General features: G+C 40.4%; 9 protein-coding genes, 1 long non-coding RNA gene and 2 pseudogenes across 15 annotated transcripts in view; 10 read left to right on the forward strand and 2 right to left on the reverse strand.

Annotated features, from left to right (window-relative positions):
* The window catches only part of LOC146450583 (adhesion G-protein coupled receptor D1-like), a 25,131-nt gene extending 4,590 nt beyond the window's left edge, over positions 1-20,541 (forward strand). For both annotated transcript variants that reach the window (XM_085100227.1, XM_085100228.1), the window contains 16 exons: positions 1-183; positions 1,939-1,998; positions 2,526-2,703; positions 3,845-3,964; positions 4,362-4,437; positions 4,535-4,646; positions 6,253-6,305; positions 7,080-7,206; positions 10,008-10,111; positions 10,489-10,591; positions 11,754-11,904; positions 13,555-13,639; positions 14,281-14,347; positions 15,167-15,243; positions 19,057-19,183; positions 19,980-20,541. The exon at positions 1-183 is cut by the window's left edge and continues 32 nt beyond it. In XM_085100227.1, coding sequence (XP_084956353.1) covers positions 1-183; positions 1,939-1,998; positions 2,526-2,703; positions 3,845-3,964; positions 4,362-4,437; positions 4,535-4,646; positions 6,253-6,305; positions 7,080-7,206; positions 10,008-10,111; positions 10,489-10,591; positions 11,754-11,904; positions 13,555-13,639; positions 14,281-14,347; positions 15,167-15,243; positions 19,057-19,183; positions 19,980-20,249 — 1,893 coding nt within the window. In that variant the 3' untranslated portion in view covers positions 20,250-20,541. The remainder of the gene's footprint in view (positions 184-1,938; positions 1,999-2,525; positions 2,704-3,844; positions 3,965-4,361; positions 4,438-4,534; positions 4,647-6,252; positions 6,306-7,079; positions 7,207-10,007; positions 10,112-10,488; positions 10,592-11,753; positions 11,905-13,554; positions 13,640-14,280; positions 14,348-15,166; positions 15,244-19,056; positions 19,184-19,979) is intronic.
* A 1,817-nt stretch (positions 20,542-22,358) lies between these two features.
* On the reverse strand, positions 22,359-23,012 carry LOC146450584 (uncharacterized; annotated as a pseudogene).
* An 11,271-nt stretch (positions 23,013-34,283) lies between these two features.
* LOC146450585 (adhesion G-protein coupled receptor D1-like) lies at positions 34,284-54,273 on the forward strand. Its single transcript, XM_085100219.1, has 17 exons — positions 34,284-34,426; positions 34,506-34,675; positions 35,358-35,716; positions 38,080-38,139; positions 38,610-38,781; positions 39,582-39,710; positions 39,961-40,036; positions 41,146-41,257; positions 41,942-41,994; positions 42,435-42,561; positions 43,207-43,313; positions 43,915-44,017; positions 44,519-44,669; positions 45,383-45,467; positions 46,000-46,066; positions 48,705-48,914; positions 51,227-54,273. The coding sequence occupies exons 1-17, from the start codon at positions 34,284-34,286 to the stop codon at positions 51,497-51,499; spliced, it is 2,397 nt and encodes a 798-aa protein (XP_084956345.1). The 3' UTR covers positions 51,500-54,273.
* A 3,220-nt stretch (positions 54,274-57,493) lies between these two features.
* LOC146450586 (uncharacterized) lies at positions 57,494-67,173 on the forward strand. Its single transcript, XM_085100220.1, has 5 exons — positions 57,494-58,052; positions 62,358-62,532; positions 64,428-64,600; positions 65,567-65,602; positions 67,067-67,173. Exons 1-5 carry the CDS (start codon positions 57,986-57,988, stop codon positions 67,171-67,173), a joined length of 558 nt encoding a protein of 185 aa, XP_084956346.1. The 5' UTR covers positions 57,494-57,985.
* Positions 67,174-69,994: 2,821 nt separating this feature from the next.
* LOC146450587 (adhesion G-protein coupled receptor D1-like) lies at positions 69,995-81,398 on the forward strand. The gene is made up of 14 exons (XM_085100224.1): positions 69,995-70,076; positions 70,309-70,480; positions 71,640-71,768; positions 72,129-72,204; positions 73,150-73,261; positions 73,383-73,435; positions 74,060-74,186; positions 74,533-74,639; positions 75,653-75,755; positions 76,497-76,647; positions 77,128-77,212; positions 77,677-77,743; positions 78,451-78,660; positions 79,199-81,398. Exons 3-14 carry the CDS (start codon positions 71,642-71,644, stop codon positions 79,475-79,477), a joined length of 1,497 nt encoding a protein of 498 aa, XP_084956350.1. The 5' UTR covers positions 69,995-70,076; positions 70,309-70,480; positions 71,640-71,641; the 3' UTR covers positions 79,478-81,398.
* Positions 81,399-82,988: 1,590 nt separating this feature from the next.
* LOC146450588 (adhesion G-protein coupled receptor D1-like) lies at positions 82,989-103,584 on the forward strand. 2 transcript variants are annotated; one of them, XM_085100221.1, is made up of 18 exons: positions 82,989-83,334; positions 86,283-86,463; positions 87,738-87,970; positions 88,466-88,548; positions 89,612-89,695; positions 90,356-90,527; positions 91,589-91,717; positions 92,009-92,084; positions 93,335-93,455; positions 93,580-93,632; positions 94,231-94,357; positions 95,417-95,523; positions 96,309-96,411; positions 97,356-97,506; positions 98,149-98,233; positions 99,870-99,936; positions 100,242-100,451; positions 101,816-103,584. In XM_085100221.1, exons 1-18 carry the CDS (start codon positions 83,265-83,267, stop codon positions 102,086-102,088), a joined length of 2,325 nt encoding a protein of 774 aa, XP_084956347.1. In that variant the 5' UTR covers positions 82,989-83,264; the 3' UTR covers positions 102,089-103,584. The 2 variants fall into 2 exon arrangements, with proteins under 2 accessions (XP_084956347.1, XP_084956348.1); XM_085100222.1 differs by lacking the exon at positions 86,283-86,463.
* A 3,245-nt stretch (positions 103,585-106,829) lies between these two features.
* On the forward strand, positions 106,830-127,338 carry LOC146450589 (uncharacterized). The gene is made up of 3 exons (XR_014860272.1): positions 106,830-107,098; positions 109,073-109,223; positions 126,871-127,338. It is a non-coding gene; the product is annotated as an uncharacterized LOC146450589 (long non-coding RNA).
* A 2,326-nt stretch (positions 127,339-129,664) lies between these two features.
* On the forward strand, positions 129,665-153,706 carry LOC146450590 (adhesion G protein-coupled receptor L1-like). Of its 4 annotated transcripts, none has more exons than XM_085100233.1 (20): positions 129,665-129,774; positions 134,315-134,388; positions 136,391-136,577; positions 137,018-137,190; positions 138,118-138,332; positions 140,082-140,141; positions 140,669-140,846; positions 141,972-142,103; positions 142,501-142,576; positions 142,678-142,789; positions 143,595-143,647; positions 144,375-144,501; positions 145,175-145,278; positions 145,656-145,758; positions 146,977-147,127; positions 148,808-148,892; positions 149,645-149,711; positions 150,524-150,600; positions 150,725-150,851; positions 151,981-153,706. In XM_085100233.1, exons 2-20 carry the CDS (start codon positions 134,328-134,330, stop codon positions 152,248-152,250), a joined length of 2,358 nt encoding a protein of 785 aa, XP_084956359.1. In that variant the 5' UTR covers positions 129,665-129,774; positions 134,315-134,327; the 3' UTR covers positions 152,251-153,706. The 4 variants fall into 4 exon arrangements, with proteins under 4 accessions (XP_084956359.1, XP_084956357.1, XP_084956356.1 ...); XM_085100231.1 differs by lacking the exon at positions 129,665-129,774 and adding an exon at positions 130,180-130,230; XM_085100230.1 differs by lacking the exon at positions 129,665-129,774 and adding an exon at positions 133,974-134,209.
* Positions 153,707-156,319: 2,613 nt separating this feature from the next.
* LOC146450591 (uncharacterized) lies at positions 156,320-156,973 on the forward strand (annotated as a pseudogene).
* An 11,909-nt stretch (positions 156,974-168,882) lies between these two features.
* LOC146450592 (uncharacterized) lies at positions 168,883-170,268 on the forward strand (the record flags this gene model as incomplete). The annotated part of the gene is made up of 1 exon (XM_085100234.1): positions 168,883-170,268. A coding segment is annotated over one exon (1,317 nt), but the record flags the coding sequence as incomplete, so codon positions are not given.
* Positions 170,269-177,972: 7,704 nt separating this feature from the next.
* Positions 177,973-191,372, forward strand: LOC146450593 (adhesion G-protein coupled receptor D1-like). Its single transcript, XM_085100225.1, has 16 exons — positions 177,973-178,019; positions 178,520-178,884; positions 179,484-179,543; positions 180,717-180,888; positions 181,703-181,831; positions 182,092-182,167; positions 183,362-183,473; positions 184,157-184,209; positions 184,659-184,785; positions 185,435-185,541; positions 186,135-186,237; positions 186,739-186,889; positions 187,603-187,687; positions 188,218-188,284; positions 189,121-189,330; positions 190,326-191,372. Exons 2-16 carry the CDS (start codon positions 178,771-178,773, stop codon positions 190,596-190,598), a joined length of 1,839 nt encoding a protein of 612 aa, XP_084956351.1. The 5' UTR covers positions 177,973-178,019; positions 178,520-178,770; the 3' UTR covers positions 190,599-191,372.
* An 87,057-nt stretch (positions 191,373-278,429) lies between these two features.
* Positions 278,430-279,542, reverse strand: LOC146450594 (uncharacterized). The gene has a single exon (XM_085100226.1). It carries the CDS (start codon positions 279,487-279,489, stop codon positions 278,746-278,748), a length of 744 nt encoding a protein of 247 aa, XP_084956352.1. The 5' UTR covers positions 279,490-279,542; the 3' UTR covers positions 278,430-278,745.
* Positions 279,543-288,358: the final 8,816 nt, after the last annotated feature.

The following is a 288,358-nucleotide window of genomic DNA, read 5'->3' on the forward strand; positions in this document are numbered from 1 at the left end:
CCTACAAGAACAGTATCAATATCAAACGTGACAGTTGTAGCCTCAGGTACAATGGATAAACAAGTTACAACAACGACAACAATAGTCACTAACAAAGCAACGATCGTACCTACCAAGACCTTGAGTACTGCTTCACAATCTTCCAGTATCCCGCCAACAGCACGTATGACTCCAGAGAAGCTGGTAATTCTTTGCTCCGTAGTACATGCTCTATGATATAACGGAACTAAAACGTTTTGAGTAAATCTGTTACTTTCGAACTCTCAACAAAATTTAAGGGGGCGAACCCAAATTACAGATCTAGAGTTGTTGCTAGGTATCTTTCACAAAAAAAGTGTTTTTTATTTATTTATTTATTTATTTTTTTGGTCGTATCCGTAGGGTGGCACTAGTAATGAATGTCTGAGGATGAATTCCTGAAAATGTTGCCCTCTATCAATCAATATTTGTAATAATTGCTAAATATCTGCTTTTGCTTTTAATAAACTAATTAATTATTCCTTTCTATTGTAATCATCATTATATTTAGTTAAACTAGATGTGCCCTTCTTCTCTCTTCTTATTTAGTGTAACTGTTAAGCTTAACCTATTTATAAACTGGGGTGAATCAATTAATTAAGATCCTTTATTTAAACACTATAAGAATAAAAGCATTACATGCTTGAGGGGTCATGTGTAACTATTACCTAATTTACCTACCAAAAGAAATGCAAAAAATACATCTAATGGATAATCAGTTTTAAAAAGGTAAAAGTATGACAGTGCAAAATGTACTTTTGAACGTTTTACGCACTAGTAAATATGTATTCCCTAAATGTGGGATCAGATTGCACCTTTCTGTGAGATTGCTTAAAACTACAAGAGTCTTTAAAATAATCTGAGACAACATTCCATAACACAGCGCCTCTATAACGAATAGAATGTTTCATAAAATAGGTGGAAAATCGTGGAACAACGGTCTTTTTATAACCTCTCAAGTCAACGGACTGTTGCGCCATACAGCTAAATCTGAGATCGTTGAGGGTATATTATCGCCAACTATGTTGTAAAATAGTTTAACGAGACTTAGTTTACAAGCCTAAAAAATTCCCGATCATTGCGCGTAAGTGGCAAGTGCCAATTCTAATCATGCATTACAAAGAAAAATCCGTGTAAAAAGAAAGGAGGAAAGAAAGAGAGAAAGAACATGCAGAGAGAGTAAATGGGCCGGGGGAATTCCAATCTTTTTCTTATAAATCGGGGATAATAACGATTCAACTTTCTTTATTACTTGTCGTAATTAGCTAGTATTGTTTACACTAAGAATAGAAATATTATAGAAAAGTCATAGAAATATACTTGCCTTTGATGTTATCACTTCTGTAAGAGTGTGAATTCTAAGAAATGGATACGCTTTGGTTTGCGCCAGGAAAATCGTGAACGTCACTATGGGCGATTCCTTTTATTAAAAAGTTTGGATTTTAAGGTTGTGTGTCTGTCATGGTCACGTACAATGTCAAGTTGTGGAAGAGACCCGAAAATCTTGCACAAATCCTTCAACTGATTAAGCAAAGCCAACCAGCTTTTCTTTGTGAATTCAGGTGGGTGAGAACCTTCCATTGCAACAATATTCCGGTTAAGAAGATTTGAAAGCACCCGTCGTTGATAAGGGCAAGGAGGGGTGGCTGGCTGTCTGCTGGAGAGCCATGAATTTTTGTATAGGTTCTCAGTTCAACTGCTAAGCTAAGACAATGAGTGTATCGCGTGTGGCTTCACTAATTTTATCCAAATTAGGCAGAGGGTTAATTTCTAAAGGCGTAATTAAGATCGTGATAATAATCATGACGACCATGATGATAATGATGATGGCAATTATGAAAGTGATGATGATAATGATGATGATGACGATGATGATGGCAACTACAACGATAGTGATTTTCCTTTTTTTTCTCTGAAAAGATTCAAGAGTATTTCACTAAGATGAAAGAGCTGAATGTGGTCAAAGAGGATTCTTTACAGGTACATTCGATAAATGTTTTGTTTTCATTATCTAGTTCCACAAGTTAAAGCATGAAATAATCTTATACATTGGAATTCAGTAATTCTTGGTGACGTGTTATATTTATTACTATAATGATCACACGGCGGTTAGTCTCACTCATGGTCTCACCACAGTTATTAACTATAAATAACATCTATCCACGTGCCAGTAGGCGCATAAGGCCGAGATAACATGCAAACTTGATAATCTCACTTAATTTTTGGAAATCGAAGTTTTCGAAAAATAATCGAAACGTTCGTGTGACCTTCGAGCAATATAATGGAAATAGTATGACTTCTACTTCGAGTTCGGTTCACTAATACGCTTTCGATATACCAGCAATAATATTTAATGGCTTGGATATATTAAACGTCCTCTCTCAACTTGCTGTTTCTAGTTGGGAAGCTTCATCATTTAAAAAGAACTTTATAACTCTCCCCCCTTTATTTTATGTTTCATTGAAAGATACAAATATAAAAACTGATATCATTATTGTCAATTATAGATTGCTATAAACGCGACATCCACACTGCTGTCGAGTTTTCGCAAGAACTGGTTTCCTAAAACAGCAGTAAACTTGTTATCAGTGGTTCAACAGCTTGAACGTTTTGCTGTCAAGTACACAATGGTTCATCTGAACACGAGCTCAAATTCTACACGCACTACCATTAAGACATCCTTTGGTAAGCAATTACATGTTAGCCTTTAAAGGGAACCTGCACTCTTGAGGAAAAGGGGTTTTAAATTATTGAAAATGCTGTTCAGTTTCAAAACACGATTTTAAAGGTACCGTGCATCGCTTTTTTGCATTTCATGGCGTTATATGGTTGCCCTATTATTTCCCACAAAAGAACTTCCGGTTTCTGTCAATAGCGAGAACCTACGTATAACGTAAAAAAGGAGTATGTAGTCACACGTGGAAATATTTGGCGTAAAGAATATGACATTCTTAAATTTGAACTTCGTTCTTTAAGTACGCAGTTTCTTAATTTTTCAGGCTTTCTTTCCGTAGCTGCTATTAAGCAGTTACGTAACTTAAAAGTTGCGTAAGTAACTGCGAAATCTTTCATCCGCTGTTCAAACGTATGAATTTTATGTATTTCACTTTCAAAAGAAGTTATAACCCAATCAATACTGTCTTAGTGTATGTTGCAAGCCTTTCCCTGCTTCTTGGTAGTGTAGTTTTTTTTTTTTTTTCTTAACAATTTTTATTGCCTTACATGACACGTTATTTACAATACTGAACACTACTAACATTACTTACAATACTCACAATACTAACCACAATAACCATATCTACATTATTAACAATACTTACTTTACTTACAAAACGAAAAGTAGTTACAGTGTCCACACTACTTATAGAAATAATGCTGTCTTCCAGTGAACACTTACTGCTTTGTCCCAAGGACAATTAAATTCGAATATTTTCACCTTGATTTATATGCAAAAACTATTATAATATGTCTCGTTTTGAAAGGATCCTTTCGTTTCATTTTAATAAAGTTAAAATCTTACCAAAACATGCATTAGTTTAAAACTAAGATTCGAGACATGGTGAGCTAACGCGAGTGCAAACTTGACATTTCAAATTAACTCACAAAACATAACAGGGTTATTACTGTGGAATGGTGTCGAAAATGTGTTTTTTTTTAATTTGCAACACGCATACAAGAAAGCCGCTTACAATACAGTATGTCCACTACTCACTACTTATTTGAATGATACTTATACTACTTACACTTCACACTTGGTAGTGTAGTTTCCTTCGTTTTGAGTTGCGCGTCTTTCACCAAACTAATTGTCGTTTATTTCATTGGCTAGTTATTACGGTGCAGAAACTAAACGCTGGTCACATAAGTGACGTCATTTTCCCTTCCGATGACAATGGAAAAGACTGGAAAGAAAAGATAGTTTTGCCGGCAGAACTCTTTGAAAAAGGAGGTATGAAATACGTGACAACATTTCTCGATTAGATATTGGTCTATAGATCACGTATGAAAAATACAGTAGGTTACACGAAAACGGTTTTGCCCATTGTACTACGTTCAGAAAGGCTCGCGGCCATAATATAAAGCTTTTCGCCTAGTAAAATGTTTATTTTAAGGCATTTTACATTTTCCATTGGAAAATATTTACATCGCGCAGTATACATTTAGCACCTTACTCCTCATCTATCCTTTATCGTTTCTTTATCCCCCGTCTCCTGCACAGCTCGTCCCAATGGTTTTGCTTTGGGAACTCGATGTGTCATATGAGCTGCCATAAAAGGACAGCGAAAGCAATTTTCCACTTAGCAGTAAAGTTATTTTATTCAAAGTATCCTTCTTCTCTTGAACAGATACTGTAATGGTTGGCATATTATACACCTTCTCGCACGAGTTACTGCCAGACGAAAGCCATGCGTTACTTGATGGGTATGTATTCAACTACAGCGAACTTAAACAAGCCTTGCTTGTTCGTTTTTGCAAGCTTTTCGTCTTATTGATATTTTTTTGTTTTGTTCTATTTTAGGAAGAAATTGAAGAATACAAAACTCGGAACTCGAATCATCGCCTGTTCTGTTGTCCCCAGACCCCTCAGGGTGCTGCAAAGAAACGTTACTGTTTTATTTACGTTAGAAGAGGTAAGTTCTCATTTTCAAGTTCCGCTTCCCTTGTTCCTTAAAAAAATCAGTTTTTCTTGGAACCTAATTAAGCATACGCGTTAACGGAAATCAATAAGTCCGGGGTGGTGGATCTACGTCGTACATAATGCAATGCACATTAATTTACAGTTGACGTTACGGGGTAAACACCCTTTCTAAACTTTTTTTAAAGGCGTACAAAACAAGCCATATATTTTTGGATTAATCTGCTAAATTATAAAAACGAAAAACTCGGTTGTTTTCCTTTCACATCCTGTTGACTCAATTCATCCTTACAATGGAATATTTTAATACGTTTTTAGAACCGTTTTGGGAAGAATGAATGAATGAATGAATGAATGAATGAATGAATGAATGAATGAACGAATGAATGAATGAATGAATGAATGAATGAATGAATGAATGAATGAATGAATGAATGAATGAACGAATGAATGAATGAACGAATGAGTGAGTGAGTGAGTGAGTGAGTGAATGAGTGAGTGAGTGAGTGAGTGAATGAATGAATGAATGAATGAACGAATGAATGAATGAATGAATGAATGAATGAATGAATGAATGAATGAATGAATGAATGAATGAATGACTGTATGAATGAATGAATGAATGAATGAATGAATGAATGAATGAATGAATGAATGAATGAATGAATGAATGAATGAATGAATGAATGAATGAATGAATGAATGAATGATAATCTTGATTGAGGATGCCAACTAGTGATTTACAGAAGGGTCCTCTAAGAATACAGCCATAAACAAAATAATGATTTACATAAAAAATTTAAGAAAAAAAATAGAAGAATTAAGAATCTAACCGGTAAAGAAAGAAAAGTATTCTGAAGAATATAGCTTGTGTTTACCTGCACAACTTTGCTTTCATACATAAAATATGACTGTGCGTCACAAGGGCTTCTGCTCACTAGTTTATCTCATTCACCATTCATATTTTTTCGTTTTGTTTTTGGGAAGAATGAATGAATGAATGAATGAATGAATGAATGAATGAATGAATGAATGAATGAATGAATGAATGAATGAATGAATGAACGAATGAATGAATGAACGAATGAGTGAGTGAGTGAGTGAGTGAGTGAGTGAGTGAGTGAATGAGTGAGTGAGTGAGTGAGTGAACGAACGAACGAACGAACGAATGAATGAATGAATGAATGAATGAATGAATGAATGAATGAATGAATGAATGAATGAATGAATGAATGAATGAATGAATGAATGAATGAATGAATGAATGAATGATAATCTTGATTGAGGATGCCAACTAGTGATTTACAAGAAGGGTCCTCTAAGAATACAGCCATAAACAAAATAATGATTTACATAAAAAATTTAAGAAAAAAATAGAAGAATTAAGAATCTAACCGGTAAAGAAAGAAAAGTATTCTGAAGAATATAGCTTGTGTTTACCTGCACAACTTTGCTTTCATACATAAAATATGACTGTGCGTCATAAGGACTTCTGCTCACTAGTTTATCTCATTCACCATTCATATTTTTTCGTTTTGTTTTGTTTTGTTTTGTTTTGTTTTGTTTTGTTTTGTTTTGTTTTGTTTTGTTTCATACTAAAGCCAGCAAAAGAGGAGGACACACCGTATTGCGTCTTCTGGGATTTTCAGGAGAGGTATCAGTCAACATTTCATGTTACAATATACTTACCATAGGATCGATAATGTAGCTTTCAGCAATTTTATTAGGCCTTTTTAAACTTATCTCGAAATTTGGCATGTCCAACTGATTTAGGGTCGTTCAAGTTTTATAAGGAAATCAGGAGAAAATTTGCACTTCACTTCCCATACTTTCCATCTTCACCTTCCACACTGTAATTAAAAATGTATATTATATATTTTAGCCCCCGTGTAAAATACAGTGTTACTTCGAGATCTCATTTTGTTTCCTCGATTAGGACCAAAATAGATAAATCTCTGGAATGCACTTAAATGCACTCTTTTTGGCCACATTGTGACCAAAATGACCTTAGAAGGGATCGAATCAGCTCCTAGGTCACGAGCGATAATTTGACACTATGAAGTTGAAACAGGTCTTTTGGATTAAAAGTGAATTTTTCGTGTGTCCGGTTATACTATAGAACCTCTATTTCGCTAGCTACACGCCATGATATTTTAAATTTGTTTTATCAAGTACTGGTCTACTCCAGTAGTTATTTTATAGACGGCCCCTCGATATGGGCAAAGGCCTATCTCAACCCTATTGGCCATACTGCCATATAGCCAGTTAGGCCCTAATATTAGCTAAAAACAATAACAAATTTGCCGTAAAGACCTTGTGCAAGTCTTCCTATTGGCCATTCCGCCTGGAGGGGTCCATTTAACGAGCAGCGACTAATAATATAACATGACTTCAATTTATTGAATGTTTTGCTGCAATGTTTCTGCAGAAGCCGATTCAACGGTTCCTGGTCAACTAGGGGATGCTCTTTGGTCAACAAAACTAATACTAAAGTTGTGTGCACCTGTAATCATTTGACGAACTTTGCTATTCTGATGCAAACAGGAGAAATCAAGGTGATTATAACTAATTTTACGCAAAGTTTAGAATTTTTTGGCTGTTGTCAGCTGGTATTTGTCGGTATTAACTTCCATTAGTCTTCAACTATTGGTGTTGAATTTGCGACCATTTTAATTTTCCCGAACTGCATATTTTCGTTTGTTGGCTTCCACAAAAACCCTCCCAAGCTGCCATGAAATCTCTCATGCATGTATAGCATAGCATAGCATAGCATAGCATAGCATAGCAAAGTATAGTATAGTATAGTATAGTATAGTATAGTATAGTATAGTATAGTATAGTATAGTATAGTATAGTATAGTATAGTATAGTATAGTATAGTATAGTATAGTATAGTATAGTATAGTATAGTATAGTATAGTATAGTATAGTACAGTACAGTACAGTACAGTACAGTACAGTACAGTACAGTACAGTACAGTACAGTACAGTTACAGTACAGTACAGTACGGTACCGTACGTTACGGTACGGTACGGTACGGTACGGTATAGTATAGTATAGTATAGTATAGTATAGTATAGTATAGTATAGTATAGTATAGTATAGTATAGTATAGTATAGTATAGTATAGTATAGTATAGTATAGTATAGTATAGTATAGTATAGTATAGTATAGTATAGTATAGTTAACAATTATTTACCGAAGTGGAGGTGAATAGTGTCACTCTCACCGACACTGAGGTGAATAACTGTTTTAGTCCATGCCACACAAGCTGAATAACTAGTGGACCAGAAATTATTTTACTTCAGACAATACATGTCTACCGACAAATGGTATGAAGTTTTAAAATGTACCGCGGCACGCGGTAAGCGATTTCTTATTGTATAAAGTTCCGTCCTGCTTTCTTGCAGACAAATAAAACTTTTGGGGACAGTTGTTTAGTTCCTACGGTGTCATTTCTTCAATTTTCCTGCAAAATTCGTCTTGTTGTTGAAACTATGCTGAAAAATATTAGATGTTTCATTGCTTTCATTGTAATTTTAGTGCTCGGCAGTTTTCGTAAACAAGGAGTTGTATTTTCATTTTTCGCCTCAGAATACGTGGTTGAAAAGATTAAATAAGATACTATTTAATGCCGTCAAACTAAACTTTTTGGCCATTTATGTATTTTTTAACAGCCGCATCGCTTCTCGAGATAATTTACTTTTAAGTAACTGTGGCGAAACGGGAAGCCATGTTGTTTCTCTTCGGCTGCTTAGAGGTGAATGTACTTGGCTAATCACCTCCGAGCTAGCCAATCAGCGCGTGCGAAAAGTACTATTCACTTCTGTGGTATATACCATTTCTACGTGTTCATCCGAGCTGCGTGAAGGACTATAAATATTGGCAGATGTCAAGACAAATGAACACCTACTCCTCAGTTGTTTCAAGATCTTGATCATTGATCCGGCCGGAGTTCAAACCCACGACCCCCTTGACGACCTCCCGGTCAGTGGTCCGGTGCTCTACCAACTGAACTAACCGGGCGGCACTCCATTAGTTAATTTTGCTGTAATCACAGACCATACGGATTACTTTGGTCTGCGCTATACGATCTGCTCTATTTATCCAACTATCATTAATCTAATATTATCGCAATCCTGGGGAATCTTCCCATTGCGCTGACACGACGTTATTTTGCGATATTGTCGTCTCAAAATGTCGGTTTCTGATTGGCTCAAAAACTGTCATGTAAGCATGACAGCACGGCACTTAAATGGGTTAGGCGCACACAGATCAAAATTTTACTTCTGTGAATGAACATGCGACGTTGGATGGTGTTGTTTATTTCTTTTCATTTGAGTTTACAAGGCTTCTTACGCTGTTCAAGGACCACGTATAATATTTTTTTGTGGTGAACATGTACCATGATACAGCGGATACAACTTTTTTTCTTGAAGGTAAGCGAAAATTCGATGAAGAGAAATTTACTTAACAGACTTTCTTGAGTGTGAAAGCGGCCACGGTAAATAACAATGAGCTTAAATTCCAATAAATTATGACATTTTCAAAGCAAACGGATCTGTTTCTTTTCTGATGTCTCTTATCTCTAGAAAAAATTGCTCCAATAGCTCTGCTGCGTTCTCTTTCATGGATCAGGTCTGTCAATTTGATCTTCTTGTCGTAGCGCCGAACGGCAGACTCGGTAATTTTTACAGTATTCTTCGCCATTTGGTCTCTTTCAAATTTCAAAATCTCCACGGCATCTAAGCTAGGATAACAATACTCTGTTTCCGTTTTTTGGTACTAGTATGGTTGCTCTTTTTATTCTTGCTTCTGGTTGTGAGGTTTATTCATCACTGTTTTCATGTTGTTGTTTTTGTCTCGTGGGTAACAAATTTTCAATAAAATTTGCTAGTAAAATGTTCAAACCTACTAGCTCGTCTATTTCATCAATGGTAGGTGCTTTATGGACTCTAACTTGGACTCTAACTTGCATTTTCTTTGTTTTGACGAAAACATTAAAGCCAAAAATTCAAATAACCCGCCCCGAGAAAAATTTCACGCACGGATATTACCACGGCTACAGTTTAACTGAAGTAAGAATTTCTCTTTCAATCGGCGCACGATTTGTACTTTATCCGTTTTCTCTCTACAAAAAAAAGTCAGTATCGCGATAAAAAACTAAATTCGATTTTGAGACGGCAATACGACTTTATATTGACGGCGTTGGGAGAAAATATATTCCGTATTGGGCTCCGTCGCTTCGCGACTCCGTCCAATACGGAATATTTTTTCTCCCAACTAGCCGTCAATATAAAGTCGTATCGCCGTCTCAAAATCGAATTTAGTTTTTAATATTTTTCACTCAACAGACTCCTGCCAAACATCAGGTGGCCTTGGAAGTCATTACCTATATCGGCTGCGGTCTTTCACTTTTGGGAGAACTTCTGACTGTTATAACTTATCTGGTTTTAATGTAAGTTGTATTTTTCTGCTTTGGAATCACTCTCCTAACATTATCTAGAAAGCTTCATACGATTCAATGCCCAACAATCAGTGATTTAGTAATCAAATAATCGTTTGTCTTACGACGTAGTTACTTAAGTCAGTGTAGATCGTTACGCCGGTTACCTGACTACTTACTGGTGAAGACTAGCAGTAAGAAGGTACAATCTACAACATGTGTGAGTAACTACATTATACATCGTCAGAAACAATTATTTTATTTATTATGATATCACTGATCTCTAATTAACAATTATTTGTTTTTTATTAGAAATTATTCTACCGCCATTATGTTAATCAGAGTGTCCTTAAAGGTTAATGTGATTCATACGTTCATTTCTTTTTAAGGAACCTCAAACAAGAGCAGTACCAAATACGCCTCAACCTTGTGGTTTCCATAGCAATTGCGCAAATCATTTTCCTCGCGGGCATTGATGCTACAGCTCAACAGGTAACTTACTATGACTAGCAAAACGACTATTGGCATTACTGTAACAAAGGGATGACGAAGGAAGTTAATTACGCAAGCCCAAGCATTTAAAGTGTTTGAATTTCGATAAATTAGTAGAAGTAATCATGATCAAAAGGTGATAAAAGATTACAAGGCATGAAGATGATTGGTCATCTCAATCCACGGTTCTTTATTTGGAAGATTTGGCAGGAAAGTGAATGGTCATTCAAATGGTGTTTTTTCCTCATTCATTTTTACTTTTATTTTTATTTGTTTTTACTCATTTATCATTTATTATTGAGTCATGTTTTAATATAAATACTGTCTGAATAGCTTTTCGAACTGAATCGAACTTAATAGCACTTTATTATATGGCATTATTATATATTTAGGTTATTTTTATTACTTACATTTTAACGGTACGCAATTCAGCCCTTGGCTGCCATGTATTGTTTTCAATAAAATCTTTATCTTATCTTATTTCAAGTCAGGTAAGCCAGAGACTCATTTTGCCGACATCATTTCACTGCATTACATTGATATTCAAAACTTATTGAGATTGTTGTTGATGTCACTGTCCTTTTACAACTTGGTAGAGTTATACCAAGTTTGTACAATAAGTCGTAGATTAATGCCCCATTCACACCAAGGCTTAAACACGTTTAACCTTATAAAAGCTGCTTTCGGATTTTTGTCGACTACAGACTTGGCACAAATGAAAGCACAAGTTAAAGGCCCACGTTCACCCAAGATGTATTGCACGCCCAGGAACAGTTTTCATATATGAAACCCCCCCCCCCCCCCCTCCCATTTTATTTAAGCGGGAGTCAAGTGAGAAAGCAATAAGCGATCACGAAAATTCTTTCCCTCCAGCACGAGTCATACAGGAAACCTGCATGAACCGCTTGAGTTTGTACAGCCAATAAGATCACGTGTTTGGACAATATAGCATTTCAAAACAAAAACAAACGACCGCAATGACTCTTGGGTGAAGGTGGGCCTTTAAATTCACTTGAATCCAATGTCAAAGCTAATGTTTCAGCTTTCTGTTGCTTACTTTTATTTTGTTAAACCTGGTTTAATTAAACATGTTTTTTTGGTGTGAATGGGGCTTAAGTCGTAGAATAAGGTGTTTTCATTTTTATTCCTTTTCTTCTTACAGGTAGCCTGTATCTTTGTGGCAGTGTCAATCCACTATTTTTATCTGGCTGGTTTTGCATGGATGCTAATGGAGGGCATCTACCTTCACTTGATGGTTGTTAAAGTTTTCAACACGATTGTTAAAATGAAGCTGTTCTATGCTTTCTCCTGGGGTGAGTACTGAAACATTTACTCGGCTTTACCTTAACGTAATTTTGTCAATCATTTAATCCTTTATTGATTTTATTAACGTTTAGCGAAAATTATTCCCCATAGAGTAAGATCGTCTCCTAATTCAACATTAGATTTCTCTACTAACAACATTTTAAAACAGCTATTTTTTATCAAAAATCGTTTTCCAAAACAGCATTTTTGAATCTCTCATAAGTAGCGCCACTCGAAATAGAAGGCATGCTCACTTTTTTTATAAACATGTTCTTGCGAATTCAACAGAAATTACAACAGTTGACTTGCAAATGCTTCAAAGCTGTTTTCACAAACACATTACTGCTAAACAAACATAGGTAATTATAAAGGTCCGTATAAACGGTTCAACATTTGGTTCAACGTACGTTCAACACTAATTGTTGAAGCAAATGCAGGGGGCGTTTGAACAGGTCGGGCAACATTGTTGAAAGCGTACAAAATGTTGAAAGTTTGTTGAAAACGTGTTGAATCAAATTAAATCGGTCTAAACGTCCATTTAACATCAATACAACATTTCCTTTGCTCTCGAAAATGTTGAATGGCGGTGAAGCCGTTTGAACACTCCACTCAACATGCATCGCTCCAACATTTGTTCAAAGTCCGTTCAACTTTTGTTGGACGAATGTTGGTCAAAGGTGAAACCGTTTAAACGGGCCTTAAGAGTTAGTAAAAACTAACAAGGGATGAATGAGGAATAGAATATGAGGACTATCCATTTTTCCTCAGACTCCTTCGCGCAAGCTGTATTGTAAATCAATATCACAGCCTCTGCAGATCAAACTGTTCTTTTGTTTGTTTGTTTGTTTTTTTTTTTATATATTTTTTCTTCCTATACTGTTGTTCATACAAGTTTACATGCGTTTTCCCCCTGGTGTTGTATATTGTGTTTGTTCATTACTGTGGCTTCCCAGTAAATGGGGGAAAATATTCCATAGCAAAATGGAGCCGTTCAGGCACAAATATCAAACCCGCAGCAAAGGGCTACAAGAGACTATAATAAACACTCGTTTTTCCTAAGAGCAGCTTCTGAAAGAAAGCGACTCCCAAGGAAAATATCCCTGTCCTACTCCCTGAAAAATATTAAGGATGCTGTATTGGTTATTTATTTATCCATTTATCTATTTATTTAAATATAAACTTAAGATAGAAAATGTACCACAGTTACTCGAGTTTCACGCACTAAGCGATCATCAGTCTTATGATCGCTTAGTGCGTGAAACTCGAGTAACTGTGGTACATTTTCTATCTTAAATGTATATTTCGCTCTGCGTGTTTTTGCATCGAGCACTCCTGCGACTGAGTGAAGCAATCATTGTATTGTTTCTTTGTTTGTTTGTTTGTTTATTTATTTATTTATTTATTTATTTATTTATTTATTATCACTATAACTATTATTATTATTATTATCATCATCATCATCATCATCATCATCATCATCATCATTATTATTATTATTATTATTATTATTATTATTATTATTGTTTTTTACTATTAGATTTCAATGGGATCCATAATAAAGTGTGTGACCTAAATGGTAATATAAGTGGCTTTAGATTAACATAGCAGAAAATTGGGGCTTTGTGTGTCCTTTTTTTTAATCCGCTTTTCTTTTCCAGGATTCCCATGTCTTATGGTGCTCATATCTTTGTTGATTGCTTCCCAAACAGAGGAGGGTGTGATGAGCTACTTACAGAGCAACTTGTAAGCTTATAAGTCCCTATCATTTTAAAAGAATTTTATTAACTACAACAACAAAATAACCTCACTAAGCGGATTGTGTCAATGGAGTAACAAAAAAAGGTCCTTCCTCACCTCCCATCTCCAATCATGGTGTGTTATTGCTCTCCGTCGGACTTTCAATAATCCCATAACCTCGTTACTGTTGTTTTTAATGTGAATGTTCACTATCATGTCTCTATCATGACGCTGTCGAGTTACGTGTTCAACGCAGTCAGTCAGCCTTGCAGTTATTTCAGTTGCTGATGTTTATTTTGGCTGAGGAGATCTTTTACAGATCCTGCTATACTTGCAGCATTTTCGTTCGCGGTCGTTTGCAGTTTATTCTTTATTGTATTAATAGTCATACCTAATTTATCACTACAATAATTCTGTATTCATTACGTTTGAGTCCCCCCCCCCCCCCCCCCCCACCTTTCCTTCTCCTCTGAAGCAATTATCACCTCTATGGGAGATTACCACACCCCTTTAGAAAAGTTGTTGGAGTACTCCATCAGCATAAGGGCGTTGTACATGACAATGGGTGTTTTTGAATTTTTATCTTTCTTGTTTTCACTTTCCTTTATGTACACTAATTGCAATTTTAACATGCTCTATTTTCCTAGCTGTTGGATTTCCTTTTCCAATAATTTGGTTTGGACTTTTGTAGCTCCAGTTCTCGCAGTTTGTCTGGTAAATTTTTTTGTCAGTATATAGAGTGTTCTCATTCACGTGACTACCGGCCATATTGGTTTACTGAAACAAAAGAAAGTATTTACATAAAAATAGAGTTCAATTCCCAGAGGTTTAGTTTGGGACGTCAACATGGCCGCCATTTCTTTGTTTTGGGGACACCAACATGGCCTCCGTGACGTCATATGAAAACACTCATAACATGATCCTGGTCATCTACTTACAATGAGCAAACCTAAGGGCTACCAAATAGTATTTTCTCGCACATTCCACAAATTCCCCCATTTCTTACGAACCGATTAAGGACTCTTTTCGGGCATCTCCACAACACTGGAAAATGAATAGTGATACGTGATGTCATTTTGAACTCCATTTGGAATCTAGTAAATAGGAAAGCCCATACACTCATTTCTCATCGCGGAATGTTTGATTTTGAATGCTGACGTTTAGAGCGTTAACCCTTTGTCAGAGCGAATTCGTAATTGAATTCAATCTTACGAAGGGCTAATTATAACGCTAATTATAACTGTCAGTACTCGAATCTCTTTATGGTGGCCAAATTACCTTTAGTTATATACAATGTTGACAAGCCAAACATTCGTTTCTACTCCTCACCGACCTAGCACCACAGTAATTCTTTAGAAACTAACTACTTTTCGATTTGTCATGACCGGTTGTCTCCACTAGTCATTTCAAGATTGCCTCTTATTAGAACGTTCGTTGACCGCAATCTGAGGAAATATCCGAAATGATTTCTAAATTTTATTAATGTTTGCTATCGAGGTGCCTTATGTCTTTTGCTGTCTTTTTTTTTTTTAGATAAACTCGGTTATTCTTTGCCGAGTGGTGTACGAGATGAAAAAGATGCAGACCGCAAAGGATGTGTCAAGCATAAAGTAAGCAATTTTGAGCCGAAAATTAAACTGCAAGAGTGGTCAGGGCAAAAAACTTCCACTCGTCCGCCCGTCTGAGACGAGTACTCTCGTATCTCGGACGAGTGGATTTCCAAAAGCACTTGTCCTACGGGACGAGTAGAGTTTGCCTAAAAAAAGATGTTCTTTTCTACTGAGGTCTGAGCCTGAGTTTCGCGAAGTTTGGTTTCTTTTTACGACAACTTTCCCGTTTTCCCTTCTGTTTTCCGAGAATATCTGGTTCTGTTGTTTCGATGAAGACTGGGATCCACATACCATATATGGAAATGACGACCTCGTTTGAGACAAGGTGAACGATGCGATTACCGTTGTGGCAAGTTTTGTGATTATTAAAGAAGTAGTAAAACCTGTGAAACAATATGAAGAAAGTCGAATTCGAAAATTCTAACCAACATGGAAAAAAGAATTTTCCTGGGTTAAAATTGATGCGGAGAAGAATGAAATGTTCGGCATTGTGCCGCAGGTATGCTAGTAGCCGATAAAGCGAGCCGGCTTTATGTCGGCATCAATGGATCGTCCGCCACTGATTTTCGCCGTGATTCTCTTGTGAGTCACGAAAAGAGCCATTCTCATTACTTTTGTTTTCAACGAGCTAAAAGCGAAGAAAAACCAGAGTAGGCGCCGCTACAGCGAATAAGCCGTAAAATCGACGAGGAGTCAAAGGAGTCATCTTAGATCGCAGTTTTAATGCCTCATAGATGTGCTGCATTTTCTCAAGTCGTGTATAAAGAACGTGAGTGATCCCCGATGTGTCTGTATGAAATGGTGTTGTATTGAAAAGTGCAAAGAACAACATAAATTGAAATAACTGTTAAAATAAATACTCGAGATTTAAATGGTACAAAACAGATTATACAATTTCTACGTTTTTTTACGACATTTTGTTATTCACTTTAATAATTTTTTCGGACTAGTAAATTTAACTTTCGGACAACCAGAATCTGAACGTTACTCGTCCAATGGACAAGTGGAATAAAAAAAAAGTTTTTTGCCCTGGTGGTACTGCAATTAATTTTATGAAAAAAGGATTCTTTTAAAGTGCCCATATCGGAATTTTTTTTTATTTGCTTATCTGAATCTAAACATCACCCTAAGAACTTCAGTGAAAAAATTTTTCGATTTGCATAAAACGCAAATTTTTTATGAATTTTATAAGACGTTCCAATTTGCCGCCATTTTGGCCCACCTTTTGCATTAGTCTCCTCTCGGTTTAGTAAGAGCTGTGACGTAGATTCAGGAACACGTGACTTCAGCCTTTCTCTGGATCTCACTGAAAACAAGTCGTGGTATTTCTGCACGTTTCTCGAAAATGCCGCAAAGATGTGTTGCAGCGAGATGTGGAAACATCAAAGACGAAGCGAATGGAATAAGCATGCACAGGATTCCTTTCTTTCGCACCACATGCCCGCAAAGACTGAGGAGGCGAAAGAAATGGATCGATTTTATGCTGGAGCGGAGGAAGATGTGGACGTGCGCCTGGAAAGACCTCGTCCTTGTGCTCGATGCACTTCAATGACGAGGATTTCACAAGGCTGATGAATTCAGATTTAAACTTAAAACGTGAACTGAGGTAGGATGACATCGGCGTTTGTGTTTATCCTTCAAAACATGCTAAGCGAAAGGAAGACGGAGACCAAGAGCCACCTTCGAGGAGGAGCAGGGAAAAGCAAATGGTAAGCCGCTTTCGATACTGAATCTTCACACCCGCTTGTGACATTCTAAGCGTTGTGACCTTCTGAGGTTTATAGTTTGACCTCACTGTTAACTCAGTCGCAAGTTTCATAAAATATGGCGTAATTGTTTTGGTATATATTCTCATAGATCGTGAGATCCGCGAAGTTTCGTTGAGACCAAGCTCTCAAAAAAATACTAGCACAAATGCTACCACTGATGTAAATAGATCAATGCGAGAACAGTCGCCCTCGGCGAACACAGAAAACATTGTAAACCACGATGTAGATAAGGTAGATAAACTGCAGCAAGAATTCAACGAGCTCAAACAAATGTTGTACACACATGTGTTGCAGAATTCTGCAAACAATAAAAATGTTGAAAAGTATAACAGCGTTATCTCTGAAAACCTAACCACCACAACGGGGGTTCAATATAGAAAAAGGGCACAAAAGAAATAACAAGTGCAAAGAGCGCAGAAAAAAATTGGCTGAAAAACGGATTGAGACACAAGGAGAAAAGCACGAGAAAATATGATTCATAAAGAATTTTTCAAATTAACAACTTAGCGACAGCCTGTTAGCGTTCAATATTTCTAAAGGGCTGAAATTTGTTCCGACACCGGTGACAGACGCGAATATATATTTACATCAGACGCCAATTCTTGTTAGACTTCGAACATTTCGCAAGGCGTATGGGCCTTAAAGATACAATGGATCTCGTAACCTTTATAGGAAAGACCAAGGTCTCTCAAGATGCTATATAGATATCAATGGATGCAACAAGCTTGTACACAAATATACCACAGGAGGAGGGAATTACAACAGTATGCAAAGCATACGAGGCATTCCACAGCAATAAACCTCCTATACTGTCACACTGCCTCAAAGAAATACTTAAACTTATTCTTCAGGAAAATTCATTCCAATTTGTTATAAACTGTTATCTTCAGACCCATGGAACTGCAATGGGTACAACAATGGCCGTAGCGTTTGCAAACATATGGCCGATATTGAAACAAAAGTGATAAGTCAAATCAAAACAAAACCAATAGAATGGAAACGTTTTATTGATGACATTTTCTCACTGTGGGACAGTGACAAAAAGGAAATTAACCTGTTCATTGAACAAGCTAGCAAACAACTTCCATCCTACAATTAAATTTTTGGCCGAAATTTCAGAGAACGAGACAAGCTATTATTATCACAGTTCAACGCGTGTCCTTCCTGTAGTTCCGCGAGAACAATGTCGCTAGTCAGCGCTTCCCAATTGCCTTCGAGTTCCTTGCAGGAGTAGCACTCGCTGATATTTGCTAGCAGATCACGGCTACAGTTACCACAAGTACACCTACATGGAAAATAATTCGTTCGAATGTATATGAGAACTTGGCCATAGTTTTGACAGATGATAATGAAGAGCGCGCACTCAAAATGCAAGGTGAGAACTTTACCATCCACTGACACGCACTCTATTCTCCAAGCGTTTCGTTAAATTTTCGTCGAGTCGTCCCTTCTCCTCTTGTTCCTTGCGATATCTTTTTAGCCATTCTTCGTCTGCTATCGACTCGTCCGCGTACGGTTCGAGTGTATCATCATCTTCACACGTATTACTTGTTTCGTGGACGCCATCTATCGCCTCGACTTCTACGCTTTCAAATTCGTCCTAGCTGCTTTCTTCAGCGGTTTGCTCACTTTCCGTGTCAGATAAGTTTTCTGCCATGGGATATACTGATTTGGAGCTAATTTTTTCTTTCCTACCGGTGAATCTGACAATTTCCTTTCTGCCGCGAATGTACTTTACTGAAGGTCAAGTGAGTGCATAGACTCGAGAGTTCCTGAATGTACGTCACAGACTATGTCACGTGGCCCTATTGTGAGCCCGTCGGCATTCTCATCAGCGGGGCGGGTGGACCGCAATAAAATAGGATTTTAAAGAATTGTAAAATTCATAAAAAATTCGCGTTTCATGCAAATCGAAAACTTTTTTCGCGGAAGTTCTTTGCGTGATGTAAAGATTCAGATGAGAAAATAAAGAAATTCCGTTATGGGCACTTTAAAGGATAGATTTTTTTTTACTATATCAATTCTACTTGTTTTTTGTTTTTAGGCAGGGCTTGAAGGCGTGTGTTGTGTTGTTTCCTCTCCTGGGAATGACTTGGGTGTTTGGCGTTCTGAGTGTCACCGATGCTGGTCTTGCATTTCAATACATTTTCACCATTCTGAACTCACTACAGGTGCTTTGAATGTTCTCATATATAACCTGCTTAGTGGATGTCATCATGTTAACGGTGCATCTTAATAAATAAGTTGTGGTTATTGGATTATTTCAATCAATTAATGGATTGATTAATTAATCAATTAATCAATTAATTAATTAGTTACTTTACGCAATTTTATAAATTATTCTTTGGTTATTGGGTTACTGCTTGACTGAATGGCTGTCTGATTGATTGATTGATTGATTGATTGATTGATTGATTGATTGATTAATTGATCGATTGATTGATTGGTTGATTGTTTAGTTGGCTGATTGATTGATTGATTGATTGATTGATTGATTGATTGATTGATTGATTGATTGATTGATTGATTGACTGACGGACTGACTGACTGACTGACTGACTGACTGATTGATTGATTGATTGATTGATTGATTGATTGATTGATTGACTAATTGACTGATTGATTGATTCCAAAACTGAATAATAAACGACAGCTTCCGGGTGATATCGCTGTGCGCATGCGTAAGTTACTGGTCAGGTCGTGGGTTGGTGTGCGAGTGTGTCACTTGCTTTCATCGATTGTCTTCTTGATAGTGTTAAGTCTGTCCTATAGCGTAAATGTACTACAACAACTACTTCCATTTAAAAAAAATCTAAATATTGATGAAACTTTTAGCTGTGGACACCGACAATCACAGGGGCACTGCTATACTAATTGCTTCAGCTCTTTTCTTTTATATTAAATTTGATTAGGAAGATAGTTTCCAGTGCTAGTGAACATCAGGTTGCACTTGTTTATAATTTTCAGGGATTCTTCATCTTTGTTATGCACGTCCTCCGTAGCAGCGATGTTCGAGCAGCGTATCTGCGAAAGAAACAGAAATGGCAATCAACAAAGAATGACAACTTTCCAAACTCTCGGTCAGATGTAGACCGCTCCTGTGAGCTCCCTGGGAAACATGCCATGAGTGTCATCCGAGGAACCACAGCAAGTCCTGATCCATTTCTCAGAAGGCACCAGGTTTCTCCCATTGCCTCCGACACCAGAGAAAGCTGCCTTACTCCCGTGCATTCTTAAAGCAAGGAGGATTTTTAACAATTCCTGTAAAGCAAAAACCGAAGTAATGTAATTCGGCCGGTGTTAAACGTAACACAAGTCAAACTAAAACATGCATTAAGTAGTAAGCACAAAAGAAGAAAACACGCTGATAGAAAAGCTACAATATCCCGTTCTAGAAACAGTGAGGAGACTGGTACACGTAAGGGATTATGGGATCGTTTGGGAAGACGGATGAAGATAAGTGCATATTTCGGCATTTTCTTGGGGTAGCGTAGCTCTTTTTAAATAGTTTTCACCTAAATGAGTATTTCCTATACTACCGACTTCCAAGAAATGCATTTATTCAACGGCGCAATTTCCTTCCGTCTTCCCAAACGATCCCATAATCCCTCACTAGTACCGGTCTTTCTTATGTTGGTGGAGGAAAAGCTATTTAGTATACCAGTTCACCGAACCTATTGTATACCTATTAAAAAGTTCATCCACACGCGATCCATAGCTTACCAAAGAATACACAATGGTTTTCAATAGCGGAGGGCACATCCACAGCCAAAACCTTAGGTCAGAGGTGATCTGTAATACCAAAGCATGTAACAACGGGAACATGTGTCGCACTAAGCGTTCCGGCTCATCTATTACCTTTCATCAAGGGCACAGTGTGTAAATGTACTTATTTCATAATAAAGCAGTGTATATAATTGTAGTATTATTATAGTAGTGTTAATTTTTGAAGCTTGTGTTTTATCGCTGTAATTCAGTTTTTAACTGCAATAGTGATTAATAAACCTACGGTAATTACTAAAAATTATATTACAGAATTATATTGTGACACATATATTAGATTTCCCAGGATAAGCCGTTTCCTTGTGTGTTTCTTTGTACTGGTTTTACGGAACAAAAGAACGTAAACGGACCTAACTTCTTTAAACCATGCTTTTCAAGCGCATAAAAACATATCCTTATATGGAGTTATCTGTAGAATCGCTTAGTAGATATACAGGCTGTCAGTGTTTGACTATTATTTTGTTTTTATTGGTTTGTTTATTTCTTTGCATGTGTTTTGCGTTTTTCTCTTTCTTCTGTTACTTTGCGCTGACAACCTTTTTAAATATTGAAAGAAACACCACCAGGCTTTGGTATCACATTTAATTGTTCAAATAACCTAATGTCTCTATGGCAACAAGATTTTGACAGCCATAACTCTGGAAGTTTTGTTATACCTCCCAGTGTCCTTCACATTGGTGGAAGGACACGAAAAGGTAAAAATCCCGTTAAAATGCTTTAAATCAGCAAAATGATAGCATAGACAACAACCACTACACCGTGCGAGTACGGTTAGAATTATATAATTGTATAATTGTATAATTGGTTATAATTGTAGATTAGTATTACAAAAAATAATCAAATAAGATAGGAGGAGTAATGAAGGTCTTTGACTATTGTAATGTTGTTAGAGGATTGTCTTTTCTGGAGTCAGAAGGAAAGTACGTTCTTAGAGATAATGCTACAGGCGAATTTAACAATTAAAAGGTTCAGGTTCTGTTTATCGTAAACATAGTTAGAATGACAGACTTTCTCGTTCTTTTTCTGTTTAATTAGATGACGCTGATAATGTTATTTGTAGTGAAAGTACAATCCTGAACAATAGTTTCAGAGACAGATACGAAAATAACGTTTGCAGTGTACATTTGTCTTTTAATTTTGGACAACTATAACCGGTCGCTATAAGGCTTGGTGGTGCTGTCATTGCGAGTTCCTGAAAGAACACCCCCCCCCCCCCCCCCCCTCCCCCGCACCGTCTCCCAAACAATTTTGATAGACACTCAATTGTTCGGACTGTACATAAACACAGCAAAATGACAGTATTGCACGGTGCGGTGGGGGAAGGGGAGGTATTTCGTGTTGAATTTTGGAAATCGTCCTGACATATTTGGCCAGGATTGTATGTAATAAGCAATTCAATTTAATTTAAATCAGCAATGATTTAGTTAAACATATTCAGGCAAAAACTAACGAAAGAAGAGTCCTACGTTTCGGCGACATCTTGGCGGCATTGTCAAGGGAAACTAAAATTAAGAATGCGATTGCAAGAGTAATGGAGAGTTCAGAGTCACTAATTTACATAAGTTAGACAAAGACCTTAGCGCAAATTGAGTCTGATTGCACATTTAAACATGGTCGTAACTGTTTAATGAGTAAGATCTCATTAATGAGACAATCAAACTTGTTCTTGCATTTTTTCAACACCTTAAAACAATTGCGAAGGTCATCTGGAATACTGCCTGCGTGTCTATTGTCGTGGGGTTTGCGCACTGACGAGGTCTTGCTTTTATGTCCATCAACGCGTGTGAACAGATGGCCACGGGTGTATCCGACATAACCAGCATCGCACTGGTCACACTTGAAGTTATACACAACGCATTGTTGATCAATGAGCTGAGACTTAGGTTCGCTTGTCGGAAACTCCTGGGCAATCTTGCGGCTCGTAAAAACTGATTGGACAATAGTCTGGAGCTTCACACTAAGATCTTTTAACGGTGTCTTCACGATATTAGCAGACTCCTGGTCTTAAAAGGGTATGACGAACCGAGTAGTGTTTTCTGTCGTAGATTTAGACAACAATGGAGACTGGTTAGCGACCTTTAGATTTAGGAAGGGTTTCACAGTGGAGTCCACAAGGTGCTTGGGATACTTCAATTTAGAGAGCAGGGACTTCAGGCGTTCGCACTCTTCAGCGAAGTAGGACCATGACGAAGACAGGCGATATGCACGGTCAAGCATAGTTGTCAAAAGGCCGCGCTTGTACCTATTATCAACATGACTGTGGTAATGGAAAAGCAGACCACTGTTTGTTGGCTTCACGAAAACTTTAGTTTCAATACGGGGCGTCCGGTTTAGAAGTTGCATACCAAGGAAGGGGAGCATTCCATCATTTTCGACCTCCATAGTAAACTGGATGGCGGGGTGGGCGTGGTTAAGAGTGTTGAAAAGTCCCTAGCTGTAGACAAATCGGGCATTACGGTGAGTGTGTAATCATGATAAGAAAGGGTCCAAATATTATGAACAGCTGTCTTGCTGTTCCGACCAAAAGAATAATAACATAACAAATGTCCTTTCCTAAAATTGACTCGGCAATTAAGTTCTGCGATAATAACTTTGGAGCCCCAAAACGTTTTATTAATTATGAAAAATCAATCTAAATAATAATTGAAACTGGTATTAATAACATGTTTAGGTGGAAATATAAGTATTGTTGCCCGAAGTGGTGAATAAACAGTGACAGTCTACTGAATATGTGCCACGCTATTTCGAATTACGACTGGCTTATGACTTCATTGTTCATGTAACAATTTTTAGTCGTTAAGCTTTCTTCTTTATCAAAACCAGTTCCTTTAATTTTGAAACGTCTGGTTTAGAAATGCCGAAATCTTCATGAGAATATAAATATATGTGCTAAATTGTGTTTTTTTAGGGGTAATGTTTTTGCTGTCATGGTCACCACGTTTTTTTTTAGGCCCGAAAAAGCTGCTTTAAAAGCAATCAATCATTTAATGACAATTGTGAATTCTTTAAATAAAAAGTTTGATAGCATCCTCTCTCCAATTTTTCTTGTTTAGATATCAACCTGCATAGCGTGCGTTCAACTAAACGCTTGCTAAATGGATAAGTAATAAAATGTTAATTCCAATTAGAAAGTGGCCTGTTGCAGTAACATATTGTCAACACGTACCTGTTAAAAAGCTTCTCAAGATTACTCTAGAAGAACATTTGCATGTTTAAAACTGATAACAATTCCGCTTCAGACACGGCTAAACGCACGTAACGGACGACACGCAGCTGATAGATATCAAGGATCGGAACACAATGACGACCTTACCCACATAAACACTGATGTTGAAAGGACATTCTTTGCCTTCTTATAATTATGAAAAACAACTCGACAAAAAATGTTGCATACATGTGAAATTGCGGCTGACTTAGAAGCATGAGATTTTTCCACTACAACCAGTCGGGAAGCTGTGTTCTTCTACTACAATTTGCAATATTTGTGGTCGGTGAGTGACCGTGTAATTGTCTCCCCTGTTTAAGTTTTCCTGTTTAAGTTTATAACTTAGTTCTAAGTAGATTTATATACTATAAGAACGTCTAATTATCCGGTTGAGACTGAAATTAGTTTTTTCAAGCAATTTCGATAGACACTCAGTTGTTCGGACTATACATAAACACAGCAAAATGACAGTATTGGACGGTGCGGTGGGGGGAGGGAAGTATTTCGTGTTGGATTTCGGAAATCGTCCTTACATTTTTTGCCAGGATTTTATGTAATCAACAATTCAATTTGATTTTACTTTACTTTACTCAAACCTAACAAACCTAAAAGCCCAGGATTTTTTTTATCGAATTGGAATTTCCAGACGTTGGTCTTTATGGCGCTTGGATGGGGCTGCGGATAAGAGGAGATCTGAGAAAACTCTCATGAAAGGGCCAGAATTAACACTTCAATATCATTTCAATATCATTCACTAGTTTTCTATCCAAAATTCCACCCTTTTAAAGAATAAAATAAATTCCATGCGAAATGAGTGGCTCCGTTAAGATTTAGTTCCCAGTTTCCTTGGAGATATTAATTTGAGCAAACAATATTTGCCAAACATAACTAAACCTTAGTACCGTAAAACGTAAACTCAAACTATTAATAGGGAAACAAATGTGATGTTATGTTTTAAGCCTGGTGACAAGTGATAGGGACTTGGAAGCGATTCCATTCAAAAGTTACGTGACAGGACAATTTGGGTCGTATGTTAAATTTTCAATATTTCAATGTTCTTATTTTTTTAGACGCTTAGGACCAAAAAAACTGTCAAAACCAAGCTGAAAAAAAGTGAACTAGTTTTGAGAGCAGTCCTTGAAAGTGCCCATTCAACTTTAAAACATCCCTTTTTGAGGATTCTTTGAACACATTTACTACATTTTGAGTCACTCCTGGCACTTATGTTTTTTCTCTTTCCTGTGTTAATTCAAGCACATTTTAGTCATTTGAAATACCAATGTCCTCAAATGATAAAAGTTAAATTTATAACAAAAGAGATGCGAATGAAGAGACAAATTTGACTAGACCTGGAGAAGAGCAAGTTAGTTTCTAACAAAAAAACACTTGAGCCACGCTACATCCTCGTGGTTTAGTAAAAATGGAGAGAAAAATTTATTCTACCAAACCAGATATTTCTTCTGGCTGTAAATAGCTTAAGAAAACCGCCTGCATCCTATCTGCATGTTCCCAACAAGAACATGTAGCAACCTCGTTCCCAGGGTCTCTCCTCTTCACGTCCCAGGGAGCAAGAGAGAAGAGACCCTGGTTGGGGCTGGTCACGTGTCTCACAGAGAAAAATTAGATCCAGAGAGGGGTCCTTCACTTGCTATTTTTTGTCAAGATTTATTGTCCACTCCGCTTTGCTGCGCGAAGCTCACGCGAAACTCATTCAACTGGCTATGTTTTTCAGTATTCTTCATTTTGCGAGTCATTGAAACATTAATCTGAAAGCTTAACAAAGTCCGTTGTCTTGAGGCGCTGTACTTTGAAAAATCACTATGTATAAACGACAAAATTAACAGTGGACGAACAGCGCCTTCCCCTTCAATTCATAGAGTCAGTTGTAATCGAGGCTTATTCTACCTTTGAATGCGCAGATGAAAGATCAGATCTGAAGACCACGCACATGCTAAAAGATTTGCCAGAAAGAAGCGCCCTGTTAGCAGGGTTGCAGCAACAAACAATACACAGAAAATAGCCCATAAGCAGAACACTTTCGGAAGGAGGATGTACGGTATAACAACATGTATACGGTAAAATTTTCACGGATCTTTCAATGAACAAAGAAAACCCTTTCGAAATGCCGTAATCGTTGCAAAGCAATAACGAAAATAACCATTGTTCCAGTTGATGGCGTTAAAGTGAAATTTAGTCTGCGGCTACAATGGCTCCGAGATACATTTCCGGTCACGTTTGATTCTTTCCTGTCACCGTCAAACGCGGCGCGAAGGCCGACTCCTCGATGCACCGCTTGACTTTAACGGTGCCTGACTTTAAGAGATCGTGGACTTGACGACTCTAAAAGTAGATGTGGCAAAAATTCACTTCTTGGATGTGCGTCGCTGATTTACCAAGTCGATAGGAGCTCACATTCACAGATTCACTCGCTTTATATACCTTCTTAGAGGTTTCTGAAAGACCACTTGACATGACCTTTGAAACACACGCAAATCGCAAGTTGACTTGACTGGGGCATGTTTTCCCATCTCCGGTACACTTAGTACAGGCAAACTGACACTCAGCCGCCCCTCTCTCCAGTCATTTATTTGTAATCTCCCAGATTCTGGGAGACACGTGACCAGCCCCATCCAGGGTCTCCTCTCTCTCGCTCCCTGGGACGTGAAGAGGAGAGACCCTGGGAACGAGGTTGGAACATGTAGTTGCTGTTGCAACCATAAAACAGATATTGAGACCAATTTTGATATATTAAAATTCTAGCTTAACTACGAGGCTTAAAGGAACAAAACAAAAGAAATTTTAAAATTAATTATGTGTTCATCCCTTAGCACACAATGTAATGTTTATTTAATACAGGCAGCTCGTCCCACGTACAGCTAATAAGGAAGCCTAGTTGTTTTTTCATTGATTTATAGCCTTATGTGACAGTATGCGATGAAAACTATATCAACTTTACAGAACTATAACTTAGCCTCAGCAACAGCAAGCTCACAAAATTGGAAATAATTCGCCATCCACTTTTTTTTTATTTTGTCATTTTAGACGTTTCATAGGCAGGTATCTGCCGGTAGTTTATGAACCACTGACCATTCTATAACTGCTAGACTTTGCTTCCGAATATTTAAAAAAAATTATTTCAAGCAATTGCAACTCTCTTTTATTCCTTGGCGCTCAATTATGTTTCTTCTGTCTGTCGGTTTTTAAGCTTACCACGTTTATATTTACATTTCGTTAAATAATAATAAGACACGGTTTTAAAACTGAATTTAGAAAAGGTCATGCGCTATATATCCTTGGAACTGTGAGTCGATCATTAAGCTTATCTTTGAGATGCTTGTGAAACCAGGCGGAAATTTTAGTTTATTCCTGGTATTTTCTTTAGAGTGAGTTATTCTGGGTCAGACATATACCGTATAATATCATCAAAAGTTTTCAGATTATTTAAGAGGCTATTATAAAGAAATAAGCTTACTGTATACCCTTATTGGCTGACCTGGGTTGAGGTCCAATCAAAACTGTATCCAGAAGTGCTTCTGGGATACCACAAAAACAATGTAATTTTTATGTGCACATTATTAACCTAAAAGGCAGATGTTTTATATCCTTTCTGGTCCATCGAGGGTGAAGCCATAACATCATTGTGACCAGTAGAAATTGTTCAGGGGTAAACAATAAAACCTTAGCAAATGTTACTTTTATTATCATTTCTGGGTTATCTGAGGTGATTAGTTCTAGCATTGCTCTATGCTCGATTGCTTCAGGGATGTATAACATCAACGATTTGAGTTTTAGGCACACATTATAAACCTAAGAGGATGTTAAATATCCTTTCTGGTTCAGCCGGCCAGGTTGAAGCCCTAGCATCACTGTATGCTTGAGTGCCCGGGGATATATAACACAATCAATATAGTCTTTTTTAGGTGCATATTATAACCCTAGGCGAATGTTATATATCCTTTCTGGTTCATCTATTTTAGTCCTAGCATCACTGTATGCTTGAGTGCTCTGGGATATATAACACAAACAATATATTAAGCAACTCTTTTATTCCTTGGCGCTCAATTATGTTTCTTCTGTTTGTCGGTTTTTAAGCTAACCACCTTTATATTTACATTTCGTTAAATAATAACAAAAAATTAAAAAGAAAATATAATAATAAGGTTGCCATCACATTGTCTCTTGGAACTAGAATTTTTTTTACACAGTTTGACATGATATGAAAAAGTCTGGCTGTTCCGACCAAACGAATAATAACATAACAAATGTCAAATATACCATCACATTTATTTCATATAACAAATGTCCTTTGCCAAAATTGACTCGGCAATTGAGTTCTGCGATAATAACTTTGGAGCCCCAAAAAGTTTAATTAGTTATGAAAATTCAAGCTAAATAAGAATTGAAACTGGTATTAATAACATGTTTAAGGTGGAAATATAAGTATTGGTGCCCGAAGTGGTGAATAAACAGTGACAGTCTATCGAATATTTGCCACGCTAATATTTCAAATTACGACCAGTACTGGCGTATGACTTCATTGTTCATGTAACAATTTTTAGTCGTTAAGCTTTCTTCTTTATCGAAACCAGTTCCTTTAATTTTTAAAACGTCTGGTTTAGAAATGCCGAAATCTTCATGAGATATCAATTTATGTGCTGAATGATGTTTATTTTTAAGGGTAAATGTTTTGCTGTCATGGTGACCACGTTTTTTTTTTTGTTTGTTTTTCTTTTTCGTCTTTAGGCCTGAAAGAGCTGCTTTAAAAGCAATCAATCTAGTAATGACAATTGGGAATTCTTTTAATAAAAAGCTTGATAGCATCCTCTTTCCAATTTTTCTTGTTTACATATCAACCTGCATAGCGTGCGTTCAGCTAAACGCTTTCCAAAAAGATTAATGATATGTTAATTCCAATTTGAAAGTGGCCTGTTGCAGTAACATATTGTCAACACGTACCTGTTAAAAAGCTTCTCAAATTACTCTAGAAGCACATTTGCATGTTTAAAACTGAAAACAATTCCGCTTGAAACACGGCAAAACGCACGTAACGGACGACACGCAGCTGATAGATATCAGGGATCGGAACACAACGACGACCTTACACACATAACACTGAAATTGAAGGACATTCCTTGCCTTCTTATTATTATGAAAAACAACTCGACAAAAAATGTTGCATACATGTGAAATTGCGGCTGACTTAGAAGCATGAAAATTTCTTGCGACAACCAGTTGGGAAGCTGTGTTCTTCTATTGCAATTTGCAACATTTGTGGTCGGTGAGTGATGGTGTAATTGTCTCCCCTGTTTAAGTTTATAACTTAGTTCTAAGTAGATTTATATACTATAAGAACGTCTAATTATCTGGTTGAGACTGAAATTAGTATTTTCAAGCAATTTCGATAGACACTCAGTTGTTCGGACTATACAAAAACACAGCAACATGAGAGTATTGCACGGTGTGGTGGGGGGAGGCGAAGTATTTCGTGTTGGATTTCGGAAATCGTCCTTACATTTTTGGCCAGGATTGTATGTAATAAACAATTCAATTTGATTTTACTGTACTCAAACCTAATAAACCTAAAGGCCCAGGATTTTTTAACCGAATTGGAATTTCCAGACGTTGGTCTTTATGGCGCTTGGATGGGGCTGGGGATGAGAGAAGATCTGAGAAAACTCTCATGAAAGAGCCAAATTAACATAAACAAATTCCTCTTTCCTAGTTGGAGATTTAAGCTTAGTAGGTTACATTCAAACTTTTTGACCGAGTTACGTGCAAAGACCCGTAAGTTCTCAGTGTAGGAGTAAAAACTACCCAGACCTACTGGTATATATCATTTTAAACCTTATAAAATAGAAAAATATGGCAAATTAACATTTCGTAAATAAGGCAAATCCTATATCATCTATGAGGCACTTAACGAGTGCTCTATGGAATGACCAATGGTTGAATGGTCTTTAGAAGGCATTGGCCTCTATTAAAACCGTCATCACTTATTACAACCATTAATGTTTTCATATGCGCTTCTTTTATTAGTGGCTATTTTCCGAATTCTGGCTCATATAAGTAGTTTTTAAAAATTTTGGCTCCCTATTGTCTGATCGCTTGTTATTTGTTTCCGTATTTTTAATGACGTTGTAAAACGTACTTGTCCTCTAAATTGGCTAACGCCTATAGTTTCTATTTCTCATAGGCAATAATTTGAACCATTCTTCAGCCACTAAAAGAAGCAGTGAAGCAATTATAATTTAAAAATTCGGATGTTAAACAATACCTTCCACCTACAGCGTTCCTTTCACAGCAAAACAGAGACAACAGTCTCGCCACTTTTCATTTTGATATCATTCACTAGTTTTTTATCCAAAAATGCCACCCTTTTAAGGAATATATTAAATGCCTTGCGAAATGAGTGGATCCGTTCAGATTTAGTTCCCAGTTTCCATGGAGATATTAAATTGAGCAAACAATATTTGCCAAACATAACTGAACCTTACAATCGTAAAACGTAAACTCGAACTATTAATAGTGAAACAAATGTGATGTTATGGTGACAAGTGATGGGGACTTAAAAGCGATTGCATTCAAAAGTTACATGACAGGACAATTTTGGGTCGTATATTAAATTTTCAATATATTTTTATTAGTTAGAAAAATGAAAATGTTCCTATTTTTTAGACGTTTAGGACAAAAAACCGTCTACACCAAGCAGAAAAAAAATGAACTAGTTTTGAGAGTTCCTTGAAAGTGTCCACTTAACTTTAAAACATCCCTTTTTCAGGATTTTTTTGAACACATTTACCACATTTTGAGTCACTCCTCCACTTATGTTTTTTCTCTTTCCTGTCTTAATTCAAGCACATTTTAGTCCTTTGAAATACCAATGTCCTCAAATGATTAAAGTTTACTTCATAATAAAAGAAATGCCGAATGAAGAGACAAATTTGACTAGACCTGAAGAAGAGCAAGTTGGTTTCTAACAAAAAAAACACTTGAGCCACGCTACATCCTCGTGTTTAAGTAAAAAGGAACAGACAAATTTATTATTACCAAACCAGAGATTTATGCCTGTAAATAGCTTAAGAAAACCGCCTGCTTGCTATATGGATGTTCCCAACAAGAACATGTAGCAACCTTGTTCCCAGGGTCTTTCCTCTTCACGTCCCAGGGAGCGAGAGAGGGGAGACCCTGATTGGGGCTGGTCACGTGTCTCACAGAGAAAAATTAGATCAAGGGAGGGGTCCTTCACTTGCCATTTTTTTGTCAAGATTTATTGTCCACTCCGCTTTGCTGCGCGAAGCCCACGCGAAATTCATTCAACTGGCTATGTTTTTCAGTATTCTTCATTTTGCGAGTCATTGAAACATTAATCTGAAAGCTTAACAAAGTCCGTTGTCTTGAGGCGCTGTACTTTGAAAAATCACTGTGTATAAACGACAAAATTAACAGTAGACGAACAGCGCCTTCCCCCTCAATTCATGGACTCAGTTGTAATCGAGGTTTATTCTAGCTTTGAATGCGCAGATGAAAGATCAGATCTGAAGAACTAAGGAAGGAAAGTTGAAAAGAATCGGGCCGATGTCTAATTGCTCTGGAAGTCATTCTGAAGCAACTGCACTGCTAACAGAGGGTTTCTTTCTGGAAAATCTTAGCATAAGCGCAGTCGTTCGCGTCTCTGGTATTTAGCGTCGTTGGTTTGTTTACGTCCCCTTGTCTCTCGGGACGTAAACAAAGCAACGGTGCGAAATACTAGAGACGCGAACGACCACGCACATGCTAAAAGATTTGCCAGAAAGAAGCGCTCTGTTAGCAGGGTTGCAGCAACAAACAATACACAGAAAATAGCCCATAAGCAGAACACTTTCGGAAGGAGGATGTACGGTATAACAACATGTATACGGTAAAATTTTCACGGATCTTTCAATCAACAAAGAAAACCCTTTCGAAATGCCGTAATCGTTGCAAAACAATAACGAAAATAACCAATGTTCCAGTTGATGGCGTCATAGTTAATAAAAGGCAATGGTTATGAAGCCCCACATTCTTCCTTTGTTTTAGGTTTTTGTAGGCCTTTTTTGCCCTTGAAGGTGCACAAAGGTGACAACGCACAATAGCACTCCAATTAAGTTGAAAAAACTGACCAATAGAAACATACCTTTAATTTATTCAGTCTGAATGTGCGTCCAAAAAACAAAAGGTTGTGCACTGTCAGGGAGCTTTCAACCTAAATTGTAGCACCGTTGTTTTTGCTTTTGATTTTTGCCGACTTTCATAACCAGTCTCGTCTACTAACTATGATAGCGTTAAAGTCAAATTTAGTCTGCGGCTACATTATGGCTCCGAGATACATTTCCGGTCACGTTTGATTCTTTCCTGGCCGTCAAACGCGGCGCGGAGGCCGAATCCTCGATGCACCGCTTGACTTTAACGGTGCCTGACTTTCAGAGATCGTGGACTTGACGACTCTAAAAGTAGATGTGGCAAAAATTCACTTCGTGGAAGTGCGCCGCCGTAAAGCTCCTCGGCTACCACCAGACTGAATAGTCGATTCCCTTTGCTGTAAAGATTTCACCAATGACTTGTATCTCCAACTGATTTACAAAGTCGATAGCAGCACATACATTTACAGATTCACTCGCTTTATATACCCTTTTAGAGGTTTCTCAATGACCAATTGACATGACCTTTGAAACACACGCGAATCGTAAGTTGACTTGACTGGGGCAAATTTTCCCATCTCCGGTACACTTAGTACAGGCAAACTGACACTGAACCGCCCCTCTCTCCAGTCATTTATTTGTAATCTCTCAGATTCTGGGAGACACGTGACCAGCCCCAACCAGGGTCTCCTCTCTCTCGCTCCCTGGGACGTGAAGAGGAGAGACCCTGGGAACGAGGTTGGAACATGTAGTTGTTGTTGTAACCATAAAACAGATATTGAGACCAATTTTGATATATTAAAATTCTAGCTTGACTACGAGGCTTAAAGGAACAAAACAAAAGAAATTAATTAATTATGTGTTCATCCCTTGGCACACAATGAAATGTTTATTTAATACAGGTAGCTCGTCCCGCGTACAGCTAATAAGGAAGCCTAGATGTTTCTTCGATGATTTATAGCCTTATGTGGACAGTATGCGATGAAACCTATATCAACTTTACAGAACTATAAATTAGCCTCAGCAACGGCGAAGCTCAAAAAATTGGAAATAATTCGCCATCCACTTTTTTTTTTGTCATTTTAGACGTTTCATAGGCAGGTATCTGCCGGTAGTTTATGAACCACTGACCCTTTCATAACTGCTAGACTTCGCTTCCGAATATGCATGTGTTCTAAAGCGTTAAATGTCAATAAGGCGCATACTCTTATACGCTTATTTTCGATAGTCCCCTAATATATGTGTCATTGTAGAAAAAAAACCAGTCCTTTTTGGAGGAGAAAAATATATTTAGCCTATTTCTCTCTATTTTAGAACTTGTTCATTAAAAACTCCGTTTTCATTACCGGGTTGGTTACTAAAACTTAACGTATGCACGTAATGGAAAGTGATGAGGGCAAACTTGATTTCCATCTTGGATTTCTGGTTTTACCTAAAACTTCAGAAAAAAAAACCAATAAAATTCTCTGAAAGGAAATAAAAACTATAGAAGAATACCAACATGGTCGAACTATATGACCTTTTTGATAGATGGTTGTCTTATTCGATGACACAGGCATACTCGCAAAAAGAAAATCCAAATATGCCAGTCTCGCTGACTGAAAAAAAAAATCACCAGGCTTAAAACATAACATCGAATTTCTTGAAAAAAATGTCGATGTAATAAAGGTAATATTTGTTAATTAAAAAAATCACCAGGCTTAAAACATCACATCGAATTTCTTGAAAAAAATGTCGATGTAATAAAGGTAATATTTGTTAATTAAAAACAGGAATTCCGAAACTGTCGATCAAAGTGACATTAAATTGTTACCACACAAATTTCTGGAAAAGTCACATTGTTTGATGCGTTTGTTCAAATGTTTGAAAAGTTTAAAGACGCACGGGCTGAATCTGCCCTCCCCCTGGTCTACAAAGGGATAATGTAATAGTGTCCACCCGTCCAAACTGTTACTGCATCAAACACTGCAGTGATGTCTTTCATAATACCGCTATGCTATGCAAATGATATGATTGACTAAAGATACTTGGCTCCAGTAATTACAACATGAAATCTGGTTTTGTATTACTGATTTAGGCCCGAATACCTCTGATTCTGTGATCTACTTTCCAAGCCTGCAAAACGACATGTGTGGAGGAAGAGAAGTAAAAGAAAAGTGTGAGCAGAAAGGACGACGGCTTGTCAGAATCCAAACCGCGGATAGTCTTCTTGCGGCGGTGAAAAGGATAATCAGTGAACATGGCAATAAGGAATACTGGACTGGACTAAGGTAAAATGGATCGGTCGGTACAATAAATAATTGGCAAATCATAATTCTAGCATTAAGGTTTGAGCGTTTTTCATTTTAGCCGGCATGAAGGAACATTCTATTGGCACGGCCAAAAAGGATCTGATTATAATCTCACTCTCACTGGAGATACCAAGGACGACCAGTGGTATTGCTTTTTCATTAAACCTGGTGAAAATAAACTGAGAGGAGAGCCATGTCATATGCGGAAAAGATACATCTGTGGAAAGGGTAACGTATATACAATTATTACCTTCAGTCGTATTGCACCGATAATAGTTAAAATACGTTAATCTTTGCCAGGCCAATGCGTTTTAATTCTCAGCATGTGTTAAAACCAAAGTCCATTTGTCCCCCTCGTCTCAGTTATCTGCTATTGGTTGTGTCTTCAAAAATATTCTTCGCTATCAGGTCAGTTAGCATAGCTAAGTTAGCAAGGATAAACTCTCGTACAAGGGCACAAAATTGAGATTCAAGTTGACGCACAAAACACTTCTTAGCTTTAATGAACGTTTTGATAGGTTATGGGTATAGAAAATATTTAGGAAAATTACATGCATCCTACATGAACAATTACATTATCTAAGCTACCTTGTCTTGTCAAATTTTACGTTAACGGAAACTAAACTAGCTTCTAGTCATCCAGAAACCACAGTGAGATCAGAACCAATATCACTTTTGGACTAGACTCAAGCAATACTTATCTTGTAATTATCTGTTGTAATACTTTACTTTCTATGTTAATGTTGTGTAAATAGTGTGAAATAAATGAACCTTGAACCTTGAATACCAAAAAAGTAACGGCTACAACAACGCCACTTATCCAAACAATGGTGACAGTGGCAATTGCGACAAGAAAAACTGCAGTAAAAAAAAAAAAAACATCAGAGATAATAAAGTGTTATTGTTGTAGTTGTAGAATCAGCATCAGTAACAGTGAGCAGCCCTGGAATGAATACGCCGTCGCTTGCCAGCGGTATACCTGCTAATACAGTCCTGCCGAGCAGTACACTGACAACATCGATGGTCATTGCAAAAGAGAGTCTGACATTAGCAAAGACAGCAACAGCAATGAGTAGGTCTGAGCTTACTAACCTCTCGCCAAAGACCAATCTATCTGCTAGCACAGTCCTGCAAAGCAGTATTCTGACAACAGAAATGGTTAACCCAACTGAAGCGCTAACGTTAACCACTGGTGCAATTGAATCTTCCATAGCAGAATCTTCCAGCAGTTCCGGATCTACACAGGGAAAAAACGCTGCTAAAGAGGAGGTATTAATTACTATTTATTAAGACGAACCACAAGATATGCTTTTGTCTGACGAATGTTCAATAGAGAAGAATCTAATTTCAGAAGAGATTCTTGAGGACAAATTCAAGTGTACAATCAGAGTTAAGGTATCAGCCACCCTTCAGGACCGTCCGCGCGCGGATCGCTGTAGCGTTAGTTGTTTTTATAAAAACCCCCATAAACCATATATTTTTTAAAAGCTTAATAATTCCAGATTATGGATTTGAACTAACAAAAACTATTTACTTAAATGTGTTTCGAAATTGGAACGCTTTGTGTAAAAGTACACGTCTCTATAAATCATGTTCCACTCCCGCCGGAAATAAACGGAAGAAAACAATTAACACCGCATTCGCTTCTCAACACGTTCCACTAAAAAACCGTGTCTCAGATTTTTGACAAGTGCGTTTGTTTCTCTTTTATTAGCAAATGAAGTTGGGGGAGGCAATTAGTCAACACTCCCTGTGGAAAAAAGGCTCTAGCTTTAAAATCAAAACGAGTATTAAAATTCGCAGACACGGTTTTGTAGAAGAGATATATGGCATCACTCTGGCCAAATTTGAGCCAAATTGATTGAAAGGCTGCCGACTTGGAGTTCAAAACGTACGAGTCGATCGGCAAAATTTGCGTTCGGAGATAAAATAGAAAATACATTTTTGGCGGCATCCTACCTGGAATGAGATTACAACACCTAAATGTTTATTCTGATTGATATCAGAGAGGGCTCAATTTTCTCTAACAATAGGACTTTGACAGGTAACATGCAACAGGAACAAAGTTTCGCGGCAAGCAGCGGGAAATAAACTATTTTGCTTCCAGTCAGTTCAATTACACTGTGTGTGGACAAAAGACAAAATTTTTGTTGAGGTTAGTGAATGTACATGCATAGTAATCGTTTAATTTACAAACAGCAATACGCTTTTCATGTAACAATAAAAATATATTGTGTTTATTTCTTGAAAGGTTGGCTAAGTTGCTAACGATGCAGAAAACCAGTGCGAAATCAACACGAACGGAAGCGAAGCCGCCGAATGTCCACCACCGATTGCTCGAAGGTCAAGAACTGAGGCCCGGTTTATTTTAAACGCTCTGCTCTTCTCGGAAGAATTAAAAACAGAATTTGTCTTGTGCGACGGACAGCTTTCATTTCTCCAGGTAGAACCAAGTCCATGCCTAGTCGCTACATTTTCCACGACTTGGACACTTCCCTGGCAAAATCGACAAGATACAGACTCGTCCCGTTTCTGAAGGAGAATTTCACTCGATACGATAGCTCGACCGCTTATTGTTTTCCACGTTCCATCAGCAGATGGGGTCGATGAGCTTAATTGGCTTTCTTCTTCTGGTTCTTCAAGCTAAATTTTGGAGCGGCTTGCACTCTCAGCAACTGTAGCATTTTCGCTTTTCTGAATATCCAACTCCTCCAGCCACTTCTCTTGCCGATAAAATGAGCCTTTGTCGCTCTCTGCCAATTTTGCAGCCCATTCTTTGTTAGACTCGCTCTTCGATTTCTTTTTCGCTCTCGGTTTCGATGAGGAAAACGGACACAATCTTTTCTTTTTTTTTTTTTTTTGGCGGCATTTTCACCGAAACAAACGCTAAATATCGAGGTAAAGGCTACAAACAACACGAAGACAATTCGCACGTGTTGTGTCGTTCGAAGCGCGCACTCGGTATCACGTTACTGGTTCAATGACAGATCTTGTCAACGATCAATTAAGATAATTAACGAGAAAAAATCTTTTACCCCCGATATCTTTCGACAGAAATAACATTTTCTTCTGATTTTTTTTTTAAAGAAAGCTCTCAAGCATAACTATTTGAAAACGTTGAAACCTCAAATATGGACGGTCCTGAAGGGTGGCTGATACCTTAAAGTTGTGCCCTTACGACAGATAGAACACTGCAGTGTTCGCACTCGTATAGAGTCATACTGACATTAGTTTTCGCAAAGGAGAGGTGTCCTCCTTCTGAAGATATTGGAAGCCTGATATATACATTTTTGGGTTGAAAACGCAATTTAATTAAGCCCAGTATAATCTAAGTTTCTTTGGTGAGCCTACTGTTAACCACCTACCTATTTTTAGGTTGTCTTTCTCACTACAAAACTGCATACACAACGTCAATTTTGCCAAACGGCCACGGCTACTATCGTGCTGTCGGCAAGTAATTTCTCGGCAAGTCCCCCAATCTACCGCAGCCAGCTACAGACTTTTCCGTGCATTTCCTCAGCGCCTGGCAGCTTATTAAATGCTTGACTGTTCCAGTCAAAGCTTACTTTTTTATTATGTGAAGACACTTTTCGTAATTACGTATTCAATAACTTTATTTTGCTCCTTTATAGTTCCAGCGTTATACTGCGGAACTAAAAGCCTTCAATGCCTCAAAGAAAGGTTCTTTGCAGGTAAGATGACATTGATTTTGTGGCTTGAATAGCTGGACTGACAGTGGGTGAGTTCTGCCCGCGCAGACTCTCAACTTTTGTATTTGAGCAAATGCCACCAAACTTTGTGAATTTTTCAGAAAAAAAAATGTCTGGAAAAAATCAGGCGTGGTAGGTCAGTAGTTACTGAATTTGATGGACATTTTAGCTATATCAAATTTTCGTTTTTGAAATAACGACGAAAGATGGTTATTTTTTTCTGCCTGTAAAATTCTTTTTAGCAGGAAAAAATGCTCTTTCAAAATCACAACATTTCACATTTGAGTCATCACGAGGATGTTGTCTGGTTACAAAGAATATGAAATTTACCATTTTTGAAGGTGATGCATGTGGATTTATCTTATTGCTATGGTGAAGCTTAAAATACGATAATCAAGGGTCGAGACAATCTCTTCCTTAATCATAGTTTTTTTGTTAATTGAAATCCTCAGAATGCAGCCAACACAGCCAGTAATTTTTTAAAAGTGCTGAGAAAAAGGAAGGTCCAAACGAACGACATCAATGTGTTGCTAGCTACTCAGGAATTAGAGTCATTTGCGATAATGTACGGCAAGACTCATTACAAAGCAAATGAAAGCAATGTCATTTCCAAAGAAAACTACGGTGAGTCAGCTCCCATGATATCAGGGTAAAAACGCGTTGCGTTTTTTTTGGTGCGTTTCTGACGATTTTCCTGAGCCAAGTTTTACTTTAACATAGTATTCATCGAAACACTAGAAAATTAAAAACTTATTCATTAGCTTTGTCAAACATTCACTTAAAAACACCAACTAACAGAAGCAGTTCATCGTGATATACTGTAAATAAACATCAAACGTAAGTTGTTTTGTTTTAGTGTAAGTGTTTTTAGATGGGTTTTTGTTAGTTGTGAATCAGTCTGGAGTAAATCTTTCGCATGGAAAATGTGAGCTCGTGAATCGGTACCTAGTTTAGTTGTCTTGTAGTTCAGTTGCGCCTTGTCAGCCATAAATGATAACACATTTGTATGTTACAAAATGTTTCGATGCTTAATTTGGATGCTTGTTTTGTTTGGACCATTAAATTTCTGGAGTTTAGTTCTGGACGAACGTTAGAGTATCAAAGAAGGGAATAATCCTTCTTTAATACAGTTACATTTAGATTTGTCGATCTATTTATACACCATTACAAAGGTTTTACAGGTTCATGCAAGAGAAGATAAAGTTTAGAGTGTAGATCAAGTTATTTGTCTTCAGTCTTTTCTTTGTATGTTTTGGTTGATTTTGGTTTTAAAAAAATGATATAAAAACTCAAAAAAAAAATCTATAAAATGTCAACGACTTCAAGTAGGCAGCGATAGCTAATCAGACAATTTTGCTACACAGTACCTCTTTCATCTTTAGGCTCGAGCTGAAAGCCGTGTTTTTTACCAATAAATCTTGCAGCAATGATGATCCAGAGAATTCCTGCAGATAGAAAAGATGCAGTCATTTTCGCTGTAAATGAGACAGAGTACTCAGCTAAGGAAGGATGGGCGAGTATTTCTGTACCCTCGGGAGCGTTTCAAGGGAAAGGTACTGTAGAATGCAAGTGCTGTTAGGAGTTATTAGCCAATCAATTACTTTGCGATATGTTTGTTGTTGTTGTTGTTGTTGTTGTTGTTGTTTGTTTTGTTTTGCTTTTTGGTTCAAATAATTCAAACATGTGGAAATTACGCTTAATAAGAGAGAGAACGAAAACGCATTAGTAAGTTAGAACAGGACTGTACGAGTTTGTAATACGACGTTCTTCTGTTCATAACTTCATTACGTCTCCTTTCCTTAGATGCTGTCGTTGTATGTATTGTTTATAATGACATCAAGCAATGGGTTCCGGATGAAAAGCATGTCGAATTAGAAGGGTGAGTTGATTTGAGTACATGTATAACGTAGACGTTTTGCAGTACACGATTAACGAAGAGAGGGTGTATCTATCAAGTCACTTCAAGTTTATTCAACTTACACAAACACGTTATTACAAAAATGTGAGAATAATTTTCAACTTAAATTTCTTTCCCTGCCCCCTTTTACTTTCGAGAGTTTACTGACGCGTCTGCCAAAGTAGATTATGTATGCACATACACGTTAAATACATGTATTTCGAGTGTATTGGTCACAAGAAATGTATAGTTTTTGAGCCATGTCGACGCAGTTCTGAATGGTCCTTTATTTTGGATATTAGCTACTTGCATGGCAAAGTGGGACGATGAAACATATGCTGAGAGGTTTGCTCTTGAGTCTCGAAAGTAGTTTCGGTGTAATTTTGCGCTTGCTTAGCTTTTGTTTTATTACGCCTTGCAATTCAGTGATTAAAACATAATTCGCACCAATTTCTCATCCAATTTGAAATTACTACCGTGTTTCGATGATGCGTTTAACAATACTTCATTGAAACCAGTCTAAAATAGCCGGAAAACTAATGTCATTAGCGTCAAATGGCATGTAAATATTGCTTAACGAGCGTACTTAGGAAGAGTACTATTCCCATCAATCCAAACATGTACACTTGGTTGAAGTGGCGTAAGCGTCTGATTTCAATTTTTTAATTATTTAGTACACCCAGGGGGGACAACTCGAGTAGAGTAACTATATCAAAATGCTGGATTTTATCGACACTTCATTAAAACTATCATCTTACTTTAAGTTCTATTGTCCAATGCCTTTGAATTCTTCCCCTTCTTTGCCTATATATATCCCCGTTTCCTTTCAATGTTGTCTTCTGAAAACCCCTAAGAAAAACTGGTATATTGACGTGATTTTCAAAATGGCGGCTAGGCAGTGGATACGTAGAATAAGGAAAGGAAATCAAAACACAGGACAACAGATTAGACGGTAAGGTGATAAATTTATTCAAGTGCTGAAAAAATTGGCTTTTTTCTCCAGACAAGTCAACTCCACTAATCGACCTCTATGTTTACCATGGTTCGTGTTTGTTACATGTAAGGTAACTAGTAACCACTTTGTCTTAAAGCAAAACGTTAACCAACCTCGAGTTACGAAGCCGCATAATTGCCGGAAGAGTGGAGCCCCCACCAGTTGGTATTCTAAAAGAGAACGTCACAATCTTGTTCAGTTACGACAAGGTATGTTCACATAAGCCTGGTTTCCAGGGCTACAACCGCTGAAAAAAAAATGGAGCAATCGTGTACAATGCGATCGCTGTCTGGTTTCCATATGATCGCTACGATCACTGAAATCACAAACCAGTGATCGCGTAGACATGGGCTTCACCAGAAAGCTGTTCGCGACTCCGGTTCGCGCCAGACTCGATTCAAAATGGCATCAGTGAATCGGCGATTCATGTTCGAAGCTTGTTATTTTCTTGTCTTTGTGCTGCTAATTAAACGGAGCAGGCAAAGAAGAAAAAAAAAGAAAACACAGATTTGGGTTTGCAAGAATTGGACTTCTTTCGTAAAAGTTGTCATGCATGGTGGCCACCTTTGTGTTGTTTGTAATCTTGGAAAGGTTGGAGCCGCAAGCCGTAGTCCATTCTGGAATTGTTTCTGTCGCTACGAGTGGTTTCATATGGTCAATACGATCGCTGATATTAAACTGAAGTCTATCTCAGCGATTGTGGTAGCTTTGATTGCTGGAGAGTGGTTTTTAAATAATCACTACGATCGCTTATTTCTTTTTATTATTTGACTTTTCCTTCCTTTACCTTTTCGTCTTTCTGCGTACCCTCTTGAGAAATATCTTTGTCTAAGGAAAGCGCGAAAGGATGTTTCATTGCAAGTTTGAATTGTTTTTTAATTTCCAATCTTTAGGGATCAAAGGAGGAAACCACGCCGCATTGTGTATTCTGGAACTTTTCTATCAAGTAAGAATAGTAGAGGCACTTAGCGACTGCAATTTCTTGTGGAGTGTACTCGCTTTTATTCAGTTAGTATTTAAGATTAAATTTGAATCTACAGATGCCCTAAGCCTAGTTAATCAGAAATAAATGTGATACAATTTTGTTATAACACATATTAATGTTGGAAGTGCAAGGTGATCCTAATAATTTGTTTAAACGATAATTCACTTCTTTTTTTAATTTTGTATCATAAGAAGTTACCATGAATTCTTTCTTACCTTCTACTTTTGTTACAGAAACTTTTATATTTTTAGTTAATGTTAGTGTTGCCTTAGTTGTTTTGATTACTTTTCGTTTAGTTTTGTGACTCTCCTTGAATTGTGGTTGGCTGAATCCCGGCCCTAAAGACGAAAAAAATCCCGGTCTAGATTGGGCTAAGGGGTCTTACTTTCTTAACGTTGCAGGTCTGAACTGAACGGGTCTTGGTCTAGCAAAGGATGCTCGCTGGTGAAAATAGTCAACAATGAAATTACCTGCTCCTGTAATCATCTTACTAACTTTGCTGTTCTGATGCAAGTTGGAGGAAACAAGGTTTAAACGTATAAGCAATTAAAAAAATTTAAAAGCGATTAAATTAGAATGTTAGACCAGTTTATTGGTTACAACGGGTTATTAACAATCACATTAGCAATTCGAATATTATAAGGAATAGAAGCTATTAAGGATGAACTAAATTTGCTTCGTCCTAAGTCAACAGATATCTGGTGATAAAAAAAAGACGTAATTTCGTCTGATGGGGAGAGCAAATAGCAAAATAAGGATCGTCTCCATATTTTCTTCAATAAAAACTATACTTTGTTATCAATGTGTTGGATAATAAAACAATTGTCCTGTTAAATCTTGCGGAATATCCCCTGATTTTAGCCAACTCGGCCTACGGCTTCGTCGGCTAAGTATCAGGTGATACTCCGCGCGATTTCGCGGGATAATTGCTAAATGTCACCTTGCAAGTAAGCAATTCGCTAGACGCAAGTTGGCAATTTAACCGATTTTGTAGCCTGATTTGTCCCAGATCGTCGAGACATTGACAAAAGCTGTTCACAATAATCAACTCTTCTCCTATAGACAAAACTGCTCATGCAGTTTCTCTAATTATTGGTAAGAGGAAAGAAAGCAGCTGTCGATCGTACCAGAATTTGTACTGACTAAACGTTCTGAAATCGTTTATCTTTATAGGAATTTTCTCCAGACCACAAGGTGGTGCTGCAGATGATCACTTACATTGGTTGTGCCCTTTCACTCATTGGGGAAGTGCTTACTTTAATAACATATTGCGTCCTCATGTGAGTTTAGTGGATAATATGCTCCACGCCATCTTATAACCACCCGTCAAAAGGCCCTGAATTATTATGCATGTGCATAACTTCGGTCAGAGCAAACGCTAATAGTCATTTTCTTGCCTATAAACCTATTAATTCGACTACTCAGTTCATAGGTGTTGCTTGAGGAAATTGTTTCGACGTCCAGTTAACTATTTTTCCTCTGGTGATGATGGTGGGTAGGGCCGGTGTAAACCTATGCCATGAATTTCAATTTACAGTTACGAACGAGCAGAATAGAAAATGATTCCATGTGACCGGCTTTAACATGTTCTAAATAAAACTGCTCGTCGCTTTCACTTTAAATTCACTTGATATCGTTCCAAAGGTTGCCTTAGTTCTTTTCCTGCATGGAAAAAAGTAATTATATATAAATAAATAAAGGAAATCTTTGTGACAAGCCTCGTTAACAGAGTGTGCCCGATGGCGTTTTCGTTAATATGTTTCCTTTGGACAAAACATGCAGCTCTGCAGCAAACTACAGCTAAATGACTTTCATTCACAGACCTTACGAATTGATGAATGTTTATGTTAGAGTCCAATAACATGTTTTAATCACATTCAGGGATCTAAAGCAGGAGCAGATTCAAATACGCCTTAATCTCGTGGTTACCATAGCGATCGCACAAATTGCATTCCTTTCCGGAATTGATGCGACTGAAACAACGGTAAGCCATGTCAAATTTTCCTAAATAAGATCTATGGTATTTTTGTGCTTTCTGTCAACCGAAGATGCATTTGTCATCCTAAAATAAAAAGGTTTTTGAGAGTTCATGGGAATAATGATAAAAAATATATCACGGCTACGTGAAATGACTCGGATTAAGTTTGAATGGGTCTTGCACTTAGAGTTTGGTTGAAATCTTTTGATTGCCATCCACTGTTCTTCGTCTGCCGCCTGTCTATCTCTTTTGTTCCGCCATGCAAGAACTTCATGCCATTTCGGCGTCATTTACTTATTCCTTGCACCATTCACCATCCGCCAATCGCCTTTCACCATCAGTCGGCTGCTGTTCGTGCTTCACAGTGATTTGAAGTTTTAGGATAGTTTCTGAAAGCTAAAAATGCGATCCAATACCTTTTTACAAGAATCCTTGGGCTTTTAATTTGAAGTTCCTGTAGTTCCTGAACGAAAAAACTAATTAATAATGCATTGTTGTCTTGTACAGGGTGTGTGTGTCTTCGTGGCAGCATTAATTCATTTTTTCTATCTGGTTGGATTTGCCTGGATGTTGGTTGAAGGAATTTATTTGTATCTGATGGTGGTCAAAGTATTCAATACCGCGGTCAAAATGTGGCTATTCTATGCAGCTTCTTGGGGTAAGTGTCATGCACCTTTTTGAGTGATATAAAATGGCGCACTTTTGTTTAAATAAACTGAAGCCAACTCAGTTATTTGAATAGAATTGAAAGATTCGCGTATTTCGAGCCCAAAGTGTAATCCAAAGCGTTTGAGGAATACACAGAAAAAATGTTACTGTGTATAATTTGATTCAAATGTAGTTCACTGTAATACCACACATTTTTTGTCTTTCCATGGAGTTGCAGAAACAGGAGTAGAAGTTTCAGAGAATGAGAAATGTTTCCAGTTGTCATCCATATATATCCCTCAAGAAACAGCTATAGCAAAAGTAATTGTGTTTCCATAGAGTTTTAAGCAGTAGATACACTGGCGTGTCTAAAAATGTTCTAATCTGTTCGGCCACACTTCGCACCTTCCATTCCGTGATAAACAGGGAATGGCCCCTCACTTTGCCCACTTTCAAATTTCGAAATAACAATGTAATAAAGCGAAGTCGAACTTTTATTATCTGGTTTAACGAGTTATGCTAAGGCAATTAACGCTCTTGCTTGTTAATGCATGATAGTCGGTTCGAACAGAGTCTCCATCAACAAAACGTATTACGCGAAAAAAATCCCAATCTCCCTTTCTTTGCAAGGACTTGACGTGTTTCTGATCCTGAGAAAAGGGTCCGGAAATTCATATCCATTAGTATCTCTCGTTTATTCATTCTTCTTCTCTCTCACCAAAGGCCTCCCTGTTGTGATTGTGGTGCTATCAATTGGGATTGCCTCCAGTCAAGATGGCGGTGTACACAGCTATGTACATGGCGACTAGTGAGTGAATTATCCATTTTTCACTTCACAAGTATCTACTAAAGTCTGTCCAAATTTTGTTCACGTTTTAAATAGTAATTTAGGAAGGAAAAAATATTAAAAGTAAAGTAAACTTTATTTATCCAGGGTGGTCCCTTCAGTTGCATGGCCGTTTTACAGAGGGGCCCTGGTAGTAAAATGGGACAATAAATATAAATATAAATTAATTTAAATAGTAAGAAAAACTGACTTGTGCTGTCTCACGTGGAAATGTTAGAAATGGTGGGTTTTGATAAAAAAAATTTTGTTTTTTATTTTTTGAAAAAGCTTTCATTTTTTTTTAACAACAAAGCCATCAAGGACGTTCAAGCCGGTTGAAAAACAAACTCTACGGAAAATTAGCGTTTTCCATTAAAACGCTCACTATCTTGTTCAAATCCGGCAAAGGCTATTTGTGACCATCCCTCCTTCCCCTAAAGTGAAAGTGACCTTTTCTACATCTTCAGTATTTTGTATTGGATTCAACGCTGTCAATGACCTTTTTTTTCTGTAGTTGCTGGGTTTCCTTCACTAATAACCTTGTCTGGACCTTCGTTGCACCTGTTCTTGTAGTATGCCTGGTAAGAATTTTTATTCCAAGCGCAGGTTGATTATTAGCGACTTCTTGCTTTTGGTTACTGATCATAACTATTTACAGGCTGAGAATGATGTATTAATCAGTAAATGACACAAGCATACTGGGACAAAATCTGAGTGCTCCTTTCATGAGCCGAACCTAAGACCCTCTGATTACTAGTTTGGATGCTCTACCACTGAGCTACAAGAGACTAGTGGGAGCTAAGGCCATAAAGCTAGGTTTATGGGACAAACATATTTACAGGCTATTTGTTACTTAGGAAATAACTTAACTCCCCTATATTTCGACATGCTTGTAATGCCGACGTCCCAGGTTCGCCTCCCGCTCTAACCACTCCTACTACAACTACTGCTACTACTACAACAAAAACTACTACAGCTACTACTACCGATACGGCTGCTGCTGCTGCTGCTGCTACTACTACTACTACTACTACTACTACTACTACTACTACTACTACTACTACTACCACCACCACCACCACCACCACCACCACCACCACCACCGCCGCCGCCGACGCCACTACTACTACTACTACTACTACTACTACTACTACTACTACTACTACTACTACTACTACTACTACTATAAGCTACTCGATGCTGGCATTGGAGGACAATTTTACAATCTAATTAAAACTCTTTATTGTAATTCTTCCTGTTCTATAAGAATATAAGAGACAACAAAACACGATCTTTCTCGTACTCCAGGGGTGTCCGTCAAGGGTGTATTCTAAGTCCTCTGTTATTCAACTTTTATATTAACAATCTGCCATATTCATTTCAAAACGCGCTTTCTGATCCATTTGTCCTCCCAAATGGAACGAAAATAAACTCACTTCTGTATGCTGATGATTTAATCATTCTGTCGAGATCCAAAACAGGATTGCAAAACTGTTTAAATACGCTATCTTCTTACTGCAAATCATGGATGCTAAAAATCAATCCTAAGAAGACGAAAGTAATGATCTTTCAGAAACGCTCAAAGAAATCCGTTGACATTAATTTTAAAATAGACACCGAACCTGTTGAAATTGTTCAGGAATACACTTATTTAGGAACTCGTATAACCCCAACAGGAAATTTCACTCTTGCGTTAGATCACTTAAAAGAAAAGGCCATGCACGCCTTCTCTAACATCCAAAAACACACACTCCTCAGTAAACTAAATCCCAACACAGCATCTCAGATCTCCGACACGATGATATTCTCGATCTTAAGCTATAACAGTGAGGTTTGGGGTATGTAAACGAAGCAGGAGTTCAAAACATGGGATAATTCCCCATTAGAAAAAGTACATTTAAAGTTTTGCAAACGCTATTTGGAGGTAAACAACAAAGCCTCTAACCTAGCATGTAGGGCTGAGTTAGGGCGATATCCATTACCTATTGCAATAGACCAAAAAATTATGAAATACTTTGTTTACCTAAACAATAAGGAGAATGACTCTATCGTTAAGCAATCTTTTCTGATGTCAAAACATTTACACTCCATTAATAATTCCGGTTTTTACTCCAATTTTATGGGCATGTTAGAAAAATACTATTCATCTGATCTAAATCCTGAAAATTTTAGTAATGAGACAATAAGGCAAATTGAAACTAATATGAAAAACAAGTATCTACGTTTCTGGCAACACAACCTTGAACACTCAAAAAAGTTAGAGTTCTATAAGGTTTTCAAGAATGAATACTCTTCGTCTAATTAATTAACTCATTTAAGAAATTTTCCTGATAGACGAAACCTAGTTAAGTTTAAATTAAGTAACCACAAACTCAGAATTGAAGCTGGTAGATATCAGAAAGATCATCTTCCTAGAGAGTTAAGATTATGTCAGTTGTGTCAATCAAATCAAGTGGAAAATGAAACTCATTTCTTGTTTCAATGTAGTTGCTACTCTTTACAGAGGCAGACATTCTATGAAGACATAAGTAAAATGATACCTGATATTCAAACGAAATCGACATCAGACATTGTGAAACTACTGATGAACTCTAAAGACTATAATGTAAACAAACTGGTCATGAAGTTTATTTCTTCATGTATGATTATACGTGACAGGCTATTATTGGATATTGATGATGTAACTTAGAATTAATTATATATTGTTATGATACTTTACACTTTTTTGTTAGTAATTAGATTATATAAGCTTTTGCAATACTGTAAATCTTGTGGTCATGCAAATAAAGCAACTACTACTACTACTACTACTACTACTACTACTACTACTACTACTACTACTACTACTACTACTACTACTACTACTACTACTACTACTACTACTACCACTACTACTACTACTGCTGCTACCACTTTAGCCGGTAGCAGTAGTAGTAGTAGTAGTAATTGTTGTTGTTGTTGTTGTTGTTATTGTTTTTGTTGTTGTAGGAGCAGAAGTAGGGGTAGTAACTTCCCTACACCGTACACTACGTTGGACACTCTTACTACGTGTTCTCATATATATATGCATTGGAGACCCAAGCGAGGCCATTAACTAAGTTTAACATATGATATGTCTGCTCCCTAACCCTTAACAATAATGACAATTTCAAGCAATTAAAATATCTGTCAGTGTTTCCCTTGAAGCACATTTTGACTTTTTTTTATAACTATTCCCAGATAAATGCCGTGATCCTTGCTTGTGTGGTCCGTGAAATCCTCAAAATGCAAAGTGCTAAAACATCGGAGCTGAAAAGAATAAGACAAGGTGCCAAGGCATGCGTAGTTCTCTTCCCTCTTCTTGGAATGACCTGGGTGTTTGGTATTCTGAGCGTGACGGATGCTGGTCTCGTCTTTCAGTACATCTTCACCATTCTCAACTCGCTACAGGTACCGTACCATAACTCTCTCAGCCACCTATAAAATTTAAACTCAATAGAAATTTCTTTATGTTATGGGGGTGCTAACCAAAAAATTCATGTCTCGATAAAGGAAAAACAGAGAGAGTTATTTAGAGTTTGAGGGAGAGGTATTCTGAATCATGAATTTTAGCAAAACTCAAAAATTCTACTGCATGATATTTCAGATTCTTTGTTCATTGCTCGTAGTCACGCGCTATATGACGTTGGAAAACATATGAATTTGGGGCCATCCAGAGTCATTACCATGTGCTTTTAGTAAACAACTGACCTTCGCGTTAGTTGATCACTCTACTAGCCTCTTTGCTGCTACACGTGATGACGAGAGCCAGCTAGCTTGAAACAGCTGTCCATGGTTGATTCTCGGTTTGGTCTCCATCATGTCACTGGCGTCAGTTATATTTCCTTTATATTTACTGCATGAAAGTTTCACGAAAATGATAGGATAGGATAGGATAGGATAGGATAGGATAGGATAGGATAGGATAGGATAGGATAGGATAGGATAGGATAGGATAGGGTGACTTTATTTAAACATGATATAGCCTGCGAGCAAGCTCTCTTGGGGGTGGGCGGCGGGAGGGGGAAAGAGGAGAGAGCTTGCAACGATGTCTCAGGAATTTGAATGCCGCCCGCAATACTCCCCGCGGCTCCCTGCTGTCCTAGCTGTCAGAATTTGGCCAATCAGCGCAAACCGGAAACGATAGCAAACGTAAACAAACATGTGAAAGGTACAATGTTATCAGATACACCTCGAAAGACGGGAATCCTTGCTGACAAAAACTATACTTTCTCTGATCGAGTATGCCTACCGAGTGCCACAAAAATCAGAAAATTTAGTGAAGGATTTTACTTAATTGTGAGCACACTAAAACCCGATTGACCAAAAGGTCGAGGTCACAAATGTCGTCCCAAGGGTCAAGCGCCATCTTGCCAACTGCACTGCAGTGTCAACGCCACAAAACTACTGGACATAAAAAAAATGTCGAAAACTTGACACGGTCCAGCCAGGGAAAAAGAAGCAGTGCAAGGAAATCGGAAGGATCTCAATTTTGCAGCTGGGTCTCCGAGGACAAGGACGCAATTCTCAATATCGACAATGTGGTTTCATTGGAACACTCAACTCGTGTGAAATTTGTGATGTTGTGAACGAGTAACCAAGCAGACGTGAGAGTGCCAGATCAAAAGGAAATCATTGCGCTTCTAAAGAACGTTGCCCTAAAAAACTGGCAGTCCGCTGTTAACGCCGTACCGAAGCACTCGGAATTGAGTCAATGTATTCAGATAGCTTTAATTTGTGACGTAAGCTGAAAGATGTTCATATTTTTTATCGGCTGAGCCAAACACCAAACAAAAAGCTTAAATTTGGCCGACCTTGACTCTCCATCTGAAATATCGGCAATCAAAGCGGCGGGCATCCCCATTCTTCTTGCTTCTGCGATCAAGTAATCGATAATGATACTTTGCAATGGGCAAACAACTAAACATTGTTTGATGCAAAAGGTTGAAATATCAAACTTGTCCCAAATCTCGTAGGTAAAACTGCAAAAACATCGCTACTTTGAAGTAAAGCATTGGCAGCTTGACTTTGCTCGGGTTTTAATTCCAGAGAAAACCTAAGTTATTTAGAGAAATTCTCGCAACCTTCACAAATAAAAACTCCGCCACCATTTTTGTGTTGTCAACACAACGCACGCGAAGAGCAATGATGTAAGCACCAAATTCAATATCCACCAATCAGTATTTTGCGTTGAAAAATTCAACGCAGAAATGAAAATTCCTGAGACATCGTTGCAAGCTCTCTCCTCTTTCCCCCCACCCCCAAGAGAGCTTGCTTGCAGGCTAAACATGATATTTCCTTCAGGCTTATTAACAACTATCTACCTAACAATAATTTAAAAATATATGGAAGAAGTGTTTAAAATCTTACTTAAGATTTACTTGAAACTGTACCCACTCAATTTAGTCTTAAAATTGTACTTTGTTCAAAGAAGTCCGCTCGTCGTACTTCTGATTAAGAGTAGACTATTCCACAACTAAGACCCGATGTATATACGTTATCATTATAATTTTATTTTTCCACAATAGTTTAAGTCTTAATTGCTGATAAACTAGCTTATTCAAGGTGGTCTAAATTACACATTCTGGTACCTAAAAGCAAGACTTTTAAAGATAGACGCAGCACAGATTGGGAATTAATTGAGACATTATTACAACATTTGTTATCAAAACCTTGGGGATATAGACACAATATAATGTATTTCTTTTGTTATTTTCCCTCAGGGCTTTTTCATTTTCATACTGCACGTTCTGAAAAATAGCGAAGTACGCGCAGAATTCGACCGCAAAAAACAAAAGTGGAAAACCTCGAGAAGCGTTGGGTCTTCCCAAGAAACTCGCCAACCATCAAGCGACATATCGACAAACAAATGGATAAACAGTGACACATACGAGCTGGACAACAAACAAAATGAAGCCGCATACCTGCCAGAGAGTGATGACCACTCTCCAGTTGTTTTGCGTCAGCATAAAAACATAACTCCTGTAGACACGTGATAGTCACGTGAAGAACGAGTGGATGTAACGTACTGTAGTGATTCCTGAGAGTGCAGTCGAAAGGCTGAGTGCATAAAGTAATACTATCAAACACGAGAAAGTGTGATTCATCAGATATCCAAACACTGAGAAGTAGGTTGAAAAAACGACGCGCAGCCAAGTATATTTAAATGACTTCGAGGTGTTTGGATATCTGATAAAACACGCTTTCACATATTACACATATTGTAGTGATAACGTGGCTATATTGTTGTCTTTTAGCTTTAATACTTAATTTTTGTTTATTACTAATTATTGTACCTAATAGCTATTTGTTTCGTTCACAACTGCATATCACAGTCTTAAGTTGTAGTGCCGATGTTGTAGCATTATTGTAATTTTTTCATTTTTTGTCTATTACTAATACCCGCCAAGATTAGCTAATGCTATGGACGGGTTGTTTAAATTGTCTTTATATGTTTGTTGAAAAATAATTAAAGTAAAGTAAAGTAACTTTCGAGTGTTTGGTATGACTTCTCAAATGATCGATAATTCTTCAAGAAATTCAAGGCCAAAATTGGCAAAAGTTTATGGTAATTAGGAACACATATCCAAACCACAGTCACAGTAGTGATTTTCTTTGTTTTCTCTTGATGAATTATTAATGAGTTTGAGAAAGTCCATTCCAGAAAAGTTTCCTATTTGTTGTTACACTTTGGAAAAGAAATTGAACAAAAACATTGCTGCATTGAGGAAAGGTCTAACCGTTTATTCCTCATCATCCAGTCATTACCCCCTTTTTCTTTTTCTTTTTTTTTCTTTTTTTTTTCTTTTATCTTTTTTTAAAGCACGGCTAATTCTCCCTTCTTGCAATCCCCGGGGACAAATAATCACAAAAGGACTGCATTGTCAAATATGTATCACAGATTTTGAATATATTGGAACTGAGCATTAGGTTTTCTTTTCAATCTTTGGGGTGAAACTGGGTGAGGTGATTGGAGTCACAAGAATCCTCTTTTTTAATCAATTTAGCGTCCTAAGGCCTTCCGCCAATCGATTCAATCACCTAAAGAAGACTGCAACCGCCATTTGAAATTAACGGAAATCAGTATCTTACTTCGCAGTCAGATTAATCAACGTATGTCGTAAGTCGGCGAACCGCTGCAAATCATGATCTTGTACCATTTATGTAGCATGATAAGTTTAACAGGCTAAATATGAATTTCGCTTGGCTAAAGGGAATGCCTGTGGCTACAATATTGAAGTTCATTAGCTTAACACACAACTTCAGTTCAATTGCAATTAACAGGGTAAATTCTAAGCACAGGATCACGTAGAAAAGTTTATAAAATAATTATGTAGTCAAGTTGGCTTGTGCCTGACATCTAATTGGCTAAACATTTTTGATTAAACATTGAACTAAAATTACTTGTAGGTTTATGTATCACTCCTTTTTATTAAATAATTATATCGTAGTTATCTCAGTATATTCCATAGTGAATGCATTCCCAAACAAGGACTATTTAAAAACATCATTAAGAACAAAACAATAAAGTAGCAGTAAGTAACAAAGATTAAAAATTATAAGCACAGGACCACGTAGAAAGGTTATAAATTAATTATGTACCTAAGTTGGCTTGTGCCTGCAACTAATTGTCTAAACATTTCTAATTAAACATTGTACTAAAATTACTTGAAGATTGATATATCACTCCTTTCTATTACATAATTATAACGTAGTTATCACAATATATTTCATAGTGGATGAATTCCCAAACAAGGACTATTTAAAAAATCATTAAGAAAAAAACAATAAAATAGCAGTAAGTAACATAGATTAAATACATAATTGCATGCATGAGATTAATTTTCTTAATTAGAATTATTTAACAAAAAACATGGTCGTTTTTGTATTTAATAATCTAAATTTTCAGGATGTAGAGCATTTTCGTACCTAGCGTCTACGATTTTATGGCCAGCGATCAAATTATAAAAAGATGATAACCGCGTACCAAGGCAGGCTCCGCCCGAAAGGGGTACCTTTCTCACGCTTCAGGTATATGAAAGGGTAGGGATTTCACGAGTCGAAGTATATGAAAGGGTAGGGAAATCTGTCAGTAAGGTGTATTTAAAAGGGCCTTTCATTAAAGTATTTCGAACACACATACTTATGACTGTACTGTCTTAAATTATTGTGAAAGGGGCACTATTTTCCAATGGAAGATATACTAAAGGGGTACCATTTCTCAATGGAAGTTATACGATAGAGGTACCTTTTCTGCAGAGTCATTAAGAGGGTAGCCAATAAACGCAAAGAAAAGTATTTTTAATTCTCCAGAAACTTTCCAGGCGACCAAAGTCCAGTCATAGAGTTAAAGGACTCTGGGTAAGAGATTACGAACGACATCTCGTTGCTGAGGTTTCTTAGCACTATCTTGAACTTAATAACACAGGGTCACTGGTTAGTAACGCAAGCTCCTCATATTTCAACTCTGGAACATATGTTGCACATAATAATAATAACAATCTTTTAATAGGATGCTCCATCACAAGAGTGGTTTACATAGAGGTCCTATTACTAGATGTATGTTATATGATGCAATTAAAATATAAAAAATTTAAGCTAAAATCGAGATATAAAAGCAATTACAACATACACACTGCAAGGATTAAAAACAAATACTTAACTATAAAAAGCAGAAAAAAGACACTTCTTAAAAATTGGAAAACTTGCTGAGTTTCTTACAATTCTCTCTAACTCATTAAAGTCTTTGAAACAGTGGTACCGCGAACGATGTTTTCCCCAATTATATCTAATATCGCAAATTGATGGGGTTAAAACATCAACACTTTAACAAAACGTCACAGTACACGAATGCTCCACTTTTTTTCTACAATTTTTCCAAAAAGTTGTTTAAAAACTTTTCTAAATGAGGAAAATTTGTGTCATGATCTTGTCGCTTGAGGGGTGAACTGGTGAAATTAATTCGTCTGAGTAAAAAACCGTATAAGCTTTTTCCTTTTTAAGTATAAGCTTTTTCCTTTTCTGTACCGAAAACGGGTAAAGAACTGTGACGTCATCAATAAATTACCGTATCCACCAATCAGCACTTTGCGCCCGAGGTTTTGACGCGGGTATTGGCGATTATCAGACTTCCCTGCAAATTTCCCTTCTCTCGGCGCCTCCGGCGTCTGAGCGCGCCCGCAAAGCCTGTTCACAGACGTTTATAACAGAGATGTTGATCTCAAATACGCTCTCCAAAAAGGAAAATTCTGAAACACTTTTCTCGGGCCTTGAAAACGTTTTTTAGAAACGTCCGCTTTCACCAGGATTTCGTTTTTATTTTGGGAAACAGGAAAAAATAAAAAAGAAACACAGCCACTGCCTTTTCAAAAAAGAAATAATGGCGAATAGGAATAAAACGCGTTATTTAGTAATCTGAGTTCACAATATTCTTTATTCATCATGTGTATACAGCACTAGACGTCTTAGCCATTAATAGAGTTCATGCCGGGGCATGGGCTCCACTCCTATGCAAGATTGAGGGTGTTCTCTTTCTCGGCTCCAAGCTGAAGACAGTTTATGTATGCTTAGAACATTAGAGTATAACTATATAGGAAGATGTGAATTCAGACTATTATTATTATTTTATTGTTTTACGTTTTATAACGCGAAGGGCAAAAAAAACCGAATGCTGATTGGTCGAAACAGAGGGCATTTCTTCTGAATTTTGCTTTCTTCGAGGGTAAAATTATTCACTCCTGATTGGTCGAGCGGCGAAAATACTTGCTTCTGATTGGCTGAGCACGCCATTTGTACATTGTATGGGTTTCTTCATTTTAATTTTTCCTGCGGCAACAACGACTTCTTTCAAGTTCTTTGGAGTTTGACCTTTTAAGCCGTATTCTTTGTGCCAAAAATACTTGGAAATAAAGTGATACAGCTACAAAGGATATTCCTTAAGGTGAACTTTCGTTTCTTACAAAAAACAGCAAAACATTATTTGTGTCAAAAGCTTAAAGCTCGGTCGGATTTCCTTGGTTGAAAAACTGAAATCATTCATGGCTGCGACCAAGTGCTTTCACCTCGCTATGGCTTCTTCCAATGAACGATAACTGAACAATAATAACAGTGCCCTTTTGATGGGTGGAAGGAGCTGTGAGGTCTAAGTGGAAAAAGGTCAAAGTAGAAGAGATTACTCTGCAAGTTCCTTCTTTGGATCCACGGTTTGCTATTTTTATAGATCTATGTTCGTGTGATTTTCATACGGTAGAAAGCTTCATAGTGCAGGTGAATCAATCATGCCCAACAATTTGGTTTAGTTGTAGTTAGTTTGTAAATGAATTAAACTTGTATTTTCTCTTAATCACATGTATTAACAATAAACTTTTCTCGTTTTGTCTGTTTTGTATGCTTAGAAACAGGTGAATAGTTTGTTTGTTTTGCTTACGGCTGAATATTTTTTCTCCGGGCTGGGGCTGACCGTTTTACGAAGTGCGTCAATAGTGTTCAGAAAATTTTGCCCTCTTTGTTATAAACACGTAATCGCAATCAGTCCTCGTATAATAAAGGATTAATTTTCACTTGTATTTTCAAAGTTTTCGCAAATTGCCCGCGTCGCGCAGCGACGAGGGCAATTTGCGAAAACTTTGAAAATACTAGTGAGTATTAATCCTTAATTCTACTCGGCCTCTTGCGATTACATATACTAACTGATATGGTCGATTGATCACGCAATAAACTTGTGTCAGCGTGTGACTTGCAGAACTCAGACATACGGTCACCTGCAGTAGGCGTTGTATGATTATCTTTTTGTCGCATGACTTTAATTAGTTCAATCATTGGAGACTTCGCTTTAAAGAAAACACCTACTCATCTCTTTTAAAACACGCTTACAATGGTAATTTTTTTAGCACATAAATTTGACGTCGTTTTGAAGCTTTCAGCATTTCGAAAACGGAAATAGCCTGGTTTTGAAGGAAGCAGAAGAAGAAGTGAGTGAATGAATAAATAATGAATGATGATAAGCTTTAATGAGGATGCAAACTTCACTGTATAAAAACTAGTGAATTACAAAAGGGTCTTCTCTGAGCTAAAAAAATATTCATCAATGATATTACAGTGCACCATGAACAATTACGCTAACGTCATACCCCAGAGGACATCAATTTGTCGTAATTGGAAATCGTGTGGGATAATTTGCTAAGCCATCAACTCCTTATTCACCACTTTAGGTGCCAATGTTTATTTCTGGCCTTAAATATTATCAGTTAACTCGATTGATCGACTTTTCATAGGTAATAGAATTGTTTGGGGGTGAAGGTAACAGCGAAGAGAATTTTGTCTTCCATTTATTTTATTTTCATGGGAATAGTGTTAGTGAAAGCTCTACCTAATAAATCGAATTTAACTTTTCACGTTAGCTTACGTGAAAATTCTTGCTAACATAAAGAGCCACTACAGTGCCATTTTTTGAAATGCAAATTTACGGTTGTAACCTTATTAAACGACAGACCAAGGAGCATCGTTATTAACGCTACGGAATAAAAGAGAGCTAGTACATAGAATATCGTTTTGTTAACATTTTGAATCGAAGTGAAACGGAAATGTCGTTTATACCTACCTACAAAGTATCTATGATGATGGTGAATTATTGCCATCATTTCGAGCCTTGCCGTTGCTTCAGAAAAGATGTTCCTCTGAGCATATTACTTATTAAAGCATGATAGGTGTTTTCCACGAAAATATTAAAATAAAGTAAACATTATGGAGCTTGCCTAGAGATTTCAAGATAACGTGGCCCTCATTAAAAGCTGGTATTTACATGCTTCTCAGGAAACAGCACTCTGTTTGTTATTTAAAGGCCTCGTTAAGAGAGTCATCTCCAAATAATTTGCATATCTCATTTTGCCTTCAGTCTGCTACAGCTCCTACGGTAAATAGATAGCCAAATTTTACGAATAAAACTGAATTTTAAATACGCAGTGCATTGAATAGTTTAACTTGCTCACCAGAATCACCTTTTTGAAGAATAACAAATGACGCATTCTGCTATTGAAGAATGTAATGTTTGCTAGGGATGTCAAAATTTCAAAAGAATTGTTCACGATATTTAAATGTCGCAACAATTGCATTTTTGGAACTCTCCGCATTTGATGGCACTTTTTGCATAATGAGCGTCCAGCTTAATGTCTGTAAAATAATATCAGTATATTTATTCCAAGGTTAGAAAGTCCCCTGTTAAAAAATTTCGCAAATTTATCAATTTCTAGAACCACATTAACATTTGTAACACCGGAAACAAACTTAAAACATTTCCGCTTTAGGCAAAATAAAACGCACACAGTCGGTGACAAGCAGCTGACCAAACGGCCGATCTTGTAAAACACAGGACTTGAAAGAAGATTCTTATGGTTTCGAGCCACCTTTGTGTTCTCATAATCGGTAACTCCAGCTAAACGAAAGCCAACATTGTATGGTTTAGAAGTCGCGAATGAACGACAAACATGGAATACTTCGACTTTCGCTTCAACAGTTTGGCTAGCCTACTGCAATTTGCAATCTTCGTGGCTGGTGAGTGTTCATGTAATTTTCTTTTTGTTTGTTTCCTTTATGTTCACAAAGTAAAACACAGGACTTGAAAGAACATTCTTAAGCTTTCGATCCACCTTTACGTTCACATAAGTATAAAAGGTATAACCAGAAAGCGAAAAATAACATTGTTTGGTTGCGAAATTGCGATGGGACGACAAGTCTAGAATTGTTCGACTTTCGACTAAACCGTTGAGCTAGCCTTGCTTTCCTACTGCAATTTGCAGTTTTTTCGGCTGGTGAGTGATCATCTCATCTTCTATCTGTTTTTCTCCTTTATGTTGATAACCTGATAAAATATTTGGCCTGATCTCGCTTTTCCTAGGAGTGGTTTTGTACCAAACCGTCCTCCCATTTTACCTCTAGCTAAGCGGTACAACTTCCAATTCAACCTATCATGAATACGCCATAATATAACTGCGTCAAATATTAGCTAAAGAACGACTCATTTGCGTCAGAATTCTTACCGCAGATCAAGGAAAATTTCGCATCCCTAAATGAAGATTTAGTTTTCCTTGTACCTAAAATGGATTCAGTGAACAAATTATTATTACTATTATTTTTTATTATAGTTATTATTTATTTATTTATTTTTTTATTTTATTTTATTTTTTGTAGTGTGTGGTTATATTTGGAATGCATTTAACTTTAGCAATATGCAAATATAACCATTTAACTAACCCATCGCGAAGAGACAGTTTTGGCTACGAAACAGCTAAGCCCGGCTGGGTACGAGAATAATGAATTGCTTCATAATTAGCCTACGTATATCAAGTTTGTTTTTCAATACATGCTAACAAAGCGTAATTTTATTTTAGAAAATCTGCAGACGATCTTTATTTTGCCATTTTTCTCCCCGACCCACGAAAAAAATAAAAAATATATATATAAAATCGTATATCGCAGGATATTTGTTGACTACGGAATTCAAAACGAATATTCAGCGCAAGCACCATGACCATGTTTGGGCAGTGTTACAATACGTTGAGTTATGAACCTCGAAAAACGCACGCTAAGCAACTCCAGATTCTTTCTAAATGCATAAACCAATTATTTTATAACATAATGACCACAACGTAGTGCACGAGAAACAGGTTTTATTTGTGATTGATTACCATATTCTCTCAATGTGCTGCATAGAAAACAAGATTCGCATTGGCTGGTTACAAACACGCCGCAATGATAAGGTCTGAACGAGAACATCTCATCTGTAATTGTCGATGAAAATTTGCTTTTTTCGATTATTTTAAAATCACTGAAAATGTAGACCAATGTCTTTCCAAAGTCTCAGAATGTTTGAGTTGTCAAATGTTCAAAGTTAATGGCCCGAACTAGGAGACCAAGCGCAGGGAACTTGCTGTTGTCGCCTTCTCTTGAGCGACCACCACCCTGTCAATTTGAATTCCTCTGGAAAAGCAATAGCGGAAGACTCCGATGAAACAGTCACTAGGCCTCTAAGTCAAGAATACCTTACTGCAATTGCTAAGGTCGCATGTGGATGGAAGGTACTGTAATTTACAAAACTTTGATCACTCCTGTGATCGAAGATCGCTTTTTTTGTGTCTCCTGAGGATCCCTGCGTTAGACCACAGAGTTATGGCAGTTGCCCTGCTGCTATGGTTACTGTAGAGTTGTGATAAGGATGCTGCTTCCATGATATTGTTATCGTAGAGTCGAACGAGTTCACTCCGACTGGACGTACTTTTTACCATACGCTGTCTCCGACACTCCAATTATTTCGTGGCTGTTGGAAAAAAACAAATCTCACTTTGAATTTAACTTCGATAAGTACAACCTCAAGGCCTTATAGCCATCGTTCGGGTCTACTGCTTCCGGCGTACATTCGGGCGTACTCTTCGTTGCTGGGAACGTCAGAAACTCCACTGGAATGATTTTTTTTTTGTAGCCTCGTCATGCACCATAGTCACGTAGTTTCAACCAGTTGGTCAACTTCAAACTTGAAAATGGTCACTATGAGCTGTCTCTGTCCCTGCCGACTTCAGAATGTCTTCTAGAAAAAAAGAGAACCACGTAGAATCATATATTTCGTAGAAGAGCGACAGGGTTGCTCAGTACAAGAGCCTGTGATGATTTCAGCCACTCCAAATTTTCATCCTTAGTTGCCGTCTTGTGTTTTAGGGTTTCTTTTCCCCAGCACTTCATGGTAACAACTTGTGCATTCAGTAGTTGTTTGATCTTTTAAACCTTATTAGGCCGGATAATATCCTAAGGCCTTTAATTTGTTTAATGGCTGTGCATTCAACAGTTACTGTCTTTCCACGGACTGACAGAAGCCGAGGGGTGTAGATAATCTGTAGACCTCTCTTCATTTATTCCTGGCCTTTGCGTTTAATCCAGGAACGATTGTATCAAGTTACCCAAATTTCATTTGTTGTAGTGGTGTTCTATTTTCCTCTCCGTGCACGAAACTTAATTCACAGAGAAGAAAAGTAAATACTATTTTAGCTTATAGACAATGCATGAATGTTATTTTTAACCGTGTTTGAAGAAATCCCTTAGGTTAAATACAAGTTGTTAAATACTGTCCTTGTTATTGTTGTTGTTCAGTAATCGGTCAAATAGCAGGGGATATTGTTTCTCCTCGTATTGTTTAGTTTTAATAATTTTATGTTACTGACTCTGTATTTTAAGCAGTTGTAGTTCAAGCTCTGTTAAAATTCTAGATGAGCCGTGCGTGTGTTAATTAAATATACCATGATGACTCCAATTAGATAGATTAGAAAGGGAATTAAGGGAAGCACGCATTTCCATGGAAGTTCCGGAATACTTTCTGCTTTTGAAATACCAGTGCCATCAACTGAAAAACTTTATATTTAAGAAATGAAAGTGAATTCTTTTCAAAGTGGAATACGATTGAAGACAGACAAATAGAAAAAAATGGATGTCGAGCGGGGAGAATATTTCTGAAATCTATTCTCTCTGGATTGAGTCGCGTCGCCCATCAGTATCGTTTTGCTAAAAGTGGACATACAATTCCTTTTCCTTCCCAGACAAAAGATGTATATTCTAGATATCAGTGTTGCCATCAGATACAGTAAAAACCCGCATATAAGAACCTAGAATTTTCGAGGTCAGGCTGAACAGGTTCTTATATTTTAGGGTAGTTTTTCACAATTCAGGCTGATTAGGTTCTTAATAGGTTCTTATTTTTTAGAGGTTGTCATAGTGTAACCATTGGCAGAAATCGTCTATAAATCGTCTATATTGAACTGTAGCTTTATGGAAAACATATTTCTAGTGAAACTTCAAAGAAATGTAAATCAAAGAAAACATATCTTTTTGTCACACAATTAAAATCCAGAATTTTGCCCATCAAAATTGGAGTGATTGTTTTTGTATAAGAACCAATTTCTTTGTCAGGCTGAACAGGTTCTTATATTTTTGGGTATTTAAATGCCAAATTTCAGCCCGTAGGTTCTTATATCATAGGTTCTTATATGCGGGTTTTTACTGTAACACATAACAGCATAACTGATGGATTTTTAGCAACTTCTGGGATATGTTCCTTGCGTGATTTTTCAGCTTTGTGCCAGTGACTCTTTTTAAATAGTTCTCCCTTCTTTCAAAATCCCTTACAGCTTCTACGTTAAACAAGGGACTGACAATGTACTGATACCCTGGTTTCCACCCTTGTTGGCATTGTTGGATATAGCTATTAATATTGACAGGATATATATGTCATGTCATGTCAATTAGTTCCTGTTTCGAAATCATTAAACTATTACAAATTCCTCTCGAACTTTCGCCTAGTTTTATAATTTATTAGCGCTATCTTTCGTCTTATGTTTGCATATGTTTTCGAACTATACTGTTTCATCCATTAATCATGGATTGGAGGCTTAAAACTCAGTAAGAAAATGTCAGCATTATTAACGGCACTGTGGAATCGTCTAAATATAGAGATTTTACAGGTGTCTGAATCTTCTTGCATTTGATGTACAAAAATCTAAATTTAACTTATTTGAAAACAGTTTACTTCCCGGTTGCCGACGTAAATCTGTCTCCTCAAAGGTAATTTATGATCTCAAGTTTCCCATAATTATAACCTAACCTAAATCTACCAAAAGACCAAAAAAAATCGTACACCGTAAAGATTTTCTGTGCGAACAAAATATTTGCATGTCTCTTTCATATTAAAACATATAATGAAACCTTTATTGACCAAACTTCACCGGACACTGAGTTAATTGGAAATGGGTGTCCAGCTATCTTAACGTCACGCTTGGTCAATAAACCACATATATGACATATATCTTTTCCTTTAAGCCCTTCAAGTTTGCGATTCTGTCACCTATCACACAAGCTCCGACAAGTGTAAGGGTAATCAAGTGCAACGAAAATGTGCGTCCGGACGTCGCGGGGCGCGAATCAATGCTTCCGATAGCCTTTTTGCAGTGAAAGAAGCCATCCATGACAGTGAAAGTTACTGGACTGGACTAAGGTAACATTTACTGATCAATCACTTACCTATATAATGTAAATGCTTTAAATGGTGTAGTTACATTGCCTTGACTTTTAAAAAAAAAACTATAACTGTGAAATGTCTCATCAATATATTTTAAATCCATCTTAAAATATGGATAGCGACCTACACTTGGTCATTCCTAGCATGCAGACGGAATCACGAAATTATATCGACACCAAAAACAAAATTACAAATAGACACAGAGGGAATTATTTGGACTTCTTTTTAGAACACGCACACGGGTAGGAACACCCTGAAGCAGGACTTCGAGACAATTTCTCCGAAGAAGCTCAATAAAGCATGGAATATCGATATTGGGAAGACAAACGGTATAGATAACTATACGAATGCTAACTTGCTATTCCTTGACAAACATATTGATAAATGATAGAACATATTTCTGATTTATTTAACGTAACTTATCTAGGTCCTCCGCGTCGTTGATCTTGATGGCTCTAGCTCCTCCTGAGAGTTGTTAAAAATATGTCCCTGTCCATTGTCCATTAACAATAGTGATACGGCTTTAACTTCTTAGTTTACGGACCTTCCCCAAAAGCTCTTTCCTCTATGACGTACGATTTTCATTGATATAGAGGCTGTGATATTTTTCTTCCAGTCCCGGTAGAATGCTGGAGAGGTCAGTGCCCCGCAACTTAAACCGGGCCTGAAGCTCCTGCTTCGTTCCATGGGTAGTAAACTGTTCAATTATTGGTTTTATCCCAGACGATTTCCTGTAAAGGCGGTGAATAACGCCTTTGTATATCCACGTCGAATTTTGTTCCAATTGAAGTGATCAAATCAGGCAAATTATTGTCCTTGCTTTCGGAACGCCATGGACCTCAATGTTGTACTTTCTGGTGTACTATTCTAAAGACTCTTGCTGCAGTTCAAGGTCTTATACTTTATCCTCCAGATGGTCGATGTACGGCTCTCCATAATTTGCAAAAATAAACATATATAAATTGAAACATAAAATTTCCGATAAACATTAAAGAAAAAGTGCTGTAAACTGTAAACCGTAAATTTCGGTTTTAGTACAAGCTCACAGCATTGCTCTAAAAGAAGCCATCTTTAATCTTCTACACGAACACGACGCTTACAAATTAGGTCAATTAGCTAATCACGCATTGCACTTGCAGTGCATGCAGATTTACCTGGAAAAACAGATCGACCCTTTCAATCCACGAGTGGGTTTGCTTGGGGAACTTTCAATCTATTTCATTACTGCAAAATAAATAAATAAAATGAAAATTTACCTAACCAAATTTTCCCAAGATAAACTCGGTTGGACGGAAAATGGCATTTTCCCTAGGGAAGCTTCATATTTACCCAGGTAAAGTTCCTCGTGCAACTACAGGTAATATAAAACGCAGCTATTTCAATTAACAACTTTTTGGAAGGTACTCCCATAGCTATACTTCTTAAGGATATTGAGCCATCCTCTCTGCCGTATGTCGAACTATCCTCCAATGAAAAATTGGACAAATAAAGTTTTTTGTCCAATCCAGGGGACAAATTATTATCGTAAAACAATACTGGTCGAGCATAACTAGTAAGATCGTTTCCTTTCGGCTGTTTATCAGTGGCTATTGAGTCACCATTTGGATTGAATTAAAGTCCTTGAAAGATACCATAGAACAACACCAACATTCTAAAATAAGGAGCATTTAAGGCCATCTGGGTCGTTCGAAAAAAGCGCTAAAGGAAATTTAGTTTTACGCTACATAATTATTTGTCTTTGTCTGGTTGTATTCGTTTAGGCACGTGAGAAAGGGTAACACTAAATTGATAGGTAGTTATGTTGCATGGATATTGTTGCATCCTTAAATGACCAAGAACTGATAACCGAATATTTCTTATTGCATTTATAGCTTGCACCTTGAACATGGATTTTACTGGGACCTTAATAAAAGTCTGCCCGCCACCTTCAATGAAAGCATTTTAAATGATGTATGGTTTTGCTTTTTGGTTAAAAAGAATAAAGCGAAGTTGATACCAGAAAGATGTAATAAACCATTGAGCAAGCCTTACATCTGCGAAAAAAGTAAGTTTCATCAACTGATACTTAAATAAGTAAACTACAATGTTGAAAGACTCAGAAAAGGCGAAATATAAAGTAAAATACTAGGACTCCCTTGCATCATTAGAAGAAAATCCATCAAGGAAGCTATTCTTCAGAGAAAGATTTTTTTTGTCAAAACACACATATTTATTGAATCACTGTTTTTGTGCATACATACATACATACATACATACATACATACATACATACATACATACATACATACATACATACATTTATAACTTGTTTCATGTAGACTCGTAGAAATTACTGCATTTATACTAAATATGGTGCAACCCGTAGGTCAACCAGGCTACTCGTGGCAGGTTACTAGTTCGGATGATAACAAAGTAGCGGAAAGTGAATAAAAACAGGAGTTGGTAGGATTAAGTGCTACATTTTAGCAAATAAAGAAATAAAAAAACGAAGACAGCAACCGTCAATGTCGTGAGCAGTCCACTCGGACTCACATTGCATGGGTCACTTGTCCTCTATTTTTCTCATAGGCGAAAATTGTACCGTGAATCACGTTTTTGACGAAAATATTTTGACTAGTTTAGACTTGCAGTTCGGAAGCACCCAAGAAAACTTTGTCGTTTTGAGACAGAAATGATTTGGTATGCGCCTGCATGCCTCTTCTTCTGTGGATACATAATTACTACAGCATGACGGTCCCTACACTGAGATTTGTGATCGATTACTCACTAGTTAACAATTATTGCATGAGGTTGCGGTGATAGCGAGAATTATCACGGCCGAGATTTGTGTTTTCTGCCGAAGGCGAAAGCTGAGGATGATAACAGAAACAAATCTGCATAAAAAAAGGCTCTAGAAACAATTTATTAAATGTTAGTTTACAACTCTCTTGTAACTTCATTTCAAATCATAAGAAGAACGTATACCTTTGCGATAATTGTAACGTGTTACATGTTTTGTTTTGTTCTTTAGCATCGTCGTCACAGCCTGTAACCTACCGGGTAGGAGGTAAATATTTTAATCGAGAGAAAATACTCGACAAGTGTCAAACTTCGGGCGAAAGATTGGCGCGAATCAATAACAACAATACTCTTGGCGAGGTAAAAAACATCATCAAAAACAATACTCAGAGATACTGGACTGGTCTGAGGTGAGATAGGCCGATCCGATACATTATAAATGTTTTCCTTTCTTTAAAATTGTTACCATTTTGACGGTTATAGCACGAAAAAGATACCTATTGCATTAAAAAAGCTTCAGAGCCTTGACGTTTCATTTCCAAAGTCACTTTTAATTAACTGTCATATTAACAACAATTATTAACATAAAAAATTAACTGCCATATTAATATTACCTCTCCCTTTGTCGTCCGCTTGATTTTACTGAGCTATTGTTAAGGAGGCTCGCAGCAGCTTTTTGGACTTTAGGTGGAAGTTTTGAAATTACAATTACGCATACAATATAAACTTCGATCTCCTTCACACTACATCATCATTTCAACATATGATCAACGTTAATTTTCTCATCGGTTTCCAAGCAAGAGCTATTACCATAGCAACGGAAGCGCATTGCCTCTCATTCTAAGCATTGTCGATTATCTCGAAATGTCGTCAGACACTTTATGACGAAACTTTAGGGATTTAAACTACTCAATCTAGACAACTTGTAGGCGAAATTAAGAAAAAAAATTTGTAAGAGCGTTTTTAAGTAAATAATGAATCAATTTTTATGGGGTTATTTTTTTGTTTATTTTTTTACCAATATCTCCGGCAAAATAAAACTTGACACTTTTGTCTTTTCCGTTAAAAGGTCATTCCTCATAGCAAAACATTCTAATTAACAAATCGACGGCAGTTTTCTATGGTCTATACTCTTATAGACCATAAAATGACGTCAAAAAATGTTCAAAACTCAAATGGAACCACGAGCCGCAGGCGAGTGGTTTCACTGCCAAGTTTTGGACATTTTATGGCGTCATTTTATGGTCTATAAGAGTATAGACCATAGAAAACTGCCGTCGATTTGTTTTTTACAAAAACATGGAAAAAGTAGGAGCGGAATTGGAAATTTTTTTCGTTGAGAAAGCGCGCGTGTTACATCTGACGTCATTTTTATTGTCTGCACTCTTGCAGAAAAATTAATAGCTACGAGCCAACCAGCGCGCGGGAATTTGGACAGTTATTGTAAAAATGTATATTGAGCTTCATGGGTGTCTCCGATTTTAATTTACAAGTCTTACCACATCCTTAACTACCAACCCAATAAATCATGAATATTACTAAACAGATTACGAAATTCAATTATCACTTCTGCTCTGGTTCTTGAAATGCCAATCAATGACACCAACCATCAAGTGCTTCCCAAGACTACACTCATCTGTTTGATTATATTAAAGAACTTAAAATATATTTTACAAGTTTGAATAGTACCTATTTGTTCTTCGTTCTGCTACTGATTTTGTAACTTTTTTAGCTGGCATTTTAAACATAAGTTTTGCTGGAACCAAAACGCTTCCGACAACACCACTGTCCATCAGCGACCGGGCATTCTCCCAGACCTTTGGTATTGCTATGCGGTAAAAAGTGGGACTAACGGTTTATTAATGCCAAGAAAATGTAATGGGCCAAAGTTCAAGTATATTTGCCAACAAGGTACGTATGCGAAAATAATTATTTCAATAAGTAATTGTTTTTTTACCAAGAGAGAGTCCCAAATCTGGAAATTTTGGCCGAACTTTTGGCCACCAACGTCCTGTTCTGCGAATAGTTAATCGAAAGCATTTCCATTTTTTAAAACCAGTTCAACCTGCAACACTCAGCTCTCCAGAAGAAAACGACTCATGATATTATACCAAAGTTTTTAACAAAATTGAAACCGAGAGATGTTATACAATTTGTGGTTCTCAAAACATAATTCACCCTTTCCTTTACTCCACTTTTTTCTTTTAATATATCGTATATTAGCTTTGCGGTTTCCGTATTTTGCCTCATATATTCTATCATTCATCTTTTGCCTATCTATGATCCATTTCAATGTGTTGGGTCATGACAAATCTCAATCCATTACCACGGAACCAATGGGTTATTTCTGAATTGAAAGGACCTGTTGGAAAAAATTATGGATATATACGCAGATGTTTTGCACTATACTTTGCTTTTTTCCGTAAGCTAAATCTAACTACAAACCAGTGCATTGCTCCGATCTGGTATAACGTTCACCCTATAACCAAGATTCGAACTGTTTTCACATAGATAGCCTAAAGTCGTCAGCATTAACATTAGCGGAAACTAAAGCAATTTCTACCCAGCCAGCACCGACTTCAAGCTTTGAGTTTACTACAACGCTGCTTACATCAACAACTGCAAAAATGCCAACCAAAACACCTTCTCCAACAGCATTTGCGATCCGTCCTGGATTTACCAAACAATCATTAACAAGTAGGTTGATTGCTACCGTAGTCCTCTCAAGCAGCATAAGGACAACAACAACGATTGGGGTAAAAGAGACGATTGTGACGATAGGTTTTTCCTATGTGACGACGGGTTTTTCCTGCTCAAGCGTACAGGAGAGACAATTTAGACTTCAACGGCGACTTGACAATGTAACGGGGGAATAAGCTTGAGAGCACTCGCTCGCTAGCAAGACAGAGCTCGTCGCAACTCTTAGGTACAGGGATCTAGCCAACTGGAACTCGACGAACAGCAGAGAATAGACAATCTTCTTCACTCCAGCATAGGTTTATTCAGCACTGCGTATTTTACCTCGATGTAACCGATGTAACCGAGACTGATGAGTGCTTATAATAATTTTATACTTACTGATTACAAAAAGGTTAAAGTACTTTCTTTTGTTAACGTGGCTTAGATGGTGCAATCTCAACGTGGAATCACGAGGACAAAACAGAACATGTTACTTAAGAATATATTACTTTTACGTGCGCTTAATTGTTGAGAGTTCCTCATAAGGGGAGTACTTTTCCGGAATACTACCTTAACAAAGAATATTGAACTTTGATTGCGGAAAACTGGACGTACATCAAAAGAATTGCTGAGTCGTAAGATTGCAGGACAAAGGTTAAGGACTCGCGTGATCGAGCAAAGTACATGAGCCACGTACAATGTACCCCTACACGTGTACAGGCCAGATGTTAAACTAGAATAAATTAAAATAAGGTCTCTTTTGTTGGAAAACCCTATGCTGGTTTGAAATGAAAGCGAATGATTATAAGTGAAAAGTACATAAGATAAACAGCTAAATATAAAGCAGCAAAAGCGAAAACAAGTAAAATATCGAGCGATGACATACAAATCACTTCGGTTGTTAATACAACCGAGAATGTTCACTTCTTGTGTCCAGATACAAGTTGATTAAATATTCTATTCAAAATCTCAAAGCTATTGTAACCACCTGATTGTGCATTCTATTCCAAATGCAAAACTATTGAAATGCGCTTGCTAAACGTATTAAAGTGAAACGCGAAATCTCTCGTAACACGATAGCGTTAAATTCCGGTGGTGTTAAAACTTTCATTGCAGAAGCTTCCAGCAACGACACAAACACACTGGAAAAGGAGCACACTTTAAAAAAGGCAGAGTATTTTATTCAGTTTTACATTACAGGCAATAGCAACATATGGGCAGTCGTATTCAGGGATCCCTCTGACCACAAAAACTAATTACTTTGAGCTGTACTCCTATAATTAAGACGTACAGGTATAAATGCAAAGGTGTCGTTGTGTACCGTTTTGGTCTAAAATTAAGTCAATTTTTCTCATGCATCTTGATCGTAAATTGAGTATGCTTTAACTGCACCTTGAGAATGTAGCAACGGTTTTATCACATTTCATTCTGATAAGCAGAGGCTCAGTCAGCTGGGTATCTGGCACGATTCACAAACACAAGGGGTAAGAAATAGGGTACATGAAAGTAGACATGAAAGTATAAATTAGGTAATAACCAGGAGTGACTTTGTAGGTTTTGCAACCTGTCGACCAGCTCGTTACTAAGACCACCCGACACAGGGGACCAGTAGTCAAAATGAGGTCCGATAAGAGCTCTATATAGTAACATGGCTGTTTCCTCAGAAATGAATGGCCTCGACATTTTAAAAGCACTTATACCTAAACTTTGAAAAACTAAATTCTTACGGATTGATATTTATTATCTATAAAAATTCTAATATTGCCCTTGCAACCACTTTCTAAGGATGAATTAATCAATTAAGCCATGCATATGTAATAACGTGTCGTAGCATCTGCTAGAGGATATCTACCCGGTTGAAAAACTGCACCTTCTCCGCTCCCTCTGCCTGGTGATAAAGTTTCACATTGTATAAAATATATATAGTGGAGTGTATTAGTTAAACCTCGAATCACCAAAGTTCAAACTTCTTACCCACCGAATTTTGCTGTGCTTTGTAGCAGTTAGATGATGTCATTGCAAAGATAAAAGCCCTCAACGCCAGTAGGAACGATTCTTTGGAGGTAAGGATCACACAAAGTCAAGTACGCGAATTATTGTTACATTCGACTTTTTAAACGCTAATTTACTCGTAGCAATTTTTCGGCCCGACTGGTAGGGTTCAATCGAATGGACCAAGAGGTAAAATGGCCTTTCTTTAAGAACTCGGGTGATTCTCGCCTACAACTTCATAACTTAAAATGGATTCCACGAGACTAAAACTATGTTTCACTTTTGTCATTGCTATTTTCTCAGAATGCATCGAACACCATCAGCAATTTTTTCAACGAATTGACAAAACAACAGGTCAAAAGGAATGCCATTAATGTGTTGCTAGCTACACAGGAATTAGAATTATTTGCGCTCAAGTATGGTAGGATCCATTTCAAAGCAAAAGAACGCAGAGTTATTTCCAAACAACATTATGGTGAGTGAAAAAAAATAACTGATTGCACTGCGATGACCAGAGGTGGGACCACTTATATTTCATCACACATTGAATTATTGAGATCGATAAAACAACGCAAACGGCTCTCTTATGGAGACTCGTGTATGTTGAACGCTTGTACTTATCCTTTACACCTGTAACTTGAACTTTTATGTTTCGTCAAGTGCTAAGTATATCGATCTCCGTATATTATAAATTCAATTTATTGCAGTTGTTGTTCTTAGTTTTTTTTTAAATTCAGTACAGCGACTCGCACAATTAGTTAAGACCCCGATTGGCAAGTAATTTAGGAAGGATGCGAATTTAGTAGATTAAGGGATCATTAATTACTGCAATCCTTTAATTTGAGGGTAGGGTTGATTGAGAGAAAGAAATTACCAGCGCAAAGAATTTTTTTTAAAAGTTTCAGGAACCTAACACTATCTACGCCGGGATTTTGTTCGTTCAATAACTTCGCGGCAATGAACAGTACGTCAAATTTCCTTTAAGGTCCTCAACGAGAAGTAATGACGTCATGGTACCTTATAATTACGTCATAACTGCCAAAATGGAGGCCATCTTGGATTTCTGAAATTCCCCAGAACTTCTTAAAAGCGCCAAAATTGAACAAAAAGCACAAAAAGGATTGATATAGGCTTAAACCACCAATATTAGTGTTCATTCTGTTCTATTTGAAACGAGATTTTCCATTTTCTTAAAAGGGACCTCCCAAAAATTGGTTTCCATAATGAGCCAAAGTCAGTGAACACTAACCTTATACACTAATCATATACTTCGACGGATCAAAACTACCACCTAATTAATTTTTCAGTACATTTATACTGGTGTCAAATAAACGCATTATCTTTGCTAGTTGAATCAACGTTATAGGTTACCAAAACAACAGTATCACCATAATTAATTAGCCAAAACAACACGTCCTTTGCCAATTATAATTAATCGCCTCAAAGACAGACACCGTTAACACATGCATTTCTTAGAGGCAAGTCCTATGGGAAGATTTCGAGTTCAGTTAGAGTAAACTGACTGAATCTGTTACGACATGGAGCAAATTAACCTGTGCCTTTTAAAGTAGTGTCCGTATTTGTGCATACTGGCAAGTCAAAACACCTTAATTAACTTCCAGTTACTCTTGCAGCAATGAAGATCCAGAAAATACCGGTGGATAGCCAGGATGCAGTCGTTTTCTCTGTGAATGAAACGGAATATTCAGCTAAAGATGGATGGGCGAGCATTTCCATACCTTCGGGAACGTTCAAAGGAAAAGGTAGAGTGCGACTGCTGTTAGCAATTGTACCATACACAGATCACAGTTCTACGCTTTGCTTATCTCGTCGAAGTGATACTTCAAAACAGTGTGCGTTGATCTTACTAGCGAGTAATCGACAAATCGAGGCACATAGAACAAGTGGATTAGGATTACGCTCATCACCGTTACAAGTAGCCCTGTTCCCACATGATCACTCTTATCACACAACCGGGAATCCTGCCTGTTAGTTTATTTCTTAAAAAAGAATAGCACAAGTTGCTTCAAAAGAATTTGAGGTTTGACCAGACTATATAAGGGTGCGAACTTTTGTATCACGATGTTGTGTTGCTAATTTCGTTATTTCACTTTTTTCTTTAGATGCTCTCGTCGTTTGCGTTGTTTTTAATGGCATCAAGCAATGGATCCCCGTTGACGAACATGTCAAAATAGATGGGTGGGATTATTTCAAATATATTTGTAGATAAATTATGACACATTTGATTTGGTAAACTAAGAAACGCAGGGACGTACAACCAAACTCATATCCCCACCGGTGGAACTAATGAGGAGAGGAGTGTTTTAAAACCTTTCCCTGAAGTTTTGGCCCTGTAATGATACTTTGGAAAAGCTTCAATACACAAATAACCTGCGATCAGGCTTTTGACACAAGACAAAATAAGACACACGATCGCTGCTATATCCGCAATACGGAAATAAAAGGTAGCTGTAAATTTTATTACAATACCTTGCGAGCCTAATACAGCCAATAGGCACGTAGAAAACCATATTTTAAAACAAATTACCTCTGAACTTAACCAGCAACATTTTTTATGCTAGAATTAACTTTCTCTGCGCTTTTATGAGAGTTGATAGTTTTTTAGTACGCTAAGAATTATGGGTAAATCTAGTCTTTATCTTTGTCGGTACGGCGGATTGAGCCTGCTTTAGTAGATAGCCTGGGACATCATCCAATATGGCGATCAAAGTTACAAGGGGGTGGGACGGCATAAATTATTGTCCTCCTTTTACGTGAGAGAGTTAAGGGATGATTTATACCCATTCCTAACATATTTATGGCTCGAAGGCTTGAGCCATGTCCTCTCAGTTACTGCAGGTTGTTGGAACAATAACCACTGCCTTATACTCAGTTAACTGTGGCGTAGTGAAACGGAAAAATCTTCACAGGAAAGTACGATCAAAATGAAAAAAAAAGTGTATACGTTTTTTGACAATTTTAAATTGAGTGTCAAAAATAATTTTCCGTTGTTTGCTTTTTTCTGCCATCTTGGGATGATTTGCCTATTTCTTTTTTTTTCCTTCATTTATTTATTTATTTATTTATTTATTTATTAAGTAATTTGATTTATTTTCATTTATTCATTCATTTATTTTTAAACAGAAAAACGCTTACAAATCCAGAGTTACAAAACCGCATAATTACCGGAACAGTGGACCCTAAACCCACTGGTTATCTTGAAGAAAATGTGACAATCTCCTTCAGCTATAACACGGTAAGTTCACAAAACTTACATTTTAAAGGAGCACCTCTGAAGTTACGCTTTGACGAAGAATGTAAAACAAACACAACATGGCGTCTGCAAGTTTGAAATTTTGTTTTTTTGAAAATTCTAGGAATCAAAGGAAGAAGTGAAGCCGCATTGTGTGTTTTGGAATTTCTCAATCAAGTAAGATTACTGGAAACAATACTCTCCAGACGTTGGATTTGTTAATTATGCGTTATTTTATGCTTTATGTGGCACATGATGTCGTCATAAAAACTTTATTTCGGAGCTATGTGAATGACGCAGCACGGCACGTAAATCTGTCGTAATAAAATCACAACATACGGAATAAATTCAATTAACTTATACCGTAAAAGTTCCCTTTAGCGTTCGGAGGGCTTACTTTGTCCAGGCATCAAGAAGGGGGTAAATTAGCTTATTAGAGAAGGGTGGGTTTCAAATCATGAAAAACTTGAATCAGCTTTTCCAATGTTTTACAACATAACTAAGTGAGCCGTGTTACTAATGGAATGTACATCACAAATTACGTTTTGCCTTACCACAATACCACTTCCACATATTCAAGATCACGTTTTCCAAAACGGACTGACCAGTCTAACATTACTACTTCTTAGTTTTGAAGTACCTCATGCGTTTTCTAATCTGAGGGCATCGGGATTTATAGAGATTGTCGCATTAAAAAAACACTTAAGTTAGCCCTCTTTCGTCTTCGGAAAGGAAATAGAACACTGAGTCAAAATTTACGTCTAGTTAGCGTTAAGGGTGTTTTCTTTCTCGTCGTTACAGGTCTGAATTGAACGGGTCTTGGTCTAGCAAAGGATGTTCGTTGGTGAAAATAGTCAATAATAAAATCACCTGCTCCTGTAATCATCTAACTAACTTTGCTGTTCTGATGCAAGTTGGAGGAAACAAGGTTAATGCAAAAGTTGGTTGTTTTGGTTATTATCATCATTATCATTTTCATTTTCATTTTTCATTTTATTGAAACACTTTCAGAGTCGGTTCAAGTTCAATACGAAAACACTGGCAAAAATGCGTTACACCTGTGCATTAAAGCTTAGTGAACACATTAACTAAAAGCGTTCTTCTGAAAAAAGTGCCATATTATGTCTATGGTTAATTGTTTCTTTGGTTTTTTTTTTTTTAAGGCTTTAAGTCTTTCCAGTACACGAATTTACCAGCTATAACTGCATTTTTGTTATTCCATGTAATTGTTTCTAATATACCAATGATGGTAGTGCGATTTATTTCTGTTATAGGAGGTACCTTTAAAACACAGAGTGGCGTTGGAAGTCATCACTTACGTTGGTTGTGCCTTGTCGCTCACAGGAGAAGTGCTTACTATAATAACATATTGCGCCCTCATGTGAGTTCAATGGATAATAATTCTAGAAATGCATTGAAACTTGCCTAACAAGCACCTTGTTAAAGCGACTGCCTGAGCAAACCCTCGTAGTCGTTTTGTTACATATAGAGCCTTGTCAATTCGAACACTCAGTCATAGGCTACAGTTGAAGATGAAGAAAACACATAATCATTTTTTTTCTTTAAAGAGATTGCCAACTTTTGCTACTGGGCATACGTTCTGCACATTTCGGGATGGTCCAAGAAGCTCTGATTTCATGGCTATTTCATGATTGCTTAGATTTGAATAGCCGTTGCTAAGATCTGGGGTGCTTACCATTTACATGGAAAGCCCGGAAATTCCAGTTGGAAAATCAAATGCTTCGCATCATTCCATTTGGAGTACTTCTGAATGCATTTTTGTTTTCTTCTTTTGGGATTTATAGCTGATGTTTACAATTTCCATGTTATCCATCTTCTGTTACGACAAGCTTAATCATTTCGTATTTATGCCGAAAATTTTCATCCGGGTAATTTGCGTAAATTGACCAGCCCCAGCACCATTTGACCAGCACCCCTGGTCTTTTTCATGGTCATAAAATGCGCAAAAATAACTTTGTATAGTGAGGTTCCGTCCTTAAGAAGTGAGGGAATTAAAACTATTTCGTGACTTTTTTACGGTCAAGAATGGCTAAGGAACAAACGGATAGCAAATGCAAACGGTCGGGCAGGTGTTTTCAAGTTATTCCTTTTTTTAGCAAAGAAGGCCTACATTAGTGGAAAAAAGTTTGTTAACTCAACCGCTTAATTCATACGGCCTCATTTTTACTGCACACCACAAAATCATGGCTCACATTTTCTTTTCTCTCTCTCTCTCTTTTTTTAGAGAAGGGGGATTTAACTAATTTACTGAGTTCAGTTAGCTACGAATTTCTCAACGAAACAAATAGCTTTACACCAAAATAATACTAGATCTCTAAATGGCTTTCATCTACATACCTCAGGTAAGTCTATGTTTATTTTTCTCTTGTTCAGGAATTTAAAACAGGAGCAAATTCAAATACGCCTCAACCTCGTAGTTGCCATAGCGATCGCACAGATTACATTCCTTTCCGGAATTGATGCCACTGATGCAAAGGTAAGCCGTGTCAAATTTTGCCATTTTAAATCTTTGATTTCATACTTCACTTTGTCAGCACTTTTCATTTCATTAAGGAGGCTTTTAAAAGTAGTTTCTGACAAAATCCCTCGGCTTAAAAACAACAACAACAAGACTTTATTCCCCCAATTAAAAAGTGCCAACAGTTAACTCCGTCCAGACCGGACTTGTTGTTATTGTTGTTGTTGTTGGCTTCTGATGCCGCGGGGAAAGGTAGGGCGGGAAGGTTAGGTTCCGCCACCTATCCTTAACTCCAAGAATATTTAAGCTGAAAAATAGTACGTCCACAGATGTTTCCTTTGTGGTTCGCAACTGGTTGTAATGACGTCTAGCACTTCAGAGTAACGTCATAACTCCTTAAGGCGGCCATCTTGGATTCTGCGTTTTCCTACAGTTTCAGAAACTCTCTGAAATTGACCAAAAAAGGAATCGAAACCAATAGATAAACAACAAAATGAGCTGAAAACACAAAGGTTACTTGTAAGAATGGTAAATTTTCTTAAGTTAATAGGAATATTCCATTTCTGCTAACCCTGTCATTCAAAATTGGTTATCTTGGTACCACGTCAAATTATTTCCGGATAAATTTCTGACAAAGTGACCTTGTTTCATATTAAACTTTCAAAGTCGGCTGGTCAGAAAGCCCGCTCCCCTCATTTTTCGGCTCAGATACGGTCAATAAAGTAAGACTGAAAAAACATTCATTAATTCCTTCCACAGGGTGTTTGCGTCTTCGTAGCAGCATTAATTCATTTTTTCTATCTGGTTGGATTTGCCTGGATGTTGTGTGAAGGAATTTACCTGTACCTGATGGTGGTCAAAGTATTTAATACTGAGGTCAGAATGCGGCTATTTTATGCGGTTGCCTGGGGTAAGTGCTATGTAAATTATAAACCCTTTTAAGAAAAAGAAAAGGGCGTATTTTCTTATAAATTCACAATAACGACAGTTTCGCAAAATTTAAAGGTTCCTCTGACATACTGAGTCGAAACTATACTGCTAAAAATTTAGCCTATGATAAAACATCGCCATGACATGATCTTGATTCAAAAATATACTTCATTATAGTACATCAATTTTTACATTTCCATGCAGTCAAAGAAATAGGTGTGGTAGTCTGAAATGTTAGCCGTCTCACCGTCGCCTCCCCCTAACCCAAAGAGGGACAGACAGTTGACATCTCAGAGCTAAGGCTCTAGCCGCCTCAGAGAATGAGACAATCGTAATTGACTGAAATTCCAAGTAAGGGATTGATTTGATTCTGTTAATGGCAATACAGGCTCCGGGGGATTCATCTTATTTAGTTTAAGTTCCTTGCTTACTCATTCTTATACCAATTTTCTCACGAAAGGACTTCCTGTTGTGATTGTGGTACTATCGATTGTGATTGCTTCCAGCCAAGATGGTGGCGTACATAGCTATGTGCATGGTGACTTGTGAGTGTTATTTTGTTTACCGACCTCAAGGAAAACGTTTTTTTGAAAAGTTTCAAGTTTCAAATGAAAATGCTATCTCCGTTAATTACAAAGGGATATGCTATTTCTACGTTAGGTGAAACCTTATTATTGTTTAAACAATGAAACCCCAATGGAAATCGATAGTTGTGTAATGATATCTACAAGCACTTTCAAAATGTTCCTGCAACTCACGGCGACAAAAATTCCTTTAGTTCTATATTTTAAGCACTACTTGTTGAAAGCCGATGAAAAGTTATTCGTGACCTCCTCCCTGGCCCCAAAATGACTCTACCCAAATGTTTGTGCAAATACTTGTGGCTCAACATTTTCAGTTCTTTTATTCATACATTTATGGTCGTGTCTTATTTAAAAGTATCTGCACGTCTTTTTTGGTGTTTTTCCTGCAGCCAACACTCTTAATTTTCTTCTTTTTCTTTCTGTAGTTGCTGGGTTTCCTTCACTAATAACCTTGTCTGGACCTTTGTTACACCTGTTCTTGTAGTATGCCTGGTAAGAAATTCTACTCCGACACTAAGGAAATAAAAACATGCCGATTTATTTGATAAATATCGTTTCCCAATTTGAAACTATTTTGCATTATCAACACTTAAAAATGTATTCATCCTAGTTGCCCGATTTTGTCAAGAGAGCTTTTGTCAAGAGCCCTTGTGGTTCACATTATTATTCACAGAACGTTTCCAAACTAGTAAACGACCACACCACCTTATAGATCAGTGTTTTAAGTATACCGCCATTTTGTAGAATGCCAAGGTTTCGACTCGCGCGAGTCCTCGCTTTTCACAACCTCGACGCAAAACCATTACTACAACATTAGACCAAACTGTTAAAGTTGATTTGCTAAGTTCACAGCTAAAGTTCCTATGTCCACAATTCACAAGACCCTCCAAGATTGAAGCTTGGTGCAGTAGTGATTGCACTAAATGTTTATCACTCAGTTTTTTCTTGTTGTTGTTACGGATTTAATGCTTACCTCGTCACGTGTATGGGAAAAAGATTAAACACGAATGAAACCCTGAATTAAACCTATGACCTTCAGCACACCAATGAAACGCCATTACCAAACTACTAGGGGACTCGTACCACATTTACTAAGTTTAATATACGGTATGCACTGTCATAAGTCCACATAATCTGATACTTAGGTTCGACCCGTATAAATAGGGTCTTAACCTACTTTGCATAATTGCTATTCTCAGATTAACGGCGTGATTCTTGCTTGTGTGGTCCATGAAATCGTCAAGATGCAAAGCGATAAAATGTCTGGGATGGAAAGAATAAGACAAGGTGTCAAGGCATGCGTAGTTCTCTTCCCTCTTCTTGGAATGACCTGGGTTTTTGGAATTCTGAGCGTGACGGATGCTGGTCTTGTGTTTCAGTACATCTTTACCATTCTCAACTCGCTACAGGTACAGTAAGTAACTTTCTCAGACAGCGCGAGTTTTAATCGCTGAAATAATTTCGTTAAACCCTCAGAGGTTTTAACCAGTAAATAAAGTCATGCGTCTGTGACGTCAGTGGTAGTCATTAGAGGGGGGCTTTACGGAAGGGGGTTGGTGCCTAATTACAGAATCTGACATCTAAACGTTAAGCTTACTAAAGAAATTAAGGCCCTTTGTAGATTGCCAGTTAATTAAATCGCAGAGTCCAATAAAACATCCGCAATATACCAACAATCTATCAATGCCGCATAACGTATTTTCTGAAAGATGAACTTTCAGTTAGCGACACAGGCATGTTAGGTAAAGAAAATCCGAGTTCTCCAAACAGGGTTTGAACCTATGACCTTCCGATTACTAGCCCAGATATCAATGCTCTACTACTGAGCTAAACTAGGTTCATGTCACATATATTCTGCATATTGCTAGGATTTAAATTTCAATTAGTGGTTAAAGCTTGAACATAACATCTCATCTCAACATATTTTCTGTTGTTCTTTTCCCTCAGGGTTTGTTCATGTTCATTCTTCACGTTCTGAGAAATAGCGACGTGCGCGCAGAATTTGACCGCAAAAAACAAAAGTGGAAAACATCGAGGAACCTTGCGTCTCCTCGCCCAACTCAACAACATCCAAGCGAAATTAAAACGTGGACAAACAAAGAGACAAAAAGCGACACATACGAGTTGGACCAGACACCAAAAGAAGCCACTTACCAGCCAAGAAGTGCTTACGACAATCCATTTGTTTTGCATAAGCAGAAAGACATGATTCCTGTAGACATGTGATTGTCACGAGATAGAATTGTAGATGAAATGCACTGTTATGGTTTCTGAAAGTTGTAGCGGTCGAAAAAAAAAGTCAATTTCAGATTAGTTTATAACTTGTTATTACACTTATTACACTTATTATTATTATTATTATTATTATTATTATTATTATTATTATTATTATTATTATTATTATTATTATTATTATTATTATTACACAAGAAACACTAGTTTCCCGTTCCTAACACGGATTTACTGTTTTGTTAATGATCGAAATGATACAAAACTTTCGCTTATTTATTTATTTATTTATTTATTTATTTATTTATTTATTTATTTATTTATTTATTCATTTATTTGTTTGTTTATGGTCTACGTCCTATTGAAGTATAAAATTTTGGAAAAAAAAACGAAAAGGTTAGGCTTTTCTAAAAAAAACACTTAGCACACGGCTACGGCGTCTCTATTTTGAAAACACAGAAAGACGGTAGTAGGTATCCCACGAAAACACGACGGCAACGGCAACGTGGACGTCAGAAAACAATGTTTAATGAACAAAAACAACCGCTCTGCACTTGCGTTGAAAAATATTAGTACATTTCTTTGACATTCTGTGCAAGTGACCAAATTCAAAGTTTTCACGAAATGTGAACAGACGAACTGAATTCCTCTTTCTCTTTATAGATTTGAACGTCGTTGGAATTTAACAGTAGATCGGATAACGTAATATTATTATTTCCAAGTGAAATTCTCGTTGGCGTTGCCGTCAGGGCTTTAGTAAGTTCCCTAATCTCAGCTTCAGAACGTCAAAGCAGACGATTAATCGCTTTTTGTAGTTTTATAGACTGCACAAAGCCGTAACATCATTTCACATAACCTGTTCGAAGTTCAAGAAGGGACTGGAATCTAGTATGGCCCCAGAAACAGAGAGCTGAGCAAAGATCGAGCTCTTAAGATCTTTATTCGTTTACCCTTTTCGTTCATTGTGAAACTGGGTCATTTTGTCATGTTGTATTGATGGAAAAACAAGTTTTGGTAGTTTGAAGGCAAAGCCAGAAGTTCCATTCATAACAAGGCTAGCTGTTTCAAGTTCCTTACCATTCATTCATTGTCTAATTTTATCCCTGGAAACAAGGCTTATTTTCCCTTCTTGTTATCTCCACGGGGAAATATTCATAAAATGTATCGTCGTTATAAAGGCCCATTCCTCCAGCCGACTCAACCACATAAGGAAGACTGGAACTGCCGCTTACGTTAACGGAAACATATCTCATTTTGCTGTCGGATTGATTCACATATGTCGTTATGAGCCTTGTTTCGGATAATGGGTTACATTCAACGAACCGTTGCGAATCATCATCTTGTACCATACATATAACAAGAGCATTTTCCATTTCTTGTCTGAATATAAATTTCGCTTAGTTAAAAGGAGCCTGTGGCTACAATAAGAAACTTCATTAACTTAAGACACAACTTCTGTTTAAGTACATTTAACTTTGTAAATCATAGACAGGTTTACGTAAGCAGGTAATTAAAGTAAGTACAAACAGTTAGGTTACCTTATGGCTGACATAGAATTATCCAAAACATTTTAAAATTAATTAAGAGACATAAAGACATAAAACGCGAACTATTGTGCTAGAATTACTTTGTAGGTTTATTTATTTAGGTTAGTAAAGTTAATAGGGAATGAACTCATAATTTAGGAGTATTTAAAAAACTTGTTGTAAACAAAGACATATAATCATTGTTTCATTATTTCTTATTAAGGTAGATATAATTAAATAAATTGAAGATAAATCAATTTCTGATAGACCCTATACGAAAATGGCATTCAAACCTCGTTCTTGATTTTAGAAATCAAAATTATATTAAAATGTCAGCCATTTCTCTATAAGGTCTATAATTGATATATAAACATAGTTAATTAAAATGTTAAACGTAGAACATGTATATGGCAGTTTTTTGTTTGTTTGAATTTGTTGTTGTTGTTGTTGTTTGTTTATTTTTGTTTTGTTTTGTTTTGTTTTGTTGTTATTGTTGTTTTCTTTGCTTTTTTATGGTTTACAGCTGTAGAACAAACTATGCAAACGCAGAGTCCCTTAAAGTGCTCTGGATCCAGAGTATCCTCGTACCGACTGTCCACCATTTTATGGCCAGCGGTCAAATACTAGAAAAAACAAAAACCGTGCCAAGGCTCTTTGGCTAGCGGTTGGTCGCCTGACTGAGAGACTCTGAGGTATTGAAATTCTTTGACCGAATCAAACCCTGCGGCAAAAAATGTAAGGCAGACTCATAAACAAGGCAGGTTATCCAACATTTTTTCGATTTCCCGAAAGTCTCATCGGGCGACCAACGTTTGGCCAGAAACAATAGGTACGAGATCAGGAACGACTTCTGTTAGCTGTGGTTTCTCAGTTTTCCAAACTACTGGTCAGTCACGCAAATGCCTGATATCTCACGCTTTATAGAGGTTTAAAACATGCGCTACATCAGGTCAACTTGTCACCAAAAACTAAACTCGATTACGAAACAACTTACGTGCACAACAATAAAACCAAACTTCAACTTTAAAAGCATATCGCAGAGCACACAGATCTGTACAAATTTACAATTACAGGATTTTTGTCTGTAGTTTTTTCCCAATGTATTATTCGATATTGTTCAACATGAAATCAACGATAAAGGAATAAATTGAATATTCTTGACTCAAAACCGCAGAGATTACAGCTCGCTGATAGTGAAATTTACGGAAAGGCCAAACAATGCACCGGTCAGCAAATTTGAACACAACAATACTTGAATTAAATTAAGTGACAGAAAAGCAACAGACTGACCTGTCCTTACAACGGGCTGTACAAAAATGCCGAATAAAAGACTACATTAAAATAAAATATATCTACGCCTTAAGAAATTATTAAAAAAAAAATTCAGGACTCAAACCCGCAGAATTTTATTTTGGTGCAAACTCAGCTGCTGATTTTCATTTTGAATTCCAATCACGTTTAGGCAAGAGGAAGTTCCCCCTTGGGGGGAAGTGGATGTACTTAAGGATAGGTTTGACTTTTTGCCGAAATTCAAAGTTATAAATTCAAATTAAAGCTTGTCAAAACCTTCTTGGGTAAAAAACGCGTAATACAAGTCGGAAAAGCGGCTATCGTCTTTCAACATGTCGAGTTGTAGGTTTTATTGCCAAACAGTATGGACATCCTGAAACTTAATTGCAAGAACATTGTCATGCATGCAAATATGGTTTTCCTTTTTTAATAAAGAAAGGCAAATATGAAGGTTGGACAAACAGAAAATGAAAGACAGAAGAAAGATAATGAGGTTCCAAGGAATAACAATGAGTTGCGTAAGAATTATTTTATTCATTATTGTTTTTTTTTTTTATTTTTTTTTAATATTTAAAAACGAAGTTTAAAAGTTACAGCAATATGGATAGACACATTTCTGTGTTTAATTTATCGTGTTTTGACATTGACCTTTATAGTATGTATTCTGCCAGGCGATGGTTTCAAGTAAGTATCTTAATTTCAATTAGCATGTCGCTTGTAAAACTGTCAGTCAACATCGACAGTTTAAGGACTTCTCAATTTACATGGGAATCACGTTTACGTTACCCAAACTGTGAGTGTTCTCGTTCGAGAAGCGACGAAACGCACGTAACAGAAGTCGTGCAGGTCAACAATGAGTAGGATCCGGAAAACACCAGCCAAACGGAGGACTTCACATTATAATCCATAACACCAGCTCGACTTAAAACTAAAATTGTGTGGTTGTGAAATTGCGATTGCCATAAAGCATGGAATTTGCTCACCTCAGCAAGTTGGCTAGTTATATTTTCGTAATGGAATTTGCGATCTTTATTCCAGGTGAGTTACGTTTCTTTTCTTTTTTTCTTTGTTGGAACATGGACAAATGTTGATCTGCACTCGGTGTTTTTCGATGACGGTAGTCATTTATCTTATCACGTTAGGAGCATGAATGTTTTTTTATTTTCTTTTTGAGAAAATAATTTGTTATCTGATCCTAATATCTGAAGATTTTCCATACCTGAATGTATGAAGTGAAACATATGAATTTGTATCGATTCTAACTAAGTATTAAATTCCCTATGGAGCGCTTCCAAAAGGGTATACACTCATATCAATAAACGCCTGTATGGAAACACGGAAAACCTGTCTACACCGAGCGCCCTGATAAATGTCTTATTCGTGCATCTATAAACTGCAACACCTGCTTAATTACCTCAGCCAAAAATGGTGTGTGATATTGCTTGATGGGAGTTAGATAGTTACCCTATAGAATTAAGCACTGTAAGCAGAGATCGCTTTGATCTTCTTAGAAAAATCGGGAAGACGAAGGAACCTCTTTCCTTTACGGGATTTTTGTAGGTAAAATTGAAAAATCTCTGATCTCTAAATACCACATATATTTTGAAATCTTTTTAACACCTGCTTAATCACCTCGGGTGGAAATATTGTGTGATATTGCTGGGGAGAACTTAGATAGCTGTCCTACTATAAGTACTATGATAGATTGTTTTTCAAGCCGTCGATACGATTAAATATATGATTCGTTTACAGGCTTTTGCTTGATTTTAATCCCTGTTTCTGGGGGATATGAATTTATGTCAAGAGTTTAAAGAAAGACGCCGAAGTAGTCTTTTAGCTATTTGGTTTGCAAATGAGGACTGTCGTTTAATTCATTTGGCATCGTTGCTTTCGGCAGACAACAATAACAAAAACCTGAAGTGTTCGCTGAAACATTTAAGCTCATTTAAGACAAAGTCATTCTTGTCAATTCCATAGTTCTCACAGGCCTCTCGGTATGGGATTCACCTCTTCTGGCCGTCGAGACTAGGACCAAATATTGTGAGCAACGAAATTCTGAGAACGGTGCATTATTCAGTCAGTAACAGAGGCATACTAAACAGAAATCTGAATTATGACATTAATACGGGCGGAATATTTCGAACAAGTGCAGTCACTTTCAGAGAGGTAAACTATAGCGTAAGTAATGAATAATAACCTGCGCAAGTCTAAAACTTGAAGAAATTGTACGACAGAACTCTAGTGACAAAAAGTCATTGTTGGTACTGCTCTGCAGCAAAGGTAAGCTATAAAATTGGGGCTTAAACCTCTCACTTCACAAAAAAAGATCCAACAATGTTCAAAGTACGTGATATAATGGCCCTGTTCATCTTTCGCAAGGCGTCAATCTCTCGTGATCCATTATCATCATCATTATCGTAATCATTAGTATAGATCCTAGTAATTTTGACGTTAAGCAAGAAACAAAGGTTCAGGGCTCAAATGGTCGAACGCTACCCGTGTACGAGTAACACGCACAAAAGGATGAAAAATTACGTTCGATACTGAGAAATCACTTTCTCAAACTCACTCATAGTTCATGAAGAGAAAACAAAGGAAATCACTACCGTGAAGGAGGTTTAGAAATGTGATCTTAGTTATCATAAAATTTTGTGAACTTTTGCTTCGAATTTTTCCAAGAATTATCAATAGTTTGAGAAGCTACATCAAACAGTCGAATGAGTGTTTCCTCCTATTTCCAAACACTTCGAAGTTGGTTAAAAAAAACTCGGCTGCGACTCGTTTTTCCAACCTACTTCTCTTATTTGACGTTTGACGTTTGACATTTGACGTTTGACATTTGACATTTGACATTTTATTGACATTTTCATACAAGAAATGATCATAATGTTGTTTCAAAATGCTTTAGGATGTAGTTACGCGGAATGCCCGCAGGGCAGGCCGTGTCTAGGTTTCGGTCGGATATCTTTTTTTTTTTCTTCCTCGTAGTCAGAAATCGCCACATTAATTTATGCATTAAAATATGCCTTCCCCTGGTAGGGATGTATTGTTCTGATTGTCTTCAACAAAAGCAGGCCAATCAAAATCTATTATTCGGGCACATATCACGAGAGAGGGGACCCACTCATCCCTTTCTGTGTGACGTCAAATTATCATTTGATTTATTCATTAAACCTTGATTAAATTCTGCCCTCTCCCGGAAGAGATTTATTGTACTGATTGTCTTGAACAAAAACAGCCCAATCGAAATCCATTATCGGTACATATATCACGAGGGAGGGGACCCACTTATCTCTACCTGTGTGACGTCAAAGCAAGTCATCATTTCGAAAAGTTGTTTTTGTTCAATGGCGGCCACATGTATGAATTTAAGACTCTGATCTGCCGTTTTCAGAGAGAAAACAAACCTTTTTCAAGCAGTAAATCAAAATAATAACTTCTACGTAGTACTCGACAGTTGAAACGGTGGAAATTGGGAGAGTTCACAGCAAAGAAACTCCGCTTTAAAAAACAGATCGAATAATCAACGCGAAGGATTAGAGCTAGAAGAGGCCAGACCAGTTCAACGGGGTCATGACGTTTTGCATAATTATTTCTGGTATGATTCTTAGTGACACAACGATAAGTATCGCGCAATATATCTGAATAAAACCATTCAGACAATTATTTCAATTGCCAAGGGAGGATAGTTTTTAAATATCTGCGAAACATACAATGGGGAATAATTGGGGCTACATTAAGCATTCCGTGTAATGCTATTAGAGGGGCATCTTGTTTAGTTTAGTTTTGGTCTAGTTTTTATTTTCTCTCGAAGATACTAGCTGATCTTAGCTATTCAAAAATTCGACTGGAAATAAAGGTTTATGTGTGTATGTAGGTAAAAAAACTAGCGTCATTGAGACTACGATATTTTTGATAACAAGGCTTGTTTTCCCCAGTTCCTGCAATTATCAGTAATTCTTGATCTATTTTGTGCTATACTTTAGGATTACAGGGGCGTGATTCTTCGAAGTACTATGTAACCTACTATACAAGCAATGATACATGTACCGGAAATCAATTAAAAAACAAATGCAGAGAAAGAGTAGCACGAATTGACGACCAGAGTAAGCTTAATGCGGTAAAAAATGTCCTCAGAGACGGAGAGGAATACTGGACTGGACTATGGTGAGATGGATCAATTGAATTCATAACGAATAGTCATAGTTTAAATTTTGCATATAGGATTTTGCTATATAGTGAGCTTATTCATTGTCAAAATTATTTTTAATACCTCTCGGATTAATGCCGTTCAAGTTACTTCATATTGTATCATTTTATGACAATGATTAACCACGTTAATTTATATTATAATTAATATTAAGACACGCAAACGGTGGTACCGTAGGCACTGTTTCATGCGTGCTAGCGGCACAACATTCATTATATAATTGCTATGCACTCTAGACGAGTGTTATTTCGTGAAACCAACTCATAAAGCTTCAATCAAGGTACAATGTAGGAATGAAAGAATCTCATTTGGCTGTTGACAATGATAACGTAGGCTCTGTGAACGATCTAGTTAATTGAGAAAATCCAGTTTCATATATTTCAGTCGAACCCTTATTAAGCGGTCAGCTATTTAGCCGCCACCCCTCTTAAGCGGCTAGTTATCAAATTCCAGAAACTATTATTAGTGTAATACTGTAAATAAAACCCTTGTTGCATAACCACGTCTATTAACTGGTCACAGACCACCCTTTTGGCCATCCTGGTGAGGGTTCTCGTATTGCTTTTACCCCTATTAAACGACCACCAAGAATTTAATACAGGAAGTTTGGCCTTATTTTGTAAAAGCTGATCGTGCCAGATTTGAGTCCTGTAAACCAAAATCATCATATAAATCAGGAAATTATCTAATTTTATTCTTGAAGCTCTAAGACATACTAAAAAAAAAAGAGAAAATTCAAGTGTGACTGGACTAACTCGCTCTTTTACTGATGTCCCAGTGTGCAACTTGTTCTCCAGCAAGGTGGATTTTGTACCACGTGACCGTTAGCTGCAAAGGGCCAATTGTGAAATTTTTAAGGGATATAGAATTCGCGCAACAACTGCAAGTAAAACTTTGAATTTTTGAATAAGAGGCTGTATGATGTGAACAATTAGTCCCAATCCTCCAAGTGAGTTGGTACTCAAGTAAATTGACGTTTCTACCACGTCTGCCACTTGGCATTTCCTCGAGGGTGGCCACTTTATAGGGGTTCGACTGTATTGTATCTTCTTCTATTATCTATTTTTATTCGTTTTTCAAGTGTTTCTTAACATCCTCTTGATTTAGAAATAAGCAAAACAGATGCAAAACAAATGCGTTATGAGTACAAGCAAAAGCAGTTATCAACTGTCCCACGACGGATAAATGAATTTCTTTTTTTTTTCTTTTTTTTTTTTTTTTCACTTTACAGGTGCATTAAAGCAGATGCGTTACCACATTGTTGCTGTTGCTGGTTCCAAAAAGGCAAAGAGTGCCAACCTCGTCCTCTTCTTTTAAGCATTCTTAGTTCTTCCAGTATTTTTGGAACAGCGTTAGCAGAGCTGAGGCAAGAGTTGATGTGTTTTGTGGTTATGAAGAATAAAACAACATTGCATGGAAAGCAATGTAAGGGCCCTGAAGAGCGTCGTTATATCTGCGAACAAGGTAAGACTGGGAAAAAAAAGAATATGATCATTTTGATATTATTGAGCGTGAAGTATCGCGTTTCATTTTTGGATGACCATGTTCAGGTACTAGCTGTGGCCAAAATCGCTCTTAAACCATTCAGTCATCTCATGTACTAATGCTAACGAAAGTATAACGTCCGGGGAACAACGAATAATTGGGCATGTTATAACTAAAAGTAAACAAGTCTAAAATATTAAAGGACAACTCAAAGGATGACATCTGTACTCTTTTCCGTCATAATGCATTTTATCTAATTAAGAGTGACCCCTAATTATAAGCAATTTTTTTTGTGCCCTCTTCAATATTTAATCCTTGCTACTCAGCTATCAGTCATACCAGTTAGTGAAGACCCCAAGTCAATGCTAGAAACTGGTCGTGGAGAATGACTTATGCAATTGATGAACAAATTGAGTTAGGTGACATTTTTACACTCACCTTGACCAAAGACCATCTACAATTGTTTTCTAATAGATACACCGAAGCCGCCAGAAACCACAACGTGGACACAACCAACTATGACCACATCTTCTCAAGTAACTACAACTACTGAAAAGGTATCAGTTGTTATTATTCATTTAGCCATATGGTATACTTTCGTTCGATTTTTAAGACATAGCTACCTACTTCCTGTAGACTCATCGATGCCAAATCCACTTTTTTTAAAACATTCATGTGGGAGAGACCATGCTGACATACTGACATAAGTGAACATAAAGGAGATACCGCCCCCCCCCCCCCCCCCCCCTCACGGAAAATATCGGTAAGTTTAAGTTTAAAGGGGCAATGCCAACTATTTTAGCGTCACTTTCAATACGCTCGATTGCAAAAACGTTGTCACCTGAACAGCATAAACCATAAACGAGCAGACCCAAAGGCTTTGTGGGCAGTGTTTTTACAATAACTTCAAAAGGCCGTTGGGTCTCATGGATTATGGTTAATGCTTTTTAGGTGACAACGTTTTTGCAATCGAGTGTATACAGAAAGTGTATTGGAGAAAATTTTAAAATAAGGTCCAGTTTTGTTTGTTCAAAAAGGAAATTTTCTTTTATAGTGCACAGGAGATAGTATTAATTACCTTTAGCTGCGAATGGGTAGGATGGAAAGGGATTGCAACTTGACCGTTTCCTAGTTTTGGAGAAGCCATGCTTAATTTTACCCAATTATCTGAAAGTGCACTTATGTAAAATGCTTTGACACTGGCTTGAAAAACCGCTAAAAGCAGACGTTTAGGTCTTCATCGATTATGATAGAGTGAAAAGGTGAAACAGTGAATTATAAAAGTCAAAATTATTTAAATGCTAGGTCGTCATCGATTGTGATTAGGTGAAAAGTCGCAGCAATGAATTATTTTAGTCCAAAATTATGCAAATGTGCTTGGCGTGCGAGAAGACAGCAAATTAATAAAGGGAAGCGTAAATGTCAGGAATATCTACGTTGTCATTCCCTGCGTTGGGATCTCTATGACAATACCCCGTCGTTCAGTGTTTTGTTACAAAACGTTTGCTTTTCGAGCCAGTGTCAAAACATTTTACATATTTTAGTCATGAAATCCTGGCTTCAATGTTGGTAATGTTTTTACACTACGTACTAATTTCACTCTATTTCGCTTTTTTATAGCTACAACACTACAACCTTACAATATTACAACGTTACATTACAGAGATAAAAGCTCTCGACGTAACAAACAAAGGTTCTTTACAGGTAAGGAAACACTGATTCAGTTCTCAAATTTGCGAAAAAAAATTCCAAATAATTCGTGGTGTCAGTTCACATAACATAAATACTTTTATGTTAAATTTATTTTGATTCCCCCCTGGACTGTGAATCCTATTTTAATACTTGGGGTGCATGATGAACGTTAGCATTTTCTACCTAAGTGCTTTACTGTTTAACACTAAAAGATACAGACACTACAAGTGAAAAAGTGCAAAAGTTATTTCACTTTATGAATATATCTAGAAAACGCAGGGGACAAGGTTTGCCATATTTTAAATGTTCACAGTTTCAAATATTATCGAAAACCATAACTGAATCGATTCACGAACAGTAATGTCACTTAAAGTCGTTGTATAAGAATGTCTGTTCTTATGCCGAGGAATTTTACATGTCATTTTTGCGATGTCAAACTTTGGTTTGGGGCAAAACGTTTATTTCGCGACAAAGTTAATTTACCTTTTACCGAATATCCTGTGTTATGGAATGCCACTGTTCCAAAATCGCACAATATATTTATCCACGAAACTATCCGATAACAATATTTTTTATCAATTTGATGGCGGATATAAATTTACAGTGCTATTAAGTAAACTGTAATCAAGGTAAGTATCTCCCTAATATAATTTCGTGTTTTGCAATCCTCAGAATGCAACTAACACCACCGTGAAACTTTTCAAAGAGCTGAAACAAGAAAAGCTGAAAAAGAACGATATCAATGTTTTGTTAGCAACTCGGGAATTGGAGTCATTCGCCACTAAGTATGGCAAGGTGCATTACAAAGTAAATGAAAGCAGCGTCATTACCAAACACCACTACGGTAAGTCAATGGCAGTGCTGTTAGGATACAGTGCAAAAAATTGGACCACTTTTACATTAGGTTTACATTGGCTTGCATTCTCTAGCTTTCTCTAGCGTTGTGTAAGGAATTAATTTATATTCTTTATTTATTTAGAATGTTTATGATTAGTTGGATAATTTTTAGCTAAAATAATAGAGTAAACCTTCAACAAAAACCGGTTTTGTCACCTCAAGAAATGTACAATTTATTACTGTGAAAAGCAGGTTTTGGTCAGTCTACTTCACCAAATTCCTCCCTTTTTCCTCTTATTCAAAATCTTTTCTAATAACCGAAAAGGGCTAAAATAAGTGGAGAAAAAGAAAAGAACAAACATCTTTAACGACTATTCTCCTACACACTAAACAACAGATCCAGCGCAAATAAACTACTCGTTACGCAACTGTTTCTAAGAATATTCTCGTCCTAACCAACTCGTAATGAAAATCTACAAGGGCGCGTATCCGATCATCTATTGAAACGCGCGTGGTTATGTAACAAAGGGAAAACAAGCAGCTAGTTAAAAATCAACCACAGTTACAGTTATCTTTATTGTAATTCATGTTTAATTGAGTTTTTTTCTCAGCCAATTGGAATGATAAATGAAAATCTTGCGCTTGAACAGTGCACCTTCATAAATCATTATTTTGCATAAGTATCTGGCCATTCTTCCCGACGTTCCAGCTCAACATGGCGGATTTTTTGAAATTGTGACGACTTTCAGATGTCACACTTCATGGCAGGTTACTCGTACACGCGGTTAAGCACAGACACCAATTAGTGTTTTTAAGCGATTTTCCTTGAGTTATTCTGATCTCCCAGGGTGGTAAGGCCGAAAGCGTGACGTCGCGACCCACAAAGAGGGAGCTTCACACGCCTGAAAGGTCAGTGTCTCCACCTGCTAGTCTCGCCTTCCATTACCTGGCTCTCTCCATTTCATACGAGGGACCAGCGTAACAGTAAGAAAAGACAAACTCTTTATCAGTTAATCAATATCTAAAATAAGTTGACGTAAACTGAACATTTCCTCATTAATCCTCCAGCAATGAAAATCCAGAAAGTATCAGCCGATCACAAGGATGCGGTCATTTTCTCTCTTAATGAAAGAGAATACTCAGCTGATGAAGGATGGGCGAGTATTTCCATCCCTTCAGCAACGTTTGGAATGAAAGGTAAACTACAACTGTCGCTTTGATGCTATTGGGAATTATTGTATAACAACTAGTACTACTTTTTGTGAATCGCGTGTGAGTTAGGCTGTGAAATATGTGTATCTCAACGTAATTTCCAGGCTTGACAAAACGAGGCTAAGTAACGAGAACGAGCGATAAAATAAAGAGACGCCTTAAGGTGATCTTCTTTCCAGAAAAAGACAACCACTAAGTTATTAAAAGACAGTGCATGGTTTGTTGTAATGCGATATTCTTCTGTTGCTAATATAGTGATTGAACTTTTTTCCTTAGAAGCTGTTGTTGTATTCATGGTTTATAATGACATCAAGCAATGGGTCCCGGATGAAAAGCATGTCAAATTAGAACGGTAGGTTCAAGTGATAACTAATAGTAGATTAATTTTCTGTGGCAAATTAAACGTACTACTCTCGGACGTCCAAGCAAGCCGTGATATGATAGGGATAGGCGAGTCGATAGAAACCCTTTCCCTGGAATTTTTCTGGGTTACCGTTTGAAAGGCCTTTGTGTTTCGCTTTTGTCGACGTCCAATATGACAGACAAAGTTTCGAGGGGGAATTGAGGAACTTCCTCTCCAGGTTCTTCACGGACGGCGGCGAAGACCCTAGCACACGCTGCGTGGACCCTGCGTAGAGTATTGTGTCGTGTGACACGCACTTGATTTTGGTATCTATCTGGCAGCCGATTTCATCCCGGAAAAAAGTGTAGCGAAGACGCTGGCTCCAATATACTGTTGTAACCTGTGTGGTCTTTGCTGCCGCCGGTATTTTTAATATCTAGAAGACCTGGGAACGAGGTTGGGAATTGGATACGTTTAGCATCATTCCCTGCCCCTTGCACGTCTAAGAGTTAACTGTTAAAAAATTCCAGAGAGGACAATTAATATAGATTCTAGAAAACCTTTCTATTTAAGTATAGTCAGTTTTGGCTTGCTCGAGGCTTGTCTTACTCTCTCACGTAATCCGTTCCAGTTTAATAGCGTTACAGTATATAGTATTCTTAAGGATCCGTTTGTATATAAGTCTTAAGGGGATTAGCTTCTAAAGAAACGTAAACTGTGGTGCTGTGTTGGTGGGGAAAGAAAACAAGTGTTTGGTAATTTGGCAACCGTAAAGACATTCGAGTGCTGTCGTTTCGAGCATTATTCTTAACTAAGTTCTGCCTTCAGTGATCGAGTCATAACAAGAAACAAACTAGGGAGCCGATCTGGTCTATTGTAACAGACGTTTGCAGCTCCCTTCTTCACAAGAAAGGCGGTCGCTATAACTATTGATCCCAATAATGTCATTTTAAAGAAATTTCTTGAAAAAATATATTATCAATTAAATTAAATAATTAACGAAAAAGGTTGGTTTAAGGTGTGCGCCTAAGTTTAATTTCTTACATTTTGGTGTTCGATTAACAACTTGGGAAAAGCTGTCATACTTTTATTCGTTTTATATCCGAACAAATGCGCCGTTTCCTGTTCAGGTGGTTAATTAATCTATCAAATTTTATGTTGAACTGAAATTTGATTGATCATCAAGTATCAAAACGTCTTCATACTTTTTACAATGGTACCGTCAGTTCACTACTTAACATCTTTAATTTTTTTAATAGCAAAACGTCTACAAATGATACAAACCTCGAGTTACGGAGCCGTATAATTTCTGGAAGAGTGGACCCTACACCAGTTGGTATTCTGAGAGAAAATGTTACAATCTCATTTAGTTACGATAAGGCAAGTTACCTTTAGCCAAATAAAACTTTAAAGTAGCATTTACTGGTAACACCTTGAGATAAAATATTTTAGAATAGAGGAAAATTATGTTTACGTTTAAAATTTGCTTACTTTAAATCTCTAGGAGTCGAAGCAGGTATTCAAGGCATACTGTACTTTCTGGGACTTTTCAATCAAGTAAGTCGGGGTATTATTATGCTGAGAAATACATCATGAACAGTTCAACTTGATATCTACAGTTGTTCACACTAGGGATGGCAGATATTTTATATTCTAGTGTTATCGGAAATAAGGTGCCGTGAAACGTTATCCTGGTAGTGCCCTAAGCAGAACTATTGACAGGCTATGTTGATGATTATTTTGTCCAAAATATTCTATTATAGTTTACTTCAGGAAGTGCAAGAACATTTTTACAATGATTTTAGTTTAATTTGATTAAAAAAGGAACATTCTTTTAGGAGCTATGAAACCTAAAATGGCTAACATGAGATGGCAGATAAATTAATTATGGCGTCCGTTTCAAGTCCCTTTGCGTCGCTTGACCCCATCAGGACACTTGATCAGCATGCCTTGGGAACGGTTCAACAGCCGAAATAAATGCAAAGAAAAGAAAAGAAAAAACAAACTTAAAACGTGAGAAAGAATTCCATGTACCCCCTTCATCCTCTGTACAATGCTTATATAGAGAGCTGTGTTAAATTTTCTCTAACGATTAAGAAGTTTCTCAAGAAATGTAAACATTGCACTAAAAGTTTTTACTTTCTTAATTTTTCAGTTCTAAATTGAACGGTTCTTGGTCCAACAAAGGATGCACGTTGGTGAAAATAGTCAATAATGAAATCACCTGTACTTGCAATCACCTGACTAACTTTGCTGTTCTCCTTCAAATTGGAGAAAACGAGGTCAGTACAAAATTCTAAATTCTAGTCAAAAACGTGTTCAAATCCCATAATCAACTTGGTATTATCAAAGCACGCTCGCACGGTGGAAAACTTGTCCTTTCATTCAGGCGGTGACTAACTTTCGGGAACCAATTGCAAACGGTCTATTAAAATCACTGATCGTTTTACATGAACCTCCGCTAATATTATTATTCCATAAAATGCACTTTATGCAAACATTATACATTGGTGAGACAGGAAGAAGACCAGGCGAACGATTTCTCGAACATCTTCAAGACGTTGAAAGAAATGACAAGGATGCATGTAAACCAGTCGCTCGACACTTTAATCTGCTTAACCACTCTCACAAACACATGGTAGTCTGTGGAATTTCTCTTCACCGTGGTAACACAAACCCTCAATACTTTTGAGCAAACATTCATCTTCCAAACCGGCTCTAATTCCCCTAATCCACACGAAATCAACGAAGCCTTTTCATTCGACTAATTTATTCTTGTTTTCCACGTTACCTGATGCTCTTACCAATGGCGTAACTCCACTTCCTTACAACCCACAATTCCTTGATTTTCTTTGAAGAAGGGCTAACGTTCGAAACATCAGCACTCGAATCTCTTTACAGTGGCCAATTTACCTTTACTTACCCCTTATCCAGTACAAAATTCCGCTACTTTGGTATTCAGCGCTGGACACAAACAGTTAACAGAAAGGAAAGCAACGAAAGTAGCAACAACTTCGAAAACCAGAGCCAAGTAGCAGCTAATGCTATATAACGAAACAGTGTTTAACTGAGCAGACTTTGAATCTGAATAACGCTGAGATGACAATATTCACAACAATTACCAGTAAGTACTCCCCAGGACGATAATACAGTACATAGACTACTACAATTCCTTGGTAAAAATCGTAAAGAAATCGATAACTGCGTATGCAGTCGGTATCCTGATAATGGTCGAAAACGTTAGGTATTCTTTGGAAAACATTTCTAACTTTTCTTAATTTAATTAATTATCATTCTGCTAATATGCCTATTAAAAATGTCTCTCTCCATCGTTTTTAAAGGATGTTTCTTCAAACCATAGAGTGGCTCTTGAGGTGATCACTTACGTTGGCTGTGCCCTGTCACTTACTGGAGAAATGCTCACTATCATAACATATTTTGTCCTAATGTGAGTTCAGTACATAATACAAGCTTTCGATCCCCAAAATATGAGAAACTGTACCTTAAGCCCCGGCTAAACGATCTAACAATGTTATACAACATTTTTTAGTTCAACAATGTTGAAAAGCCGCCTAAACACCTAAACACACCGAAATGTTTGATCGAAAGCAAAACATTCTTTTAACAAAAAATGTTGAACACACGTCATCAAACATGAGGTGCTAAACGTTTCAACATTGTTGAACTAACAAATGTTGCACAACAATGTTAGATCGTTTAGGCGCCAGGGATTTACGTCAATCAAGATAAAAAGGAAACCTCGCTGTTTATAGACGGATATTACTGGAGACTGAACAAATGCTGATGATCATTTTGTTATTACAAAACGTTTTCCTTAATTTGCCCAGCCAATTAATAACACCTAATTTGTAAGATGTTTCGGTGGTTTTGTGGCTTTCTCTCGAATATAAAAAACGTAAATATAAATTGGCGCCCCCCAAGAGAATCCGCCCTCGCCCACCGTTCTAGATAAAGTTAAACAAAAACAAAAGTAGTCAAACAACTTGATATCGTTTCCCAGATGGTCTTGATTTATTAAATTTATGCCAAATTTAATTAACCATAATTCAACCCAGTTTTAATGTAGTGCCGTTAACGCAACTGCGAGGACAAAACAAATATCACCAAGGCCAAAGTAAACGTTGAATAGCTTTCTTCCATAGTCCAAAACATAAATCCATATATATAATTAGCTTAAAAATGTTTTTCTATTTTTTTTTTTCGCACATATAGGAATTTAAAACAGGAACTAATTCAAATACGCTTCAACCTCGTGGTTTCCATAGCGATGGCTCAAATTGCCTTCCTTTCCGGAATTGATGCCTCGGATACAAAGGTATGACGCAGCAGCTTTCCTTGGTTTAGACATTTAACATTTTTTTGTGTGGAAGATTGTTCGAATTTGTTGAATGAATAAAATAATTTCAGTTTTGTTACATCTTTTGATTGCCATTCACCGTTTGCTGTTTGTCATCTGCCATCCGCCCTGCCACGTCCGCCATCAGTTACCATCTATTAAGACAATCAATTAAAGCAAGTGACACACTCGGACATCAACCCACGGCCTGGCCAGTACCTTACGCATGCGCACAGCCATATCACCCGGGCAGTGGCAGCCATGGACAGCTGTTTCGGCCTTGTTAGGCCTCATCAGCATGGCATAGCCATCGGGCACCGAACGACAAGGGCCGGGTTGTTCGAAAGCCGATTAACGCTAACCTACGATTAAAAGTTAATCGAGGTTTTCATCTCGCTTTTTAAAAGTGGTTTTAAAGCCTAATTGCAAGCTAAAGGTAAAGAAAAGTCTAAGTCAAAACTGAGGGGCAGAAATCTAGAAAAATCGTTATTGACTAGTAATTAAACTTGAATCAAAGTTCACGTTAACCCAGGATTAGCTTAATCAAGCTTTGAACAACTGGGCCCCGAAGGCCGTGTAGCAGGCACCCTTTACTGCCACTCCCCGGGTGATATGGCTGTGCGCATGCGTAAGGTACTGGCCAGGCCGTGGGTTGGTGTCCGAGTGTGTCACTTGCTTTAATTGATTACCATCTATTAGTCTTCCGTCTGGCGTTCGCTGTCGGCCAGATTTCACCCACCATTTCTTTTTTCATGACGTAAAGTTTCAGGTAACAAACGTATTTTCTATAACTTAAATGTTTAACCTAGTGTTTTACTATTAATTTTAAAAGATTTCCAGTCCGCTTGTCCATATTAATTGTTTGCCTGCTGTTCAGGATGTCTGATAACAACTAACCAATCGCGCATGTGTGTCTCCAACAGGGTGTGTGTGTCTTTGCAGCAGCATTAATTCATTTTTTCTATCTGGTTGGATTTGCCTGGATGTTATTTGAAGGAATTTACCTGTACCTGATGGTGGTCAAAGTATTTAACACTGTAGTGAGAATACAGCTATTCTATGCAGTTGCCTGGGGTAAGTGTTCTTTCAATTATGTACCCTTTAAAGAAACTATACAATGTGCACTTTTTTACATAACCTGGCTTGAAAACGAAGGGGTTGTGCCAGTTTATAATACTTTTGTGGAAGGGTTTTTGTTAATTTTAAATACAATTTTGGAATTTTTCTGTAGCGTATGTTTTGTAAATTATTTTAAAATCCCTCAGGCGATGGATCAATAACTTAATTTATGTTTATTAACAGTTATTCACCAATACAGAGATGAATCAGTGTTATCGAATGCCAAATGAGTGGCTAAACATACTCTGTTAGTCGCTTAATCCGACAAATTTGGCCAAAGCCGATTCCAGGGGGTGAACAGCAAATACTGTCGGTGCATTGTTTGCTATATGCTCAAACTCGCACCTAGAGTCCTCAGGCTGTTTGGCCAGCGCTTGGTCGCCAGGAGTCTCTCCCGGCGACCAACCGCTAGCCAAACAGCCTGAGGACTCTGGGTAAAATGTTGCTATAACTTATGTTAACTGATAGTCTGTTGTTACACATAATTTTAACGGTTAGTCATGATTGTGTTTATGTGGCAAATGCCCTAATTGTATTGATTTTAAAAAATGCGAATTCCTTGCACGCTGATCCTGATATCTCTTTTTCTCACCGAAGGCTTCCCTGTTGTGATTGTGGTGCTATCAATTGTGATTGCCTCAATCCAAGATGGCGGAATATACAGCTATGTACATGGCGACTTGTGAGTGAATTATCCATTTTTCACTTCAAGTTAAGGTGGCCGAACACAGTTTGCTTGCGCTTTACAGATTCTATTAGTGATGCTATTGAGGACGGTGCCTACTATTGTTACTGCGCATACGTTCTGCGCATCGCGAGATAATTGGGTTTCCTATGGGTGGTGCCTACTAATACAAGAATATTTTTGCGCGGTTTAAAACTATACGGAGAAAGCAGAGCTTGGCAAAAGCTTTTGGTATCTCAAAAGAAAATTGGGGGTAACCATGCATTTTTCAGAGATAATTTAGCCTCAATTTAGGAAAAAATCCCATACATTGCTTTATATTTTGGCGCTTTTTAGAGATATTGCTGCTTAATTATCTCTGAACAATGCGTGGTTACCGCCACTTTTCTTTTTGGATTCCAATAGCCCTTGCTAAGACCTGCTTTTCCCGTATAGCCATAAACCGCATAAAAATACTTCGGAATTAGTAGGCACCGTCCTTAAGCGCGCGCTAGGGTTGTGGTACGCAAATACGGCGGTCGATAAAGTGATCCCTCAATTCCACATGAAATGGATAATAAAGTTAAGTTTTGGTCCTAAATAACTAAGTTTCTCGTTTCTGGACTCTTTTTCTTTTCTTTCCGAGCAAAAAATTCATTCACCAAGAGCTTTTGCATGCTTTCATCTTTGCCATGAAACCCAATCAAAGTCATGCATGCGCATTTGACCAAAAAATTGTGATTGGTTGTTTTCGTGGAAATGAACTGTTTTCTAAGGAACCGCTCATTAGAATTTCGTGACATTTGGCATGAAAATAGTTCCCTAAAAGCGTAACTCGCCTACAAAGAGAAACCTTAATCTAACAGAGGGTATCTTCACAAAACATTAAAATGCAAAATCAATATTTACAGGAGATCTCTCTGTTAAAATTACATGAAAGTAGTGCAACTGTGTTGGTGTTTTGTGAGTTTTTCTGGATACAAAAAATGGAAAAAATCTAATGAGTACATTTTCTAAAAAATAAAGGAAACCTACTATTTGTGGACGTTTCATAGTTCGCTGTGTTGCCATGGAAACGGTACTTAGCTTAACAAGACGTACGAAAATACATTCCTTATCAGTTAGTCTTACACTAAACCAATTTTGGGCGTCCAGAAGTACATAGTTTCCAAATAACGTCTTCTAACGCCTGTACGCTAAAAAACTGTATTCGGTCACCTTAAAGTTTGAAATTTTATCTAAAATGAAATTCCTAACTTCGATAACTGGGGAAATCAAAAGTTTATTTCCTACCTAACGTCTCGTCGTTTTTAAAACTGAGGCTACCATTGAGGAACATAATTATTTCTAATGTCCATTCTACGAGTAGTTGCAAAGTGGTTGAGACAGGAGGGGATCTTGTTGGGAACAGCTGAACAAAAATTGTGTCGCCCTCTTCCGAGAATTATTCTACTCAACAAGAGTGCCTCACCACAATTTTCAAGTACTAGTGTCTTGTTCTTACGTTTGTAAATTCAGGGTCTTTTCCTATTGTAAAAAATGGCTTCGTTACCCTACTTGTTTCCTGTTTCTATTGTAATTAACATTATCCTCATTATCATTCTTATTCTTATTCTTATTATTCATTATTCTTATTATCATTATTATTCTGTAGTTGCTGGGTTTCCTTCACCAACAACCTGATTTGGACCTTTGTCGCGCCTGTTCTTGTGGTATGCTTGGTAAGATTTTCTTCTTAATTTTCTGTTCTAACTTTTTCTCAAGCTAAATGGCAATTTTACCCCTTGGCAATACAATCTACAATGTTTTCGTTACATTTTGCGTCACCAAAAGCTGTTCATCATCAGCAGTTTGACCAGTGGCTTCTGGGTCAAATTACTGATCATGGTATTTTAAAAGACAGCTATGACGCAGCTCGCAACGAGTTACCCTGTATCTCATAATTTTACCCAGGGTTCTCTGGAACAGCGTTCATGTCGTTCAACGACAATCGTAGCAACTAACTATAGTCAATAATTATTCGCAGGTAAACTCAGTCATTCTTGGTTTAGTGTTACGTGAAATTCTAAAGATGAAAAACCATACGAGGTCTGAGCTGGAAAGAGTGAGAAAAGGTTGCAAGGCATGCGTAGTTCTGTTCCCTCTTCTTGGAGTGACCTGGGTGTTTGGTATTCTGAGCGTGACGGATGCGGGTCTTGTGTTTCAGTACATCTTCACCATTCTCAACTCGCTACAGGTACATTAGTTTTATTAGACACTGCAAACTTTAAAAGACGCAGGAACTCTATAGAATTCTCAGGGATCTTAGATAAATTCATGCATCAATAAAAGGAAGGAGTCGTTAGGATATGGATCTTAACAAGAAAGGAGGTATATTACGAATTTAAAATTTTATCCAAACTCAAATTAATTTTCCAAAATTACTCGAATGGTTATAAAAAACCGTTAAATGATTGCCTATTTATGTTTATTTACCAGGGAAATATCCACTTCAGCAGGGCTATTTTAAATGCCGAGAATCCGGTATTTGAGTTAAGTTATGAATAGCGAAAACGCAACTAACACCAACAATACACATAACTAGTTATTAAAAAGGATGAACTGAACACGGTAAAAATTCGTTTTCCTGTTAACTAACTAAGACTTAGGTTGCCACTAATCATGTTTAGTTTCAACATTAGCAAGTCTCGTAACTTTTATTTTTCTATTATTCCAACCAGAATTTACAACTTTAATGAGGTCGTGGATGTGGGAGAGATTGGAAAGAAGGCCTTATAAATTAAAGGAATATGAAATCTAAACGGGAGTCCTTCACAGACTGGGTCAATGATTAACAATTAGATCATGGGCTCAAAATTTATATCACGTGATAGTTCATGAGTACTCAACATCACGCATAGAGATCGAGAGTGAATGATCTAATTGTTTTAATATAAATCTACTAGTCGTTTAAACTTAACAACAAATTATCCAAATTCTTTTCACGAGCACTTCGAAAACCCTTTTGGTTTAATTTTGCTTTGACAACGCACACTGTTACGCTACTTACTATCTACAACAGAATAGATTGTGAGTAACGTAGCCAATAAGAGAACGGCATTGGCCGTTTTTATGCTAGAGACGTTAAAGTTGTCTGGTATAAAAACGGGACGCATAAAAAATAGACCTAAGCTCAACTTCACTCCACTTTCTGCCCCGAGAATTGTTCAAGTTCTTCTTGGCTGCCATGTTGTTTAAACGCTAAGCCTCGATTTCTAACTCATGCCAGTCGTCTGTGGACAAGTCAGGGCTAAAGTCGTCTGTTAAATGCGTCTAAAGGACGCACTTAACTAAAGAAGTTAAAGTCGTCAGACGTTAAATGCGTCTGTCTTATTTACCGTTTTTATACTAGACGTTAAAGTCGTCCCGAGAAGACTTTAATGTCTCAGACGAGTTCAACGTCTCTAGCATAAAAACGGCCACTGACAATAGAACGTGCTAGTAGATTTATGCTAACGAAATTTAGAACATCTATGTGAACCTTTTGTATTACTCAAACGTCAGAGATATGAGCTGATATCAATACCGCGTAGTATATTTTCTATTGTTATTTTCCCTCAGGGCTTTTTCATCTTCATATTTCACGTGTTAAGAAATGGCGACGTACACGCAGAATTCGATCGCAAAAAACAAAAGTGGAAAACGTCGAGGAGTATCGCATCTTCCAGCGTAGCTAAGCAAAACTCAAGCGACATGTGGATAAGCATGGCAACAAACATTGTCACAAACGAGTTGGAAACCAGAACAAACGAGAGCACATCTCGACCAGCGAGTCATCAAGACAGTCCAATTGCTTTAAGTAAACAAAGAAGCATAACTCCTATAAACATGTGATTATTGAACTGTAAACGGAACTTAAAACTTGCTGTAGTAAGGAGGTATAACCGTAGCCTACACGCTTTTACTTTTAACTAGTTAATTAATTTATTTATTGATTGATTGATTGATTGATTTATTTATTTATTGATTGATTTATTTATTTTTTTATTTTATTTTATTTGCCATAAAAAGTAAATAAATAGCGTATGCGCCGTTGAACCGCAGAATATACCAATTTCGATATATTATATTTCCAGCTTGGCTGCGAAGCTCTTAGAAATAAAACATAAGAAATCAATTACTTATCTCTGAACCACAATGTAATTTATTTTGTTTTATTCCCCCAATGAATGAATTGTCACCATATATCTGTGGCTTTTGTAAAGGAATTTAATTAACACCCGACTAACAGAAGGGTGTTGGATTCTTTATCCTTAAAACGAGAGCTAAGACGATGCGTTAACGAAATGAGAGCACCTTTAAAAGCAATTTTACTTGTTTAAATCGCCGGTAAATTTAGCTCAGAGAGCGTAGAAATTATAAGCAATTTTTTTAAGTAACTATTTACATTCATAATCCAGTAAGGGCTAAAATCTCAAAAATTTGCATTGTTTGGAACTGGTTACGTGACCAACAATAACCGCTTATCGAAGTGACCCTTTTTTTAAGCTAACGTCAAGGAAATGCATTAATGCTTTGGTACTGTTTACACAAGAATGCCATGAGATATTCGTGAACATAGTAACTGAAAAATATGTTGGGAACAAAGTCAGCTCTCCAGCATGGCAGCCATACAATTCCTTATAAATTATTAAAATCTCTCCATTTGATGGTGCTGCTTTCAAATTACGGATATTTAACAATTTTGATGTGTTCTGTATGTTTCTTGCATCTTCAGTATTTCATTACCTCAATAATTCATAAGCCCATTGACCTATCAAGTGGTCGATAAAACATCACGTGGGGTGACTTTATTTCGATAAACCTCCTCCTCATTAGTATCCGGTGTTTTTTTCGTATGCTAATTTCCAACGTTCACAAAAGCATAATTGTTATGAACTCTATTGACACACGCTTTTCCAGGAATGTTTTTGAAGCCGTTCAAAAAACTCGCAGCACGTGTTTTATCGGGTCTTAATACTCCTGCTCGTTTTTTTAAACATTACTTAAACCACCACTACTAATTCAACATTACAGGCGTCAATGTTTATCTTTTCACCTTGCATAAGCCGCATCAGTTAACTAGAGTGGAAAAAATTGCTTACTAGACTGGCACACCGATGCCGAACAGTAATAGTAATATGCCTCATAACTTTTAACTGCAAACTTGCCTAGTCCCTCTATGGCTTTCTCCCAGGCCCTCACAGTCAATTCGTTTCGGTGACGTATCCGAGGCGAACAAGCGGGGAAAGCCTAGACAAAAACAGACTGCGCATGCATTTGTTTTATTTTTAAAAGTGGTAAACTTTACGGGTTTATATAAGATGTTGCAAACAGCGGTAAATTATGGTTTCAAAACCCTTGTGGTTGCATGTGTAATTGTAGATCGACTGTTGCCATCTTTGCAAACTTGCAATCTTTAGCTCTTGTGACCCTATTCCGACGGAGCAGTATGTGGAATGTTTTGCGCTCAAAACCTTCGGCGGAGATGGAAACTGCAGTTTCAGAGCAGCTTCGCTGATGCTATTTGGGACTGAACAGAATCACATAGAACTTAGAGTCCGTACCATTGTTGAACTTGCGCAATACAGTTTTTTCTACTTAGCTGAAGGCGAGGTCATCACTAGAATGGAAGCTGAGATGGCAATTTTGAATGCCAAAGCTGTCCCAGGTTAGAATTTTCCCGCCTAACGGAAATTTTCTCTGCAAGTGAAGAACTTTCATTTCTGTAACGGCTGTTTCTTGTAATTCGTTACAGTAAGCTCAAGATGTGAATGTTCCGTTCAAGTTCATTTTATTAAAGGCACTTGTGAACTGAATTTTGATTCAAATTTGATTTTGATGCCTAGTTATTTGACAATGTGTAATTGAAGTAAAATATCGTTTTAAAGCAAGCTTGGGAAGGGCATAATAGACTTCAGATATTCCAAGGCATGAGTGTTTTTTGGCGTTGCTGAAACCACTGGTTTCCATTGTGTGCTCAATTTTGCTCATAAAAGATGTCACTGGATTTTGTTTCAAGTCAAGTGGTGATCACAACACTAAGAAATAGTCCACTTAGTCCTTATTCCCAAATGTTTCGGTAGAACACGCCGATAAAAAAAAGTGTTCAACATGTCACAAGCAATTTGCTTATTATTTTCCCACCAGGGCTGAGTTGCTCGAAGCATGGTTAGCGCTAACCATTGGTTAAGAGGTATTAAAACCTATAGGTTGTCATCGTATATAATACGGGCTAGCGCTAACCATGCTTCGAGCAACTGGGCCCAGAACATAGACAAAGAACCACTTCTCACAAGTACTAGCAACTAACAACTCTTATATACTCGAAAGAGACTTACCGACCGAAGCATTTGCGTCGAAAATGAGTTCGAACTTACCATTTCTTCCGATTTTCCCGTCATTGCGCGAGCCGCTCAACGTGAAATTTCGCGCCAGAAAAATTGAAACATTTGTCTCAATTTCGTTCGGACTACGTGACCGACCCAAAACGGATTGACCGAGATAAAAAAAAAAACAGCGAGAGGCATATGGACTAGGCAAACTGCAAACCTGACCGCAAAACTCCTAAGCTGTTGAAAAATTAATGATAAAATATTTTCAGTATTTCGAGCTTCGCCGTTGCTTCAATAAACAGATACGCCTAAGCAAAGTTAATACCTCACCTCGCTTTCAGCTGCTTTTCTCTAAAACATTCAGTAAAGGTAAATTGTAAAGCTTATTAAAAATATGTTGACCAAATGAAAAACTGATCACTTATGTCCTTCTCTTTTACTGGTATAACCTGATTCTCCTTTTCCCTGTTCATTTCTTTTCTATTGTAATATTAGTTTATATATTTATTTATTTATATTTATTTATAATATAGTTTTTTTTCCGTTTCCAGCATGTTATGTAATTTATTGTAATTTTTTTTTTTTTTCATTATGTTCTCGTGCTCGTCTTGTCCCGCCTCGACTAACTTTGTGGCTATTTGCGGGACAAGCAACTTATATCATCATAATTTGTAAATAAATTGTTGTTGTTGTTGTTGTTATGTTGTTTGCCTGTGTTTTATTTAATTAAGAAAATTATGCAAATCGAAACACCTTGTAGTCATACCTATAATTTGTTCGCACCGTTTTATGGATGAAACTTTAAATATATTTACCAAAAAGGTCATTATAAGCAGTTCAAGGTCATTTGCAAATTCAGTTTATTGTGTGGATTTGAAAAAGCTAATTTAAAATCCGCTTAAAGGTTTTCACTAGCCAGGAAACATAGGACTACTTCAACTTTCAAGAGGACATGTCAAATCCTCTTCAAATCACCTTGGTTACTTTAAGAAAACCCATGATAACGCTTCACGAGGGAAAACCCCAATAACTTGAAACTGTTGCTGCAAGAAAAAAAGGATCAACTTATTAGATGTCCTTTAATGCACTAAATATTTAGTGGCATCAGCGATGAATTTTCTTAATTTTATTCTTTTGTGTTGCTTTACCTTTCATTACACACTGTTTATATTTATATCATCCCAAGAAAAGTGAGGTGGCTTAAATGGATTTACTGACGTTAAAACTATACAAAAACCGTGGGAAAAGAAAAAAATTTAACTTTAAATTTACACTGCGTAAAACTGATAATAAATGTATACGATTCGCAGTTGTAAAACTAAATTTGAAAAAAATAATAATAATAATTTCTGCCAGTACTAGCTAAACCTCTAATTAACTTTTTAAAGTTCAGGTTTATTTTCCCTGACATTTCAATTTATTTTTTTGTGTATATATTTATTTAAGGTCTTTCATTTTGCAGGAGCTACAACAGCTGTGTTTATAATTAGTTTCGGTTTGTGCTTTGTTGCCAATGACTTTTAAGGCATTAAAAAACTACTTTTAAATACCGACTCAAGCAAACGTTAATTAGAAAGAAAAGGCGCAGGATTGTAGAGATGCTAAGCTGACTTATTAAAAATCTTCTCTTTCATTTATCAGTCCAAAGTTGACATCTAATAAGGATCGACTTTGATAAACATTTTTAAAGGGAAATTAAAGGTAAAAAAATATTGCACGGCGCGACGTTTCGACGACTTCGTGTCATCATCGCCAAATGTGAACAAATTTACATAGGAGGCATAAATGTACAGAAATATAACTGTGAAAAGGCACATGTTAATTAAGTTCAAGTATAAGAACGGAAGAAATTTGACAGTTTTCGCGTGGATAGAGTCCGCTTGAGTGTTTTCTATTGTTTCATTTTTATTATTATTATGATTATTATTATTTTTTTTAATTTTTTGCTTGTGTGTTTAGTGCTGGTCTTTTTTTTTTTTTCTAAACAAGGGCATTTCAAAAATTTAACACTCAAGCTTCCCTCAGCATTTCTTAAAAAAATTTATTAGAAATTCTTCTTCCCTTTAACAAAAATTAATGTTAACATGCATAGTGTGTTTTCAGCTGAAAGCTCGTTTAAAACGTTTTAAGGTGGCCAAACAATGTGAAATTGGAAATTTGCTTTGTTAAACAAATAACCTGTCACCGTTTCCACCTAACCACTGTTAATAAAATTATTCCAGAGGTTCATTTGTATGGCCTGAGGGAAGAAATTCCGCTTGGAACATGGGAAGAGCGCACGCAACAACAGACGAAACGCAGCTGGGAAATCCGAGAGATCACGAAAGTCTGGCCAGCTCCTTTCAAAGACCAAAAAACGAAACTTTCTAGGTTTCGAACCATCTTTTGTTTGTTTACAATCGGTACCACCAGAACAAAAGTAATATTGTGTAGTTGTGAAATTGCGATTGACTTGGAAGCATGAAATTTCCTCGGCACAATATGTTGGCAAGTTGTAATTTGCTGCTGCAATTTGCAATCTTCATAACCGGTGAGTGACCTGCTGAAATATTGATTTGCTCTCGGTTCCGTTAGGAGCAGGTTCCTACCATATCTTGTTGTTAATTAATATCTTTCTAGGTGCCCGCCTTAAGTTGGAACATGCGAATTTGTTTATTTTTATTTCATTTCTTTATAAGGGGGGTTTTAATGAAAAAGATATAGAAAATTGTTGATAGCAATGAACAACTTTAGGATTCAAACCTTCCCTCGTCTCGTGATAATTTAAGAGCTTGAAAGCCATATTTTTGAAACTAAAAAATCCTGGGAATTAAACTAATCGACTCGAGTATCAACAGCAATACCTTCCAGCATCTGACAGTCCTCTGTGGATTCCCTTGCCTTATAAGGATCAAAAATCTTCCGACGCGGTTCGAAGACAACTTAATGACCTTGAAGAAAAATCAATGATGATCTGCAAGCAATCTTTACAGGCGAAAAGATTCTGACGACCTAAGAGAAACGGATTGAAAGTCTTCCTTAGTTTACCAACAGAATGTTTTATTTGAGTTTGCATGTGATCTGTGTGCGGCAAGTTATTTCTGTTACACGTGCTGCTACCTCCTCCATCGTGTAGAGGAACACAAACAAGCCGTAATTGGAAAGCATTTCAGGGACGAGCATTATATAAGACGGATGAACCTTCATGAGAACTTCAAAATTAGGTTAATTAAGATTAATGCAGAGGGAAGCTTCAGTGTTTAAAATTTGAAATGTTCATGAGTAGAAAGAAAAGACCGACACTAAGCACGCAAACGAACTTCAGCCGCACGACACTCTTCCGTTCAAATGCTTGATTTTAATTTACATGTAGCTTTTCACACTTTCATCTCTATAAAAATATAGATGCTACCTATGTTAATTTCTCCATATTTGATGACATGAAGTTGCCGAAGTGTCAAGAAGCGTTAATGTCGTAAATTTTCCTTTTAGCTAATTGTCAAATTCTCTGGTCACGAAATGATCCAGCAAAAACTATTTCGTATTAAATGAAGCTTAACGTCAATACCAAACTTGCAACAACATAGGACGATGCTAGAGCGACGTTTCTCGCTTGGGAATAACGAAGGTTTTTTCGGACAATAGGCCTTATCACGGTTTTCGACGCCATTTTGACGGGTAGGCAAACAGGGTCGAAATAAGAGTGTTTGTATGGAAATCCGATGTCAAATAATTTTCATAAAACATCGCTTCTGAAAAATTCATCAATTGGAAACTTTTGGCACTAGAAAAAGGATTTTAAGAACAAAATTGGAGAGATGTAGCTGTGACAGAAAGCGTCCAGTCGTGTTTGGAACTTTCCATACATTTGTCTTTATAGCGAACTAGCCGTGAACTGCTGCTAAAAATAGTTCGCGGGAAAAATACAGGGAAATGTATGAGACATTTCTCATCCTAATATTAATAGGCTTTATAAAATTCCCTGGAATGAAGATCACAATTGTTAAGGATGCAGCAAGTGGATCTGAATAAACTCACCGAATTTGATTTAAATTTTCCAATTTCGCATCCTATTTAAGCCGTCTGTCGTCTGCTACCCACCTTCCACTATCCGCTATCCGCCGTCAATGACGGAGGCGGAGACATTGGTCATCTTCACTTGCCATCGACCATTCTGGGTTTCATCAAGAGAAAACGAAGGAAAATCACTACTGAAAATGGTTGTCAACCTACTTTTCGGTAATCGGAAGTCGGATGAAACATTCTTCCTCCGATATATTACATGAAACTAAGTTTTAGTTGCACAAATAAGTTCAGTATTTAACGCAACACTTCTTTCTCAGTACAACTACAACATTTATCTACGTTTATCGTTTATTGACTACCTGAGGTTTGTGAAAACGGACTACTGAAGATCGAGTCTGTCGTAGAAAGACTGTGTAGGTCCAGACGGTGTAAACAGGACAAGTCTGTAGTTCATGAATTAACCTTTAATCAGAAATACGTGTATTCTTGTCCTCCACAGGGTGTGTGTGTCTTTGCAGCAGCATTAATACATTATTTCTATCTTGTTGGATTTGCCTGGATGTTATTTGAGGGAATTTACTTGTATCTGATGGTGGTCAAAGTATTTAATACCGTGATCAGAATGCGCCTGTTTTATTCACTTGCCTGGGGTATGTGTAAATGTTATGCTAATTTTAGGAAATAGAAAATGGCACGCCAAAATGATGGGTTTTCGCAGATTTCGAAGGTTTATGTGAGCCCAGTCCTATTTAAAAATGCTTAGAGGAATAAAAGGAACTTGTAGAAACCAATCATTCGTTGTCCTTCTGTACAAGTACAGGAAAAATATGTTCCATTCTCTTGTGCTTGTGCTTATGCTTGTGTCATTGCGTCGCACCGGTTTACACGTAGGTTTCTTGTGCTTATGCTTGTGCTTATGCTTATGCTTGCGTCGTACGTGTAAACCAGACTTAACTACTTTTAGTGTGACGCGCCTTACTGTGGCCAGACAACAAACTTTTGCTTGCAAGTAGGCCAATCAGGATACGCGAAGTCCAACAGGCAAGTAACGCGTCAACGAATTATTGAAAACATGTCGTTTTGTATTTTTTGAACAAGGAGAAAGACATCCTGACTGGCTAACTTATAAAAAATAGTTTGTTGGGTGGCCACGGTAAGGCACGTCGCACTGTAAGAGTGTTTCTATCGCAACAACAGAATCAACATGTAAAGTTCTAGGGTCAGCACGTGACTGTGGGAGGTCCTCCAGCAGCACGGGTCACTTAAGTCTTCGCTTTCCAATAGCTCCTGCAACTCTACGAAAACTGCGAAAAAATTCAAACTTATTGTATTTATTATTCAACACATTGAAACACTGCCCACATATGGTCATGATTCACTGATATCCTACGATATAGGTAATTTCATGTGTCGGGGAGAAAATGGCAAAGAAAATATCGTTTCCAGCTTTTCAGCAATAACTGACTGTGTTTTGTTAGCAATGTGTTGAATGATAAAATAACAACAATAAGAAAACAATTATCCTGCTCAATTGTGCGGAATATCTCCTAATTTTAGCCAGCTCGGCCTACGGCATCGTCGGCTGAGTATTAGGCGAGATTTCGCGAGATTTCGCAGGATAATAGCTAATTTTACACTTTTGTACTAAGTGACATGGCCTTGGATTGTACGCGAGGCTTGGGGATGACCTTGTTTTGATACAAACCTCACAGTTTTTCATATATAGATCATGCAGTTCTTATGCTAACTAGTTTGCATTTACATATGAAAGGCAGTTAGGTTACTGCCAGTTGGTTTGTGTTGAAAAGTGACAATTTTGAAGTAGACAATTTCGGGGAAAAGTGACAAATAACGGAGGAATTGCACATCAAGTGCAAGGGTTTGATATAATTTCCTTTTCGAGACTGCGTTGAATAGGCTCGGAGAATTCTTAATTAGTTCAACGTCCTCGCCAATTTCTTCTCACTACAGGCGTTCCTGTTGTGATTGTGGTGCTGTCAATTGTGATTGCCACCAGCCAAGATGGCGGTATACACAGCTATGTACATGGCGACTTGTGAGTGAATTTCAGCCATTTATCAATTCCAATTCTCGATTTTCACTGTCACGCAATTAAAAAAAAATCGAAACCATTCCATGAATGAAGTCAAGAAATTGACATGGTATAGAGAATAAATAAATAAGGCATCTGTCCAAGTGTCAGGTCTGTGCGGCATTCCATACTCGAGTTATTTGACAAAATGTTCCACATAAATTTATAGAGCTTAGTATGGAGACGCCATGTTTGTGTCCCTCTGAGGGGCACAAACATGGCGCCCGGGAATAGGAAAAAACATCTGGAGTTCACTTTTGCCAGAAAAGATGTTTGTTTGCCCTTGTGAATTTTCGAATGTTTAGATTAATATTTCTCCTCAAACTTAAATTGTTTAGAATGCTGAAAATCACACGAAGAGTCATTTTTAAGATACGGAAAAGCTCTGTCACGGCCGTCCTCCTGATGTCACGCACGATGGAAATTCGGAAATTGAAACTGTTCTATTTTCAAAAGGAAGCACGACATCGAGCTAAGAAATTGTGAACAGACATATTTTTAGGTAATCTTTCCTTGAATGAAGGTAAAAATTTTGTAGGCCTCCCAGTTTTGAATTCTAGAATTTGATGACGTCACGTGAAAACCAAAAATGGTTAAAATGTACTGCAAAATAACGAAAAGTTAATTTAAGTTCAAGAAAGGGGTATGTTAAGCACGTCCTCGTGATGTTTAAGATTGAAGCTGTTTTTGAAGGTTTTAGTAGAGGTAGCCAATCCAGGCAGTTTCAAATGAAACTTTCGGTGATATATATCTTCTTAGTAATTCCCTAAAAACTTGATCTCAAATTTTTATTCGTAGTCGTATTCGTACTAGAATCTAAAGGCTTAAGCATACCCTTAATCTTTCGCATGTACGTAGGTTTGCCTTGCAATTACCACTCTTAGATAACTTTCCTTCTGTTAAGTTGATAATTTCTATAACTACTATGACCTCGGCGATCGGAGCAGCTAGTTTATTGTTCAGCTGATTATTGACTAGATACGCAACAACAATTTTTTGCGACATCCGCGCCCCCAAAATTAGAAAATCCAATAAGAAAAATAGTCCCACTGCAAAAAGCAAATGAAATAGAATATAACAAAACAAAACAAAAAAAATAAAGAATATATATACTGCAGAGAACTTTTGCAGAATAGTTTCGTTGAACGTGATTACACTATAATTCTACTGGCTCAAAAAGTAAAACCCGGGCGCATTGAGTAGAGAAATGATTGGATTGAGAAAGTAAATAACTTGGGAATTTTAAAGAATGCGAGGGAAACTCAGAGCAAAGTTATAATTATAACTGAGTTGCACTGGTTCGTTTCTGCTGTGCATCTATGCTGTTCATAGAAACATTACAGGGAGTTTTTAGTAGTATATGTCATGCATATCGATCAATGTTTATCAGTAGTGTATGCCTGGATTCTAAGGAACCCAAAACAATATAAACTCTTCATCCTCCTTCGGAAAGACTTTGAAAAATTACTGTTTCCTTCGTGTTGAAAATTTAAACGTTGAAGACGAGCTGGGAACACGATATGACAGACAAAACTGCTACTGGGTAAGCTTGAAAAATAAACAAATATTTCACTCGCATCTGGTTATGAACATAATGGCAACAAATAATACAGCATATATGTATGTTCACTCACCGGTCGTTAAGATTACAAACTGCAGTATGAAGTTACAGTTAGCCAACAGGTTTTGTTGGAAGAATTCCATACTTCTAAGTCAGTCGCAATATTCTAAAGTACACTTAAACTGGTACCAATAACTGTAAGCATACAAGTTCGTTTTGTAAGATCGACCGTATATCCAATGTTTCATTCTCCCAGCTACATGCCATCTGATCACGTGATATCGTTCTCTAAGGCGGAAATTATTTGCTCGTCTAGACATGTAAATTTACTTCTGGAATTATCTGACTAAAATTGATCAGTGGGTGAAGTTGACAGTGTTTTGTTTAACAAGCGCATCCACGATCGCAATAAAAATACAATTGTTTCAATGATATGTTCTTCTAGACATGTAAATTTACTCCTAAAATTGTCTGACTAAAATTGAACAATGGGTGATGTTGACAGTGTGGTTTGTTTAACGATCGCAATAAACATACAACTGTTTCACTCCCTTTAAGAATACGTTTATAGATAGTTTTCAATTGAAAACATACTACCTAAAATTGACGAGTCAGTTTTAGTTTAGAACAATAAAACCTGTATCGAGTGGACGCAAAAGTTTTCTCAGTAGGTAACTGGCGGACTTTTAAAAGTCATCCTTTTGTAACTCTTAAACTTCAGCTCAAAATATTCACAAAAAATAAATTTTATCCAACGCCAAACGAAAACGTAAGTTAAAGATCTAAGTTCGTGTTACGTGACTACTTTGCGATTATTCCAAATCGTTGAACTTTTAGAATGAACTATCCAGTAACAGAACAGGTGGGAAACGCGCTCAAGTTGAGACGGAAAATAAAAAATTTACAGTAATGTGCTTATGTTCTCCACAAAACTTTGAATTTGGCCATTTTACGTTGTTCTTTGGACTAGTACGGCGAAGAAATGTACCAAAATTTACAACGCAAATGCAGTTCCATGTTGTTTTGTGACATTCTCGGCGCCGTCGCCGTAGTAGCTTCTTAAACTAGGGAGCTTTAGCAATGGCAATGAGAACGTCAAAAAAGCAATAGGATTAATAATCAAAACGACAACTCTGCATGTGCATTACCATATTTTTTGGTTCATTTCTTTGCCGTCACTGCACGACTAGGACGTGAAATTTCCTGATGGGACGTTTTATGAAGGACGCACTAAACACGACGACGATTTTTTCTTTCTCTTTCTAAACTTCGGTTTGGTCTCCAAGAATTCAACCCCAGGAAATTTCACCTACATTTGAAATTTAAAGCGAGTTACGATAATCGCGACGACGTTTGAAAAACGCATATTTATTTGGTAAAGCCCCCTATTACCTAATGACGACGCAACGAGAACGTCAAAAGAGAAAAGCTTTCAGAAGCAAAACAATGACTTTTTTTAAATAGTGCATTTCTTTGGCGTCCGTTCTACAAGCAATCAAATAGTTCAAAGCTTTCGAAGAACGTGGTAACACGACCGTAAATGTTTCTTTCCCTTTCTGGCCTTAAACGCCGTTTGCCACTAACGCTTTTTCTTTATTTTACAACTTGAACGTGTTAGAATAATCGCGAAGTAGATAAGAGGACGTGAATATTTATTCCTAAGCGAAGTTTTCATTGGCGTTGGCGTCGTGCTTTCCTGACGTCCTTTTTTATCCAATCTTTCGAGCTTTTTCAAAAAAAAAAAAAAAAAGGAACAAAGCTTGTTTGTATGGTACTGTTTTTGAGACTGAGAATATAATTATTTTTCTTACAACTGGAAACGTTATTTTGAGCTTTTAAATTAACTTAATCCCGTCACAAAAAAGGAGGAAGGAAAAGAAGCTTGCCCTTGCCTAACGTGACTGGAATATAAAAGTTTTAGGTTCGTGTCCGATAATTGAGTTCTGTGACAATACCTTGGGCGCCAAAAACTGAAACTCAGTTTTATTAGTTATTAAATTCTAGGTAAGTTGTCAAACAAATGTGAATTAGAATTTAATAGTTTAGCAACTATGTCACACTATTTTCTCTGGTGCATGACGTTAGCTTAATTGTTCATGGCGCTCTGTTTTTAATAAAGCGCCCATTTTTCCCTTCTGATTCCTTCAAAACCAGGCTATTTTATTTTAAATCTTTTATTCTGGATTCTGTCATTTTTTATCTCATTATTATAATTTTTTTGAAAGCGTCATACTTTGTGAGCTAAATAAAATATTTTTGCTTATGTTAGAAGGACAAGCAGGTGTTTCAGCTGAAGCAGAACTCTCTTTTTAAGAACAATAATTGCGTCCCTTGAAGTCATATATATAAAACATAAAGCTTCCCACCAGATAAGGGTAAACAGTTATTTTCCTAGTTATTCTTGACAGAAATTAGACAACCAAGCGAATGTGTAAAGCTAACAATGAAAATATGAGCAGAAAGCGATCTGCATTTTAATATTAGTTTCTTTACACACCAAAGCAAACATAATGGTAAGCTTCAGTGTTCTATATACACCACGTATGAACTTGGAACCGAGAAGGATATCTTTATTTTTTCGGTAGTCGTGCGCAAGGACACGAACTTTTTACCTTCGGCAATTTGTGTACTGTGCAGGTACAAGATTGCCATGGGACACATGCGACCAACAATGCAAGAAATATCAAACATAAATAAGCAAATGACGCGTCTTCATTCCTCGGCTCCATCTTTTTCTTTTAAAAGGTATAGATTTTGGTTTTTTTCGCATATTACCCAAAATAAAAGAGCCCAATGAAAAAGGAAATTACACAAAAACGGTTTTTAAAGCTCGACAACTGCGAATTAAAATTATTTTTTGGGCTCGAGATTTATTACGTTTCTTCGACAATTAACCTGGTTTGTTTGACTTAAACTGGAATATGACTGAGTCACCTCCAATTTGATTCATAATCCTCTACTTGGGAGAAAGTTTTCGATTTAGAAAACCCAGTCTTCTTTTTTAGAAACAAAGGTCTCTGTCCCCCACTTTTTCAAGTGGACGACTGACCAGAAAAACTCTTAAAAGCGGTAGCCTGCGTCGCAGACTGATATATATATATATCGAGTTCTCTACAGGTATTAAGTGACAAGTCCGGCTGCAACGCAGGCTAAAAGGTGGATGCGCTTTCAAAGCTTGGTACCCAACCTGTCAACTGGACGCGTATCCATAGCCTTTTGTTCTGATTTCCAGAAGGCATAGACTTGGTAAAATCTATTTTTAGGATTCCATGCCCATTTTCTGTTCGGGAACATGTGAAGGCAAGCAACTTCTACGAGAGGTTGTCAAAACAATCTGTATTTGTGATGCCATTGGCTATCATATTAATATTGATATTTAAAAGAGATGCGTTGCTAAGGGAAAAACGCAGGACCTCTGTTCACTCTTGCCAAAACGATATCTGTAGCGTGACTGAAATGTTTTATCCTAGAAACTCATCCCCAGTTCTGGTAAAATCTTTCAAGAGTGCATTTGTATTTATTTATTACAAATTCTGGTTTGGGGCTAAAATGAGATATTCACCGTTGATTAAATGTTTTATTTAAGGAACTCTTTTTTCCCTCTCAATAGGCCATTTGCATTTTCTTTATTACGATGTTTTTTTGCTTGTTTGTTGTTGTTGCTGTTGTTCATTTTTTTTCCTCGTTTAACGGCAATTCAAGGAGGCGAAAATGTTCTTGGGAGAACACAGGAAACAGAAAATATAAAATTCCAGGAGATCTTATTCATTCATGCATCCTGGCGTAGACGGTTTGATCGCCCAACATGTCTATTGATAGATAAGTTTAGCTTATTTGCATATTGCTGACTAAACGGCCCCCCAATTACTAAATCAAAATTACAAATAAAAAATAAAGAAAAGAAAAATAGAAAAACATTTAGTGGTCCCTGTGCTATTTATTCTCATTGTTGAAAAATGTACGGAATAAGGTTCATGTTTCGATAATAAATTTTCAGCGTTCTGAAGTAATAACTAGATGAGTTACGATCGTTAGATTATATTTACGCTTCTGTTGCGTTGGTTATCAGGAAACAGCTGTAGCAAGCCATCGCTGCTCAAGGGCTTCCACTACTGGCTAGAAATTACCTTGTTAAGCAAAATAAAACGCCGTGACCACATGAAATGAATTCTGACCCTCACACTTTAGAGTATCTTCCACCGGCAAATAGCTTTCCCGAGTTCATCCTTTAAGCCGCGATATCACATAGATTATCTTTAATGACAGACGATTTTAATCATTGGGAGAATTTGTTTTTGAAGATCGTTCTCTTTGTTCTCATAACATGAGTATTTTAAGTTAAGATGATATTATTATGAAAACTAAGCTGCTAATATCTCTATTGGAACTTTAAGGGATAAATGTCTCGGTATAAGTGAAAACAGAGTCTTTCACCCATGTCAAATAATGATAACAAAAAGAAGAAGGAAAAGAATAATGATAGGAATAATAATATAAACAATAAAATAATAATAAATTATCAGTTCACCTTTGGAAAAAAATACAAGAACTTAATTTGACGACATAAGAGTAAAAGTTTGAAACAAACTTCAGAGAGAAGTCCTTGACGTACGCATAAGGAGGCACGTGGTGCTTCAATCATTTATAAGATTTTTTTTTTTTTTTTATTTATTGATCGGAATTGGACTTGAATTTTTTTTCTAAAATAAGGTAGAAGGTGTTATGCGAGGGAATTTGGGATTCTGATGAACTACTGATCAAGCCGCCACATACTGGATCTTCTGAGGACGATTAACTTGATACACAGTTGCGTTACAGCAATCAAGGAGGGAAATCAATAACAAAGACATAGACCAGATTTTTTTGTCGATTGCGTGGAAAGGAATTTCCTTGTCTGTCGATTGCTGTAAATATAGCCAATATGGACTTCATAAGCATACGAGCTATAAGGTTTCGAACTTTTTAAAAAGGTCTTTAACGATGGAATCCCCCAAAACAACCGATTCAAACCTCCGTTTCCGTGCTATTGACCTTTAGAGCAGTTAGCAACGAGCCTTTAACAAATCCCAGTAGTGCACCTCAGTACGGCGTTGACTTGCAAATGGTGGGAAGTAGGTCCAAAGGAAAGGCAGATTGGTGCGTCGTCAACAAATTCACAAGCAAAAGGTAGATAACGGGAAACAATGCTAAAAAAAACCCAGAAAATATAGAGAATAAAAAAGATTAGACCCGTTTATATTACCTGCCTCAGAAAATTCGGCAGTAAGATTTAAGCCATCAGATGTGTTTTCACCGGTGAGGACAAGCTTTTTTCCAACAGGAAAAAATACCTCAAACGATTTGTGAGCTGAGCCAAGTTGTTGTAAGTTCTAAAAACGTGCCAGATCACTTGGTATCAAAAGCAGCGTTGAAGTCCAACAGCACAAGACTTTCACTTCGTTGTTGTCCATACTCATTACGACATCATTTTGAATTTACGGAAACCAGGCTGGAATGTTGAAAGAGGGAGCATTAGCCCCGTTCTCTCTTTAACAATCAAAGCCGCCACCAGTTTCTCAGATAGTCGGAGATTATTTGATACAATCATTAAGACAAAAAAAAAAAAAAAAGAAAAAAGAAAGAAAGAAACGAAAACGAGCCATGTGCAAAATAATGACTTATCTGAATCATTTAAAAAAATGATTACACGATAAAATAGACAAAAGAGAATTCGATTTCTTTTATTGCACTTTGAAATAAAGGGATGTATTACTAAATTTTTGAATTACAAAGAAGATCGATATGTACTATAGAACTTTTTTATCTAGTGGATATTTTTGTGGTCGTTTCTTAATCCCAACTAGAGACGACAGGATTTTTTCTTCTACATTTCCCAAAATTTGATTTTGGCGCGTTTTGCTGCCTTCGATTGAATGAGACTTCACCAAATTTTAAAGATTGTTTTCATTTCGCCGAAGCGCTTGAATTACGCTTTTTGGAGTTTTTCCATAGTCTTTGACTCTTTTTTTCGCTGATTTTAAGTTTCGTTGGCTGTTCCTGTATTCCAAAAGGAACGTTCCTCTAGTATGGACTGTTCCTCGTTTTTGTGTTCCTATTGACTATAAGAGGACCAGATGTTTTACAAAGTAGGAACAAAACGTTCACTCTAGTGTAAAAGAGGAATATTTCGTTCCGAGTTCCCAATTGTAAATGGAACATATTGTTCTCAAATTGACAAATAAGGACTGTTTTGTTCCGAGTTCCTATCTGTAAATGGAACACATTGTTCCCAAATTGGTCATTTAAGACTTTTTTGTTCCGAGTTCCTATCTGTAAATTGAACGCATTGTTCCCAAATTGGTCATTTAGGACTGTTTTGTTCCGAGTTCCTATCTGTTAATGGAACACTTCGTTCCCAAATTGACAAATAAGAACTGTTTTGTTCCGAGTTCCTATCTATTGATGGAACACATTGTTCCGAAATTGATAAATAAGGACTGTTTTGTTCCAAGTTCCCAACTGTAAATGGAACATATTGTTCTCAAATTGATAAATTAGGAGTGTTTCGTTACGAGTTCCTGTCTGTGCACGGAACACATTGTTCCCAAATTGATAAATAAGGACTGTTTTGTTCCGAGTTCCTATCTGTGCACGGAACACATTGTTCCCAAATTGATAAATAAGGACTGTTTTGTTCCGAGTTCCTATCTTTTGATGGAACACATTGTTCCCAAATTGGTCATTTAGGACTGTTTTGTTCCGAGTTCCTTTCTGTTGATGGAACACATTGTTCCCAAATTGGTCATTTAGGACTGTTTTGTTCCGAGTTCCTCCCTGTGAATAGAACATATTGTTCCCAAATTGGTCGTTTGAGAACAGATTTTGGACCATTTTTCTACGCATTCCCATTTTGTTCCCAAATTAAGGTGGCCTTTGGGAATGAGGCAAACAATAAGGCGCGCTCAGACCTGCTTGGGCGAGTTTGGTGGCATGTCACTGTCAAGAATTTTGCACAATAGTAATGAGGGCGGGCAAGTAAGGGCATGCTTTGGCAAATACAAACATATATGCAGTTCCTTTGCTCGTCATCGGCTCCTCGGTTATGGTTCAGATTTAAAGGAGATCGTGTTGACTAGATGCGCTTAAAAGGCAAAATGAGCAAGAAGTATAAAGTCGATTGGTCGGATATCGATGGAGCGTCGCCCAAACCGAAACGGCTTCACTTGGAAAAAGATGAAACCGACAGCTTGTATCACTGCCCAATACAAGAGTGCGACCATGGTGGATTTCAAAGTCAAAGAGGGTGCAGAAAACATGTTTATAACAAGCACAGTTGGTTCTTTTATTTTGATGAAAAGCCCAATTCGAAAGAAATCACAGATTCGCAAAATGTTCCGATGGTGAAACCAATTCAAGTTCAAACAACTGAAACCACAAAGCATGCCGTAAAGTTACTTCCTTCATTTTCATTATCGTGTGACATTGCCGACGTATTCACGAAATGGTTGACGGGAAGTGGTGGCGGTTACAAGAAGGATCGCGCAGCGCAACAAATAGTTACAAGATGCTTTAAGCTTCTTAGATTTTGTTGTGAAGACGAGGAAGAGTTGACTTTTGACGTGGTGGACTTTAGTTTATGTTCTCCAAATTTGTTGTTCAAGTTTATCGACTACTTACAAAACGAATGCAAGCTCGGCCATGGTGGGCGTTTAGGCTACATATAGACGCTATTTCTGAAATGATCGACTTCAGAAAACTTCACGGTGCATCAGAGGCAGTCTTTCAAAAGTTCTCTGCAACAGAGTTGTACCTCAAACGAGCGAGAAAAACAGTTGCAAAGATGATGCGATTGCAGTGGACACAGGACCTAGACATTGAAACACTGGAAGCAAGAGGCCACTGGGCAACAATGGGGGAGTTGTTGGAAGTCGTGAAATTCCATCTGCCGCGCTACGAAAATACCGGGAAGATTTGCAAATCGAGTCCAGCTCGAGTTAACCCCTCGGACTTGATATTTGCCACGAAATTCGTAGCCATGTATCTGTTCATCAAAGTGAAGGGGTCACGTCCTATGACTTATCAATATTTGACGGTGGACATGATTGATACAGCTAAGGAAAAGGGTGGATTCATTGATCAGAAAACGTTCAAGACTGCTGGAAAGTATGGCTTTGACTCTTTGATTCTTTCCTATTCAATTATGCAAGTGCTCAATGGCTACATCTCGTACGTTAGACCTTTGCTTAAACCCAAGTGTGATTTCGTTCTCGTCAACAGAAATGGAGGCCAACATGGTAAATTGGGCGAGATCATGAGCAAACTGGTGTTTGATGCAATTGGAAAGTACATCCATCCCACGCGTGTTGAGACGCAGAGCCTCAATCAGCTCACTAGCGGAAGAGCAGAGCATTTTGTCGGAAGACCAAAAACACAGCTCTGCCGTTGCTAAAGTTCACCGTCAAAAGCAACGATCCCGAGAAGTTGCTTTGAAGGGTCACGAGTGCCTACAGAAACTTCAAGGCGCCAAGGGATCAGACGTGGACGAAGACGTCAACGCAAGACTCGGCGATTCAACTTCCAACGCCGGGCTTTCTGTTGAACCAGTGGAAAATGTCAACACCTCCCCCAAAAAGGACGCCCTGCCTAAAAGAATCTTGCGCTCTCCGAGGAACATTCGTCATGTTTTGAAATTCACAGCAGAAGAGGACTATTTTCTAAAGGAAGGAATAGCTAAGCACGGATTTGGACAGTGGACAGCGATATTGAGAGATCTAGATTTCAGGTTTCAGGAGGGTAGAACTGCCGATTCTCTTAAGAAAAGGGCTGCCTCGAAAATACCGTTGAGCGAATAAAACAACAACAACAAAAACAACAACAACAACACTGCAAATGTAGTCAACGACGCAATCTTCATTTTAATTCTCTCTCTCTCTCTCTCTCTCTCTCTCTCTCTCTCTCTCTCTCTCTCTCTCTCTCTCTCTCTCTCTCTCTCTCTCTCTCTCTCTCTCTCTCTCTCTCTCTCTCTCTCTCTCTCTCTGTCTCTCTCTCTCTCTCTCTCTCTCTCTCTCTCTCTCTCTCTCTCTCTCTCTCTCTCTCTCTCTCTCTCTCTCTCTCTCTCTCTCTCTCTCTCTCTCTTTTTTCCAGTGGCCATTTTCTATCACCATTCACAAACACACTGATGTAGATAATGTAATAATTTTATCAAGCCGACCTAACCTAGCCGTACATGTTCCAGTTCCAACTGTGTGTGTAATCACCCAAAAACAAACTCTAGGTAATGTTGAACAAACTCGAGCATTCATTTTACATTTTCTCTGTGTCTCAGTGTTTCTCTATTTCTGCTGCTGGCTAAAATAGCTCAGAGTTGTTTTGCGTGGCTTCTTGTCCCTGACTTGAGTTCGTTCTCCAGACTTGGTCTTTTTCGTGAAGTTGATTACTAGGTGCAGACGTTGTTAATTGCACTTTTTCATGACAAAAGGGGTAACAATCATCTGGTACAGTTAAGGTCGTTGTTGATCATGTTGTTACATTTCGAAAAAAAGATGACAGTGAAAATTTGTCCATAAATCTAAAATCACTGGGTGAAGGTTGTTTTGTCCGCAAATACCGTGAAATCCGCCCTACCTACAGTTTTCTTCGAAGAGCAAGAACTTCCACTCTCTGACAATGTGCTAGTTTACCAGCAGAACATTTTTCACAGAACTGTTAGATAAATGTTATTTATAGTCCCTTTTCTAACTGTAACTGTCTTCCAGTGAACATTGTAAGACATCTTCAGTGTAAAAGCGAAGTATTAAGTCATATTGCATTTTCATAGTTCTGATGTAGATCACATAAGGCAAAACAAACGATTAAAGCAACACGTGTCGATGTAGTTCGTTAGACTCTATGACACACTGCTTACATTATTTTCCCATGATAATACGTGGCAATTAGCAGTCGAACTCTATTGAAGCAGCCCAAGTTTATTTTCTTGTTTATTTCACACTCGTTACGGACTTTACTAAGCATCGCACATCAAGAAATAAAAGTCTTGATTACTAGGTGCAGAAGTTGTTAATTGCACTATTTCATGACAAAAGGGGTAACAATCATCTGGTACCGTCAGGATCATTGTTAATCATGTTGTCACATTTTGAAAAAAAAAAAAGATGGCAATGAAAATTTGTCCAAGAATCTAAAATCACTGGGTGAAGGTTGTTTTGTCCGCAAATACCGTGAAATCCGCCCTACTTACAGTTTTCTTCGAAGAGCAAGAACTTCCACTCTCTGACACTGTACTAGTTTACAGCAGATTTTTTTTTTTTTTTCATGGAACTGTTAGATAAATGTTGTTTATAGTCCTTTTGCTAACTGTAACTGCCTTCCAATGAACATTTTGAGACATCTAAAAGAGAGGTATTAGGCTATGTTGCATCAGTCATATTACGCAAAATCCGTGAAATCCACCCTAACACCACAGTTTTCTTGCTGGTCTTTGAACTTCCAGTTTGAAGTGGCAGTTGACAGGCTGATATCTTTTTCTAAAATACGGCGGATTTTACAGATTTTACGAATGTTTAGAATAAGCATGATTAAATACTTCCCTTTTTAACTGCAAGGATCTTATATATCTTATAATATATTAATATATTCTCTTCTTAGATACTTACAGTATAAAAGAGGAGTATCAAATGACATTTGAATGTACGATTTCCGTAAAATCCGTGAAATCCACCCTAAATATAGTTTTCTTGCTGGCCTTTGAACTTCCAGTTTTGAGTGGCAGTTGACAGGCTGATATCTTTTTCTAAAATACGGCGAATTTTACGGGATTTCACGGATATTTGGAATATACATAATTTAATACTTCCTTTTTTATCTGTAAGTATCTAATATATATTAAATATATATGATATATTAATATATTCTCTTCAAAGATCCTTACAGTTTAAAAAAGGAGTATTAATTGTTATTTGTATGTACAATTTCCGTAAAATCCGTTAAATCCACCCTAACTAGAGTTTTCTTGCTGGTCTTAGAACTTCCAGTTTGAAGTGGCAGTTGACAGGCTGATATCTTTTTTTTTAAACACGGCGGATTTTACGGGTTTCAGGGATATTTAGAATATATGCATTATTTAATACTTCCTTTTTCAACTGCAAGTATCCTATATGTATTGTAATATATAAACATATTCCCTTCTTAGATATTTGCAGTTTAAAAGAGGAGTATTAAATGATATTTGTATGCACATTTGTATGTACAGTTTTCTTGCTGGCCTTTGAGGTTGCAGTTGACCTGCTCATTTGTTTCCTTAAATACGGCGGATTTTACGTATTTGGCAGTTTTCTGAGAGTTCCCTTTCAAAAAGTGAACTTTAAAATAAGAGAGGACTGTTTCGGACCTCTTTGTTCGTTCTCAGAGTTGCAAGGACATCTATGGAATTGGTGCTTTTAAAATCAGCAAGCAAACTCAACGAAAATCAAAAGCACTCCAAACCTAATGGTTGCCATCACCTTTGTCCAACTACACTGCTAGAAATTAAACAGATAAGAAACATTACGCCAAGATGTTTTGCTCAAAAAATCACACGGAACAAAAATTTTGGGAAACGACCTTCTTCGTCTTCTTCTTCTTCTTCTTCTTCTTCTTCTTCTTCTTCTTCTTCTTCTTCTTCTTCTTCTTCTTCTTCTTCTTCTTCTTCTGCTGTTCTTCTTCTTCTTCTTCTTCTTCTTCTGCTGTTCTTCTTCTTCTTCTTCTTCTTCTTCTTCTTCTTCTTCTTCTTCTTCTTCTTCTTCTTCTTCTTCTTCTTCTTCTTCTTCTTCTTCTTCTTCTTCTTCTTCTTCTTCTTCTTCTTCTTCTTCTTCTTCTTCTTCTTCTTCTTCTTCTTCTTCTTCTTCTTCTTCTTCTTCTTCTACTGTAAAAGGGAAGGAGGAGTCCCTTATCCCCCTCCATAACTCCCATAGAATTTAAAAGACCTAAAATAAAAAGAAATAAAAGATAAATAAAATAAAATAATAACGGTTCTTAGTACGCATTTACCGAGGCTCAATGTGTTGGCATAATTACATGGAAATTAAAAACATCACAGCTAAAAATAAACTTTTTAAAACATAACTCTAAAAAGATGCCTACAGACGAAAAGATTGACTGCAAATTTATATAGCGACAATGTCTACTATGAAAAATGATTCATAGTTAGTAAGAGGCTAAAAAGTAAACGGGCTTTAAACATCGAGACTGACTCTGAATTTCTGGCCTCAGTTGTTCAAAGGCCGGATAACTTTATCCGCTGGATAAGGCACTATTCAAAATATACTTCACATTAAACGTTGTCCAAGGTTTTCGTACACTACCAAACTCTACTGTGGTTAGAGTGTGCATATTCGCTTGTACAAGAGGAAATACTAAAATCTTTGCACAGATTGAAACTGTCGGATAGTGACTTATCCACAGGATAAAGTTATCCGGCCTTTGAACGACTGGAGCCTGATGGTTAGGGATAGTGTGTCCCTCAGTGTTGGGGCAGCAACAGAAAGTCACAGTCCCCATAGGTAGAGATGGCAGATCTTGGGACTGTGAATGCTGACCCCGAGAAATTGGAGAGTGGTTGCGATTTAAACACTGTTGCCAAAAATAACTCTCTATAAACGATGATAAAGCTAGACTTGAACATACTGAGCACCATCCCAGTGAGGCCTAACCTAGTTGCAAGCCTGTTGATCCAAGGTGTCGAAAGCTGCCGGAAGATCGAGCAACACTAGGCGAACCTCTCCTTTATAATAGGATATCGTTTTGTACAGGCAATAGCGTAGTTTTAGTGCTGTAGAACTCACGGCTAGCTGATTGTAGGCTAGGATAGAAATTGTTGTCAATAAGATAAGTAATGACGACACTTGGAAAATAGATAGTGCGCCCAACGCTCCACGTGATAACGGGAAATAATGAAGTTACACGACGTGAACATTGCGTCACGAGTTTCAAATCACGGGCACCTTGGCTCTACCTGTTGAGTTTCTGGATTTTCCTAAAACTTTCCCAAAGCACCAAATTGACCAAACGTAACCCAAACCAATTCAAAAATCACAAGAATGAGCTAAAACATAAACGTCACTCTAAGAAAGTGTAATTTTTCTTCATGAAAAAATTAATAGTAATGTTCTAGGGATATTATTCATACAACGATCTTTCGAGCATCGGAATTTCTTTTTCCCAGTTTGCCTGTGTCACTACTGAATAAAATATCATTCCCAGGAATATTCTAATTTCTGAAAACCTGTATGGCAAAATTGGTTGCAATGATAACTTCTCAAACTCATTAATAATTCATGAAGAGAAAACAAAGGAAATCACTACCGTGAAGGAGGTTTGGAAATGTGATCTTAATTATCATAAAATTTTGTGAACTTTTGCTTCGAATTTCTCCAAGAATTATCAATAGTTTGAGAAGCTATATCAGACACTCGAAAGAGTGTTTCCTCCTGTTTCCAAACACCTCGAAGTTGGTTAAGAAAAACTCGGCTGCGCCTCGTTTTTCCAACCTACTTCTCAGTGTTTGGAAATTGGAGGAAACACTCTTTCTTGTGTTTGATCTATTACTACACATGCCGTGAATACCGACCTAGCACATCAAATTGTACCCAGATAAATTATTGAATCGGTATCGCTATCGGTTTCGGTGTCGGCGGAGACTTTACTCAATGTTCCTTACAAGCTAGCTTGAATAAAGAAATAGACCTACTTAAGAACATTCCTAAAAGTAGCCAATCGGAACCTTTTTTGCATTTAAGCAACCGGCGTTACTCTGGTAACGCGCTTCGGTTCTGCTCTTTTGACATCTACCTTTTTACGATATATATCGAGTCTGATAACCACTCACTGCCAAAACTGCCAGCAATTTGATTTTATGTAGAATAAACTGCTGTCTACTCTTTTAATTTTTACACTCTGGGAACATTACAAAACGAAAACAAAGCAAAAATGAATGTTATGATTGTTTAATATGCTGCAGTTTTGTAAGAAACGGAAAATAAAACTGAGATAATAAACCGGGTAAATTTATGTTTTCAAACACTTGAAAATAATTTTGATACCCATGTAAATTGCTTGGAGAAATGGATATTTGTCAAGGGAAGTGTTATGTTTTCCACCGTAGTTTTCCCTGACAAGAGGGCCTTGCCGTTCTTCATCGTCATCATCATCATCATTATCATCATCATCATTTATTTGCCTTACTACGTAATAACAAAAAGAAATAATCCAATTTACAAGTCAAGGTAATGGCAAGCAGACCTCAAGAAATCAGGATAAAATAAGAGAGGCCACCTTGGTTGAAATTAATAAATAATAAAAATATGGTGCTGAATTATGGCTTGGTCAATTTATGATTTTACAGATAAAAACTGCAACATTTTTTCCTTAAAGGTGAAAAAAACTAGATGAATAAGTCAATTGATATTGGGAGAGAGTTCCAGATTTTGGGACCTTGGTAAAGGACTGTAAATTGCTTAAGATTTGTGTGGCAAGAATGCGATCGATGGTGGTTGGCTTTTCTGGTGCCATAATTTTACACTTGGCCACTTGTTAAAAACAAATTCAGACACATTGGAGGTAATAATTGATTTTGATTGATTTTAATTGAAAGATTTCTTTTTTTTTTCACTTTGCATTTCTAACGCAAAAGGAAGAGGCAGTATAGGGAGAAGTTGAAGGAACGAAATCTAGACGGAATCCGCAGACGAAAAGAAGTAGAATATGTCTTCATCCCCTGGAACACTCCTGACGTATCCTTTACAAAGTTAAGGACACAGTAAAATTGAAGTCCTTTTTCCTACCTGTTTCTGAGAATTCTGATTTCGACTAATATAATGTATAGATATTAATTTATTTTTGTTAGTCTTCGGACTAAGAACTTTATTCGAGCCTAAATAAGAAACATGGATTATTTTTGTAATATTTATTCTTTAGATGGAATATTTATAACTTACATCGTTTATAAAGGGTTTTTTATGTCAGGTATATATAGCATTATATTTCTTGTATTTAAACTTAGAATGCAAACGCGGAGAACTACTACAGGAGAAATGACTTGGAACTCCTTCGGTGCAGACATCATAACATTAATTATATTTTTGGTCTTCTCTGCAAAATATGTTAACTTGTTTGTGTGCTTGTGTGTTTGTGGTAATGTGTTACACAGTAGGCCAATTTCTGATAGAAATGTTGTATTTAAAATGAATTACTTCTACATCATTTCTCTTATAATACACAGAAAAAAAGAAAACTTTAAATTAAAATGGGTTCGGATGAATTTAGACTATTATCTTTGAATGTAAGAGGTATAAATAATTAAAAAAAAAATAGACGAGCAGTCACAGTTTACATGGTGCAGGAAACAAAACGCAAGCATTATATTTCTTCAAGAAACACATTAGACAGTAGATAAAGAAAAACAATAAAAAAATGAAAGGGGCGCTCCATTGAAGTTTTCTTATGGGAGTAGCAATGCAAGGGGTGTTGTTATTTTGTTCCGCAACGGTTTTGTATGGAAAATAAAACAAAAGATTGTTGACCCCATGGGAAGACATCTCGGCATAGAAGCTGAAATCAACGACGAAAATTATCTCTTGCTGAAAGTTTACGCACCTAACAATGATAACCAATCTGCAAAAGTTTACGAACATATTATTAATATCTTGTGATAAAGACACTTTCTGTAATTCTTTAAAAGAAGACTTATACCACCTATTCTTTGAATGCCCCCATGCGCAATATTTTTGGAAAAAATTACCTCTTGGTGGTTTAACCTCGATAAGGAGAACATAAACGTAACTTTAAAGGAAATTATACTTGGGCTCCCAAATAAGACTGATATAATAAATTATCTTTTAATTCTCGGCAAACTGTTTATTTGGGATTGTAGGAAGATTTGTATCTACCCTGATTTCGCTTTGTTTTTTTTAAAGTTAAAATTAAGTAAAAAAAACCGACAAATATATAGCAAAACAAAATGGGAAGTTCGCAGTTTTCAGGGAAAGATGGGAAGTAATTCTTGCAAAATCTTAGGAGATTTCTTTTATTTACTTAATCATTTCTTCTGAAAGTTTACCTACTGTGTAGTGTGTTGTAGTGTTTAATGTATATGGTGGTTTTTCTCTATTCTATGGATCGATAATCATTTATTTGTAACACATGTAAAGCTGCAATTTGCAGTAGTCAGTTATTAATTATTGCAATTGTATGTATTCAAAAAAGAGACGCTAACAATTAAAATTTCCAGGGATTTCCTAAAAAATAATTATATATTTTTTAAAAGTACAACATTAAAAGATTTGCGTTAGTTTCAATTAACAAGTATTGAATAGAAAAATGTTAAAAACATTTTATAAGTTTGTAGTGATAGCCATGGAAACAGAAGTGTTTCTAAGTTATTCATTTTGATTGGGATGGAAATACATGTTTTAACCCTGAAGGTCTGTAAGAAATCGGGTATAGGAAAAAAAATCTATTGAGCAAGATCTCTTATTGATTAGTTTCCTATCAAGTACGGCAAACTGATTAGGAACTTGAGAATTTCAACTGTTAGAATTAAAGTTAATTTACGATTTGTTAAACAGACGTCTTTCTATTGCGATTGAAAATTTTAGCAAAAACAAATGACGAGCAAGGAAAATGCAACGGGCTTTTTAGTCGACATCGAATACCTTTTTGTCGAAAGAGGCATACACTAGTGCTGGGACTGAGAACTCAAGGAAATTCTGTTGTTGGCAGTAACTTTAACATAACTCAGTCAATATTCGATGACAAAAATAACATAAGTGGATATCTAAACTTCTCTAAATATCAATTACCGGTACATGTTTTCCAAATTTTAAACTAGTAAATGAAACACTCCCCAAAACCCCACTCAAAGTTCTTCAAGCTTCCCCACAGTATTTAATTGGCTGCTCCTCGCGTGCATATGCTCCTACACGCACGTTCGCCTTTAAGATGTCCTTAAGTTACCTGTTATAGTATTTCAATAAATCTATGCGGACCTGACCAAGACAAAAAATACAGCCTAAGTTCGACGCAAAAATGACATGTTCAGCTATGTACCAGGGATGCAATTAAAAATCAATTGTTAATGTTAAAAAAATGTTTTAACGCAAAAAGGGCCTAATTATGTGCCGACAAGTAATCGTTTGATAACTGAAATAAACACAACGACATATAACATCAACTCCTGCATTAACGTGAGATGACATATATATACAAGATATATCAAAAAAGAGAGGTTGTAAAACTTATCAATATTGAACACACTGAGTGCAACTGTATTCAAATCCAGCATTTGTTATTGGTATTTACGTTATTAGTGTTACAGGATACAAATAATTTGTAAAAAAAAAACAGTAAGAGTCTCAAACCTAGGCCAAGCGGGAACTCACGAGTATTATTTAACGGAAACAATTTTGAAGAAGGTATAAGTTAAAAAGGTATAGGTGGTTAGTAGACGTTCCTTACGACACATTTCGGGTTTATTTATTGATTCTCATTTTTCGTGGAAACCGTTTACCACGCGGACGACAATTGAGTCTAGGCACAGGTAAGCTGTAAAGTTCTTTAACTGCATGGTTGTGTTACTTGGTTTCTTTAGAATACTGCTTATAATATGAATGGGAATCGATTATGGGGAATTTAATGTTGAAGCCTTTAACGACTCTGCATCGAACTTCCTGTCTTGGAAACTTTATAGGATTTTCATGCTTGTAAGACTTATGCTTTCAAACAGAATTTTGATCCTGATAGCGCGAAACGTATCTAGCTCGATTTTCGTATCACCACCTCAAAATATCCTGTCAACTGTAGCGTTGGCCATTGAGGCAAATTAACTTATCTCGGTCATCGACATAATTTGCTATCTATTTTGACTGACATGCTGCCAGCTTATCCTAATTCAAGACGCGTTGCCTTCAAAAGAAACCTCCACCTTATGCAAACAGTTTCGTTTCGGCGCACCGCTAGCCAAGATTTTGCATTAATATGTTGTCGCGTTTTCCAGGTAAGTTACGTTGGGAATGCCCATCGAAAAATTTGCTGAAAAGAACTACTAAAACGTTTAGGTTATCCACATTCGGCTGCAGTTTGAGAGTATTATTCAGCCTTATGAGCTATTACCATATTCAAAGTGAGCGATGTCTTAGACTCAGCAGTTGTAGAATACGTGCTGTATGACATAGACGGTTTCTTAACTATTAATATCGAAGGGAGTATCAGACGTTTATTGGGAATCTCCAAGAATATAGTCTTAAGGTCATTTATTTATAAACAGCTTTATTCTTCCATGTTTAACTATAACGACGACGTAAAAGGAAACATATGAAACGAAGATAGTAATTTGTTGTTCGATTTCTGACGTTTCATGAAACCGTCATTCACCGGAACTGACTCTTTTATTTTGAAATATTTGCTGATGAAAACAAATGAAACACCCGGTTGTAACGATTCCAATGTCTTCACCCATAGACAACACTTTCATGAATATTATTTAGTAACTGTAGTTTTTATATTTTTCAGCAACAGATGTTGACACCAAATTTATTCGATTATTCAGCATCGTCCTGAAAAACTCTCAGCTATTGATATTGATCAAGCCATTTGCTGCTCAGAGCTCACCGATTCATTAACAAGCGGCATTGCCAGTAATTACTGATCAAGGCATTTCACAAGGCAACTTCGTTTATTAAAATAGAAATTATTTACTAGTGAGACAGGATATTTTCATCAATGAATTGTTTTCATTATACAAACAACTCCAAGTCAACGCCAAACATCAACTTACCGGGCAATTGAAACTTTTCCCATTAAAAAAAAAACTGTGACATTTGCTATTTAATAACTAGATTCTTTGTCTTAGCGTTAAAATAAAAGTATTTTCAGCCCACTTCTTCGGCGCTAATAAAAGTTAGAAATTTGCTAGGCCGCGTATTATCACAATCACTTGAACATAAAAAAGAACCAACTGCACGCCTCGTTTGCTTTATTTTTTTATTATTATTATTTTTTATTTTTTTAATTTGGACGATAACTGAAAATATCAAAGCTATATTATATTGTCACCAATTCCTACGAAAGAACAATCGTTTTAAATTACGATGCATATCACTTAGCCTCGTTGAACGCGGACTGTGGATGGTCGGTAGTCATGGATACAAGGCCCTGAGGCCACCCCTCATAGTCATTCCTCAAAATCTTTACACAGTAGCAACTGATGGGATTCACGGTCAGAATTACTTGATCGATACTATGGAGGGAAATACCATTACCATTACGAATGAAGAAGGACTTCTCACTGCATCAAAATCAGTGCTTCCAGGAGACATTACCGCAATCAAACTTCACAGAACCCAAATTGCGAAAAAGTACTGTCGATGTCAAACAAACTGAGAATAAGGCACTCTCCACGGTGCATGAAACGAATTTAAACGAACATGTGGAAAGAATTTCAAACATCCAAAACACTTTTCTGGACACGTGTATACAAGGGCCAAAATTTTGAAAAAAAAATAATAATTCCTTCTTGGCGTGCGCACGCACTTCAAACCGACAGAAACGTTCCAGTAAAGACCTTATCGAAGGTGAAGTCTTAAGACCTCTCAGAAAAAACTCTTCAAAATCAACATTTTAAGAAAAAAATACTTTATTCAAACAGAGATTACACCACAGAGATTACCCCGATAACCTTATAGATAAAACTCTCTCAGAAGTCAATTTCAGCGAAAGAATGTCGGTCCTACGTACAAAACAAACAAAAACCGAGCAAAAACATTTTGCCGCGTGCGTTTGTTAGGGAATATCGCTCTTCTGTGCCTAACTTAAAGACCATTCAGATAAGTAAATGGCACTTGATAGAAAATCAGCTTCTGCTAAGAGAGATATACAAAGACCCTTCCCTTTTTTCAAACAGAAAAGGGAGATCTTTGAAAGACGTAGTCGTAAGAGCAAAGCTTTGAAGGTCACATTCTTCCTATCTTGACCAATAGGAGCTGTGTTTGGCCTGTCATCATTATTTTTACCATTATGTCCTAAGAACAAGGACGTGACAAGAATGACAGCTATTTACTTTATTAAAGGAAATGCCTCAAAAAATATAATTCCGTTTCGACAATGTCGGTTTTAAATTTATTTGGTGTCTGAATGGGTAACTTACGCGTACTATAAGCTACTGCTTACGGGCCTCAATTTCCGTACTGTATAAGCCCATCTTATAAGAATTGCGAAGACAAAGCTCTCCAAAGTAAAGCACAAAAATGAAAGGTAAAAATGGTTTCCGCTTAGTTACAGCAAAACAATTAAACGGCGGCACGCTAAAATCTAAAGGCAAATATCTGCTCCGAACAAGATATGAGCAACCTTTGCTCTCTCGATAAGTCTATTATAAGGTTGAACTGGTCTAGTTGGCTCCTTTGAAGTCCGACGTTTGCTGTTATAGACTGCTAACGATGAACGACTCCCACATTGAATTCAGTTCATTGCAATTCCTTAAAGAATTAAAACGATATCATTTTGTACGAAGTAGAAGCTTTCCAAGAAGCCGCATTTGCGACTTCGGCTAAAACGTTTGCAGAAATGGATGAAACGAAAAAAAAATAATAATAGTAACTATGTTTGCACTCCGAATGTTGTCTTGAACTTTGCCGGCGACAAATTTGCTAAAAAAAAGCGTTAATAACAAAAAATTTTTTATTGAAGTTGCTTGTTTGGTATGCATAATATATGTATTGGGAAAATATTGGTTAACAAAGGGAAACACTCGCCAGAAATTGAATATAGGTTTATTAGTACTCGTTACCTGAGCGGAAGAAGCATTCTTAATATTACTTTTACCAATGTCGCCGAATGCAAGACAAAATAACACTGATGGACTAGAATGGCATAATGGTTAACACTGCTAACAGTAGTAGAATATTAAAGGAAGAGCTTTAGCCAAATTATAATGAAGTTCAATTTTGACATAAAGAAACCGACAGGAAAAGTTCCGTCGGATACAAATTTATTTCCTTTTAACATTTCCTTCGGAAAAATCATAAAGGTTTATCAAGTGCGAGTGCATTTTCTTTTCTTTTTTTTGGGTGGGAAGCTGAGCATTTCAAGGAAAAATTACCAATTGTCTTAATTTATGGAGCTGATGTTAATGTTTAAGAGCAAACAACACTTGAAAACAAAATATCAAGATAAAAACACTGCAGGCCAAAATTTGTAATATTTTTTTTCCAGTGAATAGAGCTCATAAAGCGATTAAACCTTAGCCATTTTTGGCTGACATCCTTTCTCCCATTAGCTTATTTTAGTTTGAAGAAACACTATATAAAACGGAATTGGGCTGCAGAGAAGCCTCTAATAAAAGCTGACAGTAGTTAATTACGTTTGGTGTTAAATGTTTGACTAAAAGTGATCTGAAGATTGGATTTTAAAAAAATTATTACCCTAATAAACTGACATTAGCTCAGCTGTCTTTCAACTAAAACAAAATCGCCATTTTAAATGCAAGGACGAAATAACAGGCGCGTTCACGGAAAATTCACGCGAAATTTCCAACGATAAAATTCCTCTAATTTAATAAGGTACTTGGAAGACCAAAGGTTGTTGTTTCAAAGGCAAGTTCATGTTAGTAGAGCAGGATTACTATTTGAACAAAAATGAATGTTTTTCGTTTATTACCAGATTAATAACTGTGTGAGAATAACTCTATTAACGCCGACTCAGTACAAAGCAAACAGAATACAGGATGCTGGCAGGAATGTTCATCAAAGTGACAAAAAACAAGAGAAAGCTTAAACTGGAGCTGTCAAATCGTTTTATGAATAATTTATCCGAAGCTACCTAAAGCAAATTGTTTGTTCTGAATAAACTAGACGTTAGATTCAATCTGTACCATAAGATTACAAGAACGGTTTTTATCACCCTGCCAAGTTTAGGTATTCCCTTTCATCGAAAGCGCCGCAATGCATCAAGGTTGCCTTAAAGAATTCAGCTGTTAGGTCAGAATTTAAACTGTTTCATTCTTCTGCGTCTATGGCCATATTCACCAAATTTAAAACTGCAGTATTAATTTGTATTTTTTTATATTCACTTTTGTGTTTCAGAACCTTGGAGAAGATGAAGACAGTCAAACTGCTAGTATTGAGTACCCTGGCGATGTTTCCATGTGGTTTAAATGGTACTTATTCTTTCAAAGTTCCGCTTTGATTTTCTTTTCCTTTAGCAAAACGTATAGAAACTTTTTCGTTTAAATTTGCATCGTTACAAGAAAAAGTACTGCATTTGTTGACACAGGTTGGTTTTCGAAACATTATGCTGTTTTGTTCGAGGTGGCCATTTCTCAGCATACATTCAGCTTGCACGGTATATTAATAGATTTAAATGCGTTTTGATAATACTTGGACAAGCTGGCTTTGGTCATGGTAACAATCTTTCCGCTGGAAAAAAAAAGGCAATTGGAATAAACTAAAAAAGCTGCTTATTATTGTTATGTTAATATAGCAAAGACCTTTAACCCAAACTGTTTATCAAGATAGCCGTGTATCTGAATTAAAACGCGGCAACCATTAAAAAAAATCCTTTTCAATGGTCGATAATTTCTTTTTCCTTTGATCGCTTTTGGATTTATTCAGCCGGTTTCGAATTGTGACCCATCATTGGCACGTACTTGTCAAAGCATTGTTTGTCTAACTCCTGTTAGCGAATAAACGGATATCAAGTTATATAAACGAAGCCAGTGCCCAAACGATTGTAAAACAATTACAAATGTAAGGCTCGCTAATGATGAATATCACCAAACCCAAATTGTTCTGTCAAACATGAAGTCATACGAAGAAAGGAAAAAAACTTTCGAACATCAGATGAGTGGAAATTTATATTCATGGTACCGCTTAGCATTAGGAAAATTCTCGAATTACCATCGCTAGCAAATAAAGAACAAAACAAAAAACGAATCATTCCATGCGTACACGTACTTGTAGTAAGTTTGTTTTAGATATTTTGTTAGGTTGTTTGTTATTTTTGTCGTTGTTTCTGTTTTTGTTTTTTTCCTTTGTGGTTTGACAATGAGATGTTTATCGCAATCTCCAGAAAAACTGGACTTTAACACCGAATCATCACAAAAGTTGCTATAATTTTTTTGCTGTTTTCATTTTTGTTTTGCAATGTCCCTCTCTACCCAGTTCATCTACATCTACATATACATTTATTAAGTTGATAAAATTTTGTAAGACATCACATCAACTGTAATAAAAGCTAAAATAAAATATACTTATATGTACACATATATGCACATATTTATAAGTTAAATAAAAGTAAATATGTCAAATTACAAAAAAAATAGATGATAATTCAAAATTATAATTTACTATAATTTACTTCACTTATTTCACGTGCTTTCCTAAATTTAACTTAAAATCAGATAATGACTTACAATTTACTAAGTCAGCGGACAGTGAGTTCCACTTGGTTATTGATCTAGGAAAAAAGGAAAACTTAAAGACGTCCTTAGAAACTTTTGGCATTCTGTACTTCAAAGCATTTTTATTGGTAGTAAAGGCGACTGAAAGTTCATGGTTAACTCAGGCTTAGCTTAATCGGGCTGAACAACTAGCCCCCTATTAATCTTTTTAATTTTAATTCAGTATATAGTGAGTCAGTGGATAGCATTGAAAGCGCTCTCTACTGCCAACTCAGACTCTGGATAGTATTTGCTATCATTATCTTGGATTTCGTACTGATCAGAAATAAATTGAGTAATCCACCTTACGGGAAAAAATAGCGGCTGTACATTTTATCACCATTCCTTTGCAAATCTAACACAGCCAATAGGAAAACGGAAAGTCATATTTTTTTGTGTGAAGTTCGTCCCTTTAATAACAACATTTCGTTTACTAGATTTGAAGTTTTTAGAACTTTTCTATCCATTCTCATGAGCGGTTTTTTTTTTAAGATTTTCTTACGCTACGAATTAAGATGGATTGGGGCCGGCTATCCACTGGCTTAGTACATTTGAAAACAATGTTTGACGTTAGTGTCAGTGATAAATTTTAAAAAAGGGTAGACATTTACCTCTACTTCGGTGAATAAAAAAACGCTGTTAAAATATCTTAATTTCCTTAGCATTGCCATCTCGATAATGTTTAATTTGAGTAATCGTACAGCGACTTTTGCTTCCACAGGCGTTTTCAGTAGTGTACCATACAAGGCGTATACAGATGGCAAAAAACACAGCTCGGCAACCTTGGCGTGTCAACGCCATGGCTTTCAACGTTTAGCAAGGGTTAAAAAGACTGATCAACTCAACCAGGCCAAATCTGTTGTTAATTCTTCTCTACGGATGAAGTATTGGACAGACCTTCGCCGGAAGTAAGTGTTCGAGAAGGGTGTCTGTTCCTCGCCCCTCTCCACAACTTTCGGGTCTCTCGGTAGTTTTCGGGGTCTCCCCAGGCTTCGTTTGGTAATACAACAAAAATAGCGCAGGACTGTGAAGTTAGTCTAGCGTTGCTGTTCTTTTTTATTATTTATTTATTTATTTATTTATTTATTTATTTCATTTTTTGTCAGCGCAACTGCAAATAAAAAGCTTATTCCCAAATGGCTTCCATTTTAGTGTTTTGTTGTTTGCATGCAAATTAGCTCCTCTTGCCTCGTCCAAGGTCAAATCAGTTCGTTTGATTTTGAAGCTTAAGAACAAGGTTAAAAGAGCTTATTTGAATACGGACAAAAAAGTATAAAATAGTAGCCACTTTGGAATAAGGTCTGTTAAGTTTTTCTTCCTAACCTAAAAAGTACTTTTACTTTCGCAGAGATGGCAAATATGTCTGGAGTGATGGCTCCACTCCCAGAACCGACGCAGAATTTTTCCAAATAGTGAAACAAATTCAGGCTGTCACCTACTGCTTTCTACTAACAAATAGCCAAAAACTGGAATTTGCAAACTGCACAGACAATCATGGCTACATTTGTGAAAACTTTCAAGGTAAACTATAACAATTTAGCATGCATGTTCAGATTGCATTGGAATATGCTTACCGTATAGCTGATCCACAGGATAATCCATTATAAACGAGTAAATATGTTGATATCTGGCGCTATTTAAATTATTCTTCCACTAGTGTATGGGTTCAAGTGGTTTTAGAAACTTTAGTTGGCATAAAACGTTCCACCACCAGTTCACTTTAAACTTAACCATATCTAGGCGGTTTTTTTTTTTTGTTTTGTTGTTTTTTTCCTCCTGGGGCTGGTAAGGGGGCGGGGGGAGGGGGGGCGGGCGTGGAAGACCCGCCCTTCATAACTTCTCAAGTATCAACAGTTATGACAGAGGGACTTGGAGGATACATAATACGTCCAAAGATGACCCCTTTGAGGTTCGCAACACGAAGCGATGACCATATTACGTGGTAATTAGGCCATGATAGCCAAATGGCGGCCATCTTGGATTTCTGGATTTTCCCAAAACTTCAGGAAAGCGCTGAAAAGTAATCAAAACCAAAAAAGAAATACTAATTTGAGATAAAAACATAAACGCCACTAGAACAAACCAATTTGTCTTCATTTAAAAACGGATTCTCTATTTTCTTAAAAAAACTGCCTATCAAAAATGGGTTGTCATGATAACATCAAAGTCAATCAACACTAACCGACCACACCAATTTTTGCCAGGTTAATTTCTGAAAAAAGTTCTGACATTTTCTCGAATATTGAAAAAAAGGTTATTAAGGTTTAAACTCGCCTCGGGCATAATACCTCCCCCGCCCAGGTCTAGATAGGGTTAACGACTTACTACAACTGAGCTATGAAGTTTTTGTCACTTGTATATTAATGCATTTGAAATGCCAATTTTCACCCAGCTTATGTCTCTCGCGACCATTCTCTACCCATTCCGTTGGTCATCTTCTCTTTGTAGGTGTACCAACAACTTTGACAACTCAAGTACAGCCTACAAGAACAGTATCAATATTAAACCTGACAGTTGTAGCCTCAGGTACAATGGATAAACAAGTTACAACAACGACAACAATAGTCACTAACAAAGCAACGATCGTACCTACCAAGACCTTGAGTACTGCTTCACAATCTTCCAGTATCCCGCCAACAGCACGTATGACTCCAGAGAAGCTGGTAATTCTTTGCTCCGTAGTACATGCTCTATGATATAACGGAACTAAAACGTTTTGAGTAAATCTGTTACTTTCGAACTCTCAACAAAATTTAAGGGGGCGAACCCAAATTACAGATCTAGAGTTGTTGCTAGGTATCTTTCACAAAAAAAGTGTTTTTTATTTATTTATTTTTTTTTTTGGTCGTATCCGTAGGGTGGCACTAGTAATGAATGTCTGAGGATGAATTCCTGAAAATGTTGCCCTCTATCAATCAATATTTGTAGTAATTGCTAAATATCTGCTTTTGCTTTTAATAAGCTAATTAATTATTCCTTTCTATTGTAATCATCATTATATTTAGTTAAACTAGATGTGCCCTTCTTCTCTCTTCTTATTTAGTGTAACTGTTAAGCTTAACCTATTTATAAACTGGGGTGAATCAATTAATTAAGATCCTTTATTTAAACACTATAAGAATAAAAGCATTACATTCTTGAGGGGTCATGTGTAACTATTACCTAATTTACCTACCAAAAGAAATGCAAAAAATACATCTAATGGATAATCAGTTTTAAAAAGGTAAAAGTATGACAGTGCAAAATGTACTTTTGAACGTTTTATGCACTAGTAAATATGTATTCCCTAAATGTGGGATCAGATTGCACCTTTCTGTGAGATTGCTTAAAACTACAAGAGTCTTTAAAATAATCTGAGACAAAATTCCATAACACAGCACCTCTATAACGAATAGAATGTTTCATAAAATAGGTGGAAAATCGTGGAACAACGGTCTTTTTATATCCTCTCAAGTCAACGGACTTGCGCCATACAGCTAAATCTGAGATCGCTGAGGGTATATTATCGCCAACTATGTTGTAAAATAGTTTAACGAGACTTAGTTTACAAGCCTAAAAAATTCCCGATCATTGCGCGTAAGTGGCAAGTGCCAATTCTAATCATGCATTACAAAGAAAAATCCGTGTAAAAAGAAAGGAGGAAAGAAAGAGAGAAAGAACATGCAGAGAGAGTAAATGGGCCGGGGGAATTCCAATCTTTTTCTTATAAATCGGGGATAATAACGATTCAACTTTCTTTATAACTTGTCGTAATTAGCTCGTATTGTTTACACTAAGGATAGAAATATTATAGAAAAGTCATAGAAATATACTTGCCTATGATGTTATCACTTCTGTAAGAGTGTGAATTCTAAGAAATGGATACGCTTTGGTTTGCGCCAGGAAAATCGTGAACGTCACTATGGGCGATTCCTTTTCTTAAAAAGTTTGGATTTTAAGGTTGTGTGTCTGTCATGGTCACGTACAATGTCAAGTTGTGGAAGAGACCCGAAAATCTTGCACAAATCCTTCAACTGATTAAGCAAAGCCAACCAGCTTTTCTTTGTGAATTCAGGTGGGTGAGAACCTTCCATTGCAACAATATTCCGGTTAAGAAGATTTGAAAACACCCGTCGTTGATAAGGGCAAGGAGGGGTGGCTGGCTGTCTGCTGGAGAGCCATGAATTTTTGTATAGGTTCTCAGTTCAACTGCTAAGCTAAGACAATGAGTGTATCGCGTGTGGCTTCACTAATTTTATCCAAATTAGGCAGAGGGTTAATTTCTAAAGGCGTAATTAAGATCGTGATAATAATCATGACGACCATGATGATAATGATGATGGCAATTATGAAAGTGATGATGATAATGATGATGATGACGATGATGATGACAACTACAACGATAGTGATTTTCCTTTTTTTTCTCTGGAAAGATTCAAGAGTATTTCACTAAGATGAAAGAGCTGAATGTGGTCAAAGAGGATTCTTTACAGGTACATTCGATAAATGTTTTGTTTTCATTATCTGGTTCCACAAGTTAAAGCATGAAATAATCTTATACATTGGAATTCAGTAATTCTTGGTGACGTGTTATATTTATTACTATAATGATCACACGGCGGTTAGTCTCACTCATGGTCTCACCACAGTTATTAACTATAAATAACATCTCTCCACGTGCCAGTAGGCGCATAAGGCCGAGATAACATGCAAACTTGATAATCTTACTTAATTTTTGGAAATCGAAGTTTTCGAAAAATAATCGAAAGGTTCGTGTGACCTTCGAGCAATATAATGGAAATAGTATGAATTCTACTTCGAGTTCAGTTCACTAATACGCTTTCGATATACCAGCAAAAATATTTAATGGCTTGGATATATTAAACGTCCTCTCTCAACTTGCTATTTCTAGTTGGGAAGCTTCATCATTTAAAAAGAACTTTATAACTCTCCCCCCTTTATTTTATGTTTCATTGAAAGATACAAATATAAAAACTGATATCATTATTGTCAATTATAGATTGCTATAAACGCGACATCCACACTGCTGTCGCGTTTTCGCAAGAACTGGTTTCCTAAAACAGCAGTAAACTTGTTATCAGTGGTTCAACAGCTTGAACGTTTTGCTGTCAAGTACACAATGGTTCATCTGAACACGAGCTCAAATTCTACACGCACTACCATTAAGACAGCCTTTGGTAAGCAATTACATGTTAGCCCTTAAAGGGAACTTGACCTGCACTCTTGAGGAAAAGGGGTTTTAAATTATTGAAAATGCTGTTCAGTTTCAAAACACGATTTTAAAGGTACCGTGCATCGCTTTTTTGCATTTCATGGCGTTATATGGTTGCCCTATTATTTCCCACAAAAAAACTTCCGGTTTCTGTCAATAGCGAGAACCTACGTATAACGTAAAAAAGGAGTATGTAGTCACACGTGGAAATATTTGGCGTAAAGAATATGACATTCTTAAATTTGAACTTCGTTCTTTAAGTACACAGTTTCTTAATTTTTCAGGCTTTCTTTTCGTAGCTGCTATTAAGCAGTTACGTAACTTAAAAGTTGCGTAAGTAACTGCGAAATCTTTCATCCGCTGTTCAAACGTATGAATTTTATGTATTTCACTTTCAAAAGAAGTTATAACCCAATCAATACTGTCTTAGTGTATGTTGCAAGCCTTTCCCTGCTTCTTGGTAGTGTAGTTTTTATTTTTTTGTTTTTTTTAACAATTTTTATTGCCTTACATGACACGTTATTTACAATACTGAACACTACTAACATTACTTACAATACTCACAATACTAGCCACAATAACCATATCTACATTATTAACAATACTTACTATACTTACAAAACGAAAAGTAGTTACAATGTCCACACTACTTATAGAAATAATGCTGTCTTCCAGTGAACACTCACTGCTTCGTCCCAAGGACAATTAAATTCAAATATTTTCACCTTGATTTATATGCAAAAACTATTATAATATGTCTCGTTTTGAAAGGATCCTTTCGTTTCATTTTAATAAAGTTAAAATCTTACCAAAACATGCATTAGCTTAAAACTAAGATTCGAGACATGGTGAGCTAACGCGAGTGCAAACTTGACATTTCAAATTAACTCACAAAACATAACAGAGCTATTCCTGTGAAATGGTGTCGAAAATGTGTTTTTTTTTTTAATTTACAACACGCATACAAGAAAGCCGCTTACAATACAGTATGTACAGTATGTATGTACACTTCACACTTGGTAGTGTAGTTTCCTTCGTTTTGAGTTGCGCGTCTTTCACCAAACTAATTGTCGTTTATTTCATTGGCTAGTTATTACGGTGCAGAAACTAAACGCTGGTCACATAAGTGACGTCATTTTCCCTTCCGATGACAATGGAAAACTGCCTTCTGATGACTGGAAAGAAAAGATAATTTTGCCGGCAGAACTCTTTGAAAAGGGAGGTATGAAATACGTGACAACATTTCTCGATTAGATATTGGTCTATAGATCACGTATGAAAAATACAGTAGGTTACACGAAAACGGTTTTGCCCATTGTAAAACGTTTAGAAAGGCTCGCAGCCATATTATAAAGCTTTTCACCTAGTAAAATGTTTATTTTAAGGCATTTTACATTTTCCATTGGAAAATATTTACATCGCGCAGTATACATTTAGCACCTTACTCCTCATCTATCCTTTATCGTTTCTTTATCCCTCGTCTCCTGCACAGGTCGTCCCAACGGTTTTGCTTTGGGAACCTGGTGTGTCATATGAGCTGCCATAAAAGGATAGCGAAAGCAATTTTCCACTTAGCAGTAACGTTATTTTATTCAAAGTATCCTTCTTCTCTTGAACAGATACTGTAATGGTTGGCATATTATACACCTTCTTGCACGAGTTACTGCCAGACGAAAGCCATGCGTTACTTGATGGGTATGTATTCAACTACAGCGAACTTGACTGAACAAGCTTTGCTTGTTCGTTTTTTCAGGCCTTTCGTCTTATTGATAATTTTTTATATTGTTCTATTTTAGGAAGAAATTGAAGAATACAAAACTCGGAACTCGAATCATCGCCTGTTCTGTTGTCCCCAGACCCCTCAGGGTACTGCAAAGAAACGTTACTGTTTTATTCACGTTAGAAGAGGTAAGTTCTCATTTTCAAGTTCCGCTTCCCTTGTTCCTTAAAAAAAATCAGTTTTTCTTGGAACATAATTAAGCATACGCTTTAACGGAAATCAATAAGTCTTGGGTGGTGGATCTACGTCGTACTATAATGCAATGCACATTAATTTACAGTTGACGTTACGTTGTGATCACCCTTATAGACTTTTGTAAAGGCATGCAAAACAAGACATATTTTTGGATTAAACTGCTGGGTCCAGTTGCTCGAAGCATGGTTAGCGCTAACCCGGGTTAAATGCCATGACAACCTATTGGTTTTAATACCTCTTAACCAATGGTTAGCGCTAACTATGCTTCGAGCAACTCAGCCCTGATTATAAACTCGATAAACTCGGTTGTTTTCCTTTCACATCCTGTTGACTCAATTCATCTATACAACTGGAATAATTTCAATACGTTTTGATAGCCGAACAATGAATGACTGAATGAACGAACGAACGAACGAACGAACGAACGAACGAACGAACGAACGAATGAATGAATGAATGAATAAATGAATGAATGAATGAATGAATGAATGAATGAATGAATGAATGAATGAATAATTTACCTGATAAAAATTTAAGAAAAAAATAGAAGAATTAAGAAGGTAACTGGTAAAGAAAGACAATTATTCTGAAGAATTTAGCTTGTGTTTACCTTCACAACTTTGCTTTCATGTATATAATTTGACTGAGCGCCACAAGGACTTCTGCTTACTGTTTTTTCTCATTCACCATTCATTTTTTGTTTTGTTTTGTTTTGTTTTGTTTTGTTTCATACTAAAGCCAGCAAAAGCGGAGGACACACCATATTGCGTGTTCTGGGATTTTCAGGAGAGGTATGAGTCACAACTTGATATTAGAATATACTTACCATAGGATCGATAACGTAGCTTTCGGCAATATTATGAGTCCTGGCCTTAAAATCTGGCGTCGCCAACTGATTTAGAGACGTTCAAGTATTATAACGAAATCAGGAGGAAATTTACCCTTCACTTCCCATACTTTCTATCGTTAACTTCCACACTGCAATTAAAATATATATAAATATATTTTTAGCCTCCGTGTTATTTGGAGATCTCATTTTGCTTTCCTCGACTAGGGACAAATCTCTAGAGCTGTAATGCACACAATGGCTAAAATGAGTCCCAGAGAAGGCTGAAAGAATCTGACCTTAGAAGGTCAAGCTCCAAGGTCACCTGGGATAATGTGACACTATGAAGCTGAAACAGGTCTTTTTGATTTAAAGTGAATTTTTTCCTGTGTTCAGTTGTATTATAGAACATTTATTTTACTACTGGTTTCGCTCTTTTACATTTGTTTTATCAAGTACTGGTCTACTCTGGTAGTTATTTTATAGACGGCCCCTCGATATGGGCAAAAGCCTATCTCAGCCCTATTGGCCTTCTCTCTTATAGCCAGTTAGGCCCTTTTACTAGCTAAAAACGAAAGCAAATTTTGCGGTAAAGACTTTGTGCAAGTCTTCATAGTGGCCACTCCGCCTGAAGGGCAAATAATATAACATGTCTACAATTTATTGAATGTTTTGCTGCATTGTTTCTGCAGAAGCGAATTCAACGGTTCCTGGTCAACTAGAGGATGCTCTTTGGTCAACAAAACTGACACCAAAGTTGTGTGCACCTGTAATCATCTGACGAACTTTGCTATTCTGATGCAAACAGGAGAAATCAAGGTGATTGTAACTATTTTTACGCCAAATTTAGAATTCTTTGGCTGTTGTCAGCTGGTGTTTGTCGGTATTAACTTCCATTAGTCATTAACTGTGAGTGTTAGATTTGCGACGATTTCAATTTTCCCGAACTGCATATTTTCGTCTGCTAGCTTTCATAAAAAATCTCCAAAGCTGCCATGGAATCTCTCATGTATAGCATAGCATAGCATAGGATAGTATAGTATAGTATAGTATAGTATAGTATGGTATGGTATGGTATGGTATGGTATGGTATGGTATGGTATGGTATGGTATGGTATGGTATGGTATGGTATGGTATGGTATGGTATGGTATGGTATGGTATAGTATAGACCCCCACATTGGAAACGTGACCACCATTTCTACGTGTTCGTCCAAACTGCCTGGAGATCTATAAATATTCGCAGATGTCAAAGCAAAGGAAGCACCTTTTCCTCAGTTGTTTTAAGATCTTGAGTATTGATCCGGCCAGAATTCAAACCCCGCGACCTCCTGCTCAATGGCCCGGTGCTGTACCAACTGAACTAACCTGGCAGCTCTCCATTAGTTAATTTTACTGTAATCACAGACCATATGGATTACTTTGGTCTGCGCTCGACGTTCTACTCTATTTATCCAACTATCATTAATCTAATAATATTTTTCACTCGACAGACTCCTACCAAACATCAGGTGGCCTTGGAAGTTATTACCTATATCGGCTGCGGTCTTTCACTTTTGGGAGAACTTCTGACTATTATAACTTATCTGGTTTTAATGTAAGTCGTATTTTTCTGCTTTGGGATCACTCCCTTAATGCTGCCTAGAAAGCTTCACACGATTCAATGCCCAACAATCAGTGATTTAGTAATCAAATAATCGTTTGTCTTACGACGTAGTTACTTAAGTCAGTGTAGATGGTTACGCCGGTTACCTGACTACTTACTGGTGAAGACTAACAGTAAGAAGGTACAATCTACAACATGTGTGAGTAACTACATTGTACATCGTCAGAAACAATTATTTTATTTATTATGATATCACTGATCTCTAATTAACAATTATTTGTTTTTTATTAGAAACTATTCTACCGCCATTATGTTAATCAGAGTGTTCTTAAAGGTTAATGTGATTCATACATTCATTTCTTTTTAAGGAACCTCAAACAAGAGCAGTACCAAATACGCCTCAACCTTGTGGTTTCCATAGCAATTGCGCAAATCATTTTCCTCGCGGGCATTGATGCTACAGCTCGACAGGTAACTTACTATGACTAGCAAAACGACTATTGGCATTACTGTAACAAAGGGATGACGAAGGAAGTTAATTACGCAAGCCCAAGCATTTAAAGTGTTTGAATTTCGATAAACTTAGTAGAAGTAATCATGATAAAAAGGTGATAAAAGATTACAAGGCATGAAGATGATTGGTCATCTCAATCCACGGTTCTTTATTTGGAAGATTTGGCAGGAAAGTGAATGGTCATTCAAATGGTGTTTTTTCCTCATTCATTTTTACTTTTATTTTTATTTGTTTTTACTCATTTATCATTTATTATTGAGTCATGTTTTAATATAAATACTGTCTGAATTAATTTTAGATCTTGTAAATAGCTTTTCGAACTGAATCGAACTTAATAGCACTTTATTATATGGCCTTATTATATATTTAGGTTATTTTTATTACTTACATTTTAACGGTACGCAATGCTATCCCTTGGCTGCCATGTATTGTTTTCAATACAATCTTTATCTTATCTTATTTCTAGTCAGGTAAGCCAGAGACTCATTTTGCCGACATCATTTCACTGCATTACATTGATATTCAAAACTTATTGAGATTGTTGTTGATGTCACTGTCCTTTTACAACTTGGTAGAGTTATACCAAGTTTGTACAATAAGTCGTAGATTAATGCCCCATTCACACCAAGGCTTAAACACGTTTAAAAGCTGTTTAGTTAAACACGGTTTAAAATTGTTTCCTTATAAAAGCTGCTTTCGGATTTTTGTCGACTACAGACTTGGCACAAATGAAAGCACAAGTTAAAGGCCCACGTTCACCCAAGATGTATTGCACGCCCAGGAACAGTTTTCATATATGAACCCCCCCCCCCCCCCTCCTATTTTATTTAAGCGTGAGGCAAGTGAGAAAGCAATAAGCGATCACGAAAATTCTTCCCCTCCAGCACGAGTCATACAGGAAACCTGCATGAACCGCTTGAGTTTGTACAGCCAAAAAGATCACGTGTTTGGACAATACAGCATTTCAAAACAAAAACAAACGACCGCAATGACTCTTGGGTGAAGGTGGGCCTTTAAATTCACTTGAATCCAATGTCAAAGCTAATGTTTCAGCTTTCTGTTGCTTATTTTTATTTTGTTAAACCTGATTTAATTAAACATGTTTTTTTTTGGTGTGAATGGGGCTTAAGTCGTAGAATAAGGTGTTTTCATTTTTATTCCTTTTCTTCTTACAGGTAGCCTGTATCTTTGTGGCAGTGTCAATCCACTATTTTTATCTGGCTGGTTTTGCATGGATGCTAATGGAGGGCATCTACCTTCACTTGATGGTTGTTAAAGTTTTCAACACGATTGTTAAAATGAAGCTGTTCTATGCTTTCTCCTGGGGTGAGTACTGAAACATTTACTCGGCTTTACCTTAACGTAATTTTGTCAATCATTTAATCCTTTATTAATTTTATTAACGTTTAGGGAAAATTATTCCCCATAGAGTAAGATCGTCTCCTAATTCAACATTAGATTTCTCTACTAACAACATTTTAAAACAGCTATTTTTTATCAAAAATCGTTTTCCAAAACAGCATTTTTGAATCTCTCATAAGTAGCGCCACTCGAAATAGAAGGCATGCTCACTTTTTTTATAAACATGTTCTTGCGAATTCAACAGAAATTACAACAGTTGACTTGCAAATGCTTCAAGGCTGTTTTCACAAACACATTACTGCTAAACAAACATAGGTAATTATAAAGGTCCGTATAAACGGTTCAACATTTGGTTCAACGTACGTTCAACACTAATTGTTGAAGCAAATGCAGGGGGCGTTTGAACAGGTCGGGCAACATTGTTGAAAGCTTACAAAATGTTGAAAGTTTGTTGAAAACGTGTTGAATCAAATTAAATCGGTTTAAACGTCCATTTAACATTAATACAACATTTCCTTTGCTCTCGAAAATGTTGAATGGCGGTGAAGCCGTTTGAACACTCCGCTCAACATGCATCACTCCAACATTTGTTCAAAGTCCGTTCAACTTTTGTTGGACGAATGTTGGTCAAAGGTGAAACCGTTTAAACGGGCCTAAGAGTTAGTAAAAACTAACAAGGGATGAATGAGGAATAGAATATGAGGACTATCCATTTTTCCTCAGACTCCTTCGCGCAAGCTGTATTGTAAATCAATCTGTATTGTAAATCAATATCACAGCCTCTGCAGATCAAACTGTTCTTTTGTTTGTTTGTTTGTTTTTTTTTTAATTTTTTCTTCCTATACTGTTGTTCATACATGTTTACATGCGTTTTCCCCCTGGTGTTGTATATTGTGTTTGTTCATTACTGTGGCTTCCCAGTAAATGGGGGAAAATATTCCATAGCAAAATGGAGCCGTTCAGGCACAAATACCAAACCCGCAGCAAAGGGCTACAAAAGACTATAATAAACACTCGTTTTTCCTAAGAGCAGCTTCTGAAAGAAAGCGACTCCCAAGGAAAATATCCCTGTCCTACTGCCTGAAAAATATTAAGGATGCTGTATTGGTTATTTATTTATCCATTTATCTATTTATTTATTTAAATATAAACTTAAGATAGAAAATGTACCACAGTTACTCGAGTTTCACGCACTAAGCGATCATCAGTCTGATGATCGCTTAGTGCGTGAAACTCGAGTAACTGTGGTACATTTTCTATCTTAAATGTATATTTCGCTCTGCGTGTTTTTGCATCGAGCACTCCTGCGACTGAGTGAAGCAATCATTGTATTGTTTGTTTGTTTGTTTGTTTATTTATTTATTTATTTATTTATTTATTTTTTATTTATTTATTTATTTATTATCACTATTACTATTATTATTATTATTATCATCATCATCATCATCATCATCATTATTATTATTATTATTATTATTATTATTATTATTATTATTATTATTATTATTATTGTTTTTTACTATTAGATTTCAATGGGATCCATAATAAAGTGTGTGACCTAAACGGTAATATAAGTGGCTTTAGATTAACATAGAAAATTGGGGCTTTGTGTGTCCTTTTTTTTAATCAGCTTTTCTTTTCCAGGATTCCCATGTCTTATGGTGCTCATATCTTTGTTGATTGCTTCCCAAACAGAGGAGGGTGTGATGAGCTACTTACAGAGCAACTTGTAAGCTTATAAGTCCCTATCATTTTAAAAGAATTTTATTAACTACAACAACAAAATAACCTCACTAAGAAATTAAGGAACACAATTATACTAACCTGCAAGAATCTGTTGCTCTTTCTGGCGGGTTAGTTACATTGCATGCTCTGCCTGGCTGAATACTAGTCGCCAGGTCGCGGATTGTGTCAATGGAGTAACAAAAAAAGGTCCTTCCTCACCTCCCATCTCCAATCATGGTGTGTTATTGCTCTCCGTCGGACTTTCAATAATCCCATAACCTCGTTACTGTTGTTTTTAATGTGAATGTTCACTATCATGTCTCTATCATGTCGCTGTCGAGTTACGTGTTCAACGCAGTCAGTCAGCCTTGCAGTTATTTCAGTTGCTGATGTTTATTTTTGGCTGAGGAGACCTTTTACAGATCCTGCTATACTTGCAGCATTTTCGTTTGCGGTCCTTTGCAGTTTATTCTTTAATGAATTGGTAGTCATACCTAATTTATCACTACAATAATTCTGTATTCATTACCTTTGAGACCTCCCCCCCCCCCCCCCCCCCCCACGTTTCCTTTCCCTCTGAAGACGATTATCACCTCTATGGGAGATTACCACACCCCTTTAGAAAAGTTGTTGGAGTACTCCATCAGCATAAGGGCGTTGTACATGACAATGGGTGTTTTTGAATTTTTATGTTTTTTGTTTTTTATTTTCCTTTATGTACACTAATTGCAATTTTAACATACTCTATTTTCCTAGCTGTTGGATTTCCTTTTCCAATAATTTGGTTTGGACTTTTGTAGCTCCAGTTCTCGCAGTTTGTCTGGTAAAATTTTTTGTCACTATATGGAGTGTTCTCATTCACGTGACTACCGGCCATATTGGTTTACTGAAACAAAAGAAAGTATTTACATAAAAATAGAGTTCAATTCCCAGTTTAGTTTGGGACGCCAACATGGCCGCCATTTCTTTGTTTTGGGGACACCAACATGGCCGCCGTGACGTCTATGAAAACACTCGTTACATGATCCAGGTCATCTACTTACAATAATCAAACCTAAGGGCTACCAAATAGTATTTTCTCGCACATTCCACAAATTCCCCCATTTCTTACGACCCGATTAAGGACTCTTCTCGGGCATCTCCACAACACTGGAAAATGAATAGTGATACGTGATGTCATTTTGAACTCCATTTGGAATCTAGTAAATTGGAAAGCCCATACACTCATTTCTCATCACCGAATGTTTGATTTTGAGTGCTGACGTTTAGAGCGTTAACCCTTTGTCAGAGCGAATTCTTAATTTAATTCAATCTTACGAAGGGCTAATTATAACGCTAATTATAACTGTCAGTACTCGAATCTCTTTATGGTGGCCAAATTACCTTTAGTTATATACAATGTTGACAAGCCAAACATTCGTTTCTACTCCTCACCAACCTAGCACCACAGTAATTCTTTAGAAACTAACTACTTTTCGATTTGTCATGACCGGTTGGCTCCACTAGTCATTTCAAGATTGCCTCTTATTAGAACGTTTGTTGACCGCGATCTGAGGAAATATCCGAAATGATTTCTAAATTTTATCAATGTTTGCTATCGAGGTGCCTTATGTCTTTTGTTGTCTTTTTTTTTAGATAAACTCGGTTATTCTTTGCCGAGTGGTGTACGAGATGAAAAAGATGCAGACCGCAAAGGACGTGTCAAGCATAAAGTAAGCAATTTTGAGCCGAAAATTAAACTGCAAGAGTGGTACTGCAATTAATTTTATGAAACAAGGATTTTTTTAAAGGATAGATTTTTTTAGTATATTAATTCTACTTGTTTCTTGTTTTCAGGCAGGGCTTGAAGGCTTGCGTTGTGTTGTTTCCTCTCCTGGGAATGACTTGGGTGTTTGGCGTTCTGAGTGTCACCGATGCTGGCCTTGCATTTCAATACATTTTCACCATTCTGAACTCACTACAGGTGCTTTGAATGTTCTCATATATAACCTGCTTAGTGGATGTCATCATGTTAACGGTGCATCTTAATAAATAAGTTGTGGTTATTGGATTATTTCAATCAATTAATGGATTGATAAATTAAATAATTAATTACTTTACGCATTTTTATAAATTATTCTTTGGTTATTGGGGGTTACTGCTTGACTGAATGGCTGTCTGATTGACTGCATGGCTGTCTGATTGATTGATCGATTGATTGATTGATTGATTGATTGATTGATTGATTGATTGATTGATTGATTGATTGATTGATTGATTGATTGATTGATTGATTGACTAATCGACTGGGAGTTACGCTGGCTAACTGTAACACAGCACCTTTTTACCTAAGAGACGCTGTTTTTACTTTCAAATGTATGACGGGTTGCGCCCCTGACTACCTTAGATCCAAGCTAGTTACCAGGGGCCAAGCTTCCGGTCGTGTGACACGAAATTCACAACAGTTGAATATCCCTTTATTCAGAACAGCTACCGGTCAGCGGTCCTTCCAGTACAGAGTTGTCAGTTTATGGAACAGCTTAGATAAAGATCTTAAACTTAGTGAAAATCATGAGGTTTTTAAGCGTAAACTTAAGCATATATTGCGGGACACTTAGGTATTTATAGACTTAATTAGTAATTTTCTACCTTTTATGTATCGTTCTTATATGTATATATAATTAATTTACCTTATTTTCATTTTAAACATGTTGTATTGATCACCGAAAAGCCCCTCTGGGGAGTGTTCAATAAAGTATTATCTATTATCTTATTCCAAAACTGAATGATAAACGATAGCTTCCGGGTGATATGGCTGTGCGCATGCGTAAGTTACTGGCCAGGTCGTGGGTTGGTGTCTGAGTGTGTCACTTGCTTTCATTGATTGTCTTCTTGATAGTGTAAAGTCTGTCCTATAGCGTAAATGTACTACAACAACAACTTCCATTTAAAAAAAATCTAAATATTGATGAAACTTTTAGCTGTGGACACCGACAATCACAGGGGCACTGCTATACCAATTGCTTCAGCTCTCTTCTTTTATATTAAATTTGATTAGGAAAATAGTTTCCAGTGCTATTGAACATCAGGTTGCACTTGTTTATAATTTTCAGGGATTCTTCATCTTTGTTATGCATGTCCTCCGTAGCAGCGATGTTCGAGCAGCGTATCTGCGAAAGAAACAAAAATGGCAATCAACAAAGAATGACAACTTTCCAAACTCTCGGTCAGATGTAGACCGCTCCTGTGAGCTTCCTGGGAAACATGCCATGAGTGTCATCCGTGGAACCACAGCAAGTCCTGATCCATTTCTCAGAAGGCACCAGGTTTCTCCCATTGCCTCCGACACGAGAGAAAGCTGCCTTACTCCCGTGCATTCTTAAAGCAAGGAGGATTTTTAAAAATTCCTGTAAAGCAAAAACCAAAGTAACGTAATTCGGCTGGTGTTAAACGTAACACAAGACAAACTAAAACATGCATTAAGTATTAAGCACAAAGAAGAAAACACGCTGATAGAAAAGCTACAATATCCCGTTCTCGAAACAGTGAGGAGACTGGTACACGTAAGGGATTATGGGATCGTTTGGGAAGACGGATGAAGATAAGTGCATATTTCGGCATTTTCTTGGAGTAGCGTAACTCTTTTTAAATAGTTTTCAACTAAATGAGTATTTCCAATACTACCGACTTCCAAGAAATGCATTTATTCAACGGCGCAATTTCCTTCCGTCTTCCCAAACGATCCCATAATCCCTCACTAGTACCGGTCTTTCTTATGTTGGTGGAGGAAAAACTATTTAGTATACCAGTTCACCGAATCTATTGTATACCTATTAAAAAGTTCATCCACACGCGATGCATAGCTTACCAAAGAATACACAATGGTTTTCAATAGCAGAGGGCACATCCACGGCCACAGCCTTAGGTCAGAGGCGATCTGTAATACCAAAGCATGTAACAACGGGAACATGTGCCGCACAAAGCGTTCCGGCTCATGTATTACCTTTCATCAAGGGCACAGTGTATAAATGTACTTATTTCATAATAAAGCAGTGTATATAATTGTAGTATTATTATAGTAGTGTTAATTTTTGAAGCTTGCGTGTTATCCCTGTAATTCAGTTTTTAACTGCAATGGTGATCAATAAACCTACGGTAATTATTAAAAATTATATTACAGAATTTTATTGTGACACATATATTAGATTGCCCAGGATAAGCCGTTTCCTTGTTTGTTTCTTTGTACTAGTTCTACGGAGCAAAAGAACGTAAACGGACCTAACTTCTTTAAACCATGCTTTTCAAGCGCATAAAAAAGCGATGACTACTAAAAAACATATCCTTATATGGAGTTATCTGTAGAACTGTAGAATCGCTTAGTAGATGTACAGTTGTCAGTGTTTGATTATTATTTTGTTTTATTTGGTTTGTTTATTTCTTTGCATGTATTTTGTGCTTTTCTCTTTCTTCTGTCACTTTGCGCTGACTTTGAGTATTCACAACCTTTTTGAATATTGAAAGAAACACCACCAGGCTTTGGTATCACATTTAATTGTTCAAATAACCTGATGTCTCTGTGGCAACAAGATTTTGACAGCCATGACTCTGGAAATTTTTATATACTTTCCCGTGTCCTTCACATTGGTGGAAGTACACGGAAAGGTAAAACTCCCCCTAAAATGCATTAAGTCAGCAAAATGATAGCATAGACAACAACCACTTCACCGTGCGAGTACGGTTAGAATTATATAATTGTATAATTGTATATTAGTATAATTGTAGATTAGTATTACAAAAAATAATCAAATAATATATGAGGAGTAATAAAGGTCTTTGACTATTGTAATGTTGTTAGAGGATTGTCTTATCTGGAGTGAGAATGAAAGTACGTTCTTAGAGATAATGCTACTGGCAAATTTAACAATTAAAAGCTTCAGGTTCTGTATATAGAAAACATGGTTAGAATGACAGACTTTCTCGTTCTTTTTCTGTTTAATTAGATGACGCTGATAATGTTATTTGTAGTGAAAGTACAATCCAGACCAATAGTTTCCGAGACAGTTACGAAAATAGCGTTTGTAGTGTACATTTGTCTTTTGGACAACTATAACCGGTCGCTATAAGGCTTGGTGGTGCTGTCATTGCGAGTTCCTGGAAGCCCCCCCCCCCCCCCCCCCCCACCCTCTCCCTAACAATTTCGATAGACACTTAATTGTTCGGACTATACATAAACACAACAACATGACAGCATTGCATGGGGCGGTGGGGGAAGGGGAAGTATTTCGTGTTGAATTTTGGAAATCGTCCTTACATTTTTGGCCAGGATTGTATGTAATAAACAATTCAATTTAATTTTAATCAACAATGATTTAGTTAATCATATACAGGCAAAAACTAACGAAAGAAGAGTCCTACGTTTCGACGAAATCTTGGCGCCATTGTCAAGGGCAACTAAAATTAAATATGCGATTGCAAGAGTAACTGAGAGTTCATAGTCACTAATTTGCATAAGTTAGACAAAGACCTTAGCGCAAATTGAGTCTGATTGCACATTTAAACATGGCCGTAACTGTTTAAAGGGAGAGTTTCACGGTTCGGCGCATGTGCGAGCGATAACGTAAGCGCTGTCAAGCCAATTGTTTTTGGACCAATTAGAAACGAGTACACAACACCGGCGGGATACGGCGGGCAAGTCTTATAACTTGCTGGCATAAAAATAAAACTGACCGGCCAGTGTTTCGGTCACGTTTAAGAAAGAAACAAAAAGGCTGTCCGTGTAAAACACATGGGGATTTTTGCAGCGCCACTTCGTGAATGTCCCATGAAATTCAAGAAATGCCAGAACTTATGCGAACTTATACGGTTTGATTTTAGTACAATGTCGATATCGACCTTTTTTTATTACGCGCGGTTCGAAAAGCCGAGAAGCTCCCTCAAACTTACGTACTTAAATCCAGTATTTCATCAGCATTCAGTGATAAACTTACTACAGTGTGTACGCTCGATAGCCTGATTTTATTAGACCAGCGAGAAGGCGAAGAACGAGAAATCCGCAAGCTTCAAGAAGCGATGCGACCGTTTAGTAACAACAACACTGAGCGTCCTTCCGAGTTGCTGGAATGCATTTGAGAAAACTCTGCCATTGTAAATGGCAAACGCAGTTTGCCGTTCACAATGACCATAATTTTATAGATAAATGAATACCTTACAATAGATTTTGTAGTTTGCCGCAAATCTTTTGGATTTTTTTTTTCTACTGCCCGCTATTCGAGCCCGCTAATAGACGACCACAACTAACTCGCACATTTGATCTCATATTTATTCGCTTCGCGTCTTAGTGTTGTATAATTGTTTCCATCCATAGCAAAACACTGATGTTTGATGCTGTTTGTCCGTCGAATTCTCCGTTTTTGACAGTTGACTTCCATATGAACAAACAGTACGATTGAAATCTAGAAAATCCTCGCGAGTTCATCTAAAGCCAGTTGGTGACCTTTGCCATTTCCAGCGAAAGCAGATGTGCCGCGAAATCGTTGTCTATTTACCAATTTTCCACGTTTGGTGGACGTATCTTGTTAACCACACAGGATTTCTACATCCACTCCACTCTGTCCACTTTAACTTCTGTGCTTCCAGAGAGTCCACAGAACGTCCCGTCGCCGGTCGGCCGCGACGTCTCCTTGCCGATCCATCGACAAAAATGTCGTTTTAGGATGCTAAAACACTTTTAACCTTACAAAAATTGAACTTATATTTACAACAGGAAACAAAGATTATAAAAAGTGAAGAACGAAGAGCGGATGATCCAAATTCGGGCGCGATTTCAACAGATTGTTCCACCACAAGCTCGCATTGAATTTAGTGTCGACCCGTACAATTTATTTTTGAGCCGGTCTGCTCGCGCATGCGCTTGACCGTGAACATCGGCCTTTAATGAGTAACATCTCATTAATGAGACAATCAAACTTGTCCTGGCATTTTTTCTGGAATTCTGCCTGCGTGTCTATTGTCATAGGGTTTGCGCACTGACGAGGTCTTGCTTCTATGTCCATCAACGCGTGCGAACAGATGGCCACGGGTGTATCCGACATAACCAGCATCGCACTGGTCACACTTGAAGTTATACACAACGCATTGTTGATCAATGAGCTGAGGCTTAGGCTCGCTTGTCGGAAACTCCTGGGCAATCTTGCGGCTCGTAAACACTGGTAAGACAATAGTCTGGAGCTTCACACTGAGATCTTTTAACTGTGTCTTCACGATATTAGCAGACTCCTGGTCTGCAAAGTGGAATGATGAAATGATGGAATGCTCCCCTTCCTTGGTATTCAACTTCTAAACCGGACGCTCCGTATTGAAACTAAAGTGTTCGTGAAGCCAACAATCAGTGGTCTGCTTCTCCATTACCACAGTCATGTTGATAATAGGTACAAGCGCGGCCTATTGACAACCATGCTTGACCGTGCATATTGCTTGTCTTCGTCATGGTCCTACTTCACTGAGGAGTGCAAACGCCTGAAGTCCCTGTTCTCTAAATTGAAGTATCCCAAGCACCTTGTGGACTCCAATGTGACACCCTTCCTAAATCTAAAGGTCGCTAGCCAGTCTCCATTGATATCTAAATCTACGACAGAAAACACTACTCGGGTCGTCATACCCTTTAAAGACCAGGAGTCTCCTAATATCGTGAAGACACAGTTAAAAGATCTCAGTGTGAAGCTCCAGACGATTGTCCAACCAGTGTTTACGAGCCACAAGATTGCCCAGGAGTTCCCAACAAGCGAACCTAAGCCTCAGCTCATTGATTAACAATGCGTTGTGTATAACTTCAAGTGTGACCAGTGCGATGCTGGTTATGTCGGATACACCCGTGGCCATCTGTTCGCACGCGTTGATGGACATAGAAGCAAGACCTCGTCAGTGCGCAAAACCCTATGACAATAGACACGCGGGCATGATTCCAGATGACCTTCGCAATTGTTTTAAGATGTTGAAAAAATGCCAGAACAAGTTTGATTGTCTCATTAATGAGATGTTACTCATTAACAGTTGCAACCATGTTTAAATGTGCAATCAGACTCAATTTGCGCTAAGGTCTTTGTCTAACTTATGCAAATTAGTGACTCTGAACTCTCAGTTACTCTTGCAATCGCATATTTAATTTTAGTTTCCTTGACAATGGCGCCAAGATGTCGCCAAAACGTAGGACTCTTCTTTCGTTAGTTTTTGCCTGTATAAATTTAATTTTACTTTACTTTAACTAACAAACCTATAGGCCCAAAATTTTTTATTGAACTGGAATTTCCAAACGTTGGTCTTTATTGCACTTGGAGGGGCTGGGGATGAGAGAAGATCTGAGAAAACTCTCATGAAAGGAGGAATTTGTTTATGTTAATTCTGGCCCTCCCTAGATTTAAGGTTAGTAGGTAATATTCAAACTTTTTGACCGAGTCACGTGCAAAGACCCGTAAGTTCTCAGTGTTGGAGCAAAAAGCACCAAGACCTATATATCATTTTGAATCTTATAAAATGGAAAAATATGGCAAATTTACATTTATAAAATTATGCAAATCCTATATCATCTATGAGGAACTTAACGGGTGCTCTATGAAATGTCCAATGGTTAAATGATCTTTAGAAGGCGGTGACCTCTATTAAAACCGTGATCACTTATTAAAACCATTAACGTCTTCACATGCGCTTCTTTTATTAGTGGCTATTTTCCAAATTTTGGCTCATCTAAGTTGTTTTTAAAAATTTTGATTCCTTATCTGCCGTTTCATTGTCTGATCGCTTGTTATTTATTTCCGTTTTTTTAATAACGTTGTAAAACGTACATGTCCTGTAAATTGGCGAATGCCTATAATTTCTATTTCTCATAGGCAATAAATTCGAACCATTCTCCAGCCACTAAAAAGAAGCAGTGGAGCAGTTTTAATTTTAATTTTTATTTAAAAATTTGGATGTTATACAATACCTAACACCTACAGCGTTCCTTTCACAGTAAAACAATGACAACAGTCTAGCCATTTTTCATTTCAATATCATTCACTAGTTTTCTATCCAAAAATTCCACCCTTTTAAGGAATATAATAAATGCCATGCGAAATGAGTGGATCTGTTCAGATTTAGTTCCCAGTTTCCTTGGAGATATTAAATTGAGCAAACAATATTTGCCAAACATAACTGAACCTTACTATCGTAAAACGTCAACTCGAACTATTAATAGTGGAACAAATGTAATGTTATGTTTTGAGCCTGGTGACAAGTGATAGGGACTTGAAAGCGATTCCATTCAAAAGTTACGTGATAGGACAATTTGGGTCATATGTTAAATTCAGTATTCTTCATTTTGCGAGTCATTGAAACATTAATCTGAAAGCTTAACAAAGTCCGTTGTCTTGAGGCGCTGTACTTTGAAAAATCACTGTGTATAAACGACAAAATTAACATTGGACGAACAGCGCCTTCCCTTCAATTCATAGAGTCAGTTGTAATCGAGGTTTATTCTACCTTTGAATGTGCAGATGAAAGATCAGATCTAAAAAACTAAGGAAGGAAAGTTGAAAAGAATCGGGCCGATGTCTAACTGCTCTGTAAGGTCATTCTGCAGCAACTACACTGCTAACAGAGTGTTTCTTTCTGGAAAATCTTTTAGCATAAGCGCAGTCGTTCGCGTCTCTGGTATTTAGCGTCGTTGGTTTGTTTACGTCCCCTTGTCTCTAATGGGACGTAAACAAACCAACGGCGCGAAATGCAAGAAACGCGAACGACCACGCACATGCTAAAAGATTTGCCAGAAAGAAACGCTCTGTTAGCAGGGTTGCAGCAACAAACAATACACAGAAAATAGCCCATAAGCAGAACACTTTCGGAAGGAGGATGTACGGTATAACAACATGTATACGGTAAATTTTTCACGGATTTTTCAATGAACAATGAAAACCCTTTCGAAATGCCGTAATCGTTGCAAAGCAATAACGAAAATAACCATTGTTCCAGTTGATGGTGTTAAAGTGAAATTTAGTCTGCGGCTACAATGGCTCCGAGATACATTTCCGGTCACGTTTGATTCTTTCCTGTCACCGTCAAACACGGCGCTAAGGCCGACTCCTCGATGCACCGCTTGACTTTAACGGTGCCTGACTTTCAGAGATCGTGGACTTGACGACTCTAAAAGTAGATGTGGCAAAAATTCACTTCGTGGAAGTGTGTCGCTAATTTACCAAGTCGATAGCAGCTCACATTCACAGATTCACTCGCTTTATCTACCTTTTTAGAGGTTTCTGAATGACCACTTGACATGATCTTTGAAACACACGCAAATCGCAAGTTGACTTGGCTGGGGCATTTTTTCCCATCTCCGGTACACTTAGTATAGGCAAACTGACACTCAACCGCCCCTCTCTCCAGTCATTTATTTATAATCTCCCAGATTCTGGGAGACACGTGACCGGCCCCAACCAGGGTCTCCTCTCTCTCGCTCCCTGGGACGTGAAGAGGAGAGACCCTGGGAACGAGTTTGGAACATGTAGTTGCTGTTGTAACCATAAAACAGATATTGAAACCAATTTTGATATATTAAAATTCTAGCTTGACTACGAGGCTTAAAGGAACAAAAGAAAAGAAATTTTAAAATTAATTATGTGTTCATCCCTTAGCACACAATGAAATGTTTATTTAATACAGGTAGCTCGTCCCACGTACAGCTAATAAGGAAGCCTAGTTGTTTTTTCTTTAAATTATAGCCTTATGTGACAGTATGCGATGAAACCTATATTAACTTTGAAAGAAATGTGATGGTATATTCCCAACCTGGTGAATGAATGAGAATGATGATTATTCTAAAAAGTGACGCAGGCATACTCGGAAAAAAGAAATCCGAGTGCTCCTATCAGGAGTCGAACCTAAGACCTTCCGATTACTAGTTCGGATGCTCTACCACTGAGCTACAGGAGACTCGTGGGAGCTAAGGCCATTAAACTAGGTTCATGGGACAAACATCCTGCATACTGCTAGGATTTGAATGTCGAACGTGAGGTATATGAAAGAAATGTGATGGTATATTTCCAACCTGGTGAATGAATGAGAATGATGATTATTCTAGAAAGTGACGCAGGCATACTCGGAAAAAAGAAATATAAAGAAAAAGAACTATAAATTAGCCTCAGCAACGGCGAAGCTCACAAAATTGGAAATAATTCGCCATCCACTTTTTTTTTGTCATTTTAGACGTTTCATAGGCAGGTATCTGCCGGTAGTTTATGAACCACTGACCATTCTATAACTGCTAGACTTCGCTTCCGAATATTTAAAAAAAAAAATTATTTTAAGCAACTCTCTTTTATTTCTTGGCGCTCAATTATGTTTCTTCTGTCTGTCAGTTTTTAAGCTTACCACGTTTATATTTACATTTCGTTAAATAATAATAAGACACGGTTTTAAAACTGAATTTAGAAAAGGTCATGCGCTATATATCCTTGGAACTGTGACTCGATCATTAAGCTTATCTTTGAGATGCTTGTGAAACCAGGCGGAAATTTTAGTTTAATCCTGGTATTTTCTTTAGAGTGAGTTCTTCTGGGTCAGACATGTACCGTATACTATCATCTAAAGTTTTCAGATTATTTATAAGAGGCTATTATAAAGAAATAAGCTTACTGTATACCCTTATTGGCTGACCCAGTTTGGGGTCCAATCAAAACTGTATCCAGAAGTGCTTCTGGGATATACCACAAAAACAATGTAATTTTTATGTGCACATTATTAACCTAAAAGGCAGATGTTTTATATCCTTTCTAGTCCATCCAGGGTGAAGCCATAACATCATTGTGACCAGTAGAAATTGTTCAGGGGTAAACAATAAAACCTTAGCAAATGTTACTTTTATTATCATTTCTGGGTTATCTAAGGTGATTTGTTCTAGCATTGCTCTATGCTCGATTGCTTCAGGGATGTATAACATCAACGATTTGAGTTTTAGGCACACATTATAAACCTAAGAGGATGTTAAATATCCTTTCTGGTTCAGCCAGGTTGAAGCCCTAGCATCACCGTATGCTTGAGTGCCCGGGGATATATAACACAAACAATATAGTCTTTTAGGTGCATATTATAAACCTAGGCGAATGTTATATATCCTTTCTGGTTCATCGATTTTAGAGTCCTAGCATCACTGTATGCTTGAGTGCTCTGGGATATATAACACAAACAATATAAGCAAATCTTTTATTCCTTGGCGCTCAATTATGTTTCTTCTGTTTGTCGGTTTTTAAGCTTACCACCTTTATATTTACATTTCGTTAAATAATAAAAAAATTAAAAAGAAAATATAATAATGAGGTTGCCATCACATTGTCTCTTGGAACTAGAATTTTTTTTACACAGTTTAACATGATAAGAAAGAGTCCAAATATTATGAACAGCTTTCTGGCTGTTCCGACCAAACGAATAATAACATAACAAATGTCAAATATACCATCACATTTATTTCATATAACAAAAGTCCTTTGCTAAAATTGACTCGGCAATTGAGTTCTGCGATAATAACTTTGAAGCCCCAAAAAGTTTAATTAGTTATGAAAATTCGAGCTAAATAATAATTGAAACTGGTATTAATAGCATGTTTAAGGTGGAAATATAAGTATTGGTGCCCGAAGTGGTGAATAAACAGTGACAGTCTATCGAATATTTGCCACGCTAATATTTCAAATTACGACTGGCGTATAACTTCATTGTTCATGTAACAATTTTTAGTCGTTAAGCTTTCTTCTTTATCGAAACCAGTTCCTTAAATTTTAAAACGTCTGGTTTAGAAATGCCAAAATCTTCACGAGAATATAAATTTATGTGCTGAATGATGTTTATTTTTAAGGGTAAATGTTTTGCTGTCATGGTGACCACGTTTTTTTTTTTTTTTTTGGTTTGTTTTTCCTTTTCGTCTTTAGGCCTGAAAAAGCTGCTTTAAAAGCAATCAATCAAGTAATGACAATTGTGAATTCTTTTAATAAAGAGCTAGATAGCATCCTCTTTCCAATTTTTCTTGTTTACATATCAACCTGCATAGCGTGCGTTCAGCTAAACGCTTGCCAAAAAGATTAATAATATGTTAATTCCAATTAGAAAGTGGCCTGTTGCAGTAACATATTGTGAACACGTACCTGTTAAGCAGCTTCTCAAATTACTCTAGAAGCACGTTTGCATGTTTAAAACTGAAAACAATTCCGCTTGAAACACGGCAAAACGCACGTAACGGACGACTCGCAGCTGATAGATATCAGGGATCGGAACACAACGACGACCTTACACACAAAAACACTGAAATTGAAGAACATTCTTTGCCTTCTTATAATTATGAAAAACATCTCGACAAAAAATGTTGCATACATGTGAAATTGCGGCTGACTTAGAGGCATGAAAATTTCTTGCTACAACCAGTTTGGAAGCTGTGTTCTTCTACTGCAATTTGCAATATTTGTGGTCGGTGAGTGATCGTGTAATTGTCACCCCTGTTTAAGTTTATAACTTAGTTTTAAGTAGATTTATATACTATAAGAACGTCTTATTATCCGGTTGAGACTGAAATTAGTTTTTTCAAGCAATTTCGATAGACACTCAGTTGTTCGGACTATACAAAAACACAGCAACATGAGAGTATTGCACGGTGCGGTGGAGGGAAGGGAAGTATTTCGTGTTGGATTTCGGAAATCGTCCTTACATTTTTGGCCAGGATTGTATGTAATAAACAATTCAATTTGATTTTACTTTTACTCAAACTAATAAACCTAAAGGCCCAGGATTTTTTAACCGAATTGGAATTTCCAAACGTTGGTCTTTATGGCGCTTGGATGGGGCTGGGGATGAGAGGAGATCTGAAAAAACTCTCATGAAAGGGCTAGAATTAACATAAACAAATTCCTCTTCCCTAGTTGGAGATTTAAGCTTAGTAGGTAACATTCAAACCTTTTGACCGAGTTACGTGCAAAGGCCCGTAAGTTCTCAGTGTTGGAGCAAAAACTACCCAGACCTACTGGTATATATCATTTTAAACCTTATAAAATAGAAAAATATGGCAAATGAACATTTCGTAAATAAGGCAAATCCTATATCATCCATGAGGCACTTAACGAGTGCTCTATGGAATAACCAATGGTTGAATGGTCTTTAGAAGGCATTGGCCTCTATTAAAACCGTGGTCACTTATTACAACCATAAACGTTTTCATATGCGCTTCTTTTATTAGTGGCTATTTTCCAAATTCTGGCTCATCTAAATTTTTTTTCAAAATTTTGGCTCCTTATCTGCCGTTTCATTGTCTGATCGCTTCTTATTTATTTCCGTATTCTTAATAACGTTGTAAAACATACATGTCTTGTAAATTGGCGAAAACCTACAATTTCTATTTCTAGTAGGCAATAAATTCGAACCATTCTCCAGCCACTAAAAGAAAGCAGTGAAGCCATTTTAATTTTAATTTTTATTTAAAAAATCGGAGGTTATACAATACCTAACACCTACAGCGTTCCTTTCACAGTAAAACAATGACAACAGTACTAGTCTCGCCATTTTTCATTTCAATATCATTCACTAGTTTTCTATCCAAAAATTCCACCCTTTTAAGGAATATAATAAATGCCATGCGAAATGAGTGGATCCGTTCAGATTTAGTTCCCAGTTTCCTTGGAGATATTAAATTGAGCAAACAATATTTTCCAAACATAACTAAACCTTACTATCGTAAAACGTAAACTCGAACTATTAATAGTAAAACAAATGTGATGTTATATTTTAAGCCTGGTGACAAGTGATAGGGACTTGGAAGCGATTCCATTCAAAAGTTACGTGACAGGACAATTTGGGTCATATGTTAAATTTTCAATATTTTTATTAGGAAAATGCAAATGTTCTTATTTTTTTAGACATTTAGGAAAAAAAACACCGTCTACACCAAGCTGAAAAAAAAAGTGCCTAGTTTTGAGAGCAGTCCTTGAAAGTGTCCATTCAACTTTAAAACATCCCTTTTTGAAGATTCTTTGAACACTTTTACTACACTTTGAGTCACTCCTGGCACTTATGTTTTTTATCTTTCCTGTGTTAATTCAAGCACATTTTAGTCCTTTGAAATACCAATGTCCGCAAATGATAAACGTTTAATTTATAATAAAAGAAATGCGAATGAAGAGACAAATTTGACTAGACCTGGAGAAGAGCAAGTTAGTTTCTAACATAAAAACAATTCAGCCACGCTACATCCTCGTGTTTTAGTAAAAATGGACAGACAAATTTATTATTACCAAACCAGAGATTTCTTCTGCCTGTAAATATCATAAGAAAACCGCCTGCATGCTATCTGCATGTTCCCAACAAGAACATGTAGTTGTTCTTGTAACCATAAAACAGATATTGAGACAAATTTTGATATATTAAATTTCTAGCTTGACTACGAGGCTTAAAGGAACAAAACAAAAGAAATTAATTAATTATGTGTTCATTCCTTAGCACACAATGAAATGTTTATTTAATACAGGTAGCTCGTCCCACGTACAGCTAATAAGGAAGCCTAGTTGTTTTTCTATTGATTTATAGCCTTATGTGGACAGTATGCGATGGAACCTATATCAACTTCACAGAACTGTAAATTAGCCTCAGCAACGGTGAACCTCAAAAATTGAAAATAATTCGCCATCCACTTTTTTTTTTGTCATTTTAGACGTTTCGTAGGCAGGTATCTGCCGGTAGTTTATAAACCACTGACCTTTCTATAACTGCTAATTATAAACTTCGGTTCCGAATATTTAAAAATATATTTTAAGCAACTCTCTTTTATTCCTTGGCGCTCAATTATTTTTGTTCTGTCTGTCGGTTTTTAAGCTTATCACCTTTATATTTGCATTTCGTTAAATAATAAAAAAAGAAGTTAAAAATAAAATATAATACTAAGGTTTCTATCACATTGTCTCTTGGTACCACATTTTTTTTTTACACAGGTTAACATGATAAGAAAGAGTCCAAATACTATTAACAACTTTCTGGCCATTCCGACCAAACGAATAATAACATAACAAACGTCGTATATACCATGACAATTTTTTTCACATAACAAATGACCTTTGCTAAAATTGACTCGGCAATTGAGTTCTGCGATAATAACTTTGGAGCCCAAAAAAGGTTTAATTAGTTATGAAAATTCAAGCTAAATAATAATTCAAACCGGTATTAATTACATGTTTAAGGTGGAAATATAAGAATTGGTGCCCGTAGTAGTGAATGAACAGTGACAGTCTAGTGAATATGTGCCACGCTAATATTTCAAATTACAATTGGCGTATGACTTCATTGTTCATGTAACAAATTTTAGTCGTTAAGCTTTCTTCTTTATCAAAACCAGTTCCTTTAGTTTTAAAACGTCTGGTTTAGAAATGCCGAAATCTTCATGAGAATATAAATATATGTGCTAAATTGTGTTTTTTTTAGGGGTAAATGTTTTGCTGTCATGGTCACCACACTTTTTTTTTTCTTTAGGCCCGAAAAAGCTGCTTTAAAAGGAATCAATCATTTAATGGCAATTGTGAATTCTTCAAATAAAAAGCTTGATAGCATCCTCTTTCCAATTTTTCCTGTTTAGATATCAACCTGCATAGCGTGCGTTCAGCTAAACGCTTGCCAAAGAGAAAAATAATATGTTAATTCCAATTAGAAAGTGGCCTGTTGCAGTACCATATTGTCAACACGTACCTGTTAAAAAGCTTCTCAAGATTACTCTAGCTAGAAGCACATTTGCATGTTTAAAACTGAAAACAATTCCGCTTGAAACACGGCAAAACGCACGTAACGGACGACACGCAGCTGATAGATATCAGGGATCGGAACACAACGACGACCTTACAGACAAAAACACTGAAATTGAAGAACATTCTTTGCCTTCTTATAATTATGAAAAACAACTCGACAAAAAATGTTGCATACATGTGAAATTGCAGCTGACTTAGAAGCATGAGATTTTTCCACTATTACCAGTTGGGAAGCTGTATTCTTCTACTACAATTTGCAATATTTGTGGTCGGTGAGTGATCGTGTAATCACGGTCTCCCCTGTTTAAGTTTTTCTGTTTAAGTTTATAACTTTATAACTTAGTTCTAAGTAGATTTATATACTATAAGAACGTCTAATTATCCGGTTGAGACTGAAATTAGTTTTTTCAAGCAATTTCGATAGACACTCAGTTGTTCGGACTATACATAAACACAGCAAAATGACAGTATTGCACGGTGCGGTGGGGGGAGGGGAAGTATTTCGTGTTGGATTTCGGAAATCGTCCTTACATTTTTGGCCAGGATAGTATGTAATAAACAATTCAATTTGATTTTACTTTACTCAAACCTAATAAACCTAAAAGGCCCAGGATTTTTTTAATCGAATTAGAATTTCCAGACGTTGGTCTTTATGGCGCTTGGATGAGGCTGCGGATGAGAGGAGATCTGACAAAACTCTTACGAAAGGGCCAGAATTAACATTTCAATATCATTCACTAGTTTTTTATCCAAAAATTCCACCCTTTTAAGGAATATAATAAATGCCATGCGAAATGAGTGGATCTGTTCAGATTTAGTTCCCAGTTTCCTTGGAGATATTAAATTGAGCAAACAATATTTGCCAAACATAACTGAACCTTACTATCGTAAAACGTAAACTCGAACTATAAATAGTAAAACAAACGTGATGTTATATTTTAAGCCTGGTGACAAGTGATAGGGACTTGGAAGCGATTCCATTCAAAAGTTACGTGACAGGACAATTTGGGTCATATGTTAAATTTTCAATATTTTTATTAGGAAAATGCAAATGTTCTTATTTTTTTAGACGTTTAGGAAAAAAAACACCGTCTACACCAAGCTGAAAAAAAAAAAGTGAACTAATTTTGAGAGCAGTCCTTAAAAGTGTCCATTCAACTTTAAAAGATCCCTTTTTGAGGATTCTTTGAACACATTTACTACATTTTGAGTCACTCCTGGCACTTATGTTTTTTCTCTTTCCTGTGTTAATTCAAGCACATTTTAGTCCTTTGAAATACCAATGTCCGCAAATGATAAACGTTTAATTTATAATAAAAGAAATGCGAATGAAGAGACAAATTTGACTAGACCTGGAGAAGAGCAAGTTAGTTTCTAACATAAAAACAATTCAGCCACGCTACATCCTCGTGTTTTAGTAAAAATGGACAGACAAATTTATTATTACCAAACCAGAGATTTCTTCTGCCTGTAAATATCGTAAGAAAACCGCCTGCATGCTATCTGCATGTTCCCAACAAGAACATGTAGTTGTTCTTGTAACCATAAAACAGATATTGAGACAAATTTTGATATATTAAATTTCTAGCTTGACTACGAGGCTTAAAGGAACAAGACAAAAGAAATTAATTAATTATGTGTTTATCCCTTTGCACACAATGAAATGTTTATTTCATACAGGTAGCTCGTCCCACGTACATCTAATAAGGAAGCCTAGTTGTTTTGCCTTATGTGGACAGTATGCGATGACACCTATACCAACTTTACAGAACTGTAAATTAGCATCGGCAACGGCGAAGCTCAAAAAATTGGAAATAATTCGCCATCCACTTTTTTTGTCATTTTAGACGTTTCATAAGCAGTTATCTGCCGGTCGGTTATAAATCACTGACCTTTCTATAACTGCTTGACTTCGCTTCCCAATATTTAAAAAATATATATTTTAAGCAGCTCTCTTTTATTCCTTGGCGCTCAAACAATTATGTTTCTTCTGTCTGTCGGTTTTAAGCTTACCACCTTTATATTTACATTTTGTTAAATGATAAAAAAAAAGTTAAAAATAAAATATAATAATAAGGCTCCCATCACATTGTGTCTTGGTACTAGAATTTTTTACACAGGTTGGCATGAAAAGAAAGAGTACAAATATTATGAACAGCTTTCTGGTTATTCCGACCAAAATACTAATAACATAACAAATGTCTTTTTCCTAAAACTGACTCGGCAATTGAGTTCTGTGATAATAACTTTGGAGCCCCAAAAAGTTTAATTAGTTATGAAAATCCAAGCTAAATAATAATTGAAACCAGTATTAATGACATATTTAAGGTGAAAATATAAGTATTGGTGCCCGAATAGACAGTGACGGTCTAGCGAATTTGTGCAGGACAAACTTTTTGCCCTGACTAGCGTATGACTTCATTGTTTATGGAACAATTTCTCATCGCTAACCTTTCTTCTTTTTCAAAACCAGAACCTTTAATTTTAAAACGTCTGGTTTGAAATAACGAAATCTTCATGAGAATATAAATTTATGCGCTAAATGATGTTTATTTTTAAGGGTTAATGTTTTGCTGTCATAGTCACCACTTTGTTTTGTTTCTTTGTTTTTTGTTTTTTGGTTTCTTTTTTGTATTTCGGTCTGAGAAAGCTGCTTTAAAAGCAGTTAATCAAGTAATGACAACTGAGGATTCTCTTTGATAAAAAGCTGGATAGCATCCTTTTTCCAATTTATCTTGTTTTGATACCAACCTTTAAAGTGTGCGTTCAGCTAAACGCTTGCCAAAAAGATAAATAAGATGAAGTCATGTGTTGCAGCAACATATTGTCAACATTTACCCGTTAAACGGCTTCTCAAATTACTCTAGAAGCACATTTGCATGTTTAAAACTGAAACAATTCCGCAAACGCTGCAAAACGCACGTAACGGACGACACGCAGCTGAGAGATACCAGGGATCGGAACACAACGACGTCCTTACACACAAAAACACTGTAATTCTTTGCCTTCTTATAATTATGAAAAACAACTCGACAAAAAATGTTGTATACATGTGAAATTGCGGCTGACTTAGAAGCATGAAATTTTCCTGTTACAAACAGTTGGGAAGCTGTGTTTTTCTATTGCAATTTGCAATCTTTGTGGTCGGTGAGTGAGTAATGGTCTCCTCTTTTTAAGTTTATAACTTAGTTTTATTTCAGAATAAAAAGTAGCGATATGTAGCGAAGTAGCGAGAAGTTAAAACCATTATCGAGCAATGAGTACACGGTATCTGACATCTTTCATTTCTCCGAAGAGATCCAACATCTTCAAATCGGTGAGAATGATTTCCTGGTGTCGTATGACGTCACAGACCTTTTCACTAACGTACCTTTAGAAGAAACTATCCAGATTTTAGCAAAGAAAGCATTCGATGGGAACTGGTTTAACAACACACACAACCTTAACATCTGTGAGGGCGACCTAATCGAGCTGCTCACAATCGCAACTAAAGATCAGCTTTTCCAGTTTAACGGTAATTTGTACAAGCAAATAGACGGCGTTGCTATGGGCTCACCATTAGGACCACTGATGGCTAACACCTTTATGTGCCCCATTGAGGAGAAACTTGCACAAGGAAGCAAGCTTCCCAATTTCTACAGAAGATACGTCGACGATACCTTCGCTCTAGTACCCGACTTTGCCGCTGCTACTGATTTCCTTTCAGTTCTGAATGATACACACCCAGCAATCCAGTTTACAATGGAAACAGCAGTCAACAATGGCTTACCCTTCGTAGGCATGGTAATCACCAAGACCGATAACCGCCTCAACACCTCTGTCTACAGAAAAAAGACCAACAAAGGTCTTCTACTACATTATCAGAGCCATGTTGACAACAGATATAAACGATCGCTGATAAGAACTATGCTTGGTCGCGCCAACCGCTTGTCATCCTCACCGGACCTTTTCTCAAAAGAATGCCAGGATCTGAGAACAATGTTTCTGAAACTGAAATATCCTGAGAAACTTATTGACTCTATTTTCAAGAGTTTCCACGCTTCCCAAGACCAGAACCAAAACCAAATTGAGCCAGTCGACAGCCCCGTACGAATCATCTTGCCTTTTAAAGATCAGAAATCCGCCGACTCCGTGCGCAGACAACTAAGCGATCTTGGAAAGAAAATCGATCGTGTTCTACAATCAATGTTTACAAGTAGGAAAATCTCGGAAGACCTGAAAGTCACGGAAACAAAGCCCTCATTAGTAAATCAACAAGGCGTTGTGTATGAGTTTAAATGCAATTCGTGTGATGCGAATTATATAGGCTACACAAGCCGTCACCTCCACCTCCGCATTGAGGAGCACAAGTATTCCGTCATCGGCAAACATCTTAAGGACCAACACGATCAAAGACCGAACAATCTTCACGAGCAGTTTACGATCCTAAAGAAATGCCGCGGGAAATTCGAGTGCCTTATTTACGAGATGCTTCTAATAAGGAAAAAGAGACCGACTCTTAACACTCAAAAAGACTTCATACCAGCAAAACTGTTCATTTAATTTTGCACATTCTTTCGTTTTACTCCATCTCGTTTTATTCTAATGTAATTTCACACCTTCCTTTCTTTATATAACGTTACCAATGTTATTATAATTTACATTTGATAATGGTGACATGTCGTCGCCGAAACGTCATGTTTTAATATCGCTACTTTTTATTCTGAAATGTTTTTCCAAATCCTTAGTTATCAGAACTTAGTTTTAAGTACTTTTTTATATGAGAACGTCTTATTATCCGGATGAGGCTGAAACGGAAGTGGATGGGATATTGTTAGCTTTTATTTATGTTTTATGTCTGAAACGTAGGTGGGTGCTCACCATTTGTAGGAAGGTTTCGGTTGTTGTAACCGTTGCATAATGGTAAGCGAGTTTTCCGAATTCGACCGACCAACCGGATGCGCTTACCATTTATTTATCCGGCGTTTCGTCCCGCTCTAGTTCTAGGTCTGGAAACGGAGGATTTATTAAAATTGAAAGGAATCTTCTGCCGTTCCAACCCAAATGGGAAAAAAGGAGTACCTATGAAGGTTCTCTACAATTTCCGAACGGAATTTCCGGAATTTACCTTACCATTTGACCGAAATTTCGGATTTTTTGCCCAAATGGTAAACACCCCTGGAGAAGAATTTCAGAAAACCGTTATGAACGTGACCAGTAAGCCCAACAAAAAAATCATTGTGCGCTGTGTCATGTCAAATTCCTCGGCAATGCGAAGGTGTTTTTAGCTCCATGCAGATGAATAAAAAATTAAATGCATGTATAATTTTCTGTTAGTCTCAGGTTTGGTACGTTCTCAGCATGTTCTTAACATCTGGGTGAATTTCAGCCTCAACGTTCTTATAAAAAAGGTTCTTATAGAGTGTAGGTTCTCAAAATACTGCGAATTCCATCTCAGCTTCATCAACTTTCAGTTCACATTCCACATTCATGGCATATTCATCGTGAATGTGCCATGATACAGCAACAATCATTGCTGGCAAAATTGTAAACCTTGGCTTTCCAACACGAACTGGGACGTTTTGATCAAATTTGTTACATTGCTTTCCTTTTCCTATCTTAGTTTGTTGCTCTGCTTCGTTTTGTTTTGTTTTCAATTTATAAGTTTTGGGTATATTTGGAATAGACTATATGCAAATGGTGCGTCTAATTTATCTGTCAATCGAAGAGACAAGGTTATATTTTCTTTTCCTGTGGCATTCCGGGAGCATCGTCATCCCTTGAAGGTCAATGTTTGCAGAGTTTAAAGTTTGTGAAGAGAACAGAAAAACAAAAACAAATGAACTGTTCACAAATTGCATTACGAAAGACGAGGGAAGAGGCGAAAAAAAAAAGAAGGAAAATAGATTTGATTCAACCTCAAGTACTTTTTTAGAAGGCTCACGATTCCCATCAAACTCTTGCATTGTAGGGTATTGTGCTGCCCATCAGGATCGTTTAGTTAAGAATGGATTAACAGTTTCCCCTTAAATCCCAAATGACACATTTATTTCAGACATCAATATCATGTTACAGCATAGCATCACAACTGTAGGTTATTTAGCAACTTCTAGAACATGTACATGTTGCTTCCCTTTTCATGGCCCCAACCAATATTTGTCCGTTGCATACTACTGTTTAATTTCACGTTCTGCATCCGTGTGACGCTGATAATACAAAAGCATGGTTTTGACTGCATAACATGGCTTTTGGGACGTTAAGGTGCCCGACGGCTATACCATGCTGATAAGGCCTAATAAGGACGAAACAGCTGTCCATTGCTGCCACTGGCCGGGTGATATGGCTGTGCGCATGCGCGCGGTATTAGCCATACCGAGGAACCGTGTAGTTTGACTATTGCTTTCAGATGGTTTATTTTGGTTTTAACTGTCATTAGCATTGTTACTCAGGCCCTGTTAACACGTGTTCTAAATCGTTTAATGTTAACAAAGCGCAAACTCATACACTTATTTTCCATAATCCACTAATATATGCGTCATTGAAAAAAAATGACCGTTTTCGAACAAAAAACATACAACTCCCTTTATTGCGGACACCCTCGGGACCGGGAGTTAGTGTCCTTTTAGCGACAGTCCCGTAATAGCAGGAATTTATTTCAGTCAAACGTCTGTAATTTATTTTGCTGGGGATTTAGCTGCTGTCCGTATTATCGGGGTGTCCGTAATAGCGACGTGTCTGCAAGGCGAGAGTTGACTGTATTTAGCTTTTTCCTTTCTTTTTTTGAACCCGTTCATTAAACACCCCGTTTTCATTTGTTGGTTACAAAGACTTAACGAATGCTGGTGGAATAGCTCTGAATCAAACAAGAAATATATGGGTAGATTAACGACCAGAAAATACAAAAGACTACTTCAGCGTGAGTAATTCAAATGTATATGAGAAAAATTTAATCTGTATTCAGTCGAAACCCATTTTTCCTCGTGGATATGCTTTAGCATCCATGAGTGACAGTGGCATTTTGTATGCAAATGAATCACTCACTCCAGTGTAACCGGAAGTGGAATAATAGCCAATCCCACGTCACTCGCTGGCCGGAAGCTCGATCTATTAGCCAATCACCAGCGAATCGCAACACTACACGGCTTAGAAAGTTGTGACACACCGATCTGATTTCTGTGGGTCGCCATTGCATGGCTGTCTTTAGAGCTTTGAACGCATTCTCGCTGCATTCTCCAACATTAGAATCAAGTGTCTGAAGAAGTGACAAAATGGTGTTCTTCGAAGGTGAAGCAAAAGATTCTCGACAAATGCGCATTGATACAATTAAGACCGATTGTGCACCGCCTTCCTCTCACCGACGCGTAAATCTTAATGTCGAAGTGCGCTGGGTGAGAAGACAGAAGTCCCTGTTGATACCCCAAGCTGTGACCTCGAAGCTGTCAAAGTATGCCAATGTTTATCAAAGTTATTACGAAGTCTAGCAAGCTATGAGTCACGAAAGACAATTCAATCTATCTTGGACAACATTAGTGATGTGACAAACAGTGACACAACCGATCAACCCATGCTGCTAAACGGGAGTGCTTGTGTGGCCAACCAGTATGACGAGCAGTCGAAAGACCCAGTTATTGACGATGCGAGGAAAACTGATCAACAATCAGATCAAGGACGAAGTCCATTCGCAATTATAAACGTGCTCGCCGTAATGACAGAGAACCTTCTAGAATTCCGCACAGGAACACGTTGAGCTTGTTTCATAAAGGCAAGGTAATTAAAGGATTTATTGTGCATTATTTAAGGAAAAACGTACCGAGCTCCTCTGAGTTTAGAAAAAAATTATCTCCTGCTTTTCGTAAGTATAGGACAATAAGATTGTATACAGCTAGTCTGCAAGACAGACGTGACAAATCTTCGGTAGAGGCGGGTAGTAATTGTCGTCTCTATCTTATCAATAGAAGGACTGCTAAACATAAAAAAAAGCCTCATCAGTATTTATTTATTATGTAGTCAAAATAAATCTGTAACTAAGCGTTCAATAAAATTGAACAAACAAAATAAGAAACACATTTCATTTATAAACAACGTCGATCACTGCTGGAGTAGCTAGCGCCGAGTGTCTGATCGAAATGAAATGCCACAAAATTTCGTAACGAACTGACTTTTTCGGTCGATATTTTTGGTCGAATGGATCAGTTTTGAGTTTGAAGATTTTGCGTTTTAGCTTTCGATCACACAAGGCACAAGGCCCTATTTGTTAAGGATATTCAAATTATTTTCCTTACATGTAAATAGCTTTCCGACAGCTGTAGCATTAATTTTTTTGTTATCTTGCTCATTTTAAAGCAGCAACAGAACACTTCCTGAATGATACAGCTTAATAAAAGTTTGCTCCGTTTTCGTAAAACACAAAAATAAATAAATTCATGACGTGAAAAGACTCGTGAATTAAAAAATTAAATTGTGACTTCACCAAAGGAAAATATGCGCACTGACATTCACATGCTTGAGCCCCTCAGTCGTAGTTCGCATAGCTTACCGAAAGCGAATTCGATGCAGTAAATGATTTCGCTGCGTATTAAAAGATAAAAGTAATCCATCAAACAACGGATAGCTATCGAACGGATAGCTTAGGTCATCCCAATAAAATGTTTCGTTTCCCATGGCCCCGTCTCTTGTGATGGTGGGTCGGTCGGTTGGGCAAAAAAAAAAAAAAAAAAAGGAACGAACACTTGAAGGGCTCTGGGTTCCAGAGAAGGCCGGGCTGCTAAATAAGAGAGCCTGGTTACAAAGTCAACTCGAAAACGTGGTCTTTTCGTTCGTTACTCGTAGTATCGATGTTAATTTAAAAAGACAAGGGCATCACATCATACCAATTGTTGTTAATAAAACAAGATCGTGTGCTTGTAAATTAAAGTATTTCCTTCTTTGACTAGTGAATCTTATTTTTTTTTTTTTTTTTTTTTTTTACTTTTCGAACAAAATGGGTCGGTCGGGCGATGGGAAACGAAACATTTTATTGGGATGGCCTTACGGCTCTGGAAAACGGCGAGTTCACTGAAAGACAAAATGAAATTGGAGACGCGCAATTTTACCGCAACCACGGATATGCAAATTTGTTCCACCGATAATAATAGTACAAGTATTCCTAAACGGTGTTGAAAGGCAACTGTGACCCTCAAATAAACCTTACTCCAAAATGGCTACAAATTTAATATTCTTTTGTTGGTATTCAAATAAGCCCTTGTTACCTCGTTCTTAAGCTCAAATATCAAAAGAATATCTTATCTTGAACGAGGCAAGAAGGGCTAATTTGAATGCAAACAAAAGAATATTAAAATAGAAGCCATTTTGGAATAAGGTCTATATCTTTCTAATTTTTTTAAGTGTGGCTTTTTTTTTACGGGAAAATGAAGCAGAAAGTGGTAATTACATCGCTGATAACAATGGTCAACAATTATATTTCCGTAGGCTGACGCTCGTTTCGCTTAGGGTGTAAATTCTGGATTTGGGTCTCGCTTACGGTCTTCTAGGCTAAAAAGCCCGTAATTTTGCTCGTAAAGATCTCGCTTAGGATTGCCTGCGATCAAGGCGAAGACCCTCCTTGCGCTCGTAACGCATCCCCCCCCCCCCCCCCCCCGTGGGGGACAAACGCGTGAGGAGCCCTAACAGCGTCTCAACAATGTTCCGGAATGACATCAATCACCGTCGCTATTACATTTTAAAGACCATTCCAAACTATTATAGATAAAAGCCACCTTTTAGTCGAACTCATGACATCAACGGCCACTTCAATCGCCACATCCACGAGTTAACGATAGTGTCACTTTGATTTTCTATAGCCCAAGGTACTCAGTTTGCCAAGCTTTTTCGCGTTATAGTATGCATATACAGCTGTTTCGACAAAGGTTTTTGCAAAAAAAAAAAGCGTAAAAGCGTACGCGACAATGCCGAAAGGTAGTCTGGGAAATACCCAAAAAATTTCAATCCATATTGCCTGTCATCTCAAGTCTTCGCTGTATGGTCGAGGCATTATGGACCCTGAGCATTTATTGAAATTTATTAGGTATTTCCCAGACTAGCTTTCAGCATTGTCGCGTACGCTTTTACGCTATTTTTGGACAACCTTTGTTGAAACAGCTGTAGATAAAACAGTACACCCAAAGAGGTTTCCGTTGCCTTCAGTATTGGGAAGTGACGACGTCATATGAAGAGGGAACTACTCAACTATTTCCAAACAGCGGCAAACAACATGATTTCCATCTTGGATTTCTGGTTTTCCCTAAAACTTCAGAAAAAAAAAACAATAACATTATCTGAAAGGCAATAAAAACAATAGAATGACACAGGCATACTTGGAAAAAGAAAAACCAAATATGCCCGTCTCACTGGAAAAAAAAATCACCAGGCTTAAAACATAACATCGAATTTCTTAAAAAAAATGTCGATGTAACAAAAGGTAATATTAGTTAATTAAAAACAGGAATTCCGAAAACTGTCGTGCAAAGTGACATTAAATTATTACCACACAAATTTCTGAAAAATTCACATAGTTTGATGCGTTTGTTCAAATTAATGTTAAAAGCATTTAAAAAGTTTAAAGACGCACGGGCTGAATCTGCCCTCCCCCTGGTCCACAAAGGGATAATGTAATTAAGTCCACCCAGTTAAAACTGTTACTACATCAAATACTGCTGTGATCTCTTTCATTATACCGCTAATTCAGGTCCGCCATCCAAATGAAATGATTGAATAAAGATACTTGGCTCCAGTAATTACAACTTTTGAAATCTGTTTTTTTATTATTTAGGCCCGAATGCCTTTGTTTCTGAGATCTACTTTCGAAGCCAGCCAAACGACACGTGTAACGGAACAGAAGTAAAACATAAGTGTAATCAGAAAGGACGACGGCTGGCCGGAATCCAAAACGCGTATAGTCCTCGTGTGGTGAATAGGTTAGTCAATGACGATAACGAATACTGGACTGGACTAAGGTGAGATGGATCGGTTGGTACAATAAATAATTAGAAAACCATCATTCTAGCAAAATTCAGTCTCCGATTCCCCCTATCCCGCTCCCATCCAGTCCCGCGTTCTCGTCGGGAAAATTGGTCTGTTAACTTTAATCAAATTGTAAGCAGTAGATTGTAGACAAAAGAACAGGAACAGCCATTTTTGTTATGCTACATTATTTAAAAATTACGTACCTTCTTTCTTTTTTTTTTTTTCTTTTTTTTTTTTTTTTCGTTGCGGTCGGGCCCTAGAGGGAATCTAGATTTTCCTATCTATCCATTGGGTATTTCCAGAGTAAAAAATGCAATCGTTCTATAAGGTGATGGGTGATGGATGGGTGATGCTTATCCTCACCATATTCCACTATCCGGCGAGGGTAATTGACGAGCCTTAAAAAGGATAAAAGAATAGGATAAAAATTGGGGCGATAAATTTTCAAAAGACTAATTTTTGTGAAAGCAATTTCCACAAATAAAGAGTATTTCTTGACCAAAGCAATAAAGAGCAAGAACATTTTTTTTTTCTGGTCAAACCGAAGGCGATTGAACATGTGAAAGTTGTTCTAATGAATGGCGACGAGCGTAATGGCGGTTAGACGTAACGTAGTGAAAGGAAAAAAGTGAGGAAAGACTCTCGAAAATCAGCCCACTGTACTTTTATCATTGTGTAAGAGACAGTTTTTGACGCCATCAGTTTTTGAACTTGAATATCTCTGGAACGGTAGGATACATTTCAGAAACGAAATGCCAGTATTCGTCACTTTGAAAGCCTTTTCAAATATTAGCATAAATTATTTTTTAACTTCATAGGCACTTAACAATAACCTCAACTTGCAAATCCAGAAGAAATTTTGCGATCCAAGGGGAAGTTTTATATCTCCTGTTCTAAAGTATAACAAGTGAAAGTAGCACTACTAAGCAGCCACTCCACAGACAAATATGACTTCGTATTCAGTTTCAGTTCTACGCTGCTTCTGAAAATCCCTAACAAACGCTGGGTATCGCAAGACGAGAGTCCATGGCTGATTTCCATATTTGAAAGTTAACCTTGCAACGGATTTTTCAATTTGTCGTTTAATTTGTGATAAAAAACGCTCCCAGTATTCCTGTTCAGTGTATAAATCAAGTACGGTAAGCTTAAAATGTGCGAGCCGCAGAAATATTTACCTTTGCTCTCCTTCGCATTTCGAGCGATAGCAAATGTTGTGCGAAGGCTGTATCGGTTGAATACAGACATAATCCCTTTATTCTTTTCCAGGTCTCGTGGATCTCCTTATTTGTATATATTCTGCTTTTTGCTTATAATTAAACGTAACGAACATAAACTGAAACAAAAGCCATGTCATGAGCGGAAAAGATACATCTGTGGAGAGGGTAACGTATACACAATTATTACCTTCAGTCGAATTTCACCAATAATAGTTAAAATCCGTTAATCGTTGCCAGGCCAAAGCATTTTGAATTCTCAGCATGAGTTGAATCCGAAGTCCATTTGTCCTCCTCGTCTCAGTTTTCTGCGATTGGTTGTGTCTCCAATTAGTTCTTTACCATCAGGTCAGGTAGCATAGCTAAGCTAATAAGGATAAGCTCTCGTGCAAGGGCACAAAACATTTCTTAGCTTGAATGAACGTTTTGATAGGTTATGGGTCTAGAAAATATTTAGGGAATTAAATGCATCCTTAATGTACGATAACCTTATCTAAGCTACATTGACTTCGTCAAATTTTACGTCAACGGAAAATAAACTAGTTTCTACCCATCCAGAAACCAACAACGCCACTTATCCAAACGATGGTGACAATGGCAATTGCGACAAGAAAAGCTACGGTAAAGACAATAAAGACATCAGAGGTAATAAAGTGTCATTGTTGTAGTTATAGAATCAGTATCAGCAACAGTGAGCAGCCCTGGACTGATTGCGCCATCGCTTGCCAGCGGTATATCTCCTGATACAGTCCTGCCGAGCAACACACTGTCAACATCGACGATCAATATAAAAACGAGTCTGACGTCAACAAAAACAGCAACAGCAACAGCAAAGAGCAGGTTTGAACTTATTACCCACACGCCAAAGACCAATTTATCTGCTAGCACAGTTCTGCAAAGCAGTATTCTGACAACAGAAATGGTTAACCCAACTGAAGCGCTAACGTTAACCACTGGTGCAATTGAATCTTCCATAGCAGAATCTTCCAGCAGTTATAGATCTACACAGGGGAAAAACGCCGCTAAAGAGGAGGTATTAATTATTTTTTTTTTTTAGGAAGAACCACAAGATATGCTTTTGTCTGACGAATGTTCAATAAAGAAGAATCTAATTTCAGAAGAGATTCTTGAGGACAAATTCAAGTGTCCGATCACAGTTAAAGCGACAGATAGAAAATTGCGGTGTTTGCACTCATATGGAGAGATACTGACATGAGTTTTTGCAAAGGAGAGGTGTCCTCCTTCTGAAGATATTGGAAGCATGAGATAAGCATTTTCGGGTTGCAAACGCAATTTAATTTAGCCCAGTATAAACTAAGTTTCTTTGGTGAGCCTTCTGTTAACCACCTACCTCTTTTCAGGTTGTCTTTCTTACTACAAAACTGTATACTCAACGTCTCATAAAGATTCGTTTTTGCCAAACGGCCACGTCTACTTTCGTGCTGTCGACAAGTAGTTTCTCGGCTAGTCGTCCAATCTACCGCGGCTAGCTACAGACTTTTCCGTGCATTCCCTCAGCGCCTGGCAGTTCATTAGATAGTTGACTGTTTTCCAGTCAAAGCTTACTTTTTTATTATCTGAAGACACTTTTTGTAATTACGTATTTAATAACTTTATTTTGCTCTTCTATAGTTTCAGCGTTACACTGCAGAACTAAAAGCCTTCAATGTCTCAAAGAAAGGTTCTTTGCAGGTAAGATGACATTGATTTTGTGGCTTGCAGATGTGGACTGAGAGTGGGTGAGTTCTGCCCGGGCAGACTTTAAACTTTTTTATTTGAGCAAACGCCACCAAACTTCGTGATTTTTTTAGAAAAAAAATGTTTGCAAAAAGTCAGGCGTGGGAGGTCAGTAGTTACTGAATTTGATGCTACCATGACAACCAAATTTCAACAGGCATTTTTTTTTCATAAGTTACATGAACAAAAATTAACCTTACCGTTATGTTTTTGGATCATTTTAGAGTTCAATTACTTTTGATTAATTTTGGTCACTTTCAGTGGTTTTATAAAGTCTGGGGGAAATCCAGAATTCAAAGATATAAAGATGGACACCCTTTAGAAAACGTCCCTTAATTTGTACGTTATATGAGGTCATAACTTGCTGCTGCGGACATCAAGGGAAACATCTTTCTACGTAATATCTATATTTTAAGTATTATTGTCATAGCTCCACCACTCTCGGAGTTATGGAGGGAGACCGATTCGCCCTTCGATAGCTTCCGTCCGGCCGCAGAAGACGGGAAAAAAACCTGGTCAAGATAGGGTCCAGAAACTATTTTTCTTGAAAAATGATGTCTGTCAATAATTGTCAATAATTTTATCTTCACCTGTGAATCATATTTCAAAGAGGATGAGGAAGAATGTTTAACTGTTCATTACCAAATATAACATTTTTTCACTCAATAGCTATTTTTTGAAAAAAACAAATAACACTTTGTTCCAGTAGTGTTAGTGCTCTTTTCTTTCGAAAAGAATCGAACGCTAACGCATTGCCCTTAACTCTAAATTAACTTGACGGCAGCATTGAAGACTGAATTACAAATAGTAAAGGCGACTAAATTTATTCACAGTACGTTTATCAAATGTCTTGTTGAAGGACTTTGAATAATAACGACGAAAGACGGTTGCTTTTTTGCTGCCTGTAGAATTTTTTCAGCAGGAAAAAAATGCTCTTACAAAATCACAAAATTTAACTTCTTTTTCATCACGAGGATGTTGTCCGGTTACAAAGAATATGAAATTCACCATTATTGAAAGTGATTCATGTGGATTAATCTTATTGCTATGGTGAAGCTTTTAATACGATAATTAAGGGTCGAGACAATCTCTTCCTTGATATAGTTTCTTGTTACTTGAAATCCTCAGAATGCAGCCAACACAGCCAGTAATTTTTTCAAAGTGCTGAGAAAAAAGAAGGTCCAAACGAACGACATCAATGTGTTGCTAGCTACTCAGGAATTAGAGTCATTTGCGATAGCTTACGGCAAGACTCATTACAAAGCAAATGAAAGCAATGTTATTTCCAAAGAAAACTACGGTGAGTCAGTTCCCATGATATCAGGGTAAACACACGTTGCGTTTTTCTAGTGCGTTTCTGACGATTATTCTGATCACTAGTTTTACTTCAACATAGTATTCGTCGAAACACTAGAAAATTAAAAACTTATTCATTAGCTTTGTCAAAAACACCGACAAACTGAAGCAGGCCGGTCATCGTGATATACAATGAATGAACATCAAACGTATTAAGTGGTTTTGTTGTCAGTGGTGTTAGTGTTTTTAGAGGGTTTTTTTTTTTTTTTTTTAGTTGTGAATCAGTCTGGAGTGACTAGTTATTTCGGATAGCAAACGTGAGCTCGTGAATCTATACCTAGTTTACTTGTCTTGTAGTTGAGTTGTGCCTTGTCAGCCATAAATGATAACAAATTTGTATGTTACAAAATGTTTCGAAATTTAATTTGGGATGCTTGATTTGTTTGGACGATTAAATTTCTGGAGTTTAGTTCTGGACGAACGTTAGAGTATCAAAGAAGGGAATAATCCTTCTTAAATACAGTTATATTTAGATTTGTTGATCTATTTATACACCATTACAAAGGTTTTGAAGGTTCATGCAAGAGAAGATAAAGTTTAGAGTGTAGATCAAGTTATTCGTCTTCAGTCTTTTCTTTGTATGTTTTGATTGGTTTTGGTTTTAAAAAAATGGTAAAAAAACTCAAAAAAAAAAATCTATAAAATGTCAACGACTTCAAGTAGGCAGCGATAGCTAATGAGGCAATTTTGCTACTCAGTACGTCTTTCATCTTTTGGCTCAAGCTGAACACCGTGTTTTTTACCAATAAATCTTGCAGCAATGATGATCCAGAGAATTCCCGCAGATAGAAAAGATGCAGTCATTTTTGCTGTAAATGAGACAGAGTACTCAGCTAAGGAAGGATGGGCGAGTATTTCTGTACCCTCGGGAACGTTTCAAAAGAAAGGTACTGTAGAGTGCAAGTGCTGTTAGGAATTATTACCCAATCAATTACTTCGCGATATGTTTGTTGTTGTTGTTTGTTTTGTTTTGCTTTTTAGTTCAAAAAATTCTTTTCTTATTTTTGTGTTTGCGCTTATGAAACATGTGGAAACTACGCTTAATAAGAGAGAGAACCAAAACGTATTGGTAAGTTTGAGCAGGACTGTACGAGTTTGTAACACGACGTTCTTCTGTCCATAACCTCATTACGTTCCCTTTCCTCAGATGCTGTCGTTGTATGTATTGTTTATAATGACATCAAGCAATGGGTTCCGGATGAAAAGCATGTCGAATTGGAAGGGTGAGTTGATTTGAGTATAACGTAGACGTTTTGCAGTATACGATTAACGAAAAGAGAGGGTCTATCTATCAAGTCAAGTCAAGTTTATTCAACTTACACAAACACGTAATTACAAAAATGTGAGAATAATTTTCAACTTAAATTTCTTTCCCTGCCCCCTTTTACTTTCGAGAGTTTACTGACGCGTCTGCCAAAGTAGATTACGTATGTACATGTATACACGTTTAATACATGTATCTCGAGTGTATTGGTCACAAGAAATGTATAGTTTTTGAGCCATGTCTACGCAGTTCTGAATGGTCCTTTATTTTGGATATTAGCTACTTGCATGGCAAAGTGGGACGATGAAACATATGCTGAGAGGTTTGCTCTTGAGTCTCGAAAGTAATTTCAGTGTAATTTTGCGCTTGCTTAGCTTTTGTTTTCTTACGCCTTTCAATTTAGTGATTAAAACATAATTTGCACCACTTTCTCATCCAATTTGAAATTGATACCGTATTTCGGTGATGAGTTTAACGGTATTTCTTTGAAACCAGTCTAACATAGATGGAAAACTAATGTCATCAGCGTCAAATGACATGTGAATATTGCTCAACGAGCGTACTTAGTAAGAGTACCATTCCCATCAACACTTAGTTGAAGTGGAGTGAGCGCCTTCGTTAATTATAGTGTACGATAAACAATATGGGAAATGCAGTTGCCAGCTAGCCCCAGTAACATCTGCAGTGTCTTGTTTAAGACTGAAATTGAATTCTGATTTCATTTTTTTAAGTATTTAGTACACCCAGGGGGGACAACTCGAGTAGAGTAACTATATCAAAATGCTGGATTTTATCGACACTTCATTAAAACTATCATCTTACTTTAAGTTCTATTGTCCAATGCCTTTGAATTCTTCCCCTTCTTTGCCTATATATATCCCCGTTTCCTTCCAATGTTGTCTTCTGAAAACCCCTAAGAAAAACTGGTATATTGACATGATTTTCAAAATAGCGGCTACGCAGTGGATACGTAGAATAAGGAAAGGAAATCAAAACACAGGACAACAGATTAGACGGTAAGGTGATAAATTTATTCAAGTGCTGAAAAAATTGGCTTTTTTCTCCAGACAAGTCAACTCCACTAATCGACCTCTATGTTTACCATGGCTTGTGTTTGTAATGTAAGGTAACTAGTAACCACTTTGTCTTAAAGCAAAACGTTAACCAACCTCGAGTTACGAAGCCGCATAATTGCCGGAAGAGTGGAGCCCACACCAGTTGGTATTCTAAAAGAGAACGTCACAATCTTGTTCAGTTACGACAAGGTATGTTCACATAAGGCTGGTTTCCTGGGCTACAACCGCTGAAAAAAAATGGAGCAAGCGTGTACAATGCGATCGCTGTCTGGTTTTCATATGATCGCTACGATCACTGAAATCACAAACCAGTGATCGCGTAGACATGGGCTTCACCAGAAAGCTGTTCGCGACTCGTTCGCGCCAGATTCGATTCAAAATGGCATCAGTGAATCGGCGATTCATGTTCGAAGCTTGTTATTTTCTTGTCCTTGTGCTGCTAATTAAACGTAGCAGGCAAAGAAGAAAAAAAAAAAGAAAACACAGATTTGGGGTTTGGAAGAATTGGACTTCTTTCGTAAAAGTTGTCATGCATGGTGGCCACCTTTGTGTTGTTTGTAATCTTGGAAAGGTTGGAGCCGCAAGCCGTAGTCCATTCTGGAATTGATTCTGTCGCTACAAGTGGTTTCATATGGTCAATACGATCGCTGATATTAAACTGAAGTCTATCTCAGCCATTGTGGTAGCTTCGATTGCTGGAGAGTGGTTTATAAATGATCACTACGATCGCTTATTTCTTTTTATTATTTGACTTTTCTTTTCTTTACCTTTTCGTCTTTCTGCGTACCCTCTTGAGAAATATCTTTGTCTAAGGAAAGCGCGAAATGATGTTTCATTGCAAGTTTGAATTTTTTTTAATTTCCAATCTTTAGGGATCAAAGGAGGAAACCACGCCGCATTGTATATTCTGGAACTTTTCTATCAAGTAAGAATAGTAGAGGCACTTAGCGACTGCAATTTCTTGTGGAGTGCACTCACTTTTATTCAGTTGGTGTTTAAGATTAAACTTGAATCTGCTGATGCCCTAAACCTAGTTAATCAGAAATAAATGTGATACAGTTTTGTTATAACACATATTAATGTTGGAAGTGCAAGGCGATCCGAATAATTTGGTTAAACGATAATTCACTTCTTCCTTTTTTTTAATTTTGTATCATATGAAGTTACCATGAATTCTTTCTTACTTTCAACTTTTGTTACAGAAACTTTTAGATTTTTAGTTAATGTTAGTGTTGCCTTAGTTGTTCTGATTACTTTTCGTTTAGTTTTGGGATTCTCCTTGAATTGTGGTTGGCGAAATCCCTGCCCTAAAGAAGAAAAAACTGAATCGCGGTCTAGATTGGACTAAACGGTTTTACTTTCTTAATGTTGCAGGTCTGAACTGAACGGGTCTTGGTCTAAGAAAGGATGCTCGCTGGTGAAAATAGTCAATAATGAAATTACCTGCTCCTGTAATCATCTTACTAACTTTGCTGTTCTGATGCAAGTTGGAGGAAACAAGGTTTAAACGTTTGAGAAATTAAAAAAATTTAAAAGCAATTAAATTAGAATGTTAGACCAGTTAATTGGTCACCGCGGGTTATTGGCAATTACATTAGCAATTCGAATATTATAGGGAGTAGAAGCTATTAAGGATGAACTAAATTTGCTTCGTCCTAAGTCAACAGATATCCTGTGATAAAAAAAAAAAAGACGTAATTTCGTCTGTTGGGGAGAGCAAATGGCAAAATAAGGATCGTCTCCATATTTTCTTCAATAAAAACTATACTTTGTTATCAATGTGTTGGATAATAAAACAATTTTCCTGTTAAATCTTGCGGAATAATCCCTGATTTTAGCCAACTCGGCCTACGGCTTCGTCGGCTAAGTATCAGGTGATATTCCGCGCGATTTCGCGGGATAATTGCTAAATGTCACCTTGCAAGTAAGCAATTCGTTAGACACAAGTTGACAATTTAACCGATTTTGTAGCCTGATTTGTCCCAGATCGTCGAGACATTGACAAAAGCTGTTCACAATAATCAACTCTTCTCCTATAGACAAAACTGCTCATGCAGTTTCTCTAATTATTGGTAAGGGGAAAGAAAGCAGCTGTCGATCGTACCAGAATTTGTACTGACTAAACGTTCTGAAATCGTTTATCTTTATAGGAATTTTCTCCAGACCACAAGATGGTGCTGCAGATGATCACTTACATTGGTTGTGCCCTTTCACTCATTGGGGAAGTGCTTACTTTAATAACATATTGCGTCCTCATGTGAGTTTAGTGGATAATATGCTCCACGCCATCTTATAACCACCCGTCAAAAGGCCCTGAATTATTATGCATGTGCATAACTTCGGTCAGAGCAAACGCTAATAGTCATTTTCTTGCCTATAAACCTATTAATTCGACTACTCAGTTCATAGGTGTTGCTTGAGGAAATTGTTTCCACGTCCAGTTAACTATTTTTCCTCTGGTGGTGATGGTGGGTAGGGCCGGTGTAAACCTATGCCATGAATTTCAATTTACAGTTACGAACGAGCAGAATAGAAAATAATTCCATGCGACCGGCTTTAACATGTTCTAAATAAAACTGCTCGTCGCTTTCACTGTAAATTCACTTGATATCGTTCCAAAGGTTGCCTTAGTTCTTTTCCTGCATGGAAAAAAGTAATTATATATAAATAAATAAAGGAAATCTTTGTGGCAAGCCTCGTTAACAGAGTGTGCCCGATGGCGTTTTCGTTAATATGTTTCCTTTGGACAAAACATGCAGCTCTGCAGCAAACTACAGCTAAATGACTTTCATTCACAGACCTTACGAATGTTTATGTTAGAGTCCAATAACATGTTTTAATCACATTCAGGGATCTAAAGCAGGAGCAGATTCAAATACGCCTTAATCTCGTGGTTACCATAGCGATCGCACAAATTGCATTCCTTTCCGGAATTGATGCGACTGAAACAACGGTAAGCCATGTCAAATTTTCCTAAATAAGATCTATGGTATTTTTGTGCTTTATGTCAACCGAAGATGCATTTGTCATCCTAAAATAAAAAGGTTTTTGAGAGTTCATGGGAATAATGATAAAAAATATATCACGGCTACGTGAAATGACTCGGATTAAGTTTGAATGGGTCTTGCACTTAGAGTTTGGTTGAAATCTTTTGATTGCCATCCACTGTTCTTCGTCTGCCGCCTGTCTATCTCTTTTGTTCCGCCATGCAAGAACTTCATGCCATTTCGGCGTCATTTACTTATTCCTTGCACCATTCACCATCCGCCAATCGCTTTTCACCATCAGTCGGCTGCTGTTCGCGCTTCACAGTGATTTGAAGTTTTAGGATAGTTTCTGAAAGCTAAAAATGCGATCCAATACCTTTTTACAAGAATCCTTGGGCTTTTAATTTGAAGTTCCTGTAGTTCCTGAACGAAACAACTAATTAATAATGCATTGTTGTCTTGTACAGGGTGTGTGTGTCTTCGTGGCAGCATTAATTCATTTTTTCTATCTGGTTGGATTTGCCTGGATGTTGGTTGAAGGAATTTATTTGTACCTGATGGTGGTCAAAGTATTCAATACCGCGGTCAAAATGTGGCTATTCTATGCAGCTTCTTGGGGTAAGTGTCATGCACCTTTTTGAGTGATATAAAATGGCGCACTTTTGTTTAAATAAACTGAAGCCAACTCAGTTATTTGAATAGAATTGAAAGATTCGCGTATTTCGAGCCCAAAGTGTAATCCAAAGCGTTTGAGGAATACACAGAAAAAATGTTACTGAGTATAATTTGATTCAAATGTAGTTCACTGTAGTACCACACATTTTTTGTCTTTCCATGGAGTTGCAGAAACAGGAGTAGAAGTTTCAGAGAATGAGAAATGTTTCCAGTTGTCATCCATATATATCCCTCAAGAAACAGCTATAGCAAAAGTAATTGTGTTTCCATAGAGTTTTAAGCAGTAGATACACTGGCGTTTCTAAAAATGTTCTAATCTGTTCGGTCACACTTCGCACCTTCCATTCCGTGATAAACAGGGAATGGCCCCTCACTTTGCCCACTTTCAAATTTCGAAATAACAATGTAATAAAGCGAAGTCGAACTTTTATTATCTGGTTTAACGAGTTATGCTAAGGCAATTAACGCTCTTGCTTGTTAATGCATGATAGTCGGTTCGGACAGAGTCTCCATCAACAAAACGTATTACGCGAAAAAAATCCCAATCTCCTTTTCTTTGCATGGACTTGACGTGTTTCTGATCCTGAGAAAAGGGTCCGGAAATTCATATCCATTAGTATCTCTCGTTTATTCATTCTTCTTCTCTCTCACCAAAGGCCTCCCTGTTGTGATTGTGGTGCTATCAATTGGGATTGCCTCCAGTCAAGATGGCGGTGTACACAGCTATGTACATGGCGACTAGTGAGTGAATTATCCATTTTTCACTTCACAAGTATCTACTAAAGTCTGTCCAAATTTTGTTCACGTTTTAAATAGTAATTTAGGAAGGAAAAAATATTAAAAGTAAAGTAAACTTTATTTAGCCAGGGTGGTCCCTTCAGTTGCATGGCCGTTTTCCAGAGGGGCCCTGGTAGTAAAATGGGACAATAAATATAAATATAAATTAATTTAAATAGTTAAGAAAAACTGACTTGTGCTGTCTCACAAGAAAATGTTAGAAATGGTGGGTTTTGATAAAAAGTTTTATATTTTATTTTTTGAAAAAACTTTCATTTTCTTTAACAACAAAGCCAGAAAGGACGTTCAAACCGGTTGAAAAACAAACTCCACGGAAAATTAGCGTTTTCCATTAAAACGCTCACTATCTTGTTCAAATCCGGCAAAGGCTATTTGTGACCATCCCTCCTTCCCCTAAAGTGAAAGTGACCTTTTTTAGATCTTCAGTATTTTGTATTGGAATCAACGCTCTCAATGACCTTTTTTTTCTGTAGTTGCTGGGTTTCCTTCACTAATAACCTTGTCTGGACCTTCGTTGCACCTGTTCTTGTAGTATGCCTGGTAAGAATTTTTATTCCAAGCGCAGGTTGATTATTAGCGACTTCTTGCGTCCGGTTACTGATCATAACTATTTACAGGCTCAGAATGATGTATTAATCAGTAAATGGCACAGGCATACTCGGAAAAAATCCGAGTGCCCCTGTCATGAGCCGAGCCTAAGACCCTCTGATTACTAGTTTGGATGCTCTACCACTGAGCTACAGCAGACTGGTGGGAGCTAAGGCCATAAAACTAGGTTTATGGGACAAACATATTTACAGGCTATTTGTTACTTAGGAAATAACTTAACTCCCCTATATTTCGACATGCTTGTAATGCCGACGTCCCAAGTTCGCCTCCCGCTCTAACCACTCCTACTACAACTACTGCTACTACTTCAACAAAAACTACTACTGCTACTACTACCGATACTGCTGCTACTACTACTACTACTACTACTACTACTACTACTACTACTACTACTACTACTACTACTACTACTACTACTACTACTACTACTACTACTACTACTGCTGCTGCTGCTGCTACTCTAGTAGTAGCAGTAGTAGTAGCAGTAGTAGTAATTGTTGATGATGTTGATTTTGTTGTTGTAGGAGCAGGAGTAGGGGTAGTAACTTCCCTACACTTCCCTACGCCGTGCACTACGTTGGACACTCTTATTACGTGTTCTGATGTATATGCATTGAAAACCCAAGCTAGGCCATTAACTAAGTTTGACATATGATGTGTCTGCTCCGTAACCCTTAACATTAATGACAATTTCAAGCAATTAAAATATCTGTCAGTGTTTCCCTTAAAAGCACATTTTGACTTTTTTTTATAACTGCTATTCCCAGATAAATTCCGTAATCCTTGCTTGTGTGGTCCATGAAATCCTCAAGATGCAAAGCGCTAAAACATCGGAGCTGGAAAGAATAAGACAAGGTGCCAAAGCATGCGCAGTTCTCTTCCCTCTTCTTGGAATGACCTGGTTGTTTGGTATTCTGAGCGTGACGGATGCTGGTCTTGTCTTTCAATACATCTTCACCATTCTCAACTCGCTGCAGGTACCATAACTATCTCAGTCACCTATAAACTTTAAACTTTGTAATAATTTCTTTAAGCTATGGGGGTGCTAACCAGTAAATTCATGTGTCGATAAAGGAAAAATAGAGAGTTATTTGTATTCTTAATCATGAATTTTAGCAAAACCCAAAAATTCTACTGCATGATATTTCATATTCGTTGTTCATTGCTCGTAGTCACGCGCTATATAACGTTGGAAAACATTTAAATTTGGGGCCATCCGGGGTCATTACCAAGTGCATTTAGTAAACAACTGACCTTCGCGTTAGTTGATCAATCTACTAGCCTCTTTGCTGCTACCCGTGATGACGAGAGCCAGCCAGCTTGAAACAGCTGTCCATGGTTGATTCTCGGTTTGGTCTCCATCATGTCGCTGGCGTTAGTTATATTTCCTTTACTGCACGAAAATTTCACGAAAATGATAGGATAGGATAGGATAGGATAGGATAGGATAGGATAGGATAGGATAGGATAGGATAGGATAGGATAGGATAGGATAGGATAGGATAGGATAGGATAGGATAGGGTAACTTTATTTCTACATGATATTTCCTTCAGGCTTATTAAGCACTATCTACCTAACGACAATTTAAAAATATATGGAAGAAGTGTTTAAAATCTTACTTAAGATTTAGTTAAAACTGTACCCACTCAATTTAGTCTTAAAATTGTACTTTGTTCAATGAAATCATTCGTCGTACTTCTGATTAAGAGTAGACTATTCCACAACTAAGACCCGATTTATATACGTTATCATTAAGATGTTATTTTTTTTTTATAATTTAAATCTTAATTGGTGATGAACTAGCTTATTAAGGTGGTCTAAATTACACATTCTGGTACCTAAAAGCAGGACTTTTAAAGATAGACGCAGCACAGATTAGGAATTAATTGAGACATTATTACAACATTTGTTATCAAAACCTCGGGGATATAGGCAGAGTACAATGTATTTTCTTTTGTTATTTTGCCTCAGGGCTTTTTCATCTTCGTACTGCACGTTCTGAAAAATAGCGAAGTACGTGCAGAATTCGACCGCAAAAAACAAAAGTGGAAAACCTCGAGAAGCGTTGGGTCTTCCCACGAAACTCGCCAACCATCAAGCGACATATCGACAAACAAAGTGATAAACAGTGACACATACGAGCTGGACAACAAACAAAAAGAACCCCCAAACCTGCCAGAGAGTGATGACCACTCTCCAGTTGTTTTGCGTCAGCATAAAAACATAACTCCTGTAGACATGTGATTGTCACGTAAAGGAAGAGTGGATGAATCCTACTGTAGTGATTCCTGAGAGTGCAGTCGAAAGGCTGAGTGCATAAAGTAATATATCAAACACGAGAAAGTGTGATTCATTAGATATCCAAATACTGAGAAGTAGGTTGAAAAAACGACGCGCAGCCAAGTATATTTAAATGACTTCGAGGTGTTTGGATATCTGATAAAACACACTTTCACATATTACACGTATTGTAGTGATATTGTAGCAATATTGTTGTCTTTTAGCTTTAATACTTAATGTACCTTACTGTACCTAATAGCTATTTGTTTCGTTTACAACTGCATATCACAGTCTTACGTTGTAGTGCCGATGTTGTAGCATTATTGTAATTTTTTAATTTTTGTTTATTACTAATACCCGACAATATTAGCTAATGCTATACGCGGGTTGTGTAAATTGTCTTTATATAAAGTAAAGTAACTTTCGAGTGTTTGATATGACTTCTTAAATGATCGATAATTCTTCAAGAAATTCAAGGCTAAAATTGGCAAAAGTTTATGCTAATTAGGAACACATATCCAAACCACAGTCACAGTAGTGATTTTTTTTGTTTTCTCTTGATGAATTATTAATGAGTTTGAGAAAGTCCATTCCAGAAAAGTTTTCTATTTGTTGTTACACTTTGGAAAAGAAATTGAACACAAACATTGTTGCATTGAGGAAAGGTCTAACCGTTTATTCCTCTTCATCCAGTCATTACCCCCTTTTTCTTTTCTTTTTTTTTTTCTTCTATCTTTTTTTAAAGCACGGCTAATTCCCCCTTCTTGCAATCCCCGGGGACAAGTAATCACAAAAGGACTGCATTGTCAAATATGTATCACAGATTTTGAATATATTGGAACTGAGCATTAGGTTTTCTTTTCAATCTTTGGGGTGAAACTGGGTGAGATGATTGGAGTCACAAGAATCCCCTTTTCTAATCAATTTAGCGTCCTAAGGCCTTCCGCCAACCGAATCAATCACCTAAAGAATACTGGAACCGCCATTTTAAATTAACGGAAATCTATCTTACTTCGCAGTCAGATTAATCAACGTATGTCGTAAGTCGGCGAACCGCGGCAAATCATGATCTTGTACCATACATGTAGCATGATAAGTTTAACAGGCTTAATATGAATTTCGCTTGGCTAAAAGGAATGCCTGTGGCTACAATATTGAAGTTCATTAGCTTAACACACAACTTCAGTTCAGTTACAATTAACAGCGTAAATTATAAGCACAGGACCACGTAGAAAGGTTATAAAGTAATAATGTAGCTAAGTTGGCTTGTGCCTGCAACTAATTGTCTAAACACTTCTAAATAAACACTGTACTAAAATTACTTGAAGGTTGATATATCACTCCTTTCTATTATATAATTATAACGTAGTTATCACAGTATATTTCATAGTGAATGAATTCCCAAACAGGACTATTTAAAAAATCATTAAGAAAAAAAAAATAAAGAGCATTAAGTAACATAGATTAAATACATAATTGCATGCATAAAAGTTAATTTTCTTAATTAAAATTATATAACGGAGAACATGAACGTTTTTGTATTTGATGTTTTACTGCAGTGAAAGAATTATGTAAATGTAGAGTCCCTCTAAGTTTGCAGGATCTAGAGCATTTTCGTACCTATCGTCTACGATTTTATGGTCAGCGATCTAATTATGAAAAGATCAGTGGTAACCGCGTACCAAGGATCTTTGGGCTGAGATTGGTCGTCTGGATAGACTCTTAGGCATTGTTACCATAGAAATCCTGCAGTAACGAATGAAAGTTGAAGGCAGAGTCATTAACAACCAATAAACACAAAGAAAAGTATTCTTATTTCCCCAGAAACTGTCCAGGCGCCCAACGTCCAGTCATAGAGTTTAAGGACTCCGGGTAAGAGATCACGAACGACATCTCGCTGCTGTGGTTTCTTAGTACTATCTACACAGGGTCAGTGGTTAGTAACGCAAGCTCCTAATACAATTACAAGTCTTAAACAAACGTTTCACATCTCATATCACCAATTTAACTCGATTAAAAAAAAAGCTAGCGCTGAGATTAAAACATCAACACTTTAACAGCACCTCACAGTACACGAATGCGCCACTTTTTTCTGCAATTTTACCAAAAAAAAATTGTTTAAATAACTTCTCTAAATGAGGGAAACTTGTGTCATGTTGTCGCTTGAGGGGTGAACTCGTGAAATTAACTTGACTGAGTAAAAAACCGTTAAGTGTAAGCTTTTTTTCTTTTCTGTACCGGAAATGGGTAAAGAACTGTGACGTCAACGATTAATTAACAATCAGCACTTTGAGTCCGAAAATTTGACGCGGGCATTGGCGATAGACCCTTCTCACTCGGCGGTAATGTTGAGTCTCAGGAGAATAAAATTTTTTGTTTTTGCACGGCAAGCCTCGCACTGAAGTCGCGTCAGGCCGAGGCTTACCGTGCAAAAACAAAGCATTTTATTCCCCCTAGACTCAACGTGGCCGCCAAGTGAGAAGGGTCTATTCTCAGACCTCCGTGAGGTTACCCTTCTCTTGGCGCTTCCGCCGTGTCAGCGCGCCCGCGAAGCCTGTTCACAGGCTATAACAACGGATTTGTTGATCTCAAATACGCTCTCCAAAAAGGAAAATTATAAAACAGGAAAAGACTGTTTTATTCCAGTGTTGGTAAACAAACACAGGTGGTTTTCAAAACCACTGACGTCATGAAAAGCTTTAATTACATATGCAAATTTTGGAAAACGATAAATTTGGAACAAAAACGTGATTTTTAGCACTTTTCTCGGGCTTTGAAACCGTATTTTAGAAACGTCCGCTTTCGCCAAGATTTCGTTTTTATTTTGGGAAACAAGAAAAATTAAAAATAAAAAACAGCCAAAGCCTTTTTAAAAACGAAGTAATGGGGAATAGGAACGAAACGCGTTATTTAGTAGTCCACATTCACAATATTGTTTTTTCATCATGTGTATACACTACTAGACATCTTAGCCATTGATGGAGGTCATGCGCTCGACTCCTATGCACGATTGGAGGTATTTTCTTTCTCGGCTCCAAGCTGAAGACAGTTTATATGTATGCATAGAACATTCGAGTATAACTATAGGTAGATGTGAATTCAAACCATTATTAGCATATTTAATTGTTTTTCTTTTAAATGACATGGTCGATTGATCACATAATGAACTCTCTTGCATCAGCGTGTGACCTGCTGCGGGTGGCCGTATGTCTAAGTTCTCCAGGCGTTATATGTTCAATCATTGGAGACGTCGCTTTAAAAAAAACACCTGCTCATCTCTTAACATGCTTACAAAGATAGTTTATTAAGCACACTCTTTAATGAGGATGATAACTTCACTGTATAAATACTACTAAATTACAGAAGGGTCTTCTTTAAGGCTAAACTTTGGGCTAAAAAAATAATCATCAATGCTACTACAAACATTTGAAAACCTAAGATATTACAGTACACCATAAACAATTAAGCTAACGCCATACCCCAGAGGACATCAATTTGTCGTAATTGAGAATCGTGTGGGATAATTTGCTAAACCATCAACTCCTTATTCATTACTTTAGGTGCCAATGTTTGTTTTTCAGCTTAAATATGTCATGCACTCTGGCTTCAATTATTAGTTAACTCGATCGATCGAGTTTTCATAGGTAATAGTAATTGTTTGGGGGTGAAGGTAACAGCGAAGACAATTTTGTCTTCACGTTTATTATTCGTTTTATGGGAACAGTGTTAGTGTAAGCTTTCCCTAACAAATTGAATTTAACTTTTCACGTTAGCCCGCCGGAAAATTCTTGCTAATATCAAAAGCCAAAACAGTGCCATTTTTTAAAATGCAAATTAACGGTTGTAAACGATAGACCGAGGAACATCATTATTATTGCTATGGAGAGAGCTACATAGTATATCGTTTTGTAAACATTTGGAATCGAAGTGAAACGGAAATGGCGTTTATACCTACCTACAAAGTATCTATGATGATGGTGAATTATTGCCAATATTTCGAGCTTTACCGTTGCTTCAGAAAAGATGTTCCTCTAAGCATATTAATTATTCAACCATGATAGGTGTTTTACACAAAAATATTAAAATAAGACATTTTATGGAGCTTACCTTGAGATTTTAAGATAACGTGGCCACCATTTAAAGCTGGTATTTACATGTTTCTAAGGTAACACCACTATGTTTGTTATTTAAAGGCCTCGTTAAGAGAGTCGTCTCCAAATCTCATTTTGCCCCCAGGCTGCTATAGCTCCTACGATAAATAGATGGCCAAATTCTACGAATAAAACTGAATTTTAAATACGCAGTGCATTGAATAGTTTAACTTGCTCACCAGAATCAACTCTTAGAAGAATAACAAATTACACACTCTGCCATCGAAGAATGTAATGTTTGCTAGGGATGTCAAAATTTCAAAAGAATTGTTCACGATATTTAATTGTTGCAACATTTGCATTTTTTGGAACTCTCCGCATTTGATGGCACTTCCTGTTCAGCTTAATGTCAGCAAAATAAGATTAGTATATTTATTCCAATATTAGAAAGTCCTCTGTTAAACAATTTCGCAAATTTCTCAATTTCCAGAACTACATTAACATCTGTAACACCCGAAACAAACTGAAAACATTTCCGCTCGAGGCAAAATGAAACGCACACAGTCGGTGACAAGCAGCTGGGGTATATGAGCGATCGAGAAACGCTGGCAAAAAGGCCGATCTTGTAAGACAGAGGACTTGAAAGAAGATTCTTAAGGTTTCAAGCCACCTTTGTGTTCTCATAATCGGTTTCTCCAGCTCAACGAAAGCCAAGATTGTATGGTCTAGAAGTCGCGAATGAACGACAAGCATGGAATTCTTCGACTCTCGCTTCAACAGTTTGGTTAGCCTACTGCAATTTGCAATCTTCGTGGCTGGTGAGTGATCATGTAATTTTCTTTTTGTTTGTTTCCTTTATGTTCACGAAGTAAAACACAGGAGTTGAAAGAACATTCTTAAGCTTTCGATCCACCTTTACGTTCACATAAGTATAAAAGGTATAACCAGAAAACGAAAAATTGCGATGGGACGACAAGTCTAGAATTGTTCGACTTTCGACTAAACCGTTGAGCTAGCCTTGCTTTCCTACTGCAATTTGCAGTTTTTTCGGCTGGTGAGTGATCATCTCATCTTCTATCTGTTTTTCTCCTTTATGTTGATAACCTGGTAAAATAATTGGCCTGATCTCGCTTTTCCTAGGAGTGGTTTTTTACCAAACCGTCCTCCCATTTTACCTCTAGCTAAGGGGTACAACTTCCAATTCAACCTATCATAAATACGCCATAATACAACTGCGTCAAATATTAGCTAAAGAAAGACTCATTTGCGTCAGAATTCTTACCGCAGATCAAGGAAAATTTCGCATCCCTAAATGAAGATTTAATTTTCCATGTACGTAAAATGGATTCAGTGAACAAATTATTATTATTATTTTTTTTATTATAGTTATTATTATTTTTTATTTTATTTTTTGTCGTTTGTGGTTATATTTGGAATGCATTTAACTTTAGCAATATGCAAATATAACCATTTAACTAACCCATCGCGAAGAGACAGTTTTGGCTACGAAACAGATAAGCCCAGCTGGGTACGAGAATAATGAATTGCTTCATAATTAGCCTACGTATATTAAGTTTGTTTTTCAATACATGCTAACAAAGCGTAATTTTATTTTAGAAAATCTGCAGACGATCTTTATTTTGCCATTTTTCTACCCGACATACGAAATATATAAAAATATATATATATAAATATATATATATATATATATCTACCTGGATTTTCAAAAACATACCTGCACTTTACCTACGCAGAGACAGAAAGTTCACCCTAACTGAGTCTCACAACACTTCCCTCCCCACCCCTCTGCTTTTCACACAAACTTGCAAGTCACTCACCTGCATTTAGGCCACACTCCAGGCTTTGTGTCAGCTTGATGCAATTGATTGTCAACAGCCTGTGTCTCTATGGGGGAGGTCAAAGGGCATTAGAATTAAGTCACCCTGGTTTAAGAAAAACAGCAAATTGGACCAAGCTGAAGGCTACAATACCCTCCCCTCCCCACCCCGGAGCTTTTGACACACAACCAAGAGCTACCCCCCAGCAGTAAGCCCTCACCCTGGGCTAGCTCACAGACTGGTCCTTGACGGCAAGCCCCCTCAAGTTTGGAGAACCACAGAGGCCTGAAGCTGGGCGGTGCCCAGCTTCAGGCCCAGTTCTAGCAGGCACGTTTTTGCAAATTCGCACAGATATCACAGGCAAATAGCTCTCTGGAAGGCAAAAATTGAGTTTGCAGGCAAAATGTACTAAGTCTCGCATGTAGCAGCTCAACTTGGGACAAGCCCACTTAAATTGACTGCTAATATCTACCTGGATTTTCAAAAACATACCTGCACTTTACCTACGCAGAGACAGAAAGTTCACCCTAACTGAGTCTCACAACACTTCCCTCCCCACCCCTCTGCTTTTCACACAAACTTGCAAGTCACTCACCTGCATTTAGGCCACACTCCAGGCTTTGTGTCAGCTTGATGCAATTGATTGTCAACAGCCTGTGTCTCTATGGGGGAGGTCAAAGGGCATTAGAATTAAGTCACCCTGGTTTAAGAAAAACAGCAAATTGGACCAAGCTGAAGGCTACAATACCCTCCCCTCCCCTCCCCACCCCGGAGCTTTTGACACACAACCAAGAGCTACCCCCCAGCAGTAAGCCCTCACCCTGGGCTAGCTCACAGACTGGTCCTTGACGGCAAGCCCCCTCAAGTTTGGAGAACCACAGAGGCCTGAAGCTGGGCGGTGCCCAGCTTCAGGCCCAGTTCTAGCAGGCACGTTTTTGCAAATTCGCACAGATATCACAGGCAAATAGCTCTCTGGAAGGCAAAAATTGAGTTTGCAGGCAAAATGTACTAAGTCTCGCATGTAGCAGCTCAACTTGGAACAAGCCCACTTAAATTGACTGCTAATAATTATCACAGGCAAATAGCTCTCTGGAAGGCAAAAATTGAGTTTGCAGGCAAAATGTACTAAGTCTCGCATGTAGCAGCTCAACTTGGGACAAGCCCACTTAAATTGACTGCTAATATCTACCTGGATTTTCAAAAACATACCTGCACTTTACCTACGCAGAGACAGAAAGTTCACCCTAACTGAGTCTCACAACACTTCCCTCCCCACCCCTCTGCTTTTCACACAAACTTGCAAGTCACTCACCTGCATTTAGGCCACACTCCAGGCTTTGTGTCAGCTTGATGCAATTGATTGTCAACAGCCTGTGTCTCTATGGGGGAGGTCAAAGGGCATTAGAATTAAGTCACCCTGGTTTAAGAAAAACAGCAAATTGGACCAAGCTGAAGGCTACAATACCCTCCCCTCCCCTCCCCACCCCAGAGCTTTTGACACACAACCAAGAGCTACCCCCCAGCAGTAAGCCCTCACCCTGGGCTAGCTCACAGACTGGTCCTTGACGGCAAGCCCCCTCAAGTTTGGAGAACCACAGAGGCCTGAAGCTGGGCGGTGCCCAGCTTCAGGCCCAGTTCTAGCAGGCACGTTTTTGCAAATTCGCACAGATATCACAGGCAAATAGCTCTCTGGAAGGCAAAAATTGAGTTTGCAGGCAAAATGTACTAAGTCTCGCATGTAGCAGCTCAACTTGGAACAAGCCCACTTAAATTGACTGCTAATAATTATCACAGGCAAATAGCTCTCTGGAAGGCAAAAATTGAGTTTGCAGGCAAAATGTACTAAGTCTCGCATGTAGCAGCTCAACTTGGGACAAGCCCACTTAAATTGACTGCTAATATCTACCTGGATTTTCAAAAACATACCTGCACTTTACCTACGCAGAGACAGAAAGTTCACCCTAACTGAGTCTCACAACACTTCCCTCCCCACCCCTCTGCTTTTCACACAAACTTGCAAGTCACTCACCTGCATTTAGGCCACACTCCAGGCTTTGTGTCAGCTTGATGCAATTGATTGTCAACAGCCTGTGTCTCTATGGGGGAGGTCAAAGGGCATTAGAATTAAGTCACCCTGGTTTAAGAAAAACAGCAAATTGGACCAAGCTGAAGGCTACAATACCCTCCCCTCCCCTCCCCACCCCGGAGCTTTTGACACACAACCAAGAGCTACCCCCCAGCAGTAAGCCCTCACCCTGGGCTAGCTCACAGACTGGTCCTTGACGGCAAGCCCCCTCAAGTTTGGAGAACCACAGAGGCCTGAAGCTGGGCGGTGCCCAGCTTCAGGCCCAGTTCTAGCAGGCACGTTTTTGCAAATTCGCACAGATATCACAGGCAAATAGCTCTCTGGAAGGCAAAAATTGAGTTTGCAGGCAAAATGTACTAAGTCTCGCATGTAGCAGCTCAACTTGGGACAAGCCCACTTAAATTGACTGCTAATAATTATCACAGGCAAATAGCTCTCTGGAAGGCAAAAATTGAGTTTGCAGGCAAAATGTACTAAGTCTCGCATGTAGCAGCTCAACTTGGGACAAGCCCACTTAAATTGACTGCTAATATCTACCTGGATTTTCAAAAACATACCTGCACTTTACCTACGCAGAGACAGAAAGTTCACCCTAACTGAGTCTCACAACACTTCCCTCCCCACCCCTCTGCTTTTCACACAAACTTGCAAGTCACTCACCTGCATTTAGGCCACACTCCAGGCTTTGTGTCAGCTTGATGCAATTGATTGTCAACAGCCTTTGTCTCTATGGGGGAGGTCAAAGGGCATTAGAATTAAGTCACCCTGGTTTAAGAAAAACAGCAAATTGGACCAAGCTGAAGGCTACAATACCCTCCCCTCCCCACCCCGGAGCTTTTGACACACAACCAAGAGCTACCCCCCAGCAGTAAGCCCTCACCCTGGGCTAGCTCACAGACTGGTCCTTGACGGCAAGCCCCCTCAAGTTTGGAGAACCACAGAGGCCTGAAGCTGGGCGGTGCCCAGCTTCAGGCCCAGTTCTAGCAGGCACGTTTTTGCAAATTCGCACAGATATCACAGGCAAATAGCTCTCTGGAAGGCAAAAATTGAGTTTGCAGGCAAAATGTACTAAGTCTCGCATGTAGCAGCTCAACTTGGGACAAGCCCACTTAAATTGACTGCTAATAATTATCACAGGCAAATAGCTCTCTGGAAGGCAAAAATTGAGTTTGCAGGCAAAATGTACTAAGTCTCGCATGTAGCAGCTCAACTTGGGACAAGCCCACTTAAATTGACTGCTAATATCTACCTGGATTTTCAAAAACATACCTGCACTTTACCTACGCAGAGACAGAAAGTTCACCCTAACTGAGTCTCACAACACTTCCCTCCCCACCCCTCTGCTTTTCACACAAACTTGCAAGTCACTCACCTGCATTTAGGCCACACTCCAGGCTTTGTGTCAGCTTGATGCAATTGATTGTCAACAGCCTGTGTCTCTATGGGGGAGGTCAAAGGGCATTAGAATTAAGTCACCCTGGTTTAAGAAAAACAGCAAATTGGACCAAGCTGAAGGCTACAATACCCTCCCCTCCCCTCCCCACCCCGGAGCTTTTGACACACAACCAAGAGCTACCCCCCAGCAGTAAGCCCTCACCCTGGGCTAGCTCACAGACTGGTCCTTGACGGCAAGCCCCCTCAAGTTTGGAGAACCACAGAGGCCTGAAGCTGGGCGGTGCCCAGCTTCAGGCCCAGTTCTAGCAGGCACGTTTTTGCAAATTCGCACAGATATCACAGGCAAATAGCTCTCTGGAAGGCTAAAATTGAGTTTGCAGGCAAAATGTACTAAGTCTCGCATGTAGCAGCTCAACTTGGAACAAGCCCACTTAAATTGACTGCTAATAATTATCACAGGCAAATAGCTCTCTGGAAGGCAAAAATTGAGTTTGCAGGCAAAATGTACTAAGTCTCGCATGTAGCAGCTCAACTTGGGACAAGCCCACTTAAATTGACTGCTAATATCTACCTGGATTTTCAAAAACATACCTGCACTTTACCTACGCAGAGACAGAAAGTTCACCCTAACTGAGTCTCACAACACTTCCCTCCCCACCCCTCTGCTTTTCACACAAACTTGCAAGTCACTCACCTGCATTTAGGCCACACTCCAGGCTTTGTGTCAGCTTGATGCAATTGATTGTCAACAGCCTGTGTCTCTATGGGGGAGGTCAAAGGGCATTAGAATTAAGTCACCCTGGTTTAAGAAAAACAGCAAATTGGACCAAGCTGAAGGCTACAATACCCTCCCCTCCCCTCCCCACCCCAGAGCTTTTGACACACAACCAAGAGCTACCCCCCAGCAGTAAGCCCTCACCCTGGGCTAGCTCACAGACTGGTCCTTGACGGCAAGCCCCCTCAAGTTTGGAGAACCACAGAGGCCTGAAGCTGGGCGGTGCCCAGCTTCAGGCCCAGTTCTAGCAGGCACGTTTTTGCAAATTCGCACAGATATCACAGGCAAATAGCTCTCTGGAAGGCAAAAATTGAGTTTGCAGGCAAAATGTACTAAGTCTCGCATGTAGCAGCTCAACTTGGAACAAGCCCACTTAAATTGACTGCTAATAATTATCACAGGCAAATAGCTCTCTGGAAGGCAAAAATTGAGTTTGCAGGCAAAATGTACTAAGTCTCGCATGTAGCAGCTCAACTTGGGACAAGCCCACTTAAATTGACTGCTAATATCTACCTGGATTTTCAAAAACATACCTGCACTTTACCTACGCAGAGACAGAAAGTTCACCCTAACTGAGTCTCACAACACTTCCCTCCCCACCCCTCTGCTTTTCACACAAACTTGCAAGTCACTCACCTGCATTTAGGCCACACTCCAGGCTTTGTGTCAGCTTGATGCAATTGATTGTCAACAGCCTGTGTCTCTATGGGGGAGGTCAAAGGGCATTAGAATTAAGTCACCCTGGTTTAAGAAAAACAGCAAATTGGACCAAGCTGAAGGCTACAATACCCTCCCCTCCCCTCCCCACCCCGGAGCTTTTGACACACAACCAAGAGCTACCCCCCAGCAGTAAGCCCTCACCCTGGGCTAGCTCACAGACTGGTCCTTGACGGCAAGCCCCCTCAAGTTTGGAGAACCACAGAGGCCTGAAGCTGGGCGGTGCCCAGCTTCAGGCCCAGTTCTAGCAGGCACGTTTTTGCAAATTCGCACAGATATCACAGGCAAATAGCTCTCTGGAAGGCAAAAATTGAGTTTGCAGGCAAAATGTACTAAGTCTCGCATGTAGCAGCTCAACTTGGGACAAGCCCACTTAAATTGACTGCTAATAATTATCACAGGCAAATAGCTCTCTGGAAGGCAAAAATTGAGTTTGCAGGCAAAATGTACTAAGTCTCGCATGTAGCAGCTCAACTTGGGACAAGCCCACTTAAATTGACTGCTAATATCTACCTGGATTTTCAAAAACATACCTGCACTTTACCTACGCAGAGACAGAAAGTTCACCCTAACTGAGTCTCACAACACTTCCCTCCCCACCCCTCTGCTTTTCACACAAACTTGCAAGTCACTCACCTGCATTTAGGCCACACTCCAGGCTTTGTGTCAGCTTGATGCAATTGATTGTCAACAGCCTGTGTCTCTATGGGGGAGGTCAAAGGGCATTAGAATTAAGTCACCCTGGTTTAAGAAAAACAGCAAATTGGACCAAGCTGAAGGCTACAATACCCTCCCCTCCCCTCCCCACCCCGGAGCTTTTGACACACAACCAAGAGCTACCCCCCAGCAGTAAGCCCTCACCCTGGGCTAGCTCACAGACTGGTCCTTGACGGCAAGCCCCCTCAAGTTTGGAGAACCACAGAGGCCTGAAGCTGGGCGGTGCCCAGCTTCAGGCCCAGTTCTAGCAGGCACGTTTTTGCAAATTCGCACAGATATCACAGGCAAATAGCTCTCTGGAAGGCAAAAATTGAGTTTGCAGGCAAAATGTACTAAGTCTCGCATGTAGCAGCTCAACTTGGGACAAGCCCACTTAAATTGACTGCTAATAATTATCACAGGCAAATAGCTCTCTGGAAGGCAAAAATTGAGTTTGCAGGCAAAATGTACTAAGTCTCGCATGTAGCAGCTCAACTTGGGACAAGCCCACTTAAATTGACTGCTAATATCTACCTGGATTTTCAAAAACATACCTGCACTTTACCTACGCAGAGACAGAAAGTTCACCCTAACTGAGTCTCACAACACTTCCCTCCCCACCCCTCTGCTTTTCACACAAACTTGCAAGTCACTCACCTGCATTTAGGCCACACTCCAGGCTTTGTGTCAGCTTGATGCAATTGATTGTCAACAGCCTGTGTCTCTATGGGGGAGGTCAAAGGGCATTAGAATTAAGTCACCCTGGTTTAAGAAAAACAGCAAATTGGACCAAGCTGAAGGCTACAATACCCTCCCCTCCCCACCCCGGAGCTTTTGACACACAACCAAGAGCTACCCCCCAGCAGTAAGCCCTCACCCTGGGCTAGCTCACAGACTGGTCCTTGACGGCAAGCCCCCTCAAGTTTGGAGAACCACAGAGGCCTGAAGCTGGGCGGTGCCCAGCTTCAGGCCCAGTTCTAGCAGGCACGTTTTTGCAAATTCGCACAGATATCACAGGCAAATAGCTCTCTGGAAGGCAAAAATTGAGTTTGCAGGCAAAATGTACTAAGTCTCGCATGTAGCAGCTCAACTTGGGACAAGCCCACTTAAATTGACTGCTAATATCTACCTGGATTTTCAAAAACATACCTGCACTTTACCTACGCAGAGACAGAAAGTTCACCCTAACTGAGTCTCACAACACTTCCCTCCCCACCCCTCTGCTTTTCACACAAACTTGCAAGTCACTCACCTGCATTTAGGCCACACTCCAGGCTTTGTGTCAGCTTGATGCAATTGATTGTCAACAGCCTGTGTCTCTATGGGGGAGGTCAAAGGGCATTAGAATTAAGTCACCCTGGTTTAAGAAAAACAGCAAATTGGACCAAGCTGAAGGCTACAATACCCTCCCCTCCCCTCCCCACCCCGGAGCTTTTGACACACAACCAAGAGCTACCCCCCAGCAGTAAGCCCTCACCCTGGGCTAGCTCACAGACTGGTCCTTGAGGGCAAGCCCCCTCAAGTTTGGAGAACCACAGAGGCCTGAAGCTGGGCGGTGCCCAGCTTCAGGCCCAGTTCTAGCAGGCACGTTTTTGCAAATTCGCACAGATATCACAGGCAAATAGCTCTCTGGAAGGCAAAAATTGAGTTTGCAGGCAAAATGTACTAAGTCTCGCATGTAGCAGCTCAACTTGGGACAAGCCCACTTAAATTGACTGCTAATATCTACCTGGATTTTCAAAAACATACCTGCACTTTACCTACGCAGAGACAGAAAGTTCACCCTAACTGAGTCTCACAACACTTCCCTCCCCACCCCTCTGCTTTTCACACAAACTTGCAAGTCACTCACCTGCATTTAGGCCACACTCCAGGCTTTGTGTCAGCTTGATGCAATTGATTGTCAACAGCCTGTGTCTCTATGGGGGAGGTCAAAGGGCATTAGAATTAAGTCACCCTGGTTTAAGAAAAACAGCAAATTGGACCAAGCTGAAGGCTACAATACCCTCCCCTCCCCTCCCCACCCCGGAGCTTTTGACACACAACCAAGAGCTACCCCCCAGCAGTAAGCCCTCACCCTGGGCTAGCTCACAGACTGGTCCTTGACGGCAAGCCCCCTCAAGTTTGGAGAACCACAGAGGCCTGAAGCTGGGCGGTGCCCAGCTTCAGGCCCAGTTCTAACAGGCACGTTTTTGCAAATTCGCACAGATATCACAGGCAAATAGCTCTCTGGAAGGCTAAAATTGAGTTTGCAGGCAAAATGTACTAAGTCTCGCATGTAGCAGCTCAACTTGGGACAAGCCCACTTAAATTGACTGCTAATATCTACCTGGATTTTCAAAAACATACCTGCACTTTACCTACGCAGAGACAGAAAGTTCACCCTAACTGAGTCTCACAACACTTCCCTCCCCACCCCTCTGCTTTTCACACAAACTTGCAAGTCACTCACCTGCATTTAGGCCACACTCCAGGCTTTGTGTCAGCTTGATGCAATTGATTGTCAACAGCCTGTGTCTCTATGGGGGAGGTCAAAGGGCATTAGAATTAAGTCACCCTGGTTTAAGAAAAACAGCAAATTGGACCAAGCTGAAGGCTACAATACCCTCCCCTCCCCACCCCGGAGCTTTTGACACACAACCAAGAGCTACCCCCCAGCAGTAAGCCCTCACCCTGGGCTAGCTCACAGACTGGTCCTTGACGGCAAGCCCACTCAAGTTTGGAGAACCACAGAGGAATGAAGCTGGGCGGTGCCCAGCTTCAGGCCCAGTTCTAGCAGGCACGTTTTTGCAAATTCGCACAGATATCACAGGCAAATAGCTCTCTGGAAGGCAAAAATTGAGTTTGCAGGCAAAATGTACTAAGTCTCGGATGTAGCAGCTCAACTTGGGACAAGCCCACTTAAATTGACTGCTAATATCTACCTGGATTTTCAAAAACATACCTGCACTTTACCTACGCAGAGACAGAAAGTTCACCCTAACTGAGTCTCACAACACTTCCCTCCCCACCCCTCTGCTTTTCACACAAACTTGCAAGTCACTCACCTGCATTTAGGCCACACTCCAGGCTTTGTGTCAGCTTGATGCAATTGATTGTCAACAGCCTGTGTCTCTATGGGGGAGGTCAAAGGGCATTAGAATTAAGTCACCCTGGTTTAAGAAAAACAGCAAATTGGACCAAGCTGAAGGCTACAATACCCTCCCCTCCCCTCCCCACCCCGGAGCTTTTGACACACAACCAAGAGCTACCCCCCAGCAGTAAGCCCTCACCCTGGGCTAGCTCACAGACTGGTCCTTGACGGCAAGCCCCCTCAAGTTTGGAGAACCACAGAGGCCTGAAGCTGGGCGGTGCCCAGCTTCAGGCCCAGTTCTAGCAGGCACGTTTTTGCAAATTCGCACAGATATCACAGGCAAATAGCTCTCTGGAAGGCAAAAATTGAGTTTGCAGGCAAAATGTACTAAGTCTCGCATGTAGCAGCTCAACTTGGGACAAGCCCACTTAAATTGACTGCTAATAATTATCACAGGCAAATAGCTCTCTGGAAGGCAAAAATTGAGTTTGCAGGCAAAATGTACTAAGTCTCGCATGTAGCAGCTCAACTTGGGACAAGCCCACTTAAATTGACTGCTAATAATTATCACAGGCAAATAGCTCTCTGGAAGGCAAAAATTGAGTTTGCAGGCAAAATGTACTAAGTCTCGCATGTAGCAGCTCAACTTGGGACAAGCCCACTTAAATTGACTGCTAATATCTACCTGGATTTTCAAAAACATACCTGCACTTTACCTACGCAGAGACAGAAAGTTCACCCTAACTGAGTCTCACAACACTTCCCTCCCCACCCCTCTGCTTTTCACACAAACTTGCAAGTCACTCACCTGCATTTAGGCCACACTCCAGGCTTTGTGTCAGCTTGATGCAATTGATTGTCAACAGCCTGTGTCTCTATGGGGGAGCTCAAAGGGCATTAGAATTAAGTCACCCTGGTTTAAGAAAAACAGCAAATTGGACCAAGCTGAAGGCTACAATACCCTCCCCTCCCCTCCCCACCCCGGAGCTTTTGACACACAACCAAGAACTACCCCCCAGCAGTAAGCCCTCACCCTGGGCTAGCTCACAGACTGGTCCTTGACGGCAAGCCCCCTCAAGTTTGGAGAACCACAGAGGCCTGAAGCTGGGCGGTGCCCAGCTTCAGGCCCAGTTCTAGCAGGCACGTTTTTGCAAATTCGCACAGATATCACAGGCAAATAGCTCTCTGGAAGGCAAAAATTGAGTTTGCAGGCAAAATGTACTAAGTCTCGCATGTAGCAGCTCAACTTGGGACAAGCCCACTTAAATTGACTGCTAATATCTACCTGGATTTTCAAAAACATACCTGCACTTTACCTACGCAGAGACAGAAAGTTCACCCTAACTGAGTCTCACAACACTTCCCTCCCCACCCCTCTGCTTTTCACACAAACTTGCAAGTCACTCACCTGCATTTAGGCCACACTCCAGGCTTTGTGTCAGCTTGATGCAATTGATTGTCAACAGCCTGTGTCTCTATGGGGGAGGTCAAAGGGCATTAGAATTAAGTCACCCTGGTTTAAGAAAAACAGCAAATTGGACCAAGCTGAAGGCTACAATACCCTCCCCTCCCCTCCCCACCCCGGAGCTTTTGACACACAACCAAGAGCTACCCCCCAGCAGTAAGCCCTCACCCTGGGCTAGCTCACAGACTGGTCCTTGACGGCAAGCCCCCTCAAGTTTGGAGAACCACAGAGGCCTGAAGCTGGGCGGTGCCCAGCTTCAGGCCCAGTTCTAGCAGGCACGTTTTTGCAAATTCGCACAGATATCACAGGCAAATAGCTCTCTGGAAGGCAAAAATTGAGTTTGCAGGCAAAATGTACTAAGTCTCGCATGTAGCAGCTCAACTTGGGACAAGCCCACTTAAATTGACTGCTAATAATTATCACAGGCAAATGGCTCTCTGGAAGGCAAAAATTGAGTTTGCAGGCAAAATGTACTAAGTCTCGCATGTAGCAGCTCAACTTGGGACAAGCCCACTTAAATTGACTGCTAATAATTATCACAGGCAAATAGCTCTCTGGAAGGCAAAAATTGAGTTTGCAGGCAAAATGTACTAAGTCTCGCATGTAGCAGCTCAACTTGGGACAAGCCCACTTAAATTGACTGCTAATATCTACCTGGATTTTCAAAAACATACCTGCACTTTACCTACGCAGAGACAGAAAGTTCACCCTAACTGAGTCTCACAACACTTCCCTCCCCACCCCTCTGCTTTTCACACAAACTTGCAAGTCACTCACCTGCATTTAGGCCACACTCCAGGCTTTGTGTCAGCTTGATGCAATTGATTGTCAACAGCCTGTGTCTCTATGGGGGAGGTCAAAGGGCATTAGAATTAAGTCACCCTGGTTTAAGAAAAACAGCAAATTGGACCAAGCTGAAGGCTACAATACCCTCCCCTCCCCACCCCGGAGCTTTTGACACACAACCAAGAGCTACCCCCCAGCAGTAAGCCCTCACCCTGGGCTAGCTCACAGACTGGTCCTTGACGGCAAGCCCCCTCAAGTTTGGAGAACCACAGAGGCCTGAAGCTGGGCGGTGCCCAGCTTCAGGCCCAGTTCTAGCAGGCACGTTTTTGCAAATTCGCACAGATATCACAGGCAAATAGCTCTCTGGAAGGCAAAAATTGAGTTTGCAGGCAAAATGTACTAAGTCTCGCATGTAGCAGCTCAACTTGGGACAAGCCCACTTAAATTGACTGCTAATATCTACCTGGATTTTAAAAAACATACCTGCACTTTACCTACGCAGAGACAGAAAGTTCACCCTAACTGAGTCTCACAACACTTCCCTCCCCACCCCTCTGCTTTTCACACAAACTTGCAAGTCACTCACCTGCATTTAGGCCACACTCCAGGCTTTGTGTCAGCTTGATGCAATTGATTGTCAACAGCCTGTGTCTCTATGGGGGAGGTCAAAGGGCATTAGAATTAAGTCACCCTGGTTTAAGAAAAACAGCAAATTGGACCAAGCTGAAGGCTACAATACCCTCCCCTCCCCTCCCCACCCCGGAGCTTTTGACACACAACCAAGAGCTACCCCCCAGCAGTAAGCCCTCACCCTGGGCTAGCTCACAGACTGGTCCTTGACGGCAAGCCCCCTCAAGTTTGGAGAACCACAGAGGCCTGAAGCTGGGCGGTGCCCAGCTTCAGGCCCAGTTCTAGCAGGCAAGTTTTTGCAAATTCGCACAGATATCACAGGCAAATAGCTCTCTGGAAGGCAAAAATTGAGTTTGCAGGCAAAATGTACTAAGTCTCGCATGTAGCAGCTCAACTTGGGACAAGCCCACTTAAATTGACTGCTAATAATTATCACAGGCAAATAGCTCTCTGGAAGGCAAAAATTGAGTTTGCAGGCAAAATGTACTAAGTCTCGCATGTAGCAGCTCAACTTGGGACAAGCCCACTTAAATTGACTGCTAATATCTACCTGGATTTTCAAAAACATACCTGCACTTTACCTACGCAGAGACAGAAAGTTCACCCTAACTGAGTCTCACAACACTTCCCTCCCCACCCCTCTGCTTTTCACACAAACTTGCAAGTCACTCACCTGCATTTAGGCCACACTCCAGGCTTTGTGTCAGCTTGATGCAATTGATTGTCAACAGCCTGTGTCTCTATGGGGGAGGTCAAAGGGCATTAGAATTAAGTCACCCTGGTTTAAGAAAAACAGCAAATTGGACCAAGCTGAAGGCTACAATACCCTCCCCTCCCCACCCCGGAGCTTTTGACACACAACCAAGAGCTACCCCCCAGCAGTAAGCCCTCACCCTGGGCTAGCTCACAGACTGGTCCTTGACGGCAAGCCCCCTCAAGTTTGGAGAACCACAGAGGCCTGAAGCTGGGCGGTGCCCAGCTTCAGGCCCAGTTCTAGCAGGCACGTTTTTGCAAATTCGCACAGATATCACAGGCAAATAGCTCTCTGGAAGGCAAAAATTGAGTTTGCAGGCAAAATGTACTAAGTCTCGCATGTAGCAGCTCAACTTGGGACAAGCCCACTTAAATTGACTGCTAATATCTACCTAAATTTTCAAAAACATACCTGCACTTTACCTACGAAGAGACAGAAAGTTCACCCTAACTGAGTCTCACAACACTTCCCTCCCCACCCCTCTGCTTTTCACACAAACTTGCAAGTCACTCACCTGCATTTAGGCCACACTCCAGGCTTTGTGTCAGCTTGATGCAATTGATTATCAACAGCCTGTGTCTCTATGGGGGAGCTCAAAGGGCATTAGAATTAAGTCACCCTGGTTTAAGAAAAACAGCAAATTGGACCAAGCTGAAGGCTACAATACCCTCCCCTCCCCACCCCGGAGCTTTTGACACACAACCAAGAGCTACCCCCCAGCAGTAAGCCCTCACCCTGGGCTAGCTCACAGACTGGTCCTTGACGGCAAGCCCCCTCAAGTTTGGAGAACCACAGAGGCCTGAAGCTGGGCGGTGCCCAGCTTCAGGCCCAGTTCTAGCAGGCACGTTTTTGCAAATTCGCACAGATATCACAGGCAAATAGCTCTCTGGAAGGCAAAAATTGAGTTTGCAGGCAAAATGTACTAAGTCTCGCATGTAGCAGCTCAACTTGGGACAAGCCCACTTAAATTGACTGCTAATAATTATCACAGGCAAATAGCTCTCTGGAAGGCAAAAATTGAGTTTGCAGGCAAAATGTACTAAGTCTCGCATGTAGCAGCTCAACTTGGGACAAGCCCACTTAAATTGACTGCTAATATCTACCTGGATTTTCAAAAACATACCTGCACTTTACCTACGCAGAGACAGAAAGTTCACCCTAACTGAGTCTCACAACACTTCCCTCCCCACCCCTCTGCTTTTCACACAAACTTGCAAGTCACTCACCTGCATTTAGGCCACACTCCAGGCTTTGTGTCAGCTTGATGCAATTGATTATCAACAGCCTGTGTCTCTATGGGGGAGCTCAAAGGGCATTAGAATTAAGTCACCCTGGTTTAAGAAAAACAGCAAATTGGACCAAGCTGAAGGCTACAATACCCTCCCCTCCCCACCCCGGAGCTTTTGACACACAACCAAGAGCTACCCCCCAGCAGTAAGCCCTCACCCTGGGCTAGCTCACAGACTGGTCCTTGACGGCAAGCCCCCTCAAGTTTGGAGAACCACAGAGGCCTGAAGCTGGGCGGTGCCCAGCTTCAGGCCCAGTTCTAGCAGGCACGTTTTTGCAAATTCGCACAGATATCACAGGCAAATAGCTCTCTGGAAGGCAAAAATTGAGTTTGCAGGCAAAATGTACTAAGTCTCGCATGTAGCAGCTCAACTTGGGACAAGCCCACTTAAATTGACTGCTAATATCTACCTGGATTTTCAAAAACATACCTGCACTTTACCTACGCAGAGACAGAAAGTTCACCCTAACTGAGTCTCACAACACTTCCCTCCCCACCCCTCTGCTTTTCACACAAACTTGCAAGTCACTCACCTGCATTTAGGCCACACTCCAGGCTTTGTGTCAGCTTGATGCAATTGATTGTCAACAGCCTGTGTCTCTATGGGGGAGCTCAAAGGGCATTAGAATTAAGTCACCCTGGTTTAAGAAAAACAGCAAATTGGACCAAGCTGAAGGCTACAATACCCTCCCCTCCCCACCCCGGAGCTTTTGACACACAACCAAGAGCTACCCCCCAGCAGTAAGCCCTCACCCTGGGCTAGCTCACAGACTGGTCCTTGACGGCAAGCCCCCTCAAGTTTGGAGAACCACAGAGGCCTGAAGCTGGGCGGTGCCCAGCTTCAGGCCCAGTTCTAGCAGGCACGTTTTTGCAAATTCGCACAGATATCACAGGCAAATAGCTCTCTGGAAGGCAAAAATTGAGTTTGCAGGCAAAATGTACTAAGTCTCGCATGTAGCAGCTCAACTTGGGACAAGCCCACTTAAATTGACTGCTAATATCTACCTGGATTTTCAAAAACATACCTGCACTTTACCTACGCAGAGACAGAAAGTTCACCCTAACTGAGTCTCACAACACTTCCCTCCCCACCCCTCTGCTTTTCACACAAACTTGCAAGTCACTCACCTGCATTTAGGCCACACTCCAGGCTTTGTGTCAGCTTGATGCAATTGATTGTCAACAGCCTGTGTCTCTATGGGGGAGCTCAAAGGGCATTAGAATTAAGTCACCCTGGTTTAAGAAAAACAGCAAATTGGACCAAGCTGAAGGCTACAATACCCTCCCCTCCCCACCCCGGAGCTTTTGACACACAACCAAGAGCTACCCCCCAGCAGTAAGCCCTCACCCTGGGCTAGCTCACAGACTGGTCCTTGACGGCAAGCCCCCTCAAGTTTGGAGAACCACAGAGGCCTGAAGCTGGGCGGTGCCCAGCTTCAGGCCCAGTTCTAGCAGGCACGTTTTTGCAAATTCGCACAGATATCACAGGCAAATAGCTCTCTGGAAGGCAAAAATTGAGTTTGCAGGCAAAATGTACTAAGTCTCGCATGTAGCAGCTCAACTTGGGACAAGCCCACTTAAATTGACTGCTAATATCTACCTGGATTTTCAAAAACATACCTGCACTTTACCTACGCAGAGACAGAAAGTTCACCCTAACTGAGTCTCACAACACTTCCCTCCCCACCCCTCTGCTTTTCACACAAACTTGCAAGTCACTCACCTGCATTTAGGCCACACTCCAGGCTTTGTGTCAGCTTGATGCAATTGATTGTCAACAGCCTGTGTCTCTATGGGGGAGCTCAAAGGGCATTAGAATTAAGTCACCCTGGTTTAAGAAAAACAGCAAATTGGACCAAGCTGAAGGCTACAATACCCTCCCCTCCCCACCCCGGAGCTTTTGACACACAACCAAGAGCTACCCCCCAGCAGTAAGCCCTCACCCTGGGCTAGCTCACAGACTGGTCCTTGACGGCAAGCCCCCTCAAGTTTGGAGAACCACAGAGGCCTGAAGCTGGGCGGTGCCCAGCTTCAGGCCCAGTTCTAGCAGGCACGTTTTTGCAAATTCGCACAGATATCACAGGCAAATAGCTCTCTGGAAGGCAAAAATTGAGTTTGCAGGCAAAATGTACTAAGTCTCGCATGTAGCAGCTCAACTTGGGACAAGCCCACTTAAATTGACTGCTAATATCTACCTGGATTTTCAAAAACATACCTGCACTTTACCTACGCAGAGACAGAAAGTTCACCCTAACTGAGTCTCACAACACTTCCCTCCCCACCCCTCTGCTTTTCACACAAACTTGCAAGTCACTCACCTGCATTTAGGCCACACTCCAGGCTTTGTGTCAGCTTGATGCAATTGATTGTCAACAGCCTGTGTCTCTATGGGGGAGCTCAAAGGGCATTAGAATTAAGTCACCCTGGTTTAAGAAAAACAGCAAATTGGACCAAGCTGAAGGCTACAATACCCTCCCCTCCCCACCCCGGAGCTTTTGACACACAACCAAGAGCTACCCCCCAGCAGTAAGCCCTCACCCTGGGCTAGCTCACAGACTGGTCCTTGACGGCAAGCCCCCTCAAGTTTGGAGAACCACAGAGGCCTGAAGCTGGGCGGTGCCCAGCTTCAGGCCCAGTTCTAGCAGGCACGTTTTTGCAAATTCGCACAGATATCACAGGCAAATAGCTCTCTGGAAGGCAAAAATTGAGTTTGCAGGCAAAATGTACTAAGTCTCGCATGTAGCAGCTCAACTTGGGACAAGCCCACTTAAATTGACTGCTAATATCTACCTGGATTTTCAAAAACATACCTGCACTTTACCTACGCAGAGACAGAAAGTTCACCCTAACTGAGTCTCACAACACTTCCCTCCCCACCCCTCTGCTTTTCACACAAACTTGCAAGTCACTCACCTGCATTTAGGCCACACTCCAGGCTTTGTGTCAGCTTGATGCAATTGATTGTCAACAGCCTGTGTCTCTATGGGGGAGGTCAAAGGGCATTAGAATTAAGTCACCCTGGTTTAAGAAAAACAGCAAATTGGACCAAGCTGAAGGCTACAATACCCTCCCCTCCCCACCCCGGAGCTTTTGACACACAACCAAGAGCTACCCCCCAGCAGTAAGCCCTCACCCTGGGCTAGCTCACAGACTGGTCCTTGACGGCAAGCCCCCTCAAGTTTGGAGAACCACAGAGGCCTGAAGCTGGGCGGTGCCCAGCTTCAGGCCCAGTTCTAGCAGGCACGTTTTTGCAAATTCGCACAGATATCACAGGCAAATAGCTCTCTGGAAGGCAAAAATTGAGTTTGCAGGCAAAATGTACTAAGTCTCGCATGTAGCAGCTCAACTTGGGACAAGCCCACTTAAATTGACTGCTAATATCTACCTGGATTTTCAAAAACATACCTGCACTTTACCTACGCAGAGACAGAAAGTTCACCCTAACTGAGTCTCACAACACTTCCCTCCCCACCCCTCTGCTTTTCACACAAACTTGCAAGTCACTCACCTGCATTTAGGCCACACTCCAGGCTTTGTGTCAGCTTGATGCAATTGATTGTCAACAGCCTGTGTCTCTATGGGGGAGCTCAAAGGGCATTAGAATTAAGTCACCCTGGTTTAAGAAAAACAGCAAATTGGACCAAGCTGAAGGCTACAATACCCTCCCCTCCCCACCCCGGAGCTTTTGACACACAACCAAGAGCTACCCCCCAGCAGTAAGCCCTCACCCTGGGCTAGCTCACAGACTGGTCCTTGACGGCAAGCCCCCTCAAGTTTGGAGAACCACAGAGGCCTGAAGCTGGGCGGTGCCCAGCTTCAGGCCCAGTTCTAGCAGGCACGTTTTTGCAAATTCGCACAGATATCACAGGCAAATAGCTCTCTGGAAGGCAAAAATTGAGTTTGCAGGCAAAATGTACTAAGTCTCGCATGTAGCAGCTCAACTTGGGACAAGCCCACTTAAATTGACTGCTAATATCTACCTGGATTTTCAAAAACATACCTGCACTTTACCTACGCAGAGACAGAAAGTTCACCCTAACTGAGTCTCACAACACTTCCCTCCCCACCCCTCTGCTTTTCACACAAACTTGCAAGTCACTCACCTGCATTTAGGCCACACTCCAGGCTTTGTGTCAGCTTGATGCAATTGATTGTCAACAGCCTGTGTCTCTATGGGGGAGCTCAAAGGGCATTAGAATTAAGTCACCCTGGTTTAAGAAAAACAGCAAATTGGACCAAGCTGAAGGCTACAATACCCTCCCCTCCCCACCCCGGAGCTTTTGACACACAACCAAGAGCTACCCCCCAGCAGTAAGCCCTCACCCTGGGCTAGCTCACAGACTGGTCCTTGACGGCAAGCCCCCTCAAGTTTGGAGAACCACAGAGGCCTGAAGCTGGGCGGTGCCCAGCTTCAGGCCCAGTTCTAGCAGGCACGTTTTTGCAAATTCGCACAGATATCACAGGCAAATAGCTCTCTGGAAGGCAAAAATTGAGTTTGCAGGCAAAATGTACTAAGTCTCGCATGTAGCAGCTCAACTTGGGACAAGCCCACTTAAATTGACTGCTAATATCTACCTGGATTTTCAAAAACATACCTGCACTTTACCTACGCAGAGACAGAAAGTTCACCCTAACTGAGTCTCACAACACTTCCCTCCCCACCCCTCTGCTTTTCACACAAACTTGCAAGTCACTCACCTGCATTTAGGCCACACTCCAGGCTTTGTGTCAGCTTGATGCAATTGATTGTCAACAGCCTGTGTCTCTATGGGGGAGCTCAAAGGGCATTAGAATTAAGTCACCCTGGTTTAAGAAAAACAGCAAATTGGACCAAGCTGAAGGCTACAATACCCTCCCCTCCCCACCCCGGAGCTTTTGACACACAACCAAGAGCTACCCCCCAGCAGTAAGCCCTCACCCTGGGCTAGCTCACAGACTGGTCCTTGACGGCAAGCCCCCTCAAGTTTGGAGAACCACAGAGGCCTGAAGCTGGGCGGTGCCCAGCTTCAGGCCCAGTTCTAGCAGGCACGTTTTTGCAAATTCGCACAGATATCACAGGCAAATAGCTCTCTGGAAGGCAAAAATTGAGTTTGCAGGCAAAATGTACTAAGTCTCGCATGTAGCAGCTCAACTTGGGACAAGCCCACTTAAATTGACTGCTAATATCTACCTGGATTTTCAAAAACATACCTGCACTTTACCTACGCAGAGACAGAAAGTTCACCCTAACTGAGTCTCACAACACTTCCCTCCCCACCCCTCTGCTTTTCACACAAACTTGCAAGTCACTCACCTGCATTTAGGCCACACTCCAGGCTTTGTGTCAGCTTGATGCAATTGATTGTCAACAGCCTGTGTCTCTATGGGGGAGCTCAAAGGGCATTAGAATTAAGTCACCCTGGTTTAAGAAAAACAGCAAATTGGACCAAGCTGAAGGCTACAATACCCTCCCCTCCCCACCCCGGAGCTTTTGACACACAACCAAGAGCTACCCCCCAGCAGTAAGCCCTCACCCTGGGCTAGCTCACAGACTGGTCCTTGACGGCAAGCCCCCTCAAGTTTGGAGAACCACAGAGGCCTGAAGCTGGGCGGTGCCCAGCTTCAGGCCCAGTTCTAGCAGGCACGTTTTTGCAAATTCGCACAGATATCACAGGCAAATAGCTCTCTGGAAGGCAAAAATTGAGTTTGCAGGCAAAATGTACTAAGTCTCGCATGTAGCAGCTCAACTTGGGACAAGCCCACTTAAATTGACTGCTAATATCTACCTGGATTTTCAAAAACATACCTGCACTTTACCTACGCAGAGACAGAAAGTTCACCCTAACTGAGTCTCACAACACTTCCCTCCCCACCCCTCTGCTTTTCACACAAACTTGCAAGTCACTCACCTGCATTTAGGCCACACTCCAGGCTTTGTGTCAGCTTGATGCAATTGATTGTCAACAGCCTGTGTCTCTATGGGGGAGCTCAAAGGGCATTAGAATTAAGTCACCCTGGTTTAAGAAAAACAGCAAATTGGACCAAGCTGAAGGCTACAATACCCTCCCCTCCCCACCCCGGAGCTTTTGACACACAACCAAGAGCTACCCCCCAGCAGTAAGCCCTCACCCTGGGCTAGCTCACAGACTGGTCCTTGACGGCAAGCCCCCTCAAGTTTGGAGAACCACAGAGGCCTGAAGCTGGGCGGTGCCCAGCTTCAGGCCCAGTTCTAGCAGGCACGTTTTTGCAAATTCGCACAGATATCACAGGCAAATAGCTCTCTGGAAGGCAAAAATTGAGTTTGCAGGCAAAATGTACTAAGTCTCGCATGTAGCAGCTCAACTTGGGACAAGCCCACTTAAATTGACTGCTAATATCTACCTGGATTTTCAAAAACATACCTGCACTTTACCTACGCAGAGACAGAAAGTTCACCCTAACTGAGTCTCACAACACTTCCCTCCCCACCCCTCTGCTTTTCACACAAACTTGCAAGTCACTCACCTGCATTTAGGCCACACTCCAGGCTTTGTGTCAGCTTGATGCAATTGATTGTCAATAGCCTGTGTCTCTATGGGGGAGCTCAAAGGGCATTAGAATTAAGTCACCCTGGTTTAAGAAAAACAGCAAATTGGACCAAGCTGAAGGCTACAATACCCTCCCCTCCCCACCCCGGAGCTTTTGACACACAACCAAGAGCTACCCCCCAGCAGTAAGCCCTCACCCTGGGCTAGCTCACAGACTGGTCCTTGACGGCAAGCCCCCTCAAGTTTGGAGAACCACAGAGGCCTGAAGCTGGGCGGTGCCCAGCTTCAGGCCCAGTTCTAGCAGGCACGTTTTTGCAAATTCGCACAGATATCACAGGCAAATAGCTCTCTGGAAGGCAAAAATTGAGTTTGCAGGCAAAATGTACTAAGTCTCGCATGTAGCAGCTCAACTTGGGACAAGCCCACTTAAATTGACTGCTAATATCTACCTGGATTTTCAAAAACATACCTGCACTTTACCTACGCAGAGACAGAAAGTTCACCCTAACTGAGTCTCACAACACTTCCCTCCCCACCCCTCTGCTTTTCACACAAACTTGCAAGTCACTCACCTGCATTTAGGCCACACTCCAGGCTTTGTGTCAGCTTGATGCAATTGATTGTCAACAGCCTGTGTCTCTATGGGGGAGCTCAAAGGGCATTAGAATTAAGTCACCCTGGTTTAAGAAAAACAGCAAATTGGACCAAGCTGAAGGCTACAATACCCTCCCCTCCCCACCCCGGAGCTTTTGACACACAACCAAGAGCTACCCCCCAGCAGTAAGCCCTCACCCTGGGCTAGCTCACAGACTGGTCCTTGACGGCAAGCCCCCTCAAGTTTGGAGAACCACAGAGGCCTGAAGCTGGGCGGTGCCCAGCTTCAGGCCCAGTTCTAGCAGGCACGTTTTTGCAAATTCGCACAGATATCACAGGCAAATAGCTCTCTGGAAGGCAAAAATTGAGTTTGCAGGCAAAATGTACTAAGTCTCGCATGTAGCAGCTCAACTTGGGACAAGCCCACTTAAATTGACTGCTAATATCTACCTGGATTTTCAAAAACATACCTGCACTTTACCTACGCAGAGACAGAAAGTTCACCCTAACTGAGTCTCACAACACTTCCCTCCCCACCCCTCTGCTTTTCACACAAACTTGCAAGTCACTCACCTGCATTTAGGCCACACTCCAGGCTTTGTGTCAGCTTGATGCAATTGATTGTCAACAGCCTGTGTCTCTATGGGGGAGGTCAAAGGGCATTAGAATTAAGTCACCCTGGTTTAAGAAAAACAGCAAATTGGACCAAGCTGAAGGCTACAATACCCTCCCCTCCCCACCCCGGAGCTTTTGACACACAACCAAGAGCTACCCCCCAGCAGTAAGCCCTCACCCTGGGCTAGCTCACAGACTGGTCCTTGACGGCAAGCCCCCTCAAGTTTGGAGAACCACAGAGGCCTGAAGCTGGGCGGTGCCCAGCTTCAGGCCCAGTTCTAGCAGGCACGTTTTTGCAAATTCGCACAGATATCACAGGCAAATAGCTCTCTGGAAGGCAAAAATTGAGTTTGCAGGCAAAATGTACTAAGTCTCGCATGTAGCAGCTCAACTTGGGACAAGCCCACTTAAATTGACTGCTAATATCTACCTGGATTTTCAAAAACATACCTGCACTTTACCTACGCAGAGACAGAAAGTTCACCCTAACTGAGTCTCACAACACTTCCCTCCCCACCCCTCTGCTTTTCACACAAACTTGCAAGTCACTCACCTGCATTTAGGCCACACTCCAGGCTTTGTGTCAGCTTGATGCAATTGATTGTCAACAGCCTGTGTCTCTATGGGGGAGGTCAAAGGGCATTAGAATTAAGTCACCCTGGTTTAAGAAAAACAGCAAATTAGACCAAGCTGAAGGCTACAATACCCTCCCCTCCCCACCCCGGAGCTTTTGACACACAACCAAGAGCTACCCCCCAGCAGTAAGCCCTCACCCTGGGCTAGCTCACAGACTGGTCCTTGACGGCAAGCCCACTCAAGTTTGGAGAACCACAGAGGCCTGAAGCTGGGCGGTGCCCAGCTTCAGGCCCAGTTCTAGCAGGCACGTTTTTGCAAATTCGCACAGATATCACAGGCAAATAGCTCTCTGGAAGGCAAAAATTGAGTTTGCAGGCAAAATGTACTAAGTCTCGCATGTAGCAGCTCAACTTGGGACAAGCCCACTTAAATTGACTGCTAATATCTACCTGGATTTTCAAAAACATACCTGCACTTTACCTACGCAGAGACAGAAAGTTCACCCTAACTGAGTCTCACAACACTTCCCTCCCCACCCCTCTGCTTTTCACACAAACTTGCAAGTCACTCACCTGCATTTAGGCCACACTCCAGGCTTTGTGTCAGCTTGATGCAATTGATTGTCAACAGCCTGTGTCTCTATGGGGGAGGTCAAAGGGCATTAGAATTAAGTCACCCTGGTTTAAGAAAAACAGCAAATTGGACCAAGCTGAAGGCTACAATACCCTCCCCTCCCCACCCCGGAGCTTTTGACACACAACCAAGAGCTACCCCCCAGCAGTAAGCCCTCACCCTGGGCTAGCTCACAGACTGGTCCTTGACGGCAAGCCCCCTCAAGTTTGGAGAACCACAGAGGCCTGAAGCTGGGCGGTGCCCAGCTTCAGGCCCAGTTCTAGCAGGCACGTTTTTGCAAATTCGCACAGATATCACAGGCAAATAGCTCTCTGGAAGGCAAAAATTGAGTTTGCAGGCAAAATGTACTAAGTCTCGCATGTAGCAGCTCAACTTGGGACAAGCCCACTTAAATTGACTGCTAATAATTATCACAGGCAAATAGCTCTCTGGAAGGCAAAAATTGAGTTTGCAGGCAAAATGTACTAAGTCTCGCATGTATTAGCTCAACTTGGGACAAGCCCACTTAAATTGACTGCTAATATCTACCTGGATTTTCAAAAACATACCTGCACTTTACCTACGCAGAGACAGAAAGTTCACCCTAACTGAGTCTCACAACACTTCCCTCCCCACCCCTCTGCTTTTCACACAAACTTGCAAGTCACTCACCTGCATTTAGGCCACACTCCAGGCTTTGTGTCAGCTTGATGCAATTGATTGTCAACAGCCTGTGTCTCTATGGGGGAGGTCAAAGGGCATTAGAATTAAGTCACCCTGGTTTAAGAAAAACAGCAAATTGGACCAAGCTGAAGGCTACAATACCCTCCCCTCCCCACCCCGGAGCTTTTGACACACAACCAAGAGCTACCCCCCAGCAGTAAGCCCTCACCCTGGGATAGCTCACAGACTGGTCCTTGACGGCAAGCCCCCTCAAGTTTGGAGAACCACAGAGGCCTGAAGCTGGGCGGTGCCCAGCTTCAGGCCCAGTTCTAGCAGGCACGTTTTTGCAAATTCGCACAGATATCACAGGCAAATAGCTCTCTGGAAGGCAAAAATTGAGTTTGCAGGCAAAATGTACTAAGTCTCGCATGTAGCAGCTCAACTTGGGACAAGCCCACTTAAATTGACTGCTAATATCTACCTGGATTTTCAAAAACATACCTGCACTTTACCTACGCAGAGACAGAAAGTTCACCCTAACTGAGTCTCACAACACTTCCCTCCCCACCCCTCTGCTTTTCACACAAACTTGCAAGTCACTCACCTGCATTTAGGCCACACTCCAGGCTTTGTGTCAGCTTGATGCAATTGATTGTCAACAGCCTGTGTCTCTATGGGGGAGGTCAAAGGGCATTAGAATTAAGTCACCCTGGTTTAAGAAAAACAGCAAATTGGACCAAGCTGAAGGCTACAATACCCTCCCCTCCCCACCCCGGAGCTTTTGACACACAACCAAGAGCTACCCCCCAGCAGTAAGCCCTCACCCTGGGCTAGCTCACAGACTGGTCCTTGACGGCAAGCCCCCTCAAGTTTGGAGAACCACAGAGGCCTGAAGCTGGGCGGTGCCCAGCTTCAGGCCCAGTTCTAGCAGGCACGTTTTTGCAAATTCGCACAGATATCACAGGCAAATAGCTCTCTGGAAGGCAAAAATTGAGTTTGCAGGCAAAATGTACTAAGTCTCGCATGTAGCAGCTCAACTTGGGACAAGCCCACTTAAATTGACTGCTAATATCTACCTGGATTTTCAAAAACATACCTGCACTTTACCTACGCAGAGACAGAAAGTTCACCCTAACTGAGTCTCACAACACTTCCCTCCCCACCCCTCTGCTTTTCACACAAACTTGCAAGTCACTCACCTGCATTTAGGCCACACTCCAGGCTTTGTGTCAGCTTGATGCAATTGATTGTCAACAGCCTGTGTCTCTATGGGGGAGGTCAAAGGGCATTAGAATTAAGTCACCCTGGTTTAAGAAAAACAGCAAATTGGACCAAGCTGAAGGCTACAATACCCTCCCCTCCCCACCCCGGAGCTTTTGACACACAACCAAGAGCTACCCCCCAGCAGTAAGCCCTCACCCTGGGCTAGCTCACAGACTGGTCCTTGACGGCAAGCCCCCTCAAGTTTGGAGAACCACAGAGGCCTGAAGCTGGGCGGTGCCCAGCTTCAGGCCCAGTTCTAGCAGGCACGTTTTTGCAAATTCGCACAGATATCACAGGCAAATAGCTCTCTGGAAGGCAAAAATTGAGTTTGCAGACAAAATGTACTAAGTCTCGCATGTAGCAGCTCAACTTGGGACAAGCCCACTTAAATTGACTGCTAATATCTACCTGGATTTTCAAAAACATACCTGCACTTTACCTACGCAGAGACAGAAAGTTCACCCTAACTGAGTCTCACAACACTTCCCTCCCCACCCCTCTGCTTTTCACACAAACTTGCAAGTCACTCACCTGCATTTAGGCCACACTCCAGGCTTTGTGTCAGCTTGATGCAATTGATTGTCAACAGCCTGTGTCTCTATGGGGGAGGTCAAAGGGCATTAGAATTAAGTCACCCTGCTTTAAGAAAAACAGCAAATTGGACCAAGCTGAAGGCTACAATACCCTCCCCTCCCCACCCCGGAGCTTTTGACACACAACCAAGAGCTACCCCCCAGCAGTAAGCCCTCACCCTGGGCTAGCTCACAGACTGGTCCTTGACGGCAAGCCCCCTCAAGTTTGGAGAACCACAGAGGCCTGAAGCTGGGCGGTGCCCAGCTTCAGGCCCAGTTCTAGCAGGCACGTTTTTGCAAATTCGCACAGATATCACAGGCAAATAGCTCTCTGGAAGGCAAAAATTGAGTTTGCAGGCAAAATGTACTAAGTCTCGCATGTAGCAGCTCAACTTGGGACAAGCCCACTTAAATTGACTGCTAATATCTACCTGGATTTTCAAAAACATATCTGCACTTTACCTACGCAGAGACAGAAAGTTCACCCTAACTGAGTCTCACAACACTTCCCTCCCCACCCCTCTGCTTTTCACACAAACTTGCAAGTCACTCACCTGCATTTAGGCCACACTCCAGGCTTTGTGTCAGCTTGATGCAATTGATTGTCAACAGCCTGTGTCTCTATGGGGGAGGTCAAAGGGCATTAGAATTAAGTCACCCTGGTTTAAGAAAAACAGCAAATTGGACCAAGCTGAAGGCTACAATACCCTCCCCTCCCCACCCCGGAGCTTTTGACACACAACCAAGAGCTACCCCCCAGCAGTAAGCCCTCACCCTGGGCTAGCTCACAGACTGGTCCTTGACGGCAAGCCCCCTCAAGTTTGGAGAACCACAGAGGCCTGAAGCTGGGCGGTGCCCAGCTTCAGGCCCAGTTCTAGCAGGCACGTTTTTGCAAATTCGCACAGATATCACAGGCAAATAGCTCTCTGGAAGGCAAAAATTGAGTTTGCAGGCAAAATGTACTAAGTCTCGCATGTAGCAGCTCAACTTGGGACAAGCCCACTTAAATTGACTGCTAATATCTACCTGGATTTTCAAAAACATACCTGCACTTTACCTACGCAGAGACAGAAAGTTCACCCTAACTGAGTCTCACAACACTTCCCTCCCCACCCCTCTGCTTTTCACACAAACTTGCAAGTCACTCACCTGCATTTAGGCCACACTCCAGGCTTTGTGTCAGCTTGATGCAATTGATTGTCAACAGCCTGTGTCTCTATGGGGGAGCTCAAAGGGCATTAGAATTAAGTCACCCTGGTTTAAGAAAAACAGCAAATTGGACCAAGCTGAAGGCTACAATACCCTCCCCTCCCCACCCCGGAGCTTTTGACACACAACCAAGAGCTACCCCCCAGCAGTAAGCCCTCACCCTGGGCTAGCTCACAGACTGGTCCTTGACGGCAAGCCCCCTCAAGTTTGGAGAACCACAGAGGCCTGAAGCTGGAAGGTGCCCAGCTTCAGGCCCAGTTCTAGCAGGCACGTTTTTGCAAATTCGCACAGATATCACAGGCAAATAGCTCTCTGGAAGGCAAAAATTGAGTTTGCAGGCAAAATGTACTAAGTCTTGCATGTAGCAGCTCAACTTGGGACAAGCCCACTTAAATTGACTGCTAATATCTACCTGGATTTTCAAAAACATACCTGCACTTTACCTACGCAGAGACAGAAAGTTCACCCTAACTGAGTCTCACAACACTTCCCTCCCCACCCCTCTGCTTTTCACACAAACTTGCAAGTCACTCACCTGCATTTAGGCCACACTCCAGGCTTTGTGTCAGCTTGATGCAATTGATTGTCAACAGCCTGTGTCTCTATGGGGGAGGTCAAAGGGCATTAGAATTAAGTCACCCTGGTTTAAGAAAAACAGCAAATTGGACCAAGCTGAAGGCTACAATACCCTCCCCTCCCCACCCCGGAGCTTTTGACACACAACCAAGAGCTACCCCCCAGCAGTAAGCCCTCACCCTGGGCTAGCTCACAGACTGGTCCTTGACGGCAAGCCCCCTCAAGTTTGGAGAACCACAGAGGCCTGAAGCTGGGCGGTGCCCAGCTTCAGGCCCAGTTCTAGCAGGCACGTTTTTGCAAATTCGCACAGATATCACAGGCAAATAGCTCTCTGGAAGGCAAAAATTGAGTTTGCAGGCAAAATGTACTAAGTCTCGCATGTAGCAGCTCAACTTGGGACAAGCCCACTTAAATTGACTGCTAATATCTACCTGGATTTTCAAAAACATACCTGCACTTTACCTACGCAGAGACAGAAAGTTCACCCTAACTGAGTCTCACAACACTTCCCTCCCCACCCCTCTGCTTTTCACACAAACTTGCAAGTCACTCACCTGCATTTAGGCCACACTCCAGGCTTTGTGTCAGCTTGATGCAATTGATTGTCAACAGCCTGTGTCTCTATGGGGGAGCTCAAAGGGCATTAGAATTAAGTCACCCTGGTTTAAGAAAAACAGCAAATTGGACCAAGCTGAAGGCTACAATACCCTCCCCTCCCCACCCCGGAGCTTTTGACACACAACCAAGAGCTACCCCCCAGCAGTAAGCCCTCACCCTGGGCTAGCTCACAGACTGGTCCTTGACGGCAAGCCCCCTCAAGTTTGGAGAACCACAGAGGCCTGAAGCTGGAAGGTGCCCAGCTTCAGGCCCAGTTCTAGCAGGCACGTTTTTGCAAATTCGCACAGATATCACAGGCAAATAGCTCTCTGGAAGGCAAAAATTGAGTTTGCAGGCAAAATGTACTAAGTCTTGCATGTAGCAGCTCAACTTGGGACAAGCCCACTTAAATTGACTGCTAATATCTACCTGGATTTTCAAAAACATACCTGCACTTTACCTACGCAGAGACAGAAAGTTCACCCTAACTGAGTCTCACAACACTTCCCTCCCCACCCCTCTGCTTTTCACACAAACTTGCAAGTCACTCACCTGCATTTAGGCCACACTCCAGGCTTTGTGTCAGCTTGATGCAATTGATTGTCAACAGCCTGTGTCTCTATGGGGGAGGTCAAAGGGCATTAGAATTAAGTCACCCTGGTTTAAGAAAAACAGCAAATTGGACCAAGCTGAAGGCTACAATACCCTCCCCTCCCCACCCCGGAGCTTTTGACACACAACCAAGAGCTACCCCCCAGCAGTAAGCCCTCACCCTGGGCTAGCTCACAGACTGGTCCTTGACGGCAAGCCCCCTCAAGTTTGGAGAACCACAGAGGCCTGAAGCTGGGCGGTGCCCAGCTTCAGGCCCAGTTCTAGCAGGCACGTTTTTGCAAATTCGCACAGATATCACAGGCAAATAGCTCTCTGGAAGGCAAAAATTGAGTTTGCAGGCAAAATGTACTAAGTCTCGCATGTAGCAGCTCAACTTGGGACAAGCCCACTTAAATTGACTGCTAATATCTACCTGGATTTTCAAAAACATACCTGCACTTTACCTACGCAGAGACAGAAAGTTCACCCTAACTGAGTCTCACAACACTTCCCTCCCCACCCCTCTGCTTTTCACACAAACTTGCAAGTCACTCACCTGCATTTAGGCCACACTCCAGGCTTTGTGTCAGCTTGATGCAATTGATTGTCAACAGCCTGTGTCTCTATGGGGGAGCTCAAAGGGCATTAGAATTAAGTCACCCTGGTTTAAGAAAAACAGCAAATTGGACCAAGCTGAAGGCTACAATACCCTCCCCTCCCCACCCCGGAGCTTTTGACACACAACCAAGAGCTACCCCCCAGCAGTAAGCCCTCACCCTGGGCTAGCTCACAGACTGGTCCTTGACGGCAAGCCCCCTCAAGTTTGGAGAACCACAGAGGCCTGAAGCTGGGCGGTGCCCAGCTTCAGGCCCAGTTCTAGCAGGCACGTTTTTGCAAATTCGCACAGATATCACAGGCAAATAGCTCTCTGGAAGGCAAAAATTGAGTTTGCAGGCAAAATGTACTAAGTCTCGCATGTAGCAGCTCAACTTGGGACAAGCCCACTTAAATTGACTGCTAATATCTACCTGGATTTTCAAAAACATACCTGCACTTTACCTACGCAGAGACAGAAAGTTCACCCTAACTGAGTCTCACAACACTTCCCTCCCCACCCCTCTGCTTTTCACACAAACTTGCAAGTCACTCACCTGCATTTAGGCCACACTCCAGGCTTTGTGTCAGCTTGATGCAATTGATTGTCAACAGCCTGTGTCTCTATGGGGGAGGTCAAAGGGCATTAGAATTAAGTCACCCTGGTTTAAGAAAAACAGCAAATTGGACCAAGCTGAAGGCTACAATACCCTCCCCTCCCCACCCCGGAGCTTTTGACACACAACCAAGAGCTACCCCCCAGCAGTAAGCCCTCACCCTGGGCTAGCTCACAGACTGGTCCTTGACGGCAAGCCCCCTCAAGTTTGGAGAACCACAGAGGCCTGAAGCTGGAAGGTGCCCAGCTTCAGGCCCAGTTCTAGCAGGCACGTTTTTGCAAATTCGCACAGATATCACAGGCAAATAGCTCTCTGGAAGGCAAAAATTGAGTTTGCAGGCAAAATGTACTAAGTCTTGCATGTAGCAGCTCAACTTGGGACAAGCCCACTTAAATTGACTGCTAATATCTACCTGGATTTTCAAAAACATACCTGCACTTTACCTACGCAGAGACAGAAAGTTCACCCTAACTGAGTCTCACAACACTTCCCTCCCCACCCCTCTGCTTTTCACACAAACTTGCAAGTCACTCACCTGCATTTAGGCCACACTCCAGGCTTTGTGTCAGCTTGATGCAATTGATTGTCAACAGCCTGTGTCTCTATGGGGGAGGTCAAAGGGCATTAGAATTAAGTCACCCTGGTTTAAGAAAAACAGCAAATTGGACCAAGCTGAAGGCTACAATACCCTCCCCTCCCCACCCCGGAGCTTTTGACACACAACCAAGAGCTACCCCCCAGCAGTAAGCCCTCACCCTGGGCTAGCTCACAGACTGGTCCTTGACGGCAAGCCCCCTCAAGTTTGGAGAACCACAGAGGCCTGAAGCTGGGCGGTGCCCAGCTTCAGGCCCAGTTCTAGCAGGCACGTTTTTGCAAATTCGCACAGATATCACAGGCAAATAGCTCTCTGGAAGGCAAAAATTGAGTTTGCAGGCAAAATGTACTAAGTCTCGCATGTAGCAGCTCAACTTGGGACAAGCCCACTTAAATTGACTGCTAATATCTACCTGGATTTTCAAAAACATACCTGCACTTTACCTACGCAGAGACAGAAAGTTCACCCTAACTGAGTCTCACAACACTTCCCTCCCCACCCCTCTGCTTTTCACACAAACTTGCAAGTCACTCACCTGCATTTAGGCCACACTCCAGGCTTTGTGTCAGCTTGATGCAATTGATTGTCAACAGCCTGTGTCTCTATGGGGGAGGTCAAAGGGCATTAGAATTAAGTCACCCTGGTTTAAGAAAAACAGCAAATTGGACCAAGCTGAAGGCTACAATACCCTCCCCTCCCCACCCCGGAGCTTTTGACACACAACCAAGAGCTACCCCCCAGCAGTAAGCCCTCATACTGGGCTAGCTCACAGACTGGTCCTTGACGGCAAGCCCCCTCAAGTTTGGAAAACCACAGAGGCCTGAAGCTGGGCGGTGCCCAGCTTCAGGCCCAGTTCTAGCAGGCACGTTTTTGCAAATTCACACAGATATCACAGGCAAATAGCTCTCTGGAAGGCAAAAATTGAGTTTGCAGGCAAAATGTACTAAGTCTCGCATGTAGCAGCTCAACTTGGGACAAGCCCACTTAAATTGACTGCTAATATCTACCTGGATTTTCAAAAACATACCTGCACTTTACCTACGCAGAGACAGAAAGTTCACCCTAACTGAGTCTCACAACACTTCCCTCCCCACCCCTCTGCTTTTCACACAAACTTGCAAGTCACTCACCTGCATTTAGGCCACACTCCAGGCTTTGTGTCAGCTTGATGCAATTGATTGTCAACAGCCTGTGTCTCTATGGGGGAGGTCAAAGGGCATTAGAATTAAGTCACCCTGGTTTAAGAAAAACAGCAAATTGGACCAAGCTGAAGGCTACAATACCCTCCCCTCCCCACCCCGGAGCTTTTGACACACAACCAAGAGCTACCCCCCAGCAGTAAGCCCTCACCCTGGGCTAGCTCACAGACTGGTCCTTGACGGCAAGCCCCCTCAAGTTTGGAGAACCACAGAGGCCTGAAGCTGGGCGGTGCCCAGCTTCAGGCCCAGTTCTAGCAGGCACGTTTTTGCAAATTCGCACAGATATCACAGGCAAATAGCTCTCTGGAAGGCAAAAATTGAGTTTGCAGGCAAAATGTACTAAGTCTCGCATGTAGCAGCTCAACTTGGGACAAGCCCACTTAAATTGACTGCTAATATCTACCTGGATTTTCAAAAACATACCTGCACTTTACCTACGCAGAGACAGAAAGTTCACCCTAACTGAGTCTCACAACACTTCCCTCCCCACCCCTCTGCTTTTCACACAAACTTGCAAGTCACTCACCTGCATTTAGGCCACACTCCAGGCTTTGTGTCAGCTTGATGCAATTGATTGTCAACAGCCTGTGTCTCTATGGGGGAGGTCAAAGGGCATTAGAATTAAGTCACCCTGGTTTAAGAAAAACAGCAAATTGGACCAAGCTGAAGGCTACAATACCCTCCCCTCCCCACCCCGGAGCTTTTGACACACAACCAAGAGCTACCCCCCAGCAGTAAGCCCTCACCCTGGGCTAGCTCACAGACTGGTCCTTGACGGCAAGCCCCCTCAAGTTTGGAGAACCACAGAGGCCTGAAGCTGGGCGGTGCCCAGCTTCAGGCCCAGTTCTAGCAGGCACGTTTTTGCAAATTCACACAGATATCACAGGCAAATAGCTCTCTGGAAGGCAAAAATTGAGTTTGCAGGCAAAATGTACTAAGTCTCGCTATAGCAGCTCAACTTGGGACAAGCCCACTTAAATTGACTGCTAATATCTACCTGGATTTTCAAAAACATACCTGCACTTTACCTACGCAGAGACAGAAAGTTCACCCTAACTGAGTCTCACAACACTTCCCTCCCCACCCCTCTGCTTTTCACACAAACTTGCAAGTCACTCACCTGCATTTAGGCCACACTCCAGGCTTTGTGTCAGCTTGATGCAATTGATTGTCAACAGCCTGTGTCTCTATGGGGGAGGTCAAAGGGCATTAGAATTAAGTCACCCTGGTTTAAGAAAAACAGCAAATTGGACCAAGCTGAAGGCTACAATACCCTCCCCTCCCCACCCCGGAGCTTTTGACACACAACCAAGAGCTACCCCCCAGCAGTAAGCCCTCACCCTGGGCTAGCTCACAGACTGGTCCTTGACGGCAAGCCCCCTCAAGTTTGGAGAACCACAGAGGCCTGAAGCTGGGCGGTGCCCAGCTTCAGGCCCAGTTCTAGCAGGCACGTTTTTGCAAATTCGCACAGATATCACAGGCAAATAGCTCTCTGGAAGGCAAAAATTGAGTTTGCAGGCAAAATGTACTAAGTCTCGCATGTAGCAGCTCAACTTGGGACAAGCCCACTTAAATTGACTGCTAATATCTACCTGGATTTTCAAAAACATACCTGCACTTTACCTACGCAGAGACAGAAAGTTCACCCTAACTGAGTCTCACAACACTTCCCTCCCCACCCCTCTGCTTTTCACACAAACTTGCAAGTCACTCACCTGCATTTAGGCCACACTCCAGGCTTTGTGTCAGCTTGATGCAATTGATTGTCAACAGCCTGTGTCTCTATGGGGGAGGTCAAAGGGCATTAGAATTAAGTCACCCTGGTTTAAGAAAAACAGCAAATTAGACCAAGCTGAAGGCTACAATACCCTCCCCTCCCCACCCCGGAGCTTTTGACACACAACCAAGAGCTACCCCCCAGCAGTAAGCCCTCACCCTGGGCTAGCTCACAGACTGGTCCTTGACGGCAAGCCCCCTCAAGTTTGGAGAACCACAGAGGCCTGAAGCTGGGCGGTGCCCAGCTTCAGGCCCAGTTCTAGCAGGCACGTTTTTGCAAATTCGCACAGATATCACAGGCAAATAGCTCTCTGGAAGGCAAAAATTGAGTTTGCAGGCAAAATGTACTAAGTCTCGCATGTAGCAGCTCAACTTGGGACAAGCCCACTTAAATTGACTGCTAATATCTACCTGGATTTTCAAAAACATACCTGCACTTTACCTACGCAGAGACAGAAAGTTCACCCTAACTGAGTCTCACAACACTTCCCTCCCCACCCCTCTGCTTTTCACACAAACTTGCAAGTCACTCACCTGCATTTAGGCCACACTCCAGGCTTTGTGTCAGCTTGATGCAATTGATTGTCAACAGCCTGTGTCTCTATGGGGGAGGTCAAAGGGCATTAGAATTAAGTCACCCTGGTTTAAGAAAAACAGCAAATTGGACCAAGCTGAAGGCTACAATACCCTCCCCTCCCCACCCCGGAGCTTTTGACACACAACCAAGAGCTACCCCCCAGCAGTAAGCCCTCACCCTGGGCTAGCTCACAGACTGGTCCTTGACGGCAAGCCCCCTCAAGTTTGGAGAACCACAGAGGCCTGAAGCTGGGCGGTGCCCAGCTTCAGGCCCAGTTCTAGCAGGCACGTTTTTGCAAATTCGCACAGATATCACAGGCAAATAGCTCTCTGGAAGGCAAAAATTGAGTTTGCAGGCAAAATGTACTAAGTCTCGCATGTAGCAGCTCAACTTGGGACAAGCCCACTTAAATTGACTGCTAATATCTACCTGGATTTTCAAAAACATACCTGCACTTTACCTACGCAGAGACAGAAAGTTCACCCTAACTGGGTCTCACAACACTTCCCTCCCCACCCCTCTGCTTTTCACACAAACTTGCAAGTCACTCACCTGCATTTAGGCCACACTCCAGGCTTTGTGTCAGCTTGATGCAATTGATTGTCAACAGCCTGTGTCTCTATGGGGGAGGTCAAAGGGCATTAGAATTAAGTCACCCTGGTTTAAGAAAAACAGCAAATTGGACCAAGCTGAAGGCTACAATACCCTCCCCTCCCCACCCCGGAGCTTTTGACACACAACCAAGAGCTACCCCCCAGCAGTAAGCCCTCACCCTGGGCTAGCTCACAGACTGGTCCTTGACGGCAAGCCCGCTCAAGTTTGGAGAACCACAGAGGCCTGAAGCTGGGCGGTGCCCAGCTTCAGGCCCAGTTCTAGCAGGCACGTTTTTGCAAATTCGCACAGATATCACAGGCAAATAGCTCTCTGGAAGGCAAAAATTGAGTTTGCAGGCAAAATGTACTAAGTCTCGCATGTAGCAGCTCAACTTGGGACAAGCCCACTTAAATTGACTGCTAATATCTACCTGGATTTTCAAAAACATACCTGCACTTTACCTACGCAGAGACAGAAAGTTCACCCTAACTGAGTCTCACAACACTTCCCTCCCCACCCCTCTGCTTTTCACACAAACTTGCAAGTCACTCACCTGCATTTAGGCCACACTCCAGGCTTTGTGTCAGCTTGATGCAATTGATTGTCAACAGCCTGTGTCTCTATGGGGGAGGTCAAAGGGCATTAGAATTAAGTCACCCTGGTTTAAGAAAAACAGCAAATTGGACCAAGCTGAAGGCTACAATACCCTCCCCTCCCCACCCCGGAGCTTTTGACACACAACCAAGAGCTACCCCCCAGCAGTAAGCCCTCACCCTGGGCTAGCTCACAGACTGGTCCTTGACGGCAAGCCCCCTCAAGTTTGGAGAACCACAGAGGCCTGAAGCTGGGCGGTGCCCAGCTTCAGGCCCAGTTCTAGCAGGCACGTTTTTGCAAATTCGCACAGATATCACAGGCAAATAGCTCTCTGGAAGGCAAAAATTGAGTTTGCAGGCAAAATGTACTAAGTCTCGCATGTAGCAGCTCAACTTGGGACAAGCCCACTTAAATTGACTGCTAATATCTACCTGGATTTTCAAAAACATACCTGCACTTTACCTACGCAGAGACAGAAAGTTCACCCTAACTGAGTCTCACAACACTTCCCTCCCCACCCCTCTGCTTTTCACACAAACTTGCAAGTCACTCACCTGCATTTAGGCCACACTCCAGGCTTTGTGTCAGCTTGATGCAATTGATTGTCAACAGCCTGTGTCTCTATGGGGGAGCTCAAAGGGCATTAGAATTAAGTCACCCTGGTTTAAGAAAAACAGCAAATTGGACCAAGCTGAAGGCTACAATACCCTCCCCTCCCCACCCCGGAGCTTTTGACACACAACCAAGAGCTACCCCCCAGCAGTAAGCCCTCACCCTGGGCTAGCTCACAGACTGGTCCTTGACGGCAAGCCCCCTCAAGTTTGGAGAACCACAGAGGCCTGAAGCTGGGCGGTGCCCAGCTTCAGGCCCAGTTCTAGCAGGCACGTTTTTGCAAATTCGCACAGATATCACAGGCAAATAGCTCTCTGGAAGGCAAAAATTGAGTTTGCAGGCAAAATGTACTAAGTCTCGCATGTAGCAGCTCAACTTGGGACAAGCCCACTTAAATTGACTGCTAATATCTACCTGGATTTTCAAAAACATACCTGCACTTTACCTACGCAGAGACAGAAAGTTCACCCTAACTGAGTCTCACAACACTTCCCTCCCCACCCCTCTGCTTTTCACACAAACTTGCAAGTCACTCACCTGCATTTAGGCCACACTCCAGGCTTTGTGTCAGCTTGATGCAATTGATTGTCAACAGCCTGTGTCTCTATGGGGGAGCTCAAAGGGCATTAGAATTAAGTCACCCTGGTTTAAGAAAAACAGCAAATTGGACCAAGCTGAAGGCTACAATACCCTCCCCTCCCCACCCCGGAGCTTTTGACACACAACCAAGAGCTACCCCCCAGCAGTAAGCCCTCACCCTGGGCTAGCTCACAGACTGGTCCTTGACGGCAAGCCCCCTCAAGTTTGGAGAACCACAGAGGCCTGAAGCTGGGCGGTGCCCAGCTTCAGGCCCAGTTCTAGCAGGCACGTTTTTGCAAATTCGCACAGATATCACAGGCAAATAGCTCTCTGGAAGGCAAAAATTGAGTTTGCAGGCAAAATGTACTAAGTCTCGCATGTAGCAGCTCAACTTGGGACAAGCCCACTTAAATTGACTGCTAATATCTACCTGGATTTTCAAAAACATACCTGCACTTTACCTACGCAGAGACAGAAAGTTCACCCTAACTGAGTCTCACAACACTTCCCTCCCCACCCCTCTGCTTTTCACACAAACTTGCAAGTCACTCACCTGCATTTAGGCCACACTCCAGGCTTTGTGTCAGCTTGATGCAATTGATTGTCAACAGCCTGTGTCTCTATGGGGGAGCTCAAAGGGCATTAGAATTAAGTCACCCTGGTTTAAGAAAAACAGCAAATTGGACCAAGCTGAAGGCTACAATACCCTCCCCTCCCCACCCCGGAGCTTTTGACACACAACCAAGAGCTACCCCCCAGCAGTAAGCCCTCACCCTGGGCTAGCTCACAGACTGGTCCTTGACGGCAAGCCCCCTCAAGTTTGGAGAACCACAGAGGCCTGAAGCTGGGCGGTGCCCAGCTTCAGGCCCAGTTCTAGCAGGCACGTTTTTGCAAATTCGCACAGATATCACAGGCAAATAGCTCTCTGGAAGGCAAAAATTGAGTTTGCAGGCAAAATGTACTAAGTCTCGCATGTAGCAGCTCAACTTGGGACAAGCCCACTTAAATTGACTGCTAATATCTACCTGGATTTTCAAAAACATACCTGCACTTTACCTACGCAGAGACAGAAAGTTCACCCTAACTGAGTCTCACAACACTTCCCTCCCCACCCCTCTGCTTTTCACACAAACTTGCAAGTCACTCACCTGCATTTAGGCCACACTCCAGGCTTTGTGTCAGCTTGATGCAATTGATTGTCAACAGCCTGTGTCTCTATGGGGGAGGTCAAAGGGCATTAGAATTAAGTCACCCTGGTTTAAGAAAAACAGCAAATTGGACCAAGCTGAAGGCTACAATACCCTCCCCTCCCCACCCCGGAGCTTTTGACACACAACCAAGAGCTACCCCCCAGCAGTAAGCCCTCACCCTGGGCTAGCTCACAGACTGGTCCTTGACGGCAAGCCCCCTCAAGTTTGGAGAACCACAGAGGCCTGAAGCTGGGCGGTGCCCAGCTTCAGGCCCAGTTCTAGCAGGCACGTTTTTGCAAATTCGCACAGATATCACAGGAAAATAGCTCTCTGGAAGGCAAAAATTGAGTTTGCAGGCAAAATGTACTAAGTCTCGCATGTAGCAGCTCAACTTGGGACAAGCCCACTTAAATTGACTGCTAATAATTATCACAGGCAAATAGCTCTCTGGAAGGCAAAAATTGAGTTTGCAGGCAAAATGTACTAAGTCTCGCATGTAGCAGCTCAACTTGGGACAAGCCCACTTAAATTGACTGCTAATATCTACCTGGATTTTCAAAAACATACCTGCACTTTACCTACGCAGAGACAGAAAGTTCACCCTAACTGAGTCTCACAACACTTCCCTCCCCACCCCTCTGCTTTTCACACAAACTTGCAAGTCACTCACCTGCATTTAGGCCACACTCCAGGCTTTGTGTCAGCTTGATGCAATTGATTGTCAACAGCCTGTGTCTCTATGGGGGAGGTCAAAGGGCATTAGAATTAAGTCACCCTGGTTTAAGAAAAACAGCAAATTGGACCAAGCTGAAGGCTACAATACCCTCCCCTCCCCACCCCGGAGCTTTTGACACACAACCAAGAGCTACCCCCCAGCAGTAAGCCCTCACCCTGGGCTAGCTCACAGACTGGTCCTTGACGGCAAGCCCCCTCAAGTTTGGAGAACCACAGAGGCCTGAAGCTGGGCGGTGCCCAGCTTCAGGCCCAGTTCTAGCAGGCACGTTTTTGCAAATTCGCACAGATATCACAGGCAAATAGCTCTCTGGAAGGCAAAAATTGAGTTTGCAGGCAAAATGTACTAAGTCTCGCATGTAGCAGCTCAACTTGGGACAAGCCCACTTAAATTGACTGCTAATATCTACCTGGATTTTCAAAAACATACCTGCACTTTACCTACGCAGAGACAGAAAGTTCACCCTAACTGAGTCTCACAACACTTCCCTCCCCACCCCTCTGCTTTTCACACAAACTTGCAAGTCACTCACCTGCATTTAGGCCACACTCCAGGCTTTGTGTCAGCTTGATGCAATTGATTGTCAACAGCCTGTGTCTCTATGGGGGAGCTCAAAGGGCATTAGAATTAAGTCACCCTGGTTTAAGAAAAACAGCAAATTAGACCAAGCTGAAGGCTACAATACCCTCCCCTCCCCACCCCGGAGCTTTTGACACACAACCAAGAGCTACCCCCCAGCAGTAAGCCCTCACCCTGGGCTAGCTCACAGACTGGTCCTTGACGGCAAGCCCCCTCAAGTTTGGAGAACCACAGAGGCCTGAAGCTGGGCGGTGCCCAGCTTCAGGCCCAGTTCTAGCAGGCACGTTTTTGCAAATTCGCACAGATATCACAGGCAAATAGCTCTCTGGAAGGCAAAAATTGAGTTTGCAGGCAAAATGTACTAAGTCTCGCATGTAGCAGCTCAACTTGGGACAAGCCCACTTAAATTGACTGCTAATATCTACCTGGATTTTCAAAAACATACCTGCACTTTACCTACGCAGAGACAGAAAGTTCACCCTAACTGAGTCTCACAACACTTCCCTCCCCACCCCTCTGCTTTTCACACAAACTTGCAAGTCACTCACCTGCATTTAGGCCACACTCCAGGCTTTGTGTCAGCTTGATGCAATTGATTGTCAACAGCCTGTGTCTCTATGGGGGAGGTCAAAGGGCATTAGAATTAAGTCACCCTGGTTTAAGAAAAACAGCAAATTGGACCAAGCTGAAGGCTACAATACCCTCCCCTCCCCACCCCGGAGCTTTTGACACACAACCAAGAGCTACCCCCCAGCAGTAAGCCCTCACCCTGGGCTAGCTCACAGACTGGTCCTTGACGGCAAGCCCCCTCAAGTTTGGAGAACCACAGAGGCCTGAAGCTGGGCGGTGCCCAGCTTCAGGCCCAGTTCTAGCAGGCACGTTTTTGCAAATTCGCACAGATATCACAGGCAAATAGCTCTCTGGAAGGCAAAAATTGAGTTTGCAGGCAAAATGTACTAAGTCTCGCATGTAGCAGCTCAACTTGGGACAAGCCCACTTAAATTGACTGCTAATATCTACCTGGATTTTCAAAAACATACCTGCACTTTACCTACGCAGAGACAGAAAGTTCACCCTAACTGGGTCTCACAACACTTCCCTCCCCACCCCTCTGCTTTTCACACAAACTTGCAAGTCACTCACCTGCATTTAGGCCACACTCCAGGCTTTGTGTCAGCTTGATGCAATTGATTGTCAACAGCCTGTGTCTCTATGGGGGAGGTCAAAGGGCATTAGAATTAAGTCACCCTGGTTTAAGAAAAACAGCAAATTGGACCAAGCTGAAGGCTACAATACCCTCCCCTCCCCACCCCGGAGCTTTTGACACACAACCAAGAGCTACCCCCCAGCAGTAAGCCCTCACCCTGGGCTAGCTCACAGACTGGTCCTTGACGGCAAGCCCGCTCAAGTTTGGAGAACCACAGAGGCCTGAAGCTGGGCGGTGCCCAGCTTCAGGCCCAGTTCTAGCAGGCACGTTTTTGCAAATTCGCACAGATATCACAGGCAAATAGCTCTCTGGAAGGCAAAAATTGAGTTTGCAGGCAAAATGTACTAAGTCTCGGATGTAGCAGCTCAACTTGGGACAAGCCCACTTAAATTGACTGCTAATATCTACCTGGATTTTCAAAAACATACCTGCACTTTACCTACGCAGAGACAGAAAGTTCACCCTAACTGAGTCTCACAACACTTCCCTCCCCACCCCTCTGCTTTTCACACAAACTTGCAAGTCACTCACCTGCATTTAGGCCACACTCCAGGCTTTGTGTCAGCTTGATGCAATTGATTGTCAACAGCCTGTGTCTCTATGGGGGAGGTCAAAGGGCATTAGAATTAAGTCACCCTGGTTTAAGAAAAACAGCAAATTGGACCAAGCTGAAGGCTACAATACCCTCCCCTCCCCACCCCGGAGCTTTTGACACACAACCAAGAGCTACCCCCCAGCAGTAAGCCCTCACCCTGGGCTAGCTCACAGACTGGTCCTTGACGGCAAGCCCCCTCAAGTTTGGAGAACCACAGAGGCCTGAAGCTGGGCGGTGCCCAGCTTCAGGCCCAGTTCTAGCAGGCACGTTTTTGCAAATTCGCACAGATATCACAGGCAAATAGCTCTCTGGAAGGCAAAAATTGAGTTTGCAGGCAAAATGTACTAAGTCTCGCATGTAGCAGCTCAACTTGGGACAAGCCCACTTAAATTGACTGCTAATATCTACCTGGATTTTCAAAAACATACCTGCACTTTACCTACGCAGAGACAGAAAGTTCACCCTAACTGAGTCTCACAACACTTCCCTCCCCACCCCTCTGCTTTTCACACAAACTTGCAAGTCACTCACCTGCATTTAGGCCACACTCCAGGCTTTGTGTCAGCTTGATGCAATTGATTGTCAACAGCCTGTGTCTCTATGGGGGAGCTCAAAGGGCATTAGAATTAAGTCACCCTGGTTTAAGAAAAACAGCAAATTGGACCAAGCTGAAGGCTACAATACCCTCCCCTCCCCACCCCGGAGCTTTTGACACACAACCAAGAGCTACCCCCCAGCAGTAAGCCCTCACCCTGGGCTAGCTCACAGACTGGTCCTTGACGGCAAGCCCCCTCAAGTTTGGAGAACCACAGAGGCCTGAAGCTGGGCGGTGCCCAGCTTCAGGCCCAGTTCTAGCAGGCACGTTTTTGCAAATTCGCACAGATATCACAGGCAAATAGCTCTCTGGAAGGCAAAAATTGAGTTTGCAGGCAAAATGTACTAAGTCTCGCATGTAGCAGCTCAACTTGGGACAAGCCCACTTAAATTGACTGCTAATATCTACCTGGATTTTCAAAAACATACCTGCACTTTACCTACGCAGAGACAGAAAGTTCACCCTAACTGAGTCTCACAACACTTCCCTCCCCACCCCTCTGCTTTTCACACAAACTTGCAAGTCACTCACCTGCATTTAGGCCACACTCCAGGCTTTGTGTCAGCTTGATGCAATTGATTGTCAACAGCCTGTGTCTCTATGGGGGAGCTCAAAGGGCATTAGAATTAAGTCACCCTGGTTTAAGAAAAACAGCAAATTGGACCAAGCTGAAGGCTACAATACCCTCCCCTCCCCACCCCGGAGCTTTTGACACACAACCAAGAGCTACCCCCCAGCAGTAAGCCCTCACCCTGGGCTAGCTCACAGACTGGTCCTTGACGGCAAGCCCCCTCAAGTTTGGAGAACCACAGAGGCCTGAAGCTGGGCGGTGCCCAGCTTCAGGCCCAGTTCTAGCAGGCACGTTTTTGCAAATTCGCACAGATATCACAGGCAAATAGCTCTCTGGAAGGCAAAAATTGAGTTTGCAGGCAAAATGTACTAAGTCTCGCATGTAGCAGCTCAACTTGGGACAAGCCCACTTAAATTGACTGCTAATATCTACCTGGATTTTCAAAAACATACCTGCACTTTACCTACGCAGAGACAGAAAGTTCACCCTAACTGAGTCTCACAACACTTCCCTCCCCACCCCTCTGCTTTTCACACAAACTTGCAAGTCACTCACCTGCATTTAGGCCACACTCCAGGCTTTGTGTCAGCTTGATGCAATTGATTGTCAACAGCCTGTGTCTCTATGGGGGAGCTCAAAGGGCATTAGAATTAAGTCACCCTGGTTTAAGAAAAACAGCAAATTGGACCAAGCTGAAGGCTACAATACCCTCCCCTCCCCACCCCGGAGCTTTTGACACACAACCAAGAGCTACCCCCCAGCAGTAAGCCCTCACCCTGGGCTAGCTCACAGACTGGTCCTTGACGGCAAGCCCCCTCAAGTTTGGAGAACCACAGAGGCCTGAAGCTGGGCGGTGCCCAGCTTCAGGCCCAGTTCTAGCAGGCACGTTTTTGCAAATTCGCACAGATATCACAGGCAAATAGCTCTCTGGAAGGCAAAAATTGAGTTTGCAGGCAAAATGTACTAAGTCTCGCATGTAGCAGCTCAACTTGGGACAAGCCCACTTAAATTGACTGCTAATATCTACCTGGATTTTCAAAAACATACCTGCACTTTACCTACGCAGAGACAGAAAGTTCACCCTAACTGAGTCTCACAACACTTCCCTCCCCACCCCTCTGCTTTTCACACAAACTTGCAAGTCACTCACCTGCATTTAGGCCACACTCCAGGCTTTGTGTCAGCTTGATGCAATTGATTGTCAACAGCCTGTGTCTCTATGGGGGAGGTCAAAGGGCATTAGAATTAAGTCACCCTGGTTTAAGAAAAACAGCAAATTGGACCAAGCTGAAGGCTACAATACCCTCCCCTCCCCACCCCGGAGCTTTTGACACACAACCAAGAGCTACCCCCCAGCAGTAAGCCCTCACCCTGGGCTAGCTCACAGACTGGTCCTTGACGGCAAGCCCCCTCAAGTTTGGAGAACCACAGAGGCCTGAAGCTGGGCGGTGCCCAGCTTCAGGCCCAGTTCTAGCAGGCACGTTTTTGCAAATTCGCACAGATATCACAGGAAAATAGCTCTCTGGAAGGCAAAAATTGAGTTTGCAGGCAAAATGTACTAAGTCTCGCATGTAGCAGCTCAACTTGGGACAAGCCCACTTAAATTGACTGCTAATAATTATCACAGGCAAATAGCTCTCTGGAAGGCAAAAATTGAGTTTGCAGGCAAAATGTACTAAGTCTCGCATGTAGCAGCTCAACTTGGGACAAGCCCACTTAAATTGACTGCTAATATCTACCTGGATTTTCAAAAACATACCTGCACTTTACCTACGCAGAGACAGAAAGTTCACCCTAACTGAGTCTCACAACACTTCCCTCCCCACCCCTCTGCTTTTCACACAAACTTGCAAGTCACTCACCTGCATTTAGGCCACACTCCAGGCTTTGTGTCAGCTTGATGCAATTGATTGTCAACAGCCTGTGTCTCTATGGGGGAGGTCAAAGGGCATTAGAATTAAGTCACCCTGGTTTAAGAAAAACAGCAAATTGGACCAAGCTGAAGGCTACAATACCCTCCCCTCCCCACCCCGGAGCTTTTGACACACAACCAAGAGCTACCCCCCAGCAGTAAGCCCTCACCCTGGGCTAGCTCACAGACTGGTCCTTGACGGCAAGCCCCCTCAAGTTTGGAGAACCACAGAGGCCTGAAGCTGGGCGGTGCCCAGCTTCAGGCCCAGTTCTAGCAGGCACGTTTTTGCAAATTCGCACAGATATCACAGGCAAATAGCTCTCTGGAAGGCAAAAATTGAGTTTGCAGGCAAAATGTACTAAGTCTCGCATGTAGCAGCTCAACTTGGGACAAGCCCACTTAAATTGACTGCTAATATCTACCTGGATTTTCAAAAACATACCTGCACTTTACCTACGCAGAGACAGAAAGTTCACCCTAACTGAGTCTCACAACACTTCCCTCCCCACCCCTCTGCTTTTCACACAAACTTGCAAGTCACTCACCTGCATTTAGGCCACACTCCAGGCTTTGTGTCAGCTTGATGCAATTGATTGTCAACAGCCTGTGTCTCTATGGGGGAGCTCAAAGGGCATTAGAATTAAGTCACCCTGGTTTAAGAAAAACAGCAAATTGGACCAAGCTGAAGGCTACAATACCCTCCCCTCCCCACCCCGGAGCTTTTGACACACAACCAAGAGCTACCCCCCAGCAGTAAGCCCTCACCCTGGGCTAGCTCACAGACTGGTCCTTGACGGCAAGCCCACTCAAGTTTGGAGAACCACAGAGGCCTGAAGCTGGGCGGTGCCCAGCTTCAGGCCCAGTTCTAGCAGGCACGTTTTTGCAAATTCGCACAGATATCACAGGCAAATAGCTCTCTGGAAGGCAAAAATTGAGTTTGCAGGCAAAATGTACTAAGTCTCGCATGTAGCAGCTCAACTTGGGACAAGCCCACTTAAATTGACTGCTAATAATTATCACAGGCAAATAGCTCTCTGGAAGGCAAAAATTGAGTTTGCAGGCAAAATGTACTAAGTCTCGCATGTAGCAGCTCAACTTGGGACAAGCCCACTTAAATTGACTGCTAATATCTACCTGGATTTTCAAAAACATACCTGCACTTTACCTACGCAGAGACAGAAAGTTCACCCTAACTGAGTCTCACAACACTTCCCTCCCCACCCCTCTGCTTTTCACACAAACTTGCAAGTCACTCACCTGCATTTAGGCCACACTCCAGGCTTTGTGTCAGCTTGATGCAATTGATTGTCAACAGCCTGTGTCTCTATGGGGGAGGTCAAAGGGCATTAGAATTAAGTCACCCTGGTTTAAGAAAAACAGCAAATTGGACCAAGCTGAAGGCTACAATACCCTCCCCTCCCCACCCCGGAGCTTTTGACACACAACCAAGAGCTACCCCCCAGCAGTAAGCCCTCACCCTGGGCTAGCTCACAGACTGGTCCTTGACGGCAAGCCCCCTCAAGTTTGGAGAACCACAGAGGCCTGAAGCTGGGCGGTGCCCAGCTTCAGGCCCAGTTCTAGCAGGCACGTTTTTGCAAATTCGCACAGATATCACAGGCAAATAGCTCTCTGGAAGGCAAAAATTGAGTTTGCAGGCAAAATGTACTAAGTCTCGCATGTAGCAGCTCAACTTGGGACAAGCCCACTTAAATTGACTGCTAATATCTACCTGGATTTTCAAAAACATACCTGCACTTTACCTACGCAGAGACAGAAAGTTCACCCTAACTGAGTCTCACAACACTTCCCTCCCCACCCCTCTGCTTTTCACACAAACTTGCAAGTCACTCACCTGCATTTAGGCCACACTCCAGGCTTTGTGTCAGCTTGATGCAATTGATTGTCAACAGCCTGTGTCTCTATGGGGGAGGTCAAAGGGCATTAGAATTAAGTCACCCTGCTTTAAGAAAAACAGCAAATTGGACCAAGCTGAAGGCTACAATACCCTCCCCTCCCCACCCCGGAGCTTTTGACACACAACCAAGAGCTACCCCCCAGCAGTAAGCCCTCACCCTGGGCTAGCTCACAGACTGGTCCTTGACGGCAAGCCCCCTCAAGTTTGGAGAACCACAGAGGCCTGAAGCTGGGCGGTGCCCAGCTTCAGGCCCAGTTCTAGCAGGCACATTTTTGCAAATTCGCACAGATATCACAGGCAAATAGCTCTCTGGAAGGCAAAAATTGAGTTTGCAGGCAAAATGTACTAAGTCTCGCATGTAGCAGCTCAACTTGGGACAAGCCCACTTAAATTGACTGCTAATATCTACCTGGATTTTCAAAAACATACCTGCACTTTACCTACGCAGAGACAGAAAGTTCACCCTAACTGAGTCTCACAACACTTCCCTCCCCACCCCTCTGCTTTTCACACAAACTTGCAAGTCACTCACCTGCATTTAGGCCACACTCCAGGCTTTGTGTCAGCTTGATGCAATTGATTGTCAACAGCCTGTGTCTCTATGGGGGAGGTCAAAGGGCATTAGAATTAAGTCACCCTGCTTTAAGAAAAACAGCAAATTGGACCAAGCTGAAGGCTACAATACCCTCCCCTCCCCACCCCGGAGCTTTTGACACACAACCAAGAGCTACCCCCCAGCAGTAAGCCCTCACCCTGGGCTAGCTCACAGACTGGTCCTTGACGGCAAGCCCCCTCAAGTTTGGAGAACCACAGAGGCCTGAAGCTGGGCGGTGCCCAGCTTCAGGCCCAGTTCTAGCAGGCACGTTTTTGCAAATTCGCACAGATATCACAGGCAAATAGCTCTCTGGAAGGCAAAAATTGAGTTTGCAGGCAAAATGTACTAAGTCTCGCATGTAGCAGCTCAACTTGGGACAAGCCCACTTAAATTGACTGCTAATATCTACCTGGATTTTCAAAAACATACCTGCACTTTACCTACGCAGAGACAGAAAGTTCACCCTAACTGAGTCTCACAACACTTCCCTCCCCACCCCTCTGCTTTTCACACAAACTTGCAAGTCACTCACCTGCATTTAGGCCACACTCCAGGCTTTGTGTCAGCTTGATGCAATTGATTGTCAACAGCCTGTGTCTCTATGGGGGAGGTCAAAGGGCATTAGAATTAAGTCACCCTGCTTTAAGAAAAACAGCAAATTGGACCAAGCTGAAGGCTACAATACCCTCCCCTCCCCACCCCGGAGCTTTTGACACACAACCAAGAGCTACCCCCCAGCAGTAAGCCCTCACCCTGGGCTAGCTCACAGACTGGTCCTTGACGGCAAGCCCCCTCAAGTTTGGAGAACCACAGAGGCCTGAAGCTGGGCGGTGCCCAGCTTCAGGCCCAGTTCTAGCAGGCACGTTTTTGCAAATTCGCACAGATATCACAGGCAAATAGCTCTCTGGAAGGCAAAAATTGAGTTTGCAGGCAAAATGTACTAAGTCTCGCATGTAGCAGCTCAACTTGGGACAAGCCCACTTAAATTGACTGCTAATATCTACCTGGATTTTCAAAAACATACCTGCACTTTACCTACGCAGAGACAGAAAGTTCACCCTAACTGAGTCTCACAACACTTCCCTCCCCACCCCTCTGCTTTTCACACAAACTTGCAAGTCACTCACCTGCATTTAGGCCACACTCCAGGCTTTGTGTCAGCTTGATGCAATTGATTGTCAACAGCCTGTGTCTCTATGGGGGAGGTCAAAGGGCATTAGAATTAAGTCACCCTGGTTTAAGAAAAACAGCAAATTGGACCAAGCTGAAGGCTACAATACCCTCCCCTCCCCACCCCGGAGCTTTTGACACACAACCAAGAGCTACCCCCCAGCAGTAAGCCCTCACCCTGGGCTAGCTCACAGACTGGTCCTTGACGGCAAGCCCCCTCAAGTTTGGAGAACCACAGAGGCCTGAAGCTGGGCGGTGCCCAGCTTCAGGCCCAGTTCTAGCAGGCACGTTTTTGCAAATTCGCACAGATATCACAGGCAAATAGCTCTCTGGAAGGCAAAAATTGAGTTTGCAGGCAAAATGTACTAAGTCTCGCATGTAGCAGCTCAACTTGGGACAAGCCCACTTAAATTGACTGCTAATAATTATCACAGGCAAATAGCTCTCTGGAAGGCAAAAATTGAGTTTGCAGGCAAAATGTACTAAGTCTTGCATGTAGCAGCTCAACTTGGGACAAGCCCACTTAAATTGACTGCTAATATCTACCTGGATTTTCAAAAACATACCTGCACTTTACCTACGCAGAGACAGAAAGTTCACCCTAACTGAGTCTCACAACACTTCCCTCCCCACCCCTCTGCTTTTCACACAAACTTGCAAGTCACTCACCTGCATTTAGGCCACACTCCAGGCTTTGTGTCAGCTTGATGCAATTGATTGTCAACAGCCTGTGTCTCTATGGGGGAGGTCAAAGGGCATTAGAATTAAGTCACCCTGGTTTAAGAAAAACAGCAAATTGGACCAAGCTGAAGGCTACAATACCCTCCCCTCCCCACCCCGGAGCTTTTGACACACAACCAAGAGTTACCCCCCAGCAGTAAGCCCTCACCCTGGGCTAGCTCACAGACTGGTCCTTGACGGCAAGCCCCCTCAAGTTTGGAGAACCACAGAGGCCTGAAGCTGGGCGGTGCCCAGCTTCAGGCCCAGTTCTAGCAGGCACGTTTTTGCAAATTCGCACAGATATCACAGGCAAATAGCTCTCTGGAAGGCAAAAATTGAGTTTGCAGGCAAAATGTACTAAGTCTCGCATGTAGCAGCTCAACTTGGGACAAGCCCACTTAAATTGACTGCTAATATCTACCTGGATTTTCAAAAACATACCTGCACTTTACCTACGCAGAGACAGAAAGTTCACCCTAACTGAGTCTCACAACACTTCCCTCCCCACCCCTCTGCTTTTCACACAAACTTGCAAGTCACTCACCTGCATTTAGGCCACACTCCAGGCTTTGTGTCAGCTTGATGCAATTGATTGTCAACAGCCTGTGTCTCTATGGGGGAGCTCAAAGGGCATTAGAATTAAGTCACCCTGGTTTAAGAAAAACAGCAAATTGGACCAAGCTGAAGGCTACAATACCCTCCCCTCCCCACCCCGGAGCTTTTGACACACAACCAAGAGCTACCCCCCAGCAGTAAGCCCTCACCCTGGGCTAGCTCACAGACTGGTCCTTGACGGCAAGCCCCCTCAAGTTTGGAGAACCACAGAGGCCTGAAGCTGGGCGGTGCCCAGCTTCAGGCCCAGTTCTAGCAGGCACGTTTTTGCAAATTCGCACAGATATCACAGGCAAATAGCTCTCTGGAAGGCAAAAATTGAGTTTGCAGGCAAAATGTACTAAGTCTCGCATGTAGCAGCTCAACTTGGGACAAGCCCACTTAAATTGACTGCTAATATCTACCTGGATTTTCAAAAACATACCTGCACTTTACCTACGCAGAGACAGAAAGTTCACCCTAACTGAGTCTCACAACACTTCCCTCCCCACCCCTCTGCTTTTCACACAAACTTGCAAGTCACTCACCTGCATTTAGGCCACACTCCAGGCTTTGTGTCAGCTTGATGCAATTGATTGTCAACAGCCTGTGTCTCTATGGGGGAGGTCAAAGGGCATTAGAATTAAGTCACCCTGGTTTAAGAAAAACAGCAAATTGGACCAAGCTGAAGGCTACAATACCCTCCCCTCCCCACCCCGGAGCTTTTGACACACAACCAAGAGCTACCCCCCAGCAGTAAGCCCTCACCCTGGGCTAGCTCACAGACTGGTCCTTGACGGCAAGCCCCCTCAAGTTTGGAGAACCACAGAGGCCTGAAGCTGGGCGGTGCCCAGCTTCAGGCCCAGTTCTAGCAGGCACGTTTTTGCAAATTCGCACAGATATCACAGGCAAATAGCTCTCTGGAAGGCAAAAATTGAGTTTGCAGGCAAAATGTACTAAGTCTTGCATGTAGCAGCTCAACTTGGGACAAGCCCACTTAAATTGACTGCTAATATCTACCTGGATTTTCAAAAACATACCTGCACTTTACCTACGCAGAGACAGAAAGTTCACCCTAACTGAGTCTCACAACACTTCCCTCCCCACCCCTCTGCTTTTCACACAAACTTGCAAGTCACTCACCTGCATTTAGGCCACACTCCAGGCTTTGTGTCAGCTTGATGCAATTGATTGTCAACAGCCTGTGTCTCTATGGGGGAGGTCAAAGGGCATTAGAATTAAGTCACCCTGCTTTAAGAAAAACAGCAAATTGGACCAAGCTGAAGGCTACAATACCCTCCCCTCCCCACCCCGGAGCTTTTGACACACAACCAAGAGCTACCCCCCAGCAGTAAGCCCTCACCCTGGGCTAGCTCACAGACTGGTCCTTGACGGCAAGCCCCCTCAAGTTTGGAGAACCACAGAGGCCTGAAGCTGGGCGGTGCCCAGCTTCAGGCCCAGTTCTAGCAGGCACGTTTTTGCAAATTCGCACAGATATCACAGGCAAATAGCTCTCTGGAAGGCAAAAATTGAGTTTGCAGGCAAAATGTACTAAGTCTCGCATGTAGCAGCTCAACTTGGGACAAGCCCACTTAAATTGACTGCTAATATCTACCTGGATTTTCAAAAACATACCTGCACTTTACCTACGCAGAGACAGAAAGTTCACCCTAACTGAGTCTCACAACACTTCCCTCCCCACCCCTCTGCTTTTCACACAAACTTGCAAGTCACTCACCTGCATTTAGGCCACACTCCAGGCTTTGTGTCAGCTTGATGCAATTGATTGTCAACAGCCTGTGTCTCTATGGGGGAGCTCAAAGGGCATTAGAATTAAGTCACCCTGGTTTAAGAAAAACAGCAAATTGGACCAAGCTGAAGGCTACAATACCCTCCCCTCCCCACCCCGGAGCTTTTGACACACAACCAAGAGCTACCCCCCAGCAGTAAGCCCTCACCCTGGGCTAGCTCACAGACTGGTCCTTGACGGCAAGCCCACTCAAGTTTGGAGAACCACAGAGGCCTGAAGCTGGGCGGTGCCCAGCTTCAGGCCCAGTTCTAGCAGGCACGTTTTTGCAAATTCGCACAGATATCACAGGCAAATAGCTCTCTGGAAGGCAAAAATTGAGTTTGCAGGCAAAATGTACTAAGTCTCGCATGTAGCAGCTCAACTTGGGACAAGCCCACTTAAATTGACTGCTAATAATTATCACAGGCAAATAGCTCTCTGGAAGGCAAAAATTGAGTTTGCAGGCAAAATGTACTAAGTCTCGCATGTAGCAGCTCAACTTGGGACAAGCCCACTTAAATTGACTGCTAATATCTACCTGGATTTTCAAAAACATACCTGCACTTTACCTACGCAGAGACAGAAAGTTCACCCTAACTGAGTCTCACAACACTTCCCTCCCCACCCCTCTGCTTTTCACACAAACTTGCAAGTCACTCACCTGCATTTAGGCCACACTCCAGGCTTTGTGTCAGCTTGATGCAATTGATTGTCAACAGCCTGTGTCTCTATGGGGGAGGTCAAAGGGCATTAGAATTAAGTCACCCTGGTTTAAGAAAAACAGCAAATTGGACCAAGCTGAAGGCTACAATACCCTCCCCTCCCCACCCCGGAGCTTTTGACACACAACCAAGAGCTACCCCCCAGCAGTAAGCCCTCACCCTGGGCTAGCTCACAGACTGGTCCTTGACGGCAAGCCCCCTCAAGTTTGGAGAACCACAGAGGCCTGAAGCTGGGCGGTGCCCAGCTTCAGGCCCAGTTCTAGCAGGCACGTTTTTGCAAATTCGCACAGATATCACAGGCAAATAGCTCTCTGGAAGGCAAAAATTGAGTTTGCAGGCAAAATGTACTAAGTCTCGCATGTAGCAGCTCAACTTGGGACAAGCCCACTTAAATTGACTGCTAATATCTACCTGGATTTTCAAAAACATACCTGCACTTTACCTACGCAGAGACAGAAAGTTCACCCTAACTGAGTCTCACAACACTTCCCTCCCCACCCCTCTGCTTTTCACACAAACTTGCAAGTCACTCACCTGCATTTAGGCCACACTCCAGGCTTTGTGTCAGCTTGATGCAATTGATTGTCAACAGCCTGTGTCTCTATGGGGGAGCTCAAAGGGCATTAGAATTAAGTCACCCTGGTTTAAGAAAAACAGCAAATTGGACCAAGCTGAAGGCTACAATACCCTCCCCTCCCCACCCCGGAGCTTTTGACACACAACCAAGAGCTACCCCCCAGCAGTAAGCCCTCACCCTGGGCTAGCTCACAGACTGGTCCTTGACGGCAAGCCCACTCAAGTTTGGAGAACCACAGAGGCCTGAAGCTGGGCGGTGCCCAGCTTCAGGCCCAGTTCTAGCAGGCACGTTTTTGCAAATTCGCACAGATATCACAGGCAAATAGCTCTCTGGAAGGCAAAAATTGAGTTTGCAGGCAAAATGTACTAAGTCTCGCATGTAGCAGCTCAACTTGGGACAAGCCCACTTAAATTGACTGCTAATAATTATCACAGGCAAATAGCTCTCTGGAAGGCAAAAATTGAGTTTGCAGGCAAAATGTACTAAGTCTCGCATGTAGCAGCTCAACTTGGGACAAGCCCACTTAAATTGACTGCTAATATCTACCTGGATTTTCAAAAACATACCTGCACTTTACCTACGCAGAGACAGAAAGTTCACCCTAACTGAGTCTCACAACACTTCCCTCCCCACCCCTCTGCTTTTCACACAAACTTGCAAGTCACTCACCTGCATTTAGGCCACACTCCAGGCTTTGTGTCAGCTTGATGCAATTGATTGTCAACAGCCTGTGTCTCTATGGGGGAGGTCAAAGGGCATTAGAATTAAGTCACCCTGGTTTAAGAAAAACAGCAAATTGGACCAAGCTGAAGGCTACAATACCCTCCCCTCCCCACCCCGGAGCTTTTGACACACAACCAAGAGCTACCCCCCAGCAGTAAGCCCTCACCCTGGGCTAGCTCACAGACTGGTCCTTGACGGCAAGCCCCCTCAAGTTTGGAGAACCACAGAGGCCTGAAGCTGGGCGGTGCCCAGCTTCAGGCCCAGTTCTAGCAGGCACGTTTTTGCAAATTCGCACAGATATCACAGGCAAATAGCTCTCTGGAAGGCAAAAATTGAGTTTGCAGGCAAAATGTACTAAGTCTCGCATGTAGCAGCTCAACTTGGGACAAGCCCACTTAAATTGACTGCTAATATCTACCTGGATTTTCAAAAACATACCTGCACTTTACCTACGCAGAGACAGAAAGTTCACCCTAACTGAGTCTCACAACACTTCCCTCCCCACCCCTCTGCTTTTCACACAAACTTGCAAGTCACTCACCTGCATTTAGGCCACACTCCAGGCTTTGTGTCAGCTTGATGCAATTGATTGTCAACAGCCTGTGTCTCTATGGGGGAGGTCAAAGGGCATTAGAATTAAGTCACCCTGGTTTAAGAAAAACAGCAAATTGGACCAAGCTGAAGGCTACAATACCCTCCCCTCCCCACCCCGGAGCTTTTGACACACAACCAAGAGCTACCCCCCAGCAGTAAGCCCTCACCCTGGGCTAGCTCACAGACTGGTCCTTGACGGCAAGACCCCTCAAGTTTGGAGAACCACAGAGGCCTGAAGCTGGGCGGTGCCCAGCTTCAGGCCCAGTTCTAGCAGGCACGTTTTTGCAAATTCGCACAGATATCACAGGCAAATAGCTCTCTGGAAGGCAAAAATTGAGTTTGCAGGCAAAATGTACTAAGTCTCGCATGTAGCAGCTCAACTTGGGACAAGCCCACTTAAATTGACTGCTAATATCTACCTGGATTTTCAAAAACATACCTGCACTTTACCTACGCAGAGACAGAAAGTTCACCCTAACTGAGTCTCACAACACTTCCCTCCCCACCCCTCTGCTTTTCACACAAACTTGCAAGTCACTCACCTGCATTTAGGCCACACTCCAGGCTTTGTGTCAGCTTGATGCAATTGATTGTCAACAGCCTGTGTCTCTATAGGGGAGGTCAAAGGGCATTAGAATTAAGTCACCCTGGTTTAAGAAAAACAGCAAATTGGACCAAGCTGAAGGCTACAATACCCTCCCCTCCCCACCCCGGAGCTTTTGACACACAACCAAGAGCTACCCCCCAGCAGTAAGCCCTCACCCTGGGCTAGCTCACAGACTGGTCCTTGACGGCAAGCCCCCTCAAGTTTGGAGAACCACAGAGGCCTGAAGCTGGGCGGTGCCCAGCTTCAGGCCCAGTTCTAGCAGGCACGTTTTTGCAAATTCGCACAGATATCACAGGCAAATAGCTCTCTGGAAGGCAAAAATTGAGTTTGCAGGCAAAATGTACTAAGTCTCGCATGTAGCAGCTCAACTTGGGACAAGCCCACTTAAATTGACTGCTAATATCTACCTGGATTTTCAAAAACATACCTGCACTTTACCTACGCAGAGACAGAAAGTTCACCCTAACTGAGTCTCACAACACTTCCCTCCCCACCCCTCTGCTTTTCACACAAACTTGCAAGTCACTCACCTGCATTTAGGCCACACTCCAGGCTTTGTGTCAGCTTGATGCAATTGATTGTCAACAGCCTGTGTCTCTATGGGGGAGGTCAAAGGGCATTAGAATTAAGTCACCCTGCTTTAAGAAAAACAGCAAATTGGACCAAGCTGAAGGCTACAATACCCTCCCCTCCCCACCCCGGAGCTTTTGACACACAACCAAGAGCTACCCCCCAGCAGTAAGCCCTCACCCTGGGCTAGCTCACAGACTGGTCCTTGACGGCAAGCCCCCTCAAGTTTGGAGAACCACAGAGGCCTGAAGCTGGGCGGTGCCCAGCTTCAGGCCCAGTTCTAGCAGGCACGTTTTTGCAAATTCGCACAGATATCACAGGCAAATAGCTCTCTGGAAGGCAAAAATTGAGTTTGCAGGCAAAATGTACTAAGTCTCGCATGTAGCAGCTCAACTTGGGACAAGCCCACTTAAATTGACTGCTAATATCTACCTGGATTTTCAAAAACATACCTGCACTTTACCTACGCAGAGACAGAAAGTTCACCCTAACTGAGTCTCACAACACTTCCCTCCCCACCCCTCTGCTTTTCACACAAACTTGCAAGTCACTCACCTGCATTTAGGCCACACTCCAGGCTTTGTGTCAGCTTGATGCAATTGATTGTCAACAGCCTGTGTCTCTATGGGGGAGGTCAAAGGGCATTAGAATTAAGTCACCCTGGTTTAAGAAAAACAGCAAATTGGACCAAGCTGAAGGCTACAATACCCTCCCCTCCCCACCCCGGAGCTTTTGACACACAACCAAGAGCTACCCCCCAGCAGTAAGCCCTCACCCTGGGCTAGCTCACAGACTGGTCCTTGACGGCAAGCCCCCTCAAGTTTGGAGAACCACAGAGGCCTGAAGCTGGGCGGTGCCCAGCTTCAGGCCCAGTTCTAGCAGGCACGTTTTTGCAAATTCGCACAGATATCACAGGCAAATAGCTCTCTGGAAGGCAAAAATTGAGTTTGCAGGCAAAATGTACTAAGTCTCGCATGTAGCAGCTCAACTTGGGACAAGCCCACTTAAATTGACTGCTAATATCTACCTGGATTTTCAAAAACATACCTGCACTTTACCTACGCAGAGACAGAAAGTTCACCCTAACTGAGTCTCACAACACTTCCCTCCCCACCCCTCTGCTTTTCACACAAACTTGCAAGTCACTCACCTGCATTTAGGCCACACTCCAGGCTTTGTGTCAGCTTGATGCAATTGATTGTCAACAGCCTGTGTCTCTATGGGGGAGGTCAAAGGGCATTAGAATTAAGTCACCCTGGTTTAAGAAAAACAGCAAATTGGACCAAGCTGAAGGCTACAATACCCTCCCCTCCCCACCCCGGAGCTTTTGACACACAACCAAGAGCTACCCCCCAGCAGTAAGCCCTCACCCTGGGCTAGCTCACAGACTGGTCCTTGACGGCAAGCCCCCTCAAGTTTGGAGAACCACAGAGGCCTGAAGCTGGGCGGTGCCCAGCTTCAGGCCCAGTTCTAGCAGGCACGTTTTTGCAAATTCGCACAGATATCACAGGCAAATAGCTCTCTGGAAGGCAAAAATTGAGTTTGCAGGCAAAATGTACTAAGTCTCGCATGTAGCAGCTCAACTTGGGACAAGCCCACTTAAATTGACTGCTAATATCTACCTGGATTTTCAAAAACATACCTGCACTTTACCTACGCAGAGACAGAAAGTTCACCCTAACTGAGTCTCACAACACTTCCCTCCCCACCCCTCTGCTTTTCACACAAACTTGCAAGTCACTCACCTGCATTTAGGCCACACTCCAGGCTTTGTGTCAGCTTGATGCAATTGATTGTCAACAGCCTGTGTCTCTATGGGGGAGGTCAAAGGGCATTAGAATTAAGTCACCCTGCTTTAAGAAAAACAGCAAATTGGACCAAGCTGAAGGCTACAATACCCTCCCCTCCCCACCCCGGAGCTTTTGACACACAACCAAGAGCTACCCCCCAGCAGTAAGCCCTCACCCTGGGCTAGCTCACAGACTGGTCCTTGACGGCAAGCCCCCTCAAGTTTGGAGAACCACAGAGGCCTGAAGCTGGGCGGTGCCCAGCTTCAGGCCCAGTTCTAGCAGGCACGTTTTTGCAAATTCGCACAGATATCACAGGCAAATAGCTCTCTGGAAGGCAAAAATTGAGTTTGCAGGCAAAATGTACTAAGTCTCGCATGTAGCAGCTCAACTTGGGACAAGCCCACTTAAATTGACTGCTAATATCTACCTGGATTTTCAAAAACATACCTGCACTTTACCTACGCAGAGACAGAAAGTTCACCCTAACTGAGTCTCACAACACTTCCCTCCCCACCCCTCTGCTTTTCACACAAACTTGCAAGTCACTCACCTGCATTTAGGCCACACTCCAGGCTTTGTGTCAGCTTGATGCAATTGATTGTCAACAGCCTGTGTCTCTATGGGGGAGGTCAAAGGGCATTAGAATTAAGTCACCCTGGTTTAAGAAAAACAGCAAATTGGACCAAGCTGAAGGCTACAATACCCTCCCCTCCCCACCCCGGAGCTTTTGACACACAACCAAGAGCTACCCCCCAGCAGTAAGCCCTCACCCTGGGCTAGCTCACAGACTGGTCCTTGACGGCAAGCCCCCTCAAGTTTGGAGAACCACAGAGGCCTGAAGCTGGGCGGTGCCCAGCTTCAGGCCCAGTTCTAGCAGGCACGTTTTTGCAAATTCGCACAGATATCACAGGCAAATAGCTCTCTGGAAGGCAAAAATTGAGTTTGCAGGCAAAATGTACTAAGTCTCGCATGTAGCAGCTCAACTTGGGACAAGCCCACTTAAATTGACTGCTAATATCTACCTGGATTTTCAAAAACATACCTGCACTTTACCTACGCAGAGACAGAAAGTTTACCCTAACTGAGTCTCACAACACTTCCCTCCCCACCCCTCTGCTTTTCACACAAACTTGCAAGTCACTCACCTGCATTTAGGCCACACTCCAGGCTTTGTGTCAGCTTGATGCAATTGATTGTCAACAGCCTGTGTCTCTATGGGGGAGCTCAAAGGGCATTAGAATTAAGTCACCCTGGTTTAAGAAAAACAGCAAATTGGACCAAGCTGAAGGCTACAATACCCTCCCCTCCCCACCCCGGAGCTTTTGACACACAACCAAGAGCTACCCCCCAGCAGTAAGCCCTCACCCTGGGCTAGCTCACAGACTGGTCCTTGACGGCAAGCCCCCTCAAGTTTGGAGAACCACAGAGGCCTGAAGCTGGGCGGTGCCCAGCTTCAGGCCCAGTTCTAGCAGGCACGTTTTTGCAAATTCGCACAGATATCACAGGCAAATAGCTCTCTGGAAGGCAAAAATTGAGTTTGCAGGCAAAATGTACTAAGTCTCGCATGTAGCAGCTCAACTTGGGACAAGCCCACTTAAATTGACTGCTAATATCTACCTGGATTTTCAAAAACATACCTGCACTTTACCTACGCAGAGACAGAAAGTTCACCCTAACTGAGTCTCACAACACTTCCCTCCCCACCCCTCTGCTTTTCACACAAACTTGCAAGTCACTCACCTGCATTTAGGCCACACTCCAGGCTTTGTGTCAGCTTGATGCAATTGATTGTCAACAGCCTGTGTCTCTATGGGGGAGCTCAAAGGGCATTAGAATTAAGTCACCCTGCTTTAAGAAAAACAGCAAATTGGACCAAGCTGAAGGCTACAATACCCTCCCCTCCCCACCCCGGAGCTTTTGACACACAACCAAGAGCTACCCCCCAGCAGTAAGCCCTCACCCTGGGCTAGCTCACAGACTGGTCCTTGACGGCAAGCCCCCTCAAGTTTGGAGAACCACAGAGGCCTGAAGCTGGGCGGTGCCCAGCTTCAGGCCCAGTTCTAGCAGGCACGTTTTTGCAAATTCGCACAGATATCACAGGCAAATAGCTCTCTGGAAGGCAAAAATTGAGTTTGCAGGCAAAATGTACTAAGTCTCGCATGTAGCAGCTCAACTTGGGACAAGCCCACTTAAATTGACTGCTAATATCTACCTGGATTTTCAAAAACATACCTGCACTTTACCTACGCAGAGACAGAAAGTTCACCCTAACTGAGTCTCACAACACTTCCCTCCCCACCCCTCTGCTTTTCACACAAACTTGCAAGTCACTCACCTGCATTTAGGCCACACTCCAGGCTTTGTGTCAGCTTGATGCAATTGATTGTCAACAGCCTGTGTCTCTATGGGGGAGGTCAAAGGGCATTAGAATTAAGTCACCCTGCTTTAAGAAAAACAGCAAATTGGACCAAGCTGAAGGCTACAATACCCTCCCCTCCCCACCCCGGAGCTTTTGACACACAACCAAGAGCTACCCCCCAGCAGTAAGCCCTCACCCTGGGCTAGCTCACAGACTGGTCCTTGACGGCAAGCCCCCTCAAGTTTGGAGACCACAGAGGCCTGAAGCTGGGCGGTGCCCAGCTTCAGGCCCAGTTCTAGCAGGCACGTTTTTGCAAATTCGCACAGATATCACAGGCAAATAGCTCTCTGGAAGGCAAAATTTGAGTTTGCAGGCAAAATGTACTAAGTCTCGCATGTAGCAGCTCAACTTGGGACAAGCCCACTTAAATTGACTGCTAATATCTACCTGGATTTTCAAAAACATACCTGCACTTTACCTACGCAGAGACAGAAAGTTCACCCTAACTGAGTCTCACAACACTTCCCTCCCCACCCCTCTGCTTTTCACACAAACTTGCAAGTCACTCACCTGCATTTAGGCCACACTCCAGGCTTTGTGTCAGCTTGATGCAATTGATTGTCAACAGCCTGTGTCTCTATGGGGGAGGTCAAAGGGCATTAGAATTAAGTCACCCTGGTTTAAGAAAAACAGCAAATTGGACCAAGCTGAAGGCTACAATACCCTCCCCTCCCCACCCCGGAGCTTTTGACACACAACCAAGAGCTACCCCCCAGCAGTAAGCCCTCACCCTGGGCTAGCTCACAGACTGGTCCTTGACGGCAAGCCCCCTCAAGTTTGGAGAACCACAGAGGCCTGAAGCTGGGCGGTGCCCAGCTTCAGGCCCAGTTCTAGCAGGCACGTTTTTGCAAATTCGCACAGATATCACAGGCAAATAGCTCTCTGGAAGGCAAAAATTGAGTTTGCAGGCAAAATGTACTAATTCTCGCATGTAGCAGCTCAACTTGGGACAAGCCCACTTAAATTGACTGCTAATATCTACCTGGATTTTCAAAAACATACCTGCACTTTACCTACGCAGAGACAGAAAGTTCACCCTAACTGAGTCTCACAACACTTCCCTCCCCACCCCTCTGCTTTTCACACAAACTTGCAAGTCACTCACCTGCATTTAGGCCACACTCCAGGCTTTGTGTCAGCTTGATGCAATTGATTGTCAACAGCCTGTGTCTCTATGGGGGAGGTCAAAGGGCATTAGAATTAAGTCACCCTGGTTTAAGAAAAACAGCAAATTGGACCAAGCTGAAGGCTACAATACCCTCCCCTCCCCACCCCGGAGCTTTTGACACACAACCAAGAGCTACCCCCCAGCAGTAAGCCCTCACCCTGGGCTAGCTCACAGACTGGTCCTTGACGGCAAGCCCCCTCAAGTTTGGAGACCACAGAGGCCTGAAGCTGGGCGGTGCCCAGCTTCAGGCCCAGTTCTAGCAGGCACGTTTTTGCAAATTCGCACAGATATCACAGGCAAATAGCTCTCTGGAAGGCAAAATTTGAGTTTGCAGGCAAAATGTACTAAGTCTCGCATGTAGCAGCTCAACTTGGGACAAGCCCACTTAAATTGACTGCTAATATCTACCTGGATTTTCAAAAACATACCTGCACTTTACCTACGCAGAGACAGAAAGTTCACCCTAACTGAGTCTCACAACACTTCCCTCCCCACCCCTCTGCTTTTCACACAAACTTGCAAGTCACTCACCTGCATTTAGGCCACACTCCAGGCTTTGTGTCAGCTTGATGCAATTGATTGTCAACAGCCTGTGTCTCTATGGGGGAGGTCAAAGGGCATTAGAATTAAGTCACCCTGGTTTAAGAAAAACAGCAAATTGGACCAAGCTGAAGGCTACAATACCCTCCCCTCCCCACCCCGGAGCTTTTGACACACAACCAAGAGTTACCCCCCAGCAGTAAGCCCTCACCCTGGGCTAGCTCACAGACTGGTCCTTGACGGCAAGCCCCCTCAAGTTTGGAGAACCACAGAGGCCTGAAGCTGGGCGGTGCCCAGCTTCAGGCCCAGTTCTAGCAGGCACGTTTTTGCAAATTCGCACAGATATCACAGGCAAATAGCTCTCTGGAAGGCAAAAATTGAGTTTGCAGGCAAAATGTACTAAGTCTCGCATGTAGCAGCTCAACTTGGGACAAGCCCACTTAAATTGACTGCTAATATCTACCTGGATTTTCAAAAACATACCTGCACTTTACCTACGCAGAGACAGAAAGTTCACCCTAACTGAGTCTCACAACACTTCCCTCCCCACCCCTCTGCTTTTCACACAAACTTGCAAGTCACTCACCTGCATTTAGGCCACACTCCAGGCTTTGTGTCAGCTTGATGCAATTGATTGTCAACAGCCTGTGTCTCTATGGGGGAGGTCAAAGGGCATTAGAATTAAGTCACCCTGGTTTAAGAAAAACAGCAAATTGGACCAAGCTGAAGGCTACAATACCCTCCCCTCCCCACCCCGGAGCTTTTGACACACAACCAGGAGCTACCCCCCAGCAGTAAGCCCTCACCCTGGGCTAGCTCACAGACTGGTCCTTGACGGCAAGCCCCCTCAAGTTTGGAGAACCACAGAGGCCTGAAGCTGGGCGGTGCCCAGCTTCAGGCCCAGTTCTAGCAGGCACGTTTTTGCAAATTCGCACAGATATCACAGGCAAATAGCTCTCTGGAAGGCAAAAATTGAGTTTGCAGGCAAAATGTACTAAGTCTCGCATGTAGCAGCTCAACTTGGGACAAGCCCACTTAAATTGACTGCTAATATCTACCTGGATTTTCAAAAACATACCTGCACTTTACCTACGCAGAGACAGAAAGTTCACCCTAACTGAGTCTCACAACACTTCCCTCCCCACCCCTCTGCTTTTCACACAAACTTGCAAGTCACTCACCTGCATTTAGGCCACACTCCAGGCTTTGTGTCAGCTTGATGCAATTGATTGTCAACAGCCTGTGTCTCTATGGGGGAGCTCAAAGGGCATTAGAATTAAGTCACCCTGGTTTAAGAAAAACAGCAAATTGGACCAAGCTGAAGGCTACAATACCCTCCCCTCCCCACCCCGGAGCTTTTGACACACAACCAAGAGCTACCCCCCAGCAGTAAGCCCTCACCCTGGGCTAGCTCACAGACTGGTCCTTGACGGCAAGCCCCCTCAAGTTTGGAGAACCACAGAGGCCTGAAGCTGGGCGGTGCCCAGCTTCAGGCCCAGTTCTAGCAGGCACGTTTTTGCAAATTCGCACAGATATCACAGGCAAATAGCTCTCTGGAAGGCAAAAATTGAGTTTGCAGGCAAAATGTACTAAGTCTCGCATGTAGCAGCTCAACTTGGGACAAGCCCACTTAAATTGACTGCTAATATCTACCTGGATTTTCAAAAACATACCTGCACTTTACCTACGCAGAGACAGAAAGTTCACCCTAACTGAGTCTCACAACACTTCCCTCCCCACCCCTCTGCTTTTCACACAAACTTGCAAGTCACTCACCTGCATTTAGGCCACACTCCAGGCTTTGTGTCAGCTTGATGCAATTGATTGTCAACAGCCTGTGTCTCTATGGGGGAGGTCAAAGGGCATTAGAATTAAGTCACCCTGGTTTAAGAAAAACAGCAAATTGGACCAAGCTGAAGGCTACAATACCCTCCCCTCCCCACCCCGGAGCTTTTGACACACAACCAAGAGCTACCCCCCAGCAGTAAGCCCTCACCCTGGGCTAGCTCACAGACTGGTCCTTGACGGCAAGCCCCCTCAAGTTTGGAGAACCACAGAGGCCTGAAGCTGGGCGGTGCCCAGCTTCAGGCCCAGTTCTAGCAGGCACGTTTTTGCAAATTCGCACAGATATCACAGGCAAATAGCTCTCTGGAAGGCAAAAATTGAGTTTGCAGGCAAAATGTACTAAGTCTCGCATGTAGCAGCTCAACTTGGGACAAGCCCACTTAAATTGACTGCTAATATCTACCTGGATTTTCAAAAACATACCTGCACTTTACCTACGCAGAGACAGAAAGTTTACCCTAACTGAGTCTCACAACACTTCCCTCCCCACCCCTCTGCTTTTCACACAAACTTGCAAGTCACTCACCTGCATTTAGGCCACACTCCAGGCTTTGTGTCAGCTTGATGCAATTGATTGTCAACAGCCTGTGTCTCTATGGGGGAGCTCAAAGGGCATTAGAATTAAGTCACCCTGGTTTAAGAAAAACAGCAAATTGGACCAAGCTGAAGGCTACAATACCCTCCCCTCCCCACCCCGGAGCTTTTGACACACAACCAAGAGCTACCCCCCAGCAGTAAGCCCTCACCCTGGGCTAGCTCACAGACTGGTCCTTGACGGCAAGCCCCCTCAAGTTTGGAGAACCACAGAGGCCTGAAGCTGGGCGGTGCCCAGCTTCAGGCCCAGTTCTAGCAGGCACGTTTTTGCAAATTCGCACAGATATCACAGGCAAATAGCTCTCTGGAAGGCAAAAATTGAGTTTGCAGGCAAAATGTACTAAGTCTCGCATGTAGCAGCTCAACTTGGGACAAGCCCACTTAAATTGACTGCTAATATCTACCTGGATTTTCAAAAACATACCTGCACTTTACCTACGCAGAGACAGAAAGTTCACCCTAACTGAGTCTCACAACACTTCCCTCCCCACCCCTCTGCTTTTCACACAAACTTGCAAGTCACTCACCTGCATTTAGGCCACACTCCAGGCTTTGTGTCAGCTTGATGCAATTGATTGTCAACAGCCTGTGTCTCTATGGGGGAGGTCAAAGGGCATTAGAATTAAGTCACCCTGCTTTAAGAAAAACAGCAAATTGGACCAAGCTGAAGGCTACAATACCCTCCCCTCCCCACCCCGGAGCTTTTGACACACAACCAAGAGCTACCCCCCAGCAGTAAGCCCTCACCCTGGGCTAGCTCACAGACTGGTCCTTGACGGCAAGCCCCCTCAAGTTTGGAGACCACAGAGGCCTGAAGCTGGGCGGTGCCCAGCTTCAGGCCCAGTTCTAGCAGGCACGTTTTTGCAAATTCGCACAGATATCACAGGCAAATAGCTCTCTGGAAGGCAAAATTTGAGTTTGCAGGCAAAATGTACTAAGTCTCGCATGTAGCAGCTCAACTTGGGACAAGCCCACTTAAATTGACTGCTAATATCTACCTGGATTTTCAAAAACATACCTGCACTTTACCTACGCAGAGACAGAAAGTTCACCCTAACTGAGTCTCACAACACTTCCCTCCCCACCCCTCTGCTTTTCACACAAACTTGCAAGTCACTCACCTGCATTTAGGCCACACTCCAGGCTTTGTGTCAGCTTGATGCAATTGATTGTCAACAGCCTGTGTCTCTATGGGGGAGGTCAAAGGGCATTAGAATTAAGTCACCCTGGTTTAAGAAAAACAGCAAATTGGACCAAGCTGAAGGCTACAATACCCTCCCCTCCCCACCCCGGAGCTTTTGACACACAACCAAGAGCTACCCCCCAGCAGTAAGCCCTCACCCTGGGCTAGCTCACAGACTGGTCCTTGACGGCAAGCCCCCTCAAGTTTGGAGAACCACAGAGGCCTGAAGCTGGGCGGTGCCCAGCTTCAGGCCCAGTTCTAGCAGGCACGTTTTTGCAAATTCGCACAGATATCACAGGCAAATAGCTCTCTGGAAGGCAAAAATTGAGTTTGCAGGCAAAATGTACTAATTCTCGCATGTAGCAGCTCAACTTGGGACAAGCCCACTTAAATTGACTGCTAATATCTACCTGGATTTTCAAAAACATACCTGCACTTTACCTACGCAGAGACAGAAAGTTCACCCTAACTGAGTCTCACAACACTTCCCTCCCCACCCCTCTGCTTTTCACACAAACTTGCAAGTCACTCACCTGCATTTAGGCCACACTCCAGGCTTTGTGTCAGCTTGATGCAATTGATTGTCAACAGCCTGTGTCTCTATGGGGGAGGTCAAAGGGCATTAGAATTAAGTCACCCTGGTTTAAGAAAAACAGCAAATTGGACCAAGCTGAAGGCTACAATACCCTCCCCTCCCCACCCCGGAGCTTTTGACACACAACCAAGAGCTACCCCCCAGCAGTAAGCCCTCACCCTGGGCTAGCTCACAGACTGGTCCTTGACGGCAAGCCCCCTCAAGTTTGGAGACCACAGAGGCCTGAAGCTGGGCGGTGCCCAGCTTCAGGCCCAGTTCTAGCAGGCACGTTTTTGCAAATTCGCACAGATATCACAGGCAAATAGCTCTCTGGAAGGCAAAATTTGAGTTTGCAGGCAAAATGTACTAAGTCTCGCATGTAGCAGCTCAACTTGGGACAAGCCCACTTAAATTGACTGCTAATATCTACCTGGATTTTCAAAAACATACCTGCACTTTACCTACGCAGAGACAGAAAGTTCACCCTAACTGAGTCTCACAACACTTCCCTCCCCACCCCTCTGCTTTTCACACAAACTTGCAAGTCACTCACCTGCATTTAGGCCACACTCCAGGCTTTGTGTCAGCTTGATGCAATTGATTGTCAACAGCCTGTGTCTCTATGGGGGAGGTCAAAGGGCATTAGAATTAAGTCACCCTGGTTTAAGAAAAACAGCAAATTGGACCAAGCTGAAGGCTACAATACCCTCCCCTCCCCACCCCGGAGCTTTTGACACACAACCAAGAGTTACCCCCCAGCAGTAAGCCCTCACCCTGGGCTAGCTCACAGACTGGTCCTTGACGGCAAGCCCCCTCAAGTTTGGAGAACCACAGAGGCCTGAAGCTGGGCGGTGCCCAGCTTCAGGCCCAGTTCTAGCAGGCACGTTTTTGCAAATTCGCACAGATATCACAGGCAAATAGCTCTCTGGAAGGCAAAAATTGAGTTTGCAGGCAAAATGTACTAAGTCTCGCATGTAGCAGCTCAACTTGGGACAAGCCCACTTAAATTGACTGCTAATATCTACCTGGATTTTCAAAAACATACCTGCACTTTACCTACGCAGAGACAGAAAGTTCACCCTAACTGAGTCTCACAACACTTCCCTCCCCACCCCTCTGCTTTTCACACAAACTTGCAAGTCACTCACCTGCATTTAGGCCACACTCCAGGCTTTGTGTCAGCTTGATGCAATTGATTGTCAACAGCCTGTGTCTCTATGGGGGAGGTCAAAGGGCATTAGAATTAAGTCACCCTGGTTTAAGAAAAACAGCAAATTGGACCAAGCTGAAGGCTACAATACCCTCCCCTCCCCACCCCGGAGCTTTTGACACACAACCAGGAGCTACCCCCCAGCAGTAAGCCCTCACCCTGGGCTAGCTCACAGACTGGTCCTTGACGGCAAGCCCCCTCAAGTTTGGAGAACCACAGAGGCCTGAAGCTGGGCGGTGCCCAGCTTCAGGCCCAGTTCTAGCAGGCACGTTTTTGCAAATTCGCACAGATATCACAGGCAAATAGCTCTCTGGAAGGCAAAAATTGAGTTTGCAGGCAAAATGTACTAAGTCTCGCATGTAGCAGCTCAACTTGGGACAAGCCCACTTAAATTGACTGCTAATATCTACCTGGATTTTCAAAAACATACCTGCACTTTACCTACGCAGAGACAGAAAGTTCACCCTAACTGAGTCTCACAACACTTCCCTCCCCACCCCTCTGCTTTTCACACAAACTTGCAAGTCACTCACCTGCATTTAGGCCACACTCCAGGCTTTGTGTCAGCTTGATGCAATTGATTGTCAACAGCCTGTGTCTCTATGGGGGAGCTCAAAGGGCATTAGAATTAAGTCACCCTGGTTTAAGAAAAACAGCAAATTGGACCAAGCTGAAGGCTACAATACCCTCCCCTCCCCACCCCGGAGCTTTTGACACACAACCAAGAGCTACCCCCCAGCAGTAAGCCCTCACCCTGGGCTAGCTCACAGACTGGTCCTTGACGGCAAGCCCCCTCAAGTTTGGAGAACCACAGAGGCCTGAAGCTGGGCGGTGCCCAGCTTCAGGCCCAGTTCTAGCAGGCACGTTTTTGCAAATTCGCACAGATATCACAGGCAAATAGCTCTCTGGAAGGCAAAAATTGAGTTTGCAGGCAAAATGTACTAAGTCTCGCATGTAGCAGCTCAACTTGGGACAAGCCCACTTAAATTGACTGCTAATATCTACCTGGATTTTCAAAAACATACCTGCACTTTACCTACGCAGAGACAGAAAGTTCACCCTAACTGAGTCTCACAACACTTCCCTCCCCACCCCTCTGCTTTTCACACAAACTTGCAAGTCACTCACCTGCATTTAGGCCACACTCCAGGCTTTGTGTCAGCTTGATGCAATTGATTGTCAACAGCCTGTGTCTCTATGGGGGAGGTCAAAGGGCATTAGAATTAAGTCACCCTGGTTTAAGAAAAACAGCAAATTGGACCAAGCTGAAGGCTACAATACCCTCCCCTCCCCACCCCGGAGCTTTTGACACACAACCAAGAGCTACCCCCCAGCAGTAAGCCCTCACCCTGGGCTAGCTCACAGACTGGTCCTTGACGGCAAGCCCCCTCAAGTTTGGAGAACCACAGAGGCCTGAAGCTGGGCGGTGCCCAGCTTCAGGCCCAGTTCTAGCAGGCACGTTTTTGAAAATTCGCACAGATATCACAGGCAAATAGCTCTCTGGAAGGCAAAAATTGAGTTTGCAGGCAAAATGTACTAAGTCTCGCATGTAGCAGCTCAACTTGGGACAAGCCCACTTAAATTGACTGCTAATATCTACCTGGATTTTCAAAAACATACCTGCACTTTACCTACGCAGAGACAGAAAGTTCACCCTAACTGAGTCTCACAACACTTCCCTCCCCACCCCTCTGCTTTTCACACAAACTTGCAAGTCACTCACCTGCATTTAGGCCACACTCCAGGCTTTGTGTCAGCTTGATGCAATTGATTGTCAACAGCCTGTGTCTCTATGGGGGAGCTCAAAGGGCATTAGAATTAAGTCACCCTGGTTTAAGAAAAACAGCAAATTGGACCAAGCTGAAGGCTACAATACCCTCCCCTCCCCACCCCGGAGCTTTTGACACACAACCAAGAGCTACCCCCCAGCAGTAAGCCCTCACCCTGGGCTAGCTCACAGACTGGTCCTTGACGGCAAGCCCCCTCAAGTTTGGAGAACCACAGAGGCCTGAAGCTGGGCGGTGCCCAGCTTCAGGCCCAGTTCTAGCAGGCACGTTTTTGCAAATTCGCACAGATATCACAGGCAAATAGCTCTCTGGAAGGCAAAAATTGAGTTTGCAGGCAAAATGTACTAAGTCTCGCATGTAGCAGCTCAACTTGGGACAAGCCCACTTAAATTGACTGCTAATATCTACCTGGATTTTCAAAAACATACCTGCACTTTACCTACGCAGAGACAGAAAGTTCACCCTAACTGAGTCTCACAACACTTCCCTCCCCACCCCTCTGCTTTTCACACAAACTTGCAAGTCACTCACCTGCATTTAGGCCACACTCCAGGCTTTGTGTCAGCTTGATGCAATTGATTGTCAACAGCCTGTGTCTCTATGGGGGAGGTCAAAGGGCATTAGAATTAAGTCACCCTGGTTTAAGAAAAACAGCAAATTGGACCAAGCTGAAGGCTACAATACCCTCCCCTCCCCACCCCGGAGCTTTTGACACACAACCAAGAGCTACCCCCCAGCAGTAAGCCCTCACCCTGGGCTAGCTCACAGACTGGTCCTTGACGGCAAGCCCCCTCAAGTTTGGAGAACCACAGAGGCCTGAAGCTGGGCGGTGCCCAGCTTCAGGCCCAGTTCTAGCAGGCACGTTTTTGAAAATTCGCACAGATATCACAGGCAAATAGCTCTCTGGAAGGCAAAAATTGAGTTTGCAGGCAAAATGTACTAAGTCTCGCATGTAGCAGCTCAACTTGGGACAAGCCCACTTAAATTGACTGCTAATATCTACCTGGATTTTCAAAAACATACCTGCACTTTACCTACGCAGAGACAGAAAGTTCACCCTAACTGAGTCTCACAACACTTCCCTCCCCACCCCTCTGCTTTTCACACAAACTTGCAAGTCACTCACCTGCATTTAGGCCACACTCCAGGCTTTGTGTCAGCTTGATGCAATTGATTGTCAACAGCCTGTGTCTCTATGGGGGAGCTCAAAGGGCATTAGAATTAAGTCACCCTGGTTTAAGAAAAACAGCAAATTGGACCAAGCTGAAGGCTACAATACCCTCCCCTCCCCACCCCGGAGCTTTTGACACACAACCAAGAGCTACCCCCCAGCAGTAAGCCCTCACCCTGGGCTAGCTCACAGACTGGTCCTTGACGGCAAGCCCCCTCAAGTTTGGAGAACCACAGAGGCCTGAAGCTGGGCGGTGCCCAGCTTCAGGCCCAGTTCTAGCAGGCACGTTTTTGCAAATTCGCACAGATATCACAGGCAAATAGCTCTCTGGAAGGCAAAAATTGAGTTTGCAGGCAAAATGTACTAAGTCTCGCATGTAGCAGCTCAACTTGGGACAAGCCCACTTAAATTGACTGCTAATATCTACCTGGATTTTCAAAACCATACCTGCACTTTACCTACGCAGAGACAGAAAGTTCACCCTAACTGAGTCTCACAACACTTCCCTCCCCACCCCTCTGCTTTTCACACAAACTTGCAAGTCACTCACCTGCATTTAGGCCACACTCCAGGCTTTGTGTCAGCTTGATGCAATTGATTGTCAACAGCCTGTGTCTCTATGGGGGAGCTCAAAGGGCATTAGAATTAAGTCACCCTGGTTTAAGAAAAACAGCAAATTGGACCAAGCTGAAGGCTACAATACCCTCCCCTCCCCACCCCGGAGCTTTTGACACACAACCAAGAGCTACCCCCCAGCAGTAAGCCCTCACCCTGGGCTAGCTCACAGACTGGTCCTTGACGGCAAGCCCCCTCAAGTTTGGAGAACCACAGAGGCCTGAAGCTGGGCGGTGCCCAGCTTCAGGCCCAGTTCTAGCAGGCACGTTTTTGCAAATTCGCACAGATATCACAGGCAAATAGCTCTCTGGAAGGCAAAAATTGAGTTTGCAGGCAAAATGTACTAAGTCTCGCATGTAGCAGCTCAACTTGGGACAAGCCCACTTAAATTGACTGCTAATATCTACCTGGATTTTCAAAAACATACCTGCACTTTACCTACGCAGAGACAGAAAGTTCACCCTAACTGAGTCTCACAACACTTCCCTCCCCACCCCTCTGCTTTTCACACAAACTTGCAAGTCACTCACCTGCATTTAGGCCACACTCCAGGCTTTGTGTCAGCTTGATGCAATTGATTGTCAACAGCCTGTGTCTCTATAGGGGAGGTCAAAGGGCATTAGAATTAAGTCACCCTGGTTTAAGAAAAACAGCAAATTGGACCAAGCTGAAGGCTACAATACCCTCCCCTCCCCACCCCGGAGCTTTTGACACACAACCAAGAGCTACCCCCCAGCAGTAAGCCCTCACCCTGGGCTAGCTCACAGACTGGTCCTTGACGGCAAGCCCCCTCAAGTTTGGAGAACCACAGAGGCCTGAAGCTGGGCGGTGCCCAGCTTCAGGCCCAGTTCTAGCAGGCACGTTTTTGCAAATTCGCACAGATATCACAGGCAAATAGCTCTCTGGAAGGCAAAAATTGAGTTTGCAGGCAAAATGTACTAAGTCTCGCATGTAGCAGCTCAACTTGGGACAAGCCCACTTAAATTGACTGCTAATATCTACCTGGATTTTCAAAAACATACCTGCACTTTACCTACGCAGAGACAGAAAGTTCACCCTAACTGAGTCTCACAACACTTCCCTCCCCACCCCTCTGCTTTTCACACAAACTTGCAAGTCACTCACCTGCATTTAGGCCACACTCCAGGCTTTGTGTCAGCTTGATGCAATTGATTGTCAACAGCCTGTGTCTCTATGGGGGAGGTCAAAGGGCATTAGAATTAAGTCACCCTGGTTTAAGAAAAACAGCAAATTGGACCAAGCTGAAGGCTACAATACCCTCCCCTCCCCACCCCGGAGCTTTTGACACACAACCAAGAGCTACCCCCCAGCAGTAAGCCCTCACCCTGGGCTAGCTCACAGACTGGTCCTTGACGGCAAGCCCCCTCAAGTTTGGAGAACCACAGAGGCCTGAAGCTGGGCGGTGCCCAGCTTCAGGCCCAGTTCTAGCAGGCACGTTTTTGCAAATTCGCACAGATATCACAGGCAAATAGCTCTCTGGAAGGCAAAAATTGAGTTTGCAGGCAAAATGTACTAAGTCTCGCATGTAGCAGCTCAACTTGGGACAAGCCCACTTAAATTGACTGCTAATATCTACCTGGATTTTCAAAAACATACCTGCACTTTACCTACGCAGAGACAGAAAGTTCACCCTAACTGAGTCTCACAACACTTCCCTCCCCACCCCTCTGCTTTTCACACAAACTTGCAAGTCACTCACCTGCATTTAGGCCACACTCCAGGCTTTGTGTCAGCTTGATGCAATTGATTGTCAACAGCCTGTGTCTCTATGGGGGAGGTCAAAGGGCATTAGAATTAAGTCACCCTGGTTTAAGAAAAACAGCAAATTGGACCAAGCTGAAGGCTACAATACCCTCCCCTCCCCACCCCGGAGCTTTTGACACACAACCAAGAGCTACCCCCCAGCAGTAAGCCCTCACCCTGGGCTAGCTCACAGACTGGTCCTTGACGGCAAGCCCCCTCAAGTTTGGAGAACCACAGAGGCCTGAAGCTGGGCGGTGCCCAGCTTCAGGCCCAGTTCTAGCAGGCACGTTTTTGCAAATTCGCACAGATATCACAGGCAAATAGCTCTCTGGAAGGCAAAAATTGAGTTTGCAGGCAAAATGTACTAAGTCTCGCATGTAGCAGCTCAACTTGGGACAAGCCCACTTAAATTGACTGCTAATATCTACCTGGATTTTCAAAAACATACCTGCACTTTACCTACGCAGAGACAGAAAGTTCACCCTAACTGAGTCTCACAACACTTCCCTCCCCACCCCTCTGCTTTTCACACAAACTTGCAAGTCACTCACCTGCATTTAGGCCACACTCCAGGCTTTGTGTCAGCTTGATGCAATTGATTGTCAACAGCCTGTGTCTCTATGGGGGAGCTCAAAGGGCATTAGAATTAAGTCACCCTGGTTTAAGAAAAACAGCAAATTGGACCAAGCTGAAGGCTACAATACCCTCCCCTCCCCACCCCGGAGCTTTTGACACACAACCAAGAGCTACCCCCCAGCAGTAAGCCCTCACCCTGGGCTAGCTCACAGACTGGTCCTTGACGGCAAGCCCCCTCAAGTTTGGAGAACCACAGAGGCCTGAAGCTGGGCGGTGCCCAGCTTCAGGCCCAGTTCTAGCAGGCACGTTTTTGCAAATTCGCACAGATATCACAGGCAAATAGCTCTCTGGAAGGCAAAAATTGAGTTTGCAGGCAAAATGTACTAAGTCTCGCATGTAGCAGCTCAACTTGGGACAAGCCCACTTAAATTGACTGCTAATATCTACCTGGATTTTCAAAAACATACCTGCACTTTACCTACGCAGAGACAGAAAGTTCACCCTAACTGAGTCTCACAACACTTCCCTCCCCACCCCTCTGCTTTTCACACAAACTTGCAAGTCACTCACCTGCATTTAGGCCACACTCCAGGCTTTGTGTCAGCTTGATGCAATTGATTGTCAACAGCCTGTGTCTCTATGGGGGAGCTCAAAGGGCATTAGAATTAAGTCACCCTGGTTTAAGAAAAACAGCAAATTGGACCAAGCTGAAGGCTACAATACCCTCCCCTCCCCACCCCGGAGCTTTTGACACACAACCAAGAGCTACCCCCCAGCAGTAAGCCCTCACCCTGGGCTAGCTCACAGACTGGTCCTTGACGGCAAGCCCCCTCAAGTTTGGAGAACCACAGAGGCCTGAAGCTGGGCGGTGCCCAGCTTCAGGCCCAGTTCTAGCAGGCACGTTTTTGCAAATTCGCACAGATATCACAGGCAAATAGCTCTCTGGAAGGCAAAAATTGAGTTTGCAGGCAAAATGTACTAAGTCTCGCATGTAGCAGCTCAACTTGGGACAAGCCCACTTAAATTGACTGCTAATATCTACCTGGATTTTCAAAAACATACCTGCACTTTACCTACGCAGAGACAGAAAGTTCACCCTAACTGAGTCTCACAACACTTCCCTCCCCACCCCTCTGCTTTTCACACAAACTTGCAAGTCACTCACCTGCATTTAGGCCACACTCCAGGCTTTGTGTCAGCTTGATGCAATTGATTGTCAACAGCCTGTGTCTCTATGGGGGAGCTCAAAGGGCATTAGAATTAAGTCACCCTGGTTTAAGAAAAACAGCAAATTGGACCAAGCTGAAGGCTACAATACCCTCCCCTCCCCACCCCGGAGCTTTTGACACACAACCAAGAGCTACCCCCCAGCAGTAAGCCCTCACCCTGGGCTAGCTCACAGACTGGTCCTTGACGGCAAGCCCCCTCAAGTTTGGAGAACCACAGAGGCCTGAAGCTGGGCGGTGCCCAGCTTCAGGCCCAGTTCTAGCAGGCACGTTTTTGCAAATTCGCACAGATATCACAGGCAAATAGCTCTCTGGAAGGCAAAAATTGAGTTTGCAGGCAAAATGTACTAAGTCTCGCATGTAGCAGCTCAACTTGGGACAAGCCCACTTAAATTGACTGCTAATATCTACCTGGATTTTCAAAAACATACCTGCACTTTACCTACGCAGAGACAGAAAGTTCACCCTAACTGAGTCTCACAACACTTCCCTCCCCACCCCTCTGCTTTTCACACAAACTTGCAAGTCACTCACCTGCATTTAGGCCACACTCCAGGCTTTGTGTCAGCTTGATGCAATTGATTGTCAACAGCCTGTGTCTCTATGGGGGAGCTCAAAGGGCATTAGAATTAAGTCACCCTGCTTTAAGAAAAACAGCAAATTGGACCAAGCTGAAGGCTACAATACCCTCCCCTCCCCACCCCGGAGCTTTTGACACACAACCAAGAGCTACCCCCCAGCAGTAAGCCCTCACCCTGGGCTAGCTCACAGACTGGTCCTTGACGGCAAGCCCCCTCAAGTTTGGAGAACCACAGAGGCCTGAAGCTGGGCGGTGCCCAGCTTCAGGCCCAGTTCTAGCAGGCACGTTTTTGCAAATTCGCACAGATATCACAGGCAAATAGCTCTCTGGAAGGCAAAAATTGAGTTTGCAGGCAAAATGTACTAAGTCTCGCATGTAGCAGCTCAACTTGGGACAAGCCCACTTAAATTGACTGCTAATATCTACCTGGATTTTCAAAAACATACCTGCACTTTACCTACGCAGAGACAGAAAGTTCACCCTAACTGAGTCTCACAACACTTCCCTCCCCACCCCTCTGCTTTTCACACAAACTTGCAAGTCACTCACCTGCATTTAGGCCACACTCCAGGCTTTGTGTCAGCTTGATGCAATTGATTGTCAACAGCCTGTGTCTCTATGGGGGAGCTCAAAGGGCATTAGAATTAAGTCACCCTGGTTTAAGAAAAACAGCAAATTGGACCAAGCTGAAGGCTACAATACCCTCCCCTCCCCACCCCGGAGCTTTTGACACACAACCAAGAGCTACCCCCCAGCAGTAAGCCCTCACCCTGGGCTAGCTCACAGACTGGTCCTTGACGGCAAGCCCCCTCAAGTTTGGAGAACCACAGAGGCCTGAAGCTGGGCGGTGCCGAGCTTCAGGCCCAGTTCTAGCAGGCACGTTTTTGCAAATTCGCACAGATATCACAGGCAAATAGCTCTCTGGAAGGCAAAAATTGAGTTTGCAGGCAAAATGTACTAAGTCTCGCATGTAGCAGCTCAACTTGGGACAAGCCCACTTAAATTGACTGCTAATATCTACCTGGATTTTCAAAAACATACCTGCACTTTACCTACGCAGAGACAGAAAGTTCACCCTAACTGAGTCTCACAACACTTCCCTCCCCACCCCTCTGCTTTTCACACAAACTTGCAAGTCACTCACCTGCATTTAGGCCACACTCCAGGCTTTGTGTCAGCTTGATGCAATTGATTGTCAACAGCCTGTGTCTCTATGGGGGAGCTCAAAGGGCATTAGAATTAAGTCACCCTGGTTTAAGAAAAACAGCAAATTGGACCAAGCTGAAGGCTACAATACCCTCCCCTCCCCACCCCGGAGCTTTTGACACACAACCAAGAGCTACCCCCCAGCAGTAAGCCCTCACCCTGGGCTAGCTCACAGACTGGTCCTTGACGGCAAGCCCCCTCAAGTTTGGAGAACCACAGAGGCCTGAAGCTGGGCGGTGCCCAGCTTCAGGCCCAGTTCTAGCAGGCACGTTTTTGCAAATTCGCACAGATATCACAGGCAAATAGCTCTCTGGAAGGCAAAAATTGAGTTTGCAGGCAAAATGTACTAAGTCTCGCATGTAGCAGCTCAACTTGGGACAAGCCCACTTAAATTGACTGCTAATATCTACCTGGATTTTCAAAAACATACCTGCACTTTACCTACGCAGAGACAGAAAGTTCATCCTAACTGAGTCTCACAACACTTCCCTCCCCACCCCTCTGCTTTTCACACAAACTTGCAAGTCACTCACCTGCATTTAGGCCACACTCCAGGCTTTGTGTCAGCTTGATGCAATTGATTGTCAACAGCCTGTGTCTCTATGGGGGAGGTCAAAGGGCATTAGAATTAAGTCACCCTGCTTTAAGAAAAACAGCAAATTGGACCAAGCTGAAGGCTACAATACCCTCCCCTCCCCACCCCGGAGCTTTTGACACACAACCAAGAGCTACCCCCCAGCAGTAAGCCCTCACCCTGGGCTAGCTCACAGACTGGTCCTTGACGGCAAGCCCCCTCAAGTTTGGAGAACCACAGAGGCCTGAAGCTGGGCGGTGCCCAGCTTCAGGCCCAGTTCTAGCAGGCACGTTTTTGCAAATTCGCACAGATATATATATATATATATATATATAGCTTTCTGTTGTTACTGCTCTGTTGCACTCCTGATTGAAAAGGTCTCACTGGTGTAGTTGGGGAGACTTCCTGTGAGTGCCATGGAAAAACGCCTACGCCAGAGTGAACAGGGATCTGAAGGCTAACATTGTATGTACCTAGTAACAACATCCAAACAAACACTCTTCGGTTTCCATCCTCAAGATTATTTAGATAATTTACGAAAATTCGCCTGAATTGCCTACTATACATAATCAACCTCCAACTTGTAACAAGATGTAAATGTTGAAATGCATGTAAATGGTTGCTGTGAAATAAAGTTGATTATTATTAAACAAACCAAAAAACCCCGCTGTATATTACAGAAATAGTCTATTTCAGTTAACAGTTTTGGATAGTTTCGAACATAAAAAAATAGCCAAAGCATTCAGTCTTTTATGCTTTATTGAACTACTTATTATTATATTTGACCACGTTTCTTAAACGTTGCGAAAACTACCGACTGTTCCACACTGGCTGTCAAGGTAAATTCTATCTTCACATAAAGAAAAAAAAACATGAAAAAGCTAGTAGAACAATTTTAAGTTATTGCAAAGCAAAGGGATTTTTTTAAAGTATGCAAGTGGTTTAAACGCAAAGTTATAATTATCAAGCAACTAAGCTTTGGAGTTATGTTGAAACGAACATATTTGTGTAGTTGTCTAACGCTGGAAAACTCTCCCACGGATAAAAAACGAAAAAAAATCTTAATAACAACCACCACAAAACACACAAAGATAGTTAAATTTCGTTTTGTTTTATTAATTTTGCTTATATCCTAATGTATATGTATATATACGTTTTATTTTTACTGTCTGAGGCTGTTTCCAACATAACCGGTCACCGGGAAAATTGTCGACGGGTAATTTACACTGCGTTAAACGATCCCACTAATCCGACCGGGGCAATTGAATTTGTACCCGTGTGATCTGTAGGAGAGATTCCAGGTGTCTGAATAAATTCCGGCCCCGAGAATACAATTCCGATGCCGGAAAAAACGAGTACTCAGGAGATCGGAAATGGGAAACGAAACTAGTGACATCGAAAATTAATTTGCGAGCCCGATAATTGAATTTTCGATATCGTACATACCCCGCTACAATTTTGAACGATATATTAAGCCATACGTACGCGCAGCAAATTATGCGTCGACCTTACGCGTCAATTGTTATTGGCTAAGTCAAGAAAAGGTCAATAAGCGGGAAATTCCCGTTCAATAAAGATCAGATTAAGAACTGTGAAATACAAGTTGGGAAAGTCCCGTTATACTTCCGGTGCTTCTAGATGGTTGAGTTCAAAGTCAAATGTGTTGTGGTCATACTGTCTGAAATTGCTTATCACGCGTGACAATATTGTTACTATGAAAGAAATGTGATGGTATATTTCCAGCCTGGTGAATGAATGAGAATGATGATTATTCTAGAAAGTGACGCAGGCATACTCGGAAAAAAGGCTGGAATCGGAAGGTCTTGGGTAATCGGAAGGTCTTACGTTCGACTCCTGATAGGAGAACTCGAATTTCTTTTTCCGAGTATGCCTGCGTCACTTTCTAGAATAATCATCATTCTCATTCATTCACCAGGCTGGAAATATACCATCACATTTCTTTCATATACCACACGTTCGACATTCAAATCCTAGCAGTATGCAGGATGTTTGTCCCATGAACCTAGTTTAATGGCCTTAGCTACAACGAGTCTCCTGTAGCTCAGTGTTAGAGCATCCGAACTAGTAATCGGAAGGTCTTAGGTTCAACTCCTAATAGGAGAACTCGGATTTCTTTTTTCCGAGTATGCCTGCGTCACTTTCTCTGTTCTCCTGGTAGTCGAAATCTTGGTAGACGTTATAAGCCTATATAGAAAATATATCACATGAGGAGGGAATAGCTTAAGTATGCAAGGTGTACGATCAATTTAAAAGAAACAACGGACAAATTTTGGAAATCAAACACTCATTTTAGAAATCAAACAGGCAAATTTTGGAAATCAAACACTCATTTTAGAAATCAAACGGGCAAATTTTAGAAATCAAAGACTCATTTTAGAAATCAAAAACAAACTTGGGAAATCAAATATGAAACCAAAAAAATAAAAAAAATAATTCAAGAAAAAATAGAATAAAATGAAAAATCAAATCAAATAAATCAAAGCGAATGTTTTTTAATCAAACTGAAGGAAGTTTGCAATCAAAATTAATATTTGCAGCAAGAAGAAAACAAGGCAAGTACCAAAGGAGATAATTTATTTGGTGATACTCCTCGAACACCGTAGATAATATTGTTACCAGACTTAATACGCTCAGGATTAACTGTTCTCCTGGCAGTCGAAATCTTGGTAGACGTTATAAGCCTATATAGAAAATATATCACATGAGGAGGGAATAGCTTGAGTATGCAAGGTGTAGGATCAATTTAAAAGAAACAACCCTCCGATTCCCACTCCATATCTGATATAAATTATAATACCTAAACAAAAATCCTTTCCAATTCACTGGAAGGTATCCAAATCCAAATCCATGGTACTGCTATGGGTACAAAAATGGCCGTTGCTTTTGCAAACATTTTTATGGCCGACATTGAAACATAGACTGTTATCCAAAGCGTCGTAAAACCTCCAGCTAGTTATTGCTTTAAAGTGCATATGGCAGATTTTTTTTATTTGCTTCGATCAAGTGCACATATTAATTGTAAAATTTTTAGGGGCAGTTATGTACAACAACATCAACAACAACAACAATAATATATGGGAAGCTAGATAACTTTTTTCTGTGCGACACTGGTAAACACGATATATAACGGTTCATCGAACAAGCAAACTCATATCATCTAACAATCAAATTTACGGCTGAAATCTCAAATGTTGAGACTACATTTCTGGACACAGTTGTATACAAAGGCAATCTCTCCCATCATCATTCCATATTGCATATTGAATCACATTTCAAGCCGACTGAAACCTTTCAGTACACGCTTTTTTTTTTTTGAGAGGAACAAGGAAGATATGGAGCCGAGGGAAAATTGAAGGACTTCAATTGTACTCTAAGAGGGAGACATTGGTGTTTGCGGTATTGCAGTGTTGCTGTTTTTTTGTGCGGTATTTTGGTTAATAAAATCCCAACCATGCGATGATTGTGGTGATCTCAAACCCTACAGTGTGCGATGTTTATGTTTTTAAACCTACGGTGTCGGCGAAACGAAATTATTTGCGGTGTTGCAGTGTCCTGTTTGACCCTTGTCAAAACTGAATTTAGCTTCTATATCTTCGTTAATTCATGGTTATTTATTCACCTTTAAATTAAAAGCACGTACCACTTAAAATCACGGTTAATTTATGAATATAGTCAGATACTTTCTAGTTAATATTGCATATGCTTTAGCTACCAATTCCAAGCCGTTTCCATTTATATGTGACTTGACCTCTGCCACACAAACTATAGGCCAGCTCGAGTTTTCACAGTTTTAGTAAGTAAACCCGTGATGAACATACGTAACAACATGAGTGAGTCTAAGGGCTCAATAGGCATTATTTTCAAGGCCAGCTTCGATATATTGCAATGGATCTTCGATCGGTAATTTTTCATCAATGCATTTAACGAGATGTGTGACTTGATTTGTTATTAACACACATTCAATATCATGTTTTGTTTGTGGCGGATTTATGCAAACAAAGTAATGTAACGTTGTTCGTCTGAGTGCAAACACGAGTGTTTCAAGACAAGGGAACTTAAAGCAGTGACGACGGCAACCCAAACGAGAACCGGTCACTTGAAATATAACTTTATTTCATTTGATCTACTTAGCGATTATTTTCAACTTCTACAAACACGGTAAAAATCTTGAATTTAGTCATTTCCCTTTGTTGTTCTGCAGAGGACGGCAAAGAAATGAACAAAAATTTAGAACGGTACTGACCTACACAGCGATTGTTTTTGCTCTGTTTTACATCGCCCGGGTTGTCGTTGCCGTCGCCGTCAGCGAAGCAAGTACGTCCTTAGCTAGAGATCATCGATCTCCAATAAATCAGAAAAAAAAAACTAAAACTTTCTAATTAGGTCTATACAGTCGGAGACTGCAGGACTCAGTCCACACTTCAGAGTACCTTGATGTCAAATGGCCGCCGGTAGACTCGGGGACTTACTCACCTACAACGTCGGACCAGTAGTAACTTTAATTACAATAATTTTCAGCCTATTGAGAACTAACAGAATCCTCCAAGTGGCTAAGCAAAGGGTGATGTTAAATTCCGAGCTTGAACGAAAACAACAACAACAAAAAATAATAAAAGCGAAAATAGAAGAATTTACATTCGAGCTGTAATCCTTCACCACTCTATAACCTATTCCCCGACATTTTAAAAGCGAAAATAGTTTAATATTTCTGTAAAAGATACTTACTGCTATAGCGTTTCTACAAACTTTCGAAAGACAGTGTTTGTTAAAGTCGGGTGAAATCAAGGTAATTTCTCGGAATCAACGACACCGACTTACTACGTCCGCCTTTTTTAAGAAAATGAGTCGAGCCCATTTTCGGTTTTGAGAGAAACCAGTGGACTTCGGAATTTCTTTTAGCCAGGGACTTTGTAGTGGCTTTGACTTTGTAAGAATTTAAAATAATGCATTCTTTGGTTCTTTGTGTGTTATTTATCATTCTCCAGCTCCATTTATTATCTTTGGTTATCTTACGATCCCCTCCCCCCTCAAATGTAAAGTGACTCCCCATTGGACTTCGGCGCTCCAAAGAATCACACTCCCGATATTTTATCTGTCTCGAATTGCGAACACATTCGTCAGCTGCGGCTTTGAAGCACTGATCTGAAGCGTTATCGAATTCAAATCGATGGCGATCAGTTACTTTCATGTGTCCTTTATCATCCTGGTTTTCACATTTTCTCGAGAAAGTAAGTCAACCTTGTTTATGACGAACTCAACAGTACATCCATCGGCGCCATTTCAGAAGGCGGAAGCGTGTCAATATGTAAAATACATTCTTGCTTCGTCGTGCTGTGAATTCCTCTCATTCATGTCGCAAGATAGTACATTTATTCTTTCACTGGTATGTTGCAGAACGGCGAACGCCGAACGCAGAATCAAAGCAAGTCCAATAATGTAAAATTTCTGCCATAACAACAACCATAAGCTAACCGTCTTTATAATCACTGTTGAACCCCAAATAGTATTCAAGTGCTAAATGTTGTAGAGAGCGTTAAATGCTGCATTCTGCAAAATACGCCTGCCTCAGTTATTCTATTCTAACTGCTTCGCTGATAAAAGTTTTGTACTAGCATTTTGTGGACAAAACAGATACCAATTGTCAAATTTATTTAACTTTACAGTGGTACGTTAAGAGATTTCATTATTTGAAGAACAATGCTTTATAGCTACTCTCTCTTTAAGGTAATTTCTTTTTCAAAGGGATCGAGAAAAGAGCTAGTTTTCTCGATGGTATTTACGATTCTTCTTTAAAGTTTGGTTTAATGTGTTTGTTTCAGTTCTTTGTCTAAGCTGTGGCCGTTGTACAAGCGACGTGTCCTGGGAAGATTGCAATTCTGAGCTGACTAAAACCACATGCCCATCCGGATCACCGAATTGTGTCACAGGCAAAATGACATGCAGCGCTGGTCAAGAAAGGAAAACTGTCTTCTGCTAAGGATGTGGCGCCCAAGGACAGACCTGTGACATCATAAGGAGCGATAGACCATCCTGCCCTTCTTCGCCAGTTAGCTGGTCTTTCGATTTTGAAAATACTTGTTGTACTGGGAACAACTGCAATTCTGGAATCGTTCCCACTGGATCATCCCATAGGATAAGCAGCAAGATGACAGCAGTGAACACGGGACTATTAATGTGGATTATTACTTACATATACTGAGTGCAAGCGCCGTATACATGTACTAATATTTTAGTTTCGGTAATTTTCTTAACAGGAAGCGTTTACTTGTCATATAGAAACTATTCATAATTCTGGAACTTAACCTCTTGGTTACTTGTAAACAGGAAGCTAAGATATGAATGGTATTCACGTTGAATTTTTGAATTGTTAGTTATTAACTAAAAAGCTGCTATAATAATAGAAAACGACTCTGATTTGGTGGAAAGCTATCATATGCATGTTTTCAATTCGGTGGCTTTCTCTCCAAGAAGTGAAAGCCGTATGATCTTAGTTGTTTATCTATACTATGAATAGCTCCTTTTCCACGAGAAGCTTCAGAATAAACATGTGTTGATGCTCCTGAAAGGGGTCTTTAAATTTCTGTACGTTGACACGTTTTCATTTTAAACTTCTATCTTAACCACACTGGGTGGTTCTAAGTTTTGAGTTTGTAGATCAAATCCTAAACGAGGACCATTCAAATGAAAGCTGCTAAGCAGTACTGTACATTCCTGTGTTGCTGTTTATTATGCTATACACCTGCTGGTTCTAAGTTTTTAGTCTGTGCATGAAATCCTAAACTGGGACCATTCAAATGAAAGCTGCTAAGGAGGACTTTCCTGTGGTTCTGCTTATTATGCTATACACTGGCTGGTTCTAACTTTTGAGTCTGTGGATGAAATCCTAAACTGGGAACATTCAAATGAAAGCTGCTGAGCAATACTTTGCTGTGGTGTTGTTTATTATGCTGTGCAAAGTGGTTCTACCTTTTGAGTCTGTGGGTACAATTTTAAATTGTGACCATTCAAATTAAAGCTCTTTATTCAAGTTCTTACTAGTAGCGCTGTTTAGTATGCTGTTCAAGTGGAGTGGCGCTGGCTGCTATGCCTAAGAAGTTCATTCCTGTGGTACTATTTACTATGGCATGTAAAGTGGTTTTTCCTGTAATGCTCATATGAACATCAAAGTAAGGGCTTAATTTCACTCCAGTTGTTTTTTTCTCACCAGTTTCACTTATTATAAAATGGCAAAGATAGTGGTTGAAAGGTGTTGTTCATCTATCTCAAATTGCTGTAAGCAGCTAGGTAATAAGCAAATAAAACTTTGATCGGCCCACGTTTTTATAGTTTATTTCACTGCGTTCAGTTACACAAAAATCCTACAATATCATGGCGAATATAATCTGATGATTACAAAAGTCCGCTTCCAAAACAAATTAGCTACACAGACGGTGGATCTACGCCTAACTGTTCAGTCCAGTTTACTTTGTTAACACTGTAATAGTTTTAGTGTAGGAGAACAAGTCTAATTTTTATACTATGAAAAACTAAGAGAATATGTAAAGTGAAAGGTACAAACATTACTGTCAATAAATGCGGACTTGTACTGGCATGTTAAACTTGAACAGTTTATATCTGCAGGTCGTCAATGTCGGTCTTGACCGCATCCCCCAGCTTCTTAATAACTGTCTCGCGGACTTGGGAATAGAGGTCTTCGTTTAAGGTGAACACCTGGGCTGCCTTGAAAAGATGGATATCTTGCTTGGAGTAAGTGAAGAAGAAGTAGTTATTGGAGACTTGACTGGCCGTGAAATAGGCACCAACGAAGGCAACATTGACCTGGTTGCTCTTGTCGACTGTACACGGAATAATTTGGAAGTTTCCGTGTTTCTCTGAGGCGCTGCTGGAACCAAACAGAGTGATCCCTTCTGAAGATTTTGCCAGGTTATCGATAGTTGCCTTCACGACTGTCATCAATTCGGCTTCAGGTCCGATCAGGGCGCTCAACAGTTCCAGTGTTATCTGGGAAATCTTGAAATCGGACTGAGAAGACTGGTATTCATCGAACTGGAAGCCTTGCAGGACCCATCCAACCTTTCCCATCACGTCAGTGTAAAACTTGTACCAATTTTCAGTGTCATTGAAGCGGTCGTATTTCTTGTTTGCAGCCCGTTGCGCCAGCAGAGTGGAGTATAGGACGTCTTGTTTCTTTTGGCCCGTCACATTGGAGGCAAAGGAAACCAGGCTTCCATTATCGACAAGCCCCTGGGCCTTACCATCGGAAACCGCTGCGGCAGTGCGAGTTGAACTGCGACTTCGCAAGACGGAAGGTTCTTCAAGTTCCAACTCACGTACAAATTTCACTGAAGCCATGACTAGAGCTCGGGAGACAGAAGCTGAGTCAAAGCTAGGCGTTCTGGAAGGTAGGCGTTGACTGTGAACAGAAAGAGGAACAGTGGAAGCCCTCTACTTAAGGAAACGGAAACTACTAAATATGGTCATAAAACCACGCTATTGGTCAGATTATATGAGCGTTTGACACTAGGTCAAGTGAACGCGCAGAATAAACGAGTGGAACAGCAGGGGACACCGAAAGACTTTAATTGCCCCTTCAATATCTGAGGGATTTTTTTTTTTTTAGAGTTAAAGATGTGAAATTAAGTTTCAAGTTAGTTCGGTTTGATGCTCCGTCAGTGCATAGATATTTGCACTAGTTATGAATGAACTTTGGTGGCATGCACTTTGTCTACTGATAGCGCGGTGGACATTGTACCTTACTGTTATGACGAAATCGTCGTTGAAAATCAAGTTATTGCCCCAATAAAGAAACTTACCTAAAAATTCTGCCTTATCTCAATTCGGTAAACGAGTGTTGCTGTCCCTTTAACCATTTTCGCTGCCAAGGAGAGCACAAATAAGTGTTGAAGATTCTCAGTAACATGACTAAAACTTCAGTTAAACCCGGAAAAAAAGAAGCGACAAGGCACTTTCCGCCACAATGTCCGGCACTGGTGCCCCTAATTGGAGGGGTTCCAACATTACCTTCTGGAGGTGCTATTCCGATATTTTTGCGCTTGTAAATGGGCCTCTGCACAAACTGACGTTTCCTTCGATATCACGGAAACACAAGTTAAGTTTCTTGACATAATGTTGCCGTATTCGTGTACCTTGGTAGTTTGCTAGATTTTTTTAAGGGCAGTCTGTTGCAATAGATCTTTAAGCGGATGTTTATTCTTTTTCCTGTCTTTGCCAAGTTGTGTGACGTTGTTATAAAAAACACATTTAATATCATGTTTTGTTTGTGGTCAATTTTTTTAATTAAAGTAATGTACGCCTGGCTGAACACACAAGTGTTTCTCAGAATATTTGGAGTGAGGCACGTACGTTCTTAGTGCTGTCTGGCGACCATTGATCTCCAATAAAGCAGTATTAACTAGTAAAACCCACTACTTAGGCCTATACAGCCGGGGACAGGACTCAGTCTGCATTCAGAGTACCTTTGCGTGAAATGGCCGCGGGTAGATTCGGGATATAGTCACCTACACCGTTGGAAATAGACGACATTCACTAGTAGGAAGCTAATTAGAGTAATGTTCAGCCCATGCAGAACTAACAGAATCCTCCAAGTCGATAGTCGCTTATCTTTGCAGCCGTCGTTCGCTTACATCGTTGAATCGCTCTGTAATAAATCACAAAGTACAGTGTATATACAAACACATTAAGTCCTGGATCAAGTCTTGTTTGCAACCTGGTTCACGATCGATAAGCTTGCGACCGAACTCCATAATTCAGCTTGCTGCGTGACAAGGGCGTCCTGCCGTATCAACAACACCGACACTTAACTTGATATTCTCGCGAAACTCTTGCGAGAAAAGTCAAGCCTAAGTAAATGTACTTACAGTTTTTTCACCCTCTCGCGAGACGAGTGTCTCGTCTCTCGAGACGAGAGTCTCGTATCGCGAGACGAAAATCTCGTATCGCGAGACGAGAATCTCGTATCGCGAGACGAGAATCGCGTCTCGCGAGAGGGTGGTAACTTACTTTTGAGCGGTACTGTATGAATCGACAAAGACTCAAAAATCAACAAAAAGCTTTTCCAACAAAACTTTTTTATTGAAATTAACAATATATTTGCTATTAGAGGCAAAAAACTTTCAGTTTTTTTGCATGTGTGCAAACACGCATGTAAAATTTGAAGACGCTGAGCCGTGTTTGTACAAGGCGATCACTCGCAGTAAATTCGGGCACGTTTGCGATGAAAATTACAGAAGTCACACAATTCTGGTTCAAATCATCACTTAAACTATTTGTAAAAAGCAAATCAACATCGGAAAACATCATTTACCGTGTTGTCACCATTGTCCTGGTCTTATAAACTCCGTTTGAAGCCAGCGGTTCGGTTTTAACTTTTGAGGCATATTTTGGTAGCCGCGTGGAAATATAAGAGATCACAATGTGAAACGGCTTTTCGCTGTTTTTTAACACCTCCAAGTTCTCTTTTTTGACGGTAGATTATTGTTCACGGGTTATTCCTTTCCATTGTGAGCTTAAAAAAGATGTACTTGCTTTAAAAGTTGAAAAAAACATGTCTTGTAATTTCAGGACCGATTCACGCGCGGCACCATTTTGTAATTTTGCTCAGCTCCATGCGGTAGATTCAGAAGCATCCTTTCCGCTACCCCCTAAAATGCCTTAAAATATGCGCAAAAGACAGATTCTGATTGGGTTATCATTCTACTAGCTATTGTGACCTTTTCAGGATGAAAAAAACCCTGGAGGGGAGGGAGAACGTATCGAGTTTCACGAGCAGAGCATGCGCGAGGGACGGCCGGTTTTGGCCGGTATAGGAGTCAATGGGTTTTAAGCGCTTATTTGCTGAAGTTGACTTTAGTGTAGTAGCTGCAGTAAACTCGGTAATTTTACCTTGTAACGATTCCTGGACAAATGAATACAGTGATCCAAGATTTCGAATCTTTGGAGCACAAGGATTACAAACGCGATTTGAATGCTTGTCACATTTTACTACCTCAAATCCAGCTCTTTGACCTAAAATTTCACCCTTGCAGCCCTTCCTTTTGGACGGATTAAAAAGATTTTCTGTAGAAATATTACTATTACCAAATGTAACTTTGAAGCTGCAATTACATACCCTGCATTGTTCGTTCGGATTCATTCGAAATTCTCTATTCCCTCAGCGCAATCCTTCCAAAATGTTTTTAAACTATTTTGGTTCTACATGCATCCTGGAAAGTTTACTTCCGCTAGGAAGACCAAGCCTTTGATTGGTGTATTTGTGACAGCTGTTGACAGGATCAAATGTCGTTACGCGCACTCAAGCATGACAAGCAGTGTGAGTGGTTTTCAAAATCCCGGGATTTGTCTGCAAGCGTTTTCTCCTTTCTTCCCAACCCCCTCCCCGCTTACTCGCGCCATTTTCGCGCGGTCCTTGCTCGGAAACAGTACGGAAACGCTCGCTACGCAGGCAACCATATAGAAGCCCCCTAATACTGAAATGCAAAAAAAAAAATCCTATCCAGATAGTAAGCCCCTCTAAATATATGGCCCCAGGGGTTCTGCATATTAGTTAAAATATAATTTTTGCAAACAAAAGTATAATGCAATCTTGCATAATGTATAGTCATTGTATTACATCGCTGCTGTAGAGTCAAATTATTACTGTTGAGTGTAACACAGATGACTTCAGTGACAAACCTTGCCTATAACACACTGGTCCTTACAACGCTGGTGTAGAGTCAAATTGGTACGGTTGAGTGTAACGGAGATGACTTCGGTGACAAACCTTGGCTATAACACACTGGTCCTTACAATGCTGGTGTAGAGTCCAATTAGTACTGTTGAGTGTAAGCCAGATGACTTCAGTGACAAGCCTTGGCTATAACACACTGGTCCTTACAACGCTGGTGTAGAGTCAAATTAGTACGGTTGAGTGTAAGCCAGATGACTTCAGTGACAAACCTTGTCTATAACACACTGGTCCTTACAATGCTGCTGTAGAGTCAAATTAGTACTGTTGAGTGTAAGCGAGATGACTTCAGTGACAAGCCTTGGCTATAACACACTGGTCCTTACAACGCTAGTTTAGAGTCAAGTTAGTACTGTTGAGTCTAAGCCAGATGACTTCAGTGACAAGCCTTGGCTATAACACACTGGTCCTTACAACGCTGGTGTAGAGTCAAATTAGTACTGTTGAGTGTAAGCCAGATGACTTCAGTGACAAAGCTTGGCTATAACACACTGGTCCTTACAACGCTGGTGTGGAGTCAAGTTAGTACTGTTGAGTGTAAGCCAGATGACTTCAGTGACAAACCTTGTCTATAACACACTGGTCCTTACTTCGCTGGTCTAGAATCAAATTAGTACTGTTGAGTGTAGCACAGATGACTTCAGTGACAAACCTTGTCAATAACACACTGGTCCTTACAACGCTGGTGTAGAGTCAAGTTAGTACTGTTGAGTGTAACACAGATTACTTCAGTGACAAACCTTGTCAATAACACACTGGTCCTTACAACGCTGGTGAAGAGTCAAGTTAGTACTGTTGAGTGTAACACAGATTATTTCAGTGACAAACCTTGTCAATAACACACTCGTCCTAACAACGCTGGTGTAGAGTCAAATGTTTAGTGTAACACAGATGACTTTAGTGATAAACCTTGTCTATAACACACTGGTCGTAACAACGCTGGTGTAGAATCAGATTAGTACTGTTGAGTGTAACCCAGATGACTTTAGTGACAAACCTTGTCTATAACACACTGGTCCTTACAATGCTGGTGGAGAGTCAAGTTAGTACTGTTGAGTGTAAGCTAGATGACTTTAGTGACAAGCCTTGGCTATAACACACTGGTGCTTACAATGCTGGTGTAGAGTCAAATTAGTACTGTTGAGTGTAACCCAGATGACTTAAGTGACAAACCTTGTCAATAACATGCTGGTCCTTAGCGGGTGTAGAGTCAAATTAGTACTGTTGAACGTAACACAGATGACTTCAGTGACAAACCTTGTCTATAACACACTGGTCCTTACTTCGCTAGTGTAGAGTCAAGTTAGTACTGTTGAGTGTAAGCCAGATGACTTCAGTGACAAACCTTGGCTATAACACACTAGTCCTTACAACGCTGGTGTAGCATCAAATTAGTACTGTTGAGTGTAACAGAGATGACTTCAGTGACAAACCTTGTCAATAACACACTGGTCCTTACCACGCTGGTGTAGAGTCAAGTTAGTACTGTTGAGTGTAACAGAGATGACTTCAGTGACAAACCTTGTCAATAACACACTGGTCCTTACAACGCTGGTGTAGATTCAAGTTAGTACTGTTGAGTGTAACACAGATTATTTCAGTGACAAACCTTGTCTATAACACACTGGTCCTTACTTCGCTAGTGTAGAGGCAAGTTAGTACTGTTGAGTGTAAGCCAGATGACTTCAGTGACAAACCTTGGCTATAACACACTAGTCCTTACAACGCTGGTGTAGAATCAAATTAGTACTGTTGAGTGTAACAGAGATGACTTCAGTGACAAACCTTGTCAATAACACACTGGTCCTTACCACGCTGGTGTAGAGTCAAGTTAGTACTGTTGAGTGTAACACAGATTACTTCAGTGACAAACCTTGTCAATAACACACTGGTCCTTACAACGCTGGTGAAGAGTCAAGTTAGTACTGTTGAGTGTAACACAGATTATTTCAGTGACAAACCTTGTCAATAACACACTCGTCCTAACAACGCTGGTGTAGAGTCAAATGTTTAGTGTAACACAGATGACTTTAGTGAAAAACCTTGTCTATAACACACTGGTCGTAACAACGCTGGTGTAGAATCAGATTAGTACTGTTGAGTGTAACCCAGATGACTTTAGTGACAAACCTTGTCTATAACACACTGGTCCTTACAATGCTGGTGTAGAGTCAAATTAGTACTGTTTAGTGTAACCCAGATGACTTCAGTGCAAACCTTGTCAATAACACACTGGTCCTTACAATGCTGGTGGAGAGTCAAGTTAGTACTGTTGAGTGTAAGCTAGATGACTTTAGTGACAAGCCTTGGCTATAACACACTGGTGCTTACAATGCTGGTGTAGAGTCAAATTCGTACTGTTGAGTGTAAGCTAGATGACTTTAGTGACAAGCCTTGGCTATAACACACTGGTGCTTACAATGCTGGTGTAGAATCAAATTAGTACTGTTGAGTGTAACAGAGATGACTTCAGTGACAAACCTTGTCAATAACACACTGGTCCTTACCACGCTGGTGTAGAGTCAAATTAGTACTGTTGAACGTAACACAGATGACTTCAGTGACAAACCTTGTCTATAACACACTGGTCCTTACTTCGCTAGTGTAGAGTCAAGTTAGTACTGTTGAGTGTAAGCCAGATGACTTAAGTGACAAACCTTGGCTATAACACACTAGTCCTTACAACGCTGGTGTAGAATCAAATTAGTACTGTTGAGTGTAACAGAGATGACTTCAGTGACAAACCTTGTCAATAACACACTGGTCCTTACCACGCTGGTGTAGAGTCAAGTTAGTACTGTTGAGTGTAACAGAGATGACTTCAGTGACAAACCTTGTCAATAACACACTGGTCCTTACAACGCTGGTGTAGATTCAAGTTAGTACTGTTGAGTGTAACACAGATTATTTCAGTGACAAACCTTGTCTAAAACACACTGGTCCTTACTTCGCTAGTGTAGAGTCAAGTTAGTACTGTTGAGTGTAAGCCAGATGACTTCAGTGACAAACCTTGGCTATAACACACTAGTCCTTACAACGCTGGTGTAGAATCAAATTAGTACTGTTGAGTGTAACAGAGATGACTTCAGTGACAAACCTTGTCAATAACACACTGGTCCTTACCACGCTGGTGTAGAGTCAAGTTAGTACTGTTGAGTGTAACACAGATTACTTCAGTGACAAACCTTGTCAATAACACACTGGTCCTTACAACGCTGGTGAAGAGTCAAGTTAGTACTGTTGAGTGTAACACAGATTATTTCAGTGACAAACCTTGTGAATAACACACTCGTCCTAACAACGCTGGTGTAGAGTCAAATGTTTAGTGTAACACAGATGACTTTAGTGATAAACCTTGTCTATAACACACTGGTCGTAACAACGCTGGTGTAGAATCAGATTAGTACTGTTGAGTGTAACCCAGATGACTTTAGTGACAAACCTTGTCTATAACACACTGGTCCTTACAATGCTGGTGGAGAGTCAAGTTAGTACTGTTGAGTGTAAGCTAGATGACTTTAGTGACAAGCCTTGGCTATAACACACTGGTGCTTACAATGCTGGTGTAGAGTCAAATTAGTACTGTTGAGTGTAACCCAGATGACTTAAGTGACAAACCTTGTCAATAACATGCTGGTCCTTAGCGGGTGTAGAGTCAAATTAGTACTGTTGAACGTAACACAGATGACTTCAGTGACAAACCTTGTCTATAACACACTGGTCCTTACTTCGCTAGTGTAGAGTCAAGTTAGTACTGTTGAGTGTAAGCCAGATGACTTCAGTGACAAACCTTGGCTATAACACACTAGTCCTTACAACGCTGGTGTAGAATCAAATTAGTACTGTTGAGTGTAACAGAGATGACTTCAGTGACAAACCTTGTCAATAACACACTGGTCCTTACCACGCTGGTGTAGAGTCAAGTTAGTACTGTTGAGTGTAACACAGATTACTTCAGTGACAAACCTTGTCAATAACACACTGGTCCTTACAACGCTGGTGAAGAGTCAAGTTAGTACTGTTGAGTGTAACACAGATTATTTCAGTGACAAACCTTGTCAATAACACACTCGTCCTAACAACGCTGGTGTAGAGTCAAATGTTTAGTGTAACACAGATGACTTTAGTGACAAACCTTGTCTATAACACACTGGTCGTAACAACGCTGGTGTAGAATCAGATTAGTACTGTTGAGTGTAACCCAGATGACTTTAGTGACAAACCTTGTCTATAACACACTGGTCCTTACAATGCTGGTGTAGAGTCAAATTAGTACTGTTTAGTGTAACCCAGATGACTTCAGTGCAAACCTTGTCAATAACACACTGGTCCTTACAATGCTGGTGGAGAGTCAAGTTAGTACTGTTGAGTGTAAGCTAGATGATTTTAGTGACAAGCCTTGGCTATAACACACTGGTGCTTACAATGCTGGTGTAGAGTCAAATTCGTACTGTTGAGTGTAAGCTAGATGACTTTAGTGACAAGCCTTGGCTATAACACACTGGTGCTTACAATGCTGGTGTAGAATCAAATTAGTACTGTTGAGTGTAACAGAGATGACTTCAGTGACAAACCTTGTCAATAACACACTGGTCCTTACCACGCTGGTGTAGAGTCAAATTAGTACTGTTGAACGTAACACAGATGATTTCAGTGACAAACCTTGTCTATAACACACTGGTCCTTACTTCGCTAGTGTAGAGTCAAGTTAGTACTGTTGAGTGTAAGCCAGATGACTTCAGTGACAAACCTTGGCTATAACACACTAGTCCTTACAACGCTGGTGTAGAATCAAATTAGTACTGTTGAGTGTAACAGAGATGACTTCAGTGACAAACCTTGTCAATAACACACTGGTCCTTACCACGCTGGTGTAGAGTCAAGTTAGTACTGTTGAGTGTAACAGAGATGACTTCAGTGACAAACCTTGTCAATAACACACTGGTCCTTACAACGCTGGTGTAGATTCAAGTTAGTACTGTTGAGTGTAACACAGATTATTTCAGTGACAAACCTTGTCTAAAACACACTGGTCCTTACTTCGCTAGTGTAGAGTCAAGTTAGTACTGTTGAGTGTAAGCCAGATGACTTCAGTGACAAACCTTGGCTATAACACACTAGTCCTTACAACGCTGGTGTAGAATCAAATTAGTACTGTTGAGTGTAACAGAGATGACTTCAGTGACAAACCTTGTCAATAACACACTGGTCCTTACCACGCTGGTGTAGAGTCAAGTTAGTACTGTTGAGTGTAACACAGATTACTTCAGTGACAAACCTTGTCAATAACACACTGGTCCTTACAACGCTGGTGAAGAGTCAAGTTAGTACTGTTGAGTGTAACACAGATTATTTCAGTGACAAACCTTGTCAATAACACACTCGTCCTAACAACGCTGGTGTAGAGTCAAATGTTTAGTGTAACACAGATGACTTTATTGACTAACCTTGTCTATAACACACTGGTCGTAACAACGC

Source organism: Pavona decussata, unplaced genomic scaffold, assembly GCF_977016875.1.
Source record: "Pavona decussata unplaced genomic scaffold, jaPavDecu1.1 SCAFFOLD_439, whole genome shotgun sequence".
Lineage (NCBI taxonomy): Eukaryota > Metazoa > Cnidaria > Anthozoa > Scleractinia > Agariciidae > Pavona > Pavona decussata.

Excerpts from the sequence above, each read along its gene's own strand:
- LOC146450585 (XM_085100219.1), top strand. The coding sequence starts at position 34,284 with ATGTGTGGAGGAAGAGAAGTAAAAGAAAAGTGTGAGCAGAAAGGACGA. Across the intron at positions 42,562-43,206 it reads TGCAAGTTGGAGGAAACAAG|GAATTTTCTCCAGACCACAA; the intron begins GTTTAAACGTAT and ends TTATCTTTATAG. Across the intron at positions 44,670-45,382 it reads ATTCTATGCAGCTTCTTGGG|GCCTCCCTGTTGTGATTGTG; the intron begins GTAAGTGTCATG and ends CTCTCACCAAAG.
- LOC146450586 (XM_085100220.1), top strand. The coding sequence starts at position 57,986 with ATGGAATACTTCGACTTTCGCTTCAACAGTTTGGCTAGCCTACTGCAA. Across the intron at positions 58,053-62,357 it reads ATTTGCAATCTTCGTGGCTG|CCCTTCAAGTTTGCGATTCT; the intron begins GTGAGTGTTCAT and ends TTTTCCTTTAAG. Across the intron at positions 65,603-67,066 it reads TGTAACCTACCGGGTAGGAG|CTGGCATTTTAAACATAAGT; the intron begins GTAAATATTTTA and ends TAACTTTTTTAG.
- LOC146450587 (XM_085100224.1), top strand. The coding sequence starts at position 71,642 with ATGAAGATCCAGAAAATACCGGTGGATAGCCAGGATGCAGTCGTTTTC. Across the intron at positions 73,436-74,059 it reads TTTTGGAATTTCTCAATCAA|GTCTGAATTGAACGGGTCTT; the intron begins GTAAGATTACTG and ends TCGTCGTTACAG. Across the intron at positions 78,661-79,198 it reads CCATTCTCAACTCGCTACAG|GGTTTGTTCATGTTCATTCT; the intron begins GTACAGTAAGTA and ends CTTTTCCCTCAG.
- LOC146450588 (XM_085100221.1), top strand. The coding sequence starts at position 83,265 with ATGGAATTTGCTCACCTCAGCAAGTTGGCTAGTTATATTTTCGTAATG. Across the intron at positions 86,464-87,737 it reads GAATACTGGACTGGACTATG|GTGCATTAAAGCAGATGCGT; the intron begins GTGAGATGGATC and ends TTCACTTTACAG. Across the intron at positions 95,524-96,308 it reads ATAACATATTTTGTCCTAAT|GAATTTAAAACAGGAACTAA; the intron begins GTGAGTTCAGTA and ends TCGCACATATAG.
- LOC146450590 (XM_085100229.1), top strand. The coding sequence starts at position 134,244 with ATGGCCATATTCACCAAATTTAAAACTGCAGTATTAATTTGTATTTTT. Across the intron at positions 142,104-142,500 it reads AGAACTCTTTGAAAAGGGAG|ATACTGTAATGGTTGGCATA; the intron begins GTATGAAATACG and ends TCTCTTGAACAG. Across the intron at positions 148,893-149,644 it reads AGCTACTTACAGAGCAACTT|CTGTTGGATTTCCTTTTCCA; the intron begins GTAAGCTTATAA and ends CTATTTTCCTAG.
- LOC146450593 (XM_085100225.1), top strand. The coding sequence starts at position 178,771 with ATGGTTAACCCAACTGAAGCGCTAACGTTAACCACTGGTGCAATTGAA. Across the intron at positions 181,832-182,091 it reads GGGAACGTTTCAAAAGAAAG|ATGCTGTCGTTGTATGTATT; the intron begins GTACTGTAGAGT and ends CCCTTTCCTCAG. Across the intron at positions 186,238-186,738 it reads TTGATGCGACTGAAACAACG|GGTGTGTGTGTCTTCGTGGC; the intron begins GTAAGCCATGTC and ends TGTCTTGTACAG.
- LOC146450594 (XM_085100226.1), bottom strand. The coding sequence starts at position 279,489 with ATGGCTTCAGTGAAATTTGTACGTGAGTTGGAACTTGAAGAACCTTCC.